At 37.3% G+C, this 288,358-nt stretch overlaps 2 protein-coding genes and 1 pseudogene across 6 annotated transcripts; 2 read left to right on the forward strand and 1 right to left on the reverse strand.

Annotated features, from left to right (window-relative positions):
• Positions 1 to 11,443: 11,443 nt before the first annotated feature.
• DPY30 (dpy-30 histone methyltransferase complex regulatory subunit) lies at positions 11,444 to 21,954 on the forward strand. Of its 3 annotated transcripts, XM_057557776.1 has the most exons (6): positions 11,446 to 11,469; positions 11,571 to 11,669; positions 11,769 to 11,840; positions 11,926 to 11,973; positions 19,497 to 19,639; positions 21,613 to 21,954. In XM_057557776.1, exons 3-6 carry the CDS (start codon positions 11,805 to 11,807, stop codon positions 21,683 to 21,685), a joined length of 300 nt encoding a protein of 99 aa, XP_057413759.1. In that variant the 5' UTR covers positions 11,446 to 11,469; positions 11,571 to 11,669; positions 11,769 to 11,804; the 3' UTR covers positions 21,686 to 21,954. The 3 variants fall into 3 exon arrangements, with proteins under 3 accessions (XP_007191442.1, XP_057413759.1, XP_007191443.1); XM_007191380.3 differs by lacking the exon at positions 11,571 to 11,669 and having other exon boundaries at positions 11,444 to 11,530; XM_007191381.3 differs by having other exon boundaries at positions 11,466 to 11,669.
• LOC130709330 (transmembrane protein 33-like) lies at positions 15,280 to 16,154 on the reverse strand (annotated as a pseudogene).
• Positions 21,955 to 29,639: 7,685 nt separating the features above from the next.
• MEMO1 (mediator of cell motility 1) lies at positions 29,640 to 177,901 on the forward strand. 3 transcript variants are annotated; one of them, XM_057558060.1, is made up of 9 exons: positions 29,640 to 29,773; positions 100,458 to 100,539; positions 116,797 to 116,865; positions 123,849 to 123,961; positions 126,242 to 126,353; positions 144,653 to 144,795; positions 152,983 to 153,059; positions 162,441 to 162,545; positions 163,899 to 177,901. In XM_057558060.1, exons 1-9 carry the CDS (start codon positions 29,713 to 29,715, stop codon positions 164,028 to 164,030), a joined length of 894 nt encoding a protein of 297 aa, XP_057414043.1. In that variant the 5' UTR covers positions 29,640 to 29,712; the 3' UTR covers positions 164,031 to 177,901. The 3 variants fall into 3 exon arrangements, with proteins under 3 accessions (XP_057414043.1, XP_057414044.1, XP_057414045.1); XM_057558061.1 differs by lacking the exons at positions 123,849 to 123,961; positions 126,242 to 126,353; XM_057558062.1 differs by lacking the exons at positions 29,640 to 29,773; positions 100,458 to 100,539; positions 144,653 to 144,795 and having other exon boundaries at positions 116,799 to 116,865.
• The last annotated feature ends 110,457 nt before the right edge of the window (positions 177,902 to 288,358 follow it).

A 288,358-nucleotide genomic window follows, 5' to 3' on the forward strand; every position in this document is an offset into this window, starting at 1 on the left:
TTCCATCACAGAAGTAATGGGTCCCAATCTAGTAATTATTATGAGAGGACAGCGGTTGTAGAGGCGTACAAAAACTTAAGGTCACCGAAAACGAAACTGTTAGCTCATTGTGATGAAATCATCAGTTCCAGAGATTTAATTAAATTAGTACGTGTTTACATGTCTAATCTGAAGAACTAATGTTTGAATAAGGGAATCCTTAGGTTTTGCTCAGTAATTACATACTTCCTGAGCAATTCAGACTGGGCCTTTTTTTTTTTTTTTTTAATTCTACTCGACTTCGCTTCCTGTATTCTCATGAGCTGCAAGCACAGAACCCTGCTTCCCAGATCACAGAGGTGGAAGCACTAGGTTAACCATACTCTCCTAGAAACTGGAATCTTGGATGGAAACACACTGGGGTAGACGATAGTAAGAACTGAGTGTTCTAAAGAGCTGCTCTATCAGTTTATTTCATTGAGATCCCCAGAACTACCAGGTTCCTGGACTGGTCACTTACTTGATAACCTATCCCAAAACTATTCAGTCTATTTCTCTATTTTTCTGCTTCTGTTTCTCCTTCCCTTCTTCTCTCTTTTTCTCCCTCCTACTATCTCCCTATCTTTTTCTCTCTCTTCTCTTTCTCTTTTTACTTGGAATAGCCGTAATTGTTTCTTGTTGCCCAAAACTAAGGAATACTAATTGAAGTAAAGACCCCATTGTTTACAGTGTGAGGTTTACAAGTGCTTCCAAGACTCTCCACATTCTGGCCACAACTTTATCTAGCTTTTCCCCACCACTACTCCCCTACAAATGTAGGCTACTGCAAAAATGACTTACTCCCTGTTTCCCTCTTACTGTTCCCCACCCCTTTTCCTGCCTCTGTGCCTCGGCCAGTTCCTCATTCTGAAATGCCTTCTCTCTTTCACATCTGATTCATTTCAATTCCTAACTTCCCTCTTTTGAACCCTGTGGTACTTTTTGTTGTTGTGTGAAATCTATTAGATTTATACATACATCATGTAAACAAGATGTATACAATGGGCCCTCCATATCCGTTGTTCTGCATCCAAATTCAACCAACAGCAGGTGGAAAATATTTGGAAAAAAATTCCAGAAAGTTCCAAAAAGCAAAACTTGAATTTGCCACATGGCCTGCAACTATTTACATAGCATTTACATTGTATTAGGTGTTGTAAGTAATCTAGAGATGATTTCAGGTGTATGGTAGGATGTGAGTAGGTTATATGCAAAAACTATGTCATTTTATGTAACAGGCTTGAGCATACGGCTTTTGGTATTGGGGGGGGTGGTTCCTGGAACCTACCCCACACCCCCAGGAAACTAAGGAACAACTGTATAACATATATATAATGTAAAGAAAAATAATAAAATAAACAGCATCTATTTTAAGAAAAACTAATGTAACCAGTTCCTTGAAGCACTCTGTGAGCCCCTCCCTGATCTCAAACTCTTTTCTCCCCCTCTAGAGGAAGCCACTAACCTGAATTTTGGTTTTTGTTTTCCACCGCCCCGCCACCCCACCTCCCCCCGCGGCCTGCGGGATCTTAGTTCCCCGACCAGAGATCAAACCTGTGACCCTTGCAGTGGAAGTGCATAGTCTTAACCACTGGACCTCCAGGAAATTTATCCTGAATTTTGTACTCATCATTTTTTTCTTTTCATTTTAGTTTTGTGTATACATTAACATATGTAAATATGCTGTATAGTTGCCTGGGCTGAGTTTGGCTGGGTGATCCTTCTGCTGGCCTTGCCTGGATTCATTTATGTGAATGCAGTAATCTGCTGCAGGCTTGACCAGGGCTGAGTGGCCTAGTTATCTTCACTCACATGTCCAGATGCTGGTGGTGGCTATTGGCTGGGGCATGTATCTCCAGCAGGGTATTCCAGACTTCTTTATATAGCATCTGGCTTCCAAGAGAGCATGAGTCGAAGATGCAAGGCCTCTTGAAGCCTAAACTTCAAAGTTGCACAATGTAATTTCTGCTGCATTCTTTTGTCAAAACAAGTCACATGGCCAGCTCCAACATAAGAGATGGGAAAATAAATTCTACATCCTTATGGAGGAGTAGCAAAGTCACATTGCAAAGAGGTGTATATGTAGGGATGGAAGAAATTATTGTGGCCGTCTTTGCAAGTAATCTACCACAGTGATTATATGCAGAATTTCCTTTTACCTCAATTTCAGATTAGAGCTTAAGATGGATTGCTCATCTAAAAAAGCATTTCCCAGTCACTTTGCTGAGTCATAAAAACATTCCTAGTTTCAATCATGAGGTAAATTAACATAAGCTTAAGGAGACAACAGCAACAATGATGATGATGATGACTACTACTACTACTAGCTAACATTTATTGAACCCATATTCTAGGCTAAGCAGGTTAACTTTTACTGTTGTAGTCAATCATCACTATTTGAGTTAAGCATTCTGGCCTCCATTTTTTTTTTTTTTTAATTTATTTATTTATTTATTTTTGGCTGTGTTGGGTCTTCGTTTCTGTGCGAGGCCTTTCTCTAGTTGCGGCAAGTGGGGGCCACTCTTCATCGTGGTGCGCGGGCCTCTCACTATCGCGGCCTCTCTTGTTGCGGAGCACAGGCTCCAGACGCGCAGGCTCAGCAATTGTGGCTCACGGGCCTAGTTGCTCCGCGGCATGTGGGATCTTCCCAGACCAGGGCTCGAACCCGTGTCCCTTGCGTTGGCAGGCAGATTCTCAACCACTGCGCCACCAGGGAAGCCCTGGCCTCCATTTTTTTTAAATAAGGAATTTGAGGCTCTAACAGTCTGTTACTTGCCCAACATCACATATTAGTTAATGACACACACTACTTTAGGGTTTTAAGGTTAAAATCTAGGCTTCCAAAGAAAAACATTTTTACATAGACTGTTTATATTTTATTAGTCATGAAATAAATATATCATTAGCCCCTGGAACAAGAGTGATCTTTCATTCCTGAGCATCCAGGTATTGAGTTTCTGCCCCCTGGCCTCTCACTTGCTAAGTCCCTGCTATCCAGTTGTTCTTAATATTGACTGCTTTTCTGTACCTTTGCCATTTTTTTGTTTGGTAAAAATATGGGCTTGAGAGTCAGAAAGACTGGGGTTGGTATTTTGGTTCTGCCACTTATTAGTTGTGTGTTATGGAGCAAGTTCTTTAATTAACTCATCTGTAAAATGGGTGGAATAAGAATTAAATTACAAAATGAAAGAATACACCTAAAACCTCCTGCATAATACCTGCAATGTAAGAGGGCTCAATAATTTTATTTGTTTTTATCTCTTACATGTACAATGTCATTCCAGAATTCAGACTCTACTAGGATCTCAATTTTTAATAATCTCAGTCCACATTTTCTGCCCCTTGGAATTATATCTCAGTCAAATCCATTTTCTGAATTAACATCTTTTAAAATTTGTTTCAAGAAAAATAGTGCCTGGATATTACACTGGCTTTATAATCTCCCTGGACTGAAGATCCTAATCTTCTCAGCCATTTAAGCTACAGTGTGACAGCCTCCCAGTTTTTAGATGGCAAGAACTTGCAGGACACTTAATCTTGAAGAGAATCTGGGCCAGTTTCACCAGGACAAAAAGGAGGAGCTGAGTACTGAGCTAACTAATCCAGGACATTTGGTCACTTTATCACTTTAACCCATTAATTTATTTAGAAAGTGACTACTGCTAAATAGTTTTTTTGGATATTTTAGCTCTCCTTCTCTTCTAAGGAACTCCTCAAACCTTCAGTTTGAGAGATGCTGAATTATTTGAAATAGGGACCAATGACACTTATTAAGGACTTCTTTTCAATTAAAAAAAAAAGGAAAATAAAGTTGAGCACCTAGAACCAAGAGAAGAGATGACTGATTTTGAAAAAGGCAGAAAACTTAAAAGAGAGAAACAGAAGGCATGGTTGAAGGTAGGGAATGGGAAGAGTAGAGTAACAATTAGGGGATTATTATCCTATAGCTGTGTTAATAAGCAAAAGCATCGTTGCGGACAATTAATCATTTCCCCATATTGAGTTCACATTGTGACATATATTAATCATTCATTTGTTCAACAAATAGATATTAAGCACAGACAACGTGCCAGCTGATGAGTAAGTTGCCAGGATATAGTAGGGAATAAGAGCAAGTTTACAGTCTAATACAATGGCTAAAAAACTCAAATAACAACGAGACACAGTGGTCAGACATATAACATATATGAGTTCCATGGGTGGGTGTGGAATTCAAAAATGTATATATGATGTGAATAATAAAGATTTTGAGAAATTGGAGAGTAGCCTTCCCTTATTAAATGGGACAGCTGTTACTCAGCTCCGGCTGATTTTTGCCTTTCAGAAATGTGTGGCCTCTGTTGCCAAAGTTTAAAACACATCAAGAGAAACCAGAATTCTGAATTTTTATGTGAAATTTATTGCTGAGGAGATTCTGGCTCAAAATTTTAAAACAAACAAACCAAAACAAAACTGAGGCACCAGTTTGAGATTCTCTAGTTTACAGAGGATTTGTTACTAGTGAAAGTGTGAATGAGCTCATGTTTTTGAAATAGTATTAGGTGTAACAGTATAAATTGTTACCTAATTTGCTCAGCTCAATTTTTAAAGCTGTGAGGCTATGGAAGCGTAAGCGGAGTCAGTTAATACTGGAAATTAAATGAATTCCTACATTTAATTTCTTTGTTAGTGTTTCAGTCTGTATTATGTCCTCTCCACCCCATTCCTCCCTGCTTTGCTTAAATAATTATTCTTTGTTCCAAACTGCTCCAAGCATACCTGCTTACATTTATCTCAACCTCATCTGAACTCCTTCAGAATTTGTGCTCTATATCATTCATCTTAACCTTTATTCAGTTATCTTTTTTGTCATTTAAATGTATGACATATGTATGTCTGATAGAGCTGAACTAGAATACAAATTTATGAGGGCAGGCACTGTAATTTATATTTATCTTAAGCTCTCCAAGAGTTTAGGATCCCCAAGTTAACTCCCAGATTTGGTGATTTGCTAGGACTCACAGGACTCAGCATAGAGTTATACTCACAGCTATGATTTATGACAGCAAAAGGATACAAAGCAAAATCAGCAATGGGAAAAGGCACATGGAGCAAAGTCTGAATGAAACCCGGCATCAACTTCCAAGAGTCTTCTCTCAGTGGAGTCACACAGGACACAATTCTTCCAGCACTGAGATCTGACAACATGTGTGAAATGTTGTCTACCAGGGACACTCATAAGAAATTCAGTCCTGCTGATCATGTAGGCACCCTCTGCCTAATACATACTAAAAGTCCAGACTCCTAGAAGGAAAGCACGTGCTTAACATAAACCATATTTTTTGCACAAACATTTTAGGCCCAGTGAGTCACTCTCATCATTTAGGGAAAGTTTTATATCAGTGTAGGGAACTGTTTATCATTCAAATTCCTAGATACCAGCCAATCTTGCAAGGAGGCCTTCCTAAGGCCAGCAGTCTCAGGCCTGCTATGTTAACTCTTTTCTGCATATGCCTCATAAATACGTGGGTAAAGGGAAGAGTAAACTGGAAGATTTTTCTTTTAATGCTGTCATACAACCGATTAGACTCATTACTCATATAAATATTCTTCCCCATTATTGCCTGTGTTACAAATAATAAGGTGACATATTTTCCAATTTAAAAAATTTATCTAAATATTTTTGGTCTTTTTTTGGGGGGGCCATGCCACTCGGGATCTTAGTTCCCTAACCAGCGATCAAACCTATGCCCCCAGCAGTGGAAGCACAGAGTCTTAACCACTGGACCACCGGGGAAGTCCCTGGCCTTTTAATTTTAAAATAAATTCATGCTTTTGGTAAAAAAAAAAAAAGTTCAAACAATATAAAAGTTTGCAAAAAGCAACGACTTCACTTCCCCTTTTTCCCACTCCACAGGTAACCATATTTATAGTTTGTTGTATATCTCTCCAGGCTTTTTCCTATGCATATACTAGTATATGCATGCATGCAAAAAAAAAAAAAAAAGAATCTCACTACACAGATTTTCCTATAACGTGCATTTTTCAGATGAAATTATGTTGTGAATGTTTTTACATGGCAGTACCTATAAATCTATCTCATTCTTTTTTTTTTTTTAATAAATGTATTTATTTATTTATTTTTGGTTGTGTTGGGTCTTCGTTTCTGTGCAAGGGCTTTCTCCAGTTGCGGCGAGCGGCGGCCACTCTTCATCGCGGTGCGCGGGCCTCTCACTGTCGCGGCCTCTCTTTTTGCGGAGCACAGGCTCCAGACGCGCAGGCTCAGTAGTTGTGGCTCACGGGCCTAGTTGCTCCGTGGCATGTGGGATCTTCCCAAACCAGGGCTCGAACCCGTGTCCCCTGCATTGGCAGTCAGATTCTCAACCACTGCCCCACCAGGGAAGCCCTACCTCATTCTTTTCAATGGCTACACAGCAGTCCATTGTATTGAGATATCATAATTTAATCTATTCCCAATCTCTTTCTACTAAAAACTGTGGTACAGTATCTTTGTACCCTTGTACATTTTTGTATTTTTATGGGATTAAAATCACAGAAGTAGAATTAGTGTGTCAAAGTGAACATTCCATTTTATTTTATCTCTTTTGTGGTAAGCTCATACTGAGTATGAACTCTTTACATAATACGTGATAGTGAACATTTTTTGACTCACTACTCAGAATCCATTCCCTTTCTTCCCGCTTCCTAGCCATTCTAAGGATTTCCCTTGTGAAACCCGTCCTGTCCCATTGCATAGCAGTCATGCAATTCAGGTGGTATTAACTACCACCAGGTCATATCTTCATCATTGTTCAGGGAAGGCAGTAATTTAGGTCTGTGGCAATCAGCACATGGCATCTGCCTTATCGAAATAACTGGTTCAAGTTGGATAGGTGAAAGAAAACTTCAGACTTTTTTCTCATGGGTAGACCCATGAGAAGTGATGCTTTCCCTCCTGGAATGTGGAAAAGAAATCTAAATATGGGCTCTTATGAGAAACGGCTGAAGTAATTGACAATTTGGGGATGGAAAGTGATATTAAGGTTAGCCTTTTCCTTCATTTTTATTATTCTCATTGCTGAGATATGTCTGTATCATAAGAATCAGAAGAATACACTTTATTCATGTCTTTTTTTTTTTTTTGGTCATGCCACACAGCATGTGGGATCTTAATTCCAGGACCAGGGATCGAACCCGTGTCCCCTGCAGTGGAAGAGCAGAGTCTTAACCACTGGACCATCAGGGAAGTCCCTGTATTCATGTCTTTGAAAAGCCCATTTGGTATGTTCCTTGGGGATGGTGGTAAGTGTGCCTGGGCATGGAGTTTGGTAGTGAAGACAAGGGAACTACAGGTGGAGTAGTTGTCATTCTATGTTAGGCAAAAAAAAAAACACTTCCTTGGAAAGTGATTTACCAAATCTGGAATATATATTTTTAGGTCTTCTTGAAAGGTGGTTGGTGTCCCTCCACATGAACTGCGTTCAGAGGGTCCATTTACACTCAATAAATTCTATGTATTTCTCTGCAAACACATTTGTGTGTGTGTGTGTGTGTGTGTGTGTGTGTGTGTGTGTGTGTGCTGGATCATGTTCTTTATTTCTCTGAGCACTTTCTCTCCCACAAATTATTTAAAAGAAAAAAACAGGTTAGAAACAACAACAATAATAGGTAGAACAATATCACAATAATGAAGTACTTAGGTTTCACTTAGATTTATATAACTTTTATTTACAAAGCAGTTTCATCTATCTAATCTCATTTGATTCCCTCTGTGAAGAATTGTTATGCTAATTATCTATGTGAAAAAACATGAAGCTCAGAAGTGTTAAACTATTTGCTTAATTCCACATGGCAAACAAATGAAGGAACCAGGTTTTAATACTTAACTAATCCCAAATCAAGTCTTTCTCTACTACACATATTGTATTATTCCTAAATAGGTATTGCCTGTCTAAATAGGTTAATATTTTATTAACAGAATTTGCATCATGTCTGTAAAAAGGGGGTCAAGAACAGTAGCAAAATTATTCTAGATTCTAGAATTCTAGTTCTAGAATCTATAACTACGATCTCCCTAAAACCCCAAGAAAGGAAGGCTAGAGACTAGTACTTTGGTGCAGCTGCTTGCTTTCCCTATAAATTCACTTCTTTTGAAAAAATATTTATCAAATATAAGAAACAAAAAATGAAAAGATGAATATAATAAGATCTTTGCCTTTGAAGAACTAAAAAATCTAATTGTGTTTAACTGTAAACAAAATATAAGGCAGGATGAGGTAAGTACCATAATAAATAGACATAGTGGAAGTAGATGAGAGGAGTACTGAACAAAGTTTGGTACTACAAGTCCAAATAAGAGCTAAATGTTATTCTCATTCTTTTAATTTATCCCACTCTAGACAGTACACAAGATATAAAGCAGAAACTAACAACAACAAAAAATAGTACACAATATTGCAAATTTCTGTCATAATGATGGTTTTCAGGGCCATCTTTTTATTTTAAATTTTTTTTATTGAAGTATAGTTGATTTACAATGTTGTGTTAGTTCCAGGTGTACAGCAAAGTGATTCAGATATATGTATATACCTATGTATATATATATATTTTTTCAGATTCTTTTCCCTTACAGGTTATTACAAAATATTGAGTATAGTTCCCTGTGCTATACAGTAGGTCCTTGTTGGTTATCTATTTTATATATAGTAGTGTGTATATGTTAATCTCAAACTCCTAATTTATCTCCCCCCCTTTCCATTTTGGTAACCATAAGTTTGTTTTCTATGCCATACTCTTTAGAATTTTTAATTTCATATCAAAACAACATTCTGCAGTATTTTGAATTTTTATACTTCCTATAACTTTCTTGCTACTTTGTTTCTATCATTTCTAGCTGTTATTTACTTATATTTATTTATTTATTTTTGCTCAGCTCTCTGCTGCTATGGCTTTTTCCCTGAATCTTTCAATTAATATGTTATAAATGTAAAAACTTTAGTGAAGCTTTTTTGTAAACCACACTGATAACTTTTTTTTTGATTGAGAGAAACCTGGCCTATAGTTAATTATTCTGTGCTGTTTCCTTCAGTAATCATTTTTACATTCTGTCCTTTTTCTTCAGTAGTGTCAGTGTCTTAATTAAAATCCAGTTTTAACTGTGAATCAACTCAATATATGCTGTGTACCTATGATGTACCAGGCACCATGTGAAGCATAAAGATATATAAAACAAGGTCTCTGTCCTGAAGGAGCTCACAATCTAGCTTCCTACTTTACTGTCAGTACTTAGAAAATGTAAATTAGCAGCTCTCAGTTACTTTCTGGAAGACTTTTTTGTTTTTTATTTTTATTTTTTTTAATTTGGAAGTTTTTATGGCGTGCCTACTATGTATTGGGAAATGTATGGATATATAATAACAATCCACGTAACTCTCCTCTTAAGTTTTCCCAATCATTCTCTGGTTTTACTTTCTGTTATTTTCCATTCCTGAAAAGCATTTAATCTTAATTTGAATCAATATATGTACTAGTCAGTTTCTATATCCTGTACATAAGCATCCACAACTTTGCATCAATTCTGCATGAAAAATTCTATATCTTGGGCTTCCCTGGTGGCGCAGTGGTTGAGAATCTGACTGCCAAAACAGGGGACACGGGTTCGAGCCCTGGTCTGGGAAGATCCCACATGCCGCGGAGCAACTAGGCCCGTGAGCCACAACTACTGAGCCTGCGCGTCTGGAGCCTGTGCTCCACAACAAGAGAGGCCACGATAGTGAGAGGGCCGCGCACCGCGATGAAGAGTGGCCCCCGCTTGCCGCAACTAGAGGAAGCCCTCGCACAGAAACGAAGACCCAACACAGCCAAAAATAAATAAATAATAATTAAGGTGCTATTAAAAAAAAAAAAAAAGACTTTAGCCCATATCAATTTCATTCAAAAATCTCCCACTAAATTTAAAAATAAAAAAATTCTATATCTTGTACATACGCATCCACATCTTTGCAACAGTTCTACATGAAAAAGCTGTCACCAATCACGATGCTAATCAAGTATACATTACATAAGGTGATTTTTTTTTTTTTAAGTTTTGGCTGTGTTGGGTCTTCACTGCTGCGTGCAGGCTTTCTCTAGTTGTGGCGAGTGGGGGCTACTCTTTGTTGTGGTGCGCGGGCTTCTCTTGTTTTGGAACATGGACTCTAGGTGCGCAGGCTCCAGTAGTTGCAGCATGCAGGCTCAGTAGTTGTGGCTTTCCGGCTTAGTTGTTCCGTGGCACGTGGGATCTTTCCGGACTAGGGATGGAACCCATGTCCCCTGCATTGGCAGGCGGATTCTTAACCACTGTGCCACGCCACCAGGGAAGTCCCAATCAAGTATACATTATAAAACTTTAAAAATGTATCCACAAGTCTGGCTCCTAAACAAATTTTATTTACTTTAGATTTTTAGCCATGCAGTTTTAACGGAGTAGTAAAATGACGTTGTATTCTACCTTAAAAAAAAACCTTGGGACTTTCCTGGCGGTCCAGTGGTTAAGACTCCACACTCCCAACACAGGGGGCACGGGTTTGATCCCTGGCTGAGGAACTAAGATTCCGCATGCCGCACAGCGCGGCCTTAAAAAACAAACACGTTAATGTTATGATCACAAATATTTCTGCATTTTTAGAGTTATGGCTTTATTCTAGTATATTGATATGCCATAATTTAGTCTCCAAATATTTTATATGAAGTTAAAATATTTTCATATTACAAAGTGCAACTACAAATGGGATTATTGAATCAAAGGCAGGCACTTTAATGAGTGTATCACTTATATTTACATTAAAATAAAAGGAATTTATTGGAATTACAACAACAATCCGATTTATTAGATCCTGTTTGGTATTTACAAATGTGTGTAGGAGGCAAATTGTCTTTTGTATTTTTACAAATACAATAGTATCAATAGTATCACGGTTTGGAAAGCCAGTTGCATATTGCTAATCTTGATAAAATGTAAGGTAGCACTAACGTGGCATGTTCACATATTTAAGGGCTTGAATAAACGCTTACTACGAAACCCTAAAACATTGCTTCTTCCCCACTTTGGCTTTAGAGTAAAACACTGACATTCTTTCGTAGACAGTTGAGTTTGGGTCTGTGATTTTCTAGTAAGAACTATCCAGCAAGTGGTTTCGGTTCCGCGACGAAGAGCTTCGGCAGATTTCAGGCAGCACGGAGGGCTGGCCAGGCCGAACCTCTGCCGGCTGGCCTAGTCACTGGGTCTGCAGCTGGGGTGGCGCCTGCTCTGGGTAGGCAGGTCGAGGAACGAGTCTTTGGCAGACCCCGAGGCCACAACTTGCCTAGGTCACTGCTTTCCGCAAAGTGTATCGTAGAATCAAGGCCGGTCTAGATCCCTCCCAGCCCGGCCCCCACTGGCAGTTCTGCGCAGGCGCGGCAGTCGTGCGACATCCGTCACTTACGGCGGAAGCGGTTTGTGCTGGGAGTTGGTGGCGCGGTGCAGGGCTCTTAGGAACGAACGGCTTGGGCGCGGGTAATCAGCTCCCTTTTCCCCTTTTCTCTACCTCTTCTAGGTTCTTGGGAATACGGCGGACCTTCCGGACCTGATGCGGGCGCCCGGTCGTGGACTGTCCCACCCTGTTCCTCTACTGCTCGGGGTGCTCCGCGCCCAGGTGGGGGTGAGGGGCGGGGACGGGGCTGGGCTGGACTCCATCCTGGTGTCTTCGTCTTGAAATCTCCCGGGTAACTCACGGTTTTTCTTGTTTTCCAAGACTGGTATCCGGGGACTGTGACTTGCAGGGTCCACCATGGAACCAGAGCAGATGCTGGAGGGACAGACGCAGGTACCAGAAGGCCCTGGATTCAGGGTGGCGGTGTGAAGCAAGGAAGAGTGGCTGATGTTTCTGTGACCGGTGTTTTTTTTTCTAGGTTGCAGAAAATCCCCACTCTGAGTACGGTCTCACAGACAACGTCGAGGTAACTTGCCCAGTTCCTATGCCGTATCTTTGCGTCTCTTATGAACTGGAGAAAACTTGAGTTTCATTTTTACTAGGTTGCTTTGCACAAGGGAAAACTTAATCGTCACGAACGAAATAGTATCAAATTATGGGCAGTTTGTTTTATTAGCGGTACTAATACTTCGTGGTATGCAGACGTACAAATCAGCTGAGTCGAGAGGTTGAATTTTGAAAATGATATAGAGAAACAAACATACATTACTGATGGAGACTCAGAATCCTTTTGCTTGGTGGCTACTAATGCTCTGTTGGGATACTGCATTGGAAAAACTGCACATCACAATTAAGCCCATTGTATTTGTAGCAGAATAGTGTGCTGGTGAAGTCAACATTTAGTAAATGTTGATATCTTTGCAGAGTACCGTAGTAGGTGCCATTGGAAGCTATAACAAGTAGTAGACACTGTTTTTGCCTTACATGGTTGAGTCTGAATTCAGAGAGTACATGTGAAAAATGTACAAAAGAAGGTATACTTTTATAGAGCTTTTTCATACAAGTACTAAGAAGTTGCTGTCTAAAAGAAGAAGCTACTTTGTAAATGAATGAATAAATGCTGGAACAGTTGAATTAACTAGAGCTAGGTGGGATTGATTAGGAAAACAGAGAGCTCCTGGAAGAGATGTGGGTGTTTTACGAGGCGGGGGGGTGGGGGGGGAAGACATAATCAATAATTAAGTTTGGATAAATGAGGCCAGGAGCATTTCCAAGTAGAGTAATAATAGTAATAGCTGCTAATATTAGTCCTTTTACTATGTGCCAGGCACACTCCTAAGTAACTTCCATGTAGTTTCAGTCTTGCAAGGCTCAGAGAATTTGAGTAACTTGTCTAAGGTCACCAGGAAGTAAGTGGAGAGCTGTGTGTTAAACCTAAGCAGGCTGACATTTTTGAGGTGGAATTAAATTGTATTGCTGATCTTGACCAACTGCTAGAGTTCCCTGGCATGTGGAGTGACTACTCTGTGCCTATAAAATTGCTAGGAATGTTTGTTGGTTTGATATCAGGGTTAAGAAAATCTGAGTCTTTTCATAATGTAGTTTTTAATTGAACTGCTATGCTGAATCAGGTGAAGATACTCTATGCCATTTATCATTTAAGAGATGTCTTTTTAGGCATCAGCAGTCTTTTCTTGATGGTGCTTGTGTATGGAGGCAGAGCCATAATACAGTAGAGCTGTGATACCAAATGCTTTTTTTTCAAACCCTCAGACCAATTTCCATGGTAAAGTGAGAAAAAAAATAAGGAGAGTGGAGTGAGTACTGATGATACATTATTTGGTGATTGGTTTTCTTGCTTCCATAATTTTAAAATGCCCGTTCTTTTATGAGTTATGGTGATAGTAAAATAATAATAATGCTTGTTTGTTTGTAAGTTTTTACTTGGTAAAATAGAGTTAACAACCCTATGTTAGTCCCTTCATTCATTGTATTATTTTATTTTTAATTTACTTGTTTGTGATATCTCGGAGTCTGGAAACCACTACTCTACAGCTGCTGCTGCTGCTTTTTGTCTTAGAATTCCATTTTATTTCCATTATTGACTTATAGTTTTTTTAGGTGGTTACTTTAGGACTTACTGTACGGAAGTTTAACTTCCCACAATTTACCTTCAAGTGGTATCATATCTTTTCATGTATGGTATAAGGACCTTATAACAGTATCCTTCCATTTCCTCTCTCCTGGCCTTTATACTATTGTTATCATATATTATATTTCTACATATGTTATAAACCCTGCAATTGATTATTTTTATTTTTCTTTAAAAAGTCAATCATCTTTTTTATTTTATTAAAATTTTTTTATTGTTTACTCAACATTATAGTTACTTTATTGCTCTAGAAAATTTAGTTTTTAAAACCATCAGATTACATACATAGTGATAATGAGACTACCCACCCCCCCAACAATCAACTGTATATTATGAGGCTTCTCTAACTTGGTAGATAACTATTACAAAATTACAAAAATAGCTGGTTACAGTTGAGCTATCAAGTAGGTATCACATTTCTGTAGATTGAAAAGTTGAATAAAAAGAAAACTGATGTTACTGATAAGTCGCTGAGTGTATATGAGAAATCCAAGCTACATGCACACAGAAAAAAAACTGGTTACAAAAACCATTATGTTACTCTGTATTAACATTTTGCAACGTTTTAAACATTTCCAATCATGCAACAATAATAAAGATCAGAATGAATTTTATAAAGGAGTTGATGGAAGCTCAACAAACATATTTAACATATTATACAACTCAAATCACAGTTGCGTAACACATCCAGTTCTCCCAAATTTATCTATGCATTACAACATTTAAATGCACACTATTTCCCCCACAACTCCTCCTCTGGCCGCTTTCCTAATCAATAACCTTACCTATATAAACCTTTCTGTTTAATCTTTTAAATCAGATTTGATGGGTAAGTATGTATAGTCTTCATTATTTCAGAACAGATACCAAGTTTAGTCACATGCTCAGTCTTCAGTTACATTCCTTTCAGAAAGCATCTGAACTGCTGCAATTGTCTATGAAAATTCAAGCCTAAGAAACCGAGAAAACTGGCAGTCAAGAATCTGATCTAAGTAATTGTGTAAACTACAATAATACTAGAACCTATGTGTGCACATTTCTAAAAGAAGGATTTCCTATTTGAGAAATGTTACTCAGTGGGTCTCTGAAAGGAAAACTGTCTGACTGCTGCTCTTTGATGTAAAACACTTAGGTGACCACAAGTATTTAACCCAATTGGCTAACAATCTTAACAGTTGGGTCTTTTAAAAAAAAGTATTCAAAGCCACAGAAGTAATTATGAAAATAAAATTTTGGAAGATCATAGTATAAGATACATATAGAATTCCTATTATAATGGTACATCCAAAATAAATCTGTCGTAACAAAGTAGCACAAAATCAATTTAAAAACAATTTGAAATTAAATAGTGGGAAGTGTTTTTGTTAAAATCATCAACCAAAATTACTGAATGGCAAAAGAATACTGTCTCAAAAATACTGAATTTACATGTTAATATTACCATAATGAACTCATGCCAGATATAAATTCAGATTACTAATTAGATGAAAACGAATTTTAGAGCTATTTTTACAAGAGAAATAAAGGTACTTCATGATAAAGGCACAGCAGTGTCTAAAGAATTTTTGGTACATTTATCACAAGATTTAAATTTCCTTAACTATTAACAACACATTACAATAAAGTTTCTCAGAAAGTGTTTAAAAGGCTTGATTTAACATGCCAGGAAAATGATTTTCTTTTGAGATGCATTTATGTAAATTATGTAAATTGCAGTGAGGTCAGTTTTACACCTGGAATTAACCATCCCTAGCAGAAGTACCAGCAGCTAACAGTGCTTATTTATATTACACATAACTTAGCTGGATGTTAAACTATGCAACTGTTGGTGCCAGTCTTCTTATAAAGACAATGCTCTGGAGACGAAGTCTTCTCACAAACAGTGGGCAAGCAGGTTTCATTATTAGATGTTCAACAACAATCCTCCGTTCATTAAACAAGGTCCAATAATACGGATTTCTTCTAGAGGGGTATCGAACAGTAAGGAATCTATGGTATATAAAAGGCTGGAGCAAACTTCCTTGACCCCTAAAAAGCATTAAAACTGTAGCAGGCATCAAGATTATTTCATGACAAGCGATGAATTTCAGAATATTCTGTTGAATAGCGCTGAATTTATCCAAGAGAGGTCTCAGCAGAGGTAAACTATTTGAACCCTTTGCATCAAGGCACCTTTTTCTTGTATGTGGCAGTATGAAGCGAAGAAAATAACAAGACTGGGAAATACTCATTGTAACGGGGTGGGAATTGAGAAAGATGAGTGAACAGAACAGGTAGTGGCAGCTGTCCTCTAACAAAGCCTGGGGCAGGAATGCTCTGCTTGACTGGAAGTGTAGTAAGTAAGCTTTGGTGCAGCCTCAGAGCACTAGCCAGAGCATTTGCCAGCAAAGCACGTTGGTGAAAGCTTGCTACTTCATGCAACCCACAGAGAGGCAGAACAAAGAGCAGTAAACTATGAAGAAGCCAGAAAGCCACATTGCTGTGTCCAGTTTATTGGCCGTGATGAATTGCACTGCGCCCGCCTCTTGGGGGCCGTTCGGGGCCGTGTCCACCATGGGGGGCTTATTACACCCGCGTCTGGGAGGCTGTCCAGCACACCCAAGAGCACAGCTGGGTTTCTAGAAAGACCAGAGTGAAGGCGGAGCTGCGGAGCAAGGCCCAAGAGGGCCGACCTAGCGCCGCCGGCTCCAGGTTATTGCTGAACCCGGAAGTGCTCCCTTGACCTCCGTCCAATTATCTTTTTAAAAGAGGTTTAAACAGTACGAGAAAGGAGTGTTTCACGTTTATCCGTGTAATTGTCATTTCTGGGTTCTCCATTCTTTTGTGTAGATCCAGCTGGTGTCATTTCCCATCCTCCTGAAGGGCTTTCTTTAACATTTCTTGTAGTGGAGGTCGGCTGGGAAGGAATTCTTTAAGGTTCTGAATGTCTGAAAAGGTAATTATTTTGCCTTTGCTTTTGAGGTATTTTTGCTGAGTATTTGCTCCACTGTCTTCTGGCTGACATTGTTTCTGCTGAAAAGTCTGCTATCATTCCTATCTTTGCTCCTCTGTAGTTAATGTCTTCTCTTTGTGCTTTTAAGATTTTATTACTGGTTTTAAATAACTTGATTATAATGTGTCTTGGCGTAATTTTTTTTTTTAATGTTTCTTGTGCTTAGGATTCATTGAGTTTCTTGGATCTTTGGGTTTAGAGTTTTAATGAAATTTGAAAAAATTTCAGCCATTATTTCTTCAAATATTTTCAAGTATTTTGTTAGCTTAATTTACTAATTCTTTCCTCTGTCTTCTTGAACATATGGAATATATTATAATAACTGGTTTAATGGCATTGCCTATGCTATCTGTATCATTTCTGAGTCTGTTTCTGTGAATTGGTTTTTCTCTTCATTATGGGTAGTTTTTTCTGCTTCTTTGCCTGTCTGGTAATTTTTATTGGAGGCTGGGCATTATGAATGTTACCTTGTTGGGTACTGGTTATTTTTGTATTTCTTCAAATACTCTTGGGCTTTGTTCTAGGACTCGGTTAAGTTAATTGGAAACAATTTGATCTTTTGAGGTTTGCCTTTAAACTTTTTTAGGTGGGACCAGACCAACCTTTAGTTTAGACATAATTTCTTCCTCTTGTGTATTCTACCCAGTGCTTCATGTGTTATGAGGTTTTCCCATCCTGGGTCACAGGAACATGAACTACTCCTGGCCTGTGTGAGCTCCAGGGATTGTGCCTCCTGCTTCTTCCGAGTGGTTTTTTCTTCTGGCCTTGAGTAGTTCCCTCACACTCATGCTCTGATAAATGCTCACCTGAAGACTGGAAGGCAGTCTCTTAGTCTCTTTCTATGCAACTCTCTCCTCTCTGTGAAAGTTTCCTTTTCAGTACTCTGCTCTGCAAGTTCTAGTTCTCTTGGTCTCCCTGTATTTTCAACTCTGTCTTCTCAACTTAGGGAAACTGCAGGGCTCTGCTTGGGTTCCTTCTCCCAGGGTTTCGTTGTATAAGTTCTCTAGGCAGGATGCATGCAGTAAGCTGGGGCAATCATAGGATTCACCTAATTTTTTCCCATTTTTGTGATCACTGTTCTACACTCTTAAAAGCTTAATCTTTGTGTGTGTGTGTGTGTGTGTGTGTGTGTGTGTGTGTGTGTATGTGGTTGGATATACATTTGACCCTAGAACAACCCAGGTTTGAACTGTGTGGGTCCACTTAAAAGTGGATTTTTTTTCAATAGTAAATACTGTAGTACTACACGATTTCCAGTTGCTTGAATCCACGGATATGGAACTGTAGATACAGAACCACAGATATGGAGGAACAGCCTATATAAAGGGCCAACTGTAAGTTATAAGCGGATTTTTGGCTGGGCAGAGGGTCATGTTGTTCAGGCATCAACTGTATGTTTTTTAGATTAATTCAGGATTTTGACTTTACTAAAAGTAAGCATAGCAATTGGCACATAGTGGATAGTCAGTAAATGTCTGAATGAAATAAATGAGAGGATTTGGTCAAGGAGCTTATTATAGGATCTATCAGAGTTGCTTAGGCATTGCTGTTTCTTAATGAAGGTATTGGGATGTCGTGTAACTGACTAGTTTTTATCATATATGGGTATTTGTTGAAATTTACTGGTGAACTATAAGTTTCTTAATTCATGGGCAAATAAAATAACGGTTTCATACATTAAATAAGTATAGGTAATTATTTTTATTAAGTCCAAAAATTAGATTGAAAAATCACAAGCAAAACTAGATAAGTTACCTGACATAGTTCTGGCAAGTGTTTTTGGAAAGCATGGTATGTATGTTGTAGTTATATGCTTAAAGTTTTTTCTCAGTTTTTACAAAATAAAATTTTCTTAAAAAAAATTAAGTGTAGAATTTTTTTGTTTGTTTGTAATTGTTGACTCATTTATATCCAGTTCTAGTATGATTGGAACAAAGTTCATTTAAATGAAAGTGCCCTTAATAGTGTTTTGTCTTTGAGATAGCCACTTATTTCTAAATTTCTGAAATTGTAGATTTTCAGAAGAAGGCAAAGTTTTCCAGTAAAGTAGTTTTTGATGCTCTGGATGTCAGGTGAATTTATATGAAAGGCCCAGATTTTGGGAGGTTCTTAGATGGAGGAAGTATAAGTCATCATTTCCGAAACATCATTTAAATATCACATTAATGATCTTTCCCATATTAGTCATTTCTTCTATTTTTTGGCTAATTTTACTTTATATTTTTTTCTTAAATTTACTCAGTTTTAAAAAATCATAGATGCATTTGTTTAGAAAAGAAACAAATGGAAAAGCATTCTCATTGCCGTAGAGGGTAACCTTAAAAATGAAAACAGTGAATACAAAACAGTGGTAATAAATTTTAGCTAGATTCTGTTGCCAGTTGAAGTCTCTAAGCCTGAAGCCTGCTCTTTCTGTTAAGAAGGGAGTTTAGCAAGTGTTACAGAAGTGTTAAAGACATGTTAGTGCCAAACTGAGACATTGTCCTTGATATTATCTGTGATAAAAGAATTGAAACAGGACTAGTTTTCTCACTGTGATTCAGTGCTACTTAGTGTCCATGTCCAGATTTTTTGAAGCACATTGTAAGGAGGTGTATTCTCATGAAGAAAAGAAAAGGGACTTGTATTTACTCCTAAAAAGGCAGAAAGAAAGAGAGAAAGTAAGTGTAGGATCTGGAGATAACGACATTAAAAGAATGAGATATTATGGTGCCTTCAGAAAATGCTCGAATGAAATTTAGAAATGGGTCTGATTTTATTTTGGCAGAAAGATTTGCAGTTCAATCAGCTTTCTAGTCATTGATTTACCTTTTCTATTAGTTTTATATTGCCATTAATTTTGGTTTAGCACTCAAAATAATCTAGTTATTTTTTAATATTCATGCATGTTTTTTGAATTCACTAGAGGATAGTAGAAAATGAGAAAATTAATGCAGAAAAGTCATCAAAACAGAAAGTGGATCTCCAGTCTTTGCCAACTCGTGCCTATCTGGATCAGACAGTTGTGCCTATCTTATTACAAGGACTTGCTGTGCTTGCAAAGGAAAGGTAAGATAATAGTGTCTGCAAATGGAGTTACCAGAAAAAGCAAAATAAAAACTTCCCTAGTTGAAATATCATGAGTTATGTATAGTTATTTTTTACTATATAAGGAATTTATAGATACTAAAGTTTTTTTAGAAACAAGTCAGCCATAATCTCAATTCAGACACTTATTTTTCTTCTAGTCTTAGATCATATGCATATTTGTAATCATGGTATACATGTAATTTTATATCTCCTTTTTACTTAAAATTATAAGATAAAACTTCTTCCATATCTTTACAGAGCCTTCATGATTATAAATGAAATTATAATATCACAGTTAACTTAGCCATTTTCTTGTTGTTGACCATTTAGGACCAATTTCCTTTGTTATTATTGATCACCAGGTAGTTTATCTGTTTTCATACCCTTTTGCTTTTGTTTAATTACTTTATGATAAATACCCAAGAATTGGTTTGCTATTTCAAATGACATGACTATTTTTATAGTGTTTGACACGTAATATCATATTTCTGTCCAAGAGTTTATCCTTAAAATTCTTCAAGTGTCATCATAGCCTCAAGTGCATGAGTGTTATAAACTTTTTTTTTGCCAAGTTGTTTTAATTTACATTTCTTTGTTAGCACGATTACAGTTTTTCTCTTTTCTGTACATGTTTTCTGTACAAAAATTCTTTTTGTATAAGTAAATCCAACAAGAAAATTTTGTTGTTAAGTTACGTTAGTCAACATTTATTGGGTGTAAATTATGTTTTTCTCAAAGACTAATAATGAACACTGTAGTAAACTGACATAACTTGATAAGGAACTTCATGGAACATATCTGAGTTATTTAGAATAGGTGTATTACTTAGTTTTATTTTTTAATTAACTAATTAATTTTTATTACTTAGTTTTAAGTTAAAAAATTAAATGAATAAACAATAAGTATTTGTTTTGGAGTGTTGTATTTATAAAATAGGATTTATTTTTGACTGCAAGGTATGTCTTGGCTCTACTACTGACAATTAAAATATGGGCATCTTTTATGCATTTTTGTTCTTTCTCTAAAGAAGGCCAATATATCAGAAATTCTAAGTATTACTTTAAATGCTAGAAGAAAAGAATTTGAAGAAGTTTTACAGTAACATTCTATTAGTAAATACAATTTTTAAGTAAGGCATTCTAGCAAAATAATTCATCAAATTAACTATAAATATTATGTAACAAGTGTTGTCTCTGTCTAGTTAGTTCAAAAGGCTGATTAAAGTGCTAGGAGAATGTTTTGAGATCATTGTAAATCAATTCTAAATATGCCTTTTTATAGTAGGGTTTAAAATAGATGTTTCCCCCAACTTTTCATCTTTGGACCTGTTTTATCAGCAAAAACAACATATGTAAAAGTGATAAATATGAAATAACACCTCTTTATTTTATTAAAAATTTTTTTCCAGTTTTGAGAAAAAAATTACATATGTCGCTATATAAGTTTAAGGCATACAGCATGATGGTTTGATTTACGTATGTTGTGAAATGATGACCACACAGGTTTAGTTAACATCCATGATCTCATATATAGATACAATAAAAAGGAAAAAAAGAAAAAAATTTTCTTCTTGTGATGAGAACTCTTAGGATCTACTCTTTTAACAACTTTCCTGTATGTCATACAGCAGTGTCAGCTATAGTCGTCATGTTGTACATTATACCCCTAGTACTTAGAACTGGAATTTTGTACCACCTTCCTCCAACAACCCCTCTCTCCCACCTCTTAATTTTAAATTATGTTTAAGGGACTTCGCTGGCGGTCCAGTGGTTAAGACTCCGTGCTTCCACTGCAGGGGGCACAGGTTCGATCCCTGGTGGGGGAACTAAGATCCCACATGCAGCACGGCCAAAAAAAAAAAAAAAAAAGATGTTTTCATTATGGGGCAATACATTTAAATTAACATGTCTCGAATATAAATTTCTAAATTTTGGATTTCTTTTCCCTTACAGACCACCAAATCCCATTGAATTTCTAGCATCCTATCTTTTAAAAAACAAGGCACAGTTTGAAGATCGAAACTGACTTATTGGGAAGAACAGAAAAATTTGGTTTCCACTGTAGATTTACATGATTAAGAGGCAACTTTAATTGCCATGATTTCCCCCCCCCCCATTTTGGAAGTATAAGAATCATCAGGACAGCAGAACTTATTTTGGAGTTGCAGAAGAAGACATATCTCCCTTATTGATTTAATCACATACTTATTTAATGAGTGTATTCTGTGCAATTTTTTCTGATTGTCTTTAACTTTGTTTTTAAAATGACCTTCAAAATAAACTGTTAAAACATCATTATCTTACAGTAGTGTTTGTTCTATATGACAAATATTTTATGTGGTTCAGTTGTTTTCATGTATTACTTATTCCTTGTGTCTTAGAATGCTGCAGAGTTTTACAACAGTGTGAAAATACACCAGAGTCAAGTAGAATATAAAAAAATCTCAGCCAGTTTTTTTTTTTTTAATAAATTTATATATTTTATTTTATTTTTTATTTTTGGCTGCATCGGGTCTTCCTTGCTGCGTGCAGGTTTTCTCTGGGTGCGGCGAGCGGGGGCTACTCTTCGTTGTGTTGCGCAGGCTTCTCACTGCGGTGGCTTCTCTTGTTGTGGAACGTGGGCTCTAGGCGCGCGGGCTTCAGTAGTTGTGGCACATGGGCTTCAGTAGTTGCGGCACGCGGGCTCTAGAGTGCAGGCTCAGTAGTCGTGGCGCACGGGCTTAGTTGCTCCCCGGCATGTGGGATCTTCCCGGAGCAGGGCTCGAACCCGTGTCCCCTGCATTGGCAGGCAGATTCTTAACCACTGCACTACCAGGGAAGCCCCTCTCAGCCAGTTTTTCTAGCATTGTTCCTGGACCTCTTGGAGGGTAGGATTTGGGCATCTTCAGTTTTTAACAAACATTACCAGTGATTCTAATGCACAATAAATTTTTTTTTTTGCATAATAAATTTTGGAGTGCTGTTATAAGCATTGCAGAGGGTATACAATATCCTTCAATGCTATCAACCTTTATGGTATTAATATAATAATAGCTATCATTTATTGCAGTTCTACTATGTGTCAGGCACAGAACTATTTTGTTATCTCTAATGTAGCAATTCTGCAAAGTAGATGCTGTTATTCCCATTTTGCAGATGAGGAAACAGATTTGGAGAGGTTAAGCGACTTGCTCAAGACCACACTGCTGGTAAGTGCTTGAACGGGCATTCAAACCCAGTTCTACCAACGTGCTGCTGATAGCTAAGTGAGAAATACTTGTGCTAGTTAACATATTGCTTCTTTTTGCAATAAAACACACCAGCTAGTCCTTTTTTTGGGTCTGCTCACTTTGTCCTGTATGAAGAAATTGAGATAATGCACTAGCTCAGAAAAGAGAAAATTGAAGAGAGCCAGGAAGGATAAACATTCGGTGGAGCAGTGGTTTCTCAGCTGGGAGTGATTTTGTCCCCCCCCCCTTTCCCCAAGGGACTTTTGGCGATGTCCAGAAGCATTTTGGTTGTCACCACTGGAGTAAGGTGGGATCCTACTGGCATCTAGTGGGTAATGGCCAGGGATGCTGCTAAATATGTTAATGATGCACAGGACAGCCTGGGTGCCCCACCCATCTCCAAGAATCATCCAGCTCAAAATGTTAGTAGAGCTAAGGCTGAGAAACCCTGCTTTGGAAGCATATATTAAAGACATGTCTCCAAGCTAAACATGTGAAGGCAAAGTTAGAAATTTAATGCTGACGAGGTGTGTCATATAGTTCTCTTTAATATAGGAAAAACATTTCAGTAGGAGTGACACTTTTGGGGAGGTGATATGATGGTTTTGATATACATCTGCAGATCTATAGGTTTGAATAGGAAAAACCTGGAAATATTGAGCTCTCAATATTTATGCTTATGTAGTAGTTTTTGCAACTATTAATTTCATTAAATTTATTTCGGTGATTTGCCTAACTCATAAGTTAATCTGTCTTTGTCTTTTAATATTTTAATATTCGAGTAAGTACTAACTGGGTAGTCTTTTATTAAAGCATCAATAATTTTATCTTCTTAACAGTTCTTCATTAGCGATTCACATCAGAGCCACTTGTGGAACTTTTCATATATAAATATATATAAAAATATATTAAAAATATAAATATAAATTATATCTCTCTGTGTTATATATCTCTATTATACATCTATATATTGATGCATACCTGGACCCTGGAGAGACTGATTCAACTGGGATAGAGCCTGGACTTCTGAATTTGACAAAAACTCTAAGGCATTCTGATACCACCTTTGGTTAATGACCACTTAGAAGTAACTCAGTACTCTGCCTAATGCTGCATGGCTTCCAGTGTTCTAATGAATTATCTTCAAGATAGGGCTTAAATTAATCTTAAAATCAATCCTTTTTCTCTGTAAGGGCTGAGAATAGGCATGTCTTTTGCTGGCAGTGCACATCCTACTTAGCACTTACCATATGCCAGGCACCATGCTAAATACTTTACATGAATTGTCATTTAACCTCAAAACCCTGTGAGGTAGGTTTAATTTAATACCTCACTTTTAGTTAGAGGAGGAAAGTGAGATTCGGTTAACTTGCTTAAGGTTACAGGGGAAGTAAGTTTGGGGCAGGGATTCATACCCAGCTTAATGCTATATTACCTCCCTGCCCTTAATGCTATAGTACTCTCTGCTCTAATGCTCTCAGATGTGCTTAAAATTTTTCTTTGGGGGGAAAAATCAGTCTGCCCTTATGTATATACAGTAGAAGCCCTCTTATCTAGCTGGTAGATGAAAAATAAGAGTCATAGTAAGGAAACATAAATGACACTATGAACAGTTTTTTTAAAAACTTAGAAAATATTAATCTATATTAACTTGGTAATATTTTGATGTCAGCCTTTGCTCTGAGTATGGGTTCTTTGATTGGAATTCTGTATCTTCCTTCCACAAACCACTTCTATAATGTATGGTTTACAAATTTCAGTTTCAGATTTTTTGAAAGTAGAGTAAGATCTTAGACATTTAAGATCTTAATTCTTAAGGCATTAAGTGTATAATGATACACTTTTTCATGATTTTTTTTCTCCAGCCTTCAGTCATCTTATCTGCCTCTAATTTGACAGTTGTTTTTATTGAGTCCAAAGCATTCCACCTAATTTTTGTACTAACACCTTTTGCATTGTGTGTTTGTGTTTCATTGGTTTATGTAATATTTTATTAAATTATGTAATGGCAGTACTTTGTACATCTCGTATAAATAGGTTGGAGAACATGATTGACCCTTGTTAGTTATGCACACAAACCTGGGAGAAGAGTGCAACAGTGTGAGTTTCCTAAAAAATGTAGTCTACCATCTTCAAGAATGCAGCTTGTGGTGGGCATGGTTCAGTGTATTTTACTATGGGGATGGACAGCATCACTTAGTCCAGTAAGTTGGTTAAATAGAAATCAGTTAAGAAAGCTTCTACTATACTTTGATGAGGTATTTCATGTGTAGCTGACAATTATACTATAGAAACAATTCCTACCCTTTGACTGCTTAGTCAGGAAGATAATGTTTAATAAACATATACAGTAATAGAGTAAAAGGTACTGTATCCTGTAGAGTGAATTCTTGAAAAATGTGGATAAATGGGAGGACCAATAGAGTAAATCAGGAATAGATTCCTAGAGGATATAGAGACCTTGAATTGAAAAAAAAGAAAAATAGGGAATTCCCTGGAGGTCCAGTGGTTAGGACTTCACGCTTTCACTTCCGAGGGCATGGGTTCAATCCCTGGTCAGGGACCTAAGATCCCACAAGCCGTGGCCAAAAAAAAAAAAAAAAAAAGGAAAAGAAAGAACAGAAAAATAGTTTGGATAGAAGGAAACTGTGTACCTAATTCTGATGAAGCTATGGGGAGAATATTGAACCTTTGTTTAAATCTCTTTGTTTAGGAGAAGGTATAGGAGATTTTAAGATTGATAACTTCCCATTAGCAACATGATAGAATGGCTGTAGGGACAGCATAAAATATTGTAGCCAGGTATTTTCCTGGACTGGATTCCAAAAAGGCAGTAACAAATTGGAGGCCTGATACATATTGTCTAACTGTAGCAACAAGGGACAAAAGATGGAAGGTGTAAATGGCTATCACTGAGAATCCACTTGTTTAAAATCTCTGGATTTAAAGAAGGAAAGTAATATAATAGAGGAAAATAGGTCACCAGAGCTAAAGGGGGCAATCAGTAATGAATAAGAATTTTCTTTTTAAGAAAACTCTTGTCAGCCTTTAAAAAAACTTCAAATCTTTTGACTCAGTTGTTTAATTTCTGGGAATCCTAAGTAATATTAACAATAAATTTGGAAAAAGCTCTATGTACAAAATTTACTCCAAAAAATTGGAAATGAACAAGTTTTCATCTTGTAAGAATCATTAACTATGTAAAGTACTTCGCCTAGTGTCAGGTGCATAGTAAGTGTTTAATAAATGTTACTTATTAAGTTCGGTTTCTAAAGAAGAAAAGAGCAAAGTCAACTGATACTAGGTTAGAGTACCAGTGTTAATTGAAATTAAAAGAGCATCCTTATGATAAACTCCCTTCTCTCAACCTTGATTTTTTCAAAACCCTGTGGTATCATTCTAGAATATTTTTCTGACAAAGGGCTTTTAGTAATTAGCGGGCTCCTCGAGGTGTCAGTTTTGTATAAGTAAAATCTAAAAATGGGCAATTTAATATTGCCATATAGGCTCCCAAAATCAAGCCTAATAAATTATTTAATAAATAATTATTTTTGGGTATAGGTAGTATATGTATATGGCACAAAATTCAAAAAGATATACAAAGATGTACATTGACCGTTACCAGTTTGTTTCCTTCTAGAAGTATGCCATGTATATGCAAGTGTGTGAGAATATAAGTACTTGCTTTTACACAAATGGTAGCATACTTTACACATTGTTCTGCAATTTGCCTTTTGCATTTTTTTTGGGGGGGGGAGCTCTTTCCATACCAGTATATAGCACCACCTTATTCTTTTTAATGGGTGCATATGTATGGGTATACCCTAATTTAACAAGTCTCATTGACAGACACACTGTGGTTGTTTCTAGTCGTTTGCTAGTACAGACTGATGCAGTGACTATCCAACATGCTATTTCAGAAGATGTGTTATTAATGTTGGGCTCTGGGTGCCTTATTTGTTGAAGTCTGTGCTTCATAAGGACTCTCTGTTAACGAAGATTTCCTCCTTGCCCTTAACTTTGGATGATGTTTATGGAGCGTCAAACCCAAATCCCTGGTGGATATAATGGAATTTTTTTTTTTTCTTTTTGGCCACGCCACGTGGCATGTGGGATCTTAGTTCCCTCACGAGGGATTGAACCCACGCCCCCTTCAGTGGAAGCACGGAGTCTTAACCATTGGACCACCGGCGAAGTCCCTGGAAATTGTTAATAATAACATGGGAATTGTATAGTATTGCCAAACAGGCTTCTTCTAGGATATGAAGTATTTTGCATTATATGGATCTTCCTTAATTTAGGGGATGTGGGTAAGTGAGTAGTTTCAACATTTCTTTCAAGAGTACATCCTTGAATAAGGTAGCCAGAATAAAATGGACAGGAGGAGTAATGATGGGATATGTTAAGAGCATTCTAGAAATAATAGAAGATCCTCTAAACTTTCACTTTGCTTGGCATTGTGGTTTTGCTGAGTTTGATCAGTAAGAAAAATCCTTTGGGGAAAGAAGCCTCCAACTGAGCATTTTAGTAGGGAGGAAGCTTAATTTTAGGTTACATTACTAGTTTGGAATGAGACCTAGGATTGTTGCTAGGAGCAGAGGATAATGATAAAACATTTATAAAGAACAGCTTATAAGTTGTTTTCATGATACTTAATGATTCTCACAGCAAGCCTGTGAGTTACATATGACTGCTGTTTGCATTTGACAGATGAGAAAACTGAGCGTTGAAAAGGTTAAATTACTAGATATCCATAATCACACAGCTGATGAGTGACAGCAATCAACATTCTTCCACCGTATCAACCATATCAACTATTTCCTTTTCTTGAAATTTACAATGAAAAGTTTACCATTTCATCAGGTATCACTGAGTTTTGCTACTTCAGGAAGAGTACCAGGGAATCAGCTCCAGCCCTCCTTTTTCTGTTATCCCTAAATTGACTACTTGGCATGTCCTTTTTTTTTTTTTTCTGTGTAACACCTTAATATTTGGGCAGGTTAGTGGTGAAGTGAGAGGGTTAAATATTGAGTAAAGAACTATACAGAGTGGAGATTTTTTTTTTTCCAGCTTAAAAACAGTGTATAAAAAGGTGTGAAAGTCAGAAGTGTTCCAGTAATTGACCAGGACTGGTATCTCATGCAAGATCCTTGAGCCTTAAAATTGAAAAGGTGAGAGGAGGGGTAGAAACTATGTAGTACCTGAAAAAAAAATCTATTATATGACACTAGGAAAACTTGAAAATTAAGCAGTCAGTCGTTTGTTTTGGACTCTACCAGGGATCTGTTTAGTGTGAAATTCAGATATAACAATTTTTATTATTTTAACTCCAAGTCTTTCATTGAAGGTATGCAACTTTCTCTTACTCTCTTCCCAGTTTTGGAATGGTCTACTCCATAACATTTCCTTGGAGGTCCAAGATATTCTACTTTGCTGCGATTCTTGTATAATTTTAACGTAATTCTTTGTTCCTGACACGTGGGATTTAAAAGATAATGGAGGGTTGGAAATAATGTTTGTTGTATGACTACTCTATCAGGCTCTTTACATTTATTAACTCATAATCCTAGGGACACACCTTGAGTATTGTTATACCCATTTTATAGATGAGAATAACTGAGGCTAGCTATATCACACTGTAGTCTAGTTACGGAGTTAAGACATGCAATTACATAAATATAGCTTGAAACAAGATAACTGTTTACAGTGTCAGAGCCACATTAGACGGTAAGAGTGGCCCGGTGAAGCAAAAAGTAGCATTTGCAGGACCACAGGCACACTACCACATGCCTGCTTCTACAAATGAACTTCCCATCGTGGCCACAGACTTGCGTGCCTAGTAGTGAAACCTTGGGGGTGAGCATCCACTAAGGAGTCCTGTGTGTGGCGGGGAAGACAGGGAACTTTCCACGTGGAAAGCCGCACCGTCTTGCCCTGGGTGCTCTGCGTTTAAGGAAGTTGGTTGGGGGAGGGGGCTTGTCCTGCGGCTGCGTCCTACTCCCCGCGCCCTCCCCCTCCCAGCCTCTGCTGCCGCTAAACCCCGGAGAGCGGACCGCGCACGTCGAGATTCCTCGCCGGGCCTGGCAGAGGCTGCTGGGCATGCTCAGTGGGCAGGACCCGTTAGAGTGGCGAGTAAGGAAGCGTTGGCTCTTCTCCGGGTCTGCCTTCCCCGGTTCAGGCCCCGGCCCTGGGCTTTTGTGTGCGCGGAGCTGCAGCGGCCGCTGCCTCCCCGCGGGGCCGCCCGACCCCAGATGCCGTGTGGCCTGTCCGGTGTCCGCCGTTAACCTCGCCGCGCGGCCGGAGGAGGAGCGGGGCGGGGCGGGGCCGGCGGGCCGGCAGCCGGGCGGGCAGGAGGGCCCCGCCGGGGGTGGGGGTGGGTGCGGGGAGTCCCGCGGGGGGTGGGGGGAGGGGGCGGGCGCGGAGTCACGGGGGTGGGGTCACCGGCGGTGGCTCCGGGAGGCCGACCGGGAGGGGAGGGGGCCGTGGGGGTGGCTCGGCGGAACCAGCCCCGGCTGGGGAGCAGCGGCGACTCCGAGGGCCGGGGCCAGGGCTTTCCGGGCTTCGGTGAGGCCGCCGCGGGCCCCGTCTTCCGGCGGCCGCCCGAGTTTGTGGTGATTGTTGCCGCCGCCGCCGCCGCCACCGCCCCGGCTGCCATCTCCTCCTCCTCCCGGGCCGCCGCCTCCTCCTCTTCCTCCTCCTCCTGGGCCGGGCTGATCCCCTCCCCGCTGCCGCCTCCTCCTGGGCTGGGCCCGCGGTGTCTCGTCCCCTCGCGGAGCCGCTCCTGCCGCCGCCGCCGCCGCCTCCTCATTCATCCTCGTGCACCATAGGCGGCACAGGCACCAAGATGTCCAACCGAGTGGTCTGCCGGGAAGCCAGTCACGCCGGGAGCTGGTACACAGCCTCAGGTAGGGCCCCAGGCCGGCCGGCCGGCCCTTCCGCCGCCGCTGCCTGGCCCCGCGCCCGGCCGGCCGAGGTCGGCGGCCCGGCCCCGCGCGGCGGCGGGAGGGACGAGGTCGCTGACGGCCGCCGGCCGCGGACCGCGTGGGGAGGGAGCGGGCCGGAGGCTGGCCTCGCCGCCTTCCCACCCGCGCGGCATCCCGCCGGTCAGCCCGGGGTCGGCCGCCCTCACGCTCTGCCGGGAGTTGGGCGAGAGGGAGAGTTGCCGCCTCGGCAGCCTGCGCCCTCCCTCAGGACCAGGCTCGAGGAAAGAATGCGCTCCCTGACCGAGCCTACTTGTCGCCTCCTCCGGCTCCCGGGAAGCGGGCGGCCGGCCGCAGCCACCCCCCGCGGGGACGGTTCGCCCTGCGCCCGAGCCCTGCTTCCTCCGTGCGGAGCCGAGCGACCCTCCGCCCTCCCGCCGCGGGAGGGACGCGCCTTCCTCCTTTCCCCTCCCCTCCCGTCCCCTCCCCTCCCGTCTCCTCTCTTCGCCTCTCCTCCCCACGACGCTCCGAGCGGCGCCCGCGACCCGGGGAGTTCTTAGTCTCCCGGGGTGCGCACGGGCTCTGCTCGCCCGCCTCCTGCCAGGCAGTCTTCTCCCGCTCCCCTTGGCAGTTCAGAACGAGAGGCCGCATTTCCCCCTCACCTTTCAGGTGCTCAGCCGTCTTGAGAGGAGTGAAGGGTAGTACTTTTTGACATTGCCAGACCAGAGGCAGGGTCTGGGCATGTTAGGTCTGTGAGAGGAAGCCCCTTTCTGGGGTTTGCTGCTCTGTCTGTTGGGGGTAGGGTAGAAGTATTGCTAAGCAGAGGCTTGGGGTGGCCTCCTAGCTCTTTTGTCAGTGTTTTCATTGTTACTGTCATTCACGAAAGGGGCAGCTGGAGATGGCATCAGCACTTTTTCCTGAGCAGCCTCCCCAGTCTCCAGTCGCTTAACACCAAGCAGGTGCTGGAACTACCTAACGCGTTGGGTCAGATTTTGAGCGAGTTTAGTCTTCTATCGACACTGTCCAAAAATACTTTAGAGCTCTTTAGGTCAGAGAGTGTAGGGACTTTCCCTTTAATAAAGCTCTTGTTAGAACGACTGTTTTATGGGATTCTTTTCAGGAGTCACATTTCTGGTAAGTTGACAAAATTCCACTGTGATTCCTGAATTTTCAGTCATTTGGTATTGGCTTATCAATACCTAGACCCAAATCTTTAGTGTGGATCGGATCATGTTTCCCTTTGCAAATAGTTGGGTTGGATAGAGACATGGTTTGTGAGAAAACAAAGATTTGGAAGAAAATTCATTTCTCTGAGGTTGCTAAGCTCGCTCATTAAATACATGCACTTTACTGACTCACTGAAGATTTGCTGTGTTAAGAAGACACAAAGGATTTGCAAGCCTAACAGGTAGCTATAGTTTTGCATTAAGCAGATGACTTTTAATGGTTATAGTGGCTTCCCTCATGGTTCCAAAGTGCTTCATAAACATTTCATCAGTTCTCACAACCTTAGCATGTCAGTTAAGCCTTTTTTGTTTGGCTTATGGGGATATGCCCAAGATTCTGTAGAAACCAGTGGCAGAACAGGAATGGGAGTCTCTGGCTCCTGGTTTTGTCCTCTAATCAATGCATTATTACTTTTAAATTTATCAGTGAATAATCTTTTCAGGGTTGTGAGTCACTAAACTTTTTCTTCAATGTGTTTTGAAGAGTTAAAAAGTCACAGTTTTCATTTTCATGGCCATTTTTTGGTTAATTTATTTTGTTTTCTATACCTTTCAAAAATGTTTTAAACTTTTGCACTGAAAATATGGCCAGATGATTCTGTAGGAATTTTTATAGATTCTTGAACATTCTTTGCATAGTAGAATTAGGCATAGTTCACACTTCAAACTTGAAAAGACTTCTTCATTAATCTCAAATATAAGAATTCTTTAATCCAGCTGAAAACATTCTGTGATTAAAACTATTTATCAGTAGTGAACTAAAATGGACAACTTTCTTAAAATTTTAAAATATATTCTTATTTCCCTAAATTCTGAATGAAATCAGTAATGCAATTTTGGTAATGTGAATTGTCATGGAGAACCTTATTGTTAAAAAAAAAAATTCAGACCATGTGTGGCGTGTGTGTGTGTGTGTGTGTGTGTGTGTGTGAGAGAGAGAGAGAGAGAGAGAGAGAGACTTTTAAACTTGAATAATAATTAGGGTGAATTTAAAGCAATTTAGGGGAATTCTCTGGCGGTCCAGTGGTTAGGGCTCTGTGCTTTCACTGCTGAGGGCGCAGGTTCAAATCCCTGGTCAGGGAAATGAGATCCCGCAAGCCATGCATCGCTGCCAAATTTAAAAGAAAAAAAAAGGCAATTTAGTTATAAAAGCTGATTTCATATTTTAAAAATGAATAAAAATATATGTAAGTAAATTTTGACTTGATCTAGTGACTTCTAGACCCCACTGTATCTAGACTGATAACTTTGATCATTGGAAAAATTTTACTTGTATTATTATTCTTCCCTTAAACTAGGCCTAAAAACATGTAGTAGGAGAGAGACAGATGTGCTTTTGGATTGTCATTCTGTAATTCTACAGCATTCAGATTGTGTCCATAGAATTAAAGTGCTCAATTACTGATAAAATGGTGAAATAACATTTGCTTCAGTTATATAGCTAGTTCAGAAAAAAAAAAGTGTGTGTATACATATGTGTGTTATATATCTACATACACACCTTCATTTTTATTTACCCCTTGTTATATGCTAGATCCATTGATAAAAGTATCAAGTATTCCCTGCCCTCCAAGAAGGTAATCTGAAGTGTAGTAACTCAAGACAGAAAATAAATATCAGATAAATTGAGGTAGTGCTTTTAGGAGTTTGGACGAGGGTGGAATCACTTCAAAGGATTTGAATTATGCTTTGAAGGAAGGGTATTTGAGTAGATTTGAAAAGGGAGAAAGTACATTGGGGAACACCACAAAGATACAGAGGCAGGTAAATGTAAGTAGGCCAATTTAATAAGAATAGAAGGTTCTCACGGGGTGTAGTTCACGAGCCTGGTTGGAGCTAGAGTGTAGATGCCTGTGAATTCTATGCATCATAGGGATTTAACTTATGCAGTAGGTAATCAGGACCAGTGCAGAAGTTTCTGAGTAGGGGACTGATATGCAAGTAGCATTTTAGGAAAATTAATCTCATAGGAAGGTTAATCCTTGCTTCTTTATGGGTATACAGCAGGGATCAGCAAACTCACTACGTCTGCAGTCCAAATCCAGCCTGTGGCCTTTTTTTTTTTTTTTTTTTGTGGTAAAGTCCACTAACAAAGAATGGTTTTTAATTTTGTAAAAAAATTTATTTATTTTATTTATTTTATTTTTGGCTGTGTTGGGTCTTCGCTGCTGCGAGTGGGCTTTCCCTAGTTGCGGCGAGCGGGCCTCTCGTTGCGGTGGCTTCTCTTGTTGCGGAGCATGGGCTCCAGGCGCACAGGCTTCAGTAGTTGTGGCGCACGGACTTAGTTGCTCCATGGCACGTGAGATCTTCCCAGACCAGGGCTCGAACCCGTGTCCCCTGCATTGGCAGGCGGATTCTTAACCACCGCGCCACCAGGGAAGCCCGGTTTTTAATTTTTAAAGGGTTTAAAAAACAAACAAGAACCAAGAAGTGAAATAGAGTCTGTATGTGGCCTGTAAAGCCTAAAATATTTACTATTTATTTGGGCCTTTACAGAAAAAAATTGTCAACCCATAGTGTATATTTGTGGTTCTCAAAATGTGGTCTCTAGATCAGCAGCATAATGTGTCTGTACTCTGTATTTTTTCCGGATTTGCTATATCTTTCATTTCATTATTTCAGCCCTTATCATCTTCTGTCTGGACAGTTATAACTGCCTCCTAACCGTCCTTCTTTCTGCCAACTTTATTCCCTTTAAGTCCATCCTCTGCATTGCTCCCTGAATAATCTATCTGACCACATAATTTCTTTGCATAAATCTCACTGACCCATCTTTCCTGTTGGATAAGGTCTAAGTCTCTTCATGACTTGGCATCCTCCTATCTCTTTGGCCACTTCCCCCAACCCCATCCCAGTTCTCCCTTTTACTACGCTTCAGCAACCGTCTAGCAGCTGTTCATTGTTTCTTTAAATACACTATGCTGTTTCTTATCACTGTGTTTTTATTCAAGCTGTTTCCTGTGTTGGAATGCACTTTGCCAGGATAACTCCTTCTCATCTTTTAAGGACTCAGGTGTTAACACCTCCTAGAAGCCTACCCTGATGCCTTAACTCCCCCTGGCTGTTTCTGATGTTCCTTTGTGTTCCCATAATATCCTGTGTGTATCTCTATATATTTACCTTGTTATCTGTGTATGTGGTCTTCTATAAGATTATGAGCCCCTAGAAGACAGGGACTATGTCTTACTAATTTTTTTGTACCCCAAGTTCTCAGCAAGCACAGGTTTTGTACATAATAGATATTTAATAAGTATCTGAACAAGTGAACATTAAAGGGCTTAGCATTTAGTAGATATGGACAGAGATATTGACATTTAAATCCCTAAGAACATTGCTGGTGATATAGGACCATTGCTAGTTAAGTCTCTGAGCATAGTATAGGTGAAGAATCTTGGTGGTAGGAAAAGATTAGAAATCATGATTCACTAGTTGGGGACCTTATTTAATGTAAGATTTTTAAAGAAGTACGACATACATATAGAAAAGTGTACAGCTAGATGAAGTTTCACAAAATAGGCATGTCATTGTAATTAGCACCCAGCTCAATAAACATCAGTAGTGGAATTCCCAACTCACACTGTATTCCTTGTATTCTAACACCATAGAAAAGTTTTGTCTGTTTTTGAACTCTGTATAAGTGAAATCATATAGTATAACTTGTTTGAGCTTCTTTTGCTCAACATTACATTTATGAGATTAATCCATGTTATACTGTGGTTTGTTTATTCTTGTTGTTGTGTTATATTCTGTGAATAAACCACAGTTTATCCATTCTACTGTTGATGGACATTTTTGTTATTTACAGTTTTGCTGCTTTGAACATTTTTGTATTCTTTTTCCTGATGAATGTATACATGCATTTTTGTTGGGTATGTACCTTAAGTGGAATTATTAGGTCATGGTTATGGCTATGGTATGTTCATTTTTAGTAGATTTTGCTGAAGTTTTGCCAAGTGGTTTTACAAACTTATACTCCCACCAGAAGTATATGAGAGAATTCCAGTTGTTCCACATGTTTGCCAACACTTGGTATTGTCAGTCTTTTTATTTTTAGTTTTTCTTGAAGGGTGTGTAGTGGTATTGCATTGTAGTTTTGATTTTATTTTCCGATGACTAATGAAGTTGAGCACCTTTTCATATTAGGGGCCCCATGTTTATTAGTCATTTGGACTTCTGCTTTTGTGAAGTGTCTGTTAAGTCTTTAGCCCTTTTTATACTAGAGTATTTACTTTTTTCATTTTGATTTGTAGTTTTTTGTATATTCTGGATATAGTCTTTTTAGGTATATGTATTGCAGATATCGTCTACTCTGTAGCTTTTTCAGGATCTTGGTATCTTGGTGAGTCAAAGTTCTTAATTTTAAAGAAGTCCAGTTTATCAGCTGGTTAGTGTTCTTCTGTTTCCATTTATGAAATCTCTATCTACCTCAGTGTCATGAAGTTAACTTTCCTATGTTTTCTTTTAAAAGCTTTATTTTTTCACCTTTCATACTAAGATCAATAATTCATCTGGTTGATAGCTGTATCTGTGTGGTTGTGGTACATTACATAAATTTATTTTGAAATAAATGTACATATAGAAAAAGTATAAATGGGTGTACACTTTGATGAATGTCTACAGATATACTCTGTGTAACTATCCCCTAGCTCAAGAAATAGAATGTTTTCACCGTCTCAGAGGGATATATCACATTTTAATGTTTTCTGAAATTGGTATGTTTTATATCTTAAGTGTACATTTAATGTGGGAGGTTCCCCCCCCTGGAAAGTGGTTGTTACACCTTATAATTACTAGTGTCATAGAAGTGAGGAAATATATCAAAATCTAATGATTTCATAAAGCATTCTTTTTTTTTTAAATTTTTATTTATTATTTATTTATTATGTTTATTTTTAGCTGTGTTGGGTCTTCGTTTCTGTGTGAGGGCTTTCTCCAGTTGCGGCGAGTGGGGGCCACTCTTCATCGCGGTGCGCGGGCCTCTCACTGTCACGGCCTCTCTTGTTGCGGAGCAGAGGCTCCAGATGCTCAGGCTCAGTAGTTGTGGCTCACGGGCCCAGTTGCTCCGCGGCATGTGGGATCTTCCCAGACCAGGGCTCGAACCCATGTCCCCTGCATTGGCAGGCAGATTCTCAACCACTGCGCCACCAGGGAAGCCCCATAAAGCATTCTTGAACTGTTTGTATGATATATATCTTAATAGCAGTTTTATTTTTTAAGTTGTTTTAATTCTTTCTGTCATATTTCTAAATATATTTAATAAAATTATATCAGGGTTCTATAATTGGAAAACCACAACTTTTTTTTTTTGGCATGTACCTTGAGTTCTAGAGTGTCAAAGTATATCTTGGTGTGTGAGAAATTAAAAAACTGATAAAAATATTCTCCTTTGAAGAGAAAATACTATATAATATTTAGTTTTGAAATGAACTTTTTTAGGTTACTAAATATGGTTTTCTGTATGATGATCTTTGCGTCTCATCCTATTATTTAACCTTGGAGAAAGGCAAGAAGGAAAGAACAAATTTAATAGGTAAACTGTTGAGATTATTGCTTGATTACCTCTTTCTCACTTTCCTTCTTATCCTTTCACATGCAATTTCCAAGTCAAAAATCATCTTCCCTACCTCCATAGTGTAGTTTATATTATCTGCTTTTGGGTTTTTGTCCATTTTAAAGAAGGTCAAGACAACGAATAAAAATGTCATTTGTTAAGTGTATTCTGTAGTTACATTACATATATGTCTATATAACCTCTAATCTTCAAAAGGCTGCTACAAGGTTGGTATTTTCTCCATTTATGGATGTGGAAACAATGACTCAGAGAGGTTGAGTAACTTGCTTAAGGTATAGTAAGTAAGTGGAAGAGCCAGTCTGACTCCAAAACTAGAGTTAAATGTTAGGGGAAGGGAGGTATGATAAGATATGCTGCCCCAAACACTGAACTTTTCTGTTCCATTCAGGTTTTTCCCAAACTACAATATAGACATTTAACTAAAACTTATGTATCATTTATGGTTTATAAAGCATTTTCTCATACATTTTTGACTTTCACAATAATCTTATGATTAGGTGCAGGATAGGTAAGGCAGGCAGGTCTTTAATCCATCCCCACCTTGCTGTTTTATTGATGAGAAACTAAGACTTGAAGGAGGTTAAATTGTCTGAGTCATACTACTAGTAAATGGTAGAGCTAGAATTTGAACCTAGGACTTGTAGCTGAAACCTAGTGTTCCTTCTATTTATAGTGATGCCAGAGTAAGTAAGAAGTTGAACTATTTGGAATCAGTAAGCACCTCTTTAATTGTCAGGTTAAATATATTATAAAATAATAAAAGCATAACTAAAAGCACTTAAGAATACTGAATATTATTCATATGGTATAAATAGACAAAGGAATTAGTATATTTTAATTACTCTAGTCCTAGGATTTGAATTGGGCCTAACAAAACTTGACACTTCTGCAGAGGCTTTATTTAACTTTCAATCATTCAGTATTGGACAAACTCAGTTCTGTGTGAAAGGTACTGCTCTAGGGACTAGGTGCATAGCAGGAGATGAAAACAGACAAAAATCTCTAGAGTTTATATTCTAGTTGGGGGAGACAGACTATAAATACGGTAAGTAAGTAGAACACATAGTATGTTAGAGGAAAATGCTATGGAGAATTATAAAGCAAATAAAGCAGAGCTGGTGCATAAGGAATGTTAAAGAATGGGAGAAATTTATTTATTTTTATTTAAAAAAATATTTATTTGTTTAATTATTTATTTGGCTGCGCTGGGTCTTAGTTGTGGCATGTGGGACCTTTGTTGCGGCATGTGGGACCTTTGTTGCGGCATGCAGGATCTTCAGTTGCAGCATACGGGATCTTCATCTGCAGCATGCGAACTCTTAGTTGCGGCATGTGGGATCTAGTTCCCTGACCAGGGATCGAACCCGGGCCCCCTGCATTGGGAGTGCGGAGTCTTAGCCACTGGACCACCAGGGAAGTCCCCAAGAATGGGAGAAATTTTAAATGGCAAGGACAGGGTAGACGTCACTGAACTGACATTTGAGTGAAGACTTGAAGTAGGTGAAAGAACAAGCCTTGCATTCTAGATAATTTTAGGGGTTAGGGGCTAGATAGTTTTAGGTCGAGGGTACAGCAAGTTTAAAGGTCCTGTGGCTAGAGCAGGCCTGGAGTATTTGAGGAATGCAAGAAGGTTATTGCAACTGGAATGAAGTGACATGGGTCAGAGTAGTTCGACATGAGGTTAAGAGGAAAATAAATAGCTGGAGCAGAGGCACAAAGGTGTTGTGGTCAGATGACATTAGGTCTGGAAGACCATTGTAAGGACCTTTACTTGAGTGAGATAGCCATTGGAAAGTTTTGAGCAGTTGGTGACATGATCTATTATAGTTTAGACTTACTAGAACCACTTGACTGCCATGTTCAGAGTAGTTGGGGAGTGGTGAAGGCAGTGGCAAGGGCTGAACCAACAGTTAGGAGGAAAGTAGCAATCCAAGTTACAGATGATGGCTTGGATTGAGTAATAGCTGTGGAAGTGGGTAAGAAGTGGTTCATTACTGGGTATATTTTGAAGGTAGAGTCGAAAGGATTTGCTGATATACTTGGAGTGGAGTGTGAGAGAAAGAGAGGAGTCATGGATATTTCTTAAGGTTTATCCCTGAGATTGCAATAATGAAGTTGCTATTATCTGAGAAAGGGAAGACTTAAGAGAAACAGGTTTGGAGGGGGAAGGTTAGGAGCTCAATTTTGGTTTGTTAAGTTTGAGATGTTTACTATATAGTTAAGTGGATACATGAGTCTGGAGTTTAGGGGAGAGGCCTAGGGTGGAGCTTTAAAATTGGGAATTATCATTATGTAGATAACATTTAAAGCCAAGTGTCTGGATGAAATCACCATAGGAATCAGAGTAGCCAGAGAAAAGAGGTTTGTGAGTGAGCCTTGGAACATTTCCAACTTGAAGAGGTTGAAGAGGTGAGGGATATCATGTGAGGAAGATAGATTAAGCTTCTCATGAGGAAGAGGATGAGATGTCCTGGGAGCCAAGTAGGGAAAATGCTTTAAGGCATCTCAACACAATTTATGTAGATTTTTCAGGGCTTTTTTTCTTTGACAAACACATTTAATCTGGTCTAAGCCACTCTGGTCTTAACCATCTCTTATGCTGCTGCCAGAGCTTCCTAACTGGTTGCCTAGTTTCCATTCTGTTCTTTACACAGCAGCCTGAGAGCTCTTTAAAAAATGTAAATAAGATAATATTCTTTTCTCAAAATCCTATCATACTTAAAATCACACTTAAAAATCCTTGCCAAGGCTTAGAAGGTTTTATATGCTTTGACCTCTGCTTAACTTTCTGATTTCATTTTCTACCACTTGTCCTTTACCTGATGTTGTTCCAGCCATTCTGGCCCCCTTGCTGTTCCCCAAATAGGTCAAGCTTATTCCTGCCTTAGGACTTTGGTGTGCACTTCATAACACTGATTAATCCTGGATTGGTAGTCAAGGAAAAGGTATATTTATTGACTCCCTTATTTCCTTAGTCACAACCAGGAGGAGAATTAGGGAGAGATGTTGAGAATGAATGGGATAGGTTTTCCCAAAGTGTTCTGAGAAACAGTAGTCCCTGGAGATGCCTTTGCAGAAAGGGTTTATGGTCAAATAAGTTTAGGAAATGTTGCATCTGTTTTTCTCCCTTGGGCCCAGACAACTAACAAGAGACCTGTTTTATGGCTTATTACATGGTCTGTCTTGGTGAGTGTTCTGTGTCTGTTTGAAAATAATGTATGTTTTCTGTCGTTGTGGGGTAGATTGCTCTCTAAATGTTAATTAGGTTAAATTGGGTTATTTAAATCTCTACATTCCTATTGATTTTCCTTTTTTTCCTGTCAGTTCCTGAGAGCAGTGTTGAAATTTCCAACTGTAATTCTGGATTTGTCTATTTTTTCTTTCAGTTTTGTTGATTTGTTGTTTCAAGTTTTTTGAATTTCTGTTATTTGATATACCTGTTAGGGATTATATTTTGTTGATGAATTGACTATCACAGTGTATGTTCTTCTTTATATCTGGTAATATTTTTTTGCTCTGAGGTGTTCCTTGTTTTGTATTATTGAAGCCAATCCAACTTTCTCATGGTTAATATTTATATGGTATATTCTTTTCCATATGTGTCAGGGTCACCAAGACCACCTTCAGGTTTGATGATTTGTTAGAAGGATCAAAGCTGTTATACTTACAGACGGGGTTTATTACAGAGAAAGAATACAGGTTAAAATGAGGAAAAGGTGCATACAGTACAGTGGAGTGCAGGAGAGACCAAGCATGAGAGTCCAGTTGTCCTCTCAGTGACACGTGACAACAAGTGTGCAGTATTGCCAACCAGGGAAGCTCAGCTAGGCCTTGGTATCCAGGGTTTTTATTGGGGGCTGGTCATGTAGGCATGGAGCAAGCTTGTGACTGACCTTAGCTACTCAGTCTCCAGCCCTCCTCTCTCCTGCAGAGGTCACACTGATACAGTGTGGCCCAGGGTAGCAGGAGAACAAAAAGAGGAGCTCACCATAAATCACATTGTAGCATAAACTATCTGGCAAGGCCCCAGCTATACAAAGACACTTAAAAAAATTGTGGTAGAATATATATAACAAAATTTACTGTTTTACCAATTTCTAAGTGTACACTTCTCTGGCATGAGTACATTTGTATTATTTATTGGGGTGGCCAAAAAGTTCATTTGGGTTTTTTCCGTAAGATGTTACAGAATGAACTTTTTGGCCAATCCAATATGACCGTCTCCAGCATCCATCTCTAGAATGTTTTCATCCGTTCCAACTGAAACTTTGTATCCATTAAACACTTAACTCCCCACTGACTCCTTCCTCCAGCTTTGGCAACCACTCTTCTCCTTTCTTTATGATTTCGCCTATCTTTAGGTACCTCATTTAGGTGGATTCATACAATATTTGTCCTTTTATGTCTGGCTTATTTCACTTAGCATGTTTTCAGAGTTCATTTATGTTGTAGCATGTATCAGAATTCCTTTTTAAAGCTGAATAATATCCATTGTATGATATACCATAGTTTGTTTATTCATTTATCTGTTGATAGACATTTGGGTTGTTTCTACCTTTTGACTTTTGTGAATAATAGTGCTATGAATGTTGGTGTACAAATATCCGCTTGAGTCTTGCTTTCCGTTCTTCTGGATATCTATCTAAGAGTATAATTGCTGGGTCATATAGTAATTCTGTGTTTCCCTTTTTGAGAAACCACCAAACTGATTGCCACAGTAGTTGCACCATTTTACATTCCTACCACCAATGCTTGGGGGTTCCATTTTTTTCGCAGCCTTGACAACACTTGTTATTTTCCTTTTTTTGGATGATCATCCTAATGAGTGTGAATTTGTATCGTTATGGTTTTGATTTGTATTTCTCTAATGACTAATTATGTTGAACACCTTTTCATGTGTTTATTGGCCATTTGTATATCATCTTTGGAGAAGTGTGTTTTCAGGTCCTTTGCCTATTTTTGAAAGCACAGGTTCCTAACCACTGGACCACCAGGGAATTCCCACTACCATACTGTTTTGATTTCTGTAGCTTTTTTACTCCATTTTTGAAAGGTAGTTTGGTAGGTATTGAATTCAGTGGGTATGTTGACATTACTTCTTTTAGCATTTTATAAATGTTCTGTTGTATTTTGGCTCGCACAGATTCTGAGAATTCTGTGATTTTTAAATATTTGTTCCTCTGAATATAGGGTGTCTTTTTTCCTCTAGTTGCTTTAAGATTTTAAAAAATTATTAACATTTTCCTGCTAGTCTATTATCATGTGCCTTTGAATAATTTTCTTTGAATTTAATCCTGTTTGGAATTTGTCAAGTTTCTCAGATGTGTGGGTTGTAGTTTGCAGCAAATTTGGAAAAGCAGTCATCATTATCATCTCAGATATTTTTCTTTTTCACTTCCTTTGTTTTCTAGACTCCAAATAAAAAAAAGTATGTTAGATATCTTAATATTGTCCCACAGTTCACTGAGAATTATTCTTTTCCTTTTTTTCCTCTCTGCTTCCTTTTGAATAATTTCTTTTGCTTTATATTCAGGTTCACTGATTTTTTTCTTGTGCAGTATCTAATTTTGCTTTTAATTCTGTCAATGACATCTTTTAAGTATAAAAGAATTAAAATAACTGCTGATTTCATGGTTTTACCTGAATCTTTTCTTTTCTTTCTTTTGCCGCATTGTGTGGCTTGCGGGATCTCAGTTCCCCGACCAGGGACTGAAACCAGACCACGGCAGTGAAAGCTCCAAATCCTAACCACTAGACCACCAGGGAACTCCTAATATTTTCTTTATAATTATTTTATTCATTACTATTTTTTTCAGATGATGGATTTATTTATAGGTTTAAAAAAACATTTCCCTCTTGTGTTTTAGAAATGAGATACTTATTCTTCTGGCATGAGTATTTAGTTGCTAGTGATACTGTTTTGCCTTGGAGCTGAAAAATAGAGTAAAATTTTTTGTTTTTCTGAGATCAGAGCAACATAAAAATTGAAAATACATTTGAATTATGGCATAATATTGGTTTAGGATTATGTTGTTTAAATTAAATTATAAATTAAAAAATTTTGAATACATTTGTATGTTTTAAAAATTAAAGATATTCATTGAGAAGTCTCATTCCTGTACCCTTCTGTGTATTCCATATTCCCCTTCCCTTATAGGTATTTGCCTTTATCGGTTTCTTGAGTGCCTGGTGTTTCTTTATGCATATACAAGCACGTATGGACACGTCATCATTTTCTCCCTCTTTTCAGCAAATGGAAGCTGAAGTGTAATAAATGCCAATATCTCATATTTTGTCTTATCCTTTGCCTTTTTGTACTTAACAAATTTAACAATTGAAGATCTTTTCATATTACAACAGAGAGTTATTATTCTACCTATGATACCTCCTTTTTTTCTCAGTGTTTATTCTGGTTCTTCAAAGGAAGATAGTTATGATGCATTCAGTAAGGTTATCCAGAGGTGAATAGCTAAATAAAGTATCATCAGATCTCCAGCAGTTGTTTTCAAACTTTTCAGTCTCAGAGTTCCTTTATACTTTTCAAAATTACTGATAACCTCAAAGAACTTTTGTTTATGTGGATTATGTCTATTAATACCTATCAAATTAGAAACTAAAACTGAGAAACGTTAGAAGTATTTACTTTTAATTCATTTAAAGTAACAGTAATAAACCCATTCCATATTAATAACATAAGCAGCATTTACAAAATTTTTTTATTGGCGTATAGTTGATTTACAGTGTTGTGTTAGTTTCTGCTGTACAGCAAAGTGAATCAGTTATACATATACATGTATCAACTCTTTTTTTTAGATTCTTTCCCCAGATAGGTCATTACAGAGTATTGAGAAGAGTTCCCTGTGCTATACAGTAGGTCCTTATTAGTTATCTATCTTATATATAGTAGTGTGTATATGTCAATCCCAATCTCCCAATTTATCCCTCCCCCCCATAAGTAGAATTTTAATGAAAATAACTTTATTTTCCAAAACAGGGAATATATAAGAGATTAGCTTTTACAAAAATTATTTATTTATTTAGGCCACATTGTGCGGCATGCAGGATCCTAGTTCCCTGACCAGGGATCGAACCCGTGCCGCCTGCAATGGAAGCGTGGAGTCTTAACCACTGGACCGCCAGGGAAGTCCAGCTTTTTTTAAAAAATTGAATTATAGTTGATTTACAGTGTTGTGCTAGTTTCAGGTGTAAGGAGATTGGCATTTATTAACATTTTTGCAAATATATTTAATGTCTAGCTTAATAGAAAACAGCTGGATTCTCATATCTGTAGCTGTATTCACTGTCTTGTGATATGTTATTTTACTTGAAGCATATGAGGAAATTCTGGTCTCATACAGATATGTAATTAGAAAAGGGCAGAGTATTTTAATAGACCTTTCAGATAGTTGTGGATATTCTTCTTTGATGCCATACGAAAACTCAAGTGGTAGTTTCTTACTTTTTAAACTTTTACTGACATATAGTTGACATACAGTAAGTTACACATTTTTAATATACCTGTGAAGCTATGAATGAAATCAAGATGGTGTACTCCTAAAGGCAGTTTCGGAAAGATTTAATTGCAATGTGGAATTTGAAATCATAGCAATGAAATGAAGTTTTCATTAAGATCAGTTGGTCTGTCCTCCACTTTGAATGTTTCTTTTATCCATGCAGGATTTCTTAACCCCATGCATTAATCACCTGGAAAATATTTGTTCCTCGGGTTATGCAGATCTTCCGAATGTTTACACATTTCATTATTCATTGTCAAAGAATCACATTTGTTAATTTCACATTCTCATCAGAAAAGTCTTTTTGACGTAGGAAGCTTTTAAGTCCGCACTGGTAGAAATGAGTTTGCAAAATTCTAATTTTCTCAAAGCTTGAATTTTGTAGTTAGCAATAGAGATTGACAGTTGTTTTCCTAGACGTTATAGGCTCACTGTTGATTTTCTTTTTAAAAAAATATTTATTTATTTTCTTTATCTTTTTGGCTGCATCGGGTCTTACTTGCAGCACACACGATCTTCGTTGAGGCACGCGGGATCTTTTTGTTGCGCTGCACGGGTTCTTTGTTGCTGCGCGTGGGCTTCTCTAGTTGTGGCGCGCGGGCTGCAGGGTGCCTGGGCTCTGTGGTTTTGTGGCATGTGACCTCAGTAGTTGTGGCGCGCAGGCTTAGTTGCCCTGCAGCATGTGGGATCTTAGTTCCCCGACCAGGGATAGAACCTGCATCCCCTGCATTGGAAGGTGGATTCTTTACCACTGGACCTCTAGGGAAGTCCCTAGGCTCACTGTTGACTTTCAAGGAAATATTTGCTAAATACCCAAGATTAAGTAACCATCATTTGTCTATCAGTCATTCTTTCAAGAAAAATGATGTTCTATAGAAAAGTGGCTAGTTCAGCTTGCAATGCAGTCGTGTAAGTGCCTGAGACAACCATTATACTTCCCATTTCAACACACAGAATATTAAAAAGTGTGTACTCAAGGGTTGAGATTTTATAAAATGTGTTAAATTTATAGCTACAGCTACATCAAAGACATTCTTGAATGAAACTGGGTTTTTTTTTCCTTTTTTAAGTAGAGTGTGGTGAGTGTGCAGTGGCAAAGAATGTAATGACTACTAGTATAGTGTGCTGGTACTGCTAAGATACCAGCGTTTTTACCTACTGTTACTTTTGAGCCATCAGTAAATGCCAATGAGTGGAAATGCAATGAGTGCCAATACAGTGAAAGAAGCAAATAATGTTTTTAGTATTTTGAAAATGGTTTTGACCTGATGGACCTTCTGAAAGGGTCTTGGGGATCCCAGGAATCTGCATGTTACTTTGAGAACCTCTGGTTTGTAGAAATTCTTACTTCTTCCTTGGCAATTATAATTAACAATCCCCCCACCCCGCCCCCCGCCAAGAACTCTTTATTGTAGTGGTTATCAATCTTAATGTGTCTCTACATGAACACACACACACACACACACACACACACACACACGCACACACGGCCCAGTACACCCTATGCCATATTACATACTCCTTCTACTAATTACAGTGGCTCGAGGGAAATGGGGAGATGTAATTTATAAGTCATAAGTGGTTTTGATAAACTTCCTCCCTCACCTCTGTTTCTCAAAAGCGTGGTGAGGGACTATCATAAACCTTTTGAATTAGATTTGCTGATAAGTGGGACCCAAGTGTCTTCATTTTTACCACACTGTTTTGAGTCTTTAGGAAGAAAACTGGGTTGCTCAAAGTAGAAGATGACATCACCATTATCAGTTTTGTTTTTACTGTTCAGAGTGGAAGGTGACATCACCACTATCATCTTTGTATTTCTAGCACCGAGAGGTGTCTGGCACAGAGCAGGAGCTCACTAAATGCTTTATGAGTGATTGAATCACCAATCTGACTAGGTTATTATGGTATTTGTCTGACACCAACTTGCCAAATATATTATGACAAAGTTAGCCTTAAATTATGTATTTCATTACATTTTGTAGTGTGCTTACTTTACAAGTATATTTCTTTAATTTATTTCTTTAAAAAAATTTTAAATTAATTAATTTAGTTTTTGCTGCGTTGGGTCTTCATTGCTGTGCACAGGCTTTCTCTAGTTGCGGCGAGCGGGGGTTACTCTTCGTTGTGGTGCACGGGCTTCTCATTGCGGTGGCTTCTCTTGTGGTGGAGCACGGGCTCTTGGCGCACGGGCTTCAGTAGTTGTGGCATGCGGGCTCAGTAGTTGTGGCTCATGGGCTCCAGAGTGCAAGCTCAGTAGTCGTGGTGCACGGGCTTAGTTGCTCCGTGGCATATGGGATCTTCCCGGACCAGAGCTCAAACCCATGTCCCCTGCATTGGCAGGTGGATTCTTTTTTTTTTTTTTTTTTTTTTTTTTTTTTTTTTTTTTTTTTTAAGGATTTTCTTATTTATTTATTTATTTATTTATTTATTTATTTTTGGCTGTGTTGGGTCTTCGGTTCGCGCGAGGGCTTTCTCCAGTTGCGGCAAGCGGGGGCCACTCTTCATCGCGGTGCGGGGACCGCTCTTCATCGCGGTGCGGGGACCGCTCTTCATCGCGGTGCGCGGGCCTCTCTCCATCGCGGCCCCTCCCGTCGCGGGGCACAGGCTCCAGACGCGCAGGCTCAGCAACTGTGGCTCACGGGCCCAGCCGCTCCGTGGCATGTGGGATCCTCCCAGACCAGGGCCCGAACCCGCGTCCCCCGCACCAGCAGGCAGACTCTCAACCACTGCGCCACCAGGGAAGCCCTGGCAGGTGGATTCTTAACCACTGCGCCAACAGGGAATTCCCATGTCCTGTTTTCTTAAACAACCGGTGACACTCAGGGTTTAGTTAGGAGCCTGCTGATATTTGTCTCTACTCTCAATGTGTTTACTGCTGTCCCCCAGTTTCTGTGCTATTTGTGTTGGTTTGTTATTATTATTAATAACCTTTTAACTTTGGAATAATTTTAGATTTTCTGCAAAATTGTAAAGGTAATACAGAGTTTCTGTATATCTCTTGCCCAGCTTCCCCTAATAGTAACATCTTAAATTACCATGATACATTTGTTAAAACTAAGAACAGAAATTGGTCGATACTATTAACTGAACTCTAGACTTCAATTTCACCAGTTTTTACCCAAATATCCTTTTTTTAAAAAAATTTTTTTATTCTATTATCTAATCCAAGATACCACATTGCATTGATATCATGATTGCAAAGATATCATCATATCTTTGGTCTTCTCTGGTCTGTGATAGGGTCTTAGTTTGTCTTTGACAGTTTTGAGGAATACTGTCAGGATTTTGTAGAATGTTACTCAATTTGGGTTTGTCAGATTTTTTCCCCTCATGATTAGACTGGTTATGAGTTTTGGGGAAGAATACTGCAGAGGTGAAATAACTTCCTCATCATATTGGGAGTACATGGTATTAACTTTGGTGTTGTTAACCGTGATCATTTGGTTAAGGTAGTGTTTGCCATGTTTTTCCACTGTAAATTTTTTTTTCTTAACATCTTTATTGGAGTATAATTGCTTTACAATGTTGTGTTAGTTTCTGCTGTATAACAAAGTGAATCAGCTGTATGTATACATATATCCCCATGTCTCTTCCCTCTTGCATCTCCCTCCCATCCTCCCTATCCCACCCCTCTAAGTGGTCACAAAGCACCGAGCTGATCTCCCTGTGCTATGCGGCTGCTTCCCACTAGCTATCTATTTTACATTTGGTAGTGTATATATGTCCATGCCACTCTCTCACTTTGTCCCAGCTTACCCTTCCCCCTCCCTGTGTCCTCAAGTCCATTCTCTACGTCTGCATCTTTATTCCTGTCCTGCCCCTATCTAGGTTCTTCAGAACCATTTTTTTTTTTTTTTAGATTCCATATATATGTGTTAACATACGGTATTTGTTTTTCTCTTTCTGACTTACTTCACTCTGTATGACAGACTCTAGGTCCATCCACCTCACTACAAATAACTCAGTTTCGTTTCTTTTTATGGCTGAGTAATATTCCATTGTATATATGTGCCACATCTTCTTTATCCATTCATCTGTCGATGGACACTTAGGTTGCTTCCATGTCCTGGCTATTGTAAATAAAGCTGCAGTGAACACTGTGGTACTTGACTCTTTTTGAATTATGGTTTTCTCAGGGTATATGCCCAGTAATGGGATTGCTGGGTCATATAGTAGTTCTATTTTTAGTTTTTTAAGGAACCTCCATACTGTTCTCCACAGTGGCTGTACCAATTTACATTCCCACCAACAGCACAAGAGGGTTCCCTTTTCTCCACACCCTCTCCAGCTTTTATTGTTTGTAGACTTTCGATGATGGCCATTCTGACTGGTGTGAGAGGATACCTCATTGTAGTTTTGATTTGCATTTCTCTAATGATTAGTGATGTTGAGCATCCTTTCATGTGTTTGTTGGCAATCTGTATATCTTCTTTGGAGAAATGTCTATTTAGGTCTTCTGCCCATTTTTGGATTGGGTTGTTTGTTTTTTTGATATTGAACTGCATGAGCTGCTTGTAAATTTTGGAGATTAATCCTTTGTCAGTTGCTTCATTTGCAAATATTTTCTCCCATTCTGAGGGTTGTCTTTTCGTCTTGTTTATGGTTTCCTTTGCTGTGCAAAAGCTTTTAAGTTTCAGTTTAGGTCCCATTTGTTTATTTCTGTTTTTATTTCCATTTCTCTAGGAGGTGGGTCAAAAAGGATCTTGCTGTGATTTATGTCATAGAGTGTTCTGCCTATATTTTCCTTTAAGGGTTTTATAGTGTCTGGCCTTACATTGAGGTCTTTAATCCATTTTGAGTTTATTTTTGTGTATGGTGTTAGGGAGTGTTCCAATTTCATTCTTTTACATGTAGCTGTCCAGTGTTCCCAGCACCACTTATTGAAGAGGCTGTCTTTTCTCCATTGTATATTCTTGCCTCCTTTATCAAAAATAAGGTGACCATGTGTGCGTGGGCTTACCTCTGGGTTTTCTATCCTGTTCCATTGATCTATATATTTTTTTCGTGCCAGTACCATACTGTCTTGATTACTGTAGCTTTGTAGTATAGTCTGAAGTCAGGGAGCCTGATTCCTCCAGCTCCGTTTTTCTTTCTCAAGATTGCTTTGGCTATTCGGGGTCTTTTGTGTTTCCATACAAATTGTGAAATTTTTTGTTCTAGTTCTGTGAAAAATGCCAGTGGTAGTTTGATAGGGATTGCATTGAATCTGTAGATTGCTTTGGGTAGTATAGTCATTTTCACAATGTTGATTCTTCCAATCCAAGAACATGGTATATCTATCCATCTGTTTGTATCATCTTTAATTTCTTTCATCAGTGTCTTACAGTTTTCTGCATACAGGTCTTTTGTCCCCTTAGGTAGGTTTATTCCTAGGTATTTTATTCTTTTTGTTGCAGTGGTAAATGGGAGTGTTTCCTTAATTTCTCTTGCAGATTTTTCATCATTATCTCCACTGTAAATTACTACCTTCCCCTTTTCATGTTTTGTTCTTTGGATGTGAGTCACTGAAGTCTAGCCCACACTTTTGGAGGAGTATGTATCTACATATAATACTTTGGGCTCTTCTCTAAGGAAGATATGTTCCATTTTCCCATTTATTTATTCAGTCACTTGTATTAGTATGGACACATGTATATTTACTTCATACTTTGGAGGGTAATCCTGTCCCACACTAGATTTTTGGTTGCTCACATATTTCCACCTTTGGTCATTGGGAGCACATTCAAGTTGGCTCCTGCATTCCCTTGACATGCCCCATGCGTTTGCTTTTTGAGCACTTCCTTTCTTTCTACAAGATACTCCTTGCTTATGTTGTATTTTCACTGCCCTAGTCATAGAATGTGACATTTCTCCAAGGATTCTTGCTTTCTTTTATGGTAATCGTATTTAGGAGCTAAGATCTGGGCACTGGGATGTATTTACTGCTACTGGGTGTTATTGCTTCTAGGTCCTGTTTTTGGATAAAACTAGGAAATACATGTATTTTTACTCACTCGTGTACCTGTATCTCTATTTTTATATCTATCTATCTCTCTCTTTATTAAGCGAAGCATGAGTTGACACTCATTTCTCCAACTCTAATTCATCATTTTTACTCTTTTCCCCTTGCTTATCTGTAACTTCCCTCTTCAATAGTGAGAAACCTGGCTCCTATCCACCATCCACCATCCGTTTACCCATTTGCTCAACCCCAGTATATATATATATAAAGCAGGCTTAGAATTGTTAACCCATATCTCTATGTGAAACACATTTACCAAGTAAAGTGTGTATGTACAGTTCCTTTTGTCTTTAGCCTTACAATTTCTAATGAAAACATCATTTTCCAAAGTTAAGTGGTTTTTGGAAAGTTACTAAATTTTACAGCTGCTTTTCCCCTTACCCCCTTGGGTGAGGTGGTGTCATAAATTATAAATAAATACAGTTAGATTTATTTGTCACCATTTCTGTTCCATCTTGGAATATCCTGACATGCTGGTACATTTTTTTGTTTGTTTGTTTAATTTGCATACATTTAAGTTCATTCTTTATGATTTCAGTTCTCTGGGTTTGGCAAATGCATAAAATTTGTTTATTTAAAAAAATGTGTTTGTGTGTATGTCCCATTTCTTGTAGATGTTGTCAGGCCAATTTGTAGCAGTCAGTCTCTTTTTCCCTTCTAAGTGGTTGCTTCTCATCTATCGGGTGTTTGGTATTAGCATATATTTATTAGAATTGAGTGAAATAAGTCTTGAATTCTAGGGAACTTTCCTGGGGATAAAGTGCATGAATTTCATATGTAGACTTAGATACCGGTTTTGTCAATGAAATGCTTTTGCCTTTGGTTCTCGTTTGTGCTATCAGTTGGTAAAAATATTTGAAGTTTGAGTACAAGATTCATAGATATCACAGTGATTTGGAAAATTAGACCAAATGTGGTAAGGAAGAACATCTATCTATCTGATGATTATTCTTAACATCTGGATTATTTGGTCTTCACAGGACAAGTGGGATACTGTGTTGTTTAGGTTATAAGCCAGAGATATAGTTTTCGATTACCTTAAATGAAGGAGATTTATTATGGGAAAGTAAAGGACACAGAAATCTCAACTGTTGCATGACAAGGTATAAGTAAGACAGAGAGTGGCTGAGGGAATGAGCAGTCATTTAGGAAACCAGGGAGCTCTCGGTTATTTTGTTGCCCTCTTAGCAACAAGTGTCCTTGGCTCAGTCCCTGCTACAGAGGTTCTCAACCAGAGGTTATATATAAGAATTGTCCATGCAGCCCTATACCAGATCTGTTGAGTCAGTTAGACTCTTCTAGGAATGAGGATTCTGGCTTTGTTTATTATTATTATTATTATTTTAAAAAAAAGCTTTACAGGTGATTCTGATGAATACTTTTGCTCTAGTGCTTTGCTGTTCGGTAAGTCAGGGTCTGTTTCTTCTGAATTAATGCTATTTGACTTATTTGTTTTATTTATTTATATTTTTTGGCTGTACCACGCGGCTTGCAGGATCTCAGTTCCCTGACCAGGGATTGAACCTGGGCCATGGCAGTGAAAGCCTGGAATTCCACTAGGCCACCAGGGAACTCCCTCTGATTAATTTAAACCGTGAGAACATTGGGGTGCATGTATCTTTTCAAATTAGAGTTTTTGTCTTTTCCAGGTATATGTGCAGGAGTGGGATTGCTGTATTGTATGGTGGATCAATTTTTAATTTTAAGTAACTTCCATATTGTTTTCCGTAGTGGCTGCACCAATTTACACTCCCACCAACAGTGTAGGAGGGTTCCCTTTTCTCCACACCCTCTCTAGCATTTATTATTTGTAGACTTTTTGATGATAGCCATTCTGACTGGTGTGAGGTGATACGTCATTGTGGTTTTGATTTGCATTTCTCTAAATAATTAGCAGTATGAGCATCTTTTCATGTGCCTGTTGGCCATCTGTATGTCTGCTTTGGAGAAATGGTTATTTAGGTCTTCTGCCCATTTCTTCATTGGGTTGTTTGTTTTTTTGATATTGAGTTGTATGAGCTCTTTGTATGTTTTGGAAATTAAGCCCTTGTTGGGCCCTTCATTTGCAAATACTTTTTCTCATTTCATAGGTTGTCTTGATGTTTTGTTGATGGTTTCCTTTGCAGTGCAAAAGCTTTTAAGTTTGATTAGGTCCCATTTGTTTATTTTTGCTTTTATTTATTTTGCCTTGAGAGACTGATCTAATAAAATATTGCTGTGATTTATGTCCAAGAATGTTTTGCCTACGAGTTTTATGGTGTTAACTCTAATTCGAAAAGATACATGCACCCCAGTGTTTATAGCAGCACTAGTTACAGTAGCTAAGACTTGGAAACAACTCAGATGCCCGTGTGTGTGTGTGTGTGTGTGTGTGTGTGTGTGTGTAAAATGGAGTATTACTCAGCCATAAAAAGAATGAAGTATTGCAGTTTGCAGCAACATGGATGGACCTAGAGAATGTTATTCTAAGTGAAGTCAGACAGAGAAAGACAAATTTATATAATGTCATTTATATGTGGAATCTAAAAAGTAATACAAATGAATCTATATACAAAGCAGGCAGACTCACAGACATAAAAAACAAACTTATCATTACCAAAGGAGAAGGGGGGGAAGGGATAAATTAGGAATATGGGATTAACAGATACAAACTACTATACATAAAGTAGACAAGCAACAAGGATTTACTGTAAAATACAGGGAACAATATTCAATATCTTGTAGTAACCTATAATGGAAAATAATCTGAAAAAAAGTATAACTGAATCACTTTGCTGCATACCTGAAACTAACACAATATTGTAAATCATCTATACTTCAATGCTAAATAAATAAACAAACAAAACTATAAGAAGTAGAAGCCAAGGAACTGACTGTTTAGTTTTCTGGTCTCCATCTCTACTTTGTGTAGAATTCTTTGACTCCTGAGGCTACTTTCTCGGCTGTTGGCCAGCCTATAAATGGGCTCTTCTTGGGTTTAGACCCCCATTCCTGTTCTAGTCAGCTGTGATCAGATTGGCAGGGTTATTTAATATCATGCCTTATATAACTGTACTTGGTACTACTTGTCTCTGCATTTGATTATGGTGAAGAGGTAATACAGAAGTGAGTAGGGGAGAAATAACTATGGATGGGGATTAGAAGAGACCTTTCTGTAGAGGTAGAAGTAAGTTGAAGTGCAGAATGCTGTGAAGTTCTTGGGGAGAGAGATTTCTAGTTAGAGAGAATACATGGCTGAAAATACAGTAAAGAATGTTGGAGAAGGAGGCTAGGGCTACATCATATAGACTCTTGGAGGGCTGGTAAAATGATTTGGGTTTTATTCTAATTATAGTGGGAATACATGTGATATGGCAGAGAGAACTCAAAAAATTTTGACCAAAAATTAAAATGTTTGTAATAAACATTGAATGAAGAGCCATGATTTAAATTTATTTATTTATTTGTTTTTGGCTGCATTGGGTCTTTGTTGCTGCATGCGGGCTTTCTCTAGTTGTGGGGAGCGGGGTTCAGTAGTTGTGGCTTGCAGGCTTTCGAGCGCAGGCTCAGTAGTTGTGGCACACGGGCTTAGCTGCTCAGTGGCATGTGGGATCTTCCCGGACCAGGGCTCGAACCCGTGTCCCTTGCATTGGCAGGTGGATTCTTAACCACTGCGCCACCAGGGAAGTCCCTCCCAGCATTTCTCCTTCTTCAGAACTCTTTAATCCCTCATTAGGCATTGTGTATATCCTCCTTGTTTTGTTTAGCTGTTTTCCCAACTAGATAAGCCTCTAGATGTAAGTGGCTGTCACCGATACCTTTTGTAGTGTCTTATACAGACAGGGAGCTCAATAATTGCTTGCTAGTGAAAAACAGGATAAAAAGCTATATATGGCAATATCAGTATGTTTTTTTAATAAATGTTTACATTTTGTTTATCCTTTCTCATTATAAATCTTAAGTTTACAATCTGAAAATTTATATTCTTGTGGAAGATTTTGGTGTTTAATTTCATCAGGGAGTGAAAGGTTGGAACTCTGAAAGGAGAAAAAGGTGTATTTTGTGTTGGTTTGTATAAATAGCAAGAATATGATCATAGGAATTAATATTGTGAGTATTTAGAAATGGATATTTGATATATTTAATTATTTATACTTCAAAGCGGTTTCTCGAATACCTTATATTAATTTTAAACATATAGCCTTTATAGGTTTGACTTATACTTTCTAAATTTGGAATGTACACGAGGAAAGCTTTGACTTCAGCTTGTTTGCACTGTTCATTAATGTTTTTTCTACTTTGAACTCTTATGTAAAATTTTTAAAGCAAATTGAGAATTTGCTTCCTCAGTTGCCACTTTATCATTCTCCTATTTAGTGTTTAGTTGAGGGAGCACTAATCTTAGGAGAAATATTTATTAAAAGTAATTGAAATTATCTATATTAAGAGTCTAGATGGAGGGAGTTACCTGGTGGTCCAGTGGTTATTGGTTGGGGCTCGGCGCTATCACTGCTGTGGCCCCGGCGCTATCACTGCTGTGGCCCCGGGTTCAATCCCTGGTTGGGGAACTAAGATGCTGCGTGGTGTGGCAAAAAAAAAAAAAAAAAAAAAAAAAGACAAAGAGAAAGGAAAAAAAAAAGAGTCCAGATGGTAGTTAAACTTAACCTTATTACCAATTTATGGGCCACTTAAAGAGAAAGTGGTTTGCATGCACAATTCAACTTTTTGGACATTGTGGGTTCTTTTTTTAAATTGTCTCTTCATAATTTTAGTATGTGAGTATATATGTTTAGTAATTTTTAGAAATGTGACCACTAATGCTAGGTCATTATAATGTATTTGTTTGACATTATTTTCAGCATTTTAAATTTCTGTCACATTTAAATGTGTTTTGGAGTATAGACTCGTTTCTCAGCTCATCATTGCATTGTACTTGCTTCCTTTCCTTTTCTTTCAGTCTCTCTAGAGACAGTTTGTTTCTAGAGACAGTTTGTTTCTAGAGACAGTTTGTTTCTAGGCAAAACCACTTTGTTTTTTAGTACTCAGCCCACATAGAGGGTGGGGAAGAAATGGAACTAGGACACTACTGCCTTTTTCTAGATAACCAGTAAAGGATGTGTAAGCTAAGTGTTCTTTAAATCTAGGTGACATCTCCTGTATGTCTGTGTGGTAGGGCATGGGTTTAGGTGTTTCGGCTTTCCCTGAACTGGCCCAATAAGACCCTATTGTATATACATTAACTGCTGACTCCTCTCTCTGTCACACAGATCTGGACACGAGAATTTTCCTCAAACACCAGCTTTGTCTGGTTAAAGGAGCGTTGTCCCAGGGGAATGCATAATTTAGGAGTCATTATACTTGCCAAATGTGTTGGTGTTTATTTTTTTACATTAGTTTTACTTTCCTACTGCAGACTGTTTCAATGGGAGAAACCTTATTTCTTTATGGTGTTCCTATTCTGGCTTAAGAAAAATCAATGTACCCCTTGGTACTTTTATGATTTCACTACCTATTTCTATTACTCATGACCATTGTTTTATTTTTCTCTGTGGCATGTGGTTATAAACACAAGATTGAGTTGATTTAGATTTTGGTATTCTATATCTGTCCATAGATTTTTTTATAAGTTTGCTGGTGTTTTGTAGTTTGAAATGCTGGATTTCTAGAGGTGTTGAAGCCATGAGAAAACAAATGTGTATGCATGTGCATGTGTTTTAATTTTTACTTAGAAGCCAATTTGAGTCATTAGAAAAGTACGTAACACTTTTAATATCCATTACACAAATTATCTTGTTAGGTACATGTCATACTTTTTTTAACAATCATGTTTTGAATATGAACACTGAAAGTATAGTTTTCCAATCAATATTGTTAATTGAAATTAATTTTCACATATTTAAATTGTTAACTGCAAATGATGTGATACACTGACCTTGCTTCTTTGTTGAGTGTCAGGTAAAAACATAGTGAGTAGGGGCTTTCCTGGCGGTCCAGTGGTTAAGACTTCACGCTTCCACTCTCGGGGGGCATGGGTTCAATCCCTGGTCAGGGAACGAAGATCCTGCATGCTGTGTGGTACAGCAGACAAACAAAAAACAACGGAGTGAGTAAATAAATTGCCCTTATTTAGTATTACAGAGCAAGGTAGTATATTTTATGGCTCTCCATGATATTAAGCAGGTACAAAAGATTGGAGGTAGAGGGAGAGAATAATTAGCACTTTCTGATTTACTGACTTTTCATTTTTATCATACTATGAATGAAGATTTGTCTAAATTGTCTTTGTTTTATTGAGGTAAAGTTCAGATAATATAAAATTAGCCATTTTAAACTGTATGTTTCATTGGCATTTAATGCACTCACGATGTTGTGCAACTACCACCTATATCGAGTTCCAGAACATCCTCATAATCCCAAAAGCAAACGCCATACCTATTAAGCAATTACTCCCATTCCTGCCTACCTTCAGCCACTGTCAGCCACCAATCTGCTTTCTGTCTCTGTCTCTTTGGGGTATTTCATATAAATTGAACCATATAATTTGTGACCTTTTGTGTCTGGTGTTTTCATGGTTCATGCACTCTATAGCATGTATTGGTACGTGATTCTTTTTTATGGTGAAATAATATTCTGTTGTATGTATATCACACTTTGCTTATCCATTCATTCATTGATAGACATTTGAATTGTTTCCATCTTTTGGCATTTGTGAATAGTGCTGCTATGAACATTTATGCACAGCTATTTGTCTGAATACCTGTTTTCAGTGCTTTTGGGTTTTTACCTAGGAGTGGAATTGCTGGGTCATATGGTAGATCTATGTTTAATTTCTTTAGGAAATGGCAAAATGTTTTCCACAGTGGCTGCACCATTTTACAGCCCCAACAACATATGAAGATTCTAGTTTCTCCACATCTTCTTTGATCACTTGTTATTTTCTTCTTTTTATTTTATTCATTTTTTAAAATAAATTTATTTATTTTTGGCCGCCTTGGATCTTCGTTGCTGCACGTGGGCTTTCTCTAGTTGCGGCGATGGGGAGCTACTCTTCATTGTGACGTGCGGGCTTCTCATTGCAGTGGCTTCTCTTGTTGCGGAGCATGGGCTCTAGGTGCACGGGCTTCAGTAGTTGTGGCTCGCGGGCTCTAGAGCGCAGGCTCAGTAGTTGTGGCTTGTGGGCTCTAGAGCGCAGGCTCAGTAGTTGTGGCGCACGGGCTTAGTTGCTCTGCGGCATGTGGGATCTTCCCGGACTAGGGCTCCAACCCGCGCCCCCTGCATTGGCAGGCGGATTCTTAACCACTGCGCCACCAGGGAAGTCCCCTTTTAATTTTTTTAAATAGCCATTTTAATGAGTGTGAAGTGGTATCTCACCGTGGTTTGATTTGCGTTTCCAAATCACAAATGATGTTGAGCATCTTTTTATGTGCTTATTGGCCATTTGTATATTGTATTTGGAGAAATGTTTTTTCAGGTCTTGCATGTTTTCAAAATTGGGTTGTTTGTCTTTTTATTGTTGAATTGTTAAGAGTTCTTTATGTATTCTAGCTATTAATTCTTTATCAGATACACGATTTGCAAATATTTTCTCCCATTCCGTAGGTTGTATTTTCACTTTCTTGACAATATCTTTTCATGTACATAAGTTTTAAAAAATATATATATTTATTTATTTATTTGGTTGTGTTGGGTCTTAGTTGCGGCATGTGGGATCTTTAGTTGCGGCATGCGAACTCTTAGTTGCGGTACGTGGGATCTAGTTCCCTGACCAGGGATCGAACCCAGGCCCCCTGCATTGGGAGCGTGGAGTCTTAGCCACTGGACCACCAGGGAAGTCCCCCCCAAAAGTTTTTAATTTTGATAAATTCATGATAAAGAATCCACATTAAAACCATCAGGGCTAATAAAGGATACAAGAGCAAGAAACAAAAAGCAACCTGCAACTAACACAACTTGTTAATGAACTATACTGCAATATAAAATAAAAATTAAAAAAAAGAAATAACAAGCAGTTGTATTTCTATTCATTAACAATGAACAATCCAAAAAGGAAATTAAGAAAACAATTTCATTCATGATAGAATCAAAATGAATACTTAGCAGTAATTTTTTAAATTGAAGTATAGTTGATTTACAATGTTGTGTTAATTTCTAATGTACAGCAGAGTGATTCAGTTATGCATATATATATATATTCTTTTTCATATTTTTTTCCATTGTGGTTTATCACAGGATGTTGAATATAGTTCCCTGTGCTACACAGTAGGACCTTGTTGTTTATCCGTTCTATATATAATAGTTTGCATCTGCTAATGCCAAACTCCCAATCCATCCTTTTCCCACCCCGTCTGTTCTCTATGTCTGTGAGTCTGTTTCTGTTTCATAGATAAGTTTGTGTCATATTTTAGATTCCACATATAAGTGATATATGCGCTATTTGTCTTTCTCTGATTTACTTCACTTAGTATGCTAATCTTCAGGTCCATCCATGTTGCTGCAAATGGCATTATTTCATTCTTTTTTATGGCTGAGTAGTATTCCATTGTATATATGTACCACATATTCTTTATCCATTCATCTGTTGATGGACATTTACGTTGTTTCCATGTTTTGGTTATTGTGAATAGTGCTACAGTGAACACTGGGGTGCATGTAATTAAGAAGCGTTTGGTTGTGCGTCTACAGTATTTTTTTTACTTGATCCTGATGAGCATGATAGCACATTCTGAGTGTGACTGAGGATTATACTATTTGGTCAAGAAAGATGTTAACAGACAGATTCCCTAAGACTCATTAGGAAACCAGGCTATATAACAGTGTCTGGCATTGAATGGGTATTTAATAAATGTTTGGTTAAATGGATGAATCAGTAAAAACAAACTTAACTATAAAACTGCTTGAGCAGTGGTCTAAAATATGAAAGAGGCTGGGATCAGCTAAACTAATGTTAACTCTTTAAAACAAACTACATTTTCAAGTACAGTAATAGGACTAATATACTGAATGTAAAAATGTTGTGAGGGCCCAGGAAGAGAACTGTTCCTTCTGTTGAAAATTATGAAAAAGAAAAACAAACTTGTGTTATTTTTATTACAAAGGTAATTCAGGTATATTAAAGAAAATTAAGAAAATATAAATATGAAGCAGAAGTAAATAACCCGTCATCCTAAAAGAACCTTTCTTAGCTTTTTTCTATGCCTGTGTATAAAAATGGGATCATTTAAGTTTTTATATATATATAAATTTCATATATATTTCATATATATATATATGGCCTTGTAGCCTGCTGTATTCCCTTAACCATAAGTCTAACATGTACAAAACTTTCTGTTGAAATATTGGGTATTAGGAATCCTGCCAGAAAGTTTCCTGTGTAATTAATACAGTTTTAAATGGCTAACTGGATATAATAACTAGCTTTTCCTTATATAAAAGATAGATGGTATTGAATTGTTTATAACATTTATGTAAACATTATTAGTAAATATTAATAAAAGTATGTCGTGTATGTAAGAGCAAATCAAATTGTTCAGTATTTTACATTTTTTAGTAGTTTATGAACCCATATTTTTCCATTTTTTTTAGTTTAAAATTTAAAATTTTGTTATTATGAATATACTGTACTAAACTGAACCAGGACTCTAGTATATTCTAGATTATGAGAAAGGGTTAAAAACTTGGAATGGAAATGTCCTGTTTAGAGAGAAAATGTATTTACTATCTAAAATTCTATCTATTATGGACACTGAAAATAAAATTAGGATGAAAACAAAAAACAAATAGAGATTAAATTATGAAACAAAACAGTTTATATGTCAGTAATTTGGGGGGAAGCATGGAGTTTGGAATGTAAGAATATGAAGTTGAGGGTAGTTTTGTAATCAAGAAGATAAAAAGTGAAAGAGGAGGAGGCCTCCATTGTAATTAATCTGAGGCACTTGGAGGATTTATCATGCTACAATTGGTCCCTAACAGAGCACAACCAAATAACTGGAAGGTTTGCTACCAGAAGATGGAAATCTGCTGATACCGATAGGGTAGCAGGCAGTGCAAGATTCAGAGACTTCCAGGTCAGGAGATCAGCATGAGAGTTCCTGAGTAGAGTTGGTGATCCCAGGGTAGAAGCTGTATGCAGTCAGCCCTGCTTGGGTGTAGGCAGCCCTGGGCCCCTTGGTGTTAACTGAAGCCAGGCAGAGCTCAGGGCTGCAGATGCATCCTATTGCCAAGTGAGGGAGAATCAGGTACTTCACAAGATGAGATACCTGGAACTGTTTAAATGAGGTGAGCTGGTTTCATGGGTTGGCTGGTGGGGAGGATATTTAAGGATTATAGGAAGAAATAGAATAATCTTCAATGAAGTGCTTTTATTTGCCAGATTTAGGCTTGATACTTTCCTGTATACTCTGATTCAGTCTTTTTGAGTTAGGCTTTGTTGGGGGGGGGGGTCTGAATTTTTATTAAGTACATCAGCAGTTCTCTTGAATGTGGCTCTTGGACCAGAGATTGAGACACAGAGGCAGGAGTCTTGACTGTTAACTGGCACTTGTGAGTTTGATTCCTATTACCTTATCATCCTGGTCAGTCCCTCATTGTTCTGAGGCCTCAGATGGCTCTCCAAGATAAGACTTGAGAACAGAGGTCAGAACAGTAATTTCATAATAACTGTTTTCAGAACATACATAAACAGCAAGTCAAAAATTTAAAACCCTCTGCTAAACACTAACACATTAAAAACCCATTAAGTTTTATTAAGGAATTATATTTTTATTAGAAAGAGATACTATTGATTGCCAAATGATTGGGACCTGTTATATTAACATTTAAAAAAAATATTTATTTTATTTCTTTTTGACTTTGGCTGCATTGGGTCTTCATTGCTGCACGTGGGCTTTCTCTAGTTGCAGTGAGCGGGGGCTACTCTTTGTTGCGGTGCGCGGACTGCTCATTGTGGTGGCTTCTCTTGTTGCGGAGCATGGGCTCTAGGCATGAGGGCTTCAGTAGCTGTGGCATGCGGGCTCAGTAGTTGTGGCTCGCGAGCTCTGGAGTGCAGACTCAGTAGTTGTGGCTCATGGCTTAGTTGCTCTGCAGCATGTGGCATCTTCCCGGACCAGGGCTCGAACCCGTGTCTCCTGCATTGGCAGGCGGATTCTTAACCACTGCGCCACCAGGGAAACCCATATTAATATTTTTTACATAGCAGTTTCATTTAGTGAAATTGTGCTGATAACTACAAAACAATTTAGTATTCATTATTTTTCTTCTTCCTTTATAGAATGAAGTCCTGCATTATCCTATATTTATACAAAGCTTTTTTCCCCTTATAAAAATACTTAGTTACTGAAGAAAAAGGGACTTCCTTGGTGACGTAGTGGTTAGGAATCCGCCTGCCAATGCAGGGGACACGGGTTTGATCCCTGCTCTGGGAAGATCCCACATGCTGTGGAGCAACTAAGCCCATGTGCCCCAACTACTGAGCCTGTGCTCTAGAGCCCGCAAGCCACAGTTACAGAGCCCACGTGCCACAACTACTGAGCCCGCATGCCACAACTACAGAAGCCCACGCACCTAGAGCCAGTGCTCCGCAACAACAGAAGCCACCGCAGTGAGAAGCCCGCAAATTGCAACGAAGAGTAGCCCCCGCTGGCTGCAACTAGAGAAAGCCCACGCGCAGCAATGAAGACCCAACGCAGCCAAAAATAAATAACTTACTTACTTAAAAGAAAATAAAGTTAAAAAAAAACCAAACCTTTAAAAAAGAAAAAGAATGTATAGAGATGGCCAAAATAAGTAACCATAATTTGACACCCAGAAATAACTGCTGACAGAATATTGGTTTTATAGCATTTACATGTGGCCGCATTTACTAAGTTAGGTTGTTTTGCATAAATGTAATATTCTTTTCAAAGATTTTTAACTTAAATCTTTAATAAATTTTAGCTAAAACAATATAAGTGAGATTCTTGAAATGCATGTAGAGCTAGCAACAAGTGGTTTAGCTTTCTTTGGGATATGAATATTAGGCCTAGTTGTTGCTGCTGCTGCTGTTGTTGGAATTTTTAAAAGTTGAAGTGTAGTTGATTTACAATATTGTGTTAGTTTTAATGGCAAACAGTTATGAGAGAAGAAGGTTGTAAATATCATCCATTATTCAAAAGAAGGGTGTTTGTTTTGAACTCTAAAGATAATCACCAAATAACCAGTAGCAGTAACTTATCACTGTCTGGTGACCAGCAAGTTTGTATTAAAATAAGTCTGCATTTAAGCAAGAGGGTACACAGAGCATAGATACTCTGTATAAACTGGGAATGTAGGGTATAAACTGGCAATGAAGGGATGGTATTAGGAAAGAGGAGCTAACTGCATGTGGAGTTTGGAGATTTTCTTTATTTTCTCACTTTTTAAATAAGATTGGGCCAGTTGAGCTAGTGTTTGTTTAGTACTTTAGGAAAGGGTTAAAAGAGTTGGTTTTAAGGAAACATATGTTTTTATATGTGTTATTCCAATTAATGTTAAACCACCCCATGTAAGGCAAGTGTTTTATCCTCATCTTTATGGAAGAGGAAACAAGGGAATTCCCTGGCGGTACAGTGGTTAGGACTCCGTGCTTCCACTGCAGGGGGCACGGGTTCCATCCCTGGTTGGGGAACTAAGATCTCACATGTGTGCAGCGTGGCTGATTAAAAAAAAAAAAAAAAAAAAGCTGAAACAAAGTCAGAAAGTTTTTTGTTCAAGTCACACACTCAGGTATTTCTGGCTTTGTCTCCATTTCTTTCCCTCATGTTTATGGTGTTCTGATTTCTAAAGTTCTTTCCAACTCTAAAAATCTGTGACTTTAATGAAGTGGAGAGAACAGTACAATGAATTTCAATTTACCTAACATGGAACTACAAAATTATTAGCCCATTACCCGTGTGTTTTGTCTATACCATTTATGGTTGCCCCCCACATCGTATTCCCCCCACATTACTTTAATACACGTCCCAGCATAACACTTCATATGCAGACATTTCAGTATATACTTCTAAAAGAGAGAAACTATTTTTAAAAAATTTAAAACATCACCATAGTAATATTATCACTGTTAAAAAACCATTAATTCCCTCATTTCCAGTTAACGCTCACATTTTCCTGATTGTCATAATTTCTTTTAAAACTGTTTTTAAGGTGGGATTTAAGTAAGGGCTATATACATTGCAATTGGTTGATATTTCTCTTATTAAAAATTATTATTTTATTGTTATTTTAAAAATAGATTTTGTTTTGAACAGTTTTATCTTCATAGCAAAATTGAGCAGAAGGCACAGAGCTTTACGATATAACCCCTGGATGTCCACTTGTTCCACCACCATTTGTTGAAAAGATTATCTTTTCTCCACTGTATTGCCTCTGTTCTTTTGTTGAAGATCAGGTGACTGTATTTATGTGGATTATTTCCTGGGTTCTCCATTCTATTCCATTACTTGATTTGTCTGTTCTTTCACCAATACCACACTTGATTATTGCAGCTTTATATTAAGTCTTGAAGTTGGGTAGTGTCAGTTCTTAGTCCTCCAACTTTGTTCTTTTCCTTCAGTATTGTACTGGCTCTTCTGTGTCTTTTGCCTTTTCATATAATCTTCAGAATCAGTTTGTTGATATCCACAAAATAACTTGCTGGAATTTTGATTGGGATTGCATTGAATCTATAGGTCAAGTTGAGAAAAACTGACATCTTGACAATATTGAGGCTTCTTATCAGTTTTGTAGTTTTTCTCATATAGATCTTATACATATTTTGTTAGATTTATACTTAAGTATTTCCTTTTTGGGTGTGGTACTGTAAATAGTATTGTGTTTTAATTTCAAATTCCACTTGTTCATTGCTGGTATGTAGAAAAGCAATTGACTTTTTAATTTTAGCCTGTCCTGCAACCTTGCTATAATCGTTTTTTATTTTTATTTATTTTATTATTTTTTAAAATTAATTAATTAATTTATTGGCTGTGTTGGGTCTTTGTTGCTTCACACGGACTTTCTCTAGTTTTGGTGAGCGGGGTCTACTCTTCGTTGTGGTGCGCAGGCTTCTCATCACAGTGGCTTCTCTTGTTGTGGAGCACGGGCTCTAGGTGCATGGGCTTCAGTAGTTGTGACGTGTGGGCTCAGTAGTTGTGGCTCGTGGGCTCTAGAGTGCAGGCTCAGTAGTTGTGGCGCACGGGCTTAGTTGCCCTGCGGCATGTGGGATATTCCCGGACCAGGGCTTGAACCCGTGTCTCCTGTGTTGGCAGGTGGATTCTTCACTACTGCGCCACCAGGGAAGTCCCCCGCTTTTTAATTTCAGGAGTTTTTTGGTTGACTCTTGGATTTTCTCCATAGGTGATCATGTCATTTGCTTAGAAGAACAATTTTTGTTCTTTCTTCCCAATCTGTATACTTTTATTTCCTTTTCTTGTCTTAATGTATTGGGTAAAATTTCTTGTACAATGTTGAAAAACAGTGATGAGAGAGGGGCATCCTTGTCATGTTCCTGACACTGTCTTTTTAAATCTACACATTCCTCCTCTATCTTACTCATTCTTTCTCCCCCCCCCCTTGCAATTTTGTTACTGTGTTGTTGAAGAAACTGGATATTGTGATTTTTAGTGATTCCCATAGACTGGATTTTGGTAATTGCATCTCTGTGGTGGTGTTCAACATATATTTCTCTCCCAGTATTACATAAATTTTGGTAATTAGATCTAGAGCAGCACTGTCCAATATAAATACAATGAAAGCCATAAATTTTAGCCACATATTGGTTATTTGAAATTTTTATGGTATACACTTAAAAAAAAAGTAAAATAAAGAAACAGGTGAAATTGGTTTTTACATATTTTTTTAATCCATTATATCCAAAATGTTATCATTTCAACACATAGCCTATTTAATTATTGAGATATTTCACATTGTTTTGGTATTAAATCTTAGAAATCTGGTTTGTATTTTACACTTACATCACATCTCAATTAGGATTAGCTACCTTGCAAGTGCACGATAGCCACATGTGGCTAGTGACTCCTGTATTGAATAGCACAGATCTAGAGACTTCATCAGGTTTAGCCTTTTTTTTTTGTCAGGAAGTAAGGCATGCCCGGTTGTCTATTTTGGTGATGTTGGTAGTCATTCATGATCATTGTTTAGATCTATTAATTCGTTAGGGCTTATAAAGTGGTGATATTTTTATCATTCTACCTTCATTTATTATCTGTAATACTTCTTTAAAGGGATATTTTCTATCCTCAATTTTTTTGGCTACCCAAAGGAAAAATTCATATAGAAAAAGTGAGATGAGTAATGCTTGATTCTTTTTCTTTATTTACCAGTTATCAAAATAATGAGTTGGATCCCTAGCAGTAGCCAAAGGTAACCAGCAAATTTCTTTCTTCAAGTGTCATTGTAAACTCATAGATTTAAAAGATTCTCGCGACTTCCCTGATGGCTCAGTGGTTGGGAATTTGCCTGCCAATGCAGGAGACACAGGTTCAATCCCTGGTCCGGGAAGATTCCACATGCTGCGGAGCAACTGAGCCCTTGAGCCACAACTACTGATTCCAGCGTGCCACAACTGCTGAAGCCGGCGCACCTAGAGCCCGTGCTCCGCAACAAGAGAAACCACCACAATGAAAAGCCCGCGCACCGCAAGGAAGACCCAACACAGCCAAAAAAAAAAAAAGAATAAATAAAAATATAAAAGATACTCAAATTGTCTCACCTTTAGCCAGTGGGAGCCTCATTAAGCTGGCTCTTATGTCCTTTTGACATGGCCCTAATAGTCTTTGACGGCTTTCTTGCTTTCTGGTGTATTAGTCTGTATTCTCCAGAGAAACGCAACCAATAGGACGTAGGATATATATATCTATAGATGTATCTATATATATTTATATATATATATAAATGTATATAAAGAGACTTATTATAATGAATTTGTTCATGCAGTTTTGGAGGCTGACAAGTCCCAAGATCTGCAGTTGGCAAGCTGGAGGCCCAGGAAGGATGATGGTGTAGTTCCAGTCAAGAATCCAGTAAGCTTGAGACCCAGGGGGAGCAATTGTTTTAGTTTGAGTCTAAAGGGAGGGGAAAAACCAGCTTGAAGGCTTTATGCAGAATTCCCTCTTACTTGTGGGAGGGTCAGCCTTTTTGTTCTATTCAGGCCTTCAACTGATTGGGGAAGGCAATCTGCTTTACTTGTTTCTTTTTTTTTTTTAATGAATTTATTTATTTATTTTTGGCTGTGTTTGGTCTTCGTTGCTGCGTGCGGGCTTTCTCTAGTTGGGGCGAGCGGGGTCTACTCTTCGTTGCAGTGCGCGGGCTTCTCATCGCGGTGGCTTCTCTTGTTGCGGAGCACGGGCTCTAGGCGTGCGGGCTCAGTAGTTGAGGCTTGCGGGCTCCAGAGCACAGGCTCAGTAGTTGTGGTACGGGGCCTTAGTTGCTCCGCGACGTGTGGGATCTTCCTGGACCAGGGCTCGAACCTGTGTCCCCTGCATTGGCAGGCGGATTCTTAACCACTGTGCCACCAGGGAAGTCCTGCTTTACTTCTTTACAGATTCAAATGTTAATCTCATCCAGAAAAACCCTCAGGTGCACCAGAATAATGTTTGACCAAACGTCTGGCACCCCATGATTCAGTCAAGTTGACATATTAAATTAACCACTGCAACTGGTATACCATGTTCCAGGCTTAATTTTACATTTCCTTCCCCAGATGTGGAATCCACCATTTTCCTAAGGAGCCCAGATCTTTACTCTCTTAAACAAAATCAAAGTAGCAAAATCTTCTAAATAATGTTGGTAGTTAATAAGTGCCATCTGATGGTTCTTTTTTTCTTTTATTGGAGTATAATTGCTTTGCAATGTTGTGTTAGTTTCTGCTGTACAATGAAGTGAATCAGCTCTATGTATGCATAATCTCCTCCCTCTTGAACCTCCCTCCCCACCACATCCCACCCTTCTAGGTCATCACAGAGCACAGAGCTGAGCTCCCTGTGCTATACAGCAGGTTCCCACTAGCTATCTATTTTTTACACATGGTAGTATATTTATGTCAAACCTAATCTCCCCATTCATCCCACCCTCCCCTTCCCCCGCTGTGCCCACACATCCATTCTCTACGTCTATGTCTCTATTCCTGCCCTGCAGATAGGTTCATCTGTACCATTTTTCTAGATTACACATATATTTGTTTTTCTCTTTCTGACTTACTTCACTCTGTATGACAGACTCTGGGTCCATCCACATCACTACAAATGACCCAATTTTGTTCCTTTTTATGACTGAGTAATATTCTGTGATATATATGTACCACATATTCTTTCTCCATTTACCTGTTGATGGACATTTAGATTGTTTCCGTGTCCTGGCTATTGTAAATAGTGCTGCAGTGAACACTGGGGTACATGTGACTTTTTTTTTTTTTTTTTTTAATCTTTGAAAAAAAGAGTTTATCTCTTCCTTTTGTTTGTGTATTTTCTCATGACCCTTAATATAGAGTTTCGTACCTTTTTTTTGTTGTTGTTAGTTTCTGCTTTATAACAAAGTGAATCAGTTATACATATACATATGTTCCCATATCTCTTCCCTCTTGCATCTGCCTCCCTCCCACCCTCCCTATCCCACCCCTCTAAGTGGTCACAAAGCACCGAGCTGATCTCCCTGTGCTATGCGGCTGCTTCCCACTGGCTATCTATTTTATGTTTGGTAGTGTATATATGTCCATGCCACTCTCTCACTTTGTCACATCTTACCCTTCCCCCTCCGCATATCCTCAAGTCCATTCTCTAGTAGGTTTGTGTCTTTATTCCTGTCTTGCCGCTAGGTTCTTCATGACCTTTTTTTTTTTTTCCTTAGATTCCATATATATGTGTTAGCATACTGTATTTGTTTTTCTCTTTCTGAGTTACTTCACTCTGTATGACAGACTATAACTCCATCCACCTCACTACAAATAACTCAATTTCGTTTCTTTTTATGGCTGAGTAATATCCCATTGTATATATGTGCCACATCTTTTTTATCCATTCATCCGATGATGGACACTTAGGTTGCTTCCATGTCCTGGCTATTGTAAGTAGAGCTGCAATGAACATTTTGGTACATGACTCTTTTTGAATTATGGTTTTCTCAGGGTATATGCCCAGTAGTGGGATTGCTGGGTTGTATGGTAGTTCTATTTTTAGTTTTTTAAGGAACCTCTATACTGTTCTCCATAGTGGCTCTATCAATTACTTTCCCACCAACAGTGCAAAAGTGTTCCCTTTTCTCCACACCCTCTCCAGCATTTATTGTTTGTAGATTTTTTGATGATGGCCATTCTGACCGGTGTGAGATGATATCTCATTGTAGTTTTGATTTGCATTTCTCTAATGATTAATGATGTTGAGCATTCTTTCATGTGTTTGTTGGCAATCTGTGTATCTTCTTTGGAGAAATGTCTATTTAGGTCTTCTGCCCATTTTTGGATTGGGTTGTTTGTTTTTTTGTTATTGAGCTTCATGAGCTGCTTGTAAATTTTGGAGATTAATCCTTTGTCAGTTGCTTCATTTGCAAATATTTTCTCCCATTCTGAGGGTTGTCTTTTGGTCTTGTTTATGGTTTCTCTTGCTGTGCAAAAGCTTTTAAGTTTCATTAGGTCCCCTTTGTTTATTTTTGTTTTTATTTCCATTTCTCTAGGAGCTGGGTCAAAAAGGATCTTGCTGTGATTTATGTCATAGAGTGTTCTGCCTATGTTTTCCTCTAAGAGTTTGATAGTGTCTGGCCTTACATTTAGGTCTTTAATCCATTTTGAGTTTATTTTTGTGTATGGTGTTAGGGAGTGTTCTAATTTCCTACTTTTACTTGTACCTGTCCAGTTTTCCCAGCACCACTTATTGAAGAGGCTGTCTTTTCTCCACTGTATATGCTTGCCTCCTTTATCAAAGATAAGGTGACCATATGTGCGTGGGTTTATCTCTGGGCTTTCTATCCTGTTCCATTGATCTATGTTTCTGTTTTTTTGCCAGTACCATCCTGTCTTGATTACTGTAGCTTTCTATTATAGTCTGAAGTCCAGGAGCCTGATTCCTCCAGCTCCATTTATCGTTCTCAAGATTGCTTTGGCTATTCGGGGTCTTTTGTGTTTCCATGCAAATTGTGAAATTTTTTGTTCTAGTTCTGTGAAAAATGCCAGTGGTAGTTTGATAGGGATTGCATTGAATCTGTAGATTGCTTTGGGTAGTAGAGTCATTTTCACAATGTTGATTCTTCCAATCCAAGAACATGGTATATCTCTCCATCTGTTTGTATCATCTTTAATTTCTTTCATCAGTGTCTTATCATTTTCTGCGTACAGGTCTTTTGTCTCCTTAGGTAGATTTATTCCTAGATGTTTTATTCTTTTTGTTGCAGTGGTAAATGGGAGTGTTTTCTTAATTTCACTTTCAGATTTTTCATCATTAGTGTATAGGAATGCAAGAGATTTCTGTGCATTAATTTTGTATCCTGCTACTTTACCAAATTCATTGATTAGCTCTAGTAGTTTTCTGGTAGCATCTTTAGGATTCTCTATGTATAGTATCATGTCATCTGCAAACAGTGACAGCTTTACTTCTTCTTTTCCGATTTGAATTCCTTTTATTTCTTTTTCTTCTCTGATTGCTGTGGCTAAAACTTCCAAAACTATTTTGAATAATAGTGTTGAGAGTGGGCAACCTTGTCTTGTTCCTGATCTTACTGGAAATGGTTTCAGTTTTTCACCATTGAGGACGATGTTGGCTGTGGGTTTGTCATATATGACCTTTATTATTTTGAGGAAAGTTCCCTCTATGCCTACATTCTTCAGGGCTTTTATCATAAATGGGTGTTGAATTTTGTCAAAAGCTTTCTCTGCATCTATTGAGATGATCATATGGTTTTTCTCCTTCAGTTTGTTAATATGGTGTATCACGTTGATTGATTTGCATATATTGAAGAATCCTTGCCTTCCTGGAATAAACTCCACTTGATCATGGTGTATGATCCTTTTAATGTGCTGTTGGATTCTGTTTGCTAGTATTTTGTTGAGGATTTTTGCATCTATGTTCATCAATGATATTGGCCTGTAGTTTTCTTTCTTTGTGACATCTTTGTCTGGTTTTGGTATCAGGGTGATGGTGGCCTCGTAGAATGAGTTGGGGAGTGTTCCTCCCTCTGCAATATTTTGGAAGAGTTTGAGAAGGATAGGTGTTAGCTCTTCTCTAAATGTTTGATAGAATTCGCCTGTGGAACATTTTTAATCACAGTTTCAATTTCAGTGCTTGTGATTGGTCTGTTCATATTTTCTATTTCTTCCTGGTTCAGTCTCGGCTGGTTGTGCATTTCTAAGAATTTGTCCATTTCTTCCAGGTTGTCCATTTTATTGGCATAGAGTTGCTTGTAGTAATCTCTCATGATCGTTTGTATTTCTGCAGTGTCAGTTGTTACTTCTCCTTTTTCATTTCTAATTCTATTGATTTGAGTCTTCTCCCTTTTTCTCTTGATGAGTCTGGCTAATGGTTTATCAATTTTGTTTATCTTCTCAAAGAACCAGCTTTTAGTTTTATTGATCTTTGCTATTGTTTCCTTCATTTCTTTTTCATTTATTTCTGATCTGAGCTTTATTATTTCTTTCCTTCTGCTAACTTTGGGGTTTTTATGTTCTTCTTTCTCTAATTGCTTTAGGTGCAAGGTTAGGTTGTTTATTCGAGATGTTTCCTGTTTCTTGAGGTAGGCTTGTATTGCTATACACTTCCCTCTTAGAACTGCTTTTGCTGCATCCCATAGGTTTTGGGTCGTCGTGTCTCCATTGTCATTTGTTTCTAGGTAGTTTTTGATTTCCCCTTTGATTTCTTCAGTGATCACTTTGTTATTAAGTAGTGTATTGTTTAGCCTCCATGTGTTTGTATTTTTTACAGATCTTTTCCTGTAATTGATATCTAGTCTCATAGCATTGTGTTCGGAAAAGGTACTTGATACGATTTCAATTTTCTTAAATTTACCAAGGCTTGATTTGTGACCCAAGATGTGATCTATCCTGGAGGATGTTCCATGAGCACTTGAGAAAAATGTGTATTCTGTTGTTTTGGGGTGGAATGTCCTATAAATATCAATTAAGTCCATGTTGTTTAATGTATCATTTAAAGCTTGTGTTTCCTTATTTATTTTTATTTTAGGTGATCTGTCCATTGGTGAAAGTGGGGTGTTAAAGTCCCCTACTATGATTGTGTTACTGTCGATTTCCCCTTTTATGGCTGTTAGTATTTGCCTTATGTATTGAGGTGCTCCTATGTTGGATGCATAAATATTTACATTTGTTATATCTTCTTTGTGGATTGATCCCTTGATCATTATATAGTGTCCTTCTTTGTCTCTTGTAATAGTCTTTATTTTAAAGTCTATTTTGTCTGATATGAGAATTGCTACTCCAGCTTTCTTTTGATTTCCATTTGCATGGAATATCTTTTGCCATCCCCTCACTCTCAGTCTGTATGTGTCCCTAGGTCTGAAGTGGGTCTCCTGTAGACAGCATATATATGGGTCTTGTTTTTGTATCCATTCAGCCAGTCTGTGTCTTTTGGTGGGAGCATTTAATCCATTTACATTTAAGGTAGTTAACGATATGTATGTTCCTATGACCATTTTCTTAAATGTTTTGGGTTTGTTATTGTAGGTGTTTTCCTTCTCTTGTGTTTCTTGCCTAGAGAAGTTCCTTTAGCATTTGTTGTAAAGCTGGTTTGGTGGTGCTGAACTCTCTCAGCTTTTGCTTGTCTGTAAAGGTTTTAATTTATCCATCAAATCTGAATGAGATCCTTGCTGGTTACAGTAATCTTGGTTGTAGGTTTTTCTCCTTCATCACTTTAAATATGTCCTGCCACTCCCTTCTGGCTTGCAGAGTTTCTGCTGAAAGATCAGCTGTTAACGTTATGGGGATTCCCTTGTGTGTTATTTGTTGTTTTTCCCTTGCTGCTTTTAATATGTTTTCTTTATATTTAATTTTTGACAGTTTGATTAATATGTGTCTTGGCATGTTTCTCCTTGGATTTATCCTGTATGGGACTCTCTGTGCTTCCAGGACTTGATTAACTATTTCCTTTCCCATATTAGGGAAGTTTTCAACTATAATGTCTTCAAATATTTTCTCAGTCCCTTTCTTTTTCTCTTCTTCTTGTGGGACTCCTATAATTCGAATATTGGTGCGTTTAATGTTGTCCCAGAGGTCTCTGGGACTGTCCTCAGTTCTTTTCATTCTTTTTTCTTTATTCTGCTCTGCAGTACTTATTTCCACTATTTTATCTTCCAGGTTACTTATCCATTCTTCTGCCTCAGTTATTCTGCTATTGATCCCGTCTAGAGTATTTTTAATTTCATTTATTGTGTTGTTCATCATTGCTTGGTTCCTCTTTAGTTCTTCTACATCCTTGTTAAATGTTTTTGCATTTTGTCTATTCTATTTCCAAGATTTTGGATCTTTACTATCATTATTCTGAATTCTTTTTCAGGTAGACTGCCTATTTCCTCTTCATTTGTTTGGTCTGGTGGGTTTTTACCTTGCTCCTTCATCTGCTGTGTGTTTTTCTGTCTTCTCATTTTGCTTATCTTACTGTGATTGGGGTCTCCTTTTCGCAGGCTGCAGGTTCGTAGTTCCTGTTGTTTTTGGAATCTGTCCCCAGTGGCTAAGGTTGGTTCAGTGGGTTGTGTAGGCTTCCTGGTGGAGGGGACTAGTGCCTGTGTTCTGGTGGATGAGGCTGGATCTTGTCTTTCTGGTGGGCAGGTCCATGTCTGGTGGTGTGTTTTGGGGATGTCTGTGGCCTTATTATGATTTTAGGCAGCCTCTCTGCTAATGGATGGGGCTGTGTTCCTGTCTTGCTAGTTGTTTGGCATAGGGTGTCCAGCACTGTAGCTTGCTGGTCATTGAGTGAAGCTGGGTCTTGGTGTTGAGATGGAGATCTCTGGGAGATTTTCACCATTTGGTATTACATGGAGCTGGGAGGTCTCTTGTGGACCAGTGTCCTGAAGTTGGCTCTCCCACCTCACACAGCCCTGATGCCTGGCTGGAGCACCAAGAGCCTTTCATCCACATGGCTCAGAATAAAAGGGAGAAAAAATAGAAAGAAAGAAAGAGGATAAAATAAAATAAAATAAAATAAAGTAAGATAAAATAAAGTTATTAAAATAAAAAATAAAAATTAAGGAAAAAAATGTTTTTTAAAAAAATTTATTATTATTATTATTATTTGGCTGTGTTGGGTCTTCGTTTCTGTGCGAGGGCTTTCTCTAGATGCGGCAAGCAGGGGCCACTCTTCATCGCGGTGCGTGGGCTTCTCACTATCATGGCCTCTCTTGTTGCGGAGCACAGGCTCCAGACGCGCAGGCTCAGTAGTTGTGGCTCACGGGCCTAGTTGCTCCGCGGCATGTGGGATCTTCCCAGACCAGGGCTCGAACCCGTGTCCCCTGCATTAGCAGGCAGATTCTTTTTTTTAAGTAAAAACAAAACAAAACAAAAAACCGACAGAACCCTAGGACAAATGGTGAAAGCAAAGCTATACAGACAAAATCTCACACAGAAGCATACACATACACACTCACAAAAAGAGGAAAAGTGGAAAAAATAATATATCTTGCTCCCAAAGTCCACCCCCTCAATTTGGGATGATTCATTGTCTATTCAGGTATTCCACAGCTGCAGGTACATCAAGTTGATTGTGGAGATTCAATCAGCTGCTCCTGAGGCTGCTGGGAGAGGTTTCCCTTTCTCTTCTTTGTTCGCACAGCTCCCGGGGTTCAGCTTTGGATTTGGCCCCGCCTCTGCATGTAGGTCGCCTGAGGGCATCTGTTGTTCGCTCACACAGGACGGGGTTTAGGAGCAGCTGCTTCGGAGGCTCTGGCTCACTCAGGCCGGGGGGAGGGAGGGGTACGGATGCGGGGCGAGCCTGTGGCGGCAGAGGCCAGCGTGATGTTGCACCAGCCTGAGGCGCGCCGTGCATTCTCCTGGGGAAATTGTCCCTGGATCACGGGACCCTGGCGGTGGTGGGCTGCACAGTCTCCCAGGAGGGGCGGTGTGGATAGTGACCTGTGCTTGCACACAGGCTTCTTGGTGGCGGCAGCAGCAGCCTTAGCGTTTCATGCCCGTCTCTGGGGTCCGTGCTGATAGCCGCGGCTCGCGCCCGTCTCTGCAACTTGTTTAAGCGGTGCTCTGAATCCCCTCTCCTCACGCACCAGGAAACAAAGATGTAAGAAAAAGTCTCTTACCTCTTTGGCAGCTCCAGACCTTTTCCTGGACTCCCTCCCGGCTAGCTGTGGTGCGCTAACCCCTTCAGGCTGTGTTCACGCCGCCAGCCCCAGTCCTCTCCCTGGGATCCGACTGAAGCCCGAGCCTCAGCTCTTAGCCCCCGCCTGCCCCAGCGGTTGAGCAGACAAGCCTCTCGGGCTGGTGAGTGCTGGTCGGCACCGATCCTGTGTGCGGGAATCTCTCGGCTTTGCCCTCCGCACCCCTGTTGATGCGCTCTCCTCCGTGGCTCCGAAGCTTCCCCCCTCTGCCACCCGCAGTCTCTGCCCGCGAAGGGGCTTCCTAGTGTGTGGAAACCTTTCCTCCTTCACGGCTCCCTCCTACTGGTGCAGTTCCCATCCCTATTTTTTTGTCTCTGTTATTTCTTTTTTCTTTTGCCCTACCCAGGTACCTGGGGAGTTTCTTGCCTTTTGGGAGGTGTGACGTCTTCTGCCAGCGTTCAGTGGGTGTTCTATAGGAGCAGTTCCATGTGTAGATATATTTCTGATGTATCTGTGGGGAGGAAGGTGATCTCCGCGTCTTACTCTTCCGCCATCTTCCACATGTGACTTTTTGAATTATTGTTTTCTCAGGGTATGTGCCCAGTAGTGGGATTGCTGGGTCATATGATAGTTCTATCTTTAGTTTTTTAGGGAACCTCCATACTGTTGTCTACGGTGGCTGTATCAATTTACATTCCCATCAACAGTGCAAGAGGGTTCCCTTTTCTCCATACCCTCTCCAGCATTTATTGTTTGTAGATTTTTTGATGATGGCCATTCTGACTGGTGTGAGATGATACCTCATTGTAGTTTTGATTTGTATTTCTCTAATAATTAGTGATGTTGAGCATCTTTTCATGTGTTTGTTGGCCATCTGTATGTCGTCTTTGGAGGAATGTCTATTTAGGTCTTCTGCCCGTGTTTTGATTGGGTTGTTTGTTTTTTTGATATTGAGGTGCATGAGCTATTTGTATATTTTGGAAATTAATCCTTTGTCCATTGCTTTGCTTGCAAATATTTTCTCCCATTCTGAGGGTTGTTTTCTCATCTTTTTTATGGTTTCCTTTCCAGTGCAAAAGCTTTTAAGTTTAATTAGGTCCCATTTGCTTATTTTTCTTTTCATTACTCTAGGAGGTGGGTCAAAAAAGATCTTGCTGTGATTTATGTTGAAGAGTGCTTTTCTCTAAGAGCTTTATAGTGTCCTGTCTTACATTTAGGTCTTTAATCCATTTTGAGCTTATTTTTTTGTATGGTGTTAGTGTTTTAATTTCATTCTTTTACATGTAGCTGTCCAGTTTTCCCAGCACCACTTATTGAAGAGGCTGTCTTTTCTCCATTGTATATTCTTGCCTCCTTTGTCAGAGATTAGGTGATCATAGCTACGTGGGTTTATATCTGGGCTTTCTGTCCTGTACCATTGATTTATATTTGTTTTTGTGCCAGTACCATACTGTCTCGATTACTGTAGCTTTGTAGTGTAGTCTGAAGTTGGGGAGCCTGATTCCTCTGGCTCCATTTTTCTTTCTCAAGATTGCTTTGGCTATTCGGGGTCTTTTGTATTTCCATATAAATTGTGAAGTTTTTTGTTCTAATTCTGTGAAAAATGCCATTGGTAATTTGATAGGGATCGCATTGAATCTGTAGATTGCTTTGGGAAGTATAGTCATTTTCACAATATTGATTCTTCCAATCCAAGAACATGGTATAGCTCTCCATCTGTTTGTGTCATCCTTGATTTCTTTTATCAGTGTTTTATAGTTTTCTGAGTACAGATATTTTGCCTCCTTAGGTAGGTTTATTCCTAGGTATTTTATTCTTTTTATTGCAATGGTAAATAGGATTGTTTCCTTAATTTCTCTTTCTGATCTTCCATTGTTAGTATATAGGAAGTCCTCGCCATGACAATCAGAGAAGAAAAAGAAATAAAAGGAATACAAATTGGAAAAGAAGAAGTTAAACTGTCACTGTTTGCAGATGACATGATGCTATACAGAGAAAATTCTAAAGATGCCACCAGAAAGCTACTAGAACTAATCAATGAATTTGGTAAAGTTGATGATTCTTTTAATGATGAAAGTACATTGAGATTCATACTTCGCAAAGCTTTACTTTAAAAGGCTTTGTTGGGAATTCCCTGGTGTTCCAGTGGTTAGGACTCAGCGCTTTCACTGTGGTGGCCTGGGTTCAGTCCCTTGTCAGGGAACTAAGATCCCACAATCCGCGCAGCCCAAAAAAAAAAAAAAAAGTCTCTGTTTCAGGATTTTTATCAAGAAAGGTGTAATTTCTTAAGAGTAATTAAATTCTCTTATATGTTACTTAATTTTGTTCTCTTCTCACTTTTGGGAAAGAGGTTCTTGATGTCTGCTCAGTCATTCCTACCTTGATCTTTCTTAGTTTCTGATATAACATTTGAGGAAGGCGTAGAATGAAAGCTGATGGCATGGAGTCATACCTAGTAAAATGCATATAAAATGATTGATAATTATCTTTTTTAAGCATCAACCTAAACAATTCTACCTCTTAGTATGTTACAGTAACCTGGAATTACAGACATAATTGAGTTTACCCTCTTCATTTTACAGGAAAGGAAATTGAGGCCTGGATCTGTAGGAAAGCTAGGATTGTCACCTGGATCACTTGAATCTCAGAGTTGGCATTGTGCTGTGAAGTAGGACAACCCCACAGTTCAGAGACAGACCGATATGGCTCAGAGATCTTGACATTGCCATTTATTAGCTGTATGAACTTGAGGAAAGTTTTTTTTTTCTTTTTTTTTGGCTGCGCCATGTGATGTGCAGGTTTTTCGTTCCCCAACCAGGGATCGAACCCGTGCCCCCTGTGGTGGAAGTGTGGAGTCTTAACCACTGGACCACCAGGGAAGTCCCAAGGAAACTTTGTTTTTTAAATTTATTTGTAAGCTAGAGATAATAACCATGTCATATGATTACTATGACAGTTAATCAAGAATAACATTTTAAGGAACCCGGTACTATGCCTGTGACATCGCAGGTACACTATAAATTCGTTTTTTCCTGTCCCTCTTGTTTACAGTTCTTTTCTTGCCTCCTTTTTGAACTGAACATCAAGTATATCTAAAGTAGCTGAAAACAGCATGCTTTTGTTGCATGTATTAGCTTGTTCATGGTATTTACTTAACAAATTTTTTCTTTATTGGAATAAAAAATTTGGTCTAGTCCTTTTCTGAACTTTCTAGATGACAGTTACTGAAGTTCAAATTGAGAAGATTTACTTTTATTCTGAAGTACTTTAAAATAACTTTGGTTGTTATATCCCCATTTATTGTAATTATTGACTATTAATCAAAAATGTTTTAAGTTATATTTTATGTGTCCTCAGGGTAGACTGTAATCATGTTCATGCTTGTATTCTGCTGCAGCAAACAGGATTGTTAGAAAGCCCATTATTAATAGATGTTTAAAGGTTGCTTTTATATCCTTAGATGAAAGCTATACCTCCAACACCAAATGCTAATATTTTTAATTATCACTCTCCTTTTTAACACGAAATGTTGGCTTAACGTTTCTGTAGAACTAGCTATAGGATTGTTAACCTATAATACATGTTTATTTTTATTTATTTATTTTTAAAATAAATTTATTTATTTATTAATTTTTAAATATTTGGCTGCATTGGGTCTTCGTTTTTGCACACGGGCTTTCTCTAGTTGTGGCGAGCGGGGGGCTACTCTTCGTTGCGGTGCACAGGCTTCTCATCACGGTGGCTTCTCTTGTTGTGGAACTTGGGCTCTAGGCGCATGGGCTTCAGTAGTTGTGGCTTGCGGGCTCTAGAGCCCAGGCTCAGTTGTTGTGGTGCACGGGCTTAGTTGCTCCGCGGCATGTGGGATCTTCCCGGACCAGGGCTCGAACCCGCGTTCCCTGCATTGGCAGGCAGATTCTTAACCACTGCGCCACCAGGGAAGCCCGGCAGACTGATTCTTAACCACTGCACCACCAGGGAAGTCCCTGTAATACATGTTTAAATTTGAATGTGTAGAGAAAATCTTAGAGGGTGTTTATCTTCCAAAAAATACACTCTCAGATTCAGGTTGTTTGCTACCTATTTGGATAAAATTCCAAAAGCATACCCGAATGTTGATTTTCCCATGACATTATTAGATGGCTTTCTTTATTAAGAGGTATAAAAATATGATTGCTAATGCCTAAGGTTATATTTCATAAAGTGAGTAAATTGATGTATTTGAAGCGTTGGAGACCTCAGATTGGGAGGCCTAGAGGTGATGAAAAAGAAGGCAATGATAGTTGCTTTCAATTCTTCTTGGATTGGTTTTCATTTGATGACTCCATTTTCTTGTAACTCATCTTGTCTGTAACTACTTGTAAATGCAAGTTTTACCCCCAGCCACTGAAAACTAATTGCTCCAAGGTTACTGATTTCTCATAATCAGCAAATACTACATTGATTGGCATTTTTTCTGTTCTCATCATGCTCATTCATTAGAGACCATTGGATTCTGCTAATCTTCCTGAAGGTCTTACCTGTTTGCTTTCCTTGTACTGTATTTTCCCTCTATTTCTTGTGCTGCATCTCTTTCCCCTCCTTCACTGGCTCAACTTCTTACTCATATCTGTATCCTAAGCCTCAGATTTTTAACATTTGTGTTGTCAACATCAATCTGTACACATTTAGGCAGTTCCTATCCATTCTTGTCTTTCACCACCTTAATTAAATGACTCTGAATTCTTTGTTTCTGTCCTTAATCCTTTTTTTTTTTCTGTATTTAAGACTCTTATTCTTTACCAATTGCATATCTTTACCTGGTTGCCTTATTGTCTCCTAAAACTTTCAGTGTGTCTAAGTCAAAGTCTTCATCTTGGAACAAACTTGGTCTTAATTCCTGGTCTTAATTCTGTCACTGATAGTGGCACTATCATTTATCCAGCTCCCAAGTTTAGTCATCATTGATTCTTTCACTCACCCCTTTCCAATTTATTTAGGCACAAAATTCTATATTCTAATTTTGCTAATACAGTTTGGGAAATGTTGGCTTATAGAATTAAGATTGGTTGTGTAGTTATCTATATTTCTTTTGAAATGGCCTAAGTGTAGAGGAGTTTGGGAGGGAGTTTTTATTTCTTTAATAGAATTTTTGTGGTGGCTGTGGTTTAAAAGAAAGTGCCAGTGATATTGTCTAAGGCCTCTTAAAGGTGCTAGTGCCTGAGTATGGCTGAGCCTGTCAAAACTTTTCTGGTATGATCTTCTGGGAATGGGAGAGGTGCCACTTGGGTTTAAACCCAGGTATTCTTCAATCTGGGCAGCTTTTACATTAACACATTTGTTTCAGTGTTAAGCAGTTTGATGAAAACAGTACAAAGGATATGGAAAGGGTTTGGCAGAGTGGATGCACATGTCTACCTCAACTTCCATGTTAAACCGTATCCCTTGGTTTCCAAACTTAATTTTCTCCCTAAATCATCAATCTCAGAACTTGGAAAGCCTTTTATCTTGATGGCTGTTATGACCAACTATCTTTTTCTTTTCTGCATATCTGATACCTGGTATGCCCATCTCTCAGTCCACATTAGGCATGTTTTCTTGGCTAGTTATCAAGTAAAAACTTGCTGAGATTCTTTTTGTTTGCATCTTATGGTTGCAAAATCAGAAACACAATTCTTTAGATGGATGAGCTGGCATATGCAGAAAGAAGGAAACAGGCCTCAAACATGCCACAAGAGTACAAAAACAAAAATTGCATTAGATTATAGTTAATTACTTCAAAAAGTAATTTGACTTTTCTGGATTATCTGGTACATGATTGCTGAGAAAGTCAGAGTGGAGAATAACTCTAGTCCTTGATAGACAAATTTAAAAAAAAAACAACTGTTGAAAGCATTGCATTTTCAATGGAGAAGAATTATAAAGAAAGATATTAATAATCAACTATACTTCAATAAAAATAAATAAACTAAAAAAAATATTAATAATGTGTTTAATGTTGTCTTTTCTGGACCATTCTTTTCTAGAATGTTTCTGTATTCACTGATTCTATCTACCAGAAATTTGGTGATGAATGTCAAACCTAGGGAAGTGAAGTAAAAGGGGAAATCCCTTTTTGGTAACAGGGAAGTCTTGTCAGATTGGTCCATATGTATTCCAGTACTCTGATACATATTTTATTGGTCAAATAGCAATTCTCAACCATTTGGCTTTATTTATTTTAACCTAGATTATTAATTTAGGTATTGTCTTAGGTCTAACAATGATTTGTTGTTAGTTGGGTTTAGTTTTTTTTTAAAAAAATATTTATTTATTTATTTGGCTATGCTAGGTCTTTAGTTGCAGCATTCGGGATCGTCGTTGCTGCGTGCAGGATCTTCGTTGTGGTGTGCGGGCTTTGTAGTTGCAGTATGCGAACTCTTAGTTGCGTCATGTGGGATCTAGTTCCCTGACCAGGGATCGAACGGGGCCCCCTGCATTGGGAGCACTAAGTCTTAGCCACTGGACCACCAGGGAGGTCCCTGGGTTTAGTGTTTATAAGCTTTTTTCCATGTCAGTAAACATGTGTCTTAGCATCATTATTTAATGTTATATGACTGCACCGTCTTTTTTTATACTTAATTTTTGGGTAGGTAGTATATGTGTATAGTGCAAAATACAAGAGATAGAAAAAGGTATACAGTGAAAAGTAAAGTTTCCCTCTACTCTTAGTCCCCTTCTCAGGATTCAGTCATTGTTATCCATTTCTTTTGTGTTTGCCTAGAGGAATTCCACATGAATAAAAACCAGTACATAATCATGTATGATATATATGCACACACAAAAATGGCAGCATATTGTATCCTTCTGTACCATGTTTCTTTTTACCCTCAATTAAAAGATCTTTCATAGAGGTTCATAAAATTTGCCTCTTTGTTTTCCAGTTGCTGAATATTCTATTTTATGGATCTACCATGATTAGTTTAACCAATTTCTTTTTTGGTAGGTGCTTAGATTGTTTCAGATCTTTTGTTATAGCAGTTTACACTTGTGCAGTCTTATAAGTTAGATCTAGTCCACTGGGCCTGATACACTTTTTCAGATCAAACTCTGTAAGTGAAAACTCTTAGAGAAGAAAATCTGTATTACACAGAATAGGGTGAGATGTGATAATGTCTACAGATTTGTTTTGTGGTAGAAATATATGAAAAATGAAAATTCTAATTTTTCCTTTTACCTTAAGAAACTTTTATTTTTTAGCAATTGCCTGAGAATTGTTTCCTTGTGTGGGAAGTGTTATCCTATTCCTGATTCTTTCCGCTAAGGCGGACTTGTTTTATTTTTCCATAAATTATGTTTTTGCATTTGGTACCAAATTATCCAGATTCACTAGTATCAATTGGCTGGTTGTAACCTAAAGAAACATTAAAAAAAAAAATGTTGCAATTGGAAGAAAATAATGATTCCTGGTTAGATATGCATTAAGGAAGTGTTGTGGACCCAACTTTAAGCATTTGTACCACTTCAGCTCATTTAGCTTGTTGCTTTTTATGATCCAGGTTCGTGTTTCCTAACTAGAGTACTTGACCCTGTGTTAGAGGATAAATGTGGTGTATCTTCTTGAAGCCTCCATTTAAATTGCAGATAGGAGCATGGGAATTTTGAAATTACTATGGATATTGTCATTTAGTTTATTACATTCACATGAATTTTTAAAAAAAATTTATTTTATTTTTGGCTACATTGGGTCTTCGTTACTGTGCGTGGGCTTTCTCTAGTTGCGGAGAGCAGGGGCTACTCTGTTGCGGTGCACGGGCTTCTCATTGTGGTGGCTTCTCTTGTTGTGGAGCACAGGCTCTAGAGTGCAGGCTCAGTAGTTGTGGCACATGGGTTCAGTAGTTGTGGCTCACAGGCTCTAGAACGCAGGCTCAGTAGTTGTGGCGCATGGGCTTAGTTGCTCCGTGGCATGTGGGATCTTCCTGGACCAGGGCTCGAACCCACGTCCCCTGCATTCGCAGGCGGATTCTTAACCACTGCGCCACCAGGGAAGCCCCTCACATGAATTTTTGGACTAAAACAGAAGATTTAAAAGAATTTGTTTGCATATCACCCAGTTTCTATGAATCTGAGTTTATTTTCCTTTTTCATTTGTTATTTGAGTGGAAAAGCTGGAGAGGCATTGATTGAAGTGAGAGGCTAGAAACACTATTAAAAATAAACTTATGTAAATTTTAAGAAACAGTGGATCACTTATGGATTCAAAGTAGTTTAGAGGTAAAAATTCATGCATTTATATATTGCTAACTTATAGATTATGTGATTTATTTATGTAATGAAAACAGTTTATAACTAATATAAACTGTCCAAGAGTCTGTTAGCTGCATTCATTCATGTATTCATTCATATAGCATGTGTACATGAATGCCTTTATGGCAGGGGCCCCGCATTTTAGTGTGTATCACAGCCACCTGAGAGCTTGTTAAAAGCTTGTTAAAAACTCCAGGTAACCATCCCCAGAGATTGTGATGACATAGTGATCTCTTTTTAAAATAAACACATTATTGGATGATTCTCGTCTGTAGACCACTTTTTGACTATTATAGGAGAAAGAATTATCGTAACTAAAAGGTTAAAAAAATACCCCATTACTTAAAAAGATTTAATGGCAGGAGAATATAAAAGTCTTAAGGATTGTGAGCGATTTAAAACAGTAGCATAATGCAGCATAATAGGCTTGGTTTTGAATTTGACCTGCCTACTGTAAAGGCCAATAGATAGTAGTTGTTTGCTAAACATTAGTAATGGATAACTTGTGACTGGCAGCAACAATTATGTTGCTATTTCATGGTCCAAGTAGAAAATACATATCTTAAGAGTCAAAATGTATTTTTCCTAGGCATTTAAATTACTCTGAAGAAATAAAGTAATTTATTTTGAAATGTCAAATATAATTGAGGTCAGGCATTAAATTTTTATCAAATGAGGGATGAGTTAAATTAATCTTTTAAAATACTGTTTTGAGGAGAATGGTGAGGGTATGGTGAAACAGGTATTGTTCATGCATGGTGCATGATTTTGAATGGATGCAATTTTGGATAACATTTTGAATATATGTATTGAAATCTTAAAAAGACTCATTGATTTACATAGTAATTCCATTCTGAGAATCTCAAAAGGAGATAATTTAAAATATGGAAATAGAGATATATATTACAGAATTGTTTATAATAGCGCAAAAAATTGGAAAGAAAGAACCTAAACATCTTATATTAGAGTAATGTTTAAGGAAGCAGTGATCCATTTACAAAAAGAAATCTTATTTAGCCATAAAATGTCTATAAAGAGTTCATAATACAGGGAAATACCTATGTATAATGTTATGTAAATAAAATCAAGTTACAGAATTGTATATCATTTTAAAGACTAGAAGGAAATTTGGAAAATATTAATTTTGGTGGGTTTTTAAAATAATTATGGGATTTTTGCTTTTCCCCCTTCTTAATATGTATTCCCCACAATTTCCATACTGAATATATATATATATATATATATTTTTTTTTTATAATGAAGAAATAGCAGACAAAAATCAGTATCTTGATCTTAAAAAAGAGTTTAGGTAAGATACTATAACCAGGCACTCTCAAGGAACTTAGTGGCATCATTTGATAGGGATAGGGAATTTGTTTATAAACAGAATAAGAGTAAGAATAGGGAGTCCAAATTAATAGACTGTTAAAGGGATCAATGCTGAACCTATTTTCAGGTTATGGTTTTGTAAATCACCTCAAGGGAGAAATACACTGTGATCCTTCAAATTTGAAGCCCTTTTACGTATGAAATGCCAGTGGAATTGGTATTAACTATATGAAAATTTTGAGAGACTGTATATGAGTGGACAGAAAAGTGGTAAGTGATGTCCACTTGGCCAGATATGGGTTAGTTGGTATGCACTAAAGATTGTTCATTTGGATAGTTATTTGCCGCTATGGATTCTATTCTGAACTACAGAGTTTAGCAAAAAATATAAACAGATTCTTAAAATGTTTATAATTTTAGTGGGTAATAAGGAATCCAAGATATTTGGATTTGGTCTAACCCTTTGAGGTTTGTATCAAGGAGAACAATAGTGTTCTTCATAGCAAGGTTTTTTTAATTTTTGTTTTTGTTTTTTTGGTTTGATACAGTACTGCTCTGGATGGGTTTTGGGTCAGATTCAGTGAGACAATTCTTGTGTTCTTGTACTCCTAAGGGCATATTATTTTCTGTATGAGGAGTCCTGTCATAAGATACATAAAAACAAACAGCATCCCTTGCCATGTATCTAAAAATAGGATACTTAGTTTTGTAAATAGCATAGCAATAAATTATAAGTATATGGTCACAGTAAGACATCAGTAATGAGAGAAGGGATTTAGGGAGAACTGCTGAAATGTTATTTTTTCAATTAAATGAGGTCATTATAGTCAGTAAGCCTTCTGAGAAATACTTTTCATTGTAGTGAGAAGTGGTTCCCAAATGCTGTTTTTTGATGAATTTTTTCACTGTTTTGCATTGAAATTAAAAAATGCCAGAACATTGTGGAGAGTGTGGTTTTCATAGTGCTACTATATTTCATTGATTTTAAGATGTACGTTTTCCCACATTTTAACATTTCTGAAATTGAGATGTGTTTTACAATCAATGGCATCTTTAAATCATTGTCAGTTGCGAAATAGTTGTCACTGCCTACATATACTCGAACTCAATAATTAATCCTGTTGGTATGACTAGACAACTGCAACCCATTGGTGTTTCTGGTAACATACCATTTAAGGACCATTTATGAAAGAGATGAACATGCCTGGGTTGTCTTCTGAAACCTGTTGGTTGCACCTTTTGGTGATACCTTTTGGTAAGATCAGAAAAGATATAGCATCAAGACTTGGACAATGTGTGTCAGTTTCTTGGACTAGAGTCCCGAGGCAGTAGAGGAACATTTTTAAAAGGAATATCACATCACTAATTCCATTGGTACAGAGGATGATATTATGGAAAAACAGGGTCACTGATGACTGAGTTAAAAAGCAATTTAGATATTAGATTGTGAATGTGAAGAAAATTTTAAGAGTATCTTGAGTTCATTTTGCTTTTCTTTTTTACATAAACTTGTGTTATGAGAATTCACATCTAAATAAGTTTAAGAACTTTTCCAATAAATATAAAAATTCTAAGTGATAAGAAACCATCTGTCTTATTTTAATTGGAAGGTTTTTTATTTTCTTTCTTTCTTAGTGATACATAAAACACTGGTGCACCTTCTTGGAATCAATGAAATGTGGTTATTCAGTTTAAAGGACTGAGGTTATCTTAAAATTGTGCATTTATTATTTTTTGGTGTTACGGTATTTATTTTAAGAAATCATGGTGGTCATAGATAAATGGTTGATGTGTTTTAAATGTCCTTTCTTGAGAAAATAAAAAATTTGCACAGCCACTATGGAGAACAGCATGGAAGTTTCTTAAAAAACTAAAAATAGAGTTACAATAGCAGTCCCACTCCTGGCCATGTATCTGGAAAAGATGAAAACTCTAATTTGAAAAGACACATGCACCACAGTGTTTACAGCAGCACTATTTACAATAGCCAAGACATGGAAGCAACCTAAGTGACCATCGACAGATGAATGGATAAAGAAGATATGGTATATGTACAATATATAGTGGGATATTACTCAGCCACAAAAAACAATTAAATGATACCATTTGCAGCAACATGGATGGACCTAGAGATTATCATACTAAATAAAGTCAGACAGAGAAAGACAAATATCATATGGTATCACTTATATGTGGAATCTAAAAAAATGATACAAATGAACTTATTTAAAAAACAGAAATAGACTCACAGACATAGAAAACAAACTTATGGTTACCAAAGGGAAAAGGCAGGAGCTAAGGATAAATTAGGAATTTGAGATTAACAGATAGACACTACTATATATAAAATAGAGAAAAAACAAGGACTTACTGTATAGCATGGGGAACTATATTCACTATCTTGTAATAACCTATAATGGAAAAGAATCTGAAAAAGAATATATATATACACATATATATATATATATATCTGAATCACTTTGCTGTACACCTGAAACTAACACAACATTGTAAATCAACTATATTTCAATTAAAAAATTTTAATTGATAATGTCTCATCTCATTTTACCTGCATAATATATTGATAGTGAAGTAACATAACATTATTATTGGTATGGAAAGTAAACCATCTATAATGACAAAATCTGTTTTGAGATGAGAGCTCATGTTTTTGACATTTTGGACTTCTCAATACTTTAATCTTTTTAATATAAAATATATAATTAGAATAACACTAAATATGGAAAACCAGGATCCATCTTGCTACAAATTTCATAATCATGATAATTATCATTGTACAACCAGTACTGTGATGGAAAATGTTAACATTCATCTTTCTCATATACAAAATACCTCAAGGCAACATTACATTGTTTTGAATAAGTTTACTGTCAGTACTTCAAATAAAGTTGACATGTGCAAAAAAAAAAAAAAAATTGCAACCCTATGTTGGTTCCTTAAATTTCTTCTGAAATTTTATTGGCCTGTAACATTCAGCGATCCAGGAGCCACTGTCATAAAAAGTCTAGCATGTTAATCTTATTTATTTTTGTGTTTTGGCCACGCTACGCGGCATGCGGGATGATTCCCCAACCAGGGATTGAACCTAGGCCTCCGCAGTGAGAGCGCCAAATCCTAACCACTAGGCCACCTAGGAACTCCCTAACATATTAATCTTATTATTTGTAGACTTTCCATCACAGGTTAGAGTTTATTTCTTAGCTTGGTTTTAACAGATTTAACAGATTTAGAGTGATTAAGAAGAAAATACTAGGTGCTGACAACCTACTTTTTTGGCTTTGTATTTTTTGCTTCTGCTTTGTCTCTTGTTACTTTGGTTTTTTGGGTTTTTTTTACATTTTAAAAAAATTTTCATTTTATTTATTTATTTTTGGCTGTGTTGGTTCTTCGTTGCTGCACGTGGGCTTTCTCTAGTTGTGGCAAGCGGGTGCTGCTCTTCGTTGCAGTGCGCAGGCTTCTTATTGCAGTGGCTTCTCTTGTTGCAGAGCACGGTCTCTAGGCACATGAGCTTCAGTAGTTGTGGCTCATGGGCTCTAGAGCGCAGGCTCAGTAGTTGGGGTGCACGGGCTTAGTTGCTCCACGGCACGTGGGATCTTCCCGGACCAGGGCTTAAACCTGTGTCCCTTGCATTGGCAAGCGGATTCTTAACCACTGCGCCACCAGGGAAGCCTGGTTACTTTGTTTTAACCAGTCCTGTAGAATTATATTTACTATGCTGGTACCAATTAAAAAAGAATGTTAAAAAAGTTGTGATAGTTGATCATTCTTTACCTTATGTATGTGGAATACTTTGATTAGCACTGGAAGGCTCCTCTCCTAACCGAAACTGTCTTTCCTATTAGCTTGTCCTGGTGTCTGAATTTATCATCTTTTCACCATTCTTTGGATTTAAGACATTGACACTTATAAAGTGCCATGAAGGAAGGTATCTCTCCTGTCTTTTTTTTTTTTTAAGTTTTTTATTAAAAATTTTTATTATTTATTTTTGGCTGCATCGGGTCTTAGTTGCGGCACGCAGGATCTTTGTTGAGGCATGCGGGATCTTTTCATTGCGGTGCACGGGCTTCTCTCTAGTTGTGGCGTGTGGGTTTTCTCTTCTCTAGTTGTGGTGCACAGGCTCCAGGGCTCGTGGGCTCTGTAGCTCTGGCGTGGGTTCCAGAGTGCATGGGCTCTGTAGTTTGCGGCACGCAGCCTCTCTAGTTGAGGCGGGCAAGCTCAATAGTTGTGGTGCACGGGCTTAGTTGCTCCACAGCATGTGAGATCTTAGTTCCCTGACCAGGGATTGAACCCACATCCCCTGCATTGCAAGGAGGATTCTTTACCACTGGACCACCAGGAAAGTCCCATTTCCTCTCTTTTTTTTATTGATATAACTCCAGCATTCATCCCACTTCCTGGCACATAAATAGCTGCTCCATAAATATTTATTCAGTTAACAAATGAAAGCAAATTATAACATGATTGGTCATAGTTAACCTTATGATGTAATAGTTTATTAAATAACTAGTAGAACATAAAGCTGTGTGGTGACTGAAACACAATACAGATAAAATTCTAGGAAAGGTAAGTGATAGGACTAGAATGGTCCTCAGGCTTTATTTATTTATTTAAAAATTTTTAAATTTTATTTTGGTCCTCGGGCTTTTTGAGGTGTATTCTACTTTCCTTTGTTTTCCCTGAATTTAATTTAATTTATTTTTTTACACAGCAGGTTCTTATTAGTCATCCATTTTATACATATTAGTGTATATATGTCAATCCCAATCTCCCAGTTCATCCCACCACCAGCCCCCCCACCCCCGGCACTTTCCCTGATTGGTGTCCATACGTTTGTTCTCTACATCTGTGTCTCTGTTTCTGCCCTGCACACCAGTTCATCTGTACTATTTTTCTAGGTTCCACATATATGCGTTAATATGCGATATTTGTTTTTCTCTTTCTGATTTACTTCACTCTGTATGACAGTCTCTAGATCCATCTACATCTCTGCAAATGACCCAGTTTTTCCTTTTTATGGCTGAGTAATATACCATTGTATATATGTACCACATCTTTATCCATTCGGCTGTCGATGGCCATTTAGGTTGCTTCCATGACCTGGCTATTGTAAATAGTACTGCAGTGAACATTGGGGTGCATGTGTCTTTTTTAAGGATTAGCTGTGTGCTCTTACTCTCAGCTTACAGATTCACATTGTTTTTTTTTTTTAATTAATTAATTAATTAATTTTTATTTTTGGCTGTGTTGGGTCTTCGTTTCTGTGCAAGGGCTTCCTCTAGTTGCGGCAAGCAGGGGCCACTCTTCATCGCGGTGCGCGGGCCTCTCACTATCGTGGCCTCTCGTTGCGGAGCACAGGCTCCAGACGCATAGGCTCAGTAGTTGTGACTCACGGGCCTCGTTGCTCCGTGGCATGTGGGATCTTCCCAGACCTGGGCTCGAACCCGTGTCCCCTGTGTTAGCAGGCAGATTCTCAACCACTGCACCACCAGGGAAGCCCCCGCATGTGTCTCTTTGAATTATGGTTTTTTCTGGGTATATTCCCAGTAGTGGGATTGCTGGGTCATATGGTAATTCTATTTTTAGTTTTTTAAGGAACCTCCATACTGTTCTCCATAGTGGCTGTATCAATTTACATACCCACCAGCAGTGCAAGAGGGTTTCCTTTTCTCCACACCGTCTTCAACATTTGTTGTTTGTAGATTTTCTGATGCTGTCCATGCTAACTGGTGTGGCTGATACCTCACTGTAGTTTTGATTTGCATTTCTCTAATAATTAGTGATGTTGAGCAGTTTTTCATGTGCTTCTTGGCCATCTGTATGTCTTCTTTGGAGAAATGTCTATTTAGGTCTTCTGTCCATTTTTGGATTGGGTTGTTCGTTTTTTTAATATTGAACTGCATGAGCTGTTTATATATTTTTGAGATTAATCCTTTGTCCGTTCATTCATTTGCAGATATTTTCTCCCATTCTGAGGGTTGTCTTTTCGTCTTGTTTGTAGTTTCTTTTGCTTTACAAAAGCTTTTAGTTTCATTAGGTCCCATTTGTGTTTTTTTTTGTTTTTATTTCCATTGCTCTAGGAGGTGGATCAAAAAGATCTTGCTGTGATTTATGTCAAAGAGTGTTCTTCCTGTGTTTTCCTCTAAGAGTTTTATAGTGTCTGGTCTTATTAGAGGTCTTAGGTCTCTAATCCATTTTGAGTTTATTTTGTGTATGGTGTTAGGGAGTATTCTAATTTCATTCTTTTACATGTAGCTGTCCAGTTTTCCCAGCACCACTTATTGAAGAGACTGTCTTTTCTCCATTGTATATCTTTGCCTCCTTTGTCATAGATTAGTTGACCATAGGTGCATGGGTTTATCTCTGGGTTTTCTATCTTGTTCCATTGATCTATGTTTCTGTTTTTGTGCCAGTACCATATTGTCTTGATTACTGTAGCTTTGTAGTATAGTCTGAGGTCATGGAGTCTGATTCCTCCAGCTCTGTGTTTTTCCCTCAAGACTGCTTTGGCTATTTGGGGTCTTTGGTGTCTCCATTACAAACTTTAAGATTTTTTGTTCTAGTTCTGTAAAAAATGCCATTGGTAATTTGATAGGGATTGCGTTGAATCTGTAGATTGCTTTGGGTAGTGTAGTCATTTTCATAATATTCGTCCTTCCAATCCAAGAACATGGTATATCTCTCCTTCTGTTTGTGTCATCTTTGATTTCTTTCACCAGTGTCTTATAGTTTTCTGAGTACAGGTCTTTTACCTCCTTAGGTAGGTTTATTCCTTTGTATTTTATTATTTTTGTTGCAATTGTGAATGAGATTGTTTCTCTTTAATTTCTTTCTGATATTTCATTGTTAGTGCATAGGAATGCAAGAGATTTCTGTGCATTAATTTTGTATCCTGCAACTTTACCAAATTCATTGATTAGCTCTAGTAGTTTTCTGGTGGCATCTTTTGGATTATCTATGTATAGTATCATGTCATCTGCAAACAGTGACAGTTTTACTTCTTCTTTTCTGATTTGGATTCCTTTTATTTCTTTTTCTTCTCTGACTGCCTTGGCTAGGACTTCCAAAACTATGTTGAATAATAGTGGCAAGGGTGGACATCCTTGTCTTGTTCCTGATCTTAGAGGAAATGCTTTCAGTTTTTCACCATTGAGAATGATGTTGGCTGTGGGTTTGTCATATATGGCCTTTATTATGTTGAGGTAGGTTCCCTCTATGCCCACTCTCTGGAGAGTTTTTATCATAAATGGGTGTTGAATTTTGTCAAAAGCTTTTTCTGCATCTATTGAGATGATCATGTGGTTTTTATTCTTCAATTTGTTAATATGGTGTATCACATTGATTGATTTGCATATATTGAAGAATCCTTGCATCCCTGGGATAAATCCCACTTGATCAAGGTGTATGATCCTCTTAATGTGTTGTTGGATTCTGTTTGCTAGTATTTTGTTGAGGATTTTTGCATCTATATTCATCAGTGATATTGGTCTGTAATTTTCTTTTTTTGCATCATCTTTGTCCGGTTTTGGTATCAGGGTGATGGTGGCCTCGTAGAATGAGATTGGGAGTGTTCCATCCTCTGCGATATTTTGGAAGAGTTTGAGAAGGATGGGTGTTAGCTCTTCTCTAAACGTTTGATAGAATTCACCTGTGAAGCCATCTGGTCCTGGACTTTTGTTTCTTGGAAGATTTTTAATCACAGTTTCAATTTCTTTCCTTGTGATTGGTCTGTTCATATTTTCTGTTTCTTCCTGGTTCAGCCTTGGAAGGTTATACCTTTCTAAGAATTTGTCCATTTCTTCCAAGTTGTCCAATTTATTGGCATACATTTGCTTGTAGTAGTCTCTTAGGATGCTTTGTACTTCTGCAGTGTCTGTTGTAACTTCTTGTTTTACATTTCTAATTTTATTGATTTGAGTCCTCTCCCTCTTTTTCTTGATGAGTCTGGCTAAAGGTTTATCAATTTTGTTTATCTTCTCAAAGAACCAGGCTTTAGTTTTATTATCTTTGCTACTGCTTTGTTTCTATTTCATTTATTTTTGCTCTGATCTTTATGTTTTCTTTCGTTCTACTAACTTTGGGTTTTGTTTGTTCTTCTTTCTCTAGTTCCTTTAGGTGTAAGGTTAGATTGTTTATTTGAGATTTTTCATGTTTCTTGAGGTAGGATTGTATTGCTGTAAACTTCCCTCTTCGAACTGCTTTTGCTGCGTCCCATAGGTTTTGGATTGTCATGTTTTTGTTGTCATTTGTTTCTAGGTATTTTTTGATTTTCTCTTTGATTTCTTCAGTGATCTCTTGGTTATTTAGTAACGTATTGTTTAGCCTCCATGTGTTATTGTTTTTTACGTTTTTTCCCCTGTAATTCATTTCTAATCTCATAGTGTTGTGGTCAGAAAAGATGCTTGATATGATTTCAATTTTCTTAAATTTACTGAGGCTTGATTTGTGACCCAAGATGTGGTATATCCTGGAGAATGTTCCGTGCGCACTTGAGAAGAACGTGTCATCTGCTGTTTTTGGATGGAATGTCCTATAAATATCAATTAAATCTATCTGGTCTATTGTGTCATTTAAAGCTTCTGTTTCCTTATTTATTTTCATTTTGGATGATCTGTCCATTGGTGTAAGTGAGGTGTTAAAGTCCCCCACTATTATTGTGTTACTGTCGATTTCCTCTTTTAGAGCTGTTAGCAGTTGCCTTATGTATTGAGGTGCTCCTATGTTGGGTGCATATATATTTATAATTGTTATATCTTCTTCTTGGATTGATCCCTTGATCATTATGTAGTGTCCTTCCTTGTCTCTTGTAACATTCTTTATTTTAAAGTTTATTTTATCTGATATGAGTATTTCTACTCCAGCTTTCTTTTGATTTCCATTTGCGTGGAATATCTTTTGCCATCCCCTCACTTTCAGTCTGTATGTGTCCCTAGGTCTGAAGTGGGTCTCTTGTAGACAGCATATATATGGGTCTTGTTTTTGTATCCATTCAGCCGGCCTGTGTCTTTTGGTTGGAGCATTTAATCCATTCACGTTTAAGGTAATTATCGATATGTATGTTCCTATGACCATTTTCTTAATTGTTTTGGGTTTGTTTTTGTAGGTCCTATTCTTCTCTTGTGTTTTCCACTTAGAGAACTTCCTTTAGCATTTGTTGTAGCTTCAGAGCTGGTTTGGTGGTGCTGAATTCTCTTAGCTTTTGCTTGTCTGTAAAGCTTTTGATTTCTCCATCAAATCTAAATGAGATCCTTGCTGGGTAGAGTAATCTTGGTTGTAGGTTCTTCCCTATCATCACTTTAAATGTATCATGCCACTCCCTTCTGGCTTGTAGAGTTTCTGCTGAGAAATCAGCTGTTAATGTTACAGGAGTTCCCTTGTATGTTATTTGTAATTTTTCCCTTGTTGCTTTCAATAATTTTTCTTTGTCTTTAATTTTTGTCAGTTTGATTACTATGTTTTCTTGGCGTTTCTCCTTGGGTTTATCCTGCCTGGAACTCTATGCGCTTCCTGGTCATGGGTGGCTATTTCCTTTCCCATGTTAGGGAAGTTTTCGACTATAATCTCTTCAAATATTTTCTCGGGTCCTTTCTCTCTCTTCTCCTTCTGGGACCCCTATAATGTGAATGTTGGTGTGTTTAATGTTGTCCCAGAGGTCTCTTAGGCTGTCTTTATTTCTTTTCATACTTTTTTCTTTATTCTGTTCCTTGGCAGTGATTTCCACCCTTTTGTTTTCCAGGTCACTTATCCATTCTTCTCCCTCAGTTATTCTGCTATTGATTCCTTCTAGTGTGTTTTTCATCTCAGTTATTGTATTGTTCTTCTTTGTTTGTTTGTTCTTTAATTCTTCTAGGTGTTTGTTCTTTAATTCTTCTAGGTCTTTGTTAAACATTTCGTGCATCTTCTCGATCTTTGCCTCCATTCTTTTTCAAGGTCCTGGATCATGTTCACTATCATTATTCTGAATTCTTTTTCAGTAAGGTTGCCTGTCTCCACTTCATTTAGTTGTGTTTCTGGGGTTTTATGTTGTTCCTTCGTCTGGTACATAGCTCTCTGCCTTTTCATCTTGTCTATCTTTCTGTGAATGTGGTTTTTGTTCCACAGGCTGCAGGGTTGTAGTTCTTCTTCTCTACTTTCCTCTTTTTAAGGAACCTACTTCATGTTAGAAAGTATGGAATTTCCTAGAGGACAGTAATTATTCTTTACTATGTCTTGATTGACAAAATAGATGATTTTAAAAAAGTAAAAGAGGTTTCATTACCACTGTTAAATGAATATGTATTTTTTAATCTGTAATTGATAGATCTTATATTTATCTAGAGATTTATTTTATCTTTAGGTAAAACTTGTTATGCATATAGTTTTTCGGAGTCTTTGCGGTCCAAGTCCCTTTTTTGGTTGGCCACCGTTGATCTAGACTTGCTATTGGAGTGTGGTCTATAGGCCAGGAAACGTTGCTCTTACTTGCAGAGCATATTCGAAATGAAGGATCTCAGGCCCCACTCCAGACCTATAGAATCATAATTAGTATTTTAATGAGATCCTCAGGTGGTTCCATTGCACATTTTTTGAGAACAGTATAGGACACATGATTGTTTTCAGAGTCAGGAGGCCATTGAATTTTTTTTTCTCTCCAAAGAGGAATAGGAGGAGCAGACTAAAGAGAGTTAAAAATCAATTTGGCTTACTTAATTACCATATTTTAGAATGGTTCTGTTAATTAGTTGCATAGGAATTCCTGAAAATGTGTGTGTGTGTGTGTGTGTGTGTGTGTGTGTGTAGTATCTTTGTGGTTTTGTCAGCATGCAAATAAACTTTTTTGTGAAATATTGTTTGATTTAATTGGGACTCAAACAGAAGTGTACTGACTTGCCTGCAGCACGTTATTTATTGTCTATTTCTTAAGGAAATACTTTAGCATTGATCCTTTGGGAACCTACTTTTACTCTTTATCCAAAGGAGTACATGCCCATTTATTCCTCTCAGGGCAAGGTCACACAACCATGAAGTAGTTTTGCGAGGATTTTTCCTTTTGATTCATTTTTTCCATTCATCACTGTGCCTTCAAATTCAGTGATATTTGAGAAAGAAAGCACACATTCTACATCACCTTCATGTATTTAGGATACCATATTGCCAAGTATCAGCCTCTGTGGAAGAATGGAAATTTATTTTTTATTTGACACTTTACAAATCAACAGTTAAGCAGCCATTTGTAATAAATAGATACACTCAGCTATCTTAGTTAAAAATAATTGAGAAACTTGGAGTTTGACTTTTATCTTAGGATCCTTCTGAAGAAACTGGTTCTTTTACAGAAGGACTGTTAAGAAAGCTTGGTTTAGTGCTTAAAACCAGTGAAGTTGGGGGCAGTAGGGTTGCTGAATTGGGAGATATTTTTTTTGTTTTATTTAGTTTTATATTTGTTTTGTAAACTTCCTATGACATGGAAATACTTATTTTAAGTTAACATGAAATTTATTAGGAAGCTAAAATTTTAATTTACTTTGAAATTAGGAACCATTTTTCCTTGAATTAGTAATGAAATTATTTAATATAAGTTTTATGGTAACTGTTCTTAAATTTAAGTTTTAAAAATAAAGTACATCATTTGATTGCTGAATCAGACCTTTTTTGTACTTTGGCAGTTTATAGATGGGCTAGCCATTTATAAACTTGACTTGTTTATGTATATAGTCCTAAACACAGAATTTCCAAATCCATAAATGCTTCATCTCAATGGATATTTGGCAAGTACAAATTAGAAGAAACAAAGGGGTACGATTTCATACCCATCAACTTGGCAAAAATTAAAAATTCTGACAGTATCAGATGTTGGTAAGGATGTAGGGAAATGGGAAATTTGAGCCATTGCTGATGTTGGAGAAATATAATTTAAACCAAAACCTCCTGCCATCTCAGAAAACTTCTCTTCAAAGGTAGAAGAGAAAGAAAATTTTATTTTTGACTAAGCATTAAGCTACAATATGATGCATATCACTGGCTATCTGCTAACAGATTGCAAATATGTGAAGAGTGCTCGTCCTTTTATTTAGCTAGGCAGATAAAACCCATTATATGCATATTCTCAAGATAAATTATGAGTAGTGTTCAAGTAAGAGGACTTGATAGAAACATTTGCCACACATAGTTCATCCTAAATTCACTTGGTAATTGAGGTGACCATATGTATTAGCTAATTGCTTTATCCAAAGGAAAACTAAACTTACATATTTTTATAACAGGAGGTAATTTTGCAGCTTGGGGCTAGGTGGCCCTCTGAAGTTAGGTTCCTATCCCTCAGAAACTGGCAGAAAGGGGCACTATCTCCCTTGATCACATTTCAAAGAGATGGCTTTTGGGTCCTTGAGAAAGATGGTCCTGAGTTGCTAGTTAGAGGCTTATTTAGCTTTTTTTTTTAATTTAAATTTTTAGAAAGTTTTTATTTTTAATAAATGTATTTATTTATTTATTTATTTATTTATGCGTTGGGTCTTTGTTGCATCATGTGGGCTTTCTTCAGTTGCGGTGAGTGGGGGCCACTCTTCATTGTGGTGCACGGGCTTCTCACTGTGGTGGCTTCTCTTGTTGTGGAGCACTGGCTCTAGGCACGTGGGCTTCAGCAGTTGTGACACGTGGACTCAGTAGTTGTGGCTCACGGGCTCAGTAGTTGTGACTCGCGGGCTCTAGAGCGCAGGCTCAGTAGTTGTGGCGCACGGGCTTAGTTGCTCTGTGACATGTGGGATCTTCCCAGGCCAGGGCTCAAACCTGTGTCCCCTGCATTGGCAGGCAGATTCTTAACCACTTCGCCACCAGGAATGTCCCTTTAATTTTAATTTTTTAATTTTTATTTTATTTTTAAAACAATTTTTGGGACTTCCCTGGTGGCACACTGGTTAAGAATCTGCCTGCCAATGCAGGGGACACGGGTTTGAGCCCTGGTCCGGGAAGATCCCACATGCCACGGAGCAATTAAGCCCGTGCGCCACAACTACTGAGCCTGCACTCTAGAGCCCACGAGTCACAACTACTGAGCCCACGTGCCTAGAGCCCGTGCTGCGCAACAAGAGAAGCCACCGCAATGAGAAGCCTGCGCACCTTAATGAAGAGTAGCCCCCACTCGCCGCAACTAGAGAAAGCCAGCACGCAGCAATGAAGACCCAATGCAGCTAAAAATAAATTAATAAATAAATTTATTAAAAAAAATTTTTTTGTTGGAGTGTTGTTGATTTACAATGTTGTGTTAGTTTCAGGTGTACAGCAAAGTGAATCAGTTATACATATATCCACTCTTCTTTAGATTCTTTTGCCATATAGTCCATTACAGAGTATTGACTAGAGTTCCCTGTGCTATACAGTAGGCCCTTATTAGTTACCTAGTTTATATGTAGTGGTGTGTACATGTCAATCCCAGTCTTTCAATTTATCCCCCCCTCACATCACCTGGTAACCATGAGTTTGCTTTCTACATCTGTAACTCTATTTTTGTTTTGTAGATAAGTTAATATGTACCCCCTTTTTTAGATTCCACATATTAGCAATATCATATGATATTTATTTAGCTTTTTAAAAGATTTATATACATTTCAAAGAGAAAGAATTTAGAATTACAAATTTTTAAAGAAAAGTATATGTGTGGTGTCTCCTCTCTTATTTTTTTTTTTTTAATTTTAATTTGTTTTTGGCTGTGTTGGATCTTCGTTTCTGTGCAAGGGCCTTCTCCAGTTGCGTCAAGCGGGGGCCACTCTTCATCGTGGTACGCGAGCCTCTTCACTATTGCGGCCTCTCTTGTTGCGGAGCACAGGCTCCAGACGCGCAGGCTCAGTAATTGTGGCTCACGGGCCTAGTTGCTCCACGGCATATGGGATCTTCCCAGACCAGGGCCCGAACCCGTGTCCCCTGCATTAACAGGCACATTCTCAACCACTGCGCCACCAGGGAAGCCCCTCTTCTCTTATTTTTAACAGGGAGAATTAAATCTCTTATTATTATTTGCTCTTACACTGGTGAGTAAATTGATCTGCCTGCTTCAGTGGGCAATTTAGTTGTGTTCTAGTAAATTTGGAGATGTTCATACTCAATGATCCAGTACTTTTACTTCTAGATAAATCCCAGAGAGACTCTTAACAGACGTTCATGAGAGACTTGTAGGATTGTATACTAACAGTGAAACAGTGGAAACAACCAAACTGTCTGAGTAGGAGAATGAACAGATAAATTTTGGTATATTCATATATTACAATACTATACAGCATTGAAAATGAATAAATTAGAGCTACATGTATCAACATGAATAATTTTTAAAAATAATTTGACTAAAAGTAGTTTAGAAGAACAGGTACACTACATTTATGTAACATTTAAAAACAAAAACAAAAAAACCCATGGAGAACAAAATAATACATGTATTATTTATGGATACATAAATTAGTAAATGTATAACACAATAATAAACACCAAAATCAGAAAGTGGTTACCTTGGTTACCTTAGGAGGGAGGTATATAATGGGATCAGCAGGGAATTCAGATGTCTTTAATATTTTATTTCTTTTTTTAAAATTAATAATTAAAAAAATTTTTTTAGTATTTTTTTGGCTGCGCTGGCTTGTTGCTGCGCGTGGGCTTTCTCTAGTTGCGGGGAGTGGTGGCTACTCTTCATTGCGGTGCACAGGCTTCTCATTGCGGTGGCTTCTCTTTTTGCGGAGCACGGGTTCTAGGCACACGGGCTTCAGTAGTTGCAGCATGAGGGCTCAGTAGTTGCCGCACACGGGCCCCAGAGCACGTGGGCTTCAGTAGTTGTGTTGTGTGGGCTCAGTAGTTGTGGCTCGTAGGCTCTAGAGCGCAGGCTCAGTAGTTGTGGCACACGGGCTTAGTTGCTCTGCAGCATGTGGGATCTTCCTGGACCAGGGATTGAACCCATGTCCCCTGCACTGGCAGGCGGATTCTTAACCACTGGACCACCAGGGAAGTCCAGTATTTTATTTCTTAATAAAAGAAGATCTTAAGTAAATAAGATAGAATGTTAAGGTTTAATTTATTGGGCAGTCAATCCATGAGTGTTTGTTATATTATTATCTAGATTCTTTTGTAATGTTTAAATTTTTTTTAATTAAAAGTTTAAAAAGAGAGAGCCGGAGAAAAAGGGGACAGTGGAAATCAATTTGCTAGTATTGCATATTTGCACGGTAATGATAATGATCTAGTAAAAAGGGAAAAGTTAGTGCAGGAGACAAGGACAGTTGTAAGAGCAGAGTCCTTGAATATGAAAAACAAAGTGAGATCCAGTGTAGAAGTAATTTGTTTGGCTTTTGATAGGAGCAAGGACAGTTTGTTGAAACAGGAGAGAAAGCAGAATAAATGGTGGGAAGAGGAAGTAGTTCTCTTCCGAATTTAGGGTGACTAACGTTCAGGTTTGCCTGAGACTGGGAGGTTTCCCAGGATGCAGGACTTCCAGTGCTAAAACTGGCAAAGTCCTGAGCAACCAGGATGGTTGGTTATTCTGCTTGTTTTTCCTTAACAAAGTGAAAAGTTTGATCATCTGTTGGGAATGGGAATGGGAAGGGGATGATGGTTTAAGGTAAAAAGAGAAGCTGTATGAAGTAACTCTCTATCTTAAAGATAGGTGAGCAAATTCACTAGGTTGTCGTGGTATGATTTCTGAGCTTTGTTTGCTAAGGATCTGCTGTAATTTATGAGTATAATTTCAAAGTTCATATGGTTGTGTTTCTTTACAGTCTCATTCAGCTGTTCAGATGGAGGTGCTTTGTTAAGTGGAAGGTTGGTTTTAACTATGATTTGACTACGCTGGAGGAAGAGAGGAGCAAAGGAGGGAGGCCACAGGCAAGGGAGTGATTATAGTGATGGATCATCAAATCTCAGGATGGGTATAAAAAGTGAAGAAGAGAGGATGAAGGACAGTTGGAAAAGTGACTCCAACAGATTTCTAGACGTGAACTGGAATGATAGGAAGTGAAGAGAGTGGGATGCTTGAAATTGAGATTTTTGAGGTGGTGTAGTTACACTGGTTATTTATATGGTGATGGGAATAGGGGGCTGGAGTGGATGGCAGGAAAGATCATTGAGTGTGGTAATGATCACTCCATGGATGTGATTTTAGTGATTAAGGCAGGTTTTGGTACTCTAAAAAATATTCACTTATTTTCTTTTCATATACTATAGTTTTCTCTTTCTTGTTTTATTTTGTTTGATCATTGCCTCAAATTGTAGATTGTATTGTTGTTCTTGAATGAAGATGGTTGTAAATAAATAAGTGGATGGATAAAAGCAAATTTTGTTTAATCAGTACTTGTTTTTATCATATGGCTTGCTACTAGAAACTTTGTAGTTGGTTAAGTTTCAAACGTTAACATCCAAAATGATGATCCACTGCCCATTAAGCTATTTTAGTTCCAAATAGGTTCAGTGAGGACTTTGTGTCATGTATGGTTATTAGTACTGTATTGCTTTGCTTACTCCTGTTTCTCTCCTTCTCTTTTTATAGGACCGCAACTGAATGCACAGCTAGAAGGTTGGCTTTCACAAGTACAGTCCACAAAAAGACCTGCTAGAGCCATTATTGCACCGTAAGTTTTAAGGGTCTTTACCCAGAATCTTTCATATGTTAATTATTAATAAAGAATGAGTATCTACGGATTGAATTAAAAATTAAAAATCAAATGCTGTGTTGAACTGAAGAAGCTATATTCACTAAATTTCATGATTCCTGTGGCTTTCACTTTAACTGAAGGATAAAGGAATTGGCTACTTTATTTTCTCAGATGCAGAAATATCAAATTTTACTTTTGGTAATAAAACTGACTTTTAAAACAGAGTTGTTTACATTAGATAAACTTGGTGATTTCAGTAGTATTTGGTACAAATGAATAAGTTCTGTTTTAAACATTGAAAAGATCTACTTTAATCACATAATTTTAAACTTATAATAAAAAAATGGATTAAACATAATATGGTGCAGTATGGAGTAGCAGCCTGATTTTTAGGGGAGGGGTAGATTTTTTTTTTTAATGAAGAAAATCTGTGACTATTTCGTCTATGTTAGAGGGCTTTTTGAGAACTACAGGCTAGCAAACATACAGTTAACTATGTGTCTGTGTATGATGTGAATTCAGTTAATTTTGATTTGGTAAATGTTGGAGTTTGTGCTATTTCTGTCACAGCAGCATCTTTTATGTGACTTCTGTTGAGTTCAGGTTGGTACCTTGATAAATAGTAAATAGTGAAAATAATAGCAACCACTTATTAAACAATATGAGAATTAAATGAGTAAATACACATAAAAAGCTTACATTAATGTTGGGCACATAATAAGTATTCCATAAATGTTATGTATTTTTTGTGCCAAACTTTTTGTTAAATACTCCATTTGTATGGTCTATCTTCATCTCGTTTAAAAGATTCAGGAAGCTGACTATACTACGTACCAACTGTGTGACATATAAGTTATTTAATCTCTTGTGCTTTTGTCTCCTTGGTAAAATTGGAATAATAGTATTACTTTCATATAGTTTTTCCAAAGATTAAATGAGCTAATCTTTATAAAACTTTTAGCATAATGACTTGCTATTACTTATTTTGTTATTCAGCAAATATCTACCAGGCTAAATGCCAGATACTCTTCTTTGTGCTGCTCTTTGAATAAAACAAAATCACTACTCTCATGGTGCTTGCCTTTTAGTATTTGGGGAAGACAGACAGTAAATAAATAATTATATTCTGTGTCAGGTGCTGATGGGTGCTAAGAAAAAATAAAGCAGATAAGAAGATTGAGAGTGACAGTATGGGTAGGGAGTTGGTAGTTTAGATAGGATAGTAAGAAAAGGTCTTCCTCATAAGGTAACAATTGAGTCTAAATGATGTGAGAGAGAGGTTATGCAGATGCCCAGGGAAAAAGGGTTTCAGGTTGAGGACGAAGCAAGGACAAAAGCTCTGGGGCAGGATACGCTTAATGTGTTTGAGGAAAAGCAAGGCCAGTGTAGCTGGAGTGGTGTGTGTGTATGGGGAAGAGTAGTGGATGAGGTAGGCAGTGGGCGCTAGATTGTAGGGAGGCTTTGTAGGAGAACATAAAAACTTTGGTTTTTATTCCAAGTGATAAGGCAAGTAATGAGAAGTTTTGAGCAGCAAAGTGACATGATCTGACTTAGGTTTGAGAAGGATTATTCTTGCTGCTGTATGAACCTTCTGTTTTGTGGGGGCAAGGAGTCCAATTTAGGAGGCTTATTACTATAGTACAGAAAAGAGATGACATAATGCCTTTGGCTGGGAGCTAGAGGTGGAGGTGATGAGAAGCTGTATATTCTGGGTATTTGGAAGGCAGGACCAATAAAATAGAACAAGTCAAGGATGACTCTTAAGTTTGGGCTTGTGAAATTGGAAGGATGGAATTGGGGTTTGTACTAATTAAAGGAGAAAACAAGGGTGGAGGTGGGGAGTGGAATTTGAAGTGTTTATATAAAATCTAAATTTTATTCTGCCTGTGTTAATGTTGAGATACCTATTAGATATCCAAGTGAGGCAGCTAGATATATGAATCTGGAGTACAGGGAAGAAGGGCTAGGCTGTGTTGGCATATCACACTTAACACAGCTAAGTGTGTAACTTTAATCAGACATGGTTGCCTCAGGAGTAAAATAGAGAAGAGAAGAGGTTCAAAGACCAAGCCCTTAGGCAAGCCAGCTTAATTTAGAGGTCACGATGAAGATGAGTATTTGCAAAGGAGATTTTGAAGGAGGACCAGTGGGGAAGGAGGAAAACCAAGAGTGAGTGAAGTCTCTGGGAGACAAAAGGATGAAAATGTGTCAGGGAGGAAAAGATGATCAGGTGTGTCAAATTCTGTCAAGAGGTCAAATAAGATGAGGATTGATAATTGATAATTGGATACTATGGAGATTGCTGGTTATTTTAATAAGAACAATTTCTATGGGGCGGTGGGGATGAAAGCACAGTTGGAGTGGGTTCAAGAAAGAATCAAGGAGGGAAATGAAGACAGTGAGTATAGATAGTTTTTTTGAGAAATTTTGCTATAAATCAAGGAAATCGGGCGATGGGAATATGGTGTCGGGGAGAATTTTTATTTAAGGTGGGAGATATTAAAGTGTTTATAATGTTGATGACATGATCCAGTAGAGAAAGAAAAATTGATGCAAGGATAAATTGGGAAGTTTGTGTAAGTGAGATCCTTGGTTGGGTGAGAAACAGTGGATTAGTAATCATCTCTTTATAGCATCTCATGAGATATGTTCTATTGTCATTCCCATTACTTTGCTGGTATTTGACTATTATGGTATACTACCTTCCTAGTTAAAACTTACTCTAAATGTGGGAGCTGAGCTGAATCAACATAAAATTAAAATGAAGTTAGTTATTCATGAAAAAGTAGTTAGACTTGTTTGCTTCTTGTAGTTAGTTTTAAACTGAAATGTTTGGAAATGCCCTGGGAAATGAAATGTTTGAGTCTACGTTACAAATATATTAATTTGTAAAAGATTTCCAAGTTACCTTAGGTTTTAAAATGAATATTTGAAAATAGTTTTGGCTTTGGTGTGCATGTTTCTGCTATATAGTGACTTTGTAGTTACATTTATGTATGTATAGGCAATTTCTACTTTGTTAATATATGAAAACTTTAAATATAGTCAAGTTCATCTTATTATATGGTTTCCATCTTATTATATTTTCCTTTCCAGAGTTACCTTTTTTTTTTTTAAGGTAGAAAAGCAACAACAAATATTTTCTTGTTCTATAGGCACAAAAGGGTCTTTGTAAGACCGAGCTTATATAGTAATTAGACAACTTAAAATTTTAAGATTTCTACTTTTATTTCAAATCAAAAACATACTTTTAAAATTTTATAAATTCTAGCTCTCTGGGACCACCTTTCTTAGATTTTGCCTTCATAGGAATAAATCATACAAGGGGAACCTTAAAAAAACAAACTCAGAACCTAGATAGCACACTTTTGAAAATGCTTAAACAGTTTGCTTATTTTTATATGGATGTAGATTAAATAGAATAATGTCATTTATTGTTGACATCATTAAATGATTAAATATTGACCCATAAACCAACTGTTGATCAATTTTAATGAATTCTAATCTATATAACATAACCAGGCACATTTGGGAGAGGGATTCAAAAGAATTTAATTTGACTAAAAAATATCTTTTGGTTGCATTTGGAACTATCTTACTTATATTGAGGCACAGGAGACAGTATATGGCCCTGGGATATATATTGAAATGATCTCATGAGCTAGGAGTTCCAGAAGCCTTCTTACCATGACTGCCAGATACCTTGATGCCAAAATTGTTGTTTATCTTGCAGTATTCAGGAATAACTCAGCAACCCTTAGAATGGAGCTGTACAGGTATGCATCACTTAAGAAACATCTTATTGAATATAAAAATATAAGCAGATAATTGTGGAAGGGGCTTAATTTACATGATGAAATTATTTTTTACTGTCAAGCACAGACAATGAATATTGAAGGCCATACATTTAAAGCAGAATTTGATTTCTTAGTGGTTAACCTAGTAGGAATAGTATGGAATAAAGGATACTTTTACTTTTCGTTGTGTACCTTTTTTTACAGTTTGACTTTTTTACTGTGTACATTATACCTTTAGTATAAAAACCTGTTTAAAAAATTTAAAAACTAAGAAACATTTATATAGAAGATCAGGTTGTATATACTGAAGCATACCTGTAGAGCTCTACCAGTGCATGTCATGAGACAATGAATCTTCATAAATTATCTAGTTAATTTAAGTTACTGGAGATTTGCAGTCCTTGTTAATGTTAACAAACAATCTTCTAAACAGTCTCATAGTGCGTTCTGTGTTGTGTTGTGTGCTTGTTTGGCTTTGTTTTGGTTTTGTCTTGTTTCCTTTCACATAGTGAAAGCAGATGTGCCCTGTGTGAATGATAGGCCAGAAGACAGGCTCCTCGCATTAGCATGGAGTTCGAGCTAAATCTGGTAGAAACCATCAAGACTTTCCCAGTCTTGTTAAGATTAAGAAGGACTGGTAGGTTATTCATGGCAATATCTCAAATCATATATACTCTAGCAGTAAAATAAAACCCCTAAATATGCAACATTGTGGTTAGTTTATTCTTACTTGACTTTTTAGCTCATAATATTGTTTACTTAATGTTTGTGAGATTCCATTTGTAAAAATAAAATATTCTAAATAATGACTGTTTTACCTGGATATTTTTTGGATATAATCATTTACTGATTTTTTTATTGAAGCAGGAATCTTTAGGGCCATTGAGCAGTGCCTGTGAAAGGAAAGAATAAAAGGCTAGGTGCAGCAAAATAAAATTGAGATGGAGGTTGCTGCTTCTGTAAACTGTTTGGGGCCAGTTGTCATTCAGGTTGATCCTGTACGTTTACAGGTGTTTTTAAATTTAGTTTCTAGGTTTGTAGATCATATCTTAACTTAAGGTTACAAACTTTGCTTATTGCTGGAGGAGATCTCATTTCATCTGGTCCAATCTTCTCATTTCATCTAGGGCAGTCTTTTATTTTGCATTTTTCCTGCTATTCAGTAGAATTAGGACTACGGAAATCTGACTTTGTTGAATTCAAGTAAGTGTTCTTTTATTATTCCCTATATCCACTTTGATGAAAATCCTCTCAGAATGTTTAGTAGACTCTTGGCATTCATAGTTGATATAAGTGAAAGTCCATGTGATGTAGTGATTAGTAATTTTCCTGAGGTAGGAATTTAAATTATACCACACTGCAAGGTTGCTGTATGGGAAGCTGTCACTTAACTAATGAATGATTGTGGACAGTGACCTTGCATCCTCATTTAATTGCAGCTCTCTGAGGGGCACAGAAATTCTGGTAGGTTAGGAGCTGAACTTGCTGATGCAAAGGGTCTGCTGCGTAGGTGTAAAGGAAGAAGCAAAAGTACTCTATGTTAAAAGAAAGATCAGTTTTTAGAGGTATGGTTTTAGCCTAATGACAAATTATAGATATAATAATAGTATAATTTTGTATTTGTTTACATGAGAAGTTACATTGAGAATCAGAGTTACCTGTAACAGCTAGCAGGGATGACTTTGTATTAAAGGTTTTAAGAACTTTAAAAAGACTGACTTGGACACACTTTTATGATGCATATTCAAATATCTGTAGAGCTCAAATTTTCATTGCTCTTCTGGCTATTATGCAGAACGACTAAAGAAAAAAATGTAGCCATTCCCTTAGCGAAGCCTCCTTTATTGTGAGTGATTCCTTACTGGAACCTGTTTCCACATACATGTAGAGTTATAGATTCTGTTAGCAAGAGAAGGGTGTAGGAACAGAGGATTAGTGGTGAGAGTTGATGATTATTACTATGGCTCTATTCATTACCATATATCTGGGCCAGGGTAAAGGAAAGTATTACAAATTCTCTTCTTTGACTGTGACCTTGGTCCTTTCATGAGGTAGAGTTCCTCACTGTGGGGGATAAGTGAGTATGGGGTATACTTAATGATCAAAAAATAGATACACTGCAGTGTATTCTCTATTTAAGTTAAGAATCTCCCTGTCCTTGGGAGATTGATTCAAGACGGCGGAGTAGTAGAAGGATGTGCGCTCACTCCCTCTTGTGAGAGCACAGGAATCACAACTAACTGCTGAATAATCATCGACAGGAAGACACTGGAACTCACCAAAAAAGATACCCCACATCCAGAGACAAAGGAGAAGCCGCAATGAGACGGTAGGAGGGGCGCAATCACAATAAAATCAAATGCCATAACTGCTGGGTGGGTGACTCACAAACTGGAGAACACTTATACCACAGAAGTCCACCCACTGGAGTGAAGGTTCTGACCCCCAGGTCAGGCTTCCTAACTTGGGGGTCTGGCAACGGGAGGAGGAATTCCCAGAGACTCAGACTTTGAAGGCTAGTGGGATTTGATTGCAGGACTTCGACAGGACTGGGGGAAACAGAGACTCCACTCATGGAGGGCACACACAAAGTAATGTGCGTATCAGGACCCAGGGGGAAGGAGCAGTGACCCCAGGGGAGACTGAACCAGACCTACCTGCTAGTGTTGGAGGGTCTCCTGCAGAGGCAGGGGGCAGCTGTGGCTCACCGTGGGGACAAGGACACTGACAGCAGAAGCTCTGGGAAGTACTTCTTGGTGTGAGGCCTCCCAGAGTCCACCATTAGCCCTGCCAAGAGCCTGTAGGCTCCAGTGCTGGGTCGCCTCAGGCCAAACAACCAACAGGGAGGGAACTCAGCCCCACCCATCAGCAGACAAGCAGACAAGCATTAAAGTTTTACTGAGTTCTGCCCACCAGAGCAACACCCAGCTCTACCCACCACCAGTTCCTCCCATCAGGAAGCTTGCACAAGCCTCTTAAATAGCCTTATCCAAGGGCAAACAGCAGAAGCAATAAGAACTACAATCCTGCAGCCTGTGGAACGAAAACCACATTCACAAAAAGACAAAATGAAAAAGCAGAGGACTATGTACCAGATGAAGGAACAAGATAAAACTCCAGAAGAACAACTAACTGAGGTGGAGATAGGCAACCTTACAGAAAAAGAATTCAGAATAATGATAGTGAAGATGATCCAGGACTTCGGAAAAAGAATGGAGGCAAAGATCGAGAAGATGCAAGAAACGTTTAACAAAGACCTAGAAGAATTAAAAAACAAACAGAGGTGAACAATATAATAACTGAAATGAAAAATACACTAGAAGGAATCAATAGCAGAATAACTCAGGCAGAAAAACGGATAGAAGTGACCTGGAAGACAGAATGGTGGAAATCACTGCCACGGAACAGAATAAAGAAAAAAGAATGAAAAGAAATGAAGACAGCCTAAGGGACTTCTGGGACGACATTGAACACACCAACATTCGCATTATAGGGGTCTCAGAAGGAGAAGAGAGAGAGAAAGGACCCAAGAAAATATTTGAAGAGATTATAGTTGAAAACTTTCCTAACATGGGAAAGGAAATAGCCACCCAACTCCAGGAAGTGCAGAGAGTTCCAGGCAGGATAAACCCAAGGAGAAACATGCTGAGACACATAGTAATCAAATTGACAAAAATTAAAGACAAAGAAAAATTATTGAAAGCAACAAGGGAAGAATGACAAATAACATACAAGGGAACTCCCATAAGGTTAACAGCTGATGTATCAGCAGAAACTCTATAAGCCAGAAGGGAGTAGCATGATATATTTAAAGTGATGAAAGGGAAGAACCTACAACCAAGATTACTCTACCCAGCAAGGATCTCATTTAGATTTGATGGAGAAATCAAAAGCTTTACAGACAAGCAAAAGCTAAGAGAATTCAGCACCACCAAACCAGCTCTACAACAAATGCTAAAGGAACTTCTCTAAGTGGGAAACACAGGAGAAGAAAAGGACCTACAAAAACAAACCCAAAACAATTAAGAAAATGGTCATAGGAACATACATATCGATAGTTACCTTAACTGTGAATGGATTAAATGCTCCAACCAAAAGACACAGGCCGGCTGAATGGATACAAAAACAAGACCCGTATATATGCTGTCTACAAGAGACCCACTTCAAACCTAGGGACACATACAGACTGAAAGTGAGGGGATGGCGAAAGATATTCCATGCAAATGGAAATCAAAAGAAAGCTGGAGTAGCAATACTCATATCAGATAAAATAAACTTTAAAATAAAGAATGTTACAAGAGACAAGGAAGAACACTACATAATGATCAAGGAATCAATCCAAGAAGAAGATATAACAGTTAAAAATATATATTCACCCAACATAGAGGCACCTCAATACATAAGGCAACTGCTAACAGCTATAAAAGAGGAAATAGACAGTAACACAATAATAGTGGGGGACTTTTAACACCTCACTTACACCAGTGGACAGATCATCCAGACAGAAAATTAATAAGGAAACACAAGCTTTAAATGACACAACAGACCAGATATTTATAGGACATTGATATTTATAGGACATTCCATCCAAAAACAGCAGATGACACGTTCTTCTCAAGTGCGCACGGAACATTCTCCAGGATAGATCACATCTTGGGTCACTAATCAAGCCTTGGAAAATTTAAGAAAACTGAAATCATATCAAGCATCTTTTCCGACCACAACGCTATGAGATTAGAAATAAATTACAGGGAAAAAAACATAAAAAAGACATACACATGGAGGCTAAACAATACGTTACTAAATAACCAAGAGATCACTGAAGAAATCAAAGAGAAAATCAAAAAATACCTAGAGACAAATGACAACGAAAACACGACAATCCAAAACCTATGGGACGCAGCAAAAGCAGTTCGAAGAGGGAAGTTTATAGCTATACAAGCCTACCTAAAGAAACAAGAAAAATCTCAAGTAAACAATCTAACCTTACACCTAAAGGAACTAGAGAAAGAAGAACAAACAAAACCCAAAGTTAGCAGAAGGAAAGAAATCATAAAGATCAGAGCAGAAATAAATGAAATAGAAACAAAGAAAACAATAGCAAAGATCAATAAAACTAAAAGCTGGTTCGTTGAGAAGATAAACAAAATTGATAAGCCATTAGCCAGACTCATCAAGAAAAAGAGGGAGAGGACTCAAATCAATAAAATTAGAAATGAAAAAGGAGAAGTAACAACAGACACCGCAGAAATACAAAGTATCCTAAGAGACTACTACAAGCAACTCTATGCCAATAAATGGACAACCTGGAAGAAATGGACAAATTCTTAGAAAGGTATAACCTTCCAAGGCTGAACCAGGAAGAAACAGAAAATATGAACAGACCAATCACAAGGAATGAAATTGAAACTGTGATTAAAAATCTTCCAAGAAACAAAAGTCCAGGACCAGATGGCTTCACAGGTGAATTCTATCAAACGTTTAGAGAAGAGCTAACACCCATCCTTCTCAAACTCTTCCAAAATATCGCAGAGGATGGAACACTCCCAATCTCATTCTACGAGGCCACCATCACCCTGATACCAAAACCGGACAAAGATGATGCAAAAAAAGAAAATTACAGACCAATATCACTGATGAATATAGATGCAAAAATCCTCAACAAAATACTAGCAAACAGAATCCAACAACACATTAAGAGGATCATACACCACGATCAAGTGGTATTTATCCCAGGGATGCAAGGATTCTTCAATATACTCAAATCAATCAATGTGATACACCATATTAACAAATTGAAGAATAAAAACCACATGATCATCTCAATAGATGCAGAAAAAGCTTTTGACAAAATTCAACACCCATTTATGATAAAAACTCTCCAGAGAGTGGGCATAGAGGGAACCTACCTCAACATAATAAAGGCCATATATGACAAACCCACAGCCAACATCATTCTCAACGGTGAAAAACTGAAAGCATTTCCTCTAAGATCAGGAACAAGACAAGGATGTCCACTCTCACCACTATTATTCAACATAGTTTTGGAAGTCCTAGCCACGGCAATCAGAGAAGAAAAAGAAATAAAAGGAATACAAATTGGAAAAGAAGAAGTAAAACTGTCACTGTTTGCAGATGACATGATACTATACATAGAGAATCCTAAAAATGCCACCAGAAAACTACTAGAGCTAATCAATGAATTTGGTAAAGTTGCAGGATACAAAATTCATGCACAGAAATCTCTTGCATTCCTATACGCTAATGATGAAAAATCTGAAAGAGAAATTATGGAAACACTCCCATTTACCATTGCAACAAAAAGAATAAAATATCTAGGAATAAATCTACCTAGGGAGACAAAAGACCTGTATGCAGAAAAATATAAGACACTGATGAAAGAAATTAAAGATGATACCAACAGATGGAGAGATATACTAAGTTCTTGGATTGGAAGAATCAATATTGTGAAAATGACTATACTACCCAAAGCAATCTACAGATTCAATTCAATCCCTATCAAATTACCAATGGCATTTTTTACGGAACTAGAACAAATCATCTTAAAATTTGTATGGAGACACAAAAGACCCCAAATAGCCAAAGCAGTCTTGAGGGAAAAACACGGAGCTGGAGGAATCAGACTCCATGACCTCAGACTATACTACAAAGCTACAGTAATGAAGACAATATGGTACTGGCACAAAAACAGAAACATAGATCAATGGAACAAGATAGAAAACCCAGAGATAAACCCATGCACCTATTGTCAACTAATCTATGACAAAGGAGGCAAAGATATACAATGGAGAAAAGACAGTCTCTTCAATAAGTGGTGCTGGGAAAACTGGACAGCTATATGTAAAAGAATGAAATTAGAATACTCCCTAACATCATATACAAAAATAAACTCAAAATGGATTCAAGACCTAAATGTAAGACCAGACACTATAAAACTGTTACAGGAAAACATAGGAAGAACACTCTTTGACATAAATCACAGCAAGATCTTTTTTGATCCACCTCCTAGAGCAATGGAAATAAAAACAAAAATAAACAAATGGGACCTATTGAAACTTCAAAGCTTTTGCACAGCAAAGGAAACCATAAACAAGACCAAAAGACAACCCTCAGAATGGGAGAAAATATTTGCAAACGAATGAATGGACAAAGGATTAATCTCAAAAATATATAAACAGTTCATGCAGCTCAATGTTAAAAAAACTAACAACCCAATCCAAAAATGGGCAGAAGACCTAAATAGATATTTCTCCAAAGAAGACATACAGATGACCAAGAGGCACTTGAAAAGCTGCTCAACATCACTAATTATTAGAGAAATGCAGATCAAAACTACAGTGAGGTATCACCTCACACTGGTTAGAATGGGCATCCCTCAGAAAATCTACAAACAACAAATGCTGGAGAGGCTGTGGAGAAAAGGGAACCGTCTTGCAATGTTGGTGGGTATGTAAGTTGATACAGCCACTATGGAGAACAGTATGGAGGTTCCTTAAAAAAGTAAAAATAAAATTACCATATGACCCAGCAATCCCACTACTGGGCATATACCCAGAGAAAACCATAATTCAAAAACTCCCATGCATCCCAATGTTCATTGCAGCACTGTTTATAGTAGCCAAGTCATTGGGAGCAACATAAATGCGTATCGACAGCCAAATGGATAAAGAAGATGTGGTACGTATATACAATGGAATATTACTCAGTCAGTAAAAGGAATGAAATTGGGTTGTTTGTAGAAACATGGATGGACCTAGATACTGTCATACAGAGTGAAGTCAGAAAGAGAAAAAGAAATATCGTATATTAACGCATATTTGTGGAATATAGAAAAATGGTATAGATGAACTGGTTTGCAAGGCAGAGATAGAGTCAGAGATGTAGAGAACAGATGTATGGACACCATGGGGGGAAGGCGGGGGTGGGGTGGTGGTGGTGGTGGGATGAATTGGGAGATTGCGATTGACGTATATACACTAAGATGTATAAAATAGATAGCTAATAAGAACCTGCTGTATAAAATAAATAAATAAATACAATTTTAAAAAAGGTAAAAGAATCTTCCTCTCCTTTTGCCATTATGTTGTCTTTAGGTCAAGCAGACTTTTAAACCTTCAGCTTCAAAAAGGACTGAAACCATGAAATCTAAGTTCTTGTTATGAAACAAGTTTACCTTAGTTAATCGTGTTTTCAAAACTATCATCCTTCCTTGTAGTCTTACAGGATATATGATTCTGTAAGTATTTTTCCAGTTGTTAGGCTTGTTGCTTTTCCTACTCCATGGACTCCTTCCCTTCTTCCTTGAACTATGTAAAGGTCTCTTACGGTGCTTAAGAATGGGTTCTGGAGCTCTACTGCCTGGCTTTATATCCTGGAGTGCCACTTACTATCTGTATGACCTTGAGCAAGTTTCTTAACCTTTCTGCTTTGGTTTCTTCATCTATAAAATGAAAAGAATAATAATTCCTATTTCATAGAGTTGTTAAGATTAAAAGTAATGCTTTGAGTTACGTAGAAGAGTGCCTGAGATGCAGTAAGCACTCATTTATCACCATCATGATAACTGTCCTCTTCCTCCTCCTACTTGGTCACTAAGATATGTCACTGTTTCTTTCTAGACCCTAGAGCATTGATTTCTCATTTCCCACTGGCACTGACACCATTCTAGACCTAGACCGTGATATTACTACCTCACGCCGCAGTTTCCAAGAGAGCTTCATGTAACTCCTCTTGCCTCTAACACGTCCTTTGTGCTTGTGTTTTTCAGTACATGATAACAGTTTCATATTGTCACTCCCCTGTTCCAAGAGCATACAGCAGTTTTTCAGTAACTTGTTTTATCAAGCCCAGACTCCTCTGTCTGACTCTGGCTTAACATTACTCTCTTGTTCCATTCAGGCCAATTTCATATTTTCTCATTTACATCATACACTTGGACATTTGCTCATGTTTTTCCTTCAGGCTTTATTCCCTTCATGCCCTTACCCTTCTACTTACTATTTCTTTCCTACCTGTACTTCAAGAATCTAACGTTTCTAAGAAGCCTTTCTGGCATTTAAGAACTGAGCTTGGGTAGGAACAGCGTTGGTAAAACTGGGAGAGACTCAGAGTACAAAGACAGGTTGATTTAGAGATCGGAGTATAGATCGGGGTTCAGGGCCTTTAAATTCAAGAAGAGTAAGGATTGAGAAGTGGAGGGATGTGAAGTGAGTGACAGCTGAGAGCAAAGCAGTGTTGAAAATCTGAATGTCATTCAGGTTTGTGACAGACCAGGGCGGATCCAGATGGATCAGATGGTTTTTAAGGTCTGCATGGGCAGGCAAGATAGTGCATATCTGAACTGACAGGAGCCAGTGATGTTCAGATGAGGAACAGGTATTAAGTATCTGAAGTAGTTGGTATTGGCATCTTGGGGACTGGAAGATTGGGGACATAACTGGTTAAAATAGAGCCCCTGGTTAGCCTAGAATATCAAGATCAGTACAGGATGACAGCAAAACTGAATTTGCTGAGCCACAGAACAACTTGTATTACCTTCTGGCTAAGATTAGAGTGGGTTGTGAGAATATTGCTATATTCAGGCAACTTGATAGGCTCCCTTGACAGAGGTGTAAGGATGGAGTGACTACCATTAATCTGACCAATAAAGCCTCAGTGATTTCAGTGTGCCTAGCATATGTCCCATATTACTTTACTCCTAATTAAGGACCCTACTATCTTGTATGGTTGTGATTGACTTATGTGAATCTCTTTTTCTGTGTCTATATCAGATGAGTATCATTTTTAAAACAGAGCTTTACTGGGGTGTGATTAACATTCAGCTGCATATAAAGTATGCAGTTTGATAAGTTTGAAATATGTATACACCTGTGAAATCATTACCACAATTAAGATAATGAACATATTCATCATCTTCAGAAGTTTCCTTGTGCCCTTCTTTCCCTCTCTGCCCTTCTCCCACCCTCCCACATCCACTGATTTACTTTCTGTCACTATAGATTAGTTCTTATTTTCTAATTATTTATTTAGAAATATTTATTTTTACTTTTAATTGAAGTAGACTTGATTTACAATGTTGTGCCAGTCTCTCCTGTACAGCAAGTGACTCAGTTTTATACATACATATTCTTTAAAAAATTTTTTTATTGTAGAAGTATTTAAATGGAATCATATGGTATGAACTCTTTTTGTCTGGCTTCTCGCACTCAGCATATTTATTTTTTTACCATAATTATTTTGAGTGTGTCAATAGTTCATTCCTTTCTATTGCTGAAGAGTTATTTCATTGTGTGGATATACTTTAATTTGTTTATCCATTCACCTTTTGAGGGACATTTGGCTCTTTCCGTTTTTGGCTCTTGCAAATAAAAATGGGATGAATATTTGTGTACAAATCTTTGTGTGCACATAATGCTTAAATATATATATATATATATATATATATATATATATTTTTTAGGAGTGGAATAGCTGGCAGGAGTTTTATGGCAGAAGTATGTTTAGCTTTTTTTTTTTTTTTTTTAAAGAAATTGCCAAACCATTTTCCAAAGTAGTTGTACCGTTTTACATTTCCTACAGACTGAGTTTCAGTTCTACATCCTTGCCACATTTGGTATGGTCACTCATTTTCATTTTAGCTTATTCTAGTGGGTGTTTAGTGGTAGCTCATTGTGGTTTTAATTTGCCTCTCCTTAATGACTAACTGGTGTAGAGCCTTCTTTTGTGTGCCTTTTGCCATCCCAGTGTATTTTTTGATGAAAGTATCTGTTCACATCTTTTCCTATTTAAAAATTAAAAAAAATTGTAGTAACATAAAATCTACCATCTTAACTACTTTTAACCATTTATATAGTAGTGTTAAGTGCATTCACATTGTTGTGCAACCAATCTTCAGAATTCTTTTTGTCTTGTAAAACAGTTACCTGTATTTTTTAAAGTGTTAGGTTGTTTTGAAATTTCTTTATATATTCAGATATAAATCCTTTATCAGATATATGCTTTTTCTTTATATATTTAGATATAAATCCTTTGTCAGATATATGCTTTACAAATATTTTCTCCCAGTCTGTGTTTTGTCTTTTCAGTTTACTGTGCATCTTGAGATTGTCCATGATGGGAATGATTTACTCCACATTAATAGACAGATTGCTATAAATCAGGACTTTATTTTTTGTTGATTGTCTATACTCAAGAAAAGTAATGGGGAAAGGTTAATAAGGCAGATGAAACTTAAAATTATGTTATGTCTGTAACCTTTACACTGTGACAAGCACAAAAAAATGAGGAAAGAAATATGCTTTCCAGTATTTGAAAAACTATTGTCTAATAAGCAAAGAAGTCATTCAAGTCGTTGTTGAATGAGTGAAATTCAGACATATGTCTTCATTATTTCACTCTTGTCATTTGCAGCCGTTGCTTGGCTGTGGGTTAAAGAGTTCAGCTACCATCAGTGAAAGCATTCTGGGCCAATCAATTGCCTAAGCTGAATTTGCAGTAAAGAGTATTTTGTATTTTTTCATTGTTTGTCAGTTGTGTGATACGTCTCTCTTTATTTCAGTAAAATTTATAATAAGCTTATGTACATATGTATACAGTTTTTTCCTGCAGAGCCATTTGTTAAACATTTACTGGCCGTACACTAAATAGTAAGCATTAAGGGAAATATTTCTAGACCCACATAGCTTGAGTCAAGAAAGAAAAATGAAGTTCTGAAACAAAGTCATTGTATGGGTGATCAGAGAACCAATGTAAAGCTGAGACCAGAGGAGGAAAAGGATGGGATGAGTAGTAGGGAGAGAAAATGAAAGGCATAATACACAGAAGGTCAGGTCAATTCTCTTACCACTAAAGACACAGAGGGACGTGAGTTGTTTCTTGTAGATTATTTGTTTTGCTCTGATTTGACTTGGTCTTATCATTTTTATGTATGTAATAGTCTGTTAATGGTGTTGAAGAGGAATGTTAAGAGCTCATGTATTATTAATGTTACATTAGCAACTTCAAATAAGCCTTGAATATTTCCAAATATAATTTTCCTTCAGACCAAATACTTTTTAACATTTAAAATTGGAACACAGGGGGACTTCCCTGGCGGTCCAGTGGTTAAGACTCCATGCTTCCACTGCAGGGGGCACGGGTTTGATCCCTGGTTGGTGAACTAAGATCCCACATGCTGTGCAGCATGGCCCCCCCAAAATAAATAAATAAATAAAATAAAATAACAGTGGAACACAGAACAATGATGTGTTCCCTGTTATCTTCTAGAAGTTGCATCATTATCTATCAATACATTGCTTTTTAATCTGTACACATAATGTTTACCATAATTATTAGATTTCTTTCAAAAGTTTTTTTTTTCCCCGAATAACTTGATTTTGAATCTCATGATTAAGTTAAACATTTTTTTGTTTTGTAGCCATGCAGGGTATACGTACTGTGGGTCTTGTGCTGCTCATGCTTACAAACAAGTGGATCCATCTATTACGTAAGTAATATAGTTAGATACCATTTTGATTAGGTGGCTGGGAATTATATCATAATTGCTTTGTCACTGAAGTAATTTGTTTTACATACTTATTATATTCTTGATTTCATTAAGAATTTGACTTTATAAATTTGATTATACCTTATATAGGTTATGAAAAGCTTTAATACTATTTTTCATTATCTGAACATTTAGTTTCTACCTTCCTTTTGTTTGGTAAAGTGTTTAGTTCTGGAAGTGTTAGAAGGTTAATACAGTATTGTGATTTATATGAAATATATATTTGGTCATTTAGATGACCAAAATATATTTCACATCTATATTTAGTCTTTTTCCACAGTTACTGGCTCACAGCTCCCAAAACCCTTGGAATTTCCTAAGTGGTGAGAATGGCAAAGGTGTCTCTTGTATGTTAATAAGGTGACTTTCAGACCCCACCTAAGCATGGGGCTGGTTGCCAGGATAACCAACCTTGTGTTTAGAGGGTTGGAATTTTCATTCCCACTCCCTGACCTCCCCTGGGGCGGGGAGAGAGCCTGGAGGTTGAATCAGTCGCCATCATGACTATGTAATAAAGCCCCCGTAAAAACCCAAAGGGACAGGGTTCGGAGAGCTTCCAGGTTGGTGAACACGTGGAGATTTGGGGAGAGTGGCCCGCCTGGAGAGGGCATGGAAGGTCCTGGCTCTTTCCCCTTGCCTTGCCCTATGCACCTCTTCCATCTGGCTGTTGCTAAGTTATATCTTTTTATAATAAACTGGTGACCTAGTAACTGAAATATTTCTCTGAGTTTTGTGAGCCACTCTAGCAAATTAAACCTCTGATTTGTAACCAGTCTGTCAGAAGTACAGGTAACAACCTGGACTTATGATTGGCCTCTGAATTGAAATTCAAAGAGGTGGTTGTTGGAATCGCCAATCTGTAACTGGTTGGTCAGAAGCACAAGTGACAACCTGGGCTTGCGACTGGCATCTGAGATGGGGGATGGGTGTGGGTGTGGGGACGTTTTTGTAGGACTGAACCCGTAACCTGTGGAATCTGATGCCATCTCAAGGTAGATAGTGTCAGAATTGAGTGTGCCCCCTCTTCCACTCACATGAATGCACACAGTGGAATTGGGTCCAGGAACATTAACAGTTAAATATTTTGGTTTTTAAAATTTTCTTTGAAAACCTGGAGATGAATACTTTTAAGAAAAATTCAAAGGCCTTTGTTCTATTTTAATCACTTTATAATTGAAAATTCTTTATTGTACGTGTTAGGTTGTGTTTAATGAATGAAGAATAATTTCTCATTGACAGGATAAGGTACCTGAGTTATTTTAGAATCTGACAATGAATTTAATATGGTTTTTGAAGTATATTAGCTCTTAATAATTTAATGACAGCTCTGAAATTAGCTTAAAAAAATCTTTCTGTCAAATTGAGACTGAGTTGAATACTACTTTCTAAAATGAGAAATTTGTGAACTTTAAAAGCTTAGTATACCACTCTCTAAAATAAGAAACTTGTGAAATTTCAAAAGTTTCTGCTGGAATTAGCCACCCAAATTACTTAATTTGCTGACCAACATTTTATTTAAATAGTTAATTCACTACATGTGAACCAGTCTCAGGTTCTAGTCTATATTGCCAGTTGTACATACACTGTGTGAATAGGTGAAACTGATCATTTTAATTCTGTCAAATGTTGATTCTTAGGTTAGACCCGTACTAGTAGAGATGAAGTATAATCATTCAGAAGGAACTCACAACAGCCATGAGTTTAAAAAGAAAATCTCACCCACAGCCTACTCCTTTATGCGCAATTAGTTCAAATTGTTAAAGCAAAAAAGCTGCTCTCTTTTGTTTTTATGTAGTATGCTCTGCACATTTTATCGAAAATTTTTTTTTAGTAAGTTTTTAATAATTAATAAAATGATAATATTGCCAGATTGATGAGGTTTTGGTTAGCTCCGCCTCCTTTATGATGTTTTGATGCACATCTTTAAAAAATATTTCATAATACATATTTAATGTATAATTTTAACTTGTTTCATGAATAAGAGTAAAATAGAAATTAGATTGTAAAGCTTTTCAGAAGCTTCCTTTATTTGACCCTGGGCCTTTAAACCAGCCATAATCAAGGCTAGTTTATATAACAGCCTTTTCCAAACCTTTTTCTATTTGGCAGAACTTTTATTGATGATGATATGTGCTAAAACGGTACTCCTGAATTAAATTTGGCCTAGGAATATATAGAGCCTATATTGATATAAGTGGAAATTGTGTGTTAAATAAGTTGATGGACAGTGAGAATGGAAAGGAAAAAAATAATAAGGGAAGAGAGTCAAGGACTAAGAAGGTGATGATAAAGGAGATCAGTAAAAAGAAATGCGAATGATGGATGATGATGTGATCAGTTTATTTTTATAATTAGTATATAGTAATTGAATTCTGAATAAATAAGTGTGAAGGTCTCAGTGTTAAAAATAATCATGGACAGCCTTGTTGTATTCTCTTGGAAGTGGCCCTCCCTGAGATTTGCAATATCTTCATAGTTCTTTAAGAAAATAGAGAAAACATCCTTTTGGGAATAATAAGTATAAGAAAAAATAACAGTCCAAGAGAGAAGGATAAATTTGATACCACTAGCTTCCATTCTTCTTTCCCTTTCCCATTCTCTACATGTCAACCAGGATCATCTTTTGTCCTTAAAGTTTGAATGGATCTTTTACCTTTGCATGATTTTGTAACATCTTGCATGAACATTTGGAAAATATTTGTTCATTGAGTCATGCAGATCTTTCAAATGTTGACATTTCATCATATGATGTAAAAAAAATCACATTTGTTAATATCACCATCAATTTCATGAGAAAAATTTTTAATTATTGGGAAGCTTTTTGCAAAAGTCTAATTTTCACTTAAAAGTTTCAATTTTATCATTGGCAACAAATACGTCAAATATTTTCTTTGAAGTGTCAGGCTCATTTTGTTCATTTTCTAAAAAATTTCTGCCGGATACCTAAGTTGGAATAACCACAACTTGTCTACAGTCATTTTTTGAAGTAAAAATTGTGTTCCGTGGAAAAAAGTCTACTTCAGCTCATAACTCAAAATCACACAGATGCTTTTTCCTTGAGACATACTTCTGTATGCAGTAGAAGTGCTTTATGTGTTTATCACCACAAATTGAATGCATTTTGTCATACACAATATTTTTATAAAACTGTACTCGAAGTTCAAAATTTAATGAAATTAAATGAAACTGGCTTTAAAAAAAAATACAGCATGGGTGAAGGTGAAGAATACATGACTACTAGTACATTTTGATTCCGTTACCTTGATTGTAGCCAGCAGTATACGCAGTCTTACTTTTGTACTACAAGTGCAAATGTTAACATGTTGAAAAGGCAAATAACTTCTTTGTATTATTATGAAAATAGTTTTGATTTTGTGGACTCCTTGAAAGGTTCTTGTGAATTCACAGTTCACACTTTGAGAACTGCTGTAATTCAGGGTGATTGGATTTATATTGTGGATAAGGTATTGGAGAAGGCATCTCTGGGGAAATGATTTTTAAGCCAAGCAAAAGAAACAATTACACGTGAAGAAGTTTTGAAATAGGCAAAGGTATTCTTGTCATCAAGGAACTGCAAGACCAGTGTGCATAAAGTACTGAGATCCAAGGGGGGAAGAATAACACAAGAAGGGGCCAGTTGATATGAGACTTTAGAACCCATTTTAAGGATTTTGTATTTTATCCTCTGACCAAGAAAAGCCATTGAAAGACTTTTTAAGCAGGGAAGTGATATGATCTGATTCATGTTTTAGAAAGAGTACTCAGGCTGTTTAAGGAATTTTAAAAATTATACATTTAATTAAGTTCTTTCCCATATTTAGAGTTGCAAAGTGTTTTCCTATTACTAAAACTTTAATTAAAAACCGGAACTCAGGATGTAACTTAGATAGTAACTTGATTTTGATTCATATCTTTCAGAAAACCTTGCAGGGCAGAAAAAGAATGCCAAAAGGAATCTTCTTTGGGGCCACATGACATTTTATTCTTTAGTTAAAATATCTCCACTTAACCATGAAACACTAAAAAAATTACTTGTGTTCCATTATTTAGTATAAGTGGTTGAATATTTATGAGAACAGACACTCAGGTAACTCATGTGTTAGGTGTACAGACTATACTCCTCGTAGTAAGTAACTCCACAAATGTGGATTCTCTGGAGGTATTATTATATGTGAACTACATTTATTTCTGAAAGAATGCCTACTGATTTTTTTCTATTTTTTTTATATTAAAGGTTTCTTTTACATGTATGGCAACAGTGATTATATGCCAATATTTAAAATTTACTCTTTGAAGACAAAGAACTTTGTAATTAATTAAAGGGAGCAAAAGTGGCATTACTTCCAATGCCTATATTACATTTCTCTCCAAAATATTTGTATGGTCTTGGTGTTTAGGGATCTAGCAATCTAGGGGGAAAAATGCATTATCTTTTATTTACACTATTAATTGTCTTATAGCATATAGCTAACACAGAGACTCATTCTGAGATTACTACTTGTTCAATATCCAGTTTCTTTTTTCTTCTTTTCATTGATACCTAGCCTTTTTTGGTTTGTTTTTGGGTATATCACTTTTAAGGGTTTTATATTGATGGGACCTAAATCTCTTTTTTCCTATTATCTCTCTTAACTAAATGTGGAACTTCACTATGTTGCTTTTGGATGAGTTTCAACCTTTGGGTACACAGTTGGATAATCCAGACTGATGGGACCTCTTTTCCCCACCAGACTTTATCTTTTCATCTAGGTTGGGTCTGACAAAAAGGCAAGCAAGATGAATAGTCACGTATTAGAGGAGGCAGTTAGGCTTTCGAAGCTGAGCTCGGGTCTTTATTTCTGGAGTAACGCTCATCTTTTAGCCACTGTTAGAAGAACCTTGTTACACTTACCTATGAAATATATCTATGCCTAGATTGATTTTTAAAAGTCATTTCATATTTTAATTATATATTCTGAATTTCCCAGGAGTGTTCTGATTTTAAATATTCTATCTCTCTCTCTTCATAGAAATACATTCCTCAATCATAAAAATGCTTTTTTTTCTTACTTGATTCTTGATTCATATAATACCTATCCTTAAGCAAGTTTCCTAAGCACTGAGATTTACCATTTTCTATGTCCCTCATTAAACTTTAATTTAAAAAATGTGGTGATATTTATGTGCTGTTAAGATACGAGAACATAGTGGTATCTTTTGTTCATTTAGGAATCTATAGATCTGATTTTTTTTTTCTTAAATGGTTATTGAGTTGATCATAGAGATGATGACAAGAAGTGAGTATTAGCAGGGGAGGCGAGGAAAGGGATTATGTTTCTGACTAGAAATGGCCTGTGAATGAAGTCTTACATGTGGGCTCTGAGTGACATCTTGAGGATTGCAACATCTTCAGGAGATTTTGGGACTAAACTGAGAATCACCTTGTCCTTATCCACATCTTTCTTATCCACCCCCACCCCCCAACACCCCATATAGCAAGTAAGATATAGCTGACAATAGGTTAATTTTCTTAGCTGTAATAGAATTCTGTCAGAATAAATATATTGCTAAAGCACACATTCCTTGGCCTGCAAGTTTTTGATGTGAAAGAGATATAGCTCTGTGTCTCAGTCTTTGTGTTTTTGTCCATTAGATGAGCAATGAGTAGCACTTAATTTTCTAGGTATATAGCTTACATATATTCCTTTTTTTCTTATAGTTTTGGTTCTTTTGTGTCTGTAACTTGTGTGTGTGTGTGTGTGTGGTGGGGAAAGTTTAGTACATATGAATCTGGGAGAAACAGCGAAAATGGAGAGTTTGGAATTTAGATTGTAGAGATGTTTGAGATAAAATGAGAATAAGTTAATTTTACTCTTGATGTTAAGATAAAAGGATTGTAAAGATTTAAGCTACAGTTTAGCCCAGTTCTTTTCTTTAGCCTACAGTGCAAATAACACATAATTAAGTTTCTTTGTTTTTGAGAATGACTTCTACTTGAATGGGAACTGAGAAAGCTTATTACACAGAGTTCTTCTCAACAAGATGCCTTTTTTCTCTGCCATGGAAGAAATGTGGAAATAGCTTTAACAGAATGCTTCTTTGTAATGATATTTTGGATCTTTAGAATTTATACTTTTATGTATTTTTATTAATGTTGTAGGCAAGTTTAGAATTTGTTATTTTGAGATTTTATTTAATAGCTGAAATGTTTAAAATTCAATTAATACAGCTATTGAAAACCTCATGTATCCTAGCCATGTGATACAGAGGTGATTTTAAGCATAGTCGGTTGGTTTACTGTAGATAATCAGTAACTAGTATTCCCAGGTGTTAAATATGGTTCTTTTAAAGACCTTCCAACAAAAAAGATAGAGATAAGGAATTGAACTTAATTAACTGAGGAGCAAGTCATTGGTAGGAACATTAGTTTGCTAGTGCTGCCATAACAAACTACCATAAACTAGGTGACTGAAACAACAGAAATTTATTTTCTCACAGTTCCAGATGCTGGAAAAGTCCAAGATGAAGGTTTGGCAGGGTTGGTTTCTTAGGTTTCTTCCTTGGCTTGCAGATGACTGTCTTTCTGATGCCTCTTCACATGGTTGATCACCTCTCTGTACATGTGCACCCCTGGTGTCTCTTCCTCTTCTTATAAGGACACCAGTCATATTGAATTCAGGCCTCACGCTAATGACCTCATTTTAACTTAATCACCTCTTTAAAGACCTTATCTCCAAATAGGTTCCATTTTGAGGTACAGGGGTTGAGACTTCAACGTATGATTTCAAGAGAACACAGTTTAGCACATAACATTAGGTAATGAACTCAATCAAGGAAAACAATATTACATGTAATTTTTAAAAATTACTTGTTTTTTCCTTTTTATTTAATAAAGTTTGTGTAGAAGTGCAATTGTTCTGTGTTTTTTATTGTATACCTCCTAGCCGGAGAATTTTCATCCTTGGGCCTTCTCATCATGTGCCCCTTTCTCGATGTGCACTTTCCAGTGTGGATATATATAGGACACCTCTGTATGACCTTCGTATTGACCAAAAGAGTAAGTATATAGAAATTTTATAGCTTGTAAACAGCTGAAGTTTTTACAAATAGGAATTATAAGTTAATTTACAATTAAAAGTATGAATATCATAGTAATATTTGAATTGTAAAAATAAAATTTGTTATAACTAATCTGCAAAAAACAAAAACTAAGAAAGAAAATCTTCCATATGCCTAAAAGACAACTACAGTTTTTCTGCCAGCCACAAAAATCTGTCAGATCCGCTAGTCTTTGGAGTGTAGTGGTTACATTTATAATCAGGGAAGTACCATGTACTCATTGTACCGTGAGACAAGGAATTGGTACCCACAACAACTTGTTGAAACATTTTGGGCATGTTAGTCTTCCTCTGTGTATAACAGTTCCCTCACCGTAAATGGTAATGGTGATAATGACTTTATATCCTCATATATGATTTTTATGGGAAAAAAATTGAGACCGTAGTTGTGAAACTCTGCAAGAAGGGTGCCACATAAATCTTAAGTGCATTTTATTTTTAAGACATATCTGTTATTTTGATTTTTAAACAGAATTCTAGAAATTACAGTTTTTATTTAATCATGTCTCATTTTGTACATAATTTAAAAAATACCAAACAATACAGAGACTACTATAACAAATACTCATGTACTTATCATCCACACTTGACTCAGAATTTCCCCTCATCTGAACTCAATTTGCATTCCCAAAAGTAACCACATTCATGAACTTGGTGTGTATCCTTCCAGTTCATCAAATTATATTTTAAGTACGTTGAGTGTTTTTATTGTTTCAAGAAATTTTGCAACAAATTCTTCTGTAGAATGAAGGAAGCTATTTGCAGAGGAAATGATCACCTCTTTTTCTTTAATTTTTAGGCCTAAATTTTCATAATTTGGGGTTTTAAGTTTTATAGAGTATTAGCAATTTGTTGTTAGGCTATAGCTTATTAATGAAACTGGAATATTACTAGCCTTACTCCCTGGAATGGTTTTAGGGTACACATTTTTCAAATATTTAAAATGCTTTTAAAATTTTTATTTTTTTCTTCCAGTTCTATTGAGATATAGTTGACATACAGCACTACATAAGTTTAAGTTATACAACATAGTGATTTGACTTTACGTACGTCATGAAATGATAAGTTTAGCGAATATCCATCATCTCATATAGATACAAAATTAAAGAAATAGAAAAAAATATTTTTTTCCCTTGTGATGCGAACTCTTAGGATTTACTCTCAACAACTTATATATAACATACAGCAGTGTTTATTATATTTATCATGTTGTACATTACATCCCTAGTACTTACTTATCTTATTACTGGAAGTTTGTACCTTTTTACGACCTTCATTCCAATTCCCCTTTCCTCCGGGACACGCTTTATTTTTAAAACCTTGTTGAGGCATTCTGAAAATTTTGGTTTTGGATAGACTGGCAATGAGGAATGGAGGATTTTTAATCAGGTATAATTTTATAGAAAAAAAAGTCGTACTGTTATTTGTTCATTTCTTTGATATTGATAAACCCATTTAAGGATGTAGTTATAAAAATGCTGGTTTTGTTCAATGATAAAATAAAAATATTCTTATATCTTTTTTTACATATTTCATCATTTTCTTGCTATATATTGATAATATCTAGTTTTAAGTGTAATTCATCAGAAGGATCTGAATTACTAAATCATTTAAAAATTTTAAGATTATTTAAGGCATGGTACTGTGGTAAATTTATATTCCAGTCTATACCACGAGCTTAATTTTTAATGTTGAGGAAAATAGCATTCTCAGTAGGAATTTTCTTTTCTTATCTTAGTATGACAGGAACCTGAGGTGTAAAACAATGTCTGTACATTGTATTAAAAAACAAAGCAAAATTCAAAAACTATATTATTAACCTCATGAGTAAGTAGACCAGGGGATTTTTCCATATTTCAGTAAGATTTCTAATCAACTGTTCTTGTTAGTATCTACTGATTGAATAAGGTCAAGGATAAGCTTAGACTCAGAGGTGATTTTAGATATAATGAAAGGAACTGATGAAAAATTTAAATTATTATTTTTTATGGAACTATGTAACATAAGAAAGTGCTGAATAAATCATTACGTGTCTTACTGTTTTGTCTGGTATGTAAGAAGCTAGTTGTTTTTTCCTTTTTTTTAGACTAAAAATGGAGAATATTATATGGTGCTTTTTGTCTCTTGCCAAAGCATGTAGTTTTGTGTTACTGGATAGAGTCTCACAGGGTAAGGATATACATTAATATATTTGTTTTACTATATTTTGAAATCTCTAGTTTACGGAGAACTGTGGAAGACAGGAATGTTTGAACGAATGTCTCTGCAGACAGATGAAGATGAACACAGTATTGAAATGCATTTGCCTTATACAGCTAAAGCCATGGAAAGGTATATTAATTAATATAAGAAATCCCAGAGAAATCATGGATATTAATTTCTTTGGAATTATTTTAACTAGGGTGAGACAATCATTAGGGTAAAGAGATTTTAAAATTTTTGTTGAAATGAAATAAAAATTTGGGATTAGATTTTCTGAATGTGGATTGAAGTTGGTTTTGAGTAGTTTGCCTATGAAGGCTTAATGTGTAAAGTGACATGGTTGTCTTATTAGGTAGAAATATTAAAAGAAAAAAACAACAACAACCCGTGTGTGTGTGTTTGTGTGTATTGATTTGCCTGTTATCTTATTCATTATACATTCATTTATCTCAGAGTAACAATTACATTCTTTCATGTTACAGTGCTATAAGTAAGTAATCATAAAATTTTAGATTTGGAAGTAACTTTGGAGGTAATTTATTTCAGCCTTCTCTATTATAAAAGAGATTATTGTATAATAATATATAATAATTATCTAAATATAATATAGATCTGTTATAAAAGAGATCTCTTTTATAAAAAGTGCTTGACAGATTCTTATTTGGTACCTGCTAAAAGGTCTTCTAGTGATAGGGTGTTCACTAGACTATAAGTAGAGTGAAGACAGGGACAATATCTATTTTGTTTTCCACTTAATACCCCAGTGCCTAGCACAACGCCTGTCACGTAATAGTCAATTTATTTTGGTAAAATGAAAGAATTGTTTTAAGAGCTTTCTTTCTTCTTTTAGGGCAGTATTCAAATTAGGAAGTTTTCCTTTTATAGGTCACATTTCTCTAATTTTTTCAACCATTTCCTTTATATGGACTTAATATTCCATATGTAGTTTGACCAGTTCTAAATATGGTGAGATTATTTCTTCTCTGGTCCTCATTACTGTATTCTCTTAGGAAAATAAGTAGTGCATTATAGGTTTTCAGTAAATATTTGTTAATTAAATGCATTAATGTAGTCTGAGATTATCTAAGCAGTTATTATGCTGATATGGCTTACCTTACTATTGTCTGATATACTTGTGGTCAGCTCAAACCCCAAGGCTTTTTTATACTGTTAAGCTGGATTATTTCTCCTCTTGTACTTTTGTGGTTGATTTCTTTTTAACCCTAAATGTGTTTGTCTCTTCAGTTACTTCTGTTTAATTTTTCCATGTTGCTTTTATTCCATTATTGCAGTTTTGGGGGTTATTTCCACTCTTAATTCTGTTATCAAAGTATTATTTACTTCTCTCAGTCTTATGTTATCCACATCTTTTCACAGTGATAACTATGAGGAATTACATAAACCTGAAGAAGTTAAATTATAAGCAGTATAATTTTAGGTTAATTGTTTTAATACATTCTAATTCTTTAGAAGTTATTAAACCAATATAGGCTGTTTAATTTTTGGAATCCTAGTGTAATCAGAACATCCCATTCTTCAACTACATAGGACAGTAGAAAACTTTAGTTATTTGCTGAAATGTTTGCATATTTTGTCATGAGAAAATATATTTTAGACTTAGTAAATTTCAATACAATAGGACCAATAAACTGCCAACAGTATCCTTAAGGAAGCTTTAGTAAAATAACATTTTTGTTGTTATTTCAAAAGTAAAACAGGCATAATGTGGAAATTTAGGAAAATAGAAATTTGAAACCAGTGAACAAAATTTTTGTTCATAATTTCCTATTAAATAGTGTTAAATAACCACTTTTAAGTATATCACTTCTCAAGAAAACCTTCCCTACATCTCAGATTACATTAGGATTCCTAATACTGACTCTTAGAAAGTACCCAGTACTTTTCCTTTGTAGTCTTTGCTGCACTAACTACCTGTATCAGTCATTCATTACTGAGTAACAAATTGCCTCAAAGCTTAGTGACTTAAAATCATAACTATTTTATTGCTCACAATTTTTGGATCAGGAGTTTAAGTAGGGAATACCTTGCTCTGGTCCACAAGATACTGACTGAGATGGCTGGAGTGGGCCTTGAGGATCCAAGATGGCCTTAGTGCTGGCTTTTACTTGAGACACCTCATCTGTTCTCTAGATGGCCTGTTTGTTTACCAACCAGGGCTTTTCTATTTTCTTGGTTTCTCTCTAGAAGGATAGTCTGGATTTCTTTACATGGTGATTCTGGATAACAAGAGAACAAAACCAGAAGTTTCTTGGCCCATTAAGGCCTAGGCCTGAAACTACATAGTATCATTTCAACTGCTTTTTGTTTTTCAAAGGAGAAATAGATGCCACCTCTTGATAGGAGGAGTAGCATATGTGTACAGGAGTAGGAGGAATTGTTGGCAGCCATCTTTGCAGATGGACTACCGCAATTCTTCCTCTGGTGGACAATCCCCATTTCTCCAACATGGAGGACACCCCCAGCTCTCCTAAGATGCCCAGAAATCTCATCCAGTTATGACCTCAGGTTCAAAGTCCATTATCTTATGATCTGTGTTAGGTTGGGATATGGATGAGGCTCCTTGGGTGTAGCTCTTTCTGATTTGGATACCTGTGAACTAAGAAGGCAAGTCTCCCTCTCACCCTCCCAATACACTCAATGTACAGTTTTGAGACAAGGACAGTAAAGCACAATAGTTACTTCCGTTGCAGAGTGAAAGAATGGGAAGCATGTAGTAGTCTCTGGTCCAAAGCAATTCTGAACTCTAACCAGGAAATAGAAAATATCCTTGATTATGGCTTGGTTCTGTCTTCTGATAGTGGCTTCATAATTCATTACAGATGGTTCCTGACTTACGATGGTTCCACTTAAGATTTTTTGGCTTTTTGATGGTGTGAAAGTGATACACATTAAGTAGAAACTGTACTTCGAATTTTGAATTTTGATCTTTTCCCAGGCTAGCAATGTGTATGCTTACTCTCTCATGTTTCTGGGCAGTGGCAGTGAGTCGCAGCACCCAGGCAGCCTCGTGATCACAAGGGTGAACAACCAGTACACTTAAAATCCTCTGTACCAAGACAACCATTCTGTTTTTCATTTTCAGTACAGTATTCAATAAATTACATGGGAGATTCAACACTTTATTATGAAAAGGCTTCGTGTTAGATGATTTGCCCAACAGTAGACTAATGTAAATGTTCTAAGCACATTTAATGTATGCTAGGCTAAGCTATGATGTTTAGTAGGTTAGGTGTATTAAATGTATTTTCAACTGACAATGGGTTTATTGAGACTTAACCCCATTGTAAGCTGAGGAAGACCTGTATTGTTCTTAGCTCTTGACTGGATCCTTTCGGCTCTTGGCTCTCCTCTCTGAGTCATTTTTACTTTTCCATAAGAAATGGGCCTTGTTTGCATCTAAGTAGCAGTTTTAGTCTGCTTCATGTATGTGACAGTTTAAGACCCTAAAGGCCTCTTTTCATTTGGAACAGTGTTTTGATTTGTTTTTTAGTACAAACTGATTGAACTCCATTAAACAGTTTGTGGGTTTCCTATACATCAGATTATAAGTGCATTCCATTAGACAAAAGTCGCATCCACAATTCTGTCTGAGACAGGATTCTTACTACTTTGGATCTCAAGTTAGGGGCCTGGAGTTTCTTAGAAGCCCTTTTACCTGCCTGAGAGAGTATACAAGCACTGTCTTAAGTCTTCCTGAGGTCCTAATACATTTTACAGATGCATTTTGATTTGATGCCTCTGAGCCCATGTTCTTGGTAGCACTGTGGATTTGATCTTTGTCCTTATGCTGTTTCTTTGACAGTCTTTTGCTATCTATAGAGGCTAGTGATGAGAAACAGTTATTTTCCAACCAAGCAACTCCTGTTTGTAAATATTTCTTTTAAATTCTGCTTATAATTCTTCAGCTCATGTTTTTCTTCTTGTACCTTCTCATACTTGGCTATAAAGAAGCCATTGACACTTTGAATATTTTGTCTGGAAATCTTCTTAGCTATATCTGTGGATTCACTATGTGTATTTTTAATCTTCTAAGTTAGGTCATGTGACAGTTATGCTAATTGCTCTCCCAGTAAATAATATGGATAACCCTATTTCTAGCCTCCTATAGCAGTGTCCTTACTGCTCGTCCAGTTTCTAGGCTCCTTGTTGCCCTTTCAACTTCCACCTATCTCTGTGTCCGCAAAGCCAATATTATATTTTTTAGGTTTCTCTTACAGTAATACACTTTCCAGGTACCATTTTTTGGTCTCAGTTATCTATTGCAGCATGGCATATCACCTTAAAGTACCTTTTTTTTTTTTTTTGCTTATGATTCTTTGGGCTAGAAATTTGGTCAGGGATGAGTGGCAACCAGTCATCTCTGTTTTATCTGCTGCCAGTTGAGACAGGTTGACTTAGGCTAGATGTTCCAAGGTGCTCTCACTTTCTGTTTGGGGCTGTGATTCAGGTTGTCTGCGGGGCACCTTAGTTCTCATCTGGGTGCTATCTACACTTGTTACTCTTCCTTCAGGGCCTGTCTCTACACATGGTTTCCCTTTCCTGCTGGACTATCCTGAAGTACATGGCAGTTCAGGGTAACAAGAAAGCAAGTAGAAACTTCTAGGCCTCTTAATATTTAGGCTCGGAACTGTCACAGTATCACTTATGTTGCATTCTGCTTGGCAAAGTAAGTTGGAAGGCTAGGTTCAAAGGGAAGGAGAAATTGGCTCTATACCTAATGGGAGGAGTGGCATGAGCATTCAGAAGTGGGAGGAATTTTGGTGATTATATTTGTAGACAACCTACCACAGTAGCACTGGAGTTAAATAGCTCTTTATCTCCCTTCTCTGGTACTTACCTAACCTATTCCCTACTCCAGGGCAGCTAGTCTACCCTGTATCTTCTGTACCCATCTCAGTACCTGGTACACAAAAGGATCTCAATAATTAATTGTTGAATAAATTAATAACAATCTATTTTTAATACTTTTATTAAATATTTTTCCAAAAATGAGATCAGATTTTTTTTATTAACTGCTTTTCATATCATGAACCTATTTCCATGTCATTTTTTTAACTCCTTTTTATTGGGTATACATAGGACTTTCTAGTATACATCTCTGTAATACTTCAATTGATCATTTAATTTTTTTTTTTTTTTTTTTTAATGAGGATCTTGAATCAGATGCGTATGTTTTGATTGATTGATTGATTGATTGATTTTGGCTGTGTTGGGTCTTCGTTTCTGTGCGAGGGCTTTCTCCAGTTGTGGCAAGCGGGGGCCACTCTTCATCGCGATGCGCGGGCCTCTCACCGTCGCGGCCTCTCTCGTTGCGGAGCACAGGCTCCAGACGCGCAGGCTCAGCAGTTGTGGCTCACGGGCCCAGCCGCTCCGCGGCATGTGGGATCTTCCCAGGCCAGGGCTCGAACCCGTGTCCCCTGCATTAGCAGGCAGATTCTCAACCACTGCGCCACCAGGGAAGCCCGATCATTTAATTTTAAAACTTTTCCCTCATTTTTCACTACTATAAAAAATTATTACAGGTTAAACAATTAAATATCTAAGATATTATTTATAATTCTCTGTTATTTTAAACAGATTTTAAAATGATATTCATTAGAGGTTATAGAGGAGAAAACATAAAATGACCCATAATCCCCTTGCTCAGTTAATTCTGTTGACATTTAAAAAATGGATGTACATGGTTTAAAAGTGTAAACAACATCAAGAAGTACAAAATGAGCAGTGAAAGCCTCTTTGCTTCTCCTCAACCAGTGTTTACTGACAGTAAAAATTATTATAGATATGCCAACATATATGTATGCATATATGTTTGTGTATATACAATATATGTATAAGATTTATACATACACATGGTTTTGTGAAAATTAAAACATGTAAATAGGAGATGATATCTTAAGTATTTTATTCTGATCCTTTTTCCATATATTATCTTTACGATTGAAATTCATAGTTTTTAGTATTGCATATAATTGCATTTGAGAGAGTTAAGTTCGGATATGTAGAAATCGTCTATCTTGCAAAAAACTGTTCACTCTTAAAATTAACAACATGATCCCACCTCTTCTTTTTCTTTGCATTTTACTCTGGTCAGTTATCTTTCCCCCCCTTTTATTCCTTTCTCTATATCATTCCCATTTACTCTATTTACAGTTTATAAATTTTTAATTGATTTCTGGGGTAATTTACATACTGTAAAATATGCTCTTTATGGCATAGAAGTCTATGAATATTGATAAATGCAGAGTTGTAAATATTCACCACTGTCAAGATACAGAACAATTCCTTTGCCCTAATTTCAATGCTTTTTTTGTTCAGAAAAATGTGCAACGTAAATAGAGTTCTTTAGTAACTTTCAAAGTGTTTGAGAAATATGACCCTATAAAAATGTTCATGTTCACTGTAAAAATATCATTATTATCTTTTTAGCCATATAATGCTTTTTGTTACTACTAATATTTTCGAACATGGACAACTTGAAAGCACAGTACCGTGTATTTAAATCTGTTTCATCTTATGTTTTAGGTTCTAGCCAATCTTAGAAATTCACCATGGTTAGGATTTGGTAACTTAGTACTTATACCATTATATATATTTAGAAAATCTTGATTTTGTATAGTTTATCCAGATTGTTAAACCTAATTCTTGTAATTCATGTGTTTATTTGTATTAATTATATTTTTGGGTTCCCTGAGTGAGAATACTGTCAGATGCCTTGTATGGTATTAATTACTATTAACTAAACATTTTTTCTATTTGTAACATCTTATACTAGTATAATACATTTGTGATAATTGATGAACCAATATTGATACATGATTATTAACTGAAGTTCATAGTTTAATTAGGGTTCATTCTTTGTGTTATATAGTTTATTGGTTTTGCCAAGTGCCTCATGTCATGTATCTACCATTATAGTACCAGTTAAAATAGTTTTACTGCCCTAAAAATCCCCCGTGCTTTACCTATTCGTCTTCTCCCCCCTCTCTACCTCCATCCAACCCCTGGTAACTGCTGATCTTTTTACTGTCTTCATAGTCATATAGTTTCTAGACTATCATGTAGTTGGAATCATGCAGTATGTAGCCTTTTCAGGTTGGCTTCTTTAACTTAGTAATATATTTTCAAGATTCCTTCATGTCTTTTTACGGCTTGGTAGCTTATTTTTCTTTATGTTGAATAATAGTCCGTTTTATGGGTGTATCACAGTGTATCCATTCACCTATTAAGAGATTATTGATATACTTGGATTAATATCTGTTATATTTGTTACCATTTTCTGTTCATTGCCCTTGTTCTTTATTTCTTTTTTGTCTTCCCCTCTTTTTCTTCTTGCTCAGGTTTTAATTGAGCATTTAATATGAGTTCATTTTCTTTTCTCTCTTTGTATATTGATTATACTTCTTTTTACTTTGTTTAGTGGTTGCTTTAAAGTTTGCAACATACATTTGCAACTGATGCAAGTGTACTTTCAAGTAACACTGTACTGATTCATGTAGTGCAAGTATCTTATAACAGAGTATTCCCGATTTCTCCTTCCTGTCCCTTATAACATTGTTATCATTCATAATAAGCTATAATTACCAAACACATTATTGCTATAATTATTTTGAACAATTGTTATCTGTTAGATCAATTAAGATAAGAAAAATAAAATGAAATAAATGAAAGATGTTATTTTACATTCTTTTATCCCTCTCTAATGTGCATCCTTTCTTTTATGTCGATATGAGTTTATGACCTATATCATTTTCCTTGTCTCAGAAGGACTTTTTAGCAGTTTATAGCTCTGATTTTATTTTATTTATTTTAAAATATTTATTTATTTATTTGGCTGTATTGGGTCTTAGTAGTGGCGCGCGGGTTCTTCTCTAGATGTGGTGCGTGGGCTCCAGAGCACACGGGCTCAGTAGTGCGGTGCTCAGGTTTAGTTGCCCCGCAGCATGTGGGATCTTAGTTCCCCAACCAGGGATCGAACCCACTTCCCCTGCATTGGAAGGCGGATTCTTAACCACTGGACCACCAGGGAAGTCCGTGATTTTATTATTTAAAACTTGCTATTTTGGGTTGGAAAAAGGATTTCTTTTCCTTTACCTTTGTCACCTTCTCAGGAATACACAAGAGACTCCTTTTCCAATGTTTCTGTTAATCGCAGATTAAGAATAATGTATTTTATTCATGGGGAGTAATTAAGTAGGCTAGTAAACAAAACTCATTTTGGCCCATAATCGTAACTCCCCCCTGTCTTCAGTTTTACTAGTTATTGATGTAAAGATTTGATTGTTTTTAAGATGACATTTACTCTCAAAATTTAAAAATTTTGGTTAATCTGAATTTTTCCGGTATTAGCAGAGTTGCCTAATTGTGCAAGGAATGATAGGTGATACAAAATAAGTTAATAGGGCTTCCCTGGTGGCGCAGTGGTTGAGAATCTGCCTGCTAATGCAGGGGACACGGGTTCGAGCCCTGGTCTGGGAAGATCCCACATGCCACGGAGCAGCTGGGCCCGTGAGCCACAATTGCTGAGCCTGCGCGTCTGGAGCCTGTGCCCCGCGACGGGAGGGGCCGCGATAGAGAAAGGCCCGCGCACCGCGATGAAGAGCGGTCCCCGCACCGCGATGAAGAGTGGCCCCCGCTTGCCGCAACTGGAGAAAGCCCTCGCGCGAACCGAAGACCCAACACAGCCAAAAATAAATAAATAAATAAATAAATAAATAAGAAAATCCTTTAAAAAAAAAAATAAGTTAATATTGTGTGTTTCCTCAGCATATAGTCTAGTAGGAGAGATAACTGTATATAAATAAATGTAATATAATTCAAAATGTAATAAGTACGATTGAAGAGTTTATAGGAACAGAAAAGGGGGATGTAGGTGATAGCTGAGTTAGGGGGGCACAGAAGGCTTTGTAGAGAAGGTGATATTTGAGTGGACTTTGAGGATGGCTATAATTTTCACAGAATGGGGCAGAATTTTTGAGGGAAAGGGAGTACTGTAAATACAAAGTATAGGAGTAAGAAAGCCCAGGGCTTATTTTAAGAACAGAAAATTATTCGACTTAGCTTGCAGGAGTTGCAGAAGGCCGAGCTAGTAACTGAGGTCTGTCTGTAGATGTTTTTTGTTTGGCCTGCATAGTTAGAAAAAGCTTTTTCACAGATATGAATGTTTTTAGTTGGATATTGGTCCTGCCACTTCCTGTTATCTTATACCTTATCCGACTTTTCACACATATATGATACCAACGTGGGACTGGAGACATTTGAATAGGTAACTTTGTAGAGGTGTAGAGTAAGAGGGCCAGGATTAGAAAGTTGGAAAGTAGGTTGGGACAGGATTATGAAGGGCATTGAATGTCATTTTAAGATATTTGTATTTCATTCCATGAATGGTATAGAGCTAGTAAAAGTTCCTCAGCAAAAGAGGGAGATGATTAGAACTTGACTATAAGAGTATTATTCTTTGATGGCGTGATGGTACTGTGAAGGATGGATTAGAATTGGAAGAGGTTGGTAGAAATAGTTTAGAAATCGCGGGGGCTTTGAACTAAGGTAGTGGTGGATAGGGTAGCAGACTGAGCAGATTATGGGAGACATTTAAAGGTTAGAATGAGCAAAACTTGGTAAATATTTCTATGTGGGAGAGTAAGATAATTTTAAGGCCTAAGAGTGTACAATTATCAGAGATGGTAAAGCTGTTAAGTTTTAGGTGTAAACCCGGGTGTAATTTTAGGAGAGCATAGGGCATGGAAATGTTGACTTGTTTCTCTCAAAATACTAGAATGTCTCTATAATTCTGACAGCAGACTTGGGCCAATTTATCATAGGACTCTTGCTTCAAATGGTTGAGTTTCCAAAACAGAGTTTAGTACGATTCTCTGGTACCTGAAATATGCCTGCTCTTGTAAAGCCTTTCTAATCAGTATTCCTACTGGAATGGAAATTCAGAAAGATATAACCTTTGAAATTAGTTTTGATAATCTCATTAGATTCACTTACCTGATCCAACAGTAAAGATTTATAATGACTTAAATGGTAATTTTAGTTGTCATTGACAGCTAGTTTACCTTCTCCCTTTTCCCTTTTCTTCCCCTTCCCCAGTTTCACTTTTTCGTGAACATAGAAGTTTCCTTTTGAGTATTACCTGTATCCGGAAGAGAGCATTTTTTAGAATTATAGATAGAACATGGAGAATCTCTGGAATAATAAGTACAAATTCTTTGTTGGTCGTAATGGAATAATTTTAGTTTCTATGACCATGAAAAGGATGAGCAAGAGATAGCATAAGACATTTGAGAAGATTGGGATGTATTTTATTTTTATCAGAGTAAAGATTTTTTGTATTTACATATGTTTTGTCCTCTTTTTTCCCTATGAATATTTTCTGTCTAAAAGAGGAGAGGAGAGTAAATTATATAGTGATATTATTGTGGCAACAGCCTCAGCACCTTAGGGATAAGAATAATTTTTCTTCTGACTGACTTAGTTATCATTTATTTATTTATTTGGTTGCACTGGGTCTTAGTTGCAGCAGGCGGGTCCTTAGTTGTGGCTTGCCAGCTCCTTAGTTGTGGCATGCAAACTCTTAGTTGCAGCATGCGTGTGGGATCTAGTTCCCCCACCAGGGATCAAACCCGGGCCCCCTGCATTGGGAACACGGAGTCTTAACCACTGCGCCACCAGGGAAGTACCTATGATTTTTTTTAATTCTCACCTGAGAAGCTCTGGACTGCTTCTAAAATCTTTGGGAAGTTGGAACAATTTGTATAGAAAAGAAAATTCTCATGTTCATCAGTGTTGTTCAGGGGAGAAGTATTCAGATTAATGCCATAGAAAGAATAAGCAAATAACTATTTGTATACAGTATTTCATCTAGTTTAAAATGTCATCAATTTTAAGATTTCAGTTACTTATATACCACTAATTAAGTAAAAACACTGCCATTTAAATTGTTTTCTTATCACTTAGAATATTCATATTAGAGTTCACATTTTTTCCTTCTGATGAGGACTTTTAAGATCTACTCTTAGCAAGTTTCGAATATTCAATAGTGTTATTAACTATAGCATTAACTGTAGAACTATGTTAGCTACAAATTCACATTTTTATGTTAGAATTTTTACATTAGAATTTAGACTTTTTGTGCTCTGTACCATTAAGAGCATTGGTGATACGGTGATATTGCTTTTTTGAAAAAATATTTATTTATTTATTTATTTGGCTGCACTGGGTCTTAGTTGCGGCACGTGGGGTCTTTGTTCCAGCACGTGGGATCTTTTAGTTGCGGCACGTGGGACCTTTTAGTTGTGGCATGCAGGATCTTTAGTTGCGGCATGTGGGATCTAGTTCCCTGATGGGCGATCGAACCCGGGCCCCCTGCATTGGGAGCGCGGAGTCTTAGCCACTGGACCACCAGGGAAGTCCCGATATTGTTTGTTTGGTTTTTTGTTTGTTTTTTAAAGAATTTTATTTATTTATTTATTTATTTATGGCTACATTGGGTCTTTGTTGCTGCGCGCGGGCCTTCTTTAGTTGTGGCGAGCGGGGGCTACTCTTCGTTGCAGTGCGCAGGCTTCTCATTGTGGTGGATTGTCTTGTTACAGGGCACAGGCTCTAGGTGCGTAGGTTTCAGTGGTTGAGGCACGTGGGCTCAGTAGTTGTGGTGCACAGGCTCTAGAGTGCAGGCTCAGTAGTTGTGGTGCACGGGCCTAGCTGCTCCGTGGCATGTGGGATCTTCCTGGAGCAGGGCTTGAACCCATGTCCCCTGCATTGGCAGGCAGATTCTTAACCACTGCACCACCAGGGAAGCCCATATTGTTTGTTTTTAAAGAGAGTGCTTCACTATTGGTTCTGGGATTTCAATTCTTGTTTGTTACACATCTTGGATATAGTAATTTTCTGCAGCACGGGTTAAGGTATAGGACAGAAAAAGAAGGGATAAAACTTTCATCTACATTACTAAAGTGCTCACAAGAGTTTTGCAAGGTAGATTTTATTAACTCTGTTTTTACTGATGACAGTTGAGGCTTAGGATAGGGTAAGTAGCCTGGTGCAAGTAGCACAGTTTGCAATTGGCAAAGATGGATTTTCTTTCTTTCTTTCTTCTTTTTTTAACAGTTTTATTGAAGTTTGAAGTATAAGTTATATCTTGTAAAACTCATCCACATAAGATTATAGCTGACTGATTTCTGATAAATTTATAGATTGTGCAGACATCTCACAATCTAGTTTTAAAACAACATTTTTTAAAAAATTTTATTTATTTATGTATATATGTATGTATGTATTGGCTGCGTCGGGTCTTCGTTGCTGCGCGTGGGCTTTCTCTAGTTGCGGCGAGCGGGGGCTACTCTTCGTTGTGGTGCGCAGGCTTCTCATTGCAGTGGCTTCTTTTGTTGCGGAGCACGTGCTCTAGGCATGCAGGCTTCAGTAGTTGTGGCGTGCGGGCTCAGTAGTTGTGGCTCGTGGGCTCTAGAGCACAGGCTCAGTAGTTGTGGTGCCTGGGCTTAGTTGCTCCGCGGCATGTGGGATCTTCCCGGACCAGGGCTTGAACTCGTGTCTCCTGCATTGGCAGGCGGATTCTTAACCACTGAGCCATCAGGGAAGCCCTAAAACAACATTTTTATCACTCAAAAAAGAAACCTTGTGTCCATTTGAGGGCAATTCTTGCTCCCATTCTCAATCTCAGGCAACCATTTACCTTCTTTCTTTCTCTATAGATTTGTATTTTTTGGAAATTTTAAATAAATGGAATCATACAAAATATAGTCTTTTGTGTCTGTCCTTTTTCACTTAGCATACTGTTTTTGAGATTCATCCATGTTGCGGTATGTATCCATGGTTCATTCTTTTTATTGCCAAGTAGTTATTTCATTGTATGAGTATGCCACATTTTGTTTAACCATTCACCAGTTGATGGACATTTGGATCATTTTTATTTTTGGCTATTAGGAATAATGATATAAACATTCTTGTACAAGTCTTTATGTGAACATATGTTTTCATTTCTCTTGAATAGTTACTCGGAAATGGAATTGCTGAGTCATATGATAAGTCTGTGTTTAACTCTTTTAGAAACCGCCAAACTGTTTTTCAAAGTGATGGCACTGTTTTATATTCCAGAAACAATGCATGAGGGTTCTGTTTCTCCACGTTCTGGCCAGTACCTGTTATTGTCAGTCTTTTTATTACAACCATTCTGACAGATGTGTAGTGTAACCTCATTGTGGTGTTAATTTGCATCTCTCCAGTGACTTATGAAGTTGAGCAACTTTTCATATGATTATTAGTCATTCGTGTATCTTCTTTTGTCAAATGTCTATTCATATATTTTGCCCTAGTTTTAATTTGATAATTTATCTTTTTACTGAGTTACAAGATTTTATATATTCTGGACACAGGTTTTTTATTCATATATATGATATGCAAAGATTTCCTCCCGTTGTATGGCTTGTCTGTTAGTTTTCTTAATAGTGTCTGTTGAAGAGCAAACATTCTTGATGAATTTTTATCTTTTTTTTTTTCTTGTATGGATTCTGCTTTTGAATCCAGGGTCACATAGATTTTCTCTTCTTGAGTGTGTTCTGCAGACCATATCTGGCCCACAGCTTGTTATTGTAATGTTTTATCGGAACATAGTCACACCCATTCATTTACCTAATGACTATGGCTGCTTTCTCTTTACAGTGACAGTTGAGTAGTTTCTACAGATATTGTATGGCCCAGAAAACCTACAGTATGGCCCATTTCAAAAGATGTTTGCTGAACCCAGTTCTAGATGTGTTACGGTTTTAGCTTATAGTTGTGGCTATTATCCAGTTTGTGTATGGTATGAGGTAAAGGTCTGAGTTCACTTTTTTCCTATGGATACGCAATTATCCCAGTACCATTTGTTGAAAAGTCTATCCTGTAAGTAATGAGTCATTTTCTTTTTGCTGCTTTCAAGATTTTCTCTTTGTCTTTGATTTTCATCAGTTTCATTATGTTGTACCTAGGTGGGGGATCTCTTTATACTTACCTACTTTGGGTGTGGAGTTTTTTTTGATCTGTAGATTAATGTTTTTCGTGAAATTTGGAAAGTTTTCAGCCATTATTTTTTTCTAATACTTTTACTGTAACTTTTCTGGGATTCCCATTGTGTGCATCCTCGTATGTTTGATGTTGTATATATTAAGCATAGTTTCCTTTATTTCTTTGAACATATTTATAATAACTTTTAAAATCTTTTGTCTGCCAAATCTAATATCTGGTCCCATTTGGATACAGCTTCTACTTCCACCCCACCCCCACCCTACCCCCAAGAGTGGGTCACGGGTTCCTTTTTCTTTGGCTCACAATTTTTTTCTTGAAACTGGACTTTTTACGTATTGGATTGGCCAAAAAGTTTGTTTGTGTTTTTCCATAAGATCTTACAGAAAAACCGGAATGAACTTTTTAGCCAATCCAATAGTATATTATAGCAACTTTATTCTTTTTTTTTTAAACTGTTTATTTTATATTATAGTCAATTAACAATGTTGTGATAGTTTCAGGTGTACAGCAGAGTGATTCGGTTATACATATACATGTATCTATTCTTTTTCAAATACTTTTTCCATTTAGGTTGTTACATAATATTGAGCAGAGTTCCCTGTGCTATACAGTAGGTCCTTGTTGGTTATCCATTTTAAATATAGCAGTGTGTAATGTCAGTCCCAAACTCCCTAACTATCCCTCCCCTCTACCCTTTCCCCCTGGTAATCATAAGTTTGTTCTCTAAGTCTGTGAGTCTGTTTCTGTTTTGTAAATAAGTTCATTTGTACCATTTCTTTTTAGATTCCACATATAAGCGGCATCATACAATATTTCTCTTCCTCTGTCTGACTTACTTCCCTCAATATGACAATCTCTGGGTCCATCCATGTTGCTGCAAATGACATTATTTCATTCTTTTTAATGGCTGAGTAATATTCCATTGTATATATGTACCAACCCTTTATCCATTCCTCTGTTGATGGATAGTTAGGTTGCTTCCATGTCTTAGCTATTGTAAACAGTGCTGCAGTGAACATTGGGGAGCATGTATCCTTTCGGACCATGTTTTTCTCTGGGTATATGCCCAGGAGTGGGATTGCAGGATAATATGCTAGCTCTATTTTAGTTTTTTAAGGAACCTCCATATTGTTCTCCATAGTGGCTGTACCAATTTACATTCCCACAACAGTGTAGGAGGGTTCCCTTCTCTCCACACCCTCTCCAGCATTTATTGTTTGTGGATTTTTTGATGATAACCATTTTGACTGGTGTGAAATGATATCTCTTTGTAGTTTTGATTTGCATTTTTCTAATAATTAGTAATGTTGAACATCTTTTCATGTGCCTCTTGACCATCTGTATGTCTTCTTTGGAGAAATGTCTGTTTAGGTCTTCTGCCCATTTTTTATAGCAACTTTATTCTGATTTTATTAATTTTTTTCTGCAGGTGGTAGTGATGGTGGTGGTGGTTGTTTCATTCATTAATTTTTTTAAAAGTAACTTTCGTGGACTCTATATGTGGAATTTGTCTCTCTCACAGTATTTGGCTACTGATATATCTCCTTAGCTTTTAAAAAATTCTTATTTATATTTTTTACCCTGGCTTTCTAGAGTTCACCCCTGTATCTGCACTGCTTAGTGCCTAGCTACTGTTTGTTTGGAGGTTGTGCTTAAACATGTTGAGGCTGTATACCTTTCACCCTCTGCTGCTGGATTGTGTATGTTTTGGGGAGCACATATGAAATTTTCAAGTTTGCCTCCTTTTGCTTTCTGTTGGATCTTCTCTGGTCTCCCTGTGCATGTGTGGAGGTTTCCAGTCAGCCAGGGATGTGTAAGAGCTTGGTGTCTCTCAGGTTTCCACTTACCCTTGTGCTTGCTCTCACCCTCCCAATTACCTGGCATTTGGCGAGAGCTTAGGGCCTTATGGACCTCCCCTGCACACATGTGCTGCCTCCTGTTCAGCCAGGGCACCATCAGGGCATCTCCTCAGAATATATGAATTTATTCAGTCCCGATATGGGTCTCTCCTTTCCCAGATCTCCCTGTTAGATTTCTAGGTAGTCCTCAGGTTTGTGGCTTGCCTCAAATGATATGGTAATTTCAGGCTACAAAAGCTGCAGGATTTTCTGTTTCTTGCTGGGTGTGGGTATTCTGCTCTCTACTCCAAATCAAAGTCAGCTTCCTTCAGCGGTGAAGCTGCTGGTTTTCACAGGCAATCTCACCTTGCTTTCACCATAATGTTGGTGGAGCAGGGGAGGGAGATAGAGTCAGTTCCTGGTAAGATGCTAGAGTCAGTTCCTGGTAAGATGCCAGACTTCCACTGTTCTTCCCAAGAAATCAGTTTATTTTTCATGAATAAACTCTTCTCACTGTGTTTTTTGCCCTTGGTTGATGTCCAGAGCACAAAATGGTTGGTTTTTTTGACAGTTTTATAATTGTTATTTGAGGGCGAGATTTTATACTCCTTCACTAGGGAAGACCAGCTTCACAACTTGGATTCTAAAACCTAGGAATATTACATTTCAAAGCCAAATGCTCTTTTCTCTAAGTCATGCTTTGTGGGGATAGAGAACAACAAGCAATTTTTTACAAAGAGAAATAACAAAGAGGTGGATGGATGAATCTTGATTCAGAGCTTAGATTTCTAAGTAGTATTAGACTTTTACCTCTGTATAGATAGTTCAGACAGGTTAATTGAATAGTTTGGCGGCTGTTATGGAGAGGAGATGTGTTGTTTGCTCAGAGTGAAGCAACTATTGTTGACAAAGTACTTTTCTTGTAGTATTCCTTACTTCGTAACAGTTTTATGAAAAGGGTATTGTAATTATGATCATTTTACAAATAATATAAATTTTTAGGTTGGTAACTTACCTATGCTCTCAACATTTATTTGTATGTGATAGAGATAGTACTGAGCCCATTTCTTCTGACTTCTTGTTTTTTATACTCTATATAACTGCTTCCCTACTATGTCATAATTACTTGCAGACTCTTTAATGATCTTAGTGTATTTATTTATGTAGGTAGTACTTGAAGTTAGAACAATTCATAACAATCTTCTTGAATTTTTACTAGAGCTCAAATTCTTTTCTTTCATATGATAATCACTCTTAACTTACTGAAGAGCCCCTATTCGTTCATGCAGTTGTTAAGCAAAGTGGTAAGAATCAGAGAAAGAGATATCCCATGGCAGCTTCCTCTGCCAGCTTCCTCTTTTTTTCTTACTCCATAGATGCAGATTCTGCCCAAGAAGCCCCTGCATTGCAGAGGGACTGGAGATCTGTATGATCTGTTTATTTCGCAATTGACAAGGGTAAGGGGGCCTTTTTGGGGGAGGCGCTTGGGTGCCCTGAATTTAGCTTTATGAAGCTGAGCTAACATTTATTTTGGTAATACTTAAACCTAGTATTTTTACAGACCCTTTTATGAATTCTGTTTGTCCTACATCAATTAAGTGCCGGATTATCATATTAAAAAGCATTTATTACGAATGATTTTTTTTAAAGTCCTGTTTAGAACAAGTCAGACAAACATGATTCATACTTCTAAAATTCCAAATCTGGGATCCTTTAGAATATAAATAATATTGAATATATGTAAACAAAATTTCACTACAATGAAAAATTTAAAAGGTCTGTTTCTGTAGCCCGTCACAGTTATTCTTAATTAATCTGCTCTGTTCCTTTTCCATAAATCTTTCAATCTATAGAGTGAAAAAGGGACTTGTGGATATGTCATAAACATTGTGGATGGGCGTGGCGTCTTTTTCTTGCTGCTAGAAATTAATATCTATTTCCTTGAATTCTATGTCCACCCTAGATGCCAGTGAAATTTGAGTTGTATCTTCAGACTGTCCTGTATCTGTTTATTAGTATAGGAGTAAGGTGCATTTGGTGAATCTTACGGGAGCCAAGATAAGTTTTGTAGGTCTCACTTGGCAGGTTTATAGAACAAGTGCCAGAAATGGTGGTATTTATAACCGGATAGAATTAAAATAAGTGAGGAAGAATTTAATACTCTTTTAAAATTACAGAAGCATTGGGCAGAGATGATTGTAGCTTTTATGGGTAGTTGAGAAGACTTGACTTGGTGTTGGTTTGATGGGCTTATTTTTATATTAGAGGATATTATTAGTAGTAAAATAGCTTTGTTTACCTAAAGAAGTATTGTACATTTCTGTAATTTAAATAGATATTTTTAGTATTCTGTACTTCATATTTTTAAATGGTTTTCTTTAAACATTATAGATTTTAAGAATTCAGCAATATTATGTATATTATCCATTCCATTATTAATAAATGTTCCACTTTTTAGTGCCAACACATTGGAAAACTATTTTTATTCTTATATTTCTTAAATGACTTTTTTTTTTTTTTTTTTTTTTTTCTGTTTTCTTTAAGCCATAAGGATGAGTTTACCATTATTCCTGTATTGGTTGGAGCTCTGAGTGAGTCAAAAGAACAGGAATTCGGAAAACTCTTCAGTAAATATCTAGCAGATCCTAGTAATCTCTTTGTGGTTTCTTCTGATTTCTGCCATTGGGGTAAGTTCTAGATTTTAACATTTCATGGTAGATATTATGCACTTGTGGTTAAAGGTATCTTTTCATTCTAAGCTCTGATTTTCAGTTCTTTGTCACTTTCGGTGGAAAGTTTTGCTTTTAGCAACAATGTTTAAAGGTGAATAAAAAAAGTCTTTTGGTCATTTAAAAAGGATGAGATTGTAATAGGGGATTATGGATACATTTCCAAAGGCGACTGGTACAATTGGATTCACACTGTGAGGGCATCCTTGCTTAGACACTTAGGTTAGTGGGAGTTAAGATTTTTTTAACCCCATTTCCAGGTAGAGTTGTGGGGTAGATTCTCTGAAGTTAAATTTTTGGTGGATAAAACAAATGTTCTTTAGACCGTAGAAGAGCACTGTGTGCTATGCAAGTCCTTTCCCACATTTCCTTTTTTGTAATTAGTCTTTTCTTCTTTCTTTTTTTTCCTTTGGTGCTTAATTTTTGCCCATAGTTGCCATCAGTTTAGAGCTACCCTCCAAAGGTTGTAACATGTTAGCTATTAGCACTGTGGTCTAAATTGGTAATGGTTCATAAGGGTAAGGACTCCTAAGAGATTTTTGTTATTATTGTGAATTAAAAGAATAAGGAAGCTTCACAGTGAATAGATCATAAAGGAAGTGAGACATTTATGGATGCCTTGTTTAGTAAATTTTGTTTTTTGAATTCTTTGGATACAATTTGTTCTCATTTATCCATTACTGTTGTAGAATATTTCTGAATCCTATTCCTTTTAGGACATCTCTTTGACTCATTTATTTTAACGGTTTAAGGATGCCATTATCTGTTCATTCTTCAGTTATTTCTTTGATTATAATAAAAACATAAGGCACAACACCATAAATTTTCAGATACAGAATGGCCAGAAAAACATCCTTAATGAGATATAGGGAGCCCTGGCTTTTACATGTCTTATCATTGATTGCCGGAGTTGATTCAACATTTATCAGGCCTGGATAGGCTGGTTTCTTCTTCTCTTACCTCATGCTGCACTATGCATGGCCTTGAGATTTCGGTTCAAGAGAACCATCCTCCCTAATGGTATAGATAAGTATTTTTGTTTAAGGCACTGATTTCTCAGCTGGGGCTGACTGTCCCCCCAGGAGACATTTGGAAATGCCTAGAGACATTTTTGGTCATCACAGCTGGGGTGGGGAAGGAGGTGGGGATGCTATTGGCATCTAAGGAGTAGAGTCCAGGAAAGCTGTTAAATAAACATCCTACAATGCACAGGACAGCCCCCCACATCAAAGCATTATCCTGCTCCAAATGTTGATAGTGCTCAGGTTGGAAGCCCTGGATTAGGGTATGCATGTAGCTCTGCTACCTTGTCAAACTCCTTAAGAGGCTCTCAGGGTTCTTTAATAACGAATCTATTTGCTAGTTGGTTTGCTACCTTTGGCAGAAGTTATTTTTTATGGATATAAGTATATTACTTAGATCTGAGTAGGTAGATGCTTGAAAGAGTTCTTTTCTTGGGAACTTTGAAGTTTAGTAATAAAACTAGGGAGTATCATGATTAAAAAAAAGGTTATTTTACTTAGTATTATGAATTTGTGTTGATAATAAAGCATGTTTTAGAAATTAAAAGTTCCTGAAGCATGTGTCCCCTCCCTCTTCACTTTTAATTAAGGCTCTTATGAATCATTTAAAATCACTTTTATGATTTAAATAATTCGCTCCCCTGATAGTGTTCTTCAGGGCCCTCCCTCAAGGTTGGCAGCACGTACAACCACAGCATAAATCCACATAAAACATGAGTAGATGTTTTAATATTGCTCTTTTATGTGGACTCATCCTTTTTACCTCATTGATGATTATAAAGCAGATCCTAAGCCACTACTATATTTAAGTAGAATGTTGAGAGAAAAAGATGAATTTTGTCTTATATTCTATCTAGGTCCTCAGAAAATTATTTAGGCCATTTGATCTCCTGATTTCTTGAAAATTTTGGAATTTAAATTGCAAGATAGAATTTTTTGGTGATAATTACAAAAAAGAACTCAAAATTTCCAGAGGTTGATAAATGTTAGCTATGGGAATCATCTAGAGACTAAAACATATTTATATTTACATTTGGTGATTAAGTAATGGAACTTTTCCAAGTGTTTATTTTTTCAGTATCACTATCACTAACAATATTCATTAAGTGCTTACTTTGTACTTATGGAAAGCACTGTACTAATTCTTGTTAGGAAATTTGATGGAGGTTTGGGAGTAAGTGGAAAGAGTTACATGGACACTATTCCAAAATTGTTAGACTCCTTTCTACAATAGTAATAGTAACTGTCATTTTTGTAAAATAAGCTTCATTTTCTATTTTATATGCCTGTTGAAATAATATGAATCATTGGCTAGTTATGGGTTAAACTGTGGTTACTTAGAAATTGTTTCATATTTTTCAAATTCATGCTTTAGTGGCATTGATCATCTTTCCTCAATTAATGAGGGGTATATTTCCATCTCAAAAATCTAGCTTTCTCTCATGACAATAATACTTAGTAGTTTCTTCTTCTTGTTTTAAAGATGCTGTGCAGATTGATCTTACCATACTAAATAATGATGACACTGAATTCTAAATCATTTCACAGGAAGGATTCATTTTCTCAAGTACTCAGAGATCTTAGAAGTTTCATTGAGTTAGGCTCTTAACACACTCCACATTTCTGAATAGCTGGTTTTTGAAGAAAAATCACTTAATTGATTATGGAACAGTTGATCAATTACATATATACAGTGGAATTTTTTTGTTTTTGTTGAATAATAGAGTACTGGCAGTGATGACATCTTTCATCTCTAGTGGTCATTTCTCTTTATATAATATAATGTCCAGCTTCTGTGGAAAATAAAATGAGAAACTTGATGATAGAGACAGTTAGGAGACCTATATGTGTGTACCTGGAAGGATTTTGCCTTTGTCAACCTTATTTGTTAGCCAGTGTCCATTATAAGAATGACTTTTTTTTTAAGGGTATTTTGCTTTAAAGATGTTCATCTTTCAGATACCATTTAGCTCTTATTTAGACTTGAAAGAGATATTAGAGAGAGAAAAAATAGAAAGATTAAAATACTCTCAATTTTTCTTTTTGGGTGAGAGAAGCAAAGGGAGAGTTGGGAACCTAGATTCTATTGTGCCCTGTCTTTCTATCCCCTCATTTGAATCACCCCGCCAACCCCCTGTGTTTCAATTCCTGCCTTTTATTTGGTCATCAGGGAGTCCAATAGGATGATGTTTCCCTGGTAACGTTTTAATGATCCCACCTCTTTTCCCCTTTCCTGCTGCTATCAGGAAGAGTGGCATACATTTGCCGCTAGTATTTGACTTTTACCATGGTGAAGTAATGTTGTCCCCATACTTTGTGTACTTACCAAGTTCCACATCCTAGAGGATGGCTCCATGTAAGAGGATTTTGTCTGGACCTGTTTTAGTTTTTCTAATTAGTAGAATTTTTATTCTATTTTCCTGAGTTTCATTTTTGCTCTTTTCCATATATACTGTTAATATTTGTGTTTTCCTGATCACCCTGAACTTTATACTTCCAAATTTAGATTATTGACAACTTTCATTAACATAACTTTCAGTTAACTTCTAAGAAGTTTCTGAATGAAACTGGACCTAATAGAAATTGATTCTTTAAAAGTGGGTTCATGCTTCTATTTAATTTTCTTTTTAAATGGTAGTTTTAAGTTCAAATCAGTTTCAATAAATTTATTTGGTAGATGTTAATGATAAATTATATTATTTTGTTAAAATATGAATAGAGTTTACACTACAGTCACTTCAGCAGTTTTGGATTTTTATCTATAAACTTACATTTGTCTAGGCTTATGTAATTTCTTTTTTATAAATATGTGCCACTTATTAAAATTGGCATTCTCCTTCAATATTTATGAAATTTATATCTTTATTCAGATTTCTAGTTTAATATATATTAACATGTGATTATTCATGCATACTCTTCTTCCTTTCTGTTGTTAGTCTCTTGGGTCTGAGGGTATTACTATTTTCTAAATATTTAAATTGGTTTGAGTGTAAGTTAGCTAATTCCTGAAATATATCTTATTCAGGCTTTCACATTTGTCTTCTGAAATATTGGTACATACTGATTTCACATATTTAGGGTTTTGATTTTTTACAAGTTTGAGATAAAGCCAATAATTTTACATTATAACTAAGACTTCAGAATGAAAGGACTATAGTATTTTGCTTATAAAAATGATTACCTTATTTGAGCTACTTAGATAATATTTTCTTTATGAAGTACATTTTTTCTTTGGTAGTGATGTCAATTATGAGTGTCCCCAGTTTAGGTCCTTAGTGTACTGTGGTTTAATAGTCTATCTCACAGGTTGTTGTGAGGTTTAACTCAAATATTTGAAAACGTTTTAACATATAAACATAAAGTGATTAAGTAAATGTATAACAGTACAGTTTTTACTGGATATATGTCCAGTTTTATTCTATTCTTTTAATTGTTTATTAAAAGATTAGTCTGTCTTACTGACTGATCTTTTGGGGGCTTTATTGAACAACTTTCCAAGCTCATGTTTATTTCTGCAATCTAGTGTATAGCTTAATCTTGAGGTATTTAATATTTTTTTTACTTTTTGTTTTGAGGTAATTCAAAAGTAGTGTTGGTTCTTGTACCATTCATTGTTATGTTTGTCCTCATTAGTTGATTGTTGTGTGTTAAACAGACATCCCTGGAGCTTATTCTCCACACTCTGTGAATCCACTCATTAATCACCAGTCACCTTTGGAGATGGGAAAATTACTTACCTGTATTTCTTTTTCTCAGAAAGCGTGCTCTGGAATGGATTCACAAATGAGCTACCCTCCTTCCCTCAAAGAGTAAGGTTTCTGCTTTACAGGATTTTTTTCTTGGGTTATTTTTCCTCTCATCTTTTGAATTTGAAAAGAACTGAGGGAAGGCACCTGGAGAAACTACTGACATACTCACTAGGGGAGTTCCAAAGCTTGTGCTGCCCCTAGGGGCAGTGTCAATGGCTCTTAAAGCTAGAAAGCTCATACTTGGAGTTGAAACAGGGGCTCAGAGAATCCATTTTCCCAGTGTACCTTCTGAAAGGATAAGTTTCAGGTAAGTAATTTTCTCTTACTATGTGATATGCTTTATTCATACTTATATAAAAGTTCACAAGTCCAATTCTCCAGGCACATAGGCAACTGTATTTGTTCAGTTTAGATGCATAAGCTTAACTGAATGTTAGAAATATTGTAAAACAAAACTCATGAGGTACATGAAATCGTAATATATTTTAAATGAACAATAAATACTTAAAAGTGCATTTATGATCAGTCTATTGCACTAGGGTTGTCTTTTTTTTATTTCTTGTTAAATAAAATCTTGATAAACTTCATTTTTTAATAATTAGAAACAAAAAAAATCTTTTGAACTCAAATTCCAGGTGGTATTTAACTGAACTTGTATGTGTGTGTACTCATGTGCACACACACATATATTCATACATATGTATGTATATACATTTAGGCTAGGATGATGGCAACTATTTACTTCAGATTAGATGCTTTCTTTAAGTATATTGACCAGAATGTAGTAATTTTGAAAAGTAATTTTGAAATGTTTGTATAATTAAAAATTATCGTAAGACAATTTGAGCTATCGTAAGTAGGATACATTTTTCAGTGTAGTAGCTTAGTAGTGTAAATTTAGCTTCTTAACTGATAAATCCTTTAACACTTATCAAATATTTCTACTCAGTTCTTCAGCTACTAAATGCGAGGTGGCTACTAAAGAGTAGCAAAAAGTAGATAGCAAAATATTAAACAGTTGCTCATTGATTTTCTGTGTATATTGTCATTCTTATTAAATCACATGTTGATTTAGTATTTTAACTTACTTTAAACATTCTATGTACTTCTCTCTTACTTCAGAAGTAGTTTTTAAGTGAAAGTTACATTGAAAATGGTCCATATGAACATGACCGCGTTTTAAAATATAGTTACACTTTTGACTTATGATTAAGGCAGGTTTGACCAACTTCAGCCGTTTGACACAGCAGCTCTGAACTTGGAAATAAATAGAAAAGACCTTCAAATAGTAAATGTCACAAAGTACATGCATTTTTCTCTGCACCTGAGAGTAGCAGTCTTGAGATAAGACAATTATGTCCCAGTCACAGGGATTATTGACAACTAAAACTGACAGTTATCACCAGAAGCAAGAAAAAGAGAATGTGTTAGTATAAACCTGAAGCAGCTCAGGTTCAAAGAATATTCATCTTGATTTCGTCCAAGGATATTACTCCTATTACAGTGACAGTGTGTTAGAATTTTCTTGTCTAAGATTATTCTTTTAATTGTTTATTCATTTCACAGAAGATTTGGGGCAGCTTTATCAAAAGAACTTTGAAACAGAAGTAGAAATTTAGTACCAATGAATTGAATCACTAAGTTATTATGACAGACTTTATATTTGGCTTTGAACCTTCTGGCAGCCAGCTGGCAAATAGGAAAGATAGGGTGAATTATATAGTTCCTGTTGTTAGCTAGGAGGAAGTACATATATTCTTTAAAGAAAAACAAAGCTATACTTAACTCTAAATTTTGTAAGAAATGTCTGATGAATTATTTAATATAGGGGTACTCAGTGATAGAATTGTCACTGTTTAAGAATTTTTTTAGTGCAAGGACTGTAATGAATCTGATAGTTATAGCAACATGCAGTAATCTCCAGTGTTTACCAGAAAAGGTTGTTATATTCAGAATGCAGGTAATTGTCTCAGAACCCTATTGCTTGATTATAGGATATCATGAATTGTAAGATGCAATATTTATTTAATAGTGGCGCTGGGAAGGGGGTGCGGGGAAGTAAGAACTGCCACATTGAGTAGCTGTGCATGTTAATGTATGTGAAAAGTTAATATGTGAAAGTTAAGGAAATATGTATATTGTAGAAAGGTGACCATCAGAGATGATTAGCATCAACAAGTTAATGAAATGTTAAGAACTGTGATGTGTGGTTTCTCTAAAAAAGGACATCAAAAGGGTGTTATAATTTTACATGACTCATTATTTGTAAGGTGATTCTTTTAGTGAGATAAACAGAAAACTTAAAAATCATAATTATCCAGCCAAAGAAACCCGCCTCCTCAGATGGGAGGATAATAACTGGATATGTGAACTTCGCTGTAAAATTGAAGCACAAGATGCATACTATGTGTGTATATGATTAGTGTACTCTAATACCTTCAGAATTGCGTTTTGGTGAATCTTTAAAAATAAAGAATATAAAAGTAATGAGTTCTTGGAAATAAAGGCATTGCTGAAAAATAGGTTTAGATATATCTGAAATACAACATAATCAGTTGAATAATAATATGTAATTAATTATGAATATGTTTAACTTTTGGCTTTTCTTTGACTATAGTAGGAAGCAAAATTTATTTCCTGAGCCTTTTGTTTTCTACCTTCTTTTTAAGCTTCTTCCATTTTACCCTCTCTGTTCTTTGGAGAATAGCTAAACATTGAATGTCCTGTGCTTGTACCTTTGTTGAGATTTTATTGTCAGAGTAGGACTATTTGTTATATTTATACTTCTGTGTATCCTACTTAAAGGCACTTGTATTGATCCTTTTCCAAGTAGAAAGTTTTGCAAAAATGAGATAAATTTTTAAAATCTAGGTCATAAAAATTATACAAGCCACATATATCTCTGACCTACTTTTTTTCTTTCTTTTCTGTAGTAGAGATTAAATCTTTGCATTTGTACAACAAAAGCTAAGCTTTCATTGATTTGTTAAATTGAGATAGTTTCCTTAAGCCAAATTTTCTTGAATCATATTCTTGGCGTTTACTTTCCATTATAGACCGATATAATATGTTTAACAATGCTTCTAACTTTTAAACTGTTTGTTTCCATAGTCTTTTGTATTGCTCATGACTTTAAGGTTTTACAGTTTGAAATAGTTTTTAACATCATGAAACACTGGTGATATATCATTTCTTTATTACCTTCCCAAATATGCCTTTTATTTTTATGTACAAGGGCTCTTGGGAATGATTCTCTCAGAGGCTTAAGCTGTGCTTTGCCTTCCATGAGAACTGAAATTATTTGGTAAGCGCTTGCTTTCTTTTTAGCTTCTAATTTTTCCCTATTTTATTTTGTACATGATATTTGTTTCAAGGTCAAAGGTTCCGTTACAGTTACTATGATGAATCCCAGGGGGAGATTTATAGATCCATTGAACATCTAGATAAAATGGTAAGTCCTTCAGGTGTGGGGTTTTACTGCTGTAAGATTTTTTCTTTAATTTCAGATTAGTGATTCAAGACTTATTATGTTAAAATATACAGTGGGCTAATAATTCTTTCCCTATCTTTAACTAAATGTGCAATATATATTTTGTAATCATGTGATATTGATTATAAAAATAATCCCTGTTCTGTTAGCAGAAATTTCCTTCATCTTAATTTTATTTGATTAATTACACCTTGAGTAATTAGATACAGATTTTTAGATACTATTTGGGGAATGTCTTAGTTTTAGGGACAACAGGATACTAACTCCATTGCTTACTGTTAAGCAGAAACAACCATAGCAAATTCTAAGTTTATTTTATTATTTAATTATATTTTTTGGCCATTTGGGTTTTTCTTAAATGGAATTTGAATTTGTTTTAAATTAGAATTTTAAAGCATTATTGTATTCTTAACTAGTCCAGGAGTTGAATCTAGCAGATATATCACTAATTCGCTCTGACCTTCAATAGATCATTTCAATTTTCTAGTCTTCAATTTGTCATCTCTAAGATGAGAGACTTGGAGAGGCTTGGTCTCTAAATTGTCTTTAAACTCCACCAGACTTTAAGTCTGTAATCTGTTAAAGTCAACTTTACCAGTGTGTGAAAAGCTTTATGTATATGTTTTAGTATAAAAATATTTAGTCTAAAGTAGATAAAACATTTTACTAAGGAATCTGGATCTGAAACTATAAGTAGATTATATTGAGTAATATTATTTTATTAAAAGTCAAATGGAATGAATGCAGTTACTTAGGAGATTTTATCATACAAAATAGTTACTTAGGAAATTTTATCATATTTAAATTTATTTTGTTACTTTAAATCCAATTATGGCCTAATGCTTTTACCTTTGGAATTTTGTTTGGATTTTAATTCACTGACTTTTGGGGCTTTTTTTTTTTTTTTTTGGCTTTATTATGTTGCCATTTCAGTCAATTAATTCTTTTCTGGCTACTATTCTAATCTTATTTTTCTGAGGTTTAGTTCTTAGTTGCCTCAGAAAACTTTCCTGGTTCTGTATCATTTATTTTCTTCATATAGCAAATGGTTAATGAGTATCCACTGTGTGTCTGGTACTATGTGAAGTATTGAAGGTACTAAGAAGAGAAAACATGATCTCCCACTTAATGGATCTTACAGTCTAATCATCGAACAGATTTAGAAAGAAGCTGTTACAGTATAGAGATGTAAGATATTTATGAGGCAGTGTGGATACACTGGTCTCCTTACTATTTCTTGATAATGCCATATATGTGCCTAGCGTAGGGCTTTTGCCCTTTTTGCACTGGACTGTCTCACTTACTTTATGGCTTTGCTCAGTTTTCACCTTCCCAATGAGGCCTACTGACCACCTACTGATGTATTTAATTTGACATCTTACACTCCACCCTTTCAGCATTCCCAGTCCACCTTACCTTACTGTGTTCCACTTTTTCTTCTAAGAAACTGAATAGTTTACTTATTTATTACATAACGATATTTGTTTTGTTCACTAATGTATCCAAGTGCTTAGAATAGCGATTGGAACGTAAGTGGTGCTCAACAAATATTTTTCAAATGAATGAATTGGTGACTATAATCCTCCTATATACATAATTGAATTAAATGAATACCCTAAGTGTAATCTGAGAAAGAAATAAAAGGAAAGTAATTTATAATAAATTAATATATATTTAATAATGTAAATGCTCAGGCACCAACTGTACTAAGAGACAATGAAGTAGTTAGGTGCTTACACATAGTATCATTAATATTACAGCCACATACAAACAGTTGTTTATATTTGTGACTTACGTTTACCAAGTTACATTGGTGGGTGACTTGATTTTCCAAAATGGTGAACATTTCTTAGCAAAACTGTAAACTAAACAAAGTACAGTCTTCCCTCACTTTATATGATAGTTTGTTCCTGGGAAATCTATTGTATATTAAAATCATGCAAAACTTCTTTGTGTTTGTATGTAAAATGGCGTTAGAGTGTAGATAATTATAGGCAGGTTTTTCGCATACATGGACATGTGAAAGTGTTATAGGATGAGAGCAGTTCTTTCTGTGTGGGACTGTCCTGTATTGCAGGACAGTCAGCATCCCTGGATTCCACCTACTAAATCCCCTGACAGCATCTTCTAGTTATTGACACAACCCAGAAATGTGCCCACAATTTTCCATTTTGCCCCTGTGGTGAACAGTTATTCTGTGACCTTACCCTGCTTTATTTTTCTTCTTAGTACTTATTACTATATGACTTATTATTTGTTGATTTGTTGATGAAAACCTGCCCTATTAGATCATAAGCTTCGTGAGATCAGGATCTTTGTCCATTTTGTATCAGCCTGTTTGTGGTACTCAGTATATATATTTGTTAAATTAATGGATGAGTGGATGGGAGAGTAGTGAGAAATTAGTCTAGAGAATCTAGAACAGGCGTTTAAAGGATATCAAATAGGATAGTGATAAAATCAGATTGTATGTGAATAGATCATATAGTTGCAGTGCAGCAAATGGGTTGGAGGGAGGCCAGAGGAGAAATGAGTAGACTAGTTTGATAATCCAAGTGAGACATGGTAATTTAGACAGTATGGGTTGGTGATGGTGGAAGAGAGGGACAGAGTGGATGTATCCAGTATATTTTAGAGACAAATTGATGGTAGAACTTGGAGATCAATTGAACTTGGAGGGGAAGGAAGTATCAAGGATGATTCCTTCTAAAAAATACAACAAACTAGTGAATATAACAAAAAAGAAGCAGACTCACAGATTTAGAGAACAAACTAGTGGTTACCAGTGGGGAGGGGGTGAGGGGCAACATGGAGGTGAGGGAGTGGTAGGTACAAACTATTGAGTGTAAGGTAGGCTACAAGGATGTATCATACAACATGGGGAGTAAAGCCAGTATTTTGTAATAATTGTAAATGGAATGTAACCTTTAACAATTTATAAAAAATAAAAAAGTAAAAAAAGGATGTTTCCTAAATATCTGGCTTACGCTGCTGGTTAAGTCTTGGTTCTGTTCTCTTAGGTCGGAAGCACAAGAAGATAGGACTAGATTTTTTACGAGGTAGGGTGATCATAAATTGTATTAAGATATGTTGTATTTGCTATTGCTTTTAAGGCATCCAAGTGGAGATGTCAACCAAGTAGGCATTTGGATTTTCTTTTCACCAGTTATTTTTGAGTGCATTTACAGTTCTAGGCACTGATGGAGATATGGCAGTAAACAAACCAACTTGCTCTCACGGACATTTTATTCTAACCGGAGGAGATACACTTTTTTTTTTTAAAGTTAAGGATATTGTATATAAGTTAGTTTCTAATAGTGATGTGTGCTATGCAGAAAATATTAAAAGGGTTTTTAAATAGTATATAATTCTAGGCTGCTTTAGATTGAATGATTGGAGAAAGACTTCCTGAGAAGGAATATTAAATTGAGATATAAATAAGAAGGAGCAAACCAAGTGAAGATTAGAGGGAAGAGTATTCTAGACAGAACTGCCATTGCAAAAACTTTATGATGGGAAAGAGGCCAGTGTGTTAGAAGAATGGGAAAAAGGTCAGGGTTGTAGGAATATAATAGATAGGGGTTAGAGTGACACAGCTCTGGTAAGAGAGGTGGGCAGGGATCAGATAATGTAGGGCTTTATAGTCCAGGGTAAGAAATTTATGTGAATACAGTGGGAAGTGAAATGATGTAGTAATAAAATAATTATTTTAAAAGTCAGTCTGGCGGTTGTGTAGAGAATAGATTCTACAAGAGGGTCAGGAGCAGTAACAGTGGGCATTGGCAGGAGTTTAGGGGAGAGAAGATAGTAATTTGGACTGGGGTGGTAGTAGTGGAGATAGAAAGAAGTTCATAGATTTGAGTTCTTGTATTCAACAGGGCTTTGTTAATGGATTGACCATATTGGTTTGGAGCTCAGAGAAGAGGTCTGGAGTAAGTTTGGGCATTCTCAACATGTGATGGTAATCAAAGCCAGGGCAGAGATAAGGTTGTCTACTATAGTAATCCTCAACCCCATCTTTACAACTGAAATCACTTGTGGAACTTTTTCAAAATAGACTTGCCCATACCCACCCCTGGATATCCACTTTCAGTAATATGGAGAGAGTCCCAAGAACTTTATTCCAGAATAGCTTCGTAGGTGAGTTTGAGCTAGCCTATTATGGCCCCTGATCTGTTGAAGTAGAAGAAAATTTCCTATTCATCTTCTTTCCCTTTGTTTTCTACTCAGCTCTTTAAATCATTTGTAAACTTTAATCAGGCAACATTTAATTTTGCAAATGTAAGAATTTGTAAATCAGTGAATTATTGAGTATTTGCTTCATATTAATATGCTTGAATTTAGTATTTGATGTAACATTTGACTTGGACTTGATTTTTGTGGTCTGTTTATTGAAACATTTCTATTTATATATAGAATTTTTAAATAATATATAGAATTTTTAAAGGAGTCTAAAGTGGTCTGTTCTTCTATTAGCATGCTATTAATTCAAGTTACAAGTCCATTCTGGGAGTTAGAATAAATGGATTAAAATAATAAGCATGGTTAGGTCTGTACATATACTCATGTATATATGATTTTATACATGTATGAGTATATGTACACTCACTATTAGGCAGACTCTTATACAATGTGTTTTCTTAATTGGTTTATATAACCAAATGGTGAATATCCCACTGTATATTGCTTTTCACAAGTGTCATTTTATGTTGTAAATAATTTCTTTCATTTCAGAATTAATATCTTAGTTGCTATATACAATCTTTTCAGAGCAAAATATAGTAGGATGCTTCTCTGTACAAGTATTGCAAAAATGTTAGCAATTCTGAATTGTGATTATACGTTTGGAAAGTTTGATAGAGTGAAAAGATTATTTTTAAGTATAAAATTTTAGATTTAATTTTTAAAAAATTATTATGTTAATTAAGTTTTGGTCTCTTTTTTGTTATCAGAAAAGTCTTATTAAATGTAGCTATTAAAATGCTAGAAAATTAATAAAAGTTTTTAGTTTCCAAAAGCAAAAGAAAAACCGCTAATTTTTTTTTTTTTTTGGCAAAAATTTTATGTCTAGCATTTGAATATCTTGGAGATTAATTATGTGAAGAAAACACATAAGGAAGGAAGAATGTATCGGAAAACAAACAATCTTCCAAATGTTGTATTTGGGAGAAAATAACTAGTTATAAGAGATATAGATTCTGAAAGTCTTAGAATATTACTGACTACTGACCATGTTTTTTGGAAATTAGTACTTTGCAATTTCAGTAATTATGGTGACCAAAGCAGAACATATTTTAAGATGTTGATTTATGTGAACCTTTTAGATTACATACTGGAAACATTAGCCACATTTATACATATTTTATATATATTACATGATCATAGGTTATTTTTTCCATACTACTTTTGATATAGACCAGTGTTTCCTTATGGCTATTGGCATATTACTTATGATTTGGCAGAGAGAATCTGAAAATGTCGTTGTAGTCAGCTTTGTAATTTCTTTTCCTTCCAAATTTCCTAGTACTCACTTTACTTTGAACTTCAACTTCCTTTCTTCCTTTTACTCTTCTGAAAGTGAAATTGTTCATGTTTGTCCACTCATACTTCTTTCTCTTGAACTTAGGCCAGTAGTTTAGTTTCTTTAGTAGTCTTTAGTCAGTTTTACAGCATCATCTTTAAGGTATCTATTTATTAGTACACTGGTTCTTAGCACTACTATATTTAGGGTGATTTCTTTTTTCCATAAAATTTCTTTCTAATGAAGATTTTATCTTGATACCTCTTAAAGAAACTAGAATATTTCCTTTTCCTACCTCATCTTCCTAAATGTGTACCCATCTCTCCAACATAAATGTGTATCCTTATTTTAAAAAATAAGGCCACAGTCCTAATGATTTGATAATATGGTTTTAATTATCTGTTAATAATTGATAGACATGATTCTAGTTTTTATTTCTCAAAGACTTCTAAAAATGTTTTGCTACTCTTTTGTGTGTGTTACTTTAGATTACATCTAGGTGATAGTATTTAAAATTAAATAAAATTTAAATTAAATAATTTATTAGATATAGATAAACTTTTAAAAAGGGAAGACCTTTGTTGTCTTATTAGAGTCTTGAATTTACAGCTCTGTTAAATAGGCAGTTAAAACTGCCTATTCAGTTTGGGATTACCACTTAGGATTTGACAATACAAGCTTTCACTCATTACTTGGAGAGTCAGCACAATGATAGATTCCCTCCACCCTTCTTCCCCTCAAGGTAGGGAGTTAGCTTTCAGCCTGAGAATTTCTTGCTGAAACTGTTAAATTCCTCAGAAACCTGTACTGTGATGGATAGGCTCTTGGTGTTTATAATGTCTGTATCTTAGAGCTGAATGGGTAGTGACCCACTTCACTGCTTCATATTAGATTAAGTTCATGTGAACAAATTCTCAATATACCAGGCCCTAGGCAAGCTTTCTATCACCTGGACTTTAGATTTACTGATCATATCTTCCAGTATGTTAAGAAATCAAAAAGTTCTTTAGGCGTATTTGGGAAGCATTTTTATTTTTCATCTTTTTGGAATTTGTGCAGTAGTATCAAACTAGCATTTTTATCTTCTTGGAATTTTGGTAATAGTAATTTCAAAATTGTTTGCATCAAAACATAAATATATACAAAAGCTTATTTGTCAGTGTTCTGTGTTAGTTAATGGGTGTCCCATTTTGCAGTTTTACTAATCATTTTTGCTGTTGTTTGCATACTTCATGAATTTTCCAGTTGGAGAGGTTCACTCATGAGAAGTGCCTTAATTTTTCTCTCTATCCCTCCTTTACAAAAAGGCATACCTCCTTTTTTTTTATAAACTTTTTTTTAACTTTTGGCTGCATTGGGTCTTTGTTGCGGTACGCAGGCTTCTCAGTGCAGTGGTTTCTCTTGTTGAGGAGCACGGGCTCTAGGCGTGAGGGCTTCAGTAGTTGTGGCATGCGGGCTCAGTAGTTGTGGCACACGGGCTTAGTTGCTCTGCGGCATGTGGGATCTTCCCAGACCAGGGCTTGAACCCATGTCCCCTGCATTGGCAGGCGGATTCTTAACCACTGCGCCACCAGGGAAGTCCCAAAAAGGCATACCTCTTAGCTGTCATATTTGTCAGAGAATTGAGTGTAATGGAATTGATTCTTGCCCTGGTAGGTACATAGCACACTTCAGGAAATTAAAATTTTAAATGTAATCCCTTAACTTCCATCACCTCAATTTTTTACTTTCTGTGTTGTAATTTAACCATTATATCTTCATTTTGAACACTTTATTTATTTACACTTCTCTACATTTATAATTCTATATTTTCTGTGCAGAATTTCTTGGCCAGTTACTTTGAATTCTTTGTCTTCTACAAATGTGATCATTAGTTTTCTTCTCTTTGAATTACTCACGTTAATATATATAAATGTGATGTTTGTTCACAATGTGCTTTGAGATTTTAATATTAAAATACACATTTGAACTTCAGTGTTACATGATTTATTAATAAGTGGAATTCTATTTAAGGTAAGGTAAGCTGTCCTAGGCTTCACCCAGGAGCATTTAAAGTTCTTTTATAATATGTATACCAATTGTACCTATGTGAGAGTATTAAAGAATTGTTGGTATGTCTCTTGTTATTCTATATGAAGCAGAGGAAGTCAATGAGAAGCCTAGGATTAGAAATCCAATAGCCTAGGATTAGAAATTTGAGACAAGCTTTTAACCTTTTTTATGCCTTAGTTTCTTCATCTTTAGGGAGTTCTACCTTGATTATGCATATTTATGGAAGAGATTTGTGACTCTATCTCTGCATTACTACTTGGTTTAGAAATATGAGTGCTTTTCTATGTACCAGAATTATAATACTAATTGTTTATCTTAGGTTTAACTTTTAAATTAGTTCATATTTCACTCGGTTTGCACCAAATGTCAGTGGAGAATGGTGACCTGGAAGCCTCCTAGTTGACAGGGGAAACCCAACTTAGCCTTAAACACTGGTTGTGGATAAATCTGAGAGTGGCTAATTGATGTGCAAGCAATTGAAAGTTGACTATACACACATACGCTTATCTTTCAGATGTATTTGTAGAAAAATATGATAATGTTTATGAAAGACTTGGATATTCTGAAGAAAGATTCTTTATAAAATTAAATTTTGATTTACATACTGCCACTGCAATATTTGTACTGTGTTACCTATTGATTGCTATCATTTTTCAGATGAGTGTTCATCTGACTACGCCAGGTGATTCTACACTGTGCTTGTTAAAACATGTTGAAATATAATTAAGAAAACACAAAAATGTATCAGTTAATTCCTTAGTTAAACCACCATTTACATTTCTCCCAGAGGATATTAATCCAATTTATTAAACACAAATGTAAAGTATTTCACCTGAATAAGAAAACAAGGTTGGTGAATGGATGAGTTAGAATCATTGATTGATTTGCTTGATTCAGATGTGTTAAAGTTGCTCTGTATTGATGTATTTTGAGCACATTATTTTGAATGCATTTGCAGAATACAGAATTAAGTATAAACAAGTGTCCAAATGATAGTTATTGTTTCAATAGTAGTCTAAAAATTTTGATTCTCAATTAAAATCTTGAAAGCAAAGCATTCTAGTTTGAGATAAAAAACTTTTATTTTTTCAACTTATTTATAAAGACCTATCTTGCTTAAGCTTTTATCAGTCTTTTATGAGCTTTAAATTGATTAAAATACATTAACTATTTTCTCAGTTTGTGGTCTCTTTTTATCACATACCTAAATACTGATAATTCAAAATGCCTTACACACTGTTGACGTTTAAGTATATGTTATGGAAAAAGTTAAATTATAATCAGCTCTTGATTATGTATGCCAGTGGTATGAGAAATATAATGGACATTGGAAAAACAGCCATATATCAAATTTAATTTTAGATTTTGTATGAAAATTTTCACGACAGGTTTACTTGTGTAAATATTATATATGAAAGACATAAAGTCGTGAAATGTTTGAGGATTTGTGAGCTGAGTGACAACTGGGCAGTGTGGTGTAGAAACATACCAGGAGGTCAGAGAAACCTGGGGATTAAATGTTTCAGTATGTTTAATATACATACTTAATAAAGTATGTATATTATTGAGAGTTGACTATAATGAGATTACCTTGGATGAATGAATTTGATATTTCACAGAGTTTAATGTTTAATGTATTTTCTTTACTTCTCCTTAATTGAAAAATTGATTGTTAGCTCTAAGTAACAGTTTTAAAATGTAATTAGGAAATAATAAATTGTCTTATTTTCTTTTTCTTTTATTCTTTTTTTTCTCTTCTTTTTTTTTAGGGTATGAGTATTATAGAACAATTAGACCCTGTATCTTTTAGCAATTACTTGAAGAAATACCATAATACTATATGTGGAAGACATCCCATTGGGGTGTTATTAAATGTGAGTATCCTTAGGAAGCCTTGATTTTTTAACATTTGATCCTATTATGTTTCAAAATGTCTTAATTGTTATCATCTGTGACACCTTATTAGCTTTGGTTTTAGATACATAGTCAATTTTCTTTCTAGTTCCTTTAAGATAATTTAAATTTCCATTGTTTTGGTGACTTAAATAAAATTATATATCACTGTTTGACAGGTCAATACTTTCTTTTAAATACAGAAAGTTATTTAGAAGAGAAACCCATTTTTTTCTCTTGACTCTGAGCCAATTCCAATATGCTCTTTACAAATATAAACCAAAGTAACGTCTCAAGAAATATGGTCTTACTAATTTTTTGGTTTTATTTAGTGTTCTTGACTTTATAAAAAATAAATGGAAGATTCTGCTCTTGAGTTTTAGATATTCATAATTTAATAAAGCAAAGCAGATGACATGTATATGTTTTTCTCCTTATAACAAAAACAATATTTCATTTAAAGACTGGTAAAGAGGCAGAAGTTTTGGTTAGCTGGATTTTCTCAAGAGATAATAGCATTAATTTTTTTCCTAATAAAACTGACATTGAAAGAAAATGAGAGACTCAAAAAGAAGACAGTGTACACTCAGGAATGGTTAGAGGAAGTAATAATGGGCTCATTGTTTGGAGAGGCAGAGAAATACTGGAGTTGGTAATGTAGTCTAGAATAGTCTAGGGTAGGAACCTAAAGGTCTAGTATTACTTTACTGTGATTTGAAAAATAGTACATTGTGGATTTTTAGGAAAGATCTTCTCTTAAGCAGTGTTGATTGACTGGGAGAAAAGCCTGTTACGGGCTTAAATTGACTTCTGAAATTTGAACTAGAATAAGCTATACTAATTTACTAAAGTTTGAATTGGGTCAAATAAAACTTTAGTAAAATAAATGATGAGCCAATTCACAATTAAAGTAAAAACCCTGGTATACCTCTTAGATTTGGAACTTAATTTATATACATTTAAAATTTCAGACAAAGAAAAGACTCCAACATTTCAAGACGAAAGTGGCCAAGGTTTGGTTTAGAGAACAGAAAGAAAGATACTATGATTTTTTTAAAATTTTATTTATTTATTTTTTAAAGTGCCTTATTAAATACAGGGAGAGGTAGAGTGGAAGATGACTGATATTTATCAAGAAGCTAGATTAGGAGAAGTTCTTTGAGAGAATGAAATAAGGAGTTCTTTCTTTTTCCTATTTAATATGGGGCGACGAGAAATTCAAGAAACTAAGAGTGAGAGAGAGATCTAGGCTTCAAAGTTAAGCTACCAGCACATTCAATGAGTGCTCACTTTTTTGTGTGATGTCCGTCATAACCAAATTTTTCTTTTTCTAGGCTATCACAGAGCTGCAGAAGAATGGAATGAATATGAGCTTTTCCTTTTTGAATTATGCCCAGTCAAGCCAGTGTCGAAACTGGCAAGACAGTTCAGTGAGTTATGCAGCTGGAGCACTCACGGTTCACTGAAGCTCTGAATCCTCAGGGATGCCACCTGCACATACTCATACTCTGTCCAGGGTCCCAGCCTAACCCTTACCAAGATACTGGTCCTGGTTTGGGGGGATTCTGAAACCTCAAACTAATAGAACTTTCTTCTCTTCTTTTCTAGTAGGTGTAGTCCTTCCTTAATTTCAACTCATTAAAAAAATGCTTTATAGTTTAGAGCAGTGGAAGGAAGGCTGGCATCAAAATATTTTGATCAAAAAAAAAAAAAGGCAATGTAAAGGCACAGTTGTGGCAGTCAGTTTTTTGAAAGTAACTTGTAAAGCATTTACCATATCCTAAATTTGCACTCTTTGCAGACTTGTGCACATATACTCCGCTTTCAGAATAGTTTTGCAAATTGTACACAAACAAACAAAAAGGGTGGAAGCTTTTTAATAAAGAAATTGCATTTATAAATGATCTGTATTAGAATATAAAAATCTCCAGTTATAGTCAATTACTACCCGTGTTGTACAACAGATACCTTCTATTTTAGTTGCTAATAAAGGGCTACACAACTCAAAATAGTCTGATTTAAACTTATTGCTCTGTGGTACATATGAAAATTGTTTTTTATTAATTCCATTTCAGAATTTTTATGTTAAAAGTGGTAAACTTTAGCTCTTATGTAAAAATATGTTAGGATGTATTTTTATATTTTACATATTTATGTGATTTTTTTATCACAGATATTAGAATCATATTTTAAAGTTAGCTTTTAAAATTACATACAGTTTGCCTTTTTATGTGTGACATCACTTTGTGTCATTACTGTATTATAACACAATATAAATTCAAGATTGGTGAAGAACATAGGTGTAGTCCTGTAATTCAGAGATAGTGCTTGATAGGCAGTAGTCTGCAAATGAGGAAATATTGAAGAATGTTCTTAGTGTTTTTCAAATCATTGCAGACCATACACTGCTGCTATGCTTTTTTAGTGCTTCAAGCAATTTGACTCTCTTACTTGAATTTTTAGCAAGAAGTCATTAACAATAACAAAAAACCACTGGATTTTCTTACAGTTCTACAATTTTTTTTTGTCACGATTTTTGGTGCGGCTCTTCCAACTAAAATAATGGTATGGTGTTGTATTTCTTCCTTTAGCATAGACCAATCGTAGTCACTTTGGCAAAAAAAAAAAAAGTTAATTCAATTAGTTAATATTGGCCATCATGTATGTACTAGATTATACCTCTTTTAATATAACAGTGGGTATTGTTACATTGGAGAGCATTTATATCTTCAGTGTTACGCCAGAATAGCACAATTTTTAGATGCCTTGCACCAATTTTATTTAAAGATTTGCATTTCTTACTTACTAAATACCAACTTTCTATACTCAAGAACTGAGATAAAATACTGTAATCTTTTGGATTCAAAATTACCCACCTATCCATATGTGGAAATTATATTCTTACATATTAGTGATTTATTTCCCATCATTCAGATATACTTTTGAGTACTGTAAATATTTATTCCTTATTTATTATAAAGACTATAAAAATTTCAAAATTGACTACAGAGTAAATTTTTAATGTTTTCTGGGTATAAAAATAGTACATGATTATTACAGAAAATTTAGAAAATGCTGATAGCTATAAAGAAGAGAAAAAAAATTACCTGCAATCTCACTATCCAGAGATATACTGTTAATATTTTTTGTATTTCCTTTCGATCTTTGTCTATGCTATTTATATGTATGAGTGTGTATATGTGTTTGTGTGTGTGCGTAATAACAAAATTGAGATTATGCTGATCATATAGTTGTATATCCTACTTTTTATAACTTACCATCATAAGTACTTCCCCATGTCTTTGAAAATGTGATTTTTAAAAATGGCTGCCTAATACTCTATTGTATGAATACAACATAATTTAACCAGTTCTCTCTTTGGATATTAGATTGTTTCTAATGTTTGACAATTATAAATAATAGTGGGATGGACATCTTTGTATGTGAAATTTGAATTCTATATTAGACTAGTTCTTTAGGATATATTCATGGGAATGGGATAATTGGTTTAGATGGTGAGAACTTTTTAAGCTCTTTAAAATATGACCAAGTTACCCTTCAGAAAGATTGTACCAAATTAGCAGTTTACGAGTACTCATCATACTGCCGCTTTTCCACTATTATTTTTTCTAATCGTTGACAATTTGGTAAGCAAATAATTGGTTGTTCTTTTGATCATTCTATTAAGAGTGGCTTTATAATGAATTATTTTTTTCCCTTCTGTAATTTTATAGTTAATTGATTAATAAAAAACACAAGAGGGTTGGTAGGTTGAGTGGGCTATAGCCCTCTGAGTATGTTTACTGTACATTTAAATCTCCAAAGTACTTCAACATCACTTTACTTTATCCTGGAATATGAGCTATCTTTCTTAGTCATAAAGTAGAAAGAGTTCCAAACTGATAGTTAAGTGTTGGGTTCTGGATCTGCCTCTGCCACTAATTATTTGTCTCACCATAAATATTTCATGTTGTATCAAAACTTTAACTGTAAAATGTAGAGGTGATCTTTTAAGCACTTTCTGGTTTCAGAGTACTTTGATCTTGTGACTTTGCTCTTTAGAGATTCTAATGTCATTTATATTTAAAAAACTACATGGTTGAATTGGATTAGAAGTATTATCTTTTGATTTCAACTCTACATACATGAAAACGAAAGTCCTTTTTTTAATACAAAAGGGAAATTAATTTGCATTACTTAATGCAGTTAATATTACCTAAATTGTTGAACTTAAGCTTTCCTGCTTTAAGTGCCTTTAAAAGTGTTTTTATTTGAAATATAAAATGTAAAGGAAATTTTATGTAGTTCTATACAGTTTCTTTTTTTGATATACTTTTGAATTATTTGCAGCAACTTTTTTTTAAACCTTAGATTGCACAGAGCAGTATATTCATGGATTCTTCACTATTCGGGTAATGAGTCCTTGAGAAATGTATGTTAAAGATTAGCTCAGTGAGCAGGTAAGTAAATGCTCTCTGTCTTGGGTGGGCAACAAATCTTTATACAGAGTAGGGATAAAGGATTATTCAGATTCCAGTGTTTAGATAGTCCAATGGAGATAGTAGGTGTCCTGAGTTAGTTAATGGTTATTATTGCAGATCTCAAATTTTTCTTTGGTAGCAAATAATTCATTATCGTAGATTAGAGGTTGGTAAATGTTTTGTGTGAAGGGCCACATAATAAATATTTTAGGTTTTTCAGGCCATCTAGTCTCTTCACAACTATTCACTTTTGCCATTGTAACACAAACGCAGCCATAGACAATGTGTAAATGAGTCATTGTGGCTGTGCTTCACTCACACTTTATTTACACAAAAAGATGGTGAACTAGATTTGGTCCATAGGCCATAGTTTGCTGTCCTAGATGGTATAGTTCACTTGTAGTTCAAATTACTGGCTAGTAATTTAAACTGCAACAAATGGTTTTGAGTTTCTGTCATTCCAGCCCTCTCTTAATTTGATGTAGTCTAGCTGGCTGGGTTTGAATGTTATTTAGGATTATAAAGGTAAGTGGGAAGTGGGTATGGGAAACTAGAAACTATTAGGGAAAAAAGCACTTTGAAGCCCTTTTATTTGCTAGAGCCCATTAGGAGTTTTGCTGCCATAATTAATCAAAAGAGTGATGAGTGGAGGTTGTGATTGGTGGTTGCAGATTATATAAATTATTCTTAAGCACTTGGCTACCTAGATGATAGAGGGTGGAACAGATAAGAGAAATTGTGAAATGTGAGACTTTATTTTGCCATATAAAGAAAGACTGTTGGAAAAATAACTACCATCTTCCATCACCATCACTTTGTTTAAGACCCCCTCAAATTCCTCCCATATTTAGGGAGGACATAAACTTAGAATAAAAGAGAGTTATTTAAGTTGAATGACTTTAAGTTGATGGAAAAATTACTCCACTGTTCTTTTCTCATCTACTTTGTATCACTGAAAATTTCATCAAGGAGTAGTATCAGTCCACAGACTGGCAGTTGGAAAGTGCTGTGATACAGTTGCTGAAAGACCTAATATAGTTATAAAATTATTATTGATTAGGAGATGTAGTAAACCACATGCACTCTGATATTCAGACTAAAACTTTTATATTATTGTGTTAAATTGTAAGTGCCACATATCAAAAGTGACATTGTGAAGTATAGTGTTCATAGGGAGGCAGACTGTTGAAAGTCTTGAGTGGGATGCAAAGAAATTGGTGATACTTATTTTGGAGAAAATAAGTTTAAAGAGAGGAGTTTTCTTCAGATATTTGAGTGACTGCCATGTGTAAGAAGGAATAGAATTGTTCTGTCTTGTTCTAGGTGGAAAAATTAATTATAAGAAATGGAAGTTTCTGGTTCCACATTTAAGGAGAATTATGTGTATGAGAATTTCTACATGAAAGTCAGCTCTGTCCTCATAAAATCATTGGAAGTATTCACGCAAAAGCTAGATCAGTGGTTCTCAAAGTAGGAGCCTTATACTATCAGCATCAGCACCACCACTGGGGTATATTACCTGTGTAGACCTGAAATTATGGATCACCAAGCTGAAAAAAAGCTAATGGAATTAGTACAAATAAAATGGAACTTATTTCATTTGTATAAAACTGTTAAGGGAAATCATTTTTAAATAAAAACTGATTTTGATCATTTAACACTAACTTTCAACAGAGATTATAAATTGACGATTGTTACTTAATTGTTAGTGAAAGTGACTTAGCTTTCCTAAATCTAAAACAGAGCTATATCAGTAGCAGAAAAGGGTATTGAGGGAGCTTGCTCTTTTTATATTATATTATTTTAATGTCAAAATATTGGGAGGGGAACCAAGAGCAGCTGGCAGATAAGTTTTCTCTGCCCTTTTCCTCTTTTCCTATGCTGTAAATACGACCAAGTGGCATGTCACAGTATTACATTGACCATGCTATATACATTTGGTAAAAGTAATGCTGGTAACTGGAACTTCTGCCTTTGTAACGTCGTTGTTGTGTATGGAGTTTGTTTGCCTATCCTAAGTTTATTGATATGTTCTGTTTTTTGGGCCCTCTGTGAAGAACCGTAGAGTTTTAGATTTGTCATTTGTTCAAGGGTTTTCCAGTGGTCACAGAGTGGTTTGTACCCGGGGCATATCACATTTACAGTGTTTGTTTGTATTTAATTCTAATGCAAGGTTTTGGCCATCACCCTAGAAAAATAATGGAAAAAATTTAAAGCCAGTTCTCCTGATTTTGAAAGCCATATAATGCAATTGGTTTTTCATTATAAATTGTACACTATTTTTAAATGTATATTTCATACTGTATAAAGTGAGGTTTGTAACTTTACTAGATGCAGTCCTATTTTTTTCCTATCAGCCTAATAAGGAAACCAAAGAGAATGTTATTAAGTTATTCAAGGCCAAGTGTATTCAGCTATGAGTAAGACCTTAGTTCTGGTCTTTAAGTCTGCCAATGTAAACTTTGGAAAATATTTTAATTTTTCTGACCACAATATTCTCTGAATTACTTACTGAATGTGATATCATATACATTTAAGTAAAAAGTATTAAAGCAAGATGAAAACTAAGAAAATTAGAATGACATGTGAATGACATCATATAAATGACAAGACTGAGTTTTGTGAGTTTTAAAATTAAATACCTAGACTGTTGAACTAGATTTAATAAAATATTTTTACCTTAATAATTTTATAAATGGAAATTCTTTTCTAAGAAGTTTTTTTTTCCATTTAAAATTTACCCATTTGAATCTAGCACATAAGAGACTTCAATTGGTATTTGTTCAATTTTGATGAATTGAATTTTAAAGCAAGGAGAACAAAAGACAATCTTTATATGAAGTGTTTTCTAAAGGACAGGAAAACAAACCTTTTAACTGGAAGCAATTTTTAATTGGCTTTTTCCATTTTCAGTTTTTGATTGTGGAAACCAGCTTCCTTATTAATTTTAAAAGATGCTAGAATTTAATATTCCTAGGCTCTATGTAATGCCAAATGAATGATAATATAAGTGATCTGGTAAATTTGAAACCATTGGCCCATGATTCTTAGCTCATATTTTATAATATCCTATGGTGTTTACTGTTATTTAAAAGTGTTACAGAGTTTTTAAAACAGTTAATTAAAATGTGTTTTAGCTGTTTGTCCAATGACATGTCTAGCCAACTCTCAAGTAAAAAGATGTTATGGGGTGCTAGAAGCTTTGCACTGGAATCCATTTTCAGCTTTGCCAGTGAGTTGCTACTGATTTGCTGGAACAAATCACTGGTCTTTCCTAGAGCAGAGTTTATCTCTTTATTAATGTGTGTTAGAAGTGAATAGTATGACTCCTAAGGGCCTTTCCACCTTTGACTTTTTATGATGATAATAAAAATACCTTATTATTTAATATATTGTACTTTTAACATATTGTAATTTAAAAAATATGTTTCACAACTTTTTCTTTTCTCTTAATCTCAACAATAAGTAGGCCAGACGTTACTGTATTTTTACTGATAGAGACTCCGAGGCCCATACAAATAACATGACTTATATAAGTTCACATGGCAAGTTAGTATGAAGAGCTAGCAAGAATTCAGCTCTTCTAATTTTTAGTCCTGTGTGTTACAAATGCTATACCATATTATTATTCTGTGTTTTGTTTTTGGTGCTGGCTCTTTGAGATATCGTATTGAATTCAAATAGTAATGGGTTTGCGCAACTTTAGTGAAAATGGGAATAATTCATATAAACATCTACTTTGATTAATTCAGGCAAAAATAGATTTTTTTTTGGTGGATTAAAATACTCCTAATAACTGCAGACTTCTGTTCTCTTTGCTGGGAGGTTTACTTTTAGACCTCAAAATTCTGTGCTATTACTTGCATCATTAAAAAGGCACTGCTTCTTTGTAATGAGACTGTGACAAAAAATGAATTAAAGTTTTGTGATTTCTGATGGTGAGACTTTGCAGAAGACACTCTCACCATTCCAGTTCATGCATTAACGTGTCCTGCAAGCACCTGCGACTCTGCCTTGGATTTTCTCACCTGCACGCAGGGCAGACTGGAAGTGCTAGGAAGATAATCCTCTGGGAGCATCCCTCAGCCAGTGATAGATGGGAATTGGAGAATAAATATTCCAGCTTCCTTGCCCTTCTGGTAATATTTTGAGGCATGTTTCATGTTGTTTCCTAGAGTTTCCAGTGGGGCTGGACCTCATTGCCTACAACAGGAGACTGTTAAATATGCATTCTTTATTTTCTTCCTCTTCTTCTCTGTCTCACTTCTCATTCCTTTAACAATGTTTTCTGACATTACCTCCCAAATGAGATTCTTGTCTTTGAATCCTGTCTCAGAGTCTGTTTCTGGGGTAAACTAAAACATGTTTGATTTGGGAGATAAGTTATTACTAGTGTTCTTGTTAGATATGAAAGATTTTTTTTTAAGGCAATTATTTTGAACAAGATCTAAAACAAGTATTTTAATATTCTGATTCTTTAATTAGTCTCATAATCACATCCATGTTCAAATTAATTTCCTTAACTTCATTTCCTAACAAAGGAAAGATTCAAGGTAAAACTCTTAAGTAGAAATTCAGGGTAAATATCTTATGTGGAAATCTTTCTACCATATCCTTTTGTCCTTCTAAAAAAAATTATGGCCTGATTTTCCAAATGCTTTATAAGGACACAGTGGGTTATCTATTTTGGTAGAAATTGAATTAACATGGAATTTGGTTCAGCCAACATTATAGATTATTTTCTACTTGAATCCAGCCTTCTCATCTCTTATCAGGACCTGCTTATTCACAATCCATGACCAGGATTAGCCTTGCCGAACATTGATTGTAAGGATAAATTTAGTTCCTGGCTAATTTCCCCAAAGATTGTTCTGTGGTCCTTGTTAACTCAAAACTTTTTTTGATTTATTAAAGATTAAGAATATGGAGTTTTAAAGTTGAATAAGTGCTATGTTAAATTCAGTGTATTATAAGTACATCTTTTGTAGTTCTTTGATACCTTTTTTTTGAACTAGAAATAATGATTTTTATATGTTTTTAAAAAATTGATGTGGGAGATTTATATTCATTTTAGGCATATGTTAGTTATCAGTCTTCTTTTTTTTCCATGTAAAAATTGTGTTTGTGTGTCTGAAATGTATTCTCTATTGATTTGGTTTATACGATGGAACATGCATGAATTTAACCAAGTTTATAGTTCTATTTGTAGGCCCATCCTAAGATTAGCACGCACAGATATTTTTCCATAGGAGAAACAAAACATTTAAAGAATGTATTTTAATTAGTTATCCTTATTGTAAAGTAACATCTTTAAACATTTGTATTTTTTTAAAGCAAAAATACCAGGGAGTGTATACAGAGTATCTTCCCTCAGTGCAGTTGCCTTGTGGTAACTTCACATTCTGCCATGTTCTTTTGAATATATGACAGGGCGTTTATTGACCTTTGAGGTTACATTTGTCTGTTAGAAATGTTCAAAGGTCAGCTGGGTGATTAAATTGGATAATATGGTCTAGGGGGAAAATAGTTACAAAGGAGTAAGTCTGACTTTCTCCTGGGACACATCAAACTGGTCTAAAGTGGAAACTCTCTCCTCAGAATCTCTGCAGTGGCATATTGGAAAAAGCGTATAGTCTATTAAAGTAACTATTCATTTGTAATGTAAGTTCTGTTATTTCAAAAACATTAATCTTGTTATTTTTTAGACATGTTACTTCCCAACAACTAACTAATTTATTATCAAATCCAGTCAAGACTTTTGGCATTTCAAATATCTCAACATGATAGATTGAAAATTTGGAGTAAGAACCAGAGATGATTTTTAAAATGTGTCAAGAAGACTGTCCCATTTCCTGAACACTAAATATTTTCTGTAAGGAATGTTAGATCAAAAATGTGAAATATCTTTTTACAGTCTTTACTGGAAGCTGATTCTTTGTGCTAAATGTGAACAATCTCAAGATAACTTGATGTAAAACAAGCTTGAAAAATTGTCTCTTTTCAAAAGTTCACATATTTTCCATCACCAGTAGGCCACTTATGCAATACATCTGTACATATAAATATTCAAGTACAACCTGGACTTTTAAGGTTTAAAAAGTGCTCCCTGCCTACATTAATGTTAAGTACTTGTATTTAACAATGTTATATTTCTGGATGTTTGTTAATTTGATGAATCTTATAGTGTTAGTCTGTTCCTGAAAGTTCTACTTGGTACAGTTGTCAGAGAAAATTAACTTGGATGAAACAATGATGCATGTTCTAATAGTTAAAGTATTTTAAAGTTTCTATTTAAAAAGTAGATCTCCATAATTGCCACAGATAATTTTGTAATTTCTGGTTCTTATTGTTTTTGTATTAGGAAAATATTGTACCTTGCAGTGCTTGATTTACATTTTTTGCTGTTTGAAAAATCTTCACATTTATTGTCTCAACAGAAGTAATTTTTACTAAATGTTTACATTATTGAATGAGGGAAGTTGAACCAATTGTTAGTACTAAAACAGGTCTAAATTTAGGTCTAGTGTTTTGCATCAGGTTTGTGATTGAATATCTGAAGGATATCAGTTTCCACTCAGGTATTTACATTAGAATTGATATTGGATTCAAAATTGCTTGATTGTAATTTACATTTTAAGTGTAATGTAGAGGTTTTGCATTATTAGTGTTGTTTTAAATTTCTACCTTCATTTAGGCTTGTTTATAAAATGAAGATTAAACAAATTTTTAGCTAATAGAAATTTAGGTAAATGTACAGTATTTAAATATTAGTAGTTTATTACTTGAAAGGAACTTTTGTTCCTTTCGTTCAGTGTGCGATAACAGCTTTTATGTGGTACAACTACATTTCCTTTTTTTTTTCATTGAAATTTTACCTCTTTAACTGAAGTTATGTCTGTCTATAATAGCTTCAGGTTTCTGTAACCAACTCATAGATGATTGAAGTTACTCTTGATATAAAATGAATTATAAAAATTATTTTTAGCAAAGTTTTATAGTAATTTTAATACCACATGGTAGCAAAAAGCTATCTGGTTAGAATCTTTAGCTTTTCTTGTTAGTTTCTATCCTATTATTTTCCCCTCCTTAAAAAAAAAAAAATTCTACATTGCCAGTACCTTCTCTACAATTTTAGGAAAACTACATATTTGAAAGTGGAGTTATTTTCACTGAATTTTAGTCTTTCTGCCCAACATGAGCAGCACTGTGATAGGGAGCTATACTTTACTTCTCTCTCTTATAACAGAGTTTGCAGCACTTAATATTCTTAAAAAATAAACCTTTACCAAATTTTGTACTTATTTGCAGATCAGCCTAGGAACACCCTCAAGAAAACAACAACGGATTGTGTAGCAAAATAGAGATGCTGAGTTTACTGAGCATGGGGATTTGATCATGTTCACTGAAGAATAATAGTCTTTCAAATAAAGATAATGAGGTTTATATAATAAATGGAAAATAATATGAATAGTCAAAATATTGTTTAAAAAATTTAAACCCTTTTTAAGGGAAACTAAATTGGTTATTCCTAGGAGTATCTTTCATGTATTTGGGAACTAAAGCAGTAAATGCCAAGTTTTATCTGTTTCTCTCCCCCCTTTTAGTTAATTGATACAAGTAATTCAACAGTAGTATTACTGGTTTAATTCTATAATGCTTGTTATCTCCTAACGTTTAAAAAGACATTGCCTCAGTCCCTAAAGTAATCTACAGATTCAACACAATCACTATCACAATCCCAGCTGCCCTTTTTTGTAGATTTTGACAAGTTGATCCTAAAACTTATATGGAAAGGCAAGGGACCTCAAATAGCCAAAACAATCTTGAAAAAGAAGAACAAAACTAGAAGACTCACATTTCCTGATTTCAAAACTTACTACAAAGTTACAGTAATCAAGACAGGGAGGTACTGGCATGAAGATAGACATATAGATCAATGGAATAGAACTGAGGGTCTAAAAGTAAATCCTCATGTATGATCAGTTGATTTTCAAGAAGAGTGTAAAGATAATTCAATGGGGAAAGAATAGTCTTTTCAACAAATGGTGCTGGGACAACTAGATATCCACATGCAACAAATGGAAAAAAAAGACAAACGACTTCATCAAAATTTAAAACTTTTTTACATCAAAGGACATCATCAAGAAAATAACCCACAGAATGGGAGAAAATTTTGCAATCCCATATCTGGAAAGGGACTTGTATTTTATATATATAAATAACTCACAACTCAATAATAAAATGAAGCCCAATTTAAAAATGGGCAAAGGATCTGAATAGACATTTCTCCAGGGAACTTGTACAAATGGCCAATAAGCAAAGATGCTTACCATCATTAGACATCAGGGAAATAAATGCAAATCAAAACCACAATGAGATACTACTTCACACTGGGCTGGCTATAATAAAAAAGACAGATAATATGTGGGCAAAGATGTGGAGAAATTGGAGGCTTTGTGCATTGCTGGTGGGAATATAATATGGTGCAGCCCCTTTGGAAGATAGTCTGGCAGTCCCTTAGAAATCTAAACAGAGAGGTTATCTTATGGTTGACCCAGCAGTGCTACTCCTACCTACATACCCAAGAGAAATGAAAACGTGCCTGTACAAAAAGTTATACATGAATGTCCATAGCAGTATTATTCATATAAAACCCAAAAAGTAGAAATCAACTGCTGAATGGATAAAATGTAGTATATTCATACAATGGAATATTATTGGGCAATGGAAAGGAATGAAAGACTGATACTCTCTACAACATGGATGAACCTTGAAAACATCATGCTAAGTGAAAAAAGCCAATTATAAAAGACCAATTACGTGACTCCATTTATATTAAATATCCAGAATAGGCAAATCTTTAGAGACAGAGAGACGAAGGAGATGATAACTAAAGAGCACAGGTGGCACTTCCCTGGTGGCGCAGTGGTTAAGAATCTGCCTGCCAATGCAGGGGACATGGGTTCGAGCCCTGGTCTGGGAAGATCTCACATGCTGTGGAGCAACAGCCTGTGCTGTAGAGCCTATGAGCCACAGCTACTGAGCCCACGTGCCGCAACTACTGAAGCCTGTGCACCTAGAGCCTGTGCTCCACAACAAAAGAAGCCACCTCAATGAGAAGCCCGCACACCGCAATGAAGAACAGCCCCCACTAGACGAACTAGAGAAAGCCCACATGCAGCAATGAAGACCCAATGCAGCCAAAAAAAAAAAAAAAAAATGCACAGGTGTTCTTTTATGGGGTGATAAAATTGATTTTGGTGATGGTTGCATAAGTCTGTGAATATGCTAAAAACCATTGAACTGTTTGATTTAAATTGATGATCTGTATGGTATGCGAATAAAGCTGCTAATGTTAATAAAGCTATTGGAAGAAAAAAAAAGACATTACCTCTAAGATAAAAGATGACGATGTGAAGAAAGATACTGATCTGTATCCATCCTTCTTTTCTCTTTATTGTATTTTTTTTTTCCTGTATATTGAAAACAACGACGACAACAGCCTACTTTTGTAGTCCTGAAGAGGCTGCTTTTACCTGGGAGAAACTTTTTCAAGATAGCTCACAACCTGTGGCTTCTGGTAGTAGGTAATCTATTCATTCTCTTGTATCCTTAGCCATGACTTTTTTTTTCATTTTTCCCTACAATTCATTTTTTTTTTAACATCTTTATTGGAATATAATTGCTTTACAGTGGTGTGTTAGTTTCTGCTTTATAACAAAGTGAATCAGCTATACATATACATATATCCCCATATCTCTTCCCTCTTGCGTCTCCCACCCTCCCTGTCCCACCCCTCTAGGTGGTCACAAAGCACCGAGCTGTTCGCCCTGTGCTATGCGGCTGCTTCCCACTAGTTATCGGTTTTACATTTGATAGTGCATATATGTCCATACCACTATCTCACTTTGTCCCAGCTTACCCTTCCCCCTGCCTGTGTCCTCAAGTCCATTCTCTAGTAGGTCTGCATCTTTATTACTGTCCTGCTCCTAGGTTCTTCATGACCTTTTTTTTTTTTTTTTTAGATTCCGTATATATGTGTTAGCATACTGTATTTGTTTTTCTCTTTCTGACTTACTTCACTCTGTATGACAGTCTCTAGGTCTATCCACCTCACTACAGATAACTCCCTTCATTTCTTTTTATGGCTCAGTAATATTCCATTGTATATGTGTGCCACATCTTCTTTATCCATTCATCTGTCGACGGACACTTAGGTTGCTTCCATGTCCTGGTTTTTAATGGAGAGTGGAACTCAGGAGATAATACCCAGCAGCCCCATGTTTGTGTGCAGGAATGGTGTTAGGCATGTTCTCTAACTGTACTTGTGGTCTCAGATGCTTTTTTGTGGTCCCCTCCAAGGACCTTTCCATCCCTCCCACCCCCCAAAAAAGACCCCACGAGCAACGACCCCCTTCTTGCCCCTTTTCCCTCACTCCTTTTCTGTTTCTCCCTCTTCCTTCAATGAAACACATCAAGGAAAATAGGACCCTGTAAGTATGCAATTGCTGTATTTCATATTCTTAATTAGCACTCATATATTTAGCATTATCTCCTAACAGGCAGTCTTACCATTAGTCATGCTCCTTTAGTTCATTGTCCTTCTAAATATTAGTGTTAGTTTGGGTAGCCTTTAAGTGTATTTAATATAAGGAAAAGGGTGAAGGGAAGAAATAACCACTTATAAAGTTACTGGGTTTCATTGCTAATGGTAAATAATGTTTTAATCTTTTGCCAAATGAAAAACACCTTTTAAAATGAAAGGAAAAAAATCATTTTATGCAAATGTTTGTAAACATGTATGTAAATATGTTGTTTTCTTACAAAAATCATTAATAAAAATGGATTTTTAGTTTCTTCTTGAATGGGGTTCCTTTGTGTGTAATAGGGCAAATTTTGCAAGCCTAAAACAACACTTAAATCTCAGTTTCTTTCATATGACATCAGAAGGGATACAGCTTTCTCTGTCATTTTTTATCCTATGTCTCTTTTTTCCCTTTATCTAAGAATGTCATTTTTTCTTCTTTTTTTGATAGAGGCATAATTGGCATAAAGTATATTAGTATATATTGCAAAATGGTCTCCACAATAAGTCTAGTTAACATGTCACCATAGAGTTATACAATGTTTTTTCTTGTGATGAGGTCATGTGAGGTCTACTCTCTTAGCAACTTTCAAATATGTAATGCAGTACTATTAACTATGGTCACCATGCTGTACATTATATCCCTATAATTTATGTATTTTATAGCTGAAAGTTGGTACTGTTTGACCCATTTCACCCACTCATCATTGCCTGCCTCTGACAACCACCAATCTGTTTTCTGTATCAGTGAGCTCGGTTTTGTTTTTGTTGTTTTTTTTGCTTTTTGTTTTTTTAGATTCCAGATGTAAGTGAGATCTTATGGTATTTGTCTTTCTCTGACTTATTTCACTTAGAATAATCTCCTCAAGGTCCATCCATGTTGTTGCAAATGGCAGGATTTTATACTTTTTAAATGACTGAATAATAAATACTCTATTGTGTATCGGTATGTGATCACCATAGTTTCTTTATCGATCCATTGATGGACACTTAGATTGATTTCATATCTTGGCTACTGTAAATGCTGCAGTGAACATGGAGGTGCATATATCTTTTTGAGTTAGTGTTTTCATTTTCTTTAGATAAATACCCAGAAGTGAAATTGCTAGATCATATGGTAATTCTATTTTTAATTTTTTGAGGAACCTCCATGCAGTTTTCCATAGCGACTGCACCAATTTACATTCCCACCAATAGTGTACACGGGTTCCCTTTTCTCCAAGTCCTTTCCAACACTTGTTATTTATTGTCTTTTTGATAATAACCCTTCTAACAGGTTTGAGGTGATATCACATTGTGGTTTTGATTTGCATCTCCCTGATGATTAGTGATGTTCAGCAGCTTTTCACGTACCTGTTGGCCATGTGTATGTATTCTTTGGAAAAATGTCTATTCACATTCCCTGCCCATTTTTAAATTGGATTTTTTTTTTTCCTATTGAGGTGTATGAGTTCTTTATATATTTTGGATATTAACCCTTTATCAGATATGTGGTTTGCAAATATTTTCTCCCATTCAGTATGTTTTCTTTTCATTTTGTTGATTTCCTTTGCTGTGCAGAAGCTTTTTAGTTTGATATAGTCCCACTTGTTTATTTTTGCTCTTGTTGCCTTTGATTTTGGAATCAGATCCAAAAAATCATCGCTAAGACTGATGTCAGGGAACTTACCACCTATGTTTTCTTCTAGGAATTTTATGGTTTGAGGTCTTACATTCAAGTTTTTAATGCATTTTGAGTTAATTTTTGTGTATGGTGTAAGACAGTAGTCCAGTTTCATCTCTCTGCTCGTTTCTATGCATTAGATAAAAAACCACCTCTTCCAGTCTTGAAGGGGTAGCCTCGTTTAGGAGATGAACCTTATCATTCAACCCTGCCCTAGCTGTTGGTTGTATCTGAAGGCTTTATGATTATTCATGTAGCCTGTTTTATCTTTAATAACTTCCAGTAGTTGAGGGTGTGTCAAGACCTGTCATTGTCCGAAAGGGGAGTATCTCAGTCAGCACCTAGATTCAGGCTGATTGGGAGCCAAACCCTTAGGCTGCAGCTTTTGAAGCATGCAAACTTATACAGTGGGACCAGTGGGACCGCAAGCATAAGCCCTGTTGGCCACTAGAGCTGGGCGATCTGGGGGTGTTCCCTAGGCAACAGGTGCACAAATCTGTGCTCCAGATGAGTGTATAAGCTCCTTTCTGGAAAATACCCGAGAGCTGTTGTGAGGCAGATGGAGAGTGCAAAGATGGCATCCTGTTCCCTGAGAGCACCTCTGTAGTCTCCAGGTGTGTGCCAAGCCAGAAGGCTGCCCCTCAGGCTGAAGTTCCAGGACAAGCAAATAGGCCTCTTTCCCAGAAAGATGGGAGTGTGTTTCAGTCTGCTGTCCTTGCAGTGCCGTGGGGGTGGTAGTCTACTAAGAACTGCCTCTCTGTTTCAGTTTCAAGGGACCCAGGAATGCAAGCCTTCCCATTGAGTTTTCAAAAAGAGAAACAAAAAATAACTCTTCTGGAAATACAAACTTTGCTTATTGCCATCCACTTATAATATGGCATCATAGGTACGATGGGAGAAAAATGGCCATCCTAACGGTGTTTTGCAGAGTCCTTACACATCGTTGAAACATTTGTAAGAGTTCTGTGCTTGATTTTGGACTCCACACATGAAAAAAGGAGAAAAAAAGTTCAGAGTAAGCGGCACATGTGATTTGAGGAAATAGGATTTGGAGGAAGATTTAAGAAAAATGTGGAATAGTAAAGTGGAGAGGTCATGATTGATTTTATCTTTAGGAACATGTTCTGGGTGATGAAGAGCTGTTTTTATTTCAGTCAATAGCTAGTTTTAAATAGTCCTAAATCAGACCAGACCCTGGGAAACACTTGTGCAGCTTTAGGAGCACAACAGAGCACACAGTCATAGGACGGTTTGGTGAAGAAGAGGGGACGTAGCTTCATCAAGAATGGTTTAGGTAAGGTTCTGCCCGGGAGAAGTTTCAAAGATTAAGTGAAATTTCTCTTAGTTCAAGGTGAGATTGTAGAATTCATTATGAAGCATAATGCCACAGCCCTTTGGTGTGTTGTCTGTTGTGGGTGTGTGGGAGGGGAGGGAAGCAAGAAAGAATATACCTCAAAAGTTTTCAAATCATTGCTTTACCTTAAATTCACTTCTGTGAGCAGGATAGTCAAGATTTTAACTTGATGGACAGCCTTTAGACCATGTAACATAATTGAAATTACTTAAATACTTGGAGATTATGTATGTGAAACCCCTAGACATTTCAGTGAAAATTGATAACTGGTATAAAAATGCAGTTTTTGAAAATGCAAAAGTTTAAAGTTTTTTCTTTTTTGTTAACAATTAGAATTCCTTAGAACCACTATGAAATTTGGGGAAATCTGAGTTAGTGATTTTGATATAGAAAAATCTTAACTTTTACTTTGTTAAAATTTAAAAGAGATGTTTGTATTGAAGTCCTTCAGTTTTACTTTTTGGTAATGAATTAATGTTCTTTAATCTGGCACAGGAATCAAGGCATCTACAGCTGTGATTCTCAGGGAGGTAATGTCATTTTAAAACTGTTAGCTGTGCTTTTAATATAACAGTGTTCTTAAACAGTTTTTCTTTCTTGGCGAGTCTCTTAAAATTTCTTTTAAAATGTCACATTAAAAAATATATATATATATTTTTTGGTAAAAGCATTTGATGAGCATTATGATTATATTATATACCTAGTAATTGAAAATGATATGTAACTTTGTAATATTCAGCCAATTTGAGGCTATATTACAGGTTAAATCTCATTATAGAAAGTACTGTTTAGAATAAAATCTGCATAACAACACAATTTAAACAATGTACAAATAGTAGACTTTCAGGAAAAGAGGATTTGGATACTATGTGACGATCCCCTTGAATAAGATATGCCTATCAACTGAAGAGACCTTTGTCTTCTACCAACTTATCAGAATTCATGTACACAGACAGCTGCTGTCCTTGTGGCAATATCTGTGGGTAGCTGACCACTTATCGGCACTTTGGCACTTTCTATAACTATCTTCACAATTTGCAAGATACTCTTTTTGATTCTTCTCAATGATCACCTTAAGCCTTAAGAAGGACAGGAAACATGTTGGAACATTTAAGAAATCAGTTGAGGTTTTTGTCAGACTACCTGTGCCTATGAAATTTAATTTTAATTTAATTTTAAAAAATAGACTTCTTAAGTGCAGTTTTAGGTTCACAGAAAGACTGAGCAGAAAGTACAGAGTTCACATATATCCCCTTCCCTGACACGTGCACAGCCATTCCCACTATCATGGCCTGAACCAGAGTGGTATATTTGTTAAAATCCATGAACCTGCACTGATACATTATCACTCAAAGTCCACAGTTTACAACATCACATATTGTACCTTCTATGGGTTTTGACAGATGTGTAATGACATGTATCCACCGTTATAGTATCATACAGAATAGTTTCATTGCTCTAAAAATCTTACATGCTCCTGCCTGTTCATTCCACCATCCTCCATACTCCTGGCCATCACTGTTCTTTTTACTGTGTCCATAATTTTACCTTTTCCAGAATGTCATATATTTGGGATCGTAGGCTATTGTAACCTTTTTAGATTGGCATCTTTTACTTACTAATGTGCATTTAAGTTTCCTTCAAGTCATTTTATGGCTTTATAGCTCACTTCTTTTTTGCACTAACTAATATTCCATTGTCTGGATGTACCACAGTTGATTCATCCATTCACCAACTGAAGGACATCTTGGTTGTTTCCAAGTTTCAGCAGTTATGAATAAAGCTACTATAAACATCTTTGTGCAGGTTTTGTGTGGATGTAAGTTTTCAGCTCATTTGGGTAAGTACCAAGTTGTGCGATTGCTGGATTGTATGGTAAGAGTGCGTTTAGTTTTGTAAGAAATTGCCAAACCGTTTTCCAGAGTGACTGTAGTATTGCTATCACATTTTCAGCAGCAATGAATGAGAGTTCTTGTTGCTTCATATCCTCTCCAGCATTTGGTGTTGTCAGTGTTTTGGATTTTTGCTACTTAACTAGTTTCAGGATTTGTCACAAAGGGAATTTATCCATGAATTGTTGTTGAATTGGTGTGTTTGTTGGGGGAAGGCTTCCTATTTTGTCATCTCGCTGACATCACTCCTATGGTGCGCTTTTATATCAAGACCTTAACCAAAGGGGTAACTGGCCAGAAAAAAAAATTTTTTTAAAACCTTGTAAAGTTATTTTCCTTTGTTCGTCTACTTAGAACTCTGAAGAATTAAAGTCTTCTGTGTGAGGCATATGTGGAATGAAACTGTTACCTGGAATCAGACTATGTAAAAAACTAAAGAACCCAACTTCACTATAGTATTTGTTTCCATATTTTATTTTTCTTTTCTTAAGGCCTCCTAAAAAGTGAAACAAGTTCTGGTTCTTCAGACTCTGGATGCAGTGGTTTGATTTGAGAAAAGCTGAGTCTTTTAAAGGTACCTGGGGGATTTAGTGCAGTTACGTGTGGTAATGATCTGTTGGTATCCTAGCACAGTAAAGGGTTGAGTGATGACCATCTATTCACAAGTTTCCTTTCTGGCAGAGTTAACTTGCAGGTGATAAGGAAGATTTTCTTTTGATATTTAAATTTATATTAAATCTATATACAGTATTTGTTGAGTTTTCTAAGATAGTTACAGCTCTCTAGACAACCAAAGATTATAGTAGCAGTAATCAGAGTAGTAGTTAGTACTCCTATGGATAGGCATGACTACATTTGCTAACCCATACTCTCTAAACTAGTATCGGGACACGTGGCTGTACTTGATCAGTGCTGCTTCCCATATTTTTGCCAAGTCAGAATATTCAAACTTGTGATGTCATTGTTTTGTGGTGTTTTGAATTGATGTGTAGATTCTGGAAGCACAGAGCTTGACTGGGTTATGGAGAATAACCTGTTCTTTCTTTCTTTAAAATCTCTAGGGGGAAATTTTATAACTTTACCTAACCGTACATATGTATTCATTTATCCCTTATGTACTTGAAATCATTTTCAACTTCCTTACCTATCAACCCAGATTACTCTTCCCTGGCCTAATTCATTCTTGTCCTTGAATCTTTCTTCGCTGTCTACTTTCTTTTAATCATCTTCAGTGTTTTTTTCTGGGTTGTTTCTTTATCATCTTTTGATAATGGGAACATGATGTTATAATGAAGTCCTGGGCCAGGCTGTTTTCATCTTTTATCTCCTAAAATAAGGCCACTTTATCAGGTTGCCATGACAGTAACAGTTGTCTTCCCAAGAGAATGCTAGAGTATTCTGGCTTATAGTCAGTTGCTTTTTTTGGGGGAAAACATTGGCTCAATTGAATGTTCTACAGCCATTGTGTTTGTCCAAGGTAATCCTACTAGTATGTATTGGTTACCTATTGCTGCATAGCAAACTACAACAAAAGTAATAGTTTAAAGCTACACCTATTTATTATCTCACAGTTTCTGTGGGTTAGGAATCTGGGCACAGCTTAGCTGGTTGGTCATCTGCCCCATGGTTGTCTCATATGAATTCAAAGTGTCAACCAGGGCTGGAGTCTCATCTGAAGGCTTGACTGAAAAAAGGTCTGCTTCCAAGCTCACTTACGTGGTTTTTGGCAGGATTGAGTTCTTTTGGGGTTGTTGGACTAAGGTCTCAGATCTGTAGCTGGCCACAGGCCAGAAGTTCCTTGTCATCTAGGCTTCCCAAACATGACAACTTCATCAGAGCAAGGGAGAAAGTCTACTAGCAAGACAGAAGTCAGAATCTTTTGTAGTCTAATTATGGAAGTGACACCCTCTCAAAGTTGGGTGGAAGCAAGTTACTCAGGGGGAAGGGACTATACAACATCATAAGGATGCCTTGCACACAGCATTTAAGGTGCATCCTTTTATAACCTCTAAATAGACTAAGGTTTATTCACAGTGGGCTGGGAGAACTTAGACCATCCCATGTGTTTGGCCCTGAATGTCTTAAAAAATATAGGGATGATTCTTGGTAGGAATGGGGCTTGAGGTCAGTTTTACGAGTCTTAAATGTCTGGAAATGCACCTTTTACTACTTTTGAAAGAGTGAAGAATATTTATCAATTTTTGGTCTTTCATCATCTTTATTGCTGTCTAATTCTTCAGAAATAGTATGAACTCTCAGATCTTATGCACAGTTCACCTTCTGGATATAATAAGCATTTGTTTACTACTTATGTTTTCAAAACACTTTCACATATATTCTCATTTGATCATCTCACAGTACTCTAAGTGAAATAGGCAAAGCAGATATCATTGTCCACATTTTATAGATAAGACTCTTGTGGTTAGTCTTCCCACCTCAAGTCTTTTACTATACCTAATCTCTCATTTACACCAGCACCAGAGTTCTCTAATAGGAAAATATGATTGTGCTTTTTCTCTGTTTAAATTTTTTAATGCCATTTCATTATCCATGGGATAAAATCTAAATTCTTTTATAAGGCTCTTAAAGAGCTTTCTTCTTCAACCTCATCTATAACCTCTTCCATCCTCTTCTTTAACCATCCAAAATTACGCTTCAGCACTTCTATGACTTTACATATGCTATTTATGATGCCTGGAAAACCGTCTCCACACCTGTCTACATGTTCCTTGCCTTGTCCATCTCGGCTCAGAGGCATTCCAGATGAAGAATGCTGTTGCAGGGACAGGGTCTGATAGCATGTCATTTTTTTTTCTTTTCACCAAAACTACCCACAATAAAGCAGCAAGATGTTTTCTTGTAATTAAAATTTTTTTTTCAATGTCTTTTCTATTGTTATAATATTTGGTGTACCCTTTAGTTTGAACAGTATTCTTTTGAGAATAAGAGTCCTTGGCAGTTAGAAAGGATATATGTAGATAAAGAAATAGATAGATAGGTATAGATATATAGATAGGTGTGTGTGTGTGTGTGTATGCATTTACTTTCTAAATTAAATAGTACATATATAACAGTACATCTAAATGTATAAATTATAACTATATATATATATGACATTACATTATGTATACTATTGGATTGGCCAAAAAGTTCCTTCAGTTTTTAAGTAAAAATAAAAGACATATTTTCCATTTTCACCAAGAACTTTATTGAACAACGTATTCACTGTTCCACGACCTTCTGCCATTTTCCAGGCAACTTCATAATTCCATCTTCCCAAAACTTTTTATCTTTTGGAGCAAAGAACTGTTCTAGGTGCCTTTTACAGTCTTCCAGGGAGTTGAAATTTTTTCCATTAAGAGAACTTTGTAAAGACCAAAATAAATGGAAATCCGAAGGTGCAATGTCTCCTGAATATGGCAGATGAATCAGAACTTCCCAGTCAAGCTGTAACAGTTTTTGCCTGGTCATCAAAGAAACATGTGGTCTTGCATTATCCTGATGGAAGATTATGCGTTTTCTGTTGACTAATTCTGATGCTTTCGTCAAGTGCTGCTTTCAGTTGGTCTAACTGAGAGCAGTACTTGTTGGAATTAATCATTTGGTTTTCCAGAAGGGGCTCATAATAGAGGACTCCCTTCCAATCCCACCATATACACAATATCACCTTCTTTGGATGAAGGCCAGCCTTTGGTGGCCTTCATTATCATAAGGACTTACTCTGGAATCTTTTAGCCAGATTGAGTGTTGTCTTGTACTGGAGACTTCGAAATAATGCTCCATGTGGCCAAGAAGGCAGAAAAAAACAGCGTGGTAGAAGTGGGAGATATAAAAAAGACCAAACTGGGACTTCTAGAAATGAAAAATATAGTAGCTGAAGTAAAAAATACACTAAGTGGGATTATCAGATTAGACACTAAATTAAAGACAGGACTATCCATAATGAAACAAAAACAAAAGAGTCAGGGGAAGAGGAAATAAGCAATGCACTAGTGATCTATGGGATAGTATTAAGCAGTTTAATATGGGTGTAATTGGCATCCCAGTGGGGAAAAAAAGGAGGGGGGTGGTTGGGAAAGGGACAGAAAAAGTATTTGAAGAAATAATGTCCAGAATTTCCCCAAATTTCATAAAAACCAGACACACAGATTCAAGAAGCAAATTGAACAAAGAGTAAATGTTAAGAAACCACAGCAAGGCATATTATAAACAAGTTGCTGAAAATCTTTGATGCAGAGAAAATCTGAAACCAGAGGGAAAAAAGACATGGTAAGACACAGAGAAACAAAGATAAAAATGACAACTGACTTACCAGGAACTATGCAGGCTGTAACAATGGATGCCTTTAAAGCACTGAAACAAACAGCAACAACAAAAAACTAAACCTAAAACTTTGACCCAAGAAAACGCTTCCTAAAATGGAAGTTGAAATAAACACTTTTTAAGACAAAAGGCGAGATAATAAATTGACAGTAGACCAATACTAAAAGACAAGTAAGTTTTCCTAGCAAGAAAAAAACAAAAATGAAAACAACAACAACCAGATATTTGGACACATATATGTGAGTAAATAAAAAAGATTAATTTTTCTAATTGTTAAATCTTATGGAATAATCTATTAGGTAGAGCAAAAATATTTACAGTGCATTCGGGGTAGATAGCATATGTAGAAGTAAAATGTCTAAATAATATCACAGTGTGCAAATGGGGGATGGGAAGCATGCATTTGTAAGGTTCTTATAGTATGTGTGAAGTGGCGTAATGTTATTTGAAGATTGACTGTATATTGTAAACTAGCAATTACTAAGGCAAAATAACAAAACAAAGAGGTATTTAAAAATATTTGAATTATTTAAAAAACAAAAAGCAACCTCAGCAAACCCAAAAGAAGTTAGGAAAAGAGGAAAGGAACAAAGACCACATGAGACAAATAGAAAAAACTATGAAAAGGGTAGATTGAAACCCAACCATATGAATAATTATATTAAATTATATTAAATGAAAATGGTCTAAACACCAGAATTAAAAGATGATACTGTCACACTGGATGAAAAAGCAAGACCCAGTTATATGCAAACAGTAATCCAAAGTTGGAGTGGCTGTGTTAGTCACATAAAGTATACTTCAGATCGAAAAATATTACTGTGGATAATAAAGGACATTGTATTATGACAGCCTGGTTAGCTGATCAAGAGGAAATGAGAATATCTTAACTCTGATGCACCTAATAATAAAGTTTCAAAATACACAAATTGCAAGCTGATAGACTGGAAAGGGGAACTAGACAAATCCACAATCATAGCTGGCTACTTCAGAAGACCTTTCTCATAACTGATAGAATGAGTTGAGAGAAAAATCAGTAAGGATATAGAAGACTTGGACAATACTATTAACTAACTTAACCTCACTGACATCTATAGATCCACCTAACAGTAGCAGGATATATTTTCTTTGAAGCTCACGTGGAACATTCACCAAGATGTACCATATACTAGGCCATAAAACAAATCTCAATAAGTTCAAAAAAATTTTTTCCGATCGCAGTAGAATTAAACTAAAATTAATAACAAAGTTGTCTGGACAAACTTCAAATATATGAAGATTAAAAAACATACTTTTAAATAATAAGTCGAAGAGGGCTTCCCTGGTGGCTCAGTGGTTGAGAATCTGCCTGCCAATGCAGGGGACACGGGTTCAAGCCCTGGTCTGGGAAGATCCCGCATGCCGCGGAGCAGCTGGGCCCGTGAGCCACGATTACTGAGCCTGCGCGTCTGGAGCCTGTGCTCCGCAACAAGAGAGGCCGTGATAGTGAGAGGCCTGTGCACCGCGATGAAGAGTGGCCCCCGCTTGCCACAACTAGAGAAAGCCCTCACACAGAAATGAAGACCGAACACAGCCAAAAATAAGTAAATAAATAAATAAATAAAAAATAAGTCGAAGAAATATTTTGGACTGAATGAAAATTAAAATGTATGGGATTTAGCTAAAGCAGTGCTTAGAGAAAATTTTAAATGCTTTTTTTTAGAAAATAGAAAAGATATCAAGTTAATAATCTAACCTTCCACTTTCAGAAACTAGAAAAGGAAGAGCAAAGTAACTGTAAGTATAAAGATGGAAATCAAAGATAAGAGAGGAACTCAGTGATACAGAAAACAAACAAAAATAAATGGAATCAAAACTGATTTTGTGAAAGATCAATATAACTGATAAATTTTTATCCAAGTAGGTCAAAAAAGAGTGAAGACACAACTAATAACAAGAATGACAGAGGGGACATCACTACAGATCATATAGATATCAAAATAATTAAAGAAATGAGTAGTTTCATGCCAATAAATTTGACAACTTAGGTGAAATGGATAGTTCTCTGAAAGACACAACTTGACCAACCAAAGCTCACTCAAGAAACTAGATAACTGGAAAAATAGGCATACCTTTTAAAGGAATTAAAGTTAAATACTTCTCACAAATAAAATTTCTGGCTTAGATGACTTCACTGGTAAATTCTACCAAGCATTGAAGAAAGAAACAATACTAATTTTACACAAACTCATTAAAAATAGGATAGTAGGGAACATTTCCCAAGTTATGAGCCCAGCATTATCCTGATACCAAACCAAACCAAACCAAACCAAAACACAACCAAACAAAAATTCAGAAAAACTCATTAAAAGAAAAACGACAAACCAATATCCCTCATGAACACTGATGATCTTTTTTGACCCACCTTCTAGAGTAATGAAAATAAAACCAAAAATAAACAAATGGGACCTAATTAAACTTAAAATCTTTTGCACAGCAAAGGAAGCCATAAACAAGATGAAAAGACAACCCTCAGAATGGGAGAAAATATTTGCAAACAAAGCAATGGACAAAGGATTAATCTCCAAAATATGCAAAAGTCATGCAGCTCAATATCAAAAAAACAACCCAATCAAAATATGGGCAGAAGACCTAAATATTCATTTCTCCAGAGAAGATATACAGATTGCCAACAAACACATGAAAGGATGCTCAACATCACTAATCATTAGAGAAATGCAAATCAAAACTACAATGAGGTATCACCTCACACCAGTCAGAATGGCCATCATCAAAAAATCTACAAACAATAAGTGCCGGAGAGGGCGTGGAGAAAAGGGAACCCTCTTGCACTGTTGGTGGGAATGTAAATTGATACAGCCACCATGGAGAACAGTATGGAGGTTACTTAAAAAACTAAAAATAGAATGACCATATGACCCAGCAGTCCCACTACTGGGCATATACCCTGAGAAAACCATAATTCAAAAAGAGTCATGTACCACAATGTTCATTGCAGCTTTACTTACAATAGCCAGGACATGGAAGCAACCTAAGTGTCCATCGACAGATGCATGGATAAAGAAGATGTGGCACATATATACAAGGGAATATTACTCAGCCATAAAAAGAAATGAAATTGAGTTATTTGTAGTGAGTGGATGGACCTAGAGTCTGTCATACAGAGTGAAGTAAGTCAGAAGGAGAAAAACAAATACCGTATGCTAATACATATATATGGAATCTAAAAAAAAAAAAAAGGTTATGAAGAACCTAGGGGCAGGATGGGAATAAAGACACAGACTTACTAGAGAATGGACTTGAGGACATGGGGAGGGGGAAGGGTAGGCTGGGACAAAGTGAGAGAGTGGCATGGACATATATACACTACCAAATGTAAAACCGATAGCTAGTGGGAAGCAGCTGCGTAGCACAGGGAGATCAGCTCGGTGCTTTGTGACCACCTAGAGGGGTGGGTAGGGAGGGTGAGAGGGAGGGAGACGCAAGAGGGAGGAGATATGGGGATATATGTATATGTATAGCTGATTCACTTTGTTATACAGCAGAAACTAACACACCATTGTAAAGCAATTATACTCCAATAAAGATGTTAAAAAAAAAAGGCTAGGGCTTCCCTGGTGGCGCAGTGGTTGAGAATCTGCCTGCTAATGCAGGAGACACGGGTTCGAGCCCTGGTCTGGGAGGATCCCACATGCCGCGGAGCGGCTGGGCCCGTGAGCCACGGCTGCTGAGCCTGCGCTTCTGGAGCCTGTGCCCCGCGACGGGAGGGGCCGCGATAGTGAAAGGCCCGCGCACCGCGATGAAGAGCGGTCCCCGCACCGCGATGAAGAGTGGCCCCCACTTGCCGCAACTGGAGAAAGCCCTCGCACGAACCAAAGACCCAGCACAGCCAAAAATAAATAAATAAATAAATAAAAATAAAAAAAATTAAAAAAAAAAAAAAAAAAAAAAAAAGGCTAAAAAACAAGCAAAACTTAAAAAAAAAAAAAAGGGCAGAAGACCTAAATAGACATTTCTCCAGGGAAGACATACAGATGGCCAAGAGGCACATGAAAAGATGCTCAACATTGCTAATTATTAGAGAACTGCAAATGAAAACTACAATGAGATATCACCTCACACCAGTCAGAATGCCTATCATCAAAAAGTCTACAAAAAATAAATGCTGGAGAGGGTGTGGAGAAAAGGGAACCCTCCCACACTGTTGGTGGGACTGTAAATTGGTACAGCCACTATGGAGAACAGTATGGAGGTTCCTTAAGAAACTAAAAATAGAGTTACCATAGGACCCAGCAAACCCACACCTGGGCATATAGCGGAGAAAAACATGGTTCGAAAGGATACATGCACCCCAATGTTCATTGCAGCACTGTTTACAATAGCCAAGACATGGAAGCAACCTAAATGTCCATCAAACGATGAATGGATAAAGAAGATACAGTACTTATATGCGACGGAATATTACTCACCCATGAAAAAGAATGAAATAATGCCATTTGCAGCAATGTGGATGGACCTGGAGATTATCATACTAAGTGAAGTAAGTCGGAGAAAGACAAATATCGTATGATACCAATTATATGCATAATCTAAAAAAATTGATACAAATGAACTTATAAAACAGAAACAGACTCACTGACTTAGATAGCGAACTAATTGTTACCAGGGGGAAGGGTGCAGGGTAGGGATAGATTGGGGGTTTGGGATTGACATGTACACACTGCTATATTTAAAATAGATAACCAACAAGGACCTACTGTATAGCACAGGGAACTCTGCTCAATACTCTGTAATAACCTAAATGGGAAAAGAATTTGAGGAAGAATAGAAACATGTATACGTATAACTGAATCACATTGTTGTACACCTGAAACTAACCCACCATTGTTAATCAACTATACTCCAATATAAAATAAAAAAATTTTAAAAGGTGTACTATAAATGTAAAATACATACCATGTTTCAAAGACTTGGTGCAAAAAAATGCAAAATAACCCAATAGTTTTAATATTGATTACATGTTGAAATGATAACACTTTGCATATACTGACATAATAAATATGTCATGAAAATTTTTAAAAAAAGAATTACTTAGGTGTTTATTATATAGGCTCCAAGCAAGAGCCATTAATTAGAATTCTCTGAGAATAGTCTAGGAACCCCAACTCTTAGCAGTCTTCCCAACAGAATTTACACATTGAAGTTTGAGAACTACTGAAGTGATTGTAAAATGTGTATAATTGGGAGTGTGAGGAAATTAATGTTATTCTATCAGATGTTCAATATCTTTAATATCTACAGTTTTGAGACAAAGGAGAATACTTTCCTGAAACTAACTGTAAGTCAGTGATAGAAATGAATCTGATTTTATGGAAAAGGAGGTAATATTGCTGAATGTGGACTTGCCCAACTTTTGTAGAAATAATATGGTATTAAAACAACTCTAAATTTCTACTTCACCTAAAAGGCCCATACATCAAGTGAACAACAGTCATTAATCACATACATTTTAATTTTTTTTAAAAGAAATTCCTTTATTTTTATTTTTTGTTTATTTATTTATTTATTTTTGGCTGTGTTGGGTCTTCGTTTCTGTGCAAGGGCTTTCTGTAGTTGCAGCAAGCGGGGGCCGCTCACTATCGCGGCCTCTCTTGTTGCGGAGCACAAGCTCCAGACGCGCAGGCTCAGTAGTTGTGGCTCACGGGCCTAGTTGCTCCGCGGCATGTGGGATCTTCCCAGACCAGGGCTCGAACCCGTGTTCCCTGCATTGGCAGGCAGACTCTCAACCACTGCACCACCAGGGAAGCCCTACATTTTAATTTTAATGAATTTATTACAGAGTTTCCCAAAAAAGGTGTTGTGGGATGTTCTGCATCCAGAGGCTATTTTTGAATAGAGTTAAAAGGTCATCACTACTTTTATCAGACAGATGTTTGGAGAACAGTTTCGAACTGAAGTCCAGGCCTGACAGGAACGTCTTGCCTTTTTCATCCAAAAGGGGCAAAAGAAAGCTCAGTTTTGGACTTGGGATTCATAGTTGTAAAATGTTGGGTTTTGAGTCAAATATTAATCTGGAGCCTGACCTTGGATGAATTACTTAATTTCTTTTATTGTGTTTCCTAATCTGTAAAATTGAAACAATAATAATAGTTTTTTTTCTAGTATTGTGAACTGAGATAATGTGTGTGCTGTGTTAAGCAATGAACTTGCATGTGCCAAGTATTTGATCAGTGTTAGCTTTTATTATTTTCTCTATTACTAAACTCTCCTTGAGAATCCATCGAATACTAGACACTGGAAATGAAGAATAAAATCTAGTCTAGAAGAATTAGGCTAGAAGTATTTTGACAGGTTCTTTTCAGGTTTAATTACAAAGACTTAAACACAAAGATTTAGTGACAGGCTGATCCAAGGAAGTTGAAAGGGAAGTCCTGAAAGCAGCCAAGTTATGCTTGCTCAGACTAACTGGAAAGCCTGACACTGTGCGTGTTACTTAGCCTCTCTAACCACTTTATTCCCATTGCATTAGAACAGTTGATGCATCTTAGTATCAGAACTGTGAGGCGAGGAGAAGGGAAAGGGAAATAAAATTCTTGAAAGAGCCTTTGGATGGAGACGCTGTCAAGCCCTGGGGACCCTGTTTTCTCAGAGAGAAGCTAGGCCACTCACTTGGAGACTGTACTCACAGCTATAGTCTTACACCAAGCACCAAGCAACTGAACTCAAAGAACTGCATATTCTAAATAAAAGGTGCAAAGAAATAACAGATTCTCAGCCTTCCATTAATGTATTTAGCACATTACTACTGAGTACCCACTATATGCCAAGTTTTCTGCCTTCGAAAATGAGAAAGACATACGTTCTGGCTTCTTGCAGCATTCAGTCTAGAGGAAACAAGTTAACCTAAGGAAAGGTAGGCTCTCCCTACAAGAAGCTACACTATAATGTATATTGTTCACGGGATAACTGCTCTTCTTTTTGAAAAACCAGAGGTAACCAGAACCTACCTAGAAGACTCTGTGAGTCTTCTTATGCCCTCAGAGGGAGAATGAAAGGGCAAAGAGCCTGGATGAGTCTAGGGCTGACGTCCTGTCATAGAAAGAGACATTAAATCAAGAGGAGGGCTGGCTCAAAGTTGCAGACCTAAGATTTGTCATATTTTCTGCCTTAACTCTTATGAATAGTCTTATGAATAGTCTCTGTTGTAAACATGTACTCCACGTGAATAACACGTAAACTGACTTAGCCATCAAATCAAACAATTTATTTTTAAAACTCCTTTAAAAATAGTGATTGAGTGCATACATAAGCTCCAGAGTCAGACATCTGCATTTGAATCCTAACTTTTGCAGTCATAAAATTTAATTAAACTTTTTACCTCTCCCACCCCCCTTTTCTTTTAATGAAATAGGGATGATGATAAAGAATTGTTTGTAGTTGATGAAGATAAATATTTTAAAATGCTTTGCACAATGCTTGATATGCTGTTAAGTTCTCAATAAATGTTTGCTATTATTAAACTGTATCCTCGGGAATTCCCTGGCAGTCCAGCCGTTGGGACTCTTCACTTCCACTGTGGGGGACCAGCACTCCATCCCTGGTCAGGGAACTAGGATTCCGCAAGTCGTGTGGTGTGAAGAAAAAAAACAAACACAACTATATCCTAGTAGCCATTTTTGGAGGGAGGGACGGAGGAAGGAAGGGAAGGAGGGAGGGAGGGAGGAAGGAAGGAAAGGAGGGAGGAAGGAAGGAAGGAAGGGATGAAAGAAAAGGAAAGTAGAAAGAATGAAAGAAAAAAAAATCAGTCAATACACTAGGTGTCAGCATTGTGCTTCAAATAGTCATGTACACGAAATGCCTATTCTGATTTTGTTTAGAGGGTATCCAAGCTGAACTGGATTGGAATAGAAAGATACTTAAGCAGATCTGGGAGACTTCCTTGGTGGTCCAGTGGTTAAGAATCTGTCTTCCAATGCAGGGGACGCGGGTTTGAGCCCTGGTCGAGAAATTAAGATCCCACATACTGCAAGGCAAATAAGCCCATGTGACACAAATACAGAGCCTGCCCGCCACAACTAGAGAGAAGCCCACACGCCACGATGAAAGATCCCGCGTGCCACAACTAAGATCCGACAACCCGACACAGCCAAAAAATAAATAAATAAATATTAAAAAAAAAAAAGCAGATCTGGGAAATTCAGATCTGAAACCGGAAAAGGATATAATAATGTAATAGCTTAGGCTACTATGCACCAATTATCTTTCAGACTGGCAAGCTGTTGAAAGTGAGAGAGCTGCCTATCTCATTTGACTCCTCCTCCCTCCATAAACTCAGCATATCAGAAATTTAGAGCAATCTCCTCTTTGTCTAGGATGCTAACATTTTCTAATCTCTAGGCTTTAAGTGTTGGAGTCATTTTAAAGGAAGAACTGTGTTTGAATCCTGCCTTTACTACTTATTAGCTATGTAGATAATGATAATCTCTGTCTTACCTACTACACAGGGTCATCAGAATGACATGTGAAATATAAATATTTTTAAAAGAGCTTTACTGAAATGTAAGAAATTCTTAGTATTCTGTATATTTTGCAAATGTTAAGAGGCAAATGGAAGTAGACATGGTGGAAGACTTGACCTAAAATTCTTTTTTAAAAAATTGAGATATAATTGACATTGTATAAGTTTAAGGTTGAATTGAACATGTTGAATTGATACAATTATATATTGCAATTTGATTATCACCATAGTGTTAGCTTATACTTCCATCACATTACATAATTATCTTTGTGTGTGTGTGTGTGTGTGTGTGTGAGAACATTTAAGATCTAGTTTCTTAGCAACTTTGAAGTGTATAGTACAGTATTATTATTATTACTTTTTAAATATTTATTTTATTTATTTTTGGCTGCGTTGGGTCTTTGTTGCTGTGCGCAGTCTTTCTCTAGTTGCGGCGAGCGGGGGCTACTCGTCCTTGCGGTACGCAGGCTTCTCATTGCGGTGGCTTCTCTTATTGCGGAGCACGGGCTCTAGGCATGGGGGCTTCAGTAGTTGTGGCTCGCAGGCTCTAGAGCACAGGCTCAGTAGCTGTGGCGCCTGGGCTTAGTTGCTCCGTGGCATGTGGGATCTTCCCGGACCGGGGCTCGAACTCCTATCCCCTGCATTGGCAGGCGGATTCTCAACCACTGTGTCACCAGGGAAGCCCTAGTACAGTATTGACTATAATCACAGTGCTGTGCATAAGATCTCCAGAACTTTCTCATCTTCGAACTGCAAGTTTGTACCCTTTGACCAATTCCCCCACCCCCAAGCCACTGTCAACCACTAATATACTATGTTTCTATGAGTGTGGTTTTTTTACATTCCACATATAGGTGGTATCATACATTATTTGTTTTTCTCTGTCTGGCTTATTTCACTTAGCATAATGCCCTCAAGATATGCCATATCTCCTTTATCCATTCACCCATTGATGGAGACTTAATGTTGTTTCCATGTCTTGGCTATTGTGAATAATGCTGCAATAAACATGGGTGTGCAGATATCTTTTCAGTATCACTGTTTTCCTTTTGCTATATACCTAGAACTGGAATTGCTGGAATTCATACTCTTTTCCATAATGGCTAACCAATTTATATTCCCAACAGCAGTACACAAAGATTCCTTTTACCCCACATCCTCACCAGCACTTAGTTTCTCATCTTTTCTATGATAGCTATTCAAATAGGTGTGAGGTGATATCTCATTGTGGTTTTGATTGTATTTCCCTGATGATTAGTGATGTTGAGCATCTTTTCATGTATCTACCGTTTGTATGTCTTTAGAGAAATGTCTATTCAGTTCCTCTGCCCACTTTTTAATCCGATTGTTTGTTTTTTTCTATTGAGTTGTATGAGTTCTTTGTATATATATATATATATTTTTTTTTAGAAATTTCATGTAATGTCTGAAACATTTATATTAACATATTTCCATACAAATAACCCAATGAAAGTTTAGTATTAGTTGTTTTGTTTGTTTGTTTTTTTATACTGCAGGTTCTTATTAGGCATCAATTTTATACACATCAGTGTATACATGTCAATCCCAATAGCCCAATTCAGCACAACACCATCCCCACCCCACCGCAGTTTTCCCCCCTTGGTGTCCATATGTCCGTTCTCTACATCTGTGTCTCAACCTCTGCCCTGCAAACTGGCTCATCTGTACCATTTTTCTAGGTTCCACCTACATGCGTTAATATACGATATTTGTTTTTCTCTTTCTGACTTACTTCACTCTGTATGACAGTCTCTAGATCCATCCACGTCTCAACAAATGACTCAATTTCGTTCCTTTTTATGGCTGAGTAATATTCCATTGTATATATGTACCACATCTTCTTTATCCATTCGTCTGTTGATGGGCATTTAGGTTGCTTCCATGACCTGGCTATTGTAAATAGTGCTGCAATGAACATTCGGGTACATGTGTCTTTTTGAATTACAGTTTTCTCTGGGTATATGCCCAGTAGTGGGATTGCTGGGTCATATGGTAATTCTATTTTCAGTTTTTTAAGGAACCTCCATATTGTTCTCCATAGTGGCTGTATCAATTTACATTCCCACCAACAGTGCAAGAGGGTTCCCTTTTCTCCACACCCTCTCCAGCATTTGTTGTTTGTAGATTTTCTGATGATGCCCATTCTAACTGGTGTGAGGTGATACCTCATTGTAGTTTTGATTTGCATTTCTCTAATAATTAGTGATGTTGAGCATCTTTTCATGTGCTTCGTGGCCGTCTGTATGTCTTCTTTGGAGAAATGTCTATTTAGGTCTTATGCCCATTTTTGGATTGGGGTGTTTGTTTCTTTAATATTGAGCTGAATGAGCTGTTTATATATTTTGGAGATTAATCCTTTGTCTGTTGATTCATTTGCAAATATTTTCTCCCATTCTGAGGGTTGTCTTTTGGTCTTGTTTATGGTTTCCTTTGCTGTGCAAAAGCTTTGAAGTTTCATTAGGTCCCATTTGTTTATTTTTGTTTTTATTTCCAGTACTCTAGGAGGTGGATCAAAAAAGATCTTGCTGTGATTTATGTCAAAGAGTGTTCTTCCTATGTTTTCCTCTAAGAGTTTTATAGTGTCCAGTCTTACATTTAGGTCTTGAATCCATTTTGAGTTTATTTTTGTGTATGGTGTTAGGGAGTATTCTAATTTCATTCTTTTACATGTAGCTGTCCAGTTTTCCCAGCACCACTTTTTGAAGAGACTGTCTTTTCTCCATTGTATATCTTTGCCTCCTTTGTCATAGATTAGTTGACCATAGGTGCGTGGGTTAATCTCTGGGCTTTCTATCTTGTTCCATTGATCTATGTTTCTGTTTTTGTGCCAGTACCATATTGTCTTGATTACTGTAGCTTTGTAGTATAGTCTGAAATCAGGGAGTCTGAGTGCTCCAGCTCCGTTTTTTTCCCTCAAGACTGCTTTGGCTATTCAGGGTCTTTTGTGTCTCCATACAAATTTTAAGATGATTTGTTCTAGTTCCGTAAAAAATGCCATTGGTAATTTGATAGGGATTTCATTGAATCTGTAGATTGCTTTGGGTAGTATAGTCATTTTCACAATGTTGATTCTTCCAATCCAAGAACATGGTATATCTCTCCATCCGTTGGTATCATCTTTAATTTCTTTCATCAGTGTCTTATAGTTTTCTGCATACAGGTCTTTTGTCTCCCTAGGTAGGTTTATTCCTAGGTATTTTATTCTTTTTGTTGCAATGGTAAATGGGAGTGTTTCCATAATTTCTCTTTCAGATTTTTCATCATTAGTGTATAGGAATGCAAGAGATTTCTGTGCATTAATTTTGTATCCTACAACTTTACCATATTCATTAATTAGCTCTAGCAGTTTTCTGGTGGCAGTTTTAGGATTCTCTATGTATAGTATCATGTCATCCGCAAACGGTGACAGTTTTACTTCTTCTTTTCCAATTTGTATTCCTTTTATTTCTTTTTCTTCTCTGATTGCCATGGCTAAGACTTCCAGAACTATGTTGAATAATAGTGGTGAGAGTGGACATCCTTGTCTCGTTCCCGATCTTAGAGAAAATGCTTTCAGTTTTTCACCATTGAGAATGATGTTTGCTGTGGGTTTGTCATATATGGCCTTTATTATGTTGAGGTAGGTTCCCTCTATGCCCACTTTCTGGAGAGTTTTTATCATAAATGGGTGTTGAATTTTGTCAAAAGCTTTTTCTGCATCTATTGAGATGATCATATGGTTTTTCTTCTTCAATTTGTTAATATGGTGTATCACACTGATTGATTTGCGTATATTGAAGAATCCTTGCATCCCTGGGATAAATCCCACTTGATTGTGGTGTATGATCCTTTTAACGTGTTGTTGGATTCTGTTTGCTAGTATTTTGTTGAGGATTTTTGCATCTATATTCATCAGTGATATCGGTCTGTAATTTTCTTTCTTTGTAGTATCTTTGTCTGGTTTTGGTATCAGGGTGATGGTGGCCTCATAGAATGAGTTTGGGAGTGTGCCTTCCTCTGCAATTTTTTGGAAGAGTTTGAGAAGGATAGGTGTTAGCTCGTCTCTAAATGTTTGATAGAATTCACCTGTGAAGCCATCTGGTCCTGGACGTTTGTTTGTTGGAAGATTTTTAATCACAGTTTCAATTTCATTGCTTGTGATTGGTCTGTTTATATTTTCTGTTTCTTCCTGGTTCAGTCTTGGAAGGTTATACCTTTCTAAGAATTTGTCCATTTCTTCCAGGTTGTCCATTTTATTGGCATAAAGTTGCTTGTAGTAGTCTCTTAGGATGCTTTGTATTTCTGCAGTGTCTGTTGTAACTTCTCCTTTTTCATTTCTAATTTTATTGATTTGAGTCCTCTCCCTCTTTTTCTTGATGAGTCTGGCTAATGGTTTATCAATTTTGTTTTTCTTCTCAAAGAACCAGCTTTTAGTTTTATTGATCTTTGCTATTGTTTTCTTTGTTTCTATTTCATTTATTTCCGCTCTGATCTTTATGATTTCTTTCCTTCTGCTAACTTTGGGTTTTGTTTGTTCTTCTTTCTCTAGTTCCTTTAGGTGTAAGGTTAGATTGTTTACTTGAGATTTTTCTTGTTTCTTTAGGTAGGCTTGTATAGCTATAAACTTCCCTCTTCGAACTGCTTTTGCTGCGTCCCATAGGTTTTGGATTGTCGTGTTTTCGTTGTCATTTGTCTCTAGGTATTTTTTGATTTTCTCTTTGATTTCTTCAGTGATCTCTTGGTTATTTAGTAACGTATTGTTTAGCCTCCATGTGTATGTCTTTTTTATGTTTTTTTCCCTGTAGTTCATTTCTAATCTCATAGCATTGTGGTCAGAAAAGATGTTTGATATGATTTCAATTTTCTTAAATTTACTGAGGCTTGATTTGTGACCCAAGATGTGATCTATCCTGGAGAATGTTCCGTGCGCACTTGAGAAGAACGTGTCATCTGCTGTTTTTGGATGGAATGTCCTATAAATATCAATTAAATGTATCTGGTCTATTGTGTCATTTAAAGCTTCTGTTTCCTTATTTATTTTCATTTTGGATGATCTGTCCATTGGTGTAAGTGAGGTGTTAAAGTCCCCCACTATTATTGTGTTACTGTCAATTTCCTCTTTTATGGCTGTTAGCAGTTGCCTTATGTATTGAGGTGCTCCTATGTTGGGTGCATATGTATTTATAATTGTTATATCTTCTTCTTGGATTGATCCCTTGATAATTATGTAGTGTCCTTCTTTGTCTCTTGTAACATTCTTTACTTTAAAGTCTATTTTATCTGATATGAGTATAGCTACTCCAGCTTTCTTTTGATTTCCATTTGCATGGAATATCTTTTTCCATCCCCTCACTTTCAGTCTGTATGTGTCCCTAGGTCTAAAGTGGGTCTCTTGTAGACAGCATATATATGGGTCTTGTTTTTGTATCCATTCAGCAAGCCTGTGTCTTTTGGTTGGAGCATTTAATCCATTCACGTTTAAGGTAATTATCGATATGTATGTTCCTATGACCATTTTCTTAATTGTTTTGGGTTTGTTTTTGTAGGTCCTTTTCTTCTCTTGTGTTTCCCACTTAGAGAAGTTCCTTTAGCATTTGTTGTAGAGCTGGTTTGGTGGTGCTGAATTCTCTTAGCTTTTGCTTGTCTGTAAAGCTTTTGATTTCTCCATCAAATCTAAATGAGATCCTTGCTGGGTAGAGTAATCTTGGTTGTAGGTTCTTCCCTTTCATCACTTTAAGTATATCATGCCACTCCCTTCTGGCTTGTAGAGTTTCTGCTGATAAATCAGCTGTTAACCTTATGGGAGTTCCCTTGTATGATATTTGTCGTTTTTCCCTTGCTGCTTTCAATAATTTTTCTTTGCCTTTAATTTTTGCCACTTTGATTACTATGTGTCTCGGTGTGTTTCTCCTTGGGTTTATCCTGTATGGGACTCTCTGCGCTTCCTGGATTTGGGTGGCTATTTCCTTTCCCATGTTAGGGAAGTTTTCGACTATAATCTCTTCAAATATTTTCTCTGGCCCTTTCTCTCTCTCTTCTCCTTCTGGGACCCCTATAATGCGAATGTTGTTGCATTTAATGTTGTCCCAGAGGTCTCTTAGGCTGTCTTCATTTCTTTTCATTCTTTTTTCTTTAGTCTGTTCCGCAGCAGTGACTTCCACCATTCTGTCTTCCAGGTCACTTATCCGTTCTTCTGCCTCAGTTATTCTGCTATTGATTCCTTCTAGTGTAGTTTTCATTTCAGTTATTGTATTGGTCATCTCTGTTTTTTTGTTCTTTAATTCTTCTAGGTCTTTGTTAATCATTTCTTGCATCTTCTCAATCTTTGCCTCCATTCTTATTCCGAGGTCCTGGATCATCTTCACTATCATTATTCTGAATTCTTTTTCTGGAAGGTTGCCTATCTCCACTTCATTTAGTTGTTTATCTGGGGTTTTTTCTTGTTCCTTCATCTGATATATAGTCCTCTGCCTTTTCATCTTGTCTATCTTTCTGTAACTGTGGGTTTTGGTCCACAGGCTGCAGGATTGTAGTTTTTCTTGCTTCTGCTGTCTGTCCTCTGGTGGTTGAGGCTATCTAAGAGGCTTGATGGGAGGCTCTGGTGGTGAGTAGAGCTGACTGTTGCTGTGGCGGACAGAGCTCCGTAACACTTTAATCCACTTGACTGTTGATGGGTGGGGCTGGGTTCCCTCCCTGTTGGTTGTTTTGCCTGAGGCAACCCAACACTGGAGCCTACCTGGGCTCTTTGATGGGGTTAATGGCAGACTCTGGGAGGGCTCACGCCAAGCAGCACTTCCCAGAACCTCCGCTGCCAGTGTCCTTGTCCCCACGGTGAAACAGAGCCACCCCCCGCCTCTGCAGGAGACCCCCCAATACCAGCAGGTAGGTCTGGTTCAGTCTCCCCCAGGGTCACTGCTCCTTCCCCTGGGTCCCGATGCGCACACTAATTTGTGTGTGCCCTCCAAGAGTGGGGTCTCTGTTTCCCCCAGTCCTGTCAAAGTCCTGCAATCAATTCCCACTAGGCTTCAAAGTCTGATTGTCTAGGAATTCCTCCTCCCGTTGCCGGACCCCCAGGTTGGGAAGCCTGACGTGGGGCTCAGAAGCTTCACTCCAGTGGGTGGAGTTCTGTGGTATAAGTGTTCTCCAGTCTGTGAGTCACCCACCCAGCAGTTATGGGATTTGATTTTACTCTGATTGCGCCCCTCCTACCATCTCACTGTGGCTTCTCCTCTGTCCTTGGACGTGGGGTATCCTCCTTGGTGAGTTCCAGTGTCTTCCTGTCGATGATTGTCCAGCAGCCAGTTGTGATTCTGGTGCTCTCGCAAGAGGGAGTGAGAGCACGTCCTTCTACTCTGCCATCTTGGTTAATCTCCTCGCTATGATGAGGTTGGTGGGGTGCTCAGACCTCAGACCATGTGGAGACCCCAGCCAGTGACTCTGGAGCCAGAAGATTCTGCCCATACCTTGCCTTTTATCTAAACGTTGATGTGTCTATTAAAAAAAAAAAAAGTTTAACTGTGTTGACTCTTTGGTTGACTTCAAAACATGAAAGAAAGTGGTTGTGTTTTATGTGTCAAAAGTGGAAGTCTGGTTTAAGTAGACATTAAAAGAAATCACAAGAGTAGTGATTGGTCTGTATTTTGGATATTAGCCCCTTATTGGATGTGTGATTTGCAAACATTTTCTCCCATTCAATAGGTTGCCTTTCTCCCATTCAGTAGGTTCATTTTGTTGATGATTTCTTCTGCTGTGCAAAAGCTTTTAAGTTTGATATAGTCTCACTTGTTTATTTTTGCTTTTTTTGCCTTTGCTTTTGGAGTCAGATCAAAAAGTCATCACGAAGACTGATGTCAAGGACCTTACAGACTATGTTTTCTTCTGGGAGTTCATGGTTTCAGGTCTTATTTTAAGCCTTTAATGCATTTTGAGTTAATTTTTGTAAGGGGTGTAAGATATGGGTCCAGTTTCATTTTTCTACATGTGGTTTTCCAGTTTCCCAGCACCATTTATTAAAGAGACTATATTTTCCCCATTGAATACTCTTGGCTCCCTTGTTGGCTCCAAATATTAGTTGACCATATATGCAGGGGTTTATTTTGGGGTTCTCTATTCTGTTCTGTTGGTCTAATGTGTCTATTTTTTTTTTTGCCAGTACCACACTATTTTGATTAGTATAGCTTTGTAGTACAGTTTAGAAGCAGGAAATGTGATACCTCCAACTTTGTTCTTCCTTCTCAAGATTGTTTTGGTTATTCAGGGTCTTTTATGGTTCCCTATGAATTTTAGGATTTCTATTTCTGTGAAAAATGTCATTGGAATTTTGATAGAGATTGGATTTAATCTACTGATGGCTTTGGCAGTATAAACATTTAAACAATATTAATTCTTCTGATCGATGAACATGGGATATATATTTTGCCACTCCCTTCTGGCCTATAACGTTTCTGCTGAAAAATCTTCTGACAGTCTTATGGGGATTCCCTTGTATATAACAAGTTGTTTTTCTCTTGTTGCTCTAAAAATTCTCTCCTTATCTTTAACTCTTGACTTTTAAATTGTAAAGTATCTTGATATGGGTCTCTTTGGGCTCATCTTATTTGGAACTCTCTGGTCTTCCCGGATCTGGATGTCTGTTTCCTTTTCCAAGTTAGGGAAGTTTTCAGCCATTATTTCTTCATATAAGTTTTCTGCCCCTTTCTCTATCTCTCTTCTTCTGGAGCCTCTATAATGCAAATGTTTGTTACCTTGATGTTGTCTCTTTAAGTTCCTTAAGCTATCTTCACTTTATTTATTTATTATTATTATTTTTTACTTTTGTTGCTCCTCTGATTTGGTGATTTCCACTGCCTTGTCTTTGAGTTTACTGATCATTGCTTCTGCTTCATCTAGCATGCTGTTGAACCTCTCTAGTGCATGTTTCAGTTTGGTTATTGTATCTATCTATCTATCTATATCTATATCTATATATATATCTGTGACTTCTATTTGGTATTTTCTTATATTTTCTGTTTCTTTGTTAAAGTTCTCACTGCATTTATCATTCCTGAGTTTGGTTAGCATCTTTTTTTTTTTTTAACATCTTTATTGGAGTATAATTGCTTTACAATGGTGTGTTAGTTTCTGCTTTATAACAAAGTGAATCAGTTATACATATACATATGTTCCCATATCTCTTCCCTCTTGCATTGGTTAGCATCTTTATGGCTATTATTTTTTAACTTTTTATCAGGTAAATCTCTTATCTTCATTTCATTAAGGACTATATTTTTTTCCTGATGTTTTGTCTGTCCTTTATTTAGAACATAATCCCCTGCTTCTTTTTCCTTGACTCTGTTAGTTTCTATTCATTAGATAAAACAGCCACCTCTTCCAGTCTTGATGGAATGGCCTTGTGTAGATGAACCTTATTGTTCAACCCTGCCCTAACTCTTTATTGTCTCTCAAACCTTTGTGATTATCCATACAGCCCATTTTTAGTGGCTCCCAGTATCTGAGGGTGTGCCAAGGCCTGTCAGTGTCCTAAAGGGAAGGTTCTCTGTCAGCACCTAGATTCAGTCTGATTGGGAGCCAAGCCCTCAGGCTGCAGCTTTTAAAGTATGCAAATATATACAGCCCTGTGGACCACAAGTATAAGTCCCAATGGCCACCAGAGCCAGGTGATATAGAGGTGTCCCTTGGTCTGCAATCACAAAACTGAAGGTTCCAGTTCAGTTTACAAATTCCTTTCCAGGTTATACCAGCAACCTGCTCAATGTGGCTTCTTTCTTTTTTTTTTAATTTAATTTTATTTATTTATTTATTTATTTGGCTGTGTTGGGTCTTCGTTTCTGTGCGAGGGCTTTCTCTAGTTGTGGCAAGCGGGGGCCACTCTTCATCACAGTGCGCGGGCCTCTCACTATCGTGGCCTCTCTTGTTGTGGAGCACAGGCTCCAGACGCGCAGGCTAAGTAGCTGTGGCTCACGGGCCCAGTTGCTCCGTGGCATGTGGGATCTTCCCAGACCAGGGCTCGAACCTGTGTCCCCTGCATTAGCAGGCAGATTCTCAACCACTGCGCCACCAGGGAAGCCCTGTGGCTTCTTTCTTGTTTCCCTGATATGTAGGTGTTGCTCAGCTGGTTTTTAGTTCTTTTTTTCCCCCCAGTGGAAATTGTTCCATATGTATAATAGTTATAGATTCAGAGTGTCCATGGGAGGAAGTGGGTTCAAGATCTTTCCACATCACCATCTTGAACCAAAACTGCCTATAATCCTGTTTATTGCTGTAGAATTTGTAGTAATGTCCCTACTTTCATTTGTTTTTTAGTAGTTTGAGTCTTTCCTCTTTATCTTAGTCCATGCAGCTAAAGGTTTGTCAGTTTTGTTGATCTTTTTGAAGAACCAGTTTTTGTTTTTATTGATTTTCTCTGTTGTTTTACTATTCTAAATTTTCTTTATCTCTGCTCTAATCTGTTATTTCCTTCCTTCTGCTAGCTTTGGGTTTTGTTTGTTGTTCTTTTTCTTTAAGTTGTAAAGTTAGTTCGATTAGAGATCTTTCTTATTTTTTAATGTAAGTGGTTAGAGCTTTAAATTTTTCCCTTAGCTCCACTTTTGATGCATCCCATAAGTTTGGTATGTTGTGGGGTTTTTTCACTTGTCTCTAGTTATTTTTAAACAATGTTAATTTGCATGATTTCTTTTTTGGGCTGTCATAATTTCATTGAATTTATGAAAATCTCTTGAGCAAGGACAAGACCAGACCTCTGTAGACAGCTAAGACTACCTTCACTACTTATCTCCTAGTTTAAAATTTCGCACTTGGAAGACTTTACTAAAGATAGGAATGATGACTTAGAAGCTTTGTATTTCAGGGCTGAAATTGGAAGGCTGTTCCAGCTTTTCTGCAGGATAAGTATGATTCTAGATGTACCTCACTGTATTGTTATTCCTGTCTTTTCAATGTGCTCTCATTCTTCTTTCAGCTCAGCCATGAGTTATGTATATTCCAGCTTTTAAAAAAAATATTCAGTACAAAGAGGAATTTTTCTGACCTTCATTGGTACCATAGGGCTGGAAACAGAACTCAATTGATAAGTATTTAACATTTCACCATTAGTTTTATTCAGTTTATTTCTAACTTTTCCAAGTTACTCCTATTCACCTAACTTTACAGTTTGTACAAGAACACATATTTGGATATCTATCTATCTATCATTTATCTATCTGTCACAAACTCTTGATAGTCCTCTATTAATTAATAAAAATGTGTTAAAAATATTCATAGACTCATAAACTTACATGTATTGTCCTTTAGTTTTAATAATCCTAGAGACTTTGCTTTATTCAAATTAAAGGTTTACACTTCATATTCACTTAGCTAATCTTACTTTCTTTTTTTTAAATTGTTTTTTATTATTAATTAATTAATTAATTTATGGCTGTGTTGGGTCTTCATTTCTGTGCGAGGGCTTTCTCTAGTTGCGGCAAGTGGGGGCCACTCTTCATCGCGGTGCGCGGGCCTCTCATTATTGCGGCCTCTCTTGTTGCGGAGCACAGGCTCCAGAAGCACAGGCTCAGTAATTGTGGCTCACGGGCCCAGTTGCTCCGCGGCATGTGGGATCTTCCCAGACCAGGGCTCAAACCCGTGTCCCCTGCATTAGCAGGCAGATTCTCAACCAGTGTGCCACCAGGGAAGCCTTACTTTCTTTTCAACACAAATGACACAAGGATATTCTCTTGCTAGCAATTTTTCTAAGAGTAAGTTTTAAGATAAAACCAAAATCTAACAGCTGGGAAATTAGGGACATAGAATAATATTTCCATGTAGCTCACTGGAATATTTATAAGAAGATTTCACCTTATACTTCATCTGTTTTGTTCCCTTTGTTATGAAATAAATTAATTTTAAAAGCTTACACACACAAAAAAGAAAAATAAATAAAGGCTTCAGTCAGCTGTTCCTAACCTTTAATATTCAGATAACAAATTTTGTCAGCAGAAGAAATGGGAAGGACTTCTGTCTCATCATTAGTTCTCTTCCTTTCCCAGCCAATGATCTCAAAACTCCAGAGGAAATAAAAAATAGTTCTTGTTCTCAAAAAGGCAAGGTATCCTTAGATCATCCAATTACTTGGCACAAGACTGGAATCAATAAGTAGTTGAAATAAATCAAGAGGTAAGGTTTTAATCCCCCTAATAGAAAATTATGTTGTCCAGAATTTTCATGCTTCTATAAATCTTTTAAAGTGAGAACAGGAATGGTGGGGATTACACACTAAAATAAGAAGTTAAATTGGCACAAGTTCTGGCTCTTCAAATCTAGTAAGTAGTTAAACAATTTTGTTCTCAATATTTTGAGTTATAATTGACTTGAATGTTATTTTGATTTGTAGTTGCTCTGGAATAGGAAACAGATAATTTTGAAACATTTAAATTTCTAAGACTTAAAGCTAGCTAAGGAGCTTCAAGATGGCAGAAGAGTAAGACGTGGAGATCACCTTCCTCCCCACAAATACATCAGAAATACATCTACATGTGGAACAACTCCTACAGAACACCTACTGAACGCTGGCAGAAGACCTCAGACCTCCCAAAAGGCAAGAAACTCCCCACCTACCCGGTTAGGGCAAAAGAAAAAAGAAAAAACAGAGACAGAAGAATAGGGATGGGACCTGCACCAGTGGGAGGGAGCTGTGAAGGAGGAAAGGTTTCCACACACTAGGAAGCCCCTTCACGGGCGGAGACTGTGGGTGGGGGTGGCAGAGGGGGGAAGCTTCGGAGCCACGGAGGAGAGCGCAGCCACAGGGGTGCGGAGGGCAAAGCGGAGAGATTCCCGCACAGAGGATCGGTGCAGACCAGCGCTCACCAGCCCGAGAGGCTTGTCTGCTCAACCGCTGGGGCAGGCGGGTGCTGGGAGCTGAGGCTCAGACTTAGGTCGGATCCCAGGGAGAGGACTGGGGTTGGCGGCATGAATACAGCCTGAAGGGGGCTAGTGCGCCACAGCTAGCCAGGAGGGAGTCTGGGAAAAAGTCTGGAGCTGCCAAAGAGGCAAGAGACTTTTTCTTGCCTCTTTGTTTCCTGGTGCGCGAGGAGAGGGGATTAAGAGCGCTGCTTAAACGAGCTCCAGAGCCGGGCACGAGCCGTGGCTATCAACGCAAACCCCAGAGGCGGGCATGAGACGCTAAGGCTGCTGCTGCCGCCACCAAGAAGCCTGTGTGCAAGCACAGGTCACTATCTACACCTCCCCTCCCTGGAGCCTGTGCAGCCCTCCACTGCCAGGGTCCCGGGGCCAGAGACAACTTTCCCGGGAGAATGCATGGCACGCCTCAGGCTGGTGCAACGTCACACCAGCCTCTGCCACCACAGGCTTGCCCCACATCCGTACCCCTCTCTCCCCCCGGCCTGAGTGAGCCAGAGCCCCCGAATCAGCTGCTCCTTTAACCCTGTCCTGGGCGGGAACAGACGCCCTCAGGCAACCTACACGCAGAGGTGGGGCCAAATCCAAAGCTGAACCCCAGGAGCTGTGCGAACAAAGAAGAGAAAGGGAAATCTCCCAGCAGCCTCAGGAGCAGTGGATTAAATCTCCACAATCAACTTGATGTACCCTGCACCTGTGGAATAACTGAATAGATAAAGAATCATCCCAAATTGAGGAGGTGGACTTTGGGAACAATGATATATATATATATTTTTTTCCCTTTTTCTCTTTTTGGGAGTGGGTATGTGTATGCTTCTGTGGGTGATATTGTCTGTATAGCTTTGCTTTTACCATTTGTCTTAGGGTTCTGTCTGTCCGTTTTTTTTTTTTTTTTTAGTATAGTTTTTAGTGCTTGTTATCATTGGTGGATTTGTGTTTTGGTTTGGTTGCTCCCTTCTTTCTTTCTTTCCTTTTTTTTAAATTACTTTTTAAATTTTTTTAATAATTATTTTTTACTTTTTATTTTAATAACATTTTATTTTATTTTATTTTATCTTTTTTCTTTCTTTCTCCCTTTTATTCTGAGCTGTGTGGATGACAGGCTTTTGGTGCTCCAGCCAGGAGTCAGGGCTGTGCCTCTGAGGTGGGAGAGCCAAGTTCAGGACATTAGTCCACCAGAGACCTCGTAGCTCCATGTAATATCAAATGGCAAAAATCTCCCAGAGATCTCCACCTCAACGCCAAGACCCAGCTCCACTCAACGACCAGCAAGCTACAGTGCTGGACACCTTATGCCAAACAACTAGCAAGACAGGAACACAACCCCACCCATTAGCAGAGAGGTTGCCTAAAATCATAATAAGGTCACAGACAACCCAAAACATACCACCAGACATGGACCTGCCCACCAGAAAGACAATATCCAGCCTCATCCACCAGAACACAGGTACTAGTCCCCCCACCAGGAAGCCTACACAAACCACTGAACCAACTATAGCCACTGGGGACAGATACCAAAAACAACAGGAACTACAAACCTGCAGCATGCAAAAAGGAGACTGCAAACACAGTAAGTTAAGCAAAATGAGAAGACAGAGAAACACACAGCAGATGAAGGAGCAAGGTAAAAACCCACCAGAGCAAACAAATGAAGAGGAAATAGGCAGTCTACCTGAAAAACAATTCAGAGTAATGATAGTAAAGATGATCCAAAATCTTGAAAATAGAATGGAAAAAATACAAGAAACGTTTAACAAGGACCTAGAAGAACTAAAGAGCAAACAGACAATGATGAACAACACAATCAATGAAATTAAAAATTCTCTAGAAAGAATCAATAGCAGAATAACTGAGGAAGAAGAACAGATAAGTGACCTGGAAGATAAAATAGTGGAAATAACTACTGCAGAGAAGAACAAAGAAAAAAAAAAAAAAGAAAAGAATTGAGGACAGTCTCAGAGACCTCTGGGACAACATTAAATGCAACAACATTCGAATTATAGGGGTCCCAGAAGAAGAGAAAAAGAAAGGGACTGAGAAAATATTTGAAGAGATTATAGTTGAAAACTCCCCTAATATGGAAAATGAAATAGTTAATCAAGTCCAGGATATGCAGAGAGTCCCATACAGGATAAATCCAAGGAGAAACATGGCAAGACACATATTAATCAAACTATCAAAAAATTAAATACAACGAAAAAATATTAAAAGCAGCAAGGGAAAAAAAACAAATAACATACAAGGGAATCCCGATAAGGTTAACAGCTTATCTTTCAGCAGAAACTCTGCAAGCCAGAAGGGAGAGTCAGAACTTATTTAAAGTGATGAAAGGGAAAAACCTACAACCAGGATTACTCTACCCAGCAAGGATCTCATTCAGATTCGACAGAGAAATTAAAACCTTTACAGACAAGCAAAAGCTAAGAGAATTCAGCACCACCAAACCAGCTTTACAACAAATGCTAAAGGAACTTCTCTAGGCAGGAAACACAAGAGGAGGAAAAGACCTACAATAGCAAACCCAAAACAATTAAGAAAATGGTAATAGGAACATACATATCAATATTTACCTTAAATGTAAAAGGATTAAATGCTCCCACCAAAAGACATAGACTGGCTGAATGGATACAAAAACAAGACCCATATATATGCTGTCTACAAGAGACCCACTTCAGACCTAGGGACACATACAGACTGAAAGTGAGGGGATGGCAAAAGATATTCCATGCAAATGGAAATCAAAAGAAAGCTGGAGTAGCAATTCTCATATCAGACAAAATAGACTTTAAAATAAAGACTATTACAAGAGATAAAGAAGGACACTACATAATGATCAAGGGATCAACCCAGGAAGAAGATATAACGATTGTAAATATTTATGAACCCAACATAGGAGTACCTCAATACATAAGGCAACAGCCATAAAAGGGGAAATCGACAGTAACACAATCATAGTAGGGGACTTTAACACCCCACTTTCACCAATGGACAGATCATCCAAAATGAAAATAAATAAGGAAACATGAGCTTTAAATGATACATTAAACAACATGGACTTAATTGATATTTATAGGACATTCCATCCAAAAACAACAGAATACACTTTCTTCTCAAATACTCATGGAACATTCTCCAGGATAGATCATATCGTGGGTCACAAACTGAGTCTTGGTAAATTTAAGAAAACTGAAATCATATCAAGTATCTTTCCTGACCACAATGCTATGAGACTAGGTATCAATTACTGGAAAAAAATCTATAAAAAATACAAACACATGGAGGCTAGACAATACACTACTTAATAAGCAAGAGATCACTGAAGAAATCAAAGAGGAAATAAAAAAATACCTAAAAAAAATGACAATGAAAATACAACAACCCAAAACCAATGGGATGTAGCAAAAGCAGTTCTAAGAGGGAAGTTTATAGCAATACAATCCTACCTCAAGAAACAAGAAAGATCTCAAATAAACAACTTAACCATACACCTAAAGCAATTACAGAAAGGAGAACAAAAGCTCCCCAAAGTTAGCAGAAAGAAAGAAATCATAAAGATCAAAGCAAAAAAAAAATCAAAAAGAAATAAAGGAAACAATAGCAAAGATCAATAAAACTAAAAGGTGGTTCTTTGAGAAGATAAACAAAATTGATAAACCATTAGCCAGACTCATCAAGGAAAAAAGGGAGAAGACTCAAATCAATAGAATTAGAAATGAAAAAGGAGAGGTAACAACTGACACTGCAGAAATACAAATGATCATGAGAGATTACTACAAGCAACTATATGCCATAAAATGGGCAACCTGGAAGAAATGGACAAATTCTTAGAAAAGCACAACCTTCCGAGAGTGTACCAGGAAGAAGTAGAAAATATAAACAGACCAATCACAAGCACTGAAATTGAAGCTGTGATTAAAAATCTTCCAACAAACAAAAGCCGAGGACCAGATGGCTTCACAGGCGAATTCTATCAAACATTTAGAGAAGAGCTAACACCTATCCTTCTCAAACTCTTCCAAAATATAGCAGAGGGAGGAACACTCCCAAACTCATTCTATGAGGCCACCATCACCCTGATACCAAAACCAGACAAAGATGTCACAAAGAAAGAAAACTACAGGCCAATATCACTGATGAACATAGATGCAAAAATCCTCAACAATATACTAGCAAACAGAATCCAACAGCACATTAAAAGCATCATACATCATGATCAAGTGGGGTTTATCCCAGGAATGGAAGTATTCTTCAATATACGCAAATCATTCAATGTGATACACCATGTTAACAAATTGAAGGAGAAAAACCATATGATCATCTCAATAAATGCAGAGAAAGGTTTCAACAAAATTCAACACCCGTTTATGATAAAAAACCCTCCAGAAAGTAGGCATAGAGGGAAGTTACCTCAACATAATAAAGGCCATATATGACAAACCCAGAGCCAACATCATCCGCAGTGGTGAAAAACTGAAACCATTTCCAGTAAGATCAGGAACAAGACAAGGTTGTCCACTCTCACCACTATTATTCAACAGAGTTATGGAAGTTTTAGCCACAGCAATGAGAGAAGAAAAATAAATAAATTAATCCAAATCGGAAAAGAAGAAGTAAAGCTGTCACTGTTTGCAGATGACATGATATTATGCATAGAGAATCCTAAAGACTCTACCGGAAAACTACTAGAGATAATCGATGAATTTGGTAAAGCAGCAGGATACAAAATTAATGCTCAGTAATCTCTTGCATTCCTATACACTAAGGATGAAAAATCTGGAAGAGAAACTACGGAAACACTCCCATTTACCATTGCAACAAAAAGAATAAAATACCTAGGAATAAACCTACCTAAGGAGACAAAAGACCTGCATGCAGAAAACTATAAGACACTGTTGAAAGAAATTAAAGATGATACAAACAGTTGGAGAGATATCCCATGTTCTTGGATTGGAAGAATCAACATTGTGAAAATGACTCTACTACCCAAAGCAATCTACAGATTCAATGCAATCCCTATCAAACTACCAATGACATTTTTCACAGAACTAGAACAAAAAATTTCACAATTTGTGTGGAAACACAAAAGACCCCGAATAGCCAAAGCAATCTTGAGAGAGAAAAACTGAGCTGGAGGAATCAGGCTCCCAAACTTCAGACTATACTACAAAGCTACAGTAATCAAGACAGTATGGTACTGACACAAAAGCAGAAATATAGATCAATGGAACAGGATAGAAAGCCCAGAGATAAACCCATGCAATATGGTCACCTTATTTTTGATAAAGGAGGCAAGAATATACAGTGGAGAAAAGACAGCCTCTTCAATAAGTGATGCTGGGAAAACTGGATAGGTACATGTAAAAGAATGAAATTGGAACACTCCCTAACACCATACACAAAAATAAACTCAAAATGGATTAAAGACCTAAATGTAAGGCCGGACAGTATAAAACTCTTAGAGGAAAACATAGGCAGAACACTCTATGACATAAATCACAGCAAGATCCTTTTTGACCCACCTCCTACAGGAATGGAAATAAAAAAAAAAAATAAAGAAATGGGACCTAATGAAACTGAAAAGTTTTTGCACAGCAAAGGAAGCCATGAACAAAACGAAAAGACAACCCTCAGAATGGGAGAAAATATTTGCAAATGAAGCAACTGAAAAAGGATTAATCTCCAAAATTTATAAGCAGCTCATGCAGCTCAATATCAAAAGAACAAACAATCCAATCAAAAAATGGGCTGAAGACCTAAATAAACATTTCTCCAGAGAAGATATACAGATTGCCAACAAACACATGAAAGAATGCTCAACATCACTAATCATTAGAGAAATGCAAATGAAAACTAAAATGAGGTATCACATCACACCAGTCAGAATGGCCATCATTAAAATATCTACAAACAATAAACGCTGGAGAGGTTGTGGAGGAAAGGCAACCCTCTTGCACTGTTGGTGGGAATGTAAATTGATACAGCCACTATGGAGAACAGTATGGAATTTCCTTAAAAAATTAAAAATAGAACTACCATACAACCTAGCAATCCCACTACTCGGCATATACCCTGAGAAAACCGTAATTCAAAAAGAGTCATGTACCACAATGTTCATTGCAGCTCTATTTACAATAGCCAGGACATGGAAGCAACCTAAGTGTCCATCGACAGATGAAAGGATATAGAAGATGTGGCACATATATACAAGGGAATATTACTCAGCCATAAAAAGAAACGAAATACAGTTATTTGTAGTGAGTTGGATGGACCCAGAGTCTGTCATACAGAGTGAAGTAAGTCAGAAAGAGAAAAACAAATACCATATGCTAACACATATATATCAACTTAAAAAAAATGGTTCTGAAGAACCTAGGGGCAGGACAGGAATAAAGACGCAGACATAGAGAATGGACCTGAGGACATGGGGAGGGGGAAGTGTAAGCTGGGACAAAGTGAGAGAGTGGCATGGACTTATATACACTACCAAATGTAAAATAGATAGCTAGTGGGGAGCAGCCACATAGCACAGGGAGATCAGCTTGGTGCTTTGTGACCCTCTAGGGGGATGGGATAGGGAGGGTGGGAGGGAGAGGCAAGAGGGAGGAGCTATGGGGATATATGTATATGTAAAGCTGATTCAGTTTGTTATAAAGCAGACACTAACACACCATTGTAAAGCAATTATACTCCAATAAAGATGTTAAAACAAAACAAAACAAACAAAACAAAACCAAAAGAGTCATGTACCACAATGTTCATTGTAGCTCTATTTACAATAGCTAGGACATGGAAGCAACCTAAGTGTCCATCAACACATGAATGGATAAAGAAGATGTGGCACATATACACAGTGAAATATTAGTCAGCCATAAAAAGAAACGAAATTGAGTTATTTGTAGTGAGGTGGATGGACCTAGAGTCTGTCATACAGAGTGAAGTAAGTCAGAAAGAGAAAAACAAATACTGTATGCTAACACATATTTATGGAATGTAAAAAAAAATGGTTATGAAGAGCCTAGGGGCAGGACTGGAATAAAGATGCAGACATAGAGAATGGACTTGAGGACATGGGGAGGGGGAAGGGTAAGCTGGGACGAAGTGAGAGAGTGGCATGGGCTTATATATACTACTAAATGTAAAATAGATAGCAAGTGGGAAGCAGCCGCATAGCACAGGGAGATCAGCTCGGTGCTTTGTGACCACCTAGAGGGGAGGGATAGGGAGGTTTGGAGGGAGATGCAAGAGGGAGGAGATATGGGGATATATGTATATGTATAGCTGATTCACTTTGTTATACAGCAGGAACTAACACACCACTGTAAAGCAATTTATTCCAATAAAGATGTTAAAAAAAAATAAGGAAATGCAGTAACAAAAATGCCAAACTATAATAGCAATTAAACCAAAAGGAGTGATTGGGATCAAAGCATTCTAACATCCTGTTCAGAAAAAGGATAGAGATGTTGGCTTTATTAGGTATGCATATAAAAATTTAAATTTAACTACTAAAGAAAAGGAATAGAATACACGATTTCAAAATCAGTAGAGAGAGAAAGAAATGAGGAAAAACATCCCTTCAAACAAATGAAACACAGAGAAAGTGGAACAAATAAATGTACAAAATAAAATAATGGAATTAATTTCAAATATATTAGATTCTCCTCAAATTTAAGTAGAGGCACATTCAGTTAAAATATTTATAGGTATCCAGAAAGCTCCTCAAATAGGATGTGTCCAGTTGTAGATCTCAGGCAAGAGCTGCTTTCCAAAGTAGCTGAGATACATGAAAGGCAAAAACCAACTACACTTAGTTTGGAACAATGGAAATAGGATGTCCCAGTTGGAGAAAGGTACCTCCCAGGACCTTGTTGTCACCACAGTGTGAACGTACAAGTCATGGTGGGAAGCTTTATAATGGAAAAAAAAGGGAAGCCTTCAAGTATGCCCTAATTGAAGGCTATTGGTGGGGAAGCTGTTGGGATAGCAGACTCTGCCTGCTTATGAGTCTCTGTCAAAACACAAGTGATGGCAACTGGATCCTTTGCTACAGGAGCTCTGAATAAATATTCTTTGCCTGTTCTCATCTGATTGATCTTCATTTATTTCCATAGCAGAGTGTATGTCTGAATAACAAACCTGAATGGAAACATACTAATGTCATCACTGCTCATTATGGGGAGCTTATAGATTCTGGGTAAAGAAATAAAGGGTTAAGTGTAGATAAAGAGATAAGGGATTAAGTATATTACATACAATCATAGTTATTTTATCAGACAAGATATTTTCAGCTGCATGTTCTAGAAAACAGAGCTCAATATATTTAAAAAAAAAAAAAAGGAGTTTTTCCCCCCTCACAAGAGGGTCTGCTTCTTCCCATGTGCCTTTTTCAGATTAGTGAGACCAATGAAGAAAACCTTTCTCCTCATATCTCCTTCTCATGTCTGGGTTGACCAGAAGAGTATGGGCTGGGAAGATAAATGGGACCATCCTGCTTGGCTTAAACCAATTGTGAATTACACCTCTGGGACTGGAAGAAAAGGTCCCATTTACAGTAGCAGCAAATACAATAAAATGCCCAGAAATAAGCTTAACAAGAAATGTAGAAGCTCCTGCCAACTAAAAATTGTTGCTTGCCATCTGGTTCAGTAAGAATGAATTTACTAGCCACTGTAGTTGCTGACCTTCAACACATACTGAAAGGAGTTCAGGTTGGGGATCAGAAATGAGGCACTCTGTGCTCTGGGAAAACTGGCAGAACAGGCCTTCAGATAGATATTTTCAGGAAAAGATTTTATGAGCCCAAATTCTTGTATCTTCTCATGTCTAGAAAAGGACTAAAATCATTAATGGAGACATCTGCTCCTTGTGACTAACATTACCTTCTGCTGTAATGTGTCTTGATTTCATGTATCCCCCTTTACTAAAATCACATATATACTGACCTCCCCCCATACCTCTTCAGAGCAGTTCCTCAGCGCTATCTGAGACACTGTCTTCGGGGTTATAGCCCTCATTTTGCTCCAAATAAAACTTAACTCACAACTCTCATGTTGTGCATTTTTTTCAGTCGACACCCCATAAAAAGAAAATTTTAAATGTGACTGAGGGACACTAACAGAGACTTGAATAAATGGAAATCTGGTGGAGTTTCTTGGACGTTAAAACTCGACTTCACAAAGTTGTAATTTGTAACTTAATCTATAAATTTAATGCAATCCCAGTGAAAAATGCCAAAATTATTTTAAAAAGCCAGACAAACTAATTCTAATATTTAGAGGGAAAGGGAAACATGCAAAAAGAGCCAGAAAAAGTTGTAAAATTTTAATGTTATTTTTCAGTTATACTTTGATTTAAAAAATTCTAAAATTTGAAAACTGTCTTTTTCCATAAGGGTAGGGGAGAAGGTGCTGGGAATCAATAGGTTCTTCACTAGGCATAACTTGCATTACTATGGAAAATATCATCTACATTGCTATTAGTTATTTACAATTTACAGAGTTGTGAAATAGCTCAAAGACATGGAAAGGCTGAGGTAACCTGGTGGGCTAGGCAAAATACCCTCTAATCTTTTTCTGTTCATTTCCAAGTTTTGACAAAATTTTCTGGTAGTTCCCCCACCTTGTGATCATAATAATCTTGAAAAAAAAGAGAAAAAAGTTATCACAAAATAAATCTGACTCATTAGATTTGGCTTTATTATTTATCATAGGTGAAGCAAGAATGTTAATTTACTATACAGGCCTCCTTAAATTTGCTTTGCCAAATCGAGTCATACAGTATTGAAGAGTTAAAAAATTAATTTTTATTTGGAAATTTTCAAAAAGAATCTTAGATTGGACTTTTAAAGGCCTCTATTATTTGGGAATCTTGAAGCTAGGAAACCAAAGCGAATGAACTCCATCAGATTCCACCTGCAGTGTCTATAAGTTTGGGTGAATTCTTCCCTTCTTGAGGTAACTCAAATAGCCTGATACTCCTGGCCTTATTTGTCTCTTGTGTAATTAATCAGAACAGAGCTCCTTTATGAGATTTCATGATCTAATTTATTAATTCCCTTGGAAGTTAGGAAAACATTATCCATCCACAAAGAGAGGTAGAAGTCTTTCTGAATTATAGACATAGACATACAGATGGAGAGCTTAATGCTTCAGTTCTATAATTGCAGCCACCAGTAAAGAGTTGGCACAGAAATAGCAAAACACTCTGGTCTAGATATCAAAGAACAGTTCTCCTTCCCAGTGAGCACAAATTCTTGACTGGCTTGAGCTCAAAATAAACAAATAGATGAACCAAACAAACAAATTCTCTGTCTTCTCTAACACAACAACAACATAAAAAGATCTCTACAGTCTATTAATGCAGTTTTGGAGATTACCAAAGTGGTCATGCATTCAAACCAAATTCCTAATCTTTGCTGACAACGATGGGGAATAATTGATCAGTCATAAATGAAATATGCACATACACAATTAGTGGAAATTAAAAAAAACCAAACAAACTAGAAAAGTGGAGAGTCAGCAAAGTTCAAGATAAATTGCTGTTTGGCATTCATCTCTGGGAGCAAAGATAATATGTGTCTGGCCTCAAGCTATCCATTGGATGCACTTTCCTGGCAATGCAGTTTACTCAGTTGTGTCAGGTGAATTCATTGAGCATCTTGGTGGAGGACCTCCAGATGGATCATTAATTGAAAAAAAAAAAGGTAAAATCATGATTCCAATACAAATGTAAAATAAATGTGTCAAGATTTTATTTAACCCATTTATTAATGAGAGATCCAGTAAGATATCATTACCAGTTCCTCACCCCCAGTAATTAAGAAAAAACACCCCAAACTCAGAATGGAGTCTCATTGGTCTGGCTTAAGTCGTTTATGCCCATATGTGAACTGATCACTATGGCCAGGGGAATGGAATTCTCTGATTGTCCATGTTTAGGTCTATGCCCACAGATGGACTGAAGATGGGGGTGGGGTGGCTCCTCAACAAAAAATCGGGGTATTGTTATTGACAGTAAGAAAGGAGGGTGGTTGCTGGGCAGACAAAAACAACAGCGGTTCACTCCGTCAACCCAGTATTTGGCTGGGTAAGAGCAGGAAGACTATAGACTTGAGAGCCTAGTTTGTTTACTATATATAGGTCATATAAAAATGGAGTGTCTGATTAAGAAAGATATTGTGGATGTACACTTGACCAAACTTGGCAAAAGGATTCATATGGGAGTGAAATATGTCAGTCTTGTAGCCTGTGGATCTAGGATGATGATGGAAGTCATAATAAAAATGGAGAACCAAAGAAAGAGCAGATACGGGGATAAGATGAAGAGCACAGTCTAAACACCTTAAGGTGTATTGGGACTTTGGTATATTTCCAGGCTGAGTCAAAGAAACTAATAGTGCAGGGAAGGGTGAGATAAAAAAGAAGGGATGATGGATTGGGCAAGAGCTCAGCAGAGATGGGATTAAATGGAAGGGTTGGTGTTGTAAATAGTTGGTATGCTTTTTCTTCAGAAACAGAAGGGAACGGTCAGAGGATAGCTAAAGATATGGACACATTTTGAAAAAGAAGGGAGAGGAACTGAGGAAGTTCATGTAGGATGACTTCAAATCCCTTAAGAGACAGAGGTGGATTTACCATGAATCTAATGAAACTTAAAGCTTCAGAACCCCTTACTTTCATGGGCCCCTCCCTTTTCTAGCAATGTGTTCACATGTTTTTATAAGATTTGCAAAAGTACAATATTTAAACTGCATTTGGTTAAGATTGCTGTCTCTTTCCACTCCAGCTTCCTATTTGTCACACTTTTCCCTCATGTGGATTGGCATTGGAGTGTGGAGGATGTTCTGAGGATCTGGCTACAGGGGAGTAAGTTGGGGATATATTTAATTAGGTTTAGTGGGGTGTATTTATTTTGTTCTCAGTCACTTCCGTGTATAGTTAAGTCATTCGTAGCAATCCCGGTGTAGCAATGACATCCAGGAATACTCTACAGCCCACTGAGCTGACTTAACCTGGCATCATGACATGAAGGTGTGCGGCCAAAGGTCATAACCCAAAACGAACATTTTCTACAGTGCTTGGCATCAGGAGTGTGTGGATAGTGGAGGAGAAACAAAGTTTGAAAAATAAGGAGTCATAAACTAATCTATGGGAATTTCTTCCATATCTTATAGCTTATATATGAAAGAAACTTAATAGAGGTTTTCCTAAATTTGACAATGAACCTAAAAATTTGCTTCACATCACCAGTAACAGAATTGGGAAACTGAAAGAAACTCTCCTAAAATATCAATTTAAAAAACCCACAAATTTTGATCAACTATGCTAAGGGAAAGATAATGACCTTTCTGTTCTCTCTATAAAAAATTATATTACAAAGCCATTGTCATATGAAGAGATGATCACAGAGTTTGCAGGCAAAAAATTGTAAGAAAAATATAGAGATATGTCAGGCAGTTAATTACTAAAAACATCATGTATTTTATATATATATTACGATGATGTGGTGTTTTCCACATTTAAAAAATTTGTGCTTTGCATTATTTCTTTATTGTATTCATCATTTTGTATTCTTTTCCTTAAAGAACCCCTCTCCCCAAATTGTATAAGCTTCAGGCTTCACAAAACCTCCTAGAAGGCTAGGTCATCTGTGCATTTGGAGGTGGGGTGTGGGAGTATGGTGTGAGTTTCTATTTGAGGGATTAAAGAGAGTGGAAAAAGTCTGGAGTGATGATTGTAAAACTGGGCTTAAGAGTCAGTCAGTGAAGAGAGTGGCCCTGGGGCACCAGCTGAGGCTACATGGCATATCTTCATTTTTTGATACAGATAATACTGGACAGGAATCCCTGGTAAAACAGCATAGCACCATTATAGATTTTGAGTGAGCAGTGATCAGTGTCAGATTTAAGATTGTAAAAATGGGTTCGATAGCTGATAGAATAAATATAGCTAACTCCTCTGGTAGAATCCTATCAATCCTTTGATGATTCACTAACATATGATCCTGAGACGATCTCGCTTTTCATTGTGTTTTGCCTCTCCATTACTGATTTATCTCTTGTTGTCATACCTGCACTTATGGTGTTGGGATTCAGTTTGGGGGTCATTCACCATTGCGGTTCCTCTGACACACCTCTGTGCATAGCCTCCTCCATGGGGACAGGTCTCTTGTCTCTCTTGGTATTATCTGAAGGCAGGCATGTGGTCTGACCTCAATTAGTGAAAGTGAGTGTGTGGTTGTGAATAGGAAACAGTAGTAGATGTGAAAAAGAATAAGTGGTTATCACTGGGATGGAACAACAGGTGTCACTTCTGGTGACAGTTTGAAACTACATTGCAAGTAATCAGTGCTACTAATAATCTGTTCTTACTAATTATGGAATGTTTGTGAATGACTTACATGAAGATAAATTAGAGCTGATTTAATATCGCTCTTACCTGAATTTTGCTATGCTTCTCTTTAAGTGAGAGACAAAGTACTGGAATTACAGATGGGTGATCCTATGCTGATGAAGTGATCCCAGGTGTACATCAACTATCGTGGGAGTGAGATAAAAAGGAGGTAAGAATCACTAGACTGAAGATGCTATACATGGAATGATGCTGCAGCTCTTGTGTATGTTACTCTCAAATTTGCCGTCCTTTGTTTCCCAGGCTCTTTGAATAGAGGTGGGGGAATGTTTATACTGGGGAGCAATCTTCTGTGTAGAAGGTAGTTTGGCCCATGCACAGGGCAGGAACAAAACTAGACATGGAGGTCAGAAGTGACCAGGTCAAAGCTGATGCTCAGTAAGCCATATGGCCCTGAACAAGTCATTTAGCTTTTCCCAGCTTTAGTTCCCCATCTGGAAAGTGGGGTTGTAATGTGTGGAATACCTACTTCACGGGCTTTTTGTGAGAACCAAAGAGATTGTGACTTTAGCTGTGATTAGTATTTTGAGTGATCTGGTAGCAAGCAAGACCTTTAGTTTCTGTGGACTAAAGGTCTTGGAAATAGGCATCCTAACAACTCTTCACTCCTAAGTCTTTTCCTCCATTCCTCCCACAAACAGACACACACACTCTCGGTGAACCCGTCACCCGTCCCCTGCTCAAGTCTCTGCTTCTCAAGTGCTCCAACGCACCACGTTCTAAACAAAAACTATTAGGAAAACTTTTAGATGAGTTGAGACCCCTGACAAGGCTGGGCCCCATTTTTGGTAACATGTTGACAGGATGTTTGTGAATTAGTTCTGAAACTCATTACTTTTCCCCTAAATGGAATTTTTCCTGGAAGGCCATAAAAATAGAAGGGATTAAAATTTTTACTAGGTTGATCAGGTTGCACACATCCTCTGGCCTGATACATCACAAACGAGAAAATAATAAAAGGAATTTAAACAGAGACTTTTTGCCAGAGGTCTTCTCAACACGTCATAAAACATTAGGAGATGATATGTAAGAGACTGGAATCAGCCGTGCCTATAAACTAGCACTCACTCACAGCCTGTGCATTCAGGGTGGGAGAAAACTTGAAGGGCATGAGGGGTTGCATAAACAGGCCTTGTGAGCCAGCGAGAATGTACTCTTGGCCTGGCTTCTCCCCTCATCTTGTTTGGCTGTTCCAGTGCCTTCCTACCAAGGAAAATTGGAGCCTAGTTTGCTCGTGGCTGCTCTGACCAGCAGCTTCAGGCTCCATCTTGTCCTGATACTGAGGGCATCCAAAATGCTGGGCATGACATGTTACCCTGTGCCTAAAGCTTTTAAAATTCATTCTTTAAGAAGACAAGGCTAGAAGAATGATTTTATCAATAAAAATGGCGATTTCCTTTGGAGGAAGTTGAACAGTTCAGACAGTGACAACATCTCAGACATCCTTCAGTTTACATTTCTTGACCCTTATTCACAGTCCATCCCCTGTAACTGGTTGGGGAGCTAGAATAGAGAGTGATCCTGTCTCATACCCCAACTCAACACTCTACTTGGCCCGTGTTTATCACAGCATTTACCACTGACTTGTCTCCCCCATCTAGACTGTAAATCTATTGAGTGCCTGATATATTAGGCTTCAATAAATGTTTGCCTTTATGTTCTCCTCCTGACTAGGCTTATTAATTCATCTAGATTTAAAAATCATCTTTTCATTGATATAAGTTCATTCCAAATTATATAATCTCTCCTTGGCAACTATCTTCTTACGTAGTCATGGATTTCTCATAGAAATCTCAAAGTCAAAATGTAACAAATGTCAACAGGAGTCTGTTCCCCACCAACCTGCCCTTCCCCACACCTGTTCTCAAGTTTTCTCTGTAAGTGTTACCACACCAACTCAGTTATTCAAACTGGAAACTGAGAAGTCACTTTTTTTGTTTTTGGCTGTTAGGTATTTTTATTTTTATTATTTTTAAATTTATTTTTTATTCAGGTAACATTAGTTTATAACATTATATGTTTCATGTGTGCAACATTATATTTTTACTTCTGTATACACTATAGTGTGTTCACCACCAAAAATAGTTTCCATCCATCACCACACAGTTGACCCCCTTTACCCATTTCACCCTCCTCCCTACTCCTTTCCCTCTGTTAACCACTATTCTGTTCTCTGTATTGGTGTGTTTGTTTTTGTTTGGTTTGGTTTGTTCATTTTTTTTATTACGCATATAAGTAAAATTATGCAGTATCTCTCTTTCTTCATCTGACTTATTTCACTTAGCATGATATCCTCAAGTTTATCCATGCTGTTGCAAATGGCAAGATTTCATCTTTTTTATGCCTGAGTAGTATTCCATTGTGTGTGTGTGTGTGTGTGTGTGTGTATGTGTGTGTGTTTGCATGTGTGTGTGTGTGTGTGTATATATATATATATATATATATCTCACATCTTCTTTATCCATTCTTCCGTTGGTGGGCACTTAGGTTGTTTCCATATCTTGGCTTTTGTAAATAATGTTGTGATAAACATAGGGATAGATATATCTTTTAGAATTAGTGTTTTTGTATTCTTTGGATAAATACCCAGAAGTGGGATAGCTGGATCATTTGGTAGTTCAGTAGTTCTAGTCTTAATTTTTTTGAAGAATCTCCATGCTGTTCTCCACAGTGGCTGCACCAATTTACATTCCCACCAACAATATATGAGGGTTCCCTTAAGAAGTGACCTTTGGTTCTTCCCTTTCCCTGATCCAGACATTCAATTTACAATCAAGGCCACCTTCAAATAATAAAAAATTTCCACGTTGCTTCATTGACTTAGTCTGGGTCACCATCATCTCTCACCTGGACACAACAGTAGGCTCCCAAATGGTCTCCTTTTCTGCATTCTTGTTGTTACCAACCCATTCTCCTATTCTCCACACAGTCTTCTTTTTTTCCCCTGCTTCCACACCCCCATCCACTTCTTACCTTCCTGTGTTAGTTTTAAACAGCTCTCAGACATCTTAATACTGGTGTTACTGAACCAAACTTGGGTCCACTTGCCCATGTGCAGTAAAGCCAATCTACTGACACCGGGTTGTGGTGAAGGAAATTGCAGCATTTATTGCAGGGTGCCAAGCAAGGAGTCTGGGCAGCTAGTGCTTAAAAGGCCCTAGATCCTTGCTTGACGCGCTGCAATAAATGCTGCAATTTCCTTCACCACAACCTGGTGTCAGCAGATTGGCTTTACTGCGCATGGGCAAGTGGACTCAAGTTTGGTTCAGTAACATTTGCACTCATAACTACTATACTATATATGTGTGTATAGTATAATATACACATATTATGTATGTACGTATGTACATATACATTTGTATGTACATATGTATGTACACACACACACACACATACAAACACACTTCTTTTTGCTAAACATAATCACAATAGTATTAGCATACTTTAAAATGTAATAATATTTAAAGATATTATCAAATAATTTTGATTCAGTATTCAAATTCTCAGTTGTATCATAAATTTCATAGTTTCAATAGTTTTTAAAATATCAGAATCCAAATAAGATCTGTGCAATGTGATTCTTTCATATGTCTCATAAATCTATTTTAATCTCAAAGTCCCCCAATCCTCTTTTTTTTCCCATGCAATTTATTTGTTAAAGAAACCAAGCTATTTCTCATGAGTGTCTCACAATCTGGATTTTGCCTATTGCATCTTTATGTTACATTTTAATATTCCCCTTTGTCCTTAATATTTCTTGTAGATAGATTTGTAGATGGATTTAGAGGCTTGATTAAATTCAGATTTGATTTTTTTTTTTCGAGATGACTACTTCATAGTGGCATTGTGTTTTTCTATTAGGAGGCTTGCAATGTCTGATTGTCCCTCTTTTTGTGATCTTAGCAGCTAATAATTCAGTGCTTAGATTCATTACTTCACTAGGTTTATAAAACAATGATATTCAAAATTTGTCATTCTTTCTTTAATAATTAGTTGGGCCTCATCTATAAAGAGAAATATCCTCTTCTATTTGGAGAGCAAAGTTACTAAGATGAAAAGGAATTTTCTGGATTTGGTAATAACATTTCCTCTGAAGACAACTAAAAAAGCTGGACAGAAAAAGAAGTCTTAAAAGTAATAGTGAGGAAAAATGATAGTGAATAATTATGAGGTTGTGATCAGCTTGAGAAAAATAGTTCAGAGAGATAAGCCTCAGCTGCTTCTGCCCTGGAGGTGTTCATTGATTGGGACAAAGCTACACTTTTGGTGGGTTAGTGTAGGAAGGATTTGGAATCAGGAGGTTGAGACTCCTGCACCATTCAAAATGAAAGTTGCACCATTCAAAAATGTTTTTATCCTAGGGGCATATGCTCATTTCAGGGAAAAGAATGAAAGGTAGAACTATACTCTATCTTGGCAGAGGTAAGGACTGGAGTCCAGCACAGTCCAAAGGTGGAAAAAACGTTGAAACACTCACTGCTCAGGACTGAGACCTCAACAAGATGTGCCTTGGGAATAAGGATATGACTATACTTTGGTAAGTCATCTTGGCAACTCAGAAAACCTTGGTTCCCAACAGCAAGGGCCCGTAGGTACCTGGCAGAAGGGGAAAAATTTTTCCTCTGAAGGAAGATAACACCACTTAAGGCCTCAAATTACTTCTGCAAGTAATTAAAAATGAAAATGGCTTCAAAACAATGGGATACACTAAGAGATAAAAACGTATAAGCCAGAACTAGCAGAAAAAGTAGCTCCACAGAGACATCAGATACTGGAATTATCAGATATGGACTGTAGAACTACTATGCTTACTAACTTCATAGAGATAAATTTGGAGCTTAAAAATTTCATCAGGGAACTAGATACATAAAGAGTGACACTGGGGACTTCCCTGGTGATTCAGTGGATAAGACTCCATGCTCCCAATGCAGGGGGCCTGGGTTCGATCCCTGTTCAGGGAACTAGATCCCACATGCAAGCCACAGCTAAGAGTTCGCATGCCACAACTAAGGAGCCCGCATGCCGCAACTAAGACCTGGAACAACCAAATAAATAAATAAATATTAAAAAAAAAAAAAGGGGGTAACACTGAATGTTTTCCCCTTAACATCAGGAACAAGAAAAGGATATTTGCTCTTGTCACTTCTATTTATCATTGTACTGAAGGTTCTAGCAAGGACAACTGGGAAATATAAATAAATAAATAAATAAATAAATATATAAATGACAAACAGATTGGAGAGGAAGAAATAAAACCATCTCTAGTCACAGATGATATGATCTTGTGTAGAGAACATCCTAAAAAATCCACTAAAAAAACTATTAGGACTAATAAATTCAGCAAAGTTACAGGATATAAGATCAATACACAAAGAAAAGTTGCATTTTCACTTAACAATGAACCTTCTGAAAATGAAATTAAGAAAACAATGCAATTTACAATGGCATAAAAAAGAATAAAATACTTAGATGTAAATTTAACAAAAGAAATGCAAGACTTGTACACTGAAAACTACAAAACATTGGTGGAAGAAATGAAAGAAAATCTAAATAAATGGAAAAATATGCATGCTCCTGGATTGGAATACTTAGTGTTGTCAAGCTGGCAATATTCCCCCAATTTATCTACAAATTCAACACAGTCCCTGTCAGAATCCTGGCTGATTTTCTCCCAGAAAGGGACAGGTTGATATTAAAATTCATATGAGAATGCAAGGCAATCAGAATAGCCAGAACAATCTTGAAAAACAACAAAACTGTAGGACTCACATTTTCCTATTTCAAAATTTACTACAAAGATGTAGTAATAAAGACAGTGTTGTACCGACAGAAGGATAGACATATAGATAAATGGGATAGAGTTGAAAATACAGAAATAATACCTTATATTGTGGTAAACTGACTTTTGATAAGAATGCCAAGACAATTCGATGGTAAAAGAACAGTCTTTTCAAAAAGTATTGCTGGCCACATAGCACAGGGAGATCAACTCAGTACCTTGTGACCACCTAGAGGGGTGGGATAGGGAGGGTGGGAGGGAGACGCAAGAGGGAGGAGATATGGGGATATATGTATATGTATAGCTGATTCACTTTGTTATAAAGCAGAAACTAACACACCATTGTAAAGCAATTATACTCCAATAAAGATGTTTAAAAAAATATCGCTGGGACAATTGTATATCCACATGCAAAAGAATAAACGTGAACCCGTAACTCACAGTATACACAAAAATTAACTCAAAGTAGATCATAAACCTCACTGTGAGAGCTAAAACTATAAAACTCTTAGAAATAATAGGAGTAAATCTTAATTGCCTTGATTAAGCAATGGTTTCTTAGATGTGAAACCAAAAGCACAAGCAACAAGAGAAAAAATAGATAAATTTGACCTCATCAAAATTAAAAACTTTTATGCTAAAAACAATCCCATCACAAAAGTGAAAAGATAATCCACAAAGTGGGAGAAAACATATGCAGTTTGTATATCTGATAAGGGATTGGCATCCAGAATATATAAAGAACTCATTCAACTCAATAAAAAAAGATAAATAACCCAATTTAAAAATGGGCTAAGAATTTGAGTAGACATTTCTCTAAAGAAGATATACAGATGACCAATAAACACATGAAAAGATGCTCACCATCATTAGTCATTAGGGAAATGCAAATCAAAAGCATGATGAGATTTCACTTCACACCCACTAGGGGGGTTATAATTAAAAAGATGGATGGTAAGTCTTCGGGAGGATGTGGAGAAATTGGAACACTCATACACTGCTGATGGAAATATAAAATTCCTTCCAACAGACACACACTCACTAAAGAAAAATTTAATGGATATTGTTCACTAAGAAGGAAAATGATGCCAGATGGAAGCTCTGTGATGTAAAAAGGAAAGGAGAGCAAAGAAGGTGGTAAATATGTAGGTGAATCTAAATGACCATTAACTATATACAGCAACAATAATAATAACAATGTGGAGTTTTGAAACTATATACAATCAAAATACATAATACTACATATAATTTTTTGGAGGGGAAGAAGAGATAGTTAAGGTACTCCAAGTTTCTTGCATTTTTTCAGGGGGAGAATAAAAGTAAAGATTAGCGTCAGACTTTGATATTTCAGAGATGCACTGGGATAATCATGAAGAGAGTGGAAAAAGTACGTGCAACATCCAAACTCATAGATGGAAAAGACAGAATGATAACAAACAGTCAATCTAAAGGAAGGCATGAAAGGAGAGGAAAAGGAACATAGAACAAGTGGCTCAAATAGAAGAAAATAATAAGATGATAGATTTAAATTCAAATTTATCAGTAATTTCATTAAATATAAATGAACCAAGTACTCTAGTTAAAAGATAAAGATTTTTTTAAGGTGGAATTTAAGAAATACCCATTATAGACTGTTTACCAGAAAAAGATTTAAAACATAAGGTTTCCAAAAGGTTGAAAGTAAAGAATGAGAAAAGATACCATGGAAAAAACTAACTAAAAGAAAACTGTTATGGTTATTGTCAGACAAGTAAACTTTAAGTTAGAAAGCATTATTAGAGTGGCTCAGTTCATGATAGGTTCAAGGAACTAGAAAGGTTTAATAATTCTAAAATTTTAGTTCCTGTAAGCTTTTACAAATTTATAATTTGTGTGATATCTTTTCTCATTCTAAATAAACTTAGTTTTGTACCTAATATTGTATTCAAAATTCTGTATTATTTTTCTGAAAGAATTCTCCTCACTGTCTAGTTCCCTGGTTGTATGTCTCCCCCCTTACTCACTGTGCTTCAGTCTCTCTGGCCTCCTTTCAATTCCTTGAACGCATAAATTCTCAGGGCCTTTGCACATAGCTGGAATTCTGGCTCCTCCTCATCCTTTAGGTCTCAACTCCAGTGACACCTCCCCAGAGCACCTTCTTTGACTACTCTCATTCCCCACATAGACTGCAAAAATCCTCCATAATTTTACATCCCAGCCCTGTTTTTCTTGCTAGTACTTATCATGATTTTAAATTATTTTGTTTTAATTATTTTACTTGTTTTGAAGGGTTAGTGGGAAGGGCCTGCCTTCAATTCTAGCATGTAAGCCCTATGAGGGCACCAACCATGTCTTGCTTACTATTGTATTTTCAGGACTTATAAAACCTTGAATGAATGAATGTGAAGGAGTGACTGAAGGAGAATGGAGAAAAGGATATTGTGGAGCTAGCATGCATCTGCTCAGGGCAGGTCTAAGCAGAGGGGATGAGTCTGGGGCCAGAATAAAAGGCCTGGACTTAGGTAAGAGAATACTCCAGGCAAGGGAACAGGGAAGCTACAGAGATCCAGCTGAAGAAGATTTCATCCATGCCCAGGGCAGATCCTGGGCTGCACAGACCAGACAAGAAAGAGAAGCAGGATGAGCCCCACCCAGGGGCCAGATGCAACTCTGCCTAAGGCTGTTGCTGTTCTCCATCAGGGGATGTTTCCATTCCCAGCCTTTAAAGTAATGAGAGACACATTCTAAGAACTCTGACTAAAAGCAGTCTTCCCATTTTCTCCAGCACCAGCATTCACCTGGTCATCATCTGTAAAACACACTACTTGGAGGAGATAATCTGCAAGGAATTTTCCAGGTTTAAGAGTTTATTTTCTCTGCTTCCCCCCTCTCTTTTTTTCCTCTCAGACCCTCACCCTCCCAGTCACATGAGCTGGAAATCTTTAATTTACTCTTGATGTTTACCCCTCTCCCATCATCGTTCTCAAGTTTTAATGATGAATCAGTCTGCTTCCTCTTTTTGATTTCTTTTGTAGTCTCCCCAGCCCAGACATCATCACTTCCTACTTTCTAACTAGTCTATCTGGTTCCACTGCAGTCCCCTGACCTTCCCTGGTGTCTGGTTTATCTTTCAAAATCACCATCTTTTTCAAGTCATCCTGTTTTAATATTAAAACACTTTTAAGAGCACCCCAATGTTGCAGGATAGAGTCTGAACTCTGATATTTAAGGGCTCCCAGATTCTGACCCCAACCTACTATTCGAGCCTTATCTTCTACTACTTCCCTGAAAGAAATTTCTGCTCCCTCCAAACTGGTGTGGTTACTGTTTCCCCCAACATATCATGTTCCTTTTGATTGCCATAATTTTGCTGATTCCCTCATTCCTCCTTGGAATGCTCTATTCATACTCTTTCCTTAGAGATCTGGTTAATTCCTACCTTCTTAAATAATACTTGTTTTATTCCATACTGATGTGACACTGATTATTTATATGGTCCTTAATACAGGATACCTTCTTGCATTTCCACATCTCTAACCTTGAGTTCCTCTTCTATAAAATAAACCAGTTAGAGGAGACGATCTTTAATTTTCCTCCAAATAGTAATAGTCTGTTTGCTAATTTCTTTGTGTTTATGCCTTTTTTTTTCATGTTGATTGCAACACCTTTCAAATTACCAAATATTCTTGAGACTCTGATGTGTGTCCAAATCTGTGTTAAGCCCTATGAGAAGTGCAAAGGTGAATAACAGAGAGTCCCAGCGACTCATAGTTATGTGTGAGTGTGTATGTGGGGAGGGATGGGGAAGGAAGCAGAGGGGGAACAGAGACATATCTACTCACAAGAAACTATAATATAAGGCAAATTAAGAGAGGTGCTATTGAAGAATCATAGAATGGGATGGGAGAAGGGAGAAGGAGAGATTAATTTTGACTGGGAGCATCTGGAGAAGCCCCAGGGCAGAGACGTGCTGAAGCTGGACTTCGGCTAATGAATTGGACTTTAAGAGTAGACATGGAGTTTTGAGGAGGGAGGGTAAGAAAAGGCAATAATAAGGGCATGATCATGGAGGTGGGAAAAACCAGGGAGGGTTCCAGAAATTGTATGGACTTCAGTATGGCCAAACCATGGGGGACTGGGAGCATTCTTCTTCAAGATAAGGTTGTGGAAAGCCCTGCCATCACAGGTTAAGACATTTGGATTTTAAACTTTGTGATATTATTGAAGATTTATCAAGCAGGACCATGACATGATTATTAATTTCTGTTGGCAAAGTGAAGGAAAAAAGATTAAACAGAACTTTGGAAAGAAGACAGGGTCAAGACAGAAATTTTTTTTTTTAGTATAGAGTAATCTCCCCACCAATAATCAATAAATAACTATCGATGACAGTACAGAAGAAGACAGAGCAGCATATTTGAGAGACAAGAAGAGAATTGCTCTTAATAAATTATTTAGGCTTACTGTGTGTCCAGAGCCCAAATAATCCCTCTTCAGTAAGGATCTAGGCTAGGGCAAATTTTCACTTTATTTAACATTTTATTCATTGTTCCCAGTGGTTGCCTTTCTGGTCCTGTGAGTGAGTGGGTGGAAGGTTGGGTGGAAGAACACACTGGTGGAGAATTTCGTGGAGTGCCACTCTCTGTGTGTTGGAACAAAATGTTGAGGGGCTCAGCTCATCCATTCTTCTACCAGGGTGCTGTGGTGCAGAGGTATTTCTGGATCTCCTGCTTTAACTTTTCCAATAATCCAGGGCTCTCAGGAACCCAGCACTTTCAGAACGAATAAAAAGGAGCTGAGATTTAAAAGCAAGCCTTATATTGGGGTCTGTGTGTGTGTGTGTGTGTGTGTGTGTGTGTGTGTGATGTAGAGGAACTCAGTTACAAGACTGCAGAGAGCTGGAAAGGGCTCCTCTTTTGTCTCTTGTATGTCCCTACTATGTTCCTATCTCTCAGATGATTTTTCTCAATTCTCTGGTTCTTGTTTTTCTGCCCACATTCTAAGTGTTCTACCATCAACAGCTTCTCTTCCTCCTTCAAACTTTTTCTGGTGGCCTCCATAGCTTCAATTTCTGTTTACAGACTGATAAATCTTAGATATTTATCTTCATGTAGGCACCAGAGCTAGAGGCTTTCAAACATAAAGGATTTCTTCTGCGATTTTAACAGGTCAGTTAAGAATAGTAAAAATTTTACTCCAGCCATGGGGTTTGATAGGGTTAAGTGGGAGTTAAGTGTTGGGAGACTCTTCCAGCCTAGTCAAGGAATCCAGTTACGCTGCAACAACTTAACCTTAGAAAATGAAGTCAACTGCTCAGTCAGGTAAAGAAACATATGGCTCCATTTGCTAGTTACTAATATGAAATGCCCCAAAGAAAGAAACAGTTTAGCAAGTTATTTTTTTATGCTTTTCATATGAAAAATTGGTGATGTCATTTATACAAGCAGACATCTAGCCTCTTAAATGAGAGCATGCTGTGCTGTGGAAATGTCTGTTGGATGGGCTTGCTGGTTACCCATGCTATGTTAAAACATTGTTTCAACCCTCACACTTCTTGAAACTCCTCCTTTTCATCCTGACTTCCCTGGCTCTGTTTTGAGTTCCCATCGCCTCTCACCTGGATTAATGCAACAGCCCTCTAACTGTTCTCTGTCTCCACGCTGCTGCAGAATAATGTGTCTATGCTGCAAATTGGCCTGTCATGCTCCTGCCTAAAGTCCTCTGGTGACTCCACCATCATCCTTGGAATGAAGCTTAATCTCTTTAACAAGGCCCTAGGGTCCTCCAGGGGCTGGCTCTGCCCTCTCTCCAACCTCATCTCATACTCTCCTTCTCAGTTCTCTGGTTCTCGTTTTTCTGCCTGCATCCTAAATTTTCTGCCATTAGCTTCAAACTTTCCCTGGGGACCTCCGTGGCTTTAATTTCCAGATCTTTGTCTTCAGCCTTGACCTCTCCCCTAAACTTCACACCTTCCTTTCTAACTGTGTGCTTAGCATCTCCACCTATGCTTTGTCCCTTAGGCACATTGAAACTAAGATGTCTTGAAAACAACTCCTCATATGCCCTCCATCTGCATCTTCTCCTCATGTTTCCATGAAAGGCACCATCCACTATATGAGTCAAGCTAGAAACTTTGGGCACATCTTTAGCTCTGTGTCTTCCTCAACGCTGTAGCAGTGTGAGGAAAAGAAGCGGGGAGAAATAGAGATGAGGAGCTTGGGAGGCAAATCCTTCAGTGAGACAATGAATACACATGGAAGCAGGGAGGTGCTGAGCGGTGAAAGAAGGTAGGCAGGGACCAGATCTCAAAGGGCCACATAAGTCATCTTAAGGAATCTGCACTTATGCTGGAGGCAACAGAGATCCATCCATTGGAGGGCTTTAAGGAGGGGGCATACGTGAGGAGCTTAATCTGACTGCAGTGTGAAGAATGGATTGTAGGGGTTTGGATTTGAGTCAGGAAGAATGTCAGGACCTGGATGCAGAAGGGGAAATGATGAGATAACAAAGAGGAGAAGATAAGGTCCTGAACAAAGGCAAGGTATAGGGGTGGCAAGATAAAGTTGGATTTTCAGTTGAAGAAAAATCATTGAAGGGTGGCTCCTTGGAGTTCCACTCCTACATCAGCTAGGGAGACAGTGAAAGGGACAGAGAGGAGAAGGCTGTGTGAGTGTGAGAACCTGGGAACAAATAAACTAGCCCATGAGAATGAGGGCAGGTCTGGGCTCTGACCCACCTTTTCCCCTTATTAGGGTTGGAGTTTATTTTGTCTGCTGAGAATATGAGAGAAATAATCAGGAGATGATGAATAAAAGTAATTTTGGAATAAACCACAAAGAACAGAACTTAATATCAAGAATTGGTGCACAACAATTGAAATAGGAACTGAAAGGAAAGGCTTACTTTCTCACAAACTATAGTTGTTGAGTTTTTACAAGTTGTTAATTTCTTCAAGAAAGTGGATCAGTTTCGATTTCCAGCTGTAGTTCATGGCCCCAGTTACGCTGGTGAGCGGTTACAAGGGAGAGTAAAGAAAGCAGCAGGTTGTTTTGTGTTGCTCAAAAGTCCATCTGAATCATTCCCCAAAGATAAATGTTACCTCCAAAGAGGTAATGTTTATAAATTAACAGTGCTTGTTTCTTTATAGAAAAGTGAAAGGAGAAGCTGAAAAGTCAGGAAAGAGGAATGACTCGGATATCATGCCTCTGCTAACAGAGACTTAGAATTGTAACAACCAGGCAATGTTTGTCATTTTTTGTTGGGATTAATTAGAATAAGGGAGGAGAGAAAAGCTGATTTCTTTTTCAATGTGACCTTGGGACTGAAAAAGGGAGCTGTGATGTGGCTGATGTGTTAAGGGTCAGCTAGGTTTCCATTAGGCTCTTTTATGTTCGGAAAAATTTACCATGGGTGGAACTCAGGTGACTGGGGAAGAAACTGAAGACTCCACCCTCACACCTGTGTACTAAAGTGAAGGCTTTCCTATTATCTTGGTTAAGTAACAATAAGTCTTTCCTTAAAAAGTCAGTGTAAAACTTAGCAACTTTTCCCCTCATAAAACAGAGCTCAATGAAGATTAAACTTCATCTTAAGAATTTTCAAGTTCACATATGATCCTTGTTAGTGTATATCCAGACACACTTGTATTGTTGCATAGTTTCATGCCCTGGGCTTTAAGAATCATTCAGACACTGAGCTCTTTATGGCCGCATCTACCTTGCAGGTACAATGCAAGAAATGGATCCTTAGGTCTTAGGTGGTCACGTCATTTCAGCAGCTGGGAGTTTGCTGCTTAAATCACTCATAGATAGAAGCGTTTAAAGACAGCATGTTCATGTTCATAAGTTTGATGTAATTGTTCAGAACTAACCCTCTTGTTAAACAACCAAACTTTTTGTTTATTGACATGCCCTCCATAAATGCATCTAAGCAAACATAGAGAAATAGATCTCAAAATTGTCAAGTCAGGTGCTCTAGGGTAAGCAAAGAACACAAAGATGTCCTAATAGGCAGAAGACCTAGGCCATAACTAACTTTAAAAGAGGATGTAATATCATTTAAAATGGGATCTTGATGGCCTTATTGAAGTACATAATGATGCTCACTTTTTTTTTTAACATCTTTATTGGAGTATAATTGCTTTACAATGGTGTGTTAGTTTCTGCTTTATAACAAAGTGAATCAGTTATACATATGCATATGTTCCCATATCTCTTCCCTCTTGCGTCTCCCTCCCTCCCACCCTCCCTATCCCACCCCTCTAGGTGGTCACAAAGCACCGAGCTGATCTCCCTGTGCTATGCGGCTGCTTCCCACTAGCTATCTATTTTACGTTTGGTAGTGTATATATGTCCATGCCACTCTCTCACTTTGTCCCAGCTTACCCTTCCCCTTCCCCATATCCTCAAGTCCATTCTCTAGTAGGTCTGTGTCTTTATTCCCGTCTTGCCCCTAGGTTCTTCATGACCTTTATTTTTTTTTTCTTAGATTCCATATATATGTGTTAGCATTTGGTATTTGTTTTTCTCTTTCTGACTTACTTCACTCTGTATGACAGTTTCTAGGTCCATCTACCTCACTACAAATAACTCAGTTTTGTTCCTTTTTATGGCTGAGTAATATTCCATTGTATTATGTGCCACATCTTCTTTATCCATACATCTCTTGATGGACACTTAGGTTGCTTCCATGTCCTGGCTATTGTAAATAGAGCTGCAATGAACATTGTGGTACATGATTTTTTTTGAATTATGGTTTTCTCAGGGTATATGCCCAGTAGTGGGATTGCTGGGTCATATGGTAGTTCTATTTTTAGTTTTTTAAGGAACCTCCATACTGTTCTCCATAGTGGCTTTAGCAATTTACATTCCCACCAACAGTGCAAGAGGGTTCCCTTTTCTCCACACCCTCTCCAGCATTTATTGTTTGTAGATTTTTTGATGATGGCCATTCTGACCAGTGTGAGATGATATCTCATTGTAGTTTTGATTTGCATTTCTCTAATGATTAGTGATGTTGAGCATCCTTTCATGTGTTTGTTGGCAATCTGTATATCGTCTTTGGAGAAATGTCTATTTAGGTCTTCTGCTCATTTTTGGATTGGGTTGTTTGTTTTTTTGATATTGAGCTGCATGAGCTGCTTGTAAATTTTGGAGATTAATCCTTTGTCAGTTGCTTCATTTGCAAATATTTTCTCCCATTCTGAGGGTTGTCTTTTGGTCTTGTTTATGGTTTCCCTTGCTGTGCAAAAGCTTTTAAGTTTCATTAGGTCCCATTTGTTTATTTTTGTTTTTATTTCCATTTCTCTAGGAGGTGGGTCAAAAAGGATCTTGCTGTGATTTATGTCATAGAGTGTTCTTCCTATGTTTTCCTCTAAGAGTTTAATAGTGTCTGGCCTTACATTTAGGTCTTTAATCCATTTTGAGTTTATTTTTGTCTATGGTGTTAGGGAGTGTTCTAATTTCATACTTTTACGTGTACCTGTCCAGTTTTCCCAGCACCCCTTATTGAAGAGGCTGTCTTTTCTCCACTGTATATTCTTGCCTCCTTTATCAAAGATAAGGTGACCATATGAGTGTGGGTTTATCTCTGGGCTTTCTATCCTGTTCCATTGATCTATATTTCTGTTTTTGTGCCAGTACCATACTGTCTTGATTACTGTAGGATGCTCACTTTTAAGTGAAGATTTGTTTTATAGTATTAATATTACTAATGCAGACAAAGTGTTCCAAAGATCTAGCCATCAAGAATGGCAAGGTTCTAAATTCTAATGACTTGATCTTAAAATTCAGTTTAAAAAAATCAATGATTTTCATTAACTTTGGGAGAGCAGGCCCTCAAATGTGTCTTCTAAATTCTATTGCTAAGCAGTTGAAATTCTGTTGATGTCTCATCTTGACATCAGAATTGTCCTTCATACATTTTTGTTCCTTCCCATCCTAATATACTAAAATTAATAAAAAAAAAAAAAGGAAAACTGAAGAAATGACACTGAGTCAACAAGTCTGCTACATCATGTCACTTTCTTTTTTTTTTAATTTTTATTTATTTATTTATTTATTTATGGCTGTGTTGGGTCTTTGTTTCTGTGCGTGGGCTTTCTCTAGTTGCGGCAAGTGGGGGCCACTCTTCATTGCGGTGCGCGGGCTTCTCATTATCGTGGCCTCTGTTGTTGGGGAGTACAGGCTCCAGACGCGCAGGCTCAGTAATTGTGGCTCACGGGCCTAGTTGCTCCGCGGCTTGTGGGATCTTCCCAGACCAGGGCTCGAACCCGTGTCCCCTGCATTGGCAGGCAGATTCTCAACCACTGCGCCACCAGGGAAGCCCCATGTCACTTTCTTAATTGAGAAACCAGCAGCTGGTACTATTGCCTTTCATGGGAAGATCAGGAGGCTCAGGTACAAATTTACATTCAAATATAGTCTTCTGAAATAAAAGTGTGATCATTTTTAACTTAATAAATTGTATATTGGCTGAATAAAAGGAATATTGGTAGCTAATCAGTACTTTAAATCATGCCAGTACTATGAAAAAGCTGAAGAAATAATGTGAATTTAAGAAAACCAAATTTTAACTTATGGTTTATTCCTGTAAGGATGGAAATTACTGCTGTATTTCTGAAATAAAGGAAAAGGGAATTCTCTTCCTACTTTTGGAAGATGTAGTGGCTCCCACCAGTTGTAGGTAGTGTAGACTGTCTGGTGGGTGTCAGGCATGGCACTGACTTGTTCCAGATGCTTATCGTGTTGTTCAGACTGTGTCAGAAGGTCAGACCCATGGAATCCTTTTGATCATTGTATTATTTTTGTATTGTCACTGTAACAAAATACCACCAACTTAGTGTGTTAAAACAATACACATTTATTCTCTTACATTTCTGGAGGCCAGAAGTCTGAAATCACTTTCACTAGCCCCAAATTGAGGTGTTGGCAGGGCTGCACTCCCTCCAGAAGCTGATGGAATCTGTTTCCTTGACTTTTCCAGCTTCTAGAGTGGCATGGCTTGCATTCCTTGCCTCATGGTCCTTTCGTCTGTCTTCAAAGCCCACAGAGTAGCGTCTTTAAATCTCTCTCTCTCTCTCTCTTTGCTGAGGTTGTCACATTGCCTTCTCTCATAGTATAATCTCCCTCTGCCTGTCTCTTGTAAGGATGCATGTGATTATATTTAGGGCCCACCTGGATAACACAAGCTAATCTCCACATTTCAAGATTCTTATCTTAATTACATCTGCAAAGTTCCTGTTACCATATAAGGTGACATTCATAGGTTCAAGGGATTAGGGCCTGGATATCTTTGGGTGCCATTATTAGCCTACTATAGTCACAGATCCCCTTTTGTTCTTCCTTTCCTTGAGTGCCTATAATGTGTCCAATGCTGTGATGGTCCCTAAAGGTATGTATTGGATTGGCCAAAATTTCGTTCGGGTTTTTCTGTACCATCTTACAAAAACCCGAACAAACTTTTTGGCCAACTGAATAGATCAATGAGAATTTACCTCTACCCTCAAGAAACTCAGTTTAGACGGGGAGACATATATGCATATAATAATGACTGTAATGCATAGGCACCCCAAGAGAGGTTTACAAACAGGGTTTTCACGTTATTGAGGAGAGATGATTAATTCTTACTGAGAAACTGAGAAAACCTTAGAGATATGTTATATGAGAATATTTTAAGCTGAACATTAGCACTGCAATCAAGAGAAAAGTGATGAAGATGGTAAGGAATCTGGAAACTGCCATCTGAGGAAACATTAAGTAGCCTAGAGAGAAGAAAACTTGTTAGAGGATATTTATGGAACAAGAATTATTCTCCCTTTCAGTTGCATAGGTGAGAAGAACTAAGATTAATAGGTAGAAATAGTAGGGAAGCAGATTTGTCTCCACATAAGAAAGTGCTTCACAATACTTCTTCACAAGATAGTGCACACCCATCACTGAGCGTGGATAGACAGGACAGAATGGTTGTCTGCTGGGACTGAGGCAGAGATCATTTCTGTTTCTTAAGGGACTTTGGGATAGATATCTTCCAAGGAAGATTTCTGACTTACACAAGTCAAGAAGATTTCAACATAACTTGGAGAATTGATAGGTATACTAAATCAGTCATGATATGCTATTCAACTCTACGGTAACAAAAACACCACTAAATAGGTTTATTTCTTGCTCGTGTTACATATCCATTTCAGGTTGATAAGGGGCTCTGTCTTATATTGTCCCCACTGAGGAACCCAAGCTGACAGAGTCTCCATTTGGAAGTTGCCAGGTGCTGAAGCAGGGAAGGGGGTTGTATAGTGTCTCACACTGGCAAGTAATTAAATACTCCATCCCCCAAATCATTTCCCTATATTTCATATGCCCCCAAATTATTGTCTATAACCATCACATAGTCAGTTCTACCATATATCTTGAAGGAGGAAAACTAGATATATAGTTTCCTTTATAAAATAAAACTAATGTGCACTACAGCCCACTTTCCAGACACTACATATTTGGTTCACTCTTCTCCCGCAACATAGAATGCCTCCATCCCTTCCACAAGGGGGATGACCCCCAAACCAAGGGTTTCTAGGTGAAGATGAGAGTCTCTGCGTGTAGTCCATGTGTGGCTCTTGATTGTGAGATTTATGAACTAAAAAGACAAGTTGTCTTCCTACTGCTCCCTGCAACTCAACCCGTGTCCAATGATGGGATGGGAATAGGATACCACAGCAAACGTTTCCATTCTGAAAGTGGAACAAATGGAACAGTAGACACTGATCTGTAGCAATTCTGAAATCCACCTAGCTAGATATTTTTGAAAGCCCTTTACCTGTGATGGTCCCTAAAGATACACAGATGGGGCTTCCCTGGTGGCGCAGTGGTCAAGAGTCTGCCTGCCAATGCAGGGGACATGGGTTTGAGCCCTGGTCTGGGAAGATCCCACATGCCACGGAGCAACTGGGCCCGTAAGCCACAACTACTGAGCCTGCGCGTCTGGAGCCTGTGCTCCGCAACAAGAGAGGCCGCGACAGTGAGAGGCCCGCGCACCGCGATGAAGAGTGGCCCCCGCTCGCCGCAACTAGAGAGAGCCCTCGCACAGAAACGAAGACCCAACACAGCCATAAATAAATACATAAATAAATAAATATAAACTTCTTTATAAAAAAAAAAGATACACAGATGAATAAGAATTTGCACCTACCCTCAAGAAACTCAGTTTAGATAAGCACATCCATGCATATAGATGAGTGTAATGCAAGAGAGGTTCAAAAATAATGTTTTCACAGCATCCAGGAGGGATGGTTAATTCTCAGTGAGAAACTTGGGAAAGCTTTAGAGATCTGTCTTATGAGAGTATTTTAAGTGGAATATTTTTAGATTAGGCTCCCATTGGGCTCTCTGAGAGGGCTCTGTAGTCCAGTCACTGTAGTTCTATGCTTCACTCTCAGGGAAGGTTCTTCCCTTGATATTAGTCTCATTGGCCACAAATGAAGTGAAACATTGGGAAAAGGTATGAACAGTCTTCTTGGACTCTTTTCTATGTGTAAATATTTACAGTCTAAGGGTTTTTTTTGTTTGTTTGTTTGTTTGTTTAGTTTTGAGCAGTTGGAGACTTAGTCCAAGCCCGTGCTTCCTTTGGTAGTTCAGATATCTCAGAAACTTAGTAGCCTCTTTATCAATTTGATTAAAATCAATTTCATGTGCCAAATAGTCCTATCCAAAGTTTTTTTTAATTAAATAGTTCTCAGATTTTCTGTGTTTGCTTTCTCATCCTGATCTCTCTCTTGACTTAATTGCAATTGCATACACCTTGAGTTTATTGGATTTCAATGAAAGAACCACACTTTTAGCACCTTTTTCTGAGTTATTTTGTCTAATTGCCTTAATCCATTCATAGGTGTTAACTCTCAGTATAATGTCTGTTGGTGCACTTCAAGCCTGATTTTAAGTAAGTTTTGTTTCTCAAATTTATCTTTACTATTAGAGTTGAGAAACAGTTGCCTTTTCCAATCCTGCTAGACCCCATACCTTTTGTTCCAGTTTGCAAAAAACAAACACACAAACAAAAAACCCGCTCTCTTATGAGCTCATCTCTTTTTTGCAATTCTTTGACAAATGCAGCAATAAACACATACAACTCTTATTCTGTTTTCAAATTATATATACAAGTTCAATGATAACATGATTGCCTCCCAAGTTACTGATAGCTACAGTTTTACCAAAAGATTTGCCATTAGGTAACTTGAGTTGCCATCTTTCCAGTCTCCAGTATCAGCTTCCTCACTTCCCACTGCATAATCTTTTAGCCAAGGCAACAGATTTTAGATTATCTTTTAGTAATATCCCTTATCCCTTCTGTTATCATTAACTGCACCAGTCAGAATAGGTTAGATTGTATTACAGCAATACATAACCCACAAATCTCTGTGGCTTAAATTGATAAAGATTTATTTCTTGCTCTAGCAGAGTCCATTGTGGGTTGGGAAACTCTCTGGAATATCTGTCTTCCATATGACATTTTAGCATTTTACCTCCATATCAACATTTGCTTCTGTGATTATCCCAACAGTGGGACAATAGGATGGAGTATTGAGCCTCAGCAATTAAAGGCTTCTATGTGGAATTAAAATGTGTGACTTCTAATTTCTTTGGCTAGAGTAAGTCACATCTCACCTTAAGGAACTCAAAAGAAAGGCCTTAAGGCCTGAAAGAAAAATAATTAGACATCCGCGATATCCACCACAGATGTTAACTTTATTTTGTCAGGTAAGGATATTACACACACACACACACACGCATGCACACACACGCGCACAGACACAGACACCAACACATGCATGCACAGCATCCTACCCTCTAAAATCACCATCATGTCTTTAAAGAAATTACATTTTAACATTATGTACAGAATCATCTGTTGAAAATTCAGTATTATTTATTCTTTTCTATGTTCTTCCCTGTATCTCAGGGGCTGGAATGACATTTTTCAGAATATGTGTCAGTAGGATTCTTGGTTATATTGTTTCAGTGAATGGCATTCACATGTGATTTGGAAGGCAAACAAAAACTTTTATTGCTCTTAGGGCAGTGGTGAGCAGAGGGTAGGCTTTGGTGAACAGCAGATATGTTCTCAGAGGCCTCCTGAATATCATTCTACTTAGTGCTCTAGACATCTGAGATTGTTAGTGGTAGCTTCCTGGGATTCCTGTACTTTCAGGACCACCATTTCTACATTTTGCAAAGGCTCTAAGTCTAAGATGTATCCCTTCTTGCTTGAAATACCTAGAGCGACATTTCTGACAAAGTATATGACACTAAGAAACACACCCTCAAATATGGGGATCAAACCTGGTTAGATTTGGATTTCATCCATTGGAGACAAACAGATACTGGTAGGCCATGGCATATAGTGGCAAAAGAGCTACTGAAATTACCACTTACAGTTGCCCAGAATAAGACGACCATTGAAGGTAAGGCTTTGGGGGACAAAGTGCTGCTTTAATAGAGTATTTTAACAGATATGAGGACCATAAGGACTATTGGGTGGGATAACTGCAACTGACTGCATTGGAGAAGATTCAAAAGAAAAAAAAAAGACTCAGGACAAATTTCTTGGCTCAAAGCACAGTCAGAAAACCAGAGAGCTTTTATGACTGCCTTAAAAGAAACTTTTATGTCTTACAGTCATAGCCATAGTTGATGTATCCAAAAAATCAGACCCAAAATTTGATGCTGTTGATGGCAGAATTAGAGCAAATTTGGATTCATGGCTCACCAGAGCTTTTTGTAAAAGTTGGGACATTGACTGGAAAGAATGGGATGCTAAGAACTGGAAGAGAAACATCTAGGTGGACTTCAGTGTCTGGATTCTTGTAATAACCTCCCTTGCTTGAAGTCTCTGTAACGACCTTAACAAAGGTAATTTCAAAGGGATGCTTATTCACCCCAAGACTCATCCTAACACCTTTTATTACCTCCAGACCCATAATCTGTCCCCAGGGGACAGGTAAAAACGTCTGACGTTGGAGGAGAATTACAAGGTTTTGCCAATTTATATCAGCCTGTAGAAGGGATGCAGTCCTGATGAAACCTTTTTTTAAAAAAAAAAAATTTATTTGTTTATTTGGTTGCACTGGGTCTTAGTTATGACAGGTGGCCTCCTTAGTTGTGGCATGCAAACTCTTAGCTGCTGCATGCATGTGGGATCTAGTTCCCCGACCAGGGACCGAACCCAGGCCCCCTGCATTGGGAGCATGGAATCCCATCCACTGCACCACCAGGGAAGTCCCAGTCCTGCTGAAACCTTGATTGTAGCCCTATAAAACCCATTTTCAGGCTTCTGTCCCACAGAAATATAATAAATTTGTGTTATTTTAAGCCACTAAATTTGTGGTAATTTGTCACAGCAGCAATAGGAAACTAATACAGTGACCTACTAAGTCACTTAGTAGTAAAGTAAAGTTTTACTTACTCTGTATAATAAAAAATTCTAGGTCTGGTGAATAGGGAAATGTTTGAGTAGTCAGTATATCGCCTAAGTCTAAGACCTAAGCCAGGTCTCAGAAAGGAGCCTTTGAATGAAGTGAAGGACACATCCTCTTGAGGAAGGATCCTGTGGCCACCCACAAGTACGTACTGTAAATCTTTCTCCTAGTCTTTCCTAAAAGGTTTATGAACTGGGAAGTGGAAAATACCTAAACTTTCCTGGGGTTATTGTACAGCAACACTGACTTGACATTAATCCCTGATGACTCAAGTTGCTACCATGGTCTAACTGTCAGAGTAGGGGTTTATAGATGTCAGGTGATGCAGTTTCACCTGAGTTCAGATTACAGTGGATTTATTGATTTTCTATTGCTGCATAACAAATTACCAAAAATTTAGTAGCTTAAAACAACATCCATTGATGTTGTTTGGGCTGGCTTGGGATCTCTGCTAGGGGTCTTCCAAGGCCAAAGTCAAGTTGTCTGGTGGGCTGGACTCTTATCTAGAGGCTCTAGGGATGAATTTACTTCCAAGCTCATTCAGGTTGTTGGCAGAATGCAGTTCCTTGTGGTTGTAGGACGAGGTCCCAGTTTCCTTGCTGACTATTGGTTGGGGAGGTTCTCCTCTGTTCCTAGAGGTTGCCCGCATTCCTTTGCATATGACTGCCCCACCCACCATATTCAAAGCCAGGAATGGCATATCAAGTTCTTCTCATGCAATCAATCTATCTTTCCCTTTTTCCCTTATGCCAGCAGGTGGAGAAAGTTCTCAGCTTTTAAGGGCTCGTATGATTAGATCACACTCATACATTACTTTGCTACAAGGATTTTATGACCAGCTGGTCTAGTGATGTCCAAAGTATCTGGCAGAGATCTTGGTGCACACACACACACACACCCCAACACACACAGCAAAGGGTATACATATATACATTATAATATATAATGTTAAATATTATACTGCATTATAATATATAATGTTATATGTTATACTACATTATAATATATACATTATATACACATTATTTTATATATATATAAAATTAGGCTTGAACAAGCATTAAAAGTACAAATAAATTGTGCAAGCAAGTAGCTCAGACTCTTGGGGAGTTCCCACTGACCAATTAATGAATGATGGAGAAAAAACTGGTTTAAAGAGTGTTCCACATGATATGCTGCCACCAGCTATGGCATCATAGCCCCACTCATGGGTGGCTCTGAAAACAGTATGGAAAGAATGGTCTATTGTTTACTTAATTATGTGCCCACTGGACGACAACTCCTGGTAGATCGGGGTGCTGTCCTACAAGATGCGGTATATGCTCTGAGCCAGCAGGTTATGTAAGGTTCTTCCTTCCATTTTCTCCCATTATCCCATGCTCCACCAAGGGGAAGAGTGGCCTGGCTTCTCTCTCTGCTGTACCTAATAACCCACTCACATATGTTTTGCTTCTCATTTCTGCAACTTTGGGCTCTGTTGAATTAGAAGTATTAGTTTCCAATGGAGGCTTACTTCTACTAGTGGACACAAAATGGTTCAACTAACCTGGAAGTTGAAAGTGCCACTTGGTCACTTTGGATTTCTCATGTAACTGAAAAAACAGCCAAAGAAGGGGCTTACTGTACTGTATGGAATTGCTGACCCTGGTTTTCAAGGGGAAATAGGGCTGTTGTTACACAATGTGGGTAAGGAGGAGTATGTCAGGAACCTAAGAGATTCTCTAGAGTGTCTCCTCATGTCTCCACGACCAGTGGTAAAAGTTAATGGCATACTATAGCAACCCAATACAGCCTAGTGATTCAGACTCTTCAGGAATGAAATTTTGAATTACCCTATTAGATCAAGAGACATTTCTAGATGAGGGGATGACTGAGGGCAATGGAACATGGAATGGGTAGTGGAAGAAGGAAGTTATAGATACCTATGATGGACCAGTTGCAGAAACAAGGATGGTATAAGCTATGGATATTTTCTTCTGAAGAACCTCCAAAGTAGCTTCCATATCAGTTTCATTTTACAGATTAAAGAAACCAAGGTAAATAGAAGTTAAGTAACTTGCTTAAATCCACACAGCTGTCAAGTGGCAGGGCCAAGCTCAAACCAGTTCTGTCAGACTTCAAAGCTCATGTTTCTTCAATTATACTCCAAAGAAGACAAAGCAGGAATGTAATTTAAAATAAGGTAGATAAATGATTGGTATAAGGAAAATGGTTCATGTAGAGTTTCAGTTACCTAAAAAAAAAAAAAAATCAGTAGGATAATTTTGCCATAATTTCAAATCCTGTCTCAGTGAGCACAGAAGGACTGCATGGAAAGGAGACTTTTAGTCAAGGAGCCTTCTGGTGTGAAGGGCGAGTGCACACCCCCCACCCCTCCCAAGCAAACCATTTCTGTGTTTGTGATTGTTAGGGAGATAATACCATCATCAAGCCCAGAACTAAATGCACAGAAAAATAAAGCCATGTGTCTTTCATGCACTTTGCAATTCTCAAGTGCCATGCCATTGCTAAGTGAGTGGGAGGCTAAGTGCTTACTTAGGACATTGTGGGGCAAGACTTCAAGAGAATCTGTTAGGCTAAATTTTGAATTCTCTTCAATCTGGGATGGTGCTTGAAAGGATCCAAGACCACAAAGAGCATTTTTGGGTCTCAGCCCGCTATTGTTTGGAATCTGGGGCTACTCCTGGTGTTCTGGAGGATCCGGAGGGCACATCTGGAGGGTTGCCTAGACTGTTCAAAGTGCCCAAGAAAGCTTTTCCATTTCATCTTCTCATTGTGCTGCAGAAGGATTTCCCAAGCTTATGTGTGAATGGAGTGTTAATTCCAACCTTTATCCCTTTGGGACAGCAGAAATCTTGAAGCCCTCTTTAAAAGCACAGCATTCAGAGTGGAGGAACAGAAAAGTTTAAAAAAGGGGCAGGGGAAGTCCTCACAAAAAGTTTCTTTCGGAATGGGAGATGCTGCTTAGTAACAGTACTGAGATGACCTCGTCAAACTCCTGTTGCTCTGTGCAAGGCTGTGTTTTGATAGGTGCTCAGAGAACTGGACAGAAGGAAGACAAGTGTAAAAGGGAAAGTTCTGAGCTGGAAGAGAGTGGCACCACTGCTGTCTCCAGCTCTTCTGGGGTTTGCCTTACAAATTGCTCCTGGGTTTTCAACTGGGCAGGGGAGATGCCACCACTAAATATAGCCATCATTAGGGCAGGGTTCCTTCAGGGTTCTCTTGGATGACCTGCATCAGGGTCACTTGGAGTGACATTAAAAATGCAGATTCCTCATATCTAATCCAGACTCCCCTGACATCTGTATTTAGAGGAGATTCCCTTGGTGATTTTTACACACTGAAGTTGAGACCCACTTCTGCAGGAGCTTCTTCTTGTTACCCAGTGGTAACATCTACTGAATTCTAGTTATGTACCAGGCATTATTCTAAGAGCTTTATCTCTATTATTTCATTTAATCTTGACACTATTCCCTGAAGTAAGAACTATTATTATCTCCAGAATTTTTACAGAAGCTGGACCTGAGGCACAGGGGAAAATATATAACTTGTTCTAGGTCACAGAATAATTAGTAGAGCTAGGATTTGAGTTCAGGTAGTCTAACTACAGAAAGCATGTTCTTAGTCACTATGTTATACCCTGTGAATTTATCCTTCTTTTTCTTACTTTGGCCAACACAAAAGAATTTATCCTAAGAGATGAAGGGAAATTACGTTTTCAGAGGAGAATTGCTTTAACCCTACATCACAAGATGTCTGGGCATGGTTGGTTTGGTTGGCATAGCTTCCCCGGCACAAAGTCCTCATCCTCTTCCTGTCTCTAACTTGTGAGGAGTCACGTTGCCCTGACTCTGCTCCAACCTGCATTCCAACCCTACTTTCTGCTCCCTGTCAGGAACCTGGCTCCTTGTTGGCAGATCTATGTACTTCCTCATACCTACATCTTGGCCCAGTGTGGATGCTCTGGTCTTCCCCCCTGGTGAAGGACAAATGTAGTCTCATACAATCTTAAAGACCAGCCAGCTCAAATCCTCCTTTCTCAGAAACTACCAGGAAACCCACCAAGAACCTTCTCCTGCAAGGGCTCAGGCTTACTTTTCAGCCCTGGGTCAGCTTTCTGCGTTCTTTTCTTTCCTGTAGCAGGTGGCAGTACTGAGCTACCTCTCCTCTTGAAGCTTCTCTAACTGGGGGGGGGTCCTGTTCTGTTTATGACAAATGGAGTGTGGAACCCACTTACCTCATTGTTCTAAAGGGAGATATACAGCCTTTTTCATCTGAAGGGTTTTGATGCCGTTCATTATGCAAGCATGGCAAATTAAGCAATTTAAGGAACTTTACTTTTGTTGTTGTGCCTGGTGCACAGCTCTTTTTTCTTTAATTTAATTTCATTAAAAAATTTTTTTAAACATCTTTATTGGAGTATAATTGCTTTACAATGGTGTGTTAGTTTCTGATTTATAACAAAGTGAATCGGTTATACATATACATATATCCCCATATCTCTCCCCTCTTGTGTCTCCCGCCCTCCCACCCTCCCTATCCCACCCCTCTAGGTGGTCACAAAGCACCGAGCTGATCTCCCTGTGCTATGCGGCTGCTTCCCACTAGCTATCGGTTTTACATTTGGTAGTGTATATATGTCCATGCCACTCTCTCACTTTGTCCCAGCTTACCCTTCCCCCTCCCTGTGTCCTAAAGTCCATTCTCTACGTCTGCATCTTTATTCCTATCCTGCCCCTAGGTTCATCAGAACCATTTATTTTTTTAGATTCCATATATATGTGTTAGCATATGGTATTTGTTTTTCTCTTTCTGACTTACTTCACTCTGTATGACAGACTCTAGGTCCATCCACCTCACTACAAATAACTCAGTTTCGTTCCTTTTTATGGCTGAGTAATATTCCATTGTATATATGTGCCACATCTTCTTTATCCATTCATCTGTCGATGGACGCTTAGGTTGCTTCCATGTTCTGGCTATTGTAAATAGTGCTGCAGTGAACATTGTGGTACATCTGTTTTTGAATTATAGTTTTCTCAGGGTATATGTCCAGTAGTGGGATTGCTGGGTCATATGATAGTTCTATTTTTAGTTTTCACAGAACTAGAACAAAAATTTTTACAGTTTATATAGAAACACAAAAGACCCCAAATAGCCAAAACAATCTTGAGAAAGAAAAACGGAGCTGGAGGAATCAGGCTCCCAGACTTCAGACTATACTACAAAGCTACAGTAATCAAGATAGTATGGTACTGGCATGAAAACAGAAATATAGATCAATGGACTAGGATAGAAAGCCCAGAGATAAACCCACACACATATGGTCACCTTATCTTTGATAAAGGAGGCAAGAATATACAATGGTGAAAAGACACCCTCTTCAATAAGTGGTGCTGGGAAAACTGGACAGCTACATGTAAAAGGATGAAATTAGAAAGACAGTTTAAAACTAAAATCTAACAGCTAGATTAAGACTTTTGACTTGAAATGGAAAACTGAAAGTTATGTGTGATATCAGGGAGGTTTTCCCAGTCATCTATAACTGTTTCATTGATTGCTTGAAGAAATTTTCCATTTTACTGAGTATTTATTTAAGGGTTTACAAGCTAAATTCACAATATTATGTTTTATGGTTTCAAGTTCAGAAGACAATATGAAAACTTTAGTGATGAGAGAAAGTGGCAACAAAAAATTGGAACAAGATACCTGGAAAAATGTGAGTTCTTGAAAAGTGAGAGTTCCAGAAAGAAGAGTGCCATTAGCAAAGGAGACATTAAATGCCTGCCACGTGTATTGTGAAATTACTGAAACCTGAGCAAGCTTTAGATTTTAGCTGTGGTCTTTGAAAATCAACATTAAAATTTAAACACCAGAAAAATGACTCTAGGCATGCTTTGCAAATTTGAAAATCTTGATTAATGAGGTAGCCAATTTTATCATTCAGGGACCACAGACATGTTTTTCAGAGTGATCCTGAGAACAATAGTAAGGTGAAGTGAGGTTCTACTTCAGAGAATCTCCTCTCCAAGCTCAGTATGGAGAGTTGATCCCATGAGGAAACTCGACTTTGGATCTTCTGAGGATACTTGGTTTAAACTCAATAAAGCTTAGTCGGTGTGTAGTCTCAAACTCAAGGTTTCCAAACATCATTGTCATCTTCCACTTTTTTCCCCAATTTTTTTTATTGGGTAAAATATGTAACAAAATTTACTACCTTAACCATTTTTAAGCGTGTAGTTTGTGGTATTAAGTACATTCATATTGTTGTGCAACAATTACCACCACCCATCACCAGACCTCTTCTCATCTTGCAAAACTGAAACTCTGGACCCATTAAACAACACCTCCTCATTCCCTCTTCCTCCCAGCCCCTGGCAACCACCTTTCAACTTTCTGTCTCTGTGATTTTGACTACTCTAAGTAACTCATATAAGTGGAATCATACAGTACTTTTCTTTGTGTGTCATCTTCCACTTTTAAAGCAGAGAAATTTTCTCTTATACTTTCTCTCTCTTGGGCTTTCCCTCTTATCTCTCCCTATTTCTCTCTATATCAATATATAATATATCATGCCCTCATGTACCCTTTTTCTTACCACTCTTCTCTTTCCCCACATGCAAAACTTTTCAGAATGTTGATGCAAAAGACAGATTAAACACATTTTTGTTCTCATGAAACTGTCAGGGATTGTAAATCTTAATGCATATTTCTTAGTGGGGTGTTAATATTTTAACAGAAGCAAATTCTTAGCAAAGAAGTAAATCTCAGACATCAGTGAGTAAATAAAAGATATTTATATTGGATGGAGAGGTATGAGTAGAAGCTTTGCATGTCCTTTTCCCTCTTGTCCCATGTCCTGCCTCTCCCCTCAAAAGTGAAAATGAATCTAGATTTTGATTTATCATGTTAATTAAATCTTTTCTGGTGTGGAAAATAACACTACTACAGAAATATGCATATATATAAGTGTACAACTTAAAAACTTATTGTAAAATAAATGTCTATGTGATCACCACATGGGCCAAGAAATAGAATATTGGAAGAACCTCAGAAACCTTCCTCTGCCCCTTCTTGGTCATATTCCTCTCTCTCCCCTAATGATAGCTATTAAATTTTATGGTAATCACCCTTTTTCTTGTTGGCTTTACCACCACAGTATGCATCCTTAAATACCATAATGTAATTTGTCTGTTTATGAAACTTATGAAAAGCAATCATAAAGTATGTACCTTTTGGTCTGGCTTCTTTTTACCACAGATTGTTTATTTTCATTGCTGTATAGTATAACATTGTATATAATTGTTGATGGACATTTGGTTTGTGTCTCATTTTTGGATATTAGATAAAATGTGGCTAGGAAGCACATGGCACACATGGGCAACTACTCCTTTATTGTGTGTAATCAAGAGTAGAATTGCTCTGTCATAAGGTGGACATATCTTCAATTTGAATAAATTATGATAAACATTTCCAAAACAGTAAAACAAATTTAATCTCCCATTAGGAGTGTTCGAGAGTCCCATCTGCCCACAAACTTGCCAACATTTGATATTGTCACGTCTTTTAATTTTATCCACTTTGAAATAATAGAAAATGTATATATCAGTCTCTGCTTCTGGTTCCTGGCACAGAGATGCTAAAACCCTTGTAATTTCCTAAGTGATAATAACCCTAGAAACATCTTCTGTTCTAATATTTGGTCTTTGACCCTGGTTACTGACACAGTGCTCCTAAATCTCTTGAACTTTCCTGGGTGATAGGATTGTCTTTTGCTCTAAGGAGGTGACTCTTGGTTGGCTCCTGAATAGCTTCATGATGGGGGCTGTCCACCAGAAAGGAAGCCATGATTAGAAACTTGGAACTTTCAGCCCCATTCCTCATCTTCTGGGAAGCAGGGGAAGGGCTAGAAGTGGAGTTAATGATTCACCCTGACTATATGTTGAAGCCTTCACAGAAATCCCCAAAGTATGTGGTTTGAAGAGCTTCTGGGTTGGTCAACACATCTACATCCAGGGAGGGTGGAATAACCCAACTTCATGGGGACAAAAGCTTCTATGCATGTGACCTCTTGGGACCTCACTCTACATATGTTTTCATCTGGCTTTTCACTCATATCCTTTAATATATCCTTTATAATAAACTGGTAAATGTAAATAAGTGTTTCCTTGAGTTCTGTAAGTCATTCTAATAAATTATCAAAACCAAGGAGGGGGTCATGGGAATCTTGATTTTTAACTGGTTGGTCAGAAGTACAGGTGACAATCAAGAACTTGTGATTGATGTCTGAAGTTGGGATGGTCTTGTGGGACTGAGCCCTGAACCTGTGGGATATGACACTAACTCTGGATAGGTAGTGTCAGATCTGAACTGAATTATAGGACACTCAGCTGGTGTCAGAGAATTGCTTAATGTACGGAAAATCCACACATTTGGTGTAAGATGTATTGTGTGGTAATGGTGTGAGAATAAAGGAGAAACACAGGAGTGCTTTTCTTAGACAACCACTATGTTTTATGTGTACTGGGATCTCACAGTCTTAATTTCCCTGATTACTTAGGACATTTAGCACATTTTCATATGTTGATTGGTCATTTACATTTCCCTTTTTGTGGAGTGCCCGGTCAGGTCCCTTGCCCAATTTTGTAATGGATGAGCTGCCTTTTTGTCATTGATTGGTAAACATTTTTTACATATTCTTGTTAGAAGACCTTTGTTACTTATATGCTCCTGATGTCTAAGTTCATAAATAAGACTGGCTGGGAAATTTTTCTCATACCATCTTTGTTAAACTATGGTATCAATATGATAGCCTCATAAAATAAATTTGTGAAAATACCCTCTGTTTTGAATCTCTGGAATAGTTTTTATAAGACTGAAATGATATCTTCCTTAAAAGTATTAAAGAACTTGCCAGTGAAACCATCTGAATCTGGATTTCTTGTGTGTGTGTGTGTGTGTGTGTGTGTGTGCGTGCATGTGTGTGTGTGTGTGTATGTTTCTTTCTTTTTTTTTTAACATCTTTATTGGAGTATAATTGCTTTACAATAGTGTGTTAGTTCTGCTTTATAACAAAGTGAATCAGCTATACATATACATATATCCCCATATCTCCTCCCTCTTGCATCTCCCTCCCACCCTCCCTATCCCACCCCACTAGGGGGTCACAAATTACTGAGCTGATCTCCCTGTGCTATGTGACTGCTTCCCACTAGCTATCTATTTTACATTTGGTAGTATATATAAGTCCATGCCACTCTCTCACTTTGTCCCAGCTTACCCTTCCCCCTCCCCATGTCCTTAAGTCCATTCTCTACGTCTGCGTCTTTATTCCTGTCCTGCCCCTAGGTTCTTCAGAAACATTTTTTCTTTTTAGATTCCATATGTATGTGTTAGCATACAGTATTTGTTTTTCTCTTTCTGACTTACTTCACTCTGTATGACAGACTCTAGGTCCATCCACCTCACTACAAAAAACTCAATTTCATTTCTTTTTATGGCTGAGTAATATTCCATTGTATATATGTGCCACATCTTCTTTATCCATTCATCTGTCGATGGACACTTAGGTTGCTTCCCTGTCCTGGCTACTGTAAATAGAGCTGCAATGAACATTGTGATACATGACTCTTATTGAATTATGGTTTTCTCAGAGTATATGCCCAGTAGTGGGATTGCTGGGTCGTATGGTAGTTCTATTTTTATTATTTTAAGGAACCTCCATACTGTTCTCCATGGTGGCTGTATCAATTTACATTCCCACCACCAGTGCAAGAGGGTTCCCTTTTCTCCACACCCTCTCCAGCTTTTATTGTTTGTAGATTTTTAAAATATGACCATTCTGACCGGTGGGAGGTGATACCTCATGGTAGTTTTGACTTGCATTTCTCTAATGATTAGAGATGTTGAACGTTCTTTCATGTGTTTGTTGGCAATCTGTATATTTTCCCTGGAGAAATGTCTGTTTAGATCTTCTGCCCATTTTTGGATTGGGTTGTTTGTTTTTTTGATATTGAGCTGCATGTGTTACTTGTAAATTTTGGAGATTGATCCTTTGTCAGTTGCTTCATTTTCTCCCATTCTGAGGGTTGTCTTTTTGTCTTGTTTATGGTTTCTTTTGCTGTGCAAAAGCTTTTAAGTTTCATTAGGTCCCATTTGTTTATTTTTGTTTTTATTTCCATTTCTCTAGGAGGTGGGTCAAAAAGGATCTTGCTGTGATTTATGTCATAGAGTGTTCTGCCCATGTTTTCCTCTAAGAGTTTTATAGTGTCCAGTCTTACATTTAGGTCTTTAATGCATTTTGAGTTTATTTTTGTGTATGGTGTCAGGGAGTGTTCTAATTTCATACTTTTACATGTAGCTGTCCAGTTTTCCCAGCACCACTTATTGAAGAGGCTGTCTTTTCTCCATTGTATATTCTTGCCTCCTTTATCAAAAATAAGGTGACCATATGCGTGGGTTTATCTCTAGGCCTTCTATCCTATTCCATTGATCTATATTTCTGTTTTTGTGCCAGTACCATACTGTCTTGATTACTGTAGCTTTGTAGTATATTCTGAAGTCTGGGAGCCTGATTCCTCCAGCTCCGTTTTTCTTTCTCAAGATTGCTTTGGCTATTTGGGGTCTTTTGTGTTTCCATACAAATTGTGAAATTTTTAGTTCTATTTTTATGAAAAATGCAAGTGGTAGTTTGATAGGGATTACACTGAATCTGTAGATTGCTTTGGGTAGTATAGGCATTTTCACAATGTTGATTCTTCCAATCCAAGAACATGGTACATCTCTCCATCTGTTTGTATCATTTTTAATTGCTTTCTTCAGTGTCTTATAGTTTTCTGTATACAGATCTTTTGTCTCCTTGGGTAGGTTTATTCCTAGGTATTTTATTCTTTTTGTTGCAATGTAAATGGGAGTGTTTACTTAATTTCTCTTTCAGATTTTTCATCATTAGTGTATAGGAATGCAAGAGATTTCTGTGCATTAATTTTGTATCCTGCTACTTTACCAGATTCATTGATTAGCTCTAGCAGTTTTCTGGTAGCATCTTTAGGATTCTCTACGTATAGTATCATGTCATCTGCGAACAGTGACAGTTTTACTTCTTCTTTTCCAATTTGTATTCCTTTTATTTCTTTTTCTTCTCTGATTGCTGTGGTTAACACTTCCAAAACTATGTTGAATAATAGTGGTGAGAGTGGACAACCTTGTCTTGTTCCTGATCTCAGTGGAAATGGTTTCAGTTTTTCACCATTGAGAATGATGTTGGCTGTGACTTTGTCATATATGGCCTTTATTGTGTTGAGGTAAGTTCCCTTTATGCCTACTTTCTGGAGGGTTTTTATCATAAATGGGAGTTGAATTTTGTCAAAAGCTTTTTCTGCATCTATTGAGATGATCATATGGTTCTTATTCTTCAATTTGTTAATATGGTGTATCACATTGATTGATTTGCATATATTGAAGAATCCTTGCATTCCTGGGATAAACCCCACTTGATCATGGTGTATGATCCTTTTAATGTGCTGTTGGATTCTGTTTGCTAGTATTTTGTTGAGGATGTTTGCATCTATGTTCATCAGTGTATTGGCCTGTAATTTTTTTTCATTGTGACATCTTTGTCTGGTTTTGGTATTAGGGTGATGGTGGCCTTGTAGAATGAGTTGGGGAGTGTTCCTCCCTCTGCAATATTTTGGAAGAGTTTGAGAAGGATAGGTGTTAGCTCTTCTCTAAATGTTTGATAGAATTCGCCTGTGAAGCCATCTGGTCCTGGGCTTTAGTTTGTTGGAAGATTTTTCGTCACAGTGTCAGTTTCAGTGCTTTTGATTGGTCTGTTTATTTTTTCTGTTTCTTCCTGGTTCAGTCTCAGAAGATTGTGCTTTTCTAAGAATTTGTCCATTTCTTCCAGGTTGTCCATTTTATGGCATATAGTTGCTTGTAGTAATCTCTCATGATTCATTGTATTTCTTCAGTGTCAGTTGTTACTTCTCCTTTTTCATTTCTAATTCTATTGATTTGAGTCTTCTCCCTTTTTTTCTTGATGAGTCTGGCTAATGGTTTATCAATTTTGTTTATCTTCTCAAAGAACCAGCTTTTAGTTTTATTGATCTTTGCTATTGTTTCCTTCATTTCTTTTTCATTTATTTCTGATCTGATCTTTATGATTTCTTTCCTTCTGCTAACTTTGGGGTTTTTTTGTTCTTCTTTCTCTAATTGCTTTAGGTGTAAGGTTAGGTTGTTTATTTGAGATGTTTCTGGTTTCTTGAGGTAGGAGTGTACTGCTATAAACTTCCCACTTAGGACTGCTTTTGCTGCATCCCATAGGTTTTGGGTTGTTGTGTTTTCATTGTCATTTGTTTCTAGGTATTTTTTGATTTCCTCTTTGATTTCTTCAGTGATCTCTTTGTTATTAAGTAGTGCATTGTTTCGCTTCCATGTGTTTGTATTTTTTACAGTTTTTTTTTCTTTTACTGTAATTGATATCTAGTGTCATAGCATTGTGGTCGGAAAAGATACTTGATACGATTTCAATTTTCTTAAATTTACCAAGGCTTGATTTGTGACCCAAGATATGATCTATCCTGGAGAATGTTCCATGAGCACTTGGGAAGAAAGTGTATTCTGTTGTTTTTGGAAGGAATGTCCCATAAATATCAGTTAAGTCCATGTTGTTTAATGTATCATTTAAAGCTTGTGTTTCCTTATTTATTTTCATTTTGGATGATCTGTCCATTGGTGAAAGTGGGGTGTTAAAGTCCCCTACTATGATTGTCTTACTGTCGATTTCCCCTTTTATGGCTGTTAGCATTTGCCTTATATATTGAGGTGCTTCTATGTTGGGTGCAAAAATATTTACAATTGTTATATCTTCTTCTTGGATTGATCCCTTGATCATTATGTAGTGTCCTTCTTTGTCTCTTGTAATAGTCTTTATTTTAAAGTCTATTCTGTCTGATATGAGAATTGTTACTCTAGCTTTGTTTTGATTTCCATTTGCATGTAATATCTTTTTCCATCCCCTCACTTTCAGTCTGTATGTGTCCCTAGGTCTGAAGTGGGTCTCTCGTAGACAGGATATATATGGGATCTTATTGTTGTATCCATTCAGCCAGCCTGTGTCTTTCGGTGGGAGCATTTAATCCATTTATATTTAAGGTAATTATCGATATATATGTTCCTATTACCATTTTTTAAATTGTTTTGTGTTTTGTTATTGTAGGCCTTTTCTTTCTCTTGTGTTTCCTGCCTAGAGAAGTTCCTTTAGCATTTGTTGTAAAGCTGGTTTGGTGGTGCTGAATTCTCTTAGCTTTTGCTTGTCTGTAAAGGTTTTAATTTCTCTCTCGAATCTGAATGAGATCCTTGCTGGGTAGAGTAATCCTGGCTGTAGGTTTTTCCCTTTCATGACTTTAAGTATGTTCTGCCACTCCCTTCTGGCTTGCAGAATTTCTGCTGAAAGATCAGCTGTTAACCTTATGAGGATTCCCTTGTATGTTATTTTTTGTTTTTCCCTTGTTGTTTTTAATATTTTTCTTTCTATATAATTTTTGATAGTTTGATTAATATGTGTCCTGGCAAGTTTCTCCTTAGATTTATCCTGTATGGGACTCTCTGTGCATCCTGGACTTGATTAGCTATTTCCTTTCCCATATTAGGGAAGTTTTCAACTATAATCTCTTCAAATATTTTCCCAATCCCTTTCTTTTTCTCTTCTTCTTCTGGGACCCCAATAATTCGAATATTGGCACGTTTAATGTTGTCCCATGGGTCTCTGAGACTGTCCTCAACTTTTTTCATTTTATTTTCTTTATTCTGCTCTGCAGTAGTTATTTCCACTCTTTTCTCTTCCAGGTCACTTATCCGTTCTTCTGCCTCAGTTATTCTGCTATTGATTCCTTCTAGAGAATTTTTAATTTCATTGATTGTGTTGTTCATCCTTGTTTGTTTGCTCTTTAGTTCTTCTAGGTCCTTGCTAATCGTTTCTTGTATTTTCTCCATTCTATTTCCAAGATTTTGGATCTCTTTACTATCATTACTCTGAATTCTTTTTCGGGTAGACTGCCTATTTCCTCTTAATTTGTTTGCTCTGGTGGGTTTTTATCTTGCTCCTTCATCTGCTGTGTGTTTCTCTGTCTTCTCATTTTGCTTAACTTACTGTGTTTGGGGTTTCCTTTCTGCAGGCTGCAGGTTCATAGTTCCTGTTGTTTTTGGTGTCTGTCCCCAGTGGCTAAGATTGGTTCAGTGGGTTGTGTAGGCTTCCTGGTTGAGGGGACTAGTGCCTGTGTTCTGGTGGATGAAGCTGAATCTTGTCTTTCTGGTGGGCAGGACCACATCCGCTGGTGTGTTTTGGTGTGTCTGTCACCTTGTTATGATTTTAGGCAACCTCTCTGCTAATGAGTGGGGTTGTGTTTCTGTCTTGCTGGTTGTTTGGCGTAGGGTTTCCAGCACTGTAGCTTGCTGGTTGTTGAGTGGAGCTGGGTCTTAGCATTGAGATGGAGATCTCTGAGAGAGCTTTCCCCATTTGATATTACATGGAGCTGGGAGGTCTCTGGTGGACCAATGTCCTGAATTCCGCTCTCCCATCTCAGAGGCACAGGCCTGACACCCGGCCGGAGCACCAAGACCCTTTTGGAAAGTCTGAGGGCTTCTGCCTGCATTCAGTAGGTGTTCTATAGGGGTTGTCCACATGTAGATGTATTTCTGATGTAATTGTGGGAAGGAAGGTGATCTCCATGTCTTACTCCTCTGTCATCTTGAAGATCTCCCCCTGGACTATGTGTGTTTATGATTATCAATTTAATTTCTTGTGCAGTTATAAGAATATTCAGGTTTTCTATTTCTTCTTGGTTCATTTTATTTAAGCTGTATATTTTTAAAATATTTGTCCCTTTTATTTAAAATTTCAAACTTTTGGTGGAAAATTGTTCACAATATCTTATCTTTTAATTGTCTACACCATTTCTGACATTTTTATTTGCTCTTTCAATTTTTTTCTATCAGTCTTGTCAGAAGTTATGGCTTTTATTAGTTTTTTCTTTTTAATTAACTTTTATTTTAAATATCTATTTTCTAACTTTCTAATTTATTTGGTGTATTTTGCTGTTTCTATTTTTGTTTCTTGACATAAATTCGTAGCTCATTATTTTAAGACTTTCTTTTTTAAATATATGCATTTAAGATTATACAGTTTTTCTACTGTTTTAGCTTCACTGTGCAAATTTTAGTATATAGTATTTTTATCATTCAAATGAAAATTATTTTGATCACTTATACTTTTACCTCTTAATTGTTTTTTTCTTTGACCCATGGTTAATTAGAAGTATATTTATTAGTTTCCAAACATATGGGGATTTTAGTTTCTTTTTGTTATTGATTCAGAACCCAATTTCATGGTCATCAGATAACAGAATTCATATAGTTTCAATATTGAAACTTTTTTTAGATTTGCCTTATGGCTTAGTGTGCTTGAAATAATGTGTATTCTGAAGTATTCCATATGTATTTATTAAGAACGTATTCATATCTTCTTTACAGAATTTTGTCTGCTTATTCTAACAATTACTGAAATACTGAGAGAGGTGTTAAAGTAGGTCTTTGTGATCTGAATATATTGTTTTCTCCTTGTACTATGGTCAAATATATATATATTTGGATTTGTTATATCTTCTTGGTGAATTCAACTTTCACCATTATGAGGTGATCCTTCTAATATCTAGTAATCATTGTAATATTAGAGTCTTTTTTCTCAAACAGGAAAACAGCAACGTCAGTTTCATTTTCCTCTCTATTTGCAAGGTGTATATTTTCTAATCATTTTGCTTTCAATCATTCTATATCCTTATGTTTAAATGTGGGTCTTTTAAAATCATATAATTGAGTTTTAAAACCCAGTCTGACAAATTTTGTTTTTGGAACACTTTGTCCAATTACATATTATATGATTCCTGGTATATTTTGCTAAAATTGTCTTCTAACTTTTTATTTGTACTGATTGTTCTACACCTCTTTTTTTTTTAAATCTTCGTTTAGATTATATTTTTGTTCTTTGTATTTTTAAATAATTCTACTTTATCCTTATATTAGTTTGGAATAAGTACACTATATTCTATTCTTTTAGAAGTAACTCAATAATTCCAACATGAATTCTTGATTTATTAATGTGTAATGATAATCTTTACCTTTAAACTCTCCTCTGACAGTGTAAGGAGTTTAGAACACTCAAACCTTATTTATTTCTCTTCTGTGTTATGTGATATTTTTGTGCATTTTAATCATAAATATTTTATTTTTCCATAAGACATTATTACTTTTTTTATACAATGTTTATTTACTTTTACTCATATATTCATCACTTTCTTTGCTTTTTATTCCTTATGGCATCTCTGAACTTCCTTCTGCAATAATTTTCCCTCTGCCTGGAAGCATCTTTAGAGTTCATTTAGTGGTAGTCAACTGGATGTGAACTCTTTTGGTTTATTTATTTATTTAATTTTGTCTAAAAATATATTTATTTTATTATTTAACTTTTATTCTTCCAGAGTATTCTTGCTAGCGTATAATTCTGGGTTGGAAACTATTTCCTTTCAGCACTTCGACAAAATCATTTCACTGTTTTTGACTTCCACTGATGCTGCTGAGAAGTCAGTGTAAATGAACTGTCAATCTAACTGTAACTTTTGAAAAGAATGTCTTTTTTCTCCATATGCTTTAAAAATTTTCTCTTTGTCTTTGGTTTTCTGAAGTTTCAAAGAAATGTGTCTAGTTGTGGGTTTCTTTTAATTTATCTTGCTTGGATTTGTTGGGCTCCTTGATCTGTCGATTGATGAACACATTGATGCCTTTTATCAATCCACAGATCCAAGGAGCTCAGCAAATGATACATTGCTTCATCAAATATTGTACATTCTCCATTCTCTCTTTCCTCTCCTGAGAATTAAATATCTATTAGATCTTCTCACTGTATCTGTATGTCTCATATCTTTTATTTTTCATCATTTTTGTCTCACTCGGTTTTACTCTGTAAGAGTTGCTTCTAACCTATCTTCCTTTATGCTTGTTTTTATTTTTGTAATATTTAATCTGCTCTTAAACCCATTTAACTGAGTTTTTACTGTCAAGTTCAGAATTTCTATTTAATTATTTTCTAATCTACTGTATATCAATTTTAAAATATTTTCTGGTTTTATATTAGTTATCTGCTGTACATAAGGAATTATACTTAAACTTGAACACTTAAAATGACAATTTTTATCACATAGTTTTCGTACATCAGAAAACTGGGTGTAGCTTTGCTGAGTTCCTCTGCTCTATCTTCTCACAAGGTTGCAATCAACATGTTATATGGGGCTGCAGTCATCTCGAGGTTCTACTGAGAGAGGATCCCCCATTCTAAACTCACTCACGTGACTGTTACCAGCCCTTGGGTCTTGGGAGAATGTTGGCCGGAAACATCAGTTCCTTGCCACATGGGTTTCTTCATAAGGTAGTTCGTTACATGGCAGTTTGTTTCTCCAAACCAGGGGCTCTAATTGAAAAAGAGAGGGAGAGGGAGATGGGGGGGAGGGGGAGAGGGAGGGAGAGGCTACTCTTCGTTGCAGTGAGTGGGCTTCTCATTGTGGTGGCTTCTCTTGTTGCAGTGCATGGGCTCTAGGGCGCATGGGCTTCAGTAGTTGTGGATCACGGGCTCTAGAGTGCAGGCTCAGTAGTTGTGGCACATGGGCTTAGTTTCTCTGGGGCATGTGGGATCTTCCAGGACCAGGGCTCGAACCCATGTCCCCTGCACTGGCAGGCAGATGCTTAACCACTGTGCTACCAGGGAAGTCCCAGGAAGTGGGGAGTTTTGAGAGCCATTTTAGAGGCTATCTATCACAAGTTCCATGCCGAAATCTGAAGCTTGACTAGCTCCATGAACATAGTAAACATGGTTATTGTATGATGTATGGTGATATTCATTTAGAATTTCTGTGGGTCTCTATAAGTTGCCTATTATTTCTACTGCTTCCATCTCATGACATCTTTTCTCCTTATTGTCTAATTATCTTTGATTACGTGGATTACCCTATAATTAAAAAATATTTGTAGAAATAATTTGAGGCCCAGGAAGCTGTTGCCTTCCTCTAAATATGATTTTGAAAGATTGATTTTGTTAGATTATGGTGGTATGGAGGAGAAGTAGCAATTTGGATTCACCTTAATCCTATAGGATTCAGGGTTTGAGATTTTCTGTATTACCCAGGTAATTTAAAGCTGGTTTGCAGTCCATGTAAGGGCTTATTCATTTCTAGTTTATTCTTCCTCCTAAGATGCAGACTTTCAAGTTTTCAGTCCAAGATAGGGGGTTGTTTCCCAAAGTCCTCACTCTTTATGTTCTTGGATTCTGACATTTTTACTCCACTCTTTTTTTTTCTTGGCCATGTGTCATGTGGTATCTTAGTTCCCTGATCAGGGATCAAATCCATTCCCCTACAGTGGAAGTGCAGAGTCTTAACCACTGGACTGCCAGGGAAGTCCCTGTACTCTACTCTATAAAGGCTTCTCCAAAGCATGATTACATCTTTCACTTATCACTTCCAGATTGATAAATGTTCCCAGGACAAAAGCAGCCTGAGTTGCAGACCTCACTTTCCTGGGTTTGTTTTTTTCCTAGATCTTGGTCCAGTAATTTTTCTACCATCTTGTTAGCTCTCTGATACCTACAGAAAAATTTAAAAAAAATTTCACCACTTCTTTTTATCTGTCTTCGGTGGGAGGGATGGTCTGAATAACCCACTCCATAATTCAAAAGCTGAAGTCCCAGTTTGCTTTTCTTTATGTTTTACCACACAGGTTTGTATTTTAAATGATATATTAAGTTCCTTTTAAAGTTCCATATAAAAACTTTTCATGTGGTATGTATTGTTCTGAAACTTGCTTTTTCACTCAACATTATGTTTCTTGGTGTCATCCATGTTGATGTGTATAGCTCTAGTTTACTCATTTCCACCCAGATATAGAATTTCATTGTATGAATATATCATTCTTTATTAGTTCTCCTGTCAATGAATATTTGGGTTATTTTCAATTTTTGCTATTATGAACAGCGTTATAATTAAATTTATCATATTTAATGAAAATATTTGAAAGAAGATACAAGTAAATGAAGAGATATGCCATGTTTATGGATAAGGAGACTCCATATTGCAAACATGTCAGTTTTCCCTGAAATGATTTATAGAATCAGTTTACCTCTAAAAAAATACCCAAAAACCTCAACATATTGCATTCCAGTGAAATAATTTTTGCATTTAGTCAAAGATTATTGGTGGATATAAAACCATTATGTGAAAGTTGTTTAGTAACAGGATATTTACACAGTGCCAAGGTATCATGCCACAGCTTACTTACTAATTGCAAAGAAAAATATGTACTTTTACAATGGAGAGAACTGGCAGTCACTCTCTTAACCAGGGAGCAAACTCAGATTCATAATGATGGGATGATTTGTCATGATGTGACTTGTGATGTGACACAGTATAAAGTACCCACCATTAACTATGAAGTATTTGTGCCCTAAGTATTTAACCTGAATTTAGCCAAGTTTTCTAGCCAAATTTCCTATTTATAGGGAATACAAGAGATTGAGGATAATGTTAAGTAACGCTATCCAGAAGTAATCAGACAAATCCAGAATTTGTGGGACAGTCTATAGGACACCTAACCTGATAGCTACAAAAAGTCATGTCATGAAAAAAAATTGGTGAGGAGCCTCTTCTAGAACACAAAAGACTTAAGAGTTGTAACAATCAAATAGGATGTGTGCAGCTTGATTTGACCCTGGTACAAAAAATACTAATGTATAAACACATTCTTGGATAATTGTGGAAATTTAAGTGTGGACTGAATATGAGATGATTACAGGGAATTTTTAATTTTCTTAGATATGATAATGGCATTATAGTTATGGAGGAGGAGGCTCTTATTTTTAGAAAATTAACACAAATATTTAAGAGTAAAATGCAAAATGCCTATTATTTTTAAATGTTTAGAAATCAAGTAGCCTTTACGAATATATCCACATATATAAGTAAAGCAAATATGGCACATATTAAAAAGTACTGAACCTGGGTTGTGATTATACAGGTGATCATTATACTATTTTTCCTGTATACTTGAAAATTTCACAAAAATCACAGCAAAATATATCAAGTTAGATTATGAAAATTCCAGTGGTATTTTCATAGAATTTATCAAAATTTATACGGAAGGAATGGCCAAAAAAAAGTCTTTTTCTTGGAAAAGGGCCAAGAATAGTCAAAACTGTGTTGAGGTAGAACTAGGCGGGGGCATTTATTACGAGGTATGGTAACTAGAACAGTTTGGTGTCAGTGAGTGACAGAAAAACAAACCAAAGATAAGTTTAGAGAGCACAGAACGTGGTCCTTACATTGATGTAAACTTCAGATATGACAAAGATGGCACTGCAGATCAATGTGCAAAGGGTAAACGTCAATAAATGGGCTGGGACAATTGGATACCTATATGGAGGGAAACGAAATTAGATCTCTACATCACATTACTCATACAAATCAATTCCAGATAGATTAAAAGTTTAAATGTGAAGGTCAAGCTTATAACAGGGTACAGGAGGATATATGACTTCAGGATAGGAAAGGCTTTCTTTAAAAAGATACAAAATCATTAACAAAAACAAAAGACTGAAATATGACTGTGTTATTTAGGAATCTCTGTACATAAAAAATCATTTAAAAATGAAGAGACAAAACATAAACTGGGAGAACTTATTTCCATACATATAACAAAATTAAAGGATAACAAAAACAAAATTTAAAAAATTCTAAAAATCAGTAAGAAAAAGTTCAACAATGCAACAAAAAGCAGGTGAAAGATGTGACTATTTGATAGAGAGATTGAAAGAGGTTGAATGAACATTTATTTATTCCACAAATTTTTATTGAGTATCTCTGTTCGGAGCCAACCATGAGGTTGTAGTAGTAAACAAAACAGACGAATAGCCTTGCCCTTGAGTGACTAACATTTTAGTGGGTAGCACTGGTAAAGAGAAATAAGAATTCACGACTGCAAAAGAAACTGTGAGTCAGTATAGTCTGGTGGAATGGAGCGCAGGCTCTGTAGTCCAACTCCTGAATACGATACCAGCTTTTCCTCCAACTAACTCTGGCGCCTTGGGCACGTTCTTCAATTCTCTAAGCTTCTATTTCCTCTTCTGAAAAATGGGAATAACAATAGCATCCACCCCATATGGTTGCTGAGAAAATCTAATGAGATGATGATACATGTAAAGCACTTAGCATGATGCCTGGTGAAAAGGAAAAAAAAACCCAAAACCCTCAGTTTTTTTCTTTCTATGGAGGGAAAAACGCAGTTCTCCCCTATTGTGTTTCTCTCCTGTGTCTCCTTTATTTTTACATAGAACACTTCATTTCTGGTCACCAAATGTGTGGAAGTTTTTCTCCACATCAAGCAATTCTCTGTGACACCAGCTGGGTGTCCTGCAATTTAGCTCAATTCTGACACTATCTACCTGGAGACAGCATCAGATCCCACAGGTTAAGGGCTCATTCCCACAAGACTGCCCTCCCCCCGCCAACCCTGCTTCAGACATCATTTGCAAGCCCAGGTTATCACCTGAGCTGATTCACTGGCTATAGAACCTTTCCTCAGGTTTGATTAATTTGCTAGAGTGGCTCACAGAAGTCAGGGAAACACTTACTTACATTAACCAGTTGATTAAAGGATATGGTAAGGACACAGATGGACAGTCATATAGAGAGATACATAGGGTGAGGTCTGGGAGGGTCCTGAGTACAGGAGATTCTGTCCCCATGGAGTTGAAGTGCATCCCTCTCCTGGTGTGGACGTGTTCCCAGCGTGGAAGCTCTCTGAACCCACTACTATTGGGATTTTATAGAGGCTTCCTCACGTGGGCACGATCAATTATTGACTCCCATTCCAGCCCCTCTCCCCTCTTTTGAGGAGGTGGGGTGGAACTGAAAATTCCAAGCTTCTAATCATGGCTTGGTCTCTCTGGTGACCAGCCCCCATCCAGGAGCCATCCAAGAGCCTACCCAAGTCACCTCATTAGAGCAAAAGATGCTTCTAGTGCTCTTATCATTTTGTAATTTAGAAGGGTTTCAGGAGCCTTGTGTCAGGGATGGGGTGAAAGACAGGTATTCGAACAATAGATGCTCCTGGTGTTCTTATCACTTAGGAAATTACAAAGATTTTAAGAGCTCTGTGCCAGCAATGGGGGGGCAGGCAGGGACCAATATATATATTTTATTTCACACCTGGTATATAATAATCACTCAATACATATTAGATCTTCTTCTTAATCTTCTATTATTATTAATAATCCACATAATGAGTAAAACTCAGTTAAATTATGAAGCCACCACTTCAGAACATTGGATCACACTTTGTACCACCAGTGCTGGCTATTCTGGACTCTGGATCCTGCCTCTGCCTTGACTGTCCCTGGAAATTCAACTGGTGCGATGTCAATTTCAGTTACTTGGGAAAAAAACCAAACATCTACTGATAGAGAAGGAAATTGATGAGCTCACTAGTGAGGACATATAGAATGAGAAGAAAACGTAGAGGAAAAAATGTCTCCAAGAACGTCAAGGATGAACAGAGGCAGTGAATCCCACAGAAGACATTGAAAAACAGCAGCAAAGAGCCGGGGAGACAACTAATAGTGTAATGATTTGGAAAGTAAGGGAAGAAAGAGCTTCAAGGAGGGGGCGGTTAACAGTGCCCTGTGCTGCTGAGAGTTGAAGTAGGACACACACATGTCTTCTGGGTTTAGCAAGAAGGAGGTTGTTGGTGACGCTGCTGAAAATAGTTTGCAAGGTTGAGATGAGGGAAGAAGGGGAACAGAAGCCAAGATTACCACGGGCTGTGGAATTGGTGGGAGGCAGGATGGAGGCAATGAGTGTAGACAGCTCTCTCTACAACGATGGTCTGGAGGGGAAAGAGGGAACCAGAAGGACGTGGACTCAAGATGCCCAGGAAGTTTGTTTTCTTTTGCTTAAAGACAGGAGAGATTGGAGGATATTTAAATGCAGATGTGAAAGAACCCGAAGTAATGGAAAAGTAGAGGAATGGGTGCAAGAGAAGTTACTAAGAAAGAGGATGGAATGTTTATGGAGAATCTACTGCACTTTAGGCACCTAGAGACACACCAAAAAAGGATAGTCCCTGATGTCCACAAAATATCAAGTCAAAGCAAGTTGTTTTCTCTCTCTCTCTCTTTATCTTCCACTCTCTCCTCTTTGCCCAAAGTAGTAACTTTTTGCAATTGGAAAAAATAGAACTGAATTTAATAAATATTTTCAACTCGAAGCAGGTGTTATGCTATGAAGTATAAAGTATTAAGAATGTTCTAAACATTCTAAATCTTGAACACTTTCATCTGAGAATTACACTCCCAATGGTAGCAAACAGTCATGAACAGAATTAGGGAGGGGCACACAGGAGACCGCAAAGCTAATAAGAATGCCGTTTTTCTGACAGTGGATGATAGGCGCAGAGAAGCTAGTTGTATCATTTTTCATTACAGTTATTCTACTGTATGTGCCCAATATTTAATGAAAGCAGTTTAAAAAACTGCTTTATAATAGAGCAGAAGATGTGTCCAGCAGATTACATTGCAGTTCTTAGGTTGGGTGGTGGGCTTATGAGTGTTTGTTTTATATGCATACACATTATACTCACATCTATACTTTCGTATGTATCAAATCTTACAAAATACATAATTTAAAAAGAACAGAGAAGGGCGTATCTTCTGTAAACTTGGTAAAGATTATCAACCTGGAAATCTTAATTAGGAAATTCCTTGTCCTGTGTGGGGGTGGCTTTAGGGAGATCAGAAGGAACGAGTGGGAGGAGGTATTTGCTTCTGAGTCAGAGTTAAGCAGCCTTTTCATTGGCCTTTGTGCTTCACCCTTGGTTGCCACAGGTGAGGCCATGTAAGCCTTGGGTCAAGTGCTCGGGGCTTCTGTGTCCAGATGACAGGTGGGGTCAAAGGTTGATGTCACTTACATGGTTCTTACCAGGTCTCTCTCCTTGTTGTGCTCATTACCTCCCAGGAAACTTCAAGGCCCTTTTAGGCCCCAGGGCTGCTTTTTGGATGCCACCTACCTGCTCAGAGGCCCCTAGTCTGTCTTCCTGCAGACCTGGGAGACCAGCCTACATTCTTCTTCTCTTACACAGCTCCCACCTTTTCTACTCCTTGATGTACCCTGCCCTGAAGATGGACTATGAGATGGGATGGGTTTCTCCAACTTCTTCCAAGATAACTTCCAAGTTCCCTTTTATTTTCAGCCTTTTCTTTCCTAATCACTATAGGCAAACAGGCAGGCGAGAGCCCAAATTCCAAGAATGGGAAGCAGAGAATCTCAAAATCCTGCAGCCTTCTTTTAGAGGCAGCTCCTGGTCTGTAGTTCCTGACTTCCCTCCGAAATGCTCTGTTTTCTATCTTAAGTTGAGATATGGTAGGTGGGGTTGATCTCCCACATCTTGATTCTCCACGAAGCCCCAGGTGGCTGCCATAAAGATGGCATGCGCAGATCCCCTCCTGAAGCATAACTGACTGAAGGCCCCGGCTGCTGGCCCTTAGGCCTACCACTGCTGCCGAGCTCACGTTTCCTGCAGCCTCCTCTCTGTCGATGACTGCTTCATGGTGGGGTTACTAAGGCCAGCCCTTTTTGGGGCGACGAGGCTCCATCCACTACTCTGGTTCAAGGACTCCCCACTGACTTTGCCAGACCTTTCTGGGAACTGCTCTGTAGTCTGAAACTCTTCCTACCCAGCCCTCCTCCCTTGCCTTTGTCCTTCTATGGGTGTCAGACTTGCAGCTCGGCCTGAGGCTCTCCTCACCTCCTTGTGCTCCTTCCTCCCCTTACTCTCTTGCATTTCTAATCCCATCTTGATGTCTGATTCTTGGCAAACATGAATGAATGAATTAATGCAACCCTCTTTTGTAGCACAGAGGCCTATAGGGTCAAGATATTTCCTCTAAAATGTAGGTCTCTGAGATGCTTCAGTGTGGGGCATACCTATCCCCATGAGCTCAGGTGGTGATGCCCTACCCTGGGGACTTTATCATACCTCTCTATGTATCTAGGCCTTAAAACTATCCCTCAGAGACCTTGCGACTAGAGGCTGGTGCTGGAAGTGGCATCATGGGCAGGTGTGGGAAGAAGCCCAGGCAGGTGTAGCTCCATCTCTGGGGAAGCTGGGGCATGGAGATCTGCCCAGAGAGAGGTTGGATGTGCAGGTTGGCAGACAGAGGAATTCAGCAACTAAGCAGTATGCAGAGGTCTGGGCTGGTGGAAGATGGCTGAAGTGAGGGGTGTAACACACTGTGACCTCACCCTAGGGGATGGGGTCAAACCCAAGACTTTAATCTCTGAAGCCAGAGACAAGGTTGGTCCCTGGTCCCAGAGGAACTGGATCATAACTGGAAGAAACCGGACACAGATTGGAGCAGGATGCTGCTTGTGGTGCATCACTGGCCTTGCTGCACTAAGGCAGGGCTCCTTGCAGCCCCCATGACTTGGACAGATGAAATCAGAGCCTAGGGTAGAAGGGAACCTGAGAGTGGGGTCAGGTGGAGAAGGGAGGGCGGGCCCCAGGAGCAGAGGGTCACTGCAGGAGCAGAGACGGTGGCCGGCTGGTTAGGTACCTGGCTGTGCTGTGAGCCATGTGGGAGGCTACAGCAGGGCCATGTACCGTGTTCATGGGGGGCACAGTGGGAGCCACTGGGCAGGCTTAATCTGGGGTATGTGCTACTTCTTGACAGTCACCCACATAAGGTCTGTGTTTGACAGGTGTGATAGGCATATGAACATTTTCCAAAGTGCAATGATTGGTTCAATCAGCCCTCTAGCAGTATTGTGAGCTGGAGAAGATTGAAGGGCCCCTGACAGTTGTTGAAATTCCCTGGTAATGGTATTAATGGAAAATGAGGAGATTTGATAACTGACTGTGTAACAGAGAAGAACAAACCTGACTCCATATTGGATCTATTCCTTTCGCTCTAACCTTTGTGCTCTGTTGCCTGTGCTCTGTACCTTTGTAAAAGAATGTTGCCTATACCCTGAAATATACATCATAGCCCATTCTCAAGGCTCTGCCTCCCAGACTTGACCTTTAAAGGTATAACACTTTTCCATTCATACAGAGATAAAAAGATGCATAACAGAGAATAACATTTGTCTTGCTGGAGGTGTATAGGAGCATCATGACCAGACCTATGTGGACAGCTGCAAGAACAAAGGATTATCACATATTCTCTGGAATCTGGCCGGCACCAAGAAGTGTGCAACAACAAGCAGCCACACCCCCTCCCCTTTTAGTATAAAAGAAGCCTGAATTCTAACTTGGGTAAGATGGTTCTTTGGGACAGTAGTCCACCATCTTCTCAGTCTGCTGGCTTTCCAAATAAGGTCACTATTCCTTGCCTCAACACCTTGTCTCTTGATTTATTGGCCTGTCAAGCAACGAGCAGTGTGAGCTTGAACTTGGTACCAACTGCTTTCCTTAGCCTTTAATTCCAGTCTCCTTTCCAAATCCATCTTCAACCCAAACTGCTACAAATGGGAAACTGACGCGCTGAGCTTCTTCCTGGACTCAGGCTTCACAGAGGTACACACAGTCAGAAATCTCTAGAGGGGATGAAGGAGTAGCCACATCTTCATAATACAGATGCTGCAATGTCAATCCCCAAATATACAGAGCTGGCTGAGAAGCAGCAGAATTGATATAGGAACTGAGCAAATTCCAGGCAGCACACAGGTGCCAGGGGCAGGCAGCACAGCCAGCAGCCACCTCAGACCAGAGAATGAAGAAATAGGTGGTTGGGAGTTCAAGAGGAACTGTATCAAGTGCTGTTTCTCAGATTTGCCTCTTTGGAATAACCACTCCCCCAGGGTTTGGGGATGTATGTGCTAGTTAAATATTCAGATCCCCGTGTCTCTCTCCAGACTTGCTGCTTTATAATCTCCAGATGATGACTTAGGTGTTTGTAACAAGCATGTTTAGGAAGCATGCACAGAGGAAGGTGCATCCTAAATCAGGGAATTTGGCCTGTTAACCTAATCCTCTATTGGCCCTCTGCTGAAAATGTTTGCTTTGATTTGTGTCTGGTGATTTCCATCCATGCTATGATTGCAGACTCTTTGGTAACATGTGGAGACCTTGCTTTGGTGGAAACATAGAACATTATAACACAAAAGGACCCTTTCAAGAGTCAGGAAACAGGGCATCAAGTACCAACTATTTTCTAGATATTGTGTTGGGCATTTTTACATGCATTATCTCATTGATTTCCTCAGAGCAACCTTAGGTAGGTAATTTTTATTCCTTTTCCATAGGAGAAAAATAAGCTCGCATAGGTCAAGTAATTTGTCCCAAATTATGCATTTAAAAGGGGGCAGAGCTAAGGTTTACTTGAACACTCTTTGGTTGACACGAAAACCCTAACCTTTCCTCAAGAAAAGAAAGGTTATATTGCCTTTGAGATCAGCAAGACACTTCATTTTGAGGAGGAGGAGGCTGAAGTATAGAGGCATAAAGTGACTTGCTGAAAGTCACAAGGAGGGTTATGGATGGGCTCCCAGGCCCCCTAGGTCCTGCTCTGGGGCCCTTTCTATGAAGCCACGCAGGTGCTTGACGGTGGTCAGAAACCCCGATCCTCTGAGACCCACTAAGGTCTCCAGCACAGAGTTCAAGCTGGCAGAAGTGCCCCTTGTGGAGTTTGCACCCTGGACTGTGTTATGCACTTCTGGGCCTGCTTCACTGACCAAACTCAAGCCTGTGTCTCCAAGATCTCAGACCTTTATATTAGCTGTCTCTCATTTGCTATTTCCCATATGTGAGAATAACTAAGAAAACTACATCAAAGCAAATGTTCTTAAGAGTCAGCTCTTTTAGATGAGCTTTTAAGAAAAGTTTCCCTTGAAATAGAAGGCAGGCTTTTTGTTTTAATGGTTGCCTGGGAAAACTTACCTTATCCTCATTAATAAAGCAAAAGAGGAAGGTTGCCAGGTGGGGGCAGAGAATGTGGAGAGGTGACCACAGGTGACAAATGACTCAGTGGGCAGCAGGCTGTGTTCTTTGACCTGGTAAACAAAAGAGACTCCCTCTGGGTCATGGTTTGTGCCCAGCAGCCGCAGGACACAGGGGCAGGGGGCCGGGTAGCATGGACCTGCACAGTCCTCCCCCCTCCTCCTCACTCCCATTCCACAGCCTCTCAATGTTCTGGGAATACACTCTAAGCATTCTTCTTTCCTCATCTTCTCTCATGAAGTTCCCTCTGTCTGGGATGCTCTTCTTTTTTTTTTTTTTTAAAGATTTAATTTTATTTATTTTTGGCTGTGTTGGGTCTTCATTGCTGCACGCAGGCTTTCTCTAGTTGTGGCGAGCAGGGGCTACCCTTTGTTGCAGTGCGTGGGCTTCTCCTTGCGGTGGCTTCTCTCTCTCTCTTTTTTTTTATTTTAATTTTTGTTTATTTATTTTTGGCTGTGTTGGGTCTTCATTGCTGCGCGCGGGCTTTCTCTAGTTGCAGCGAGCAGGAGCTACTCTTCGTTGCGGTGCATGGGCTTCTCACTGCGGTGACTTCCCTTGCAGCATGTGGGATCTTCCCGGACCAGGGCTTGAACCTGTGTCCCCTGTATTGGCAGATGGATTCTTAACCACTGTGCCACCAGGGAAGTCCTGGGATGCTCTTCTTGATTTTCTCTCTGATCAATTCCTATTCCTTCTCTAGAGCCAAGTTCAAATTCTGTCTGCTTCATAAAGTTTCTCATTCCTCACATAAAGATAACTGCTCTCCCACTTCAGACCTTTCAGTGCTTACCGTCTCATACTGTTCCACTAAATGTTGCCCTGTTTTGCACTGACTTCCTTTTCTGTCTTAGCTGCAAGATCCTTAAGGGCAGGGAATCCTGTCTTTCTCATCTTGCTCTCCTTCAGCGCCTTGCACAGTGCCTTCCAGGGCAACATCAACGATTAAGGAACACCATACAGAACGCCCACAAACTGGATCTCCAAACATGGGGCCCACAGACAAACACCTGGATGGGCTTCCACCACCTAATTTCTGAGTGCCTTCTACCTGAAGAATCTTACAGTTACTTTTCTCACAGCCCTCAGCTTCTTCCCTTCTTTCTGTGGCTCTGCTTGGGGGAGAACCCTTTCAGCTAGTGGTCATTTTAGAACACATGGCTGGGTGTTGGGTTATAAAGAAATCCCATTTCTTTCTTGGTTAAGATCCATCTGGAATCCTGAAAGATATCCTCTGTTGACTTCACTGGGGACTTGGATTTCACTGGGGTTGAAAGATACTGTATATTTCTGTGTCTGAAGCTGGGGAACTGGCCAACCTGAAGAGGAAGCAAAGGTAATAGAAGGAAGCCCCAGGGAGAGGGGAAAGGGAGGGTCCCTGGGAGGAAGGCTAGGTGCTTCCCCAGCTCTCCTCCCCTGAGGACATCAGATGCCTTAATGGAGTCTTTGGGGAGATGGTTGCAAGGAGGTGTGAAGAAATGGAAAGGACTTTAAGAGAAATTTGGGGGCAGGCTAGGATAAAGGAGCTGACACCATAGTGGTTTTCAGAGAAGGGATAGTTTGGAGCAACCGAAACTGGAGGTTAGCAGTCAGAGATTTGATAATTTTTAGAGTGGAAAGTGGTGCAACCACTGAGCTTGTCTTCAAAGAGAGTCACTGAGACCCAGGCAGAAAAAGCTTGACTTTCCGAGAGACAGAGAGGACTAATGAGAACGTTTTGGCTTTGGACTGGAGGGTGACCTGGAAATGGGAAGCGCCATGTAAGGTTATAACCTTGAACTCGGAATTTACCTAATTCAAAGTAGTTTTTACACCCGGTCATTTCCTAACAAAGCTGTAAAGTATCTTGTAGATCGCACAGTTGATTGCTGGAAAGAGCATGATGAAGGTAGAACTGAGGGAGACAAACACCCTGCAACTCTCACTGATGCAGACAGAATGTCACCCACACAGGAGGTGAAGTGACTTCAGGGCTGTCTGCATCTTGTCTCTGGGTGGGCAGCGTCAGGGCCAGAGCCGGCTGTGCTGGAATGAGATGAGCTCTTGAGGATCTGAACCGGAACCGTCACCGACCTTCCCCAGTAAGGGTCCTTCTGCCCAGTGTCGTTGGAGCCAAAAGAAAGAGACGAGTTTTTCGGAAGCAAAGGAGTTTTATTCTTCCATCAAAGAATGGAGAAGGGCCAGCACACGCTCTGGAGTACAGGCTCTTTGGGGGGCGGGGCTGGGGGGGGTGGGCGCGGCTTGGGGTGGGCGCAGACGCACTGCTCACAGCTGCAGATCCCAGAGCCTGGTGTAGCGTCTCTGTACGCGGCCGGCCGCCGCCATCTTGAAAGGAGGTGTCGTTCGGGGCGCTTCTGCCCCGCGGAGCTGAGGTGTGGGTGCAGCCACTTTGCACTAGGAGGACTGGTCTGAAGTGCGGGTGCGAGGCCTCTGCACACGGTTCCCTGTGAGCAAGTGACGCTAGACTAAGCACAAAGGAAAAGGAAAAAAAAAAAGGTTAGACTTTCTTTTATTACCCAGAATCTATTTTTATTTCCCATGAATTGTTAATGGGCTTTGCCGGTGACAGAACCATCTAGTTGTGTTGCGGCCCGCACCATCCTCTTTCCCACCTTTGTCCCTGAAAATCACCTGAAATTGTCAATGGAGTTGGAAGATCAGGATTAAGGTATTTATTAGAGCTTTTCCCATGCTTTTGAGTGGATGGACCCCGCCTGTGCTTTCTTTCCCCAGCAGCGCCTGGTGGAGCCCAGCACTTGTCCGGTACCCCACGGGTGCTCTGTGTGGGACCCCTCAGCCCGGGTTACAGTCAGATTAGACCCGTGGCCTTCCGCAGCCTTCTGGAAGGAGGAAAGAGGGAAGCACAGTTATCCCTGTGAGTGAGGAGGGAAAACTAGAGGTAATGGTGGAGGTGGGGCGTAGATGAGATTGTCTTTTTCATGTGTTGGAATGCCGATAGGTGTGCTTATGAAAAGTTAGCCCTAAAGCAAACTTTTGGAATTGGAAATATTTTCCTGTTAATTTTCATAATTAAACGGAAATTTTTTTTTAACAGGAAAATTTAATCCTAAAATGGTTCAAATTGCATTTTCTAAAAGTAACCCCTTAAAAAAATCAGACGCGAGAAGGGAAAATATGTTTTCTTTTTAAAAATTAATTAACTAATTAATTTTATTTATTTATTTTTGTCTGCGTTGGGTCTTTGTTGCTGCGGGCGGATTTTCTCTATGTGGCGAGTGGGGACCACTCCTCGCTGCGGTGCGTGGGCTCCTCACTGCGGTGGCTTCTCCTGCTGTAGAGCATGGGCTCTAGGCGAGTGGGCCTCGATAGTTGTGGCTCGCGGGCTCAGTAGCTGTGGTGCACGGGCTCAGCCGCTCCGTGACATGTGGGACCTTCCTGGACCAGGGCTCAAACCCGTGTCCCCTGCACTGGCAGGCTGATTCCCAACCACTGCGCCACCAGGGAAGTCCCAGGAAAATGTTTTGATAAGCTATCAATGATAATTGGAAGTCAAAACCTATGCATCTGATGATGAATGGAACTCGTAGTTTTAGACTGGTCGCCAGACTCCCCAGTGATCTCATAGTGCCTTTCTTGGCATCCTGGAGAATGCAGTGAAAAGAAGGACTAATTGGGCCTGTATAATCTAAGGAAACTTAACTGACCCGGGTGTGCTAGTATAGCATGGCGCCCTCTGTGGAGTTTTCTCCTTTCTTCTTTTCAGTACAATTATAATATACAGGCACTTCTCACCGTGCATGGTTCCGGTGTGCACGAATTTCCATGAACGTGATTTAGTTAAATAACAGCAGCCTCCAAACACGAGTTCAAATTTCAGTTACCACGTATAGTCATTGAGAGTAATTATATAAAATACAAACTTCGGGCTAAGTATACAGTCCACAAATCATTTCATAAAAAGCAAATTCACATCAGGAGCACTGACCAATTACATCGCTTTTTTCAAAGTCTGTGGATGATTGGTCACTGAGCACCTGTCACTCAGGTTATACAAGGACAAGAGAGTATTCTGTAATTGTTCCCAATAATAAACCCATCTGCCATTATTTTATTTTAATTGAAAAATATTAACAATTGGAATGAACTTCAATGAAAATTGAAAGACAGAATTGCCCAACAAAGATGAAAGTGCCAAAAAGAATCACGAAGTGTTAAAACTGGAAGTGAAATTTGAATTGAATATAAATGGAGTTCTAGAAGAAATAGCGGACTGTTGTTGACACTTCCACTGTTCCGGAGACTCTAGATATGAGTCATGCCTTCACCAAGGCATAGAAAAGAATCTTGCGCTGTATCAAAGTCATACAACAAGAAGGCAAGCAGTGTTTGAACTACACTTGATAACGTTTTTTTAAACAAAGAAAGCACTTCTCAATGTTTCTAATGTGGTAAATTAGAGTGTACTAAATAAATATTAGCGTTACTGTGTTTCATTTCCTTATACATTTATAACCAACAGTAAGAGTATTTAATGTTTTGACAACATTTTTAAAGCTCATAGAACAATTGCAATTTTCCCATTGATTATTAGAATCATTTTGCGTGGTTTCAGCTTGCATAGTAATTTTTTTTTAAACAACTTTATTGGAGTATAATTGCCTTACAATGGTGTGTTAGTTTCTGCTTTATAACAAAGTGAATCAGTTATACATATACATATGTTCCCATATCTCTTCCCTCTTGCATCTCCCTCCCTCCCACCCTCCGTATCCCACCCCTCTAGGTGGTCACAAAGCACCGAGCTGATCTCCCTGTGTTATTGCGTAGTAATTTTTAAGGTCCTATACTACTGGGCAAAGTGAGAACTGCTCATTCACACACACACACACACACACACACACACACACAGACACACACACACACGGTTGACTTTGATTTGCTAATATTTTGGGGCGGATTTTTTTGCATTTATGTATTTACATGAGAGATTGGCTTATAGGTTTTGTTGTTGTTGTAATGACCTTATTAGGTTTTATAACTCACAAGTTGGAAAATGTCTCCCCTTTTCTATTTTTTGGAAGCGATTGTGTATAAGATTGGTATTGTTTCTGAAATATTTGTAAGAATTTACCAGTGAGGCCATCTTGTCCTAGAGATTTCTCTGTGGGGAGGTTTGGAATTAACAGTTCAATTTCCTTAAGAGATACTAGATTTTCTTTTTCTTCTTGTTTCAATTGTAGTAAGTTTTGCTTTTCTAGGAGTTTTTCATGTCATCTAAAAATGTAAATTTATTAATATAAGCTTATTTATAATATCTTCTTACTATTATTTTGATATTTGTAGGAACTCCAGAGGTATCTCCTTTTATATTCATGATATTGGTAACTGTGCCTTTTTTTTTTTCGTAAGTGTTGCTAGAGGTCTATCAATTTTATTAAATTTCTCCAAAAAATTTTTGGCTTTATTCTTTTCCTTTGTAGGATTGTATTATATTTCATTAATGGCTAATCTTATCTTTGGAAATTTCTTTTTATTCTTTTGGTTTAAATTTGCTCTGTTTTGCTAATTTATTGAGTTTGATACTTTAATAATTTATTTCAGCTTTTCTTCTTAAGTAACGTATACATTTAATGTTATAGAGTCTCATTAAGCACTGCTTTAGCTATGTTTGCACGTTTTGATGGTACTATGTAGCTCAAAATAATTTCTAATTTCATTTGTGTTTTCCGCTTTCACCCATGGGTCATTAGAAATATTACTGCTTAAATTTCAAGCATTTGGAGGTTTTCTAGCTTCATTTCACTATAGTTAGTGTGCTGAGTAATTTCTCTCCTTTCAAATTTGTTGAGACTTGCTGTTATGGGTTGAATTGTGCCTCCCAAAAGATTTTGAAGTCCTAATCCTCAGTACCTATGAATGTGACCTTATTTTGGAAATTTTAGCAGATTGCCAAGTTAAGATGAAGTCAGTGGGGGGGGGCCCTAATCCAAAATGACTGTGTCCTTATAAAAAGGGGAAATTTGGATACAGACACAGAAACATACCAGGACAACGCCATGTGAAGATGAAGCCAGAGATTGGGGTAATGCATCTTCATGCCAAGGGACACCAAAGATTGCCAGCAAACCACCAGATGCTAGGAGAGAGGAATGGAACAAATTCTCCCTTACAGACCACATAAGGAATCAATCCTGCCAACACCTTGATCTCAGACTTCTAACCTCCACAACTGTGAGGTAATAAATTTCTGTTGTTTAAGTCATCCAGTTTATGATACTTTGTTATGGCAGCCCTAGAAAACTAATATACTTGCTTCACAATTCAGCAAATGTTCAACTTTGCCAAATGTTCCGTGTATACTTGAAAAGTTGTGTTTAATGCCATTGTTGGCTGTAATATTCTATATACTAATGAGGTTAAATTTGTTAATTGTGTTCTGTGAGTCTTCTATAACCTTACTGATTTCTTGTATGCTTGTTTTGTCAGTTAGCAAGAGACGTATGTTGAAGTATCTCTTTATGATTTTAGATCTGTCTGCTTCTGTTTTTAATTCTGTAAATTTTTGCCTCATATATTTTAAGCTATATTATTGGGTACCTATATACTTAAGATTGTTATATCTTCTCAGTGAATATCTTCTCAGTGAATTGGTCTCCTTATCATCATGAAATGTTCCTTTTTTTCTCTAGTAATATTTTTTGTCTTCCAGTATATTGCATCTGATATTAGCACTGTTACACCAACATTTTGGGGGTGTTTGCATAGTATATCTTTTTCCAACCTGCCACTTTCAATCTTTCTGTGACCCTATAGATAAGAAATATCTCTAATAAGTAGTTATAGGTTTTAAAAAAATCCAGTGTGATTTTTTTTTTCTTTTTGTCTTTTAATTGGAGATTTAGTAAATTTACAGATAATGGAATTACGGGCAAATTTGGGTTTATGTCTACCATATCACTATTTGTTTTCTATTTGACCTACTTGTTTTCATGTTCTTTATTTCCTTTCTTGTCTTTTGGATTAATCACAAAAATTTATTATTTCACCCCCATCCTCTTTATTAATTTGTCAGTTATGTGTTATTTTACTATTCTTTTAGTGGTTACCATGGAGATTATAACATGCATCCTTGACTTATTACACTCTAAAATAAATGATTACTTTTACCATTTTCTCAAAAAAAAAAGTCTTGAAATACTTAATTTGATGTAACCCCTTCCTGCTTTTGCATTGTTGTTGTCATATACCTTATTTCTCTCTATATTTTAAACCTCACAAGTTCAAATCTTAGTTAGTAAGGACTTTGTTCACTTTAGCTCCAGAAATTCTACTTTGAGAATTAAAATTTAGCAAGGATATAGGTGTCATTTCCTTGATTTGGTACACCTCCATTGTCCTGAAAACTGGCATATAATTTTAAAATAAAGCGCTTATCAGAGACAGCAGTTGCTGGAACAGAAATGTAATATAAGCAGTCCAGTGCTGTGAGTGCTTCTTTATACTTCTCCTTACTGATCATCACAAAAGTTAAGGAGTTGGAGGGCCTGGGCCACTATTTTGTTCTTGGATCACTTTCCTGAGGGATGTCCTAGTTTCTGCCCATATCACAGAAGGGCCCATATCATTGAAGGGTTTTGCTATTCTGAAATATCAAGAATTTCTCTAATCCCCTAAAATTTGGGGGGATTAACCAATTTACAGAAGTAGAGATTTTTCAAGGCCTGTGCTTATCCCATATTATAATACTGTACATCTAATATATTTTATTGAGGGCTGAAGGAATTGTCTTTTGTCAAGGAATAATTTCCAGCCTGTGTTTTCCAGATGATCCCAAAATTTGAGGAGCTGCTATTTGTGCTTCTTCAGGGTCTCCCCAAATACAGCTCTGTCATCCAGATAAACTAGCACCTTTAGGTAATTTGTGAATCTGTCATTTCTTTCATTAGCTGCTTGGATGTTATGAGCTCACAACATGCCTAAGGACATCTGTTCAAATTGGTACAACCACACCAGACAGATAAAATATGTTTCCTGTTTTAGCCAAAGGAATTTGATTGTGTGCTCTCTCAAATCCAGGGTTAAAGACACCTGATATTCCACTAGGCATCCTGTGCACAGGCATGTAGTGTTGGTTTAGTTTAGTTCATCTATTTAGAATCAAGAATTCCATGAATTTCAATTTTTTAGACATTTTTTTCATTATAAAAAAGAGGAAGCATGTGGGCTATGGGATTCAGAGATCATGCCATTGACAAACAGTTCTTTGATGTCTCCTATTACATCATTAATCTTGTTCAGGGAATCTTAGACTACTTTCTAAATGACTTGGGACCTATGGATGTTTCTGATGCTGCTCCCCACACTTGGAGGGTGAAGACTTTACTCCATGATTACATTGCCTCTCGAACCTCCTCTCCCACTCTTTTGGAGAATCTCCAAAATTAAACTTTAAACTCAGATTCTCCCACAGCACTCTCAGGTTGAGGGAATGGGGCTCAGGGTTTTCCCCCTTTCCTCTCTGACTCTGTCTTCTTGAGACATTATGATACATGTAGAGATATTGTGTGATTTATCATCAAAACCAATTTTGAGAGTTAAAAGAAGTCCTCTCAGTCATTAATCCAGGACAATAAGTGTAAACTGGGGATTTATTAGCATTTGGCCTCCCCAGGCACAAGGCATATGTCAGGTGAATAGCTTGAGTAACCATCTCAAGCTTCTGTGCCAAAACCTGAAAGGGGCCAGACTTATTCCTAATAAAAACCAATATTCCTGACATGCCTGTACAGTGAGGAAAGGCCCCATGTGGTACCCACTTCCTCCTATATCCCTCAGCAACCACAGGGGCCCCAAATCTACCATAACAAACCCAAAATATGGCTAGAGTAAGCTTTGTTATCAAAACCACAGTGATCCAACCCTGTTAAATTTTTCAGGGGATATATATATCAGATTTTTAAAAATTGGAAAATTACAGTAATTTGGGGCTTCCCTGGTGGCGCGGTGGTTGAGAGTCTGCCTGCCAATGCAGGGGACACGGGTTCGAGCCCTGGTCTGGGAGGATCCCACATGCCGTGGAGCGACTGGGCCCGTGAGCCACAACTACTGAGCCTGCGCGTCTGGAGCCTGTGCTCCGCAACAAGAGAGGCCGCGACAGTGAGAGGCCCGCGCACCGCGATGAAGAGTGGCCCCTGCTTGCCGCAACTAGAGAAAGTCCTCACACGGAAACGAAGACCCAAAGCAGCCATAAATAAATAAATAAATAAAATTAAAAAAAAAAAAAATTACAGTAATTTGGTACTTACTGTTCAGAACCACAGAATATGATCATTATTTTGATTACACATTTTATTGAGGCTCTATTTATCACCAGATAAGGGATTTTAATATGGTGGTTAATTCTAATCCTCCCAGGAAATGGGTTGATGATTTTATTTTATTTTTATTTATTTATTTATTATTTATTTATTTATTTATTTATGGCTGCATTGGGTCTTCATTGATGCATGCGGGCTTTCTCCAGTCACAGTGAGCAGGGGCTACTCTTCGTTGTGGTGCTTGGGCTTCTCGTTGCGATGGCGTCTCTCATTGTGGAGCACGGGCTCTAGGCACATGGGCTTCAGCAGTTGTGGCATGTGGGCTCAGTAGTTGTGGCTTGCGGGCTCCAGAGTGCAGGCTCTGTAGTTGTGGTGCATGTGCTTAGCCGCTCCATGGCATGTGGGATCCTCCTGGACCGGGCTCGAACCCGTGTCCCCTGCATTGGCAGGTGGATTCCTAACCACTACACCACCAGGGAAATCCCGGGTTGACTATTTTATAGTCTTAGAGCTGTTGCTTTTCCCCAGGCTGACTGTAGGGCTAAACCCTGGTCACCAGAGAATGATTTCCCCAGCAGCTACACCTGGCCCCAAGTTCACAAGGTAATTTTTTGTTAGTTTGCAAAAGTAGCATTTATACCACTAGCTCCCTGACCAATTATTTCACTCTTGGAAGATTATCTTCCACCCCACAAGAGCCAAAAGGTCTAATCTCTGGAAAAATTGAATCAGAGAGTCTGTCAACTTGAAGATGTGAAGCAAAGTGGAAATTCCAAACAGAAAGAAGGATGAGGAATGAGTATCTGATTCCTAAATGGTGAGACTAACATTCCTTTTGTTTTTTTTAAGTTGGCTCACAGAACGCACCCCCTGGCAAGAGTTTTGAAGATACCTCTCTGGAAATACTAATATTTTCAGAGGCAATATCTACCAATACTGACATACTGACACATGAAAATTTTCAGTGAAAAAGTGGGCTAATTACACGATCATTTCACAGGCAGGGAAGAATTCCAACAGTCATGTCCTGCTCACGCACACAAGAACTCTTATTTACATTTTCTACTGTGCATCTCTTATGTGTAAATGGAAATAAAAGAATCACCAGACATTAAAAAAAAGAACTTAATATGAAGGAGAGCAAAACAAGAAAGTAACAACAACAAAAATAATGAACAGAAAAAGGATCTAGAGGAAAAGCGATAATGCAAGGAACAAAGTCAAAATTCAAAGAAACTATAATAAATATTATTAAAGAGATACCAGAAGATGCAATAATAAGCAAGAACAGGATGCTACATAAAAGCCTAATCAGAGATCAAGAAGAGTTGCTGGAAGATAAAAATAGGATAACTAAAATAAAACATTCAATGAAAAGGTTGGAGGATGAAATTGAGGAACTATCACATAGATAGAACAATGAGACAAAGAGAAGGAAAACATGATAGAAAAACTAAGTAAATTAGAGGATTAAATTATGAGGTCCAATATCTGATATAGGAGTTGCAGAAAATGAACCTCTAAGTTAAGTTGAGGGAGAAGAAATTATTAAAAAATGTGGGAAAGAATTTCATAATTGAAGAATATGTGTCCAGATTTAAAGGAATGAATGGCCCTATAAGCAATAAAAAATGTTGGAACACGAGAAACATCATTATGAAATTTCAGAGTATTAGTCTAGGTGATGGTTCTAAAATCTTCCAGAGAAAATAAAGTCACATGCAGGAGATAATGAATAAGAATAGCATCTTATTCTTAGCCTCTTAGTCTGTTTCTTAGCCTTAACATTTGCCAGCTAGATGACAGTGGAAAAATGCAATTCTGAATGAAAAATTTTTTAACCTAGAATGTTCTATTTGATCAAAGTGTGAAGCTAGACTGAAGTTAAAATTTTTTTTAAATTTAATTTTATATGCAAGTTCTCAAAAATTTTACCTACCATGTACATTTTATCAGTAACTTACCAGAGAATGTGCTCCACCAAAACAAAGGAACTAAACCAAGAAAAAGGGAGATATAGTATCCAGGAACAAGAGGATCCAATTTAGAACGGCACTATTGGGAACTCCCCAAAAGATAACTGTGCAGCAGTCCTAGAAAAGCAACCTCTGCAGAGAGAAAAGAGTTTGGGAGGCTCTGGAAGGGTCAGGTGACCTTGAGAGAGAGTGATATATTTATAAGAAAGGCAAAGAAGAAAAACCAAACTTGAAGCAGAACTAATAAGTAAAAATTATAATTCAAGAAAAATCTCCTGAAATAAAAGAAAACATATTTACATATTGAAAGGAACACCATGACTTTGGGAAAATTTTTCCACTATAGTTATCTCTAGACATGTCCTAATAAAACTATTGTATTTTAAAAATAAAGAAAAAAAAATCCTCTGAGCCTCCAGGTAAAAAAAACAAGTCACTTATTCAATACAAAGGGAAGAATACTGGAGCTTCATCAGACTTTCCAATAGCCACATTTAACGTAGAAAGTTGTTGAGGAACTTCTACAGGATACATAAAGAGAAAATAAGCCAATGATTTTATATCGATCCATTTTATTCTTCAAGTAGTGAGGGTACATAAAAGCTGTTTTGAATGTGCAAGTATTTGTTAGCTCATCCTTTGCAATCTACTAGAAGATAAGCTTCAGCCAACCAAGAGACGATTGGAGAAACTTAGGCCAAAGAACGAATGGCGAGCATTGGATACATTCAAATGTAGACCTAAGACTAAATCAAAGCAGAAAATAAGTGTGGAAGAATAATATCTAAATGTAATGTATATGATAAAGTATAAAAAAATCAAAACTATAGGGACTTCCCTGGTGGTCCAGTGGGTAAGGCTCCACGCTCCCAATGCAGGGGGCCCAGGTTTGATCCTTGGTCAGGGAAGTAGATCCTGAATGCATGCCGCAACTAAGAGTCTGCATGCTGCAACTAAAGATCCCACATGCCGTAGCGAAGATCCTATGTGCCACAACTAAGACCTGGCACAGCCAAAATAAATAAATCAAACAAAAACAAAACAAAAACAAAACTAACAGCCTTTGCTCCTAAAAAACAAAAAAATCAAAACTATAAAAATAAAGGGGAAAGAAGAAAGGAGGAAGAAAATACAACAAGTTAAATGATTGCCACATAGGTGGAATTAAAGGATATAATGTAAAGCTGACAAATCCAGTAGTAAAAGCCAAAAAAAAGTTAAACATGCTAAGATATGTACTAAAAATATTATTTAATGACATCCTAGTAGCAGAGTACCCTTAGTGGCCAGATTTTGGTTTATCAATACCATTTCTCACAGAGAGGAACAGGACATCTAAAACTGTGGGTTAAATCTATTTCACCTGCCTTCACTAATCAAGGTCGTTTTAAGACTTGTATGTCCTCCAAGTGTGGCATAGCCTAAACAATAAGATGTTTGCCCATGTTGTTTTCTAGAAAAACATGAGTCAGCTGTGCCTAGTTCAGCTGAGCTGGTTAAGACTGGTTGGGACCACCAACTCTTCAACTGGGCATGTGTGAGTGTCGGTCGGTGACCCTTTGAATGTTCAGAGGTTACACCTGCACAGAATGATGATTAGTGCACCTTTTCCCAGTCACCTTTCCTGACGCTCCCCATGCCTCAGACCACTCTGCTTATTTGTTATCCCATTAAATACCCCAAGCCCTCTGCCTTTGGGGAGGCGGATTTGAGATTGATTGTCCTGTGTACTCACTTGGCAGCCTTGCAAATAAATCCTTTCCTTGCTGCAAACCTTGGTGTCTCAGTGTCTTGGCTTGCTGTGTATTGGGCAAAATGAACCTGGTTAGGTAACACACTTTGGGGAAATGGCTGGTTTCAAGTCTGGGGAACAGGATGTATAAGATGAGCCTGGAATAACTTGTTTTGCAGAAGGCAAGTAAGCACTCAAAGAGGAGTGGGATCATGTCAAAAGGACACAGGAACCAGCTTGGAGGGCTCACACTGGGCAAAGTTGGGACAACCTGAGGATCAAAAAGAACAATGACTAAAGATGATTAAAACATATTAAACGTATGAAAGTTAGTTAATCTCTAATGATATTGAGAAAAATCCTAAACAGAGCCAAACCTTGTTTACTAAATATTGAGGGTGACTACTACAGCAGCTTCTTACTCTTGATATTAGTAATTAAAGGGAAAGAATCAAACACACAGTAGGGACTTATATCAAGACAACTGCATTGGGGCTTCCCTGGCAGCGCAGTGGTTGGGAATCTGCCTGCCAACACAGGGGACACGGGTTGGAGCCCTGGTCCAGGAAGATCCCACATGCCGTGGAGCAACTAAGCCCGTGCGCCACAACTACTGAGCCTGCACTCTAGAGCTCGTGAGCCACAACTACTGAGCACGCGTGCCACAACTACAAAAGCCTGCGTGCCGCAACTACTGAAGCCCATGCTCCTAGAGCCCGTGCTCCGCAACAAGAGAAGCCACCACAACGAGAAGCCCGGGCACTGCAACGAAGAGTAGCCCCCGCTCACCGCAACTAGAGAAAGCCCGTGCACAGCAACGAAGACCCAACACAGCCAAAAATAAATAAGTTAACTTAAAAAAAAAAAAAAAGACAACTGCATTGTTTTGGTTTTTAAGCAAAAGCTCTTCTTTACTGAAGAATGCCTGCTAAAAACAAAAAAGAGTTGGGAACTGTATAGTCACAAAATATCACTGCCCAGACCCCAGAGTTGGTCCCAAGGGGAAAAATAAGAATTTACAGTGGAGAGATCTGCTAATCACCACCTTACCCCAAGAATCAAATCAATATCCCAGTGGTGGGATAACCAGATGCCAAGTGCTGTCTCCAGATTGGATGCAAGGTGACACAAACAGCATCACCTACAAGGTATTCTTGCTTAAAATGTTTAACCAGAATCTAATTAAGCCTTTAGATATAACTTCAGTTTGTAAGAAATACAGAGGACACAGGAAAAAATTAAAACCACAAGGAAACAAATAGACATACCCAGAATGTGGCTGTTCTATAAGAGAGTTACTTTGGTCTCTTCAGTAAGAGGGGGAAAAAAAGGAGGGTGTGGCTGCTCTCACTGAAAAGAGACTTCAGAGGCACGTTCGCCAAATGTAGGGTATGGTGCTCAATCAGACGCTGGTTTGAATAAACCAGCTATAAAAGGTATCTTGGGGAAGGGGTTAACTAGGAAATTTGAATATAGACTAGGTAGTAGGTGATATTAGAAGACTATTATGAATTTTGTTAGGTGTGAAAAATGCTATTGTGATCATGTAGAAACAGGTCCTTACTTTTCAGAAGTGCAAACTAAAATATATAGGGGTGAGATATTGTAAAGTCTGATATTTACTCTAGAATACTTTAGCAGAAGAAAACTAAAAGAAGCAAATATGGCAAAATAGTAACAATTTTAAAACCTAGGTGATGAATATGAGTGTTCATGATACCATTTTTCCTGCTCTTCTCTAGGTTTGAAAGTTTCAGTAATAAAAAATTTTATATTTTATGTATATTTTTTTACCATTTTATTTATTTATTTATTTTTAATTAATTAATTTATTTATTTTTGGCTGTGTTGGGTCTTCGTTTCTGTGCGTGGGCTTTCTCTAGTTGCGGCAAGCGGGAGCCACTCTTCATTGAAGTGCGCGGGCCTCTCACTATCGCAGCCTCTCTTGTTGCGGAGCACAGGCTCCAGATGCGCAGGCTCAGTAGTTGTGGCTCACGGGCCTAGTTGCTCCACGGCATGTGGGATCTTCCCAGACCAGGGCTCGAACCTGTGTCCCCTGCATTAGCAGGCAGATTCTCAACCACTGCGCCACCAGGGAAGCCCTACCATTTTATTTTTTGTAAACATCTTTATTGGAGTATAATTGCTTTACAATGTTGTGTTAGTTTCTGCTGTATAACAAAGTGAATCAGCTATATGTATACATATATCCTCATATCTCCTCCCTCCTGTGCCTCCTTGAGGACACGGGGAGGGGGAAGGGTAAGCTGGGACAAAGAGAGAGAGTGGCATGGACATATATACACTACCAAATGTAAAATAGATAGCTAGTGGGAAGCAGCCACATAGCACAGGGAGATCAGCTCAGTGCTTTGTGACTACCTAGAGGGGTGGGATAGGGAGGGTGGGAGGGAGGCTCAATAATAAAAAAATTTAAAACGTTCTAAAGATGTCTGACAAATGAAACATCTGGCTGCCTGAGTGTGCTGCTGGTTAATCTTTGAGGGAGCTGGAAGTTATTGGTACAGTGATAGGATTGTTCCATCACTGGCTGTGTGCTTTGAGGCCCTTAATCACAAGGTTGGAAAGTGGCCAACAGGACAACTGGCCAGGACACAGATCACAGGGTGTGACTATGTGTCTGGGGACTTCTTCCTCAGTTCTATCCTTCCCTGAGGCTTTGAGTTCTCTCTTACTTGGGGTCAAACTGTCGTGGACAGTCCTTTAAGCAGTGGAACAGTCATTCAGATGGACTTACTATGACCTTGTGGCCACCCCTATGACCCATTAGGGAGGTTCAGCTGGGCTCAATTATTTGTCTGTTACCTCCATCTCTGAGAATCATTTATCTACACATACTTGTGCCTCTGGCCCAGTAGAAACTTGGGGCTAAGGAGAAAGCATGAAGCTCCTCTCAGACCTAAATCATTCTATCTTTTGCTGAAAACACCAGATTTCAGGGAAATAGAGACTTTGGTATTTAAATAGTTGATATTCTAGTTTTTAACCTCAGTGGATTAAATGCAGATTCACTGTAGTATATACCTAAAAATTCTAGATGATTCTAATGAGGTTCAGGCAAAGTACTGAGTTTGCCTAACACCCTACAGTTTGTTAGTGGTAGAGCTGGGACTAGAGCCCAGGTCTCATCATTCCAAGCTCATATTCTTTTCTTTTTTACTTTTGTTATTTAATTTAATTTATTTTTTAATTTGATAAATTTGACATGTTATATTTTGTACATTTAAGGTGTACAGTGTGTTACTTTGATATATTTAGATATAATATGATTGCCATTGAAGCAATATCACATCATTATAGAATAATGTTATTGTCTATATTCATTATACTGTGCTATGGTTTATTTACTATTTGTTACAAGTCTG

The sequence above is a fragment of the Balaenoptera acutorostrata genome, chromosome 12 (genome assembly GCF_949987535.1).
Source record: "Balaenoptera acutorostrata chromosome 12, mBalAcu1.1, whole genome shotgun sequence".
Lineage (NCBI taxonomy): Eukaryota > Metazoa > Chordata > Mammalia > Artiodactyla > Balaenopteridae > Balaenoptera > Balaenoptera acutorostrata.

What these genes read in the sequence shown, in the direction of transcription:
- MEMO1 (XM_057558060.1), top strand. Translation starts at nt 29,713, where the DNA reads ATGTCCAACCGAGTGGTCTGCCGGGAAGCCAGTCACGCCGGGAGCTGG. An exon ending in GCTAGAGCCATTATTGCACC is followed by an intron (nt 100,540 to 116,796) that starts GTAAGTTTTAAG and finishes TTTGTTTTGTAG; the next exon opens with CCATGCAGGGTATACGTACT. An exon ending in TTCTGATTTCTGCCATTGGG is followed by an intron (nt 144,796 to 152,982) that starts GTAAGTTCTAGA and finishes ATTTGTTTCAAG; the next exon opens with GTCAAAGGTTCCGTTACAGT.
- DPY30 (XM_007191380.3), top strand. Translation starts at nt 11,805, where the DNA reads ATGGAACCAGAGCAGATGCTGGAGGGACAGACGCAG. An exon ending in TGCTGGAGGGACAGACGCAG is followed by an intron (nt 11,841 to 11,925) that starts GTACCAGAAGGC and finishes TTTTTTTTCTAG; the next exon opens with GTTGCAGAAAATCCCCACTC. An exon ending in GTCTCACAGACAACGTCGAG is followed by an intron (nt 11,974 to 19,496) that starts GTAACTTGCCCA and finishes TGAATTCACTAG; the next exon opens with AGGATAGTAGAAAATGAGAA.